Below are 282960 nucleotides of genomic sequence, written 5' to 3' on the forward strand. Positions count from 1 at the left end.
AACGTACAGATCAACCATGATCTAACTGAATGGTGGAACAGGCTCGAGGGACTAAATAGCCCACAGCAGATGCCCATTACCCACCAGGCATGTAAGCCTCATCCACCTGCTATCTACATTTTTCTTCATCAAATTGTATGTGCAGCCCTCTAGGTTGCAGTAGAATGGCTTCCTTATAATGTGTCCCAGGTTTTTAAAAACATTTCTTCTCGGGATGTGGGTGACTCATTTATTGCCCACCCCGAGTTGCCCTGGGTGGGCTGCTTCCTTGGAGCGATTGTTTGTATAACTCGGCCACTTCAGAGGGCATTAAAAGTCTAGCACCTAGTCTAGAGTGGAGTCACTTGTAGGTCAGACCAGGTAGTGGCACCAGGTTCCCTTCCCTGCAGGATACTAGTGAACTTTTGGATTTTTACGTCAAACAGACTATGTGGATATTTATCTAACTCGGCTTGACACCTAGTGTCAGGCCCAACTGGGGGAATAAAAACAGGAAATGCAGGAGAAGCTCAGCAAGTCAGGCAGCATCTGTGGAGAAAGAAATAGAGTTAACGTTTTAGGTCGAAGGCCTTTCGTCACAACTGGTGGAAGATGGTCTTGCTTTGTTACAGAGTTATGGTATAACTGCGCCCAAAGCCATCTTTCTATTACAATGTTGCCAAGTGGCACATTTCATGCCCAGTACAGCACTGTAACATTCTTAATCTGGTCCTATTTTCATTATTCCTCCCAAGCTTTGAATGTGGAAACTATCTTAACAACAACAACATCTTGCATTGATATAGCACCTTTAACATAGAAAAATATCCAGAGGCGTTATCAAAAAATAAAATGGATACCGAGCCAAATAAGGAGATATTAGTTTGGTGGGGGTGGGGGCTGGGGACAACGACCAAAAGCTTACTCAAAGAGGTGGGTTTTAAGAAGGATCTCAAAGGAAGAGTGTGGCTGAAGTATCTATTATCTGCAGCATGCACTGCAGCAACTCCCCAAGCTTACTTTGATAATTCCTCCCAGCCTCTACCAACAAGAAGGACAAGAAGAGCAGCAAGATCATGGGAACACCATCCCCTTCAAATCACGCATCATCCTGAATTGGACATATACCGCCATTTCTTTTTTGTGACTCGTGCAAAATCTTGCATTTCCCTCCCTAACACCATCGTGGGAGCACCAAATAGTAGAAGGACTGCAACGGTTCAGTGAGAAGGCTCACCACCACCTTCTCAGGGCAACGAGAGAGAGGGAATAAACGCTAGCATCACACTTCAGAATTTCAAATGTAAAAAAAATATAGATAGTCAGTGGTTACTTCTGATCTACTCTTGGAAATTCAATGTAGTGATCCAGGGATGCTGAGCTGCTTTGTAGTCACATGGCAATGGCTATGTACATTGTCAAGCTCCGTACATTGTATGTTGTATTGGATGTTGGTTTTCGGGAATAAGACAGTACTGTGATTTCATTGTGATAATTGCCTCCAATGGGTTTTGGTTGCTTAGGTTAATGTCTCTATTTGTCATGTCATGGCTTTCTGCTGGATTGAAAGTAATGCTGATTTAAAAAATACTCTTATTCATCCACGGGAAATTGCTTTATCGTTCACACTATTTATTCTGTGATAGCAACAAAAGAATGCAATACACAAAGGGTGGAGATATACTGCTGCTTTTACCCTGTAGTTTCCATAGCAAAAAGTGACAGTATAACTCCAGAGCTAGATCGTACTTTGACTCCAGAGTGGAGCAATGTGAAGCCCATTGAGGGAGAAAGTTTCACATTATGGTCTTTAGCTCCTGGTGTCAAACCAGGTTTAAAGAGCACTGTGGACCTTCTGGGTACTTGATAAACTTACGCAGAGTTTTTTGTTTATTTTGAGAGTGTGGCTCTCCCTCGAGCTGTCCTGCCTAGGAACAGAGCTCAGTGCATGTGTACAAGCACTTGGGCGAGATGCTCTCCACTAGGTCTGAGAGTTCGATTGGAAGCCACGAAGTACAAATTATCCAGTGTGATGCCTGAAGTATAAACACAACCTTAGAAAGATGTGCTCATGGGTCTTGTGAATGAAAGTTCTGTAGGGGATTGACTTGTGGTATCACTGAAAGGCACATAAACTATAACAGTTTCCAACACTCATTCCAAAAATCTCTCCTATAAATAGCTCCAAGGTTCAACAAATCTGTGCCATAAGAGTGAGTGGTTAAAAAAAAGCTAACTTATTTGAGCACTTGCAACTGCAACTAAAAATAAGCCCACATTCCGCGAGGGAGGAATCTTTTCTCCCTCCCACACTTTCTCCCACCCTTCCTCTCCCAAAGAGAAAGAACATATTAAATTGTTTGGTTTGTGGGCTGCTTCTCAAATATTATCTGTCAAGCAATTTGAAAATAGAAATGAGGCACTACCAAAAGTCAATAAAGAGCGGCTGCTAATTTAATCATTTACCTGTGAACTTTTTCCATCATCTTCTGCTTGCATTTATATAACGCACAATGGGTCAGTGTGATTATCTTTAAACTCATCTGTTCTATTTGCTACACACCCATGCTAATTCTAATTTATTACCATATCACGGAGATAGCCGCATAATCAGATGAAACAAGTACCAAACAAAAGTACCCCCTTTTTTTGAGGGGCACAACTAATAAAGAACGAAACCATAAAACAAAAGAAACTTAGAAACTTAAATAATAATGTTGTTGCAAGTGTCCAGTATACACTCCAGTCCCTGCGGTGCCCACTGGTCGCGGAAGGCCTCAAGTGTACTGGAGGACGTCGCGGGCTCCTTCTCCAGGGCCAACTGGGCGCGGACAAGACCCCAGAAGAGAGGCAGGCAGCCGGAGCGGACCACCTCCATGGGCTGCGTCCAACCTGGACCTGTAGATGGCCACCTTGGAACAGACCCACGAGGAGGTCCTCCGACTTGCCCTCTGCACTGGCTGCTGTTTGCTTTAACCAGTAACTCACCAAAAATACTGAGATCAGCTACCCACTTTCCCTCAAACTCCCTATTTAAATATCATCAGGTTAGACACAAGGACTGATCAAGTAAAATACACTTTGGGAGTCTTTTGTTAAAATGAATTCCAGTTTCGGACAAAGGAATCCATAAGTGGAAACTGGTTGGGTTTGGTCTTCAGCTTCATGTATATAGCTGATACACGGTTTGACCGTTGAGCTGTACTGATGTACTAGAAAGCTTTAAATGCTCAGCTCTGAGGAGACAGGATTTCCTTTGCCTATCAAAAAATAGAACCAGAAATAATGAAAATGCTAAACAATTTTATTATTTTTTTTTTAAATTCAGAAACTTAGGTAAAGGGCTTGGACCCATTGGGCATGCCAACACCATTAGGAACATAGGAACAGAAGTAGGCCATTCAGCCCCTCGAGCCTGTTCAGCCATTCAGTTAGATTATGGCTGATCTGTATCTTAACTCCATCTTCCCTCCTTGGTTCCGTAACATAAGAACATAAGAAATAGGAGCAGGAGTAGGCCATATGACCCCTCGAGCTTGCTCCACCATTCAATCAGATCATGACTGATCTTTGACATAAACTCTACCTATCCGCCTGATCCCCATATCTCTTGATTCCCCTAGAGTCCAAAAATCTATCCATCTAAGCCTTGAATATATTCAATGACTCAGCATCCACAGTCCTCTGGAGTAGAGAATTCCAAAGATTCACAACCCTCTGCGTGAAGAAATTCCTCCTCATCTCAGTCTTGAATGGCCGACCCCGTATCCTGTGATTATGCCCCCTAGTTCTAGACTCTAGCCAGGGGAAACAATCTCTCAGCATCTACCCTGTCAAGCTTCCTCATAATCTTATATGTTTCAATGAAATCACCTCTCACTCTTCTAAACTCCAGAGAGTATAGACCCATTCTACACAACCTCTCTTCATAGGACAACCCTCTCGTCCCAGGGATTAATCGAGTGAACCTTCATTGCACCGCCTCTAAGGCAAGTATATCCTTCCTTAGATAAGGAGACTAAAACTGTATGCAATACTCCAGGTGAGGTCTCACCAATGCCCTTAATACCCTTGCCTAATAAAAATCTTATGTTGAAAAGGGTAGGAGAGAAGGCTTGAGAAACCAGAGAGTAGCGATTATTTGATGCCAGGTTTGGACTTTAAAAGCCTATAGGTTGTAGGAGTTGAACAGCCTCATAGCTTTGAGGTTTTAGGAAAGAATGAGTCAGAGCAGCAGAAGCTGAGATGAGTCTTCATTTTTAACAGGGTGAGTTCACAGGATCTATTCTGCAATACAGCACGTCACAAGGGGTGTTAGAATGTATCACATGTATTTCATGTCATTGTAAGGAAAATGACGCACCAATCTTCACACTCCCAAACAAGTAAAACTTAGCCAAACAACTTTTTTGCCACAAAGATAGCACTCCTTTAAAATTCTTCAGATACCTTTCCATGTCACAAAGCTGCCACATCCTTGGAGTTATTTATGGAAAACATTTTGCAGTGAGTGTTGGAAAGTATTGCTGTTCCATGTGTAATTAGTGATACTACCTCACATTCCCTGCTGGGTTTTCATTCATAAGCACAAAGAGTGTGTCATCCTGAGTGTTGTGTGTATTTTTAATGCTATTTCAGTATTATCATAGTAGTAAAACCACCACTTCTTGTCATCTTGTCATGTGACACTGTTATTACCTTGCATCAATACTGTGAGACACAGTGGCTTCCTGCTATGACATGATCAGTACAACAGAATGTCACAGACATAAGGGCATGTCAATGGTAATGGAAGGCGAAGAAAGAACTTGCATTTATATAGCACCTTTCACGACCTCAGGACGTCCCAAAGTGGTTTACAGCCAACAAAGTACTTTTTGAAGTGTAGTCACTGTTGTAATGTAGGAAACGCGGCAGCCAATCTGCACACAGCAAGTTCCCACAAACAGCAATGTGATAATAACAAGGTAGCCTCTGGACAAATTATCAAACATGTTGGCAGCACAGTTACTTTATAAGTGATCTGTACTCTAGGATACAAGTTTCTAATCCCTATTCCCCAATCACCCCTTCCTCCCCGAGCCGCCACCGTGATCTCACCTGGATTATCAGATAACTTCATGAGGGGAATCACAGGAAAAGTGCGATATGATTGTTGCCATCTGCCATAAATACCACTTCAGGTTTGGTGGTCTTATTTGCTCTCTTAAGTGGACTTCACACTCTGCAAGAAACATCTGAACTCATCTGCATTGTACAACTTCACTTACAAGCCAATCGTGTCCCTTCCATCTCACATGCTCTATCAGAACCCAGCCATCTGTTGTCTCCCAATCCCCAACTCCAGGCTTCGAGTCCCCCAAATCTCAGCAATTATGAGTAAGTGAAATAAATTGATCTGCAAATATTTGAGGGGCATAATGTGTACCTTGCTCAATAGCTCTTAAGTAAAGGTTACGTATGGTATCCTTTTGTCAACAAGTCTACAATATAATCAAACCGAGTAAAAATATTATCTTTTGTCACTCTGCAGAGGCTTTATTTAAAATGATTAAAAGGGTATACATCAAAGAGATCATTTAGATGGAGCTGAAGCTTTGCGATCAATGTTCATGGGAACATGTAAATAAATATACATGGCCCTTATGTCAAGACAGATACACACATTTATATTGTTGTTGTTTTATTGTCCCACAATGTTGATGATTTTTTAATGATTGAACTTTGAAAATGTCAATGGAGTTATTTAATTCTCTATTGCAGCTGCTGTTCTCAGTGCTGGACCATTCCCTCTTGTTGAGCCTACTTTTGTTTCCTACTTTCTTCTTCCCAGTGAATTTCAGAGCTTGCTTTTCCTTGAAGATAAGTGATTCCACAGAGCGCATGGAGAGTTAAAAGTATAGACTGTATGGATCAGATACCTGCTGTGCCTCTTTAGATGCCCGTTCTGCAGAACAAGTTTCAATGAACTTGTTCTTGGTAACAGGGTGATCTTTGTTATGCCCAATGGCTACAGGATATGGAGTTATCATTATTTCCCATCAGTACTAAATTCCCAGTTCGATGTCAGTATAAAAGGAATGGAACCAATGACTTTGTAGCAACCAACTGCGACATTAAAATATTTACCTCTCCACCCACTCAGTATAATTAGAACTTAATTATGCCTCTTTGAGTGGCTCACACCAGCTGCATCGCAACTTTACCAACATGTAATTCACCTTTATTGAACGGGAGACTCCCATCAGGGAGGCTGGAGATAACCTAAAGAAGAGAAATATTTTGCCTCTCCAGTTTCTTCCCCCTTCCCCACTGCCACCCTATCATTTCCTATGAGAGAGGGTCAGCTTTTCCTCCCAACCCCAATTGTGTGATGTTGTACTGAATTATTTGCACCAAGAAGGTCCCAAACTCAATGGTTGGTCAGGGCTGAGTCAGATGAGTTTAGATGGAGCAGCAACAGGGGGAACTCTCATCGGCCTCGGTGTCCCTGGGCTCGAAAAAGTGAGGTGGGGGGTGGGGGTGGTGGTGGTGGGAAGAGAGAGAGAAGGCAAGATTCCTGAAAGCTATCAATAGACCTGCAGGAAGTGACCATGTGTGGTTGCTGGGTGAGGGCAGGATTGTGCTCACCTGTGATACGTATTTGACTTTGTCAAATAGCCCACTGATATTTACTCTGCCGGCTCACAAGTGAAGAACAGGAACTTAGATGAGGTATCACTATCAATGGAATGTGCCCCACTGGACAGTTGCAATCAGAAGAGGAATAGAGAGGAGGAGGTAGGGGGAAATCAAAAGGAAGATTGTGGAGAGGGGAATCTCTCCCAGTGTAATTGTGGATCGACGCACTACATAATTTCTCCTGGTTGAGAATTTGTGGAAATTATCCATGTAAATTGAATTCTACTACTTTAGGGTGAGGCACATTGGGACACTAGCACAGTGCCTCCAGGCAGGGGGACCTGAATGGACAGTGCTAGGGTATCGATGTGCTCGACAAGTTTAGTGAGTGTATTAGCTGAGCCATACACACTAGGGAGGACTGATGTATGTGCTGATCTCCCCAAGGGAGCCATTAAAAACACTATGATTGACCTCAGGCTTGGGGCAGGAAAATCAAACCGTCTTCTTGTTCCTGATCATTATCCAATGACCCTTAATGGAAGGGCACGTCGGACATCAGGCTGGGACCCTTGGGCTCAGCTGCTATGTCCCCGCAACGAATTAACACTCACTATCAAAGTTCACACATGAATAACATCCAATTGGACAAGGTACTGGAGGGTGACTGGTGCCTATGAAATTGTACCTGAGGAAGGATACAAGACTTTCAGAAGAGGGGAAGGGAGGGGAGTGGGAGGAAATTGGAGCGAGAAAAGAGCATTAGGTCCATCAGTGTTGACCCAACTCAGTGGATGGTGCAACTCCTGCACTGTGCTCCCCAACCTGTAGTAAAGATAACTTCTGAGGAAGGCAGAGAAAAGAACAAGAGAAAAAAAACCCACGCCCAATCTCAGGAAAAATCTCCAGGAAATTCCTGCAAGGCAATCAAGCAAGCTTCAGGAGGCTATGGTGACCCATAACACATCAATACACTGCCAATGCCTCCCAATGTCCTGCTTCCTCAGAACATGTGGAGTTCCTGCTTAAAGGATGGTAGCACACCTACCCTTTCCAAATCCATCAGTAGCCTGTTCCAGAGGGCAGCAACCTTCTGAGAAAAGAACTATCGACTGCCATCTAACCTGCCATGTCACCTATGTCTGTTAGAGATGTGCCCTCTTGTCCTACTGTCACTATCCATTTTGAATATCTTAAGCAAATTTGCTCCATTCAATTCTTCAATAATTTTAAAAATCTGAAATAATTTCCCTGAGTCTATGTTTGTCCAAAGTGAATAATCCCAACTCTTGAAACTTACCCTTATGACTGAGAGATCTGAGTTGTAACTTCTTGATCTTTCATACAAAGTATGCTGCCCGCAGTGTGAAAGCTGCTCTCCACGCTTTTGTATCAGTACATTGTTGGTGTTACTATATGATGTGGCAGAATCCAAATACTGCTGCAGGCCTCATCTATATAACTCTCCAGATCCCATTTTCATCTGGTTTTTGTGACAACAAACATTTGCTATTTCAGCTCAAAACTAAGGGGCAACCAGCCAATTCTAGTTTGTATGGTGCGTGACTCACTTTCTAAATAACAGATTTAAAAGACCTCAAGATGCATCTAATTTACTGACATTTTCATTTTGCATTTCACAGCGACTCAGTTGCGCCATTTACAAGAGGAACTTTTAAAAAATAACTTCCTCCTGCTGCAGCTGAAGAAATGGGACAAGCCTGTTTTGGGAAAGGTTATAAAAGCAGCAAACACTCACGCCGTGAATTTCCTCGGGGGAGGGGGGTTCTCACAACCACTTGGTGTAATTTTGGTGGAAGATGCACGGAAACCCTGGAGAAAAGTGGTAAATGCCATTTTCACCATTTCCCTGGGGTAGCCACAGATCTTCTACTGACGTTACCAGAATTGAGAGGTTATAACTATCAGGAAAGACTGAACAGGCTGGGGCTCTTTTCTCTGGAAAAGAGAAGGCTGAGGGGTGACCTGATAGAGGTCTTTAAGATTCTGGAAGGATTTGATAGGGTTGACGTAGGGAAGATGTTTCCACTTGTGGGGGAGACCAGAACTAGGGGCCATAAATATAAGATAGTTATCAATAAATCCAATAAGGAATTCAGAAGAAACTTCTTTACCCAGAGAGTGGTTAGAATGTGGAACTTGCTACCACAAGGAGTAGTTGAGGCGAATAGTGTAGATGCATTTAAAGGGAAGTGAGATAAACGCATGAGGGAGGCAGGAATATAAGGATATGTTAATGCGGTTCGATGAAGAGGAGTGGGAGGAGGCTCATGTGGAGCATAAACACCGGCATAGACCAGTTGGGCTGAATGGCCTGTTTAGGTGCTGTACATTCTACGTTACATGGACGATCGCGAGAACCCCTTGTGGAAATTGAACCCCGCAGTTCTCAGAGGTACCGTGAGGTACGGTTCAGAACTTGTCCCTGAACCATACAGATCAGGAAAGATCCAGGTTCATTCCTCAGTCCGTGCTCAGTGAATTGATTTCAGTTCCGGTACGGGTACTAAATTGGCCTCAGGTTCCTTGGTTGGAGAGAGGAAAATTGGCTAAGGCGCCCTCTCCTGATTGCTGTCCGGCAACGCCATGCATGCATGGGCGCTGGGCATGGGCGCGGGGCATGGGCGGAACTGTGATATTCTCTCATTTGGATACACTGCCACCATTCGCACATGGGCAAGGGCGACTGATGCCAATGAAACCATTCAGGAGAGGAGGGGGAGGGGAAACTTTTTTTAAAAAATGGAGTGACTATTGACACCACTGCGTCAGCCAAGGAGTTGAGGCAGGGGCAGGACCTGTGGTTTTAATTTACAGAGTCTCCGAATTCATGTCTGAAACTACAGCAAACAGAGTCTCCTGAGTACAGCAGGATTATTTCTCCAGCAAGATGCAGTGAGTGAAGGATAGTTACATAATACAAATTATGTGCGTAAAATCAATCCCAGTCACTTACAGCAGGACCAGACGTGATTGGGTAATTCCCCAGTCAATCATCTCCATTCTGGCTGGGACTTGTGGTGTCACTAAATGCAGCCTTCTAAAAAAAAAATTAGCAAACACTAGAGAGAACCTTTATGCTATTTACTGTGAGGAATCAGGGAGGGTGGGGAAGATCATTTTGCCTTACTGGAGAACGGATGACAGTACTATTAGGAGAAACAACTTGACGTACATCTGACATTTTAAAACATGAATCCAAACCAGGAGCAGGCATTAACCTGTGAATGTTTTTTTCCGCAGAGAAGTATACAAGGCAGACTTGGAAACATGGGTGAGCAGTTTATTGCCTTTGGGCCTGTCCACAGATACCTTTGGGTCATTTTTAGGCTGCCAGTAAGGTTTATAAATACATATAATATGGAAGAAGGATTCAATAATAATTTGTTCCTAAAACAATCCTTGGAAGACTGACTTAGTCAGCAATAGCAAGAATAGAATCATAGAATAATACAGCACGGAAGGAGGCCATTCAGCCCATCGTGCCTGTGCTGGCTCTTTGAAAGAGCTATCCAATTAGTCCCACTCCCCCTGCTCTGTCCCCATAGCCCTGCAAATTTTTCCTTTTTAAGTATTTAGCCAATTCCCTTTTGATACTTACTATTGAATCTGCTTCCACCACCCTGTGCATTCCAGATCATGACAACTCACTAAGTATAAAACATTTCTCCTCATCTCCCCCCTGCCATTTTTGCCAATTATTTTAAATCCGTGTCCTCTGGTTACCAACCCTCCTGCCAGTGGAAACAGTTTCTCCCCATCTACTTGACCAAAACCCCTCGTAATTTTGAACAGCTCCATTAAATCTCCCCTTAACCTTCTCTGCTTCACGGAGAACAACCCGAGCTTCTGCAGTCTCTCCACAGGACCGAAACCTCTCATCCCTGGTAGTAAATATCCTCTGCACCCTCCCCAGGGCCTTGATGTCCAGAATTACTCCAGCTGAAGTCTAACCAGTAGATTGATGACTGATGATTTTGAATTATGCAATTTTCATCCTTTCCATTAGGATATAATGAGGTAGATGCACTTGGTGCAGGTCTGCTTTAAATTGACAAAGTACTTTTGTGATTACTTGCTTTTAAGACGGCATGAGAAAGGGTAATGGGTGCCGGGGGAGGTGGGGGGGAGTGAAAATTCTATTTGCCCTATTTAAAGACATAAGAGTTTAGAGGAATCCCATATTCTTTCTTGCCAAAGAGCTGTAACACAATCGGTGAATTCAAAATAATTCCATAAATTTATCTAGCCCTCCGAGAAGTTACAGCAGTAATCCAAGCCTGGGTTTCAGATTCCAAGTTTCATTTTCACAGGATATATTTGCCAGTCTACCGTGGTACTGCACACGGGAAATTTAGACCAAGTGTAGTCTTCACGTAAAGTGAAGTTAAAGCCCTGAGTATAATTGGACCAGAGTGCGCAGATTCAGTCACCCTTTCAAAATCACACATTCAGTCCATATTTTTATATTTCCATTCTAAATTTCTATGTCCACAATTATAATGGGAAGCTGCCAGTGGGGAAAAAGGGAGGTGGAGGAGGATATTTACACCATGACAACGGTACATAGCCAGTTTCTATTATAAATGTGGGCACAGGAATTTATAATGGAAAAAATGACTGGAAGTGCATGCAGTAAGATTTTTAATATATATTAGTGCGTGCAATTTATTTTACACAGAAATTAATTTTTCTTGTGCAATACATTCTTAATTTTTACAGCAATTTTCCCTAGGAGTCATCCTGCTGTTAATATTGTAGGATCCCCAGGAATATCAGTATTGATGAGCTGTTCTTGGCAGGGAACATTTCAGCAGCTGATTATTACATGCGTTATATTTAGGTTGTGCTCGCAGTATAGTATTTCATTTCAGACAGGGGCTCGTTTTGAGAATGTGTGAGTGACACATTGTGGCTTGTCCAGGGAGTGGGGAAATGCACAGAGTATAAGTCTGTAACTTTAATTCCCAGATGCACCTCAATAAAATGATTTGCGACCTTATTTTGTACTTTCTAACCATATTTTAATATCTGAAACTTAACGTGCAAGGCCATGAAGAAGACAGAGCTTACAAAAATGTACAAATCCACGTAATTTTTTTTTTTGCATGAAGAAAATCAGAGTAGCTTTAAATGGTTCCAGGCCTAAAGGGGTCTAAGTTGGACATTTTGTTTCATTTAATGATTGTTTTCCCTCATGTTCTCTGTTGTTACTCAGACGATCACCTCACTGGCAGCTGTGAGGAAGTTGCCGCAAATGTGCAGAATGTCCCCCGCATTCTGTCTCCCATGTGACTCCTCCGTGAACCAAAGTAGAAAAGTACATAAAAATGTCCGATTTAAACCAGGAGATTATACAATTGTGAGACATACTTGAGGATCATAGGAAGGAACATAGGAACAAGAGTAGGCCATTCAGCCCCTCGAGACTGTTCCGCCATTCAATTAGATCATGACTGATCTGTACCTTAACTCCATTTACCCGCCTTTGCTCCATATCCCTTAATACCCTTACCCAACAAAAATCTATCAATCTCAGTTTTGAAATGTTCAATTGACCCCCAGTCTCACAGCTTTTTGGGGGAGAGAGTTCCAGATTTCCACTCCCCTTTGTGTGAAGACATGCTTCCTGACATCACCCCTGAACGGCCTGGCTCTAATTTTAAGGTTATGCCCCCTTGTTCTGGACACCCCCACCACAGGAAATAGTTTCTCTCCTTCTACCCTATCAAATCCTTTAATCATCTTAAACACCTCAATTATTAGTAGCCACAGCATTTATGTGGCTGTAACATTCACACCATCTCCAACAAGAAAGAGTCTAACGACTTCCCCTTGACATTCAAAGGCACTACCATCGCCAAATCCCCCACAATCAACATCCTGTGGGTCACCATTGACCAGAAACTCAACTGGACCGGCCACAGAAATACTGTGGCTACGAGAGCAGGTCAGAGGCTGCGAATTATGCGGCCAGTGGCTCACCTCCTGACTCCCCAAAGCCTCTCCACCACCTACAAGGCACAAGTCGGGAGTGTGATGGACTACTCTCCACCTGCCTGGATCGATGCAGCTACAACAACACTCAAGGTGCTCGACACTACGCAGGACCAAACAGTCTGCTTGATCAACAGCCCATCCAACACCTTAAAAATCCATTCCCTCCACCACTGGCGCTCCGTGACTGCAGTGTGTACTATCTACAGGATGCACTGCAGCAACACACCAAGGCTTCTTCAACAGCACCTCCCAAACCAGTGACCTTTATCACCTAGAAGGACAAGGGCAGCAGGCGCATGGGAACACCACCACCTCCAAGTTCCCCTCCAAGTCAAAAACCATCCTGACTTGGAAAGATATCACCTTGAGTGTTGTTGTAGCTGCATCGATCCAGGCAGGTGGAGAGTAGTCCATCACACTCCCGACTTGTGCCTTGTAGGTGGTGGAGAGGCTTTGGGGAGTCAGGAGGTGAGCCACTGGTCGCATAATTCCCAGCCTCTGACCTGCTCTAGTAGCCTCAGCATTTCTGTGGCCGGTCCAGTTGAGTTTCTGGTCAATGGTGACCCACAGGATGTTGATTGTGGGGGATTTGGCGATGGTAGTGCCTCTGAATGTCAAGGGGATTCCTTCATTGTCGCTGGGTCAAAATCCTGGAACTCCCCACAACAACAGCAAAAACAGCAACTTCTTGCATTTATATAGCGCCATCAATTTGGTAAAACGTCCCAAGGCGCTTCACAGGAGCGTTACCAGACAAAATTCGACACCGAGCCACATAAGGAGATATTAGGACAGGTGACCAAAAGCTTGGTCAAAGATATAGGTTTTACGGAGCGTCTTAAAGGAGGAGAGAGGTAGAGAGGTGGAGAGGTTTAGGGGGGTAAGTCCAGAGCTTAGGGCCTAGGCAGCTGAAGCCATAGCTGGGGATAGTGGCATGAAGAAAATTGGGGATGCGCAGAGATCTCGGAGGGTTGTAGGGCTGGAGGAGGTTACAGAGATAGAGAGGGGCGAGGCCATGGAGAGATTTGAAACAAGGATGAAAATTTTAAACTTGAGGCATTCTCAGACCGGGAGCCAATCTAGGTCAAGGGTGATGGATGAATGGGACTTGGTGTAAGTTAGAAAACGGGCAGCAGAGTTTTGGATGAGCTCAAGTTTATGGAGGGTGGAAGATGGGAGGTCAGCCAGGGGAGCATCGGAACAGTCAAGTCTGGAGGTAATAAAGGCATGGATGAGGGTTTCAGCAGCAGATGAGCTGAGGCAGGGGTGGAGATGGGCGATATCACGGAGTGGAAGTAGGCGGTCTTGGTGATGGAGCGGATATGTGGTCGGAAGGTCATCAGAGGGTCAAATAGGACGCCAAGATTGCGAACGGTCTGGTTCAGCCTCAGACAGTGGCCAGGGAGAGGGATAGAGTGTGTGGCAAGGGAACGGAGTTTGTGGTGGAAACCAAAGACAATGGCTTCGGTCTTCCCAATATTTAGTTGGAGGCACTAAGTAAACATAATTTTTGCACCGTTCGAATTCAAATTCTCAGCTAGCCAGCAAACAAAAAGGAGGGAACACCATCAGAAAATTGGGGATGCGCAGCGATCTCGGAGGGTTGTAGGGCTGGAGGAGGTTACAGAGATAGAGAGGGGCGAGGCCATGGAGAGATTCTCCACTCAGTACTGTTGGTGTGTTCCGACATATATCTTTCTTTTACATCTCAAGGGACTATGGTCCTCTCCTCTTCCTCATCTACATGTTGCCCCTTGGCGACATCATCCGAAGGTATGGGGTCAGCGTCCACATGTATGCTTACAACATCCAGCTCTATCTCTCCGGCACCTCTCTCGCCCCATCCACCGCCTTTGTGTTATCAGGCTGCTTGTCTGAGTCCAATTTTAATATTGGGAGGACTGAAGCCATTACCATCGGCCCCCACCAAAAACTCTGTACCCTTTGCACTGATTGCATCTCTCTCCCTGACCATTGTCTAACGTTGAACTAGACTTTGCAATCTCAATGTCTGATTTGACCCTGACCTGAGCTTCTGGCCCCATATCCTCTCCATCACAAAGACCGCCTATTTCTACCTCTGTAACATCACCCACGCCACCTCTACCTCAGCCAATCTGCTGCTAAAACCCTTATCCATGCCTTTGTCAACTCCAGGCATGACTATTCCAATGCTCTTCTGGCTGGCCTCCCATCCACCAACCTGTGTAAACTTGAGCTCATCCAAAACTCTGCTGCCTGTACCCGTTCCCGCAGCAAGCCCCATTCACCCATCACCCCTGTCCCCGCTGACCTACATCAGCTCCTCAAATTAAAAACTCTCATCCTCGTGTTTAAACACCCGCATGGCATTGCCCCTCACGGTCCCCATACTCTCCTCCAGCTCTACCTCCTCCACCCCCCCAGCCAGAACTCTCCATTCCTCCAACTCAAGCCTCTTGCGCATTCCCTGCTTCCCCACTTCCCTCCTGCTTTAAGACCCTCCTTAAAACCCACCTGTTGGACCAAGCTTTTGGTCACCTCTGCTAATATCTCTTCTTTGGTTCAGTGTCCATTTCCTGTGTGATTCAGCCTCTGTGAAGCACCTTGGTGACTTCTTTTCTACATTAAAGGTGCTATATAAATGCAAGTTCTTTTTGGTTTTGTGTGATGTAATATCAACTTGAACAGCTAAATCAATGTTAACACGTAATATATACGCACATAATAAACACACGCGTACAAACACAGATGCAAGATTCTAAATCGATTGCAGAAGCTCTGATGTTTGCTGCATAAAAATACATTTTTGACCCTGAATAATTTACATATTGGGTTAAGACTGCATTTGTGTTAAAAAATGAAAATTTTATTCTGGTTTGTTTGACAAACACAATGACCGGATATTTTTTTCATGTTTGGTTTATGTCTTAAGCTCGATGTGAAAGGGTTACATCACCCCCTAGTGGGTATTAAGGCAATAACCTCAAGTACAGCACCGCCCTCACCCAGTGGATCAGAAAGTCACTGTCTAAAAATGATGACTAGTTTGACAAGATATATGTTCAGTAGTTTATTTAGAAATAATTCACCAAGTGACATCTGACCACGTAACTCACAGTGCAGTAGGCTCAACTGGGCTATGGTGCTGACATCAGCCAAGGCTCATTTTTGGTAAAAAAAAAGCAGCTTCAAAGTTCAAAATCCACAGTGTAGCTACGTTAAAATGATGAATTAGTATTTACAAAAGAAATATTGTTTCCAATAGATGAACTTATCTTGTCGCTCATTTCTGGGAGTTAGACAATGGCTAAAAAGGTGCACGTTAGGGTGGGCTTAAATCTGAATTTGGATTGGTGGTGAGGGATTCAGAATGCCATTGTTTCGGTCTCTGAAACCGAATTCGGCAATCTGGATTTGAACTGGAGCCTTCATTGCTTTCACTCTGCAGCTGCTTCACGTGAACCCGGAAAACTGAAGCTGCACTTACCTCAACTTGCCAGTGGGTGGCATCTGAAACAGAATTCTTCTGAAGTCGGAAGATGTCCTCAAATCCAGGCTCCATTTGTGGAGCTAAACCCAATGGTTGCTTGTGTTCTGAATTCATCCAGATTATGCTACGGAGGCACGGATTCTTCCCATTTGGCTCCAGTTAACGGTTCAAACTGTTGCCCTAATTGCTACGGTGGTCCTAACTAGAGAAGCAACAGAAGGTTTACCAATGCCCCTTGCTGGTTTATGATGTGGAGATGCCGGTGATGGACTGGGGTGGACAAATGTAAGGAACCTTACAACACCAGGTTATCGTCCAACAGTTTTATTTGAAACTCACAAGCTTTCGGAGGCTTTCTCCTTCATCAGGTGAGTGTGGAATTCCTTGAAGGTTACCGCATATATAGTCAGAGAACAATGACCAGTTGCATCAAAAACAGACAACTCTTTTTTCGCTGGTGGGGTTACGTGTAGCGCGACATGAACCCAAGATCCCGGCTGAGGCCGTCCCCATGGGTGCGGAAACCGGCCACCAACCTCCGCCCGACAACCCCGCGCCGTCGCGAGAAAAGAGTTGTCTGTTTTTGATGCAACTGGTCATTCTCTCTCTTTCTCTTCCTTTCGGATGTTTCTCTCTCTCTCTCTCTCTCTGTCTTTGGGTTCGGACCGTTTGTATATTCAGTAGTCCTGTATGTACTGTCTCTCTGTCTGATTGCCTTGACAACGGGCGGTTGGAAAGATTATCTGTAATCAACAGGCATTGTTCTCTGACTATATATGCGGTCATGATGTGGAGATGCCGGTGATGGACTGGGGTGGACAAATGTAAGGAATCTTACAACACCAGGTTATAGTCCAACAAATTTATTTTAAAATCACAAGCTTTCAGAGATTATCTCCTTCGTCAGATGAATGAGTGAAAAGGTTCTTAAATCGCATATCTTATACTATGTTGGGACAGCATCACACCAATCAAAAGGTGTCGTTGTTATTCAAACAGGCCAGTCACGGAGAACAGCACGTCCCAGTACACTGGATATACATTGTGTCAATTACACAGGCAGGCAGAAAGAAACTCAAAATGGCAGAGAGAGAGAGAGAGAGAGAGAGAGAGAATTTTAAAAAACATATAATTTTTTCCCCCCTTTTTGCTGGTGGGGTTACGTGTAGCGTGACATGAACCCAAGATCCTGGTTGAGGCCGTCCTCATGGGTGTGGAACTTGGCTATCAATTTCTGCTCGCCGATTTTGCGTTGTCGTGTGTCTCGAAGGCTGCCTTGAAGAACGCTTACCCGAAGATCGGTGGCTGAATATCCTTGACTGCTAAAGTGTTCCCCGACTGGGAGGGAACCCTCCTGTCTGGCGATTGTTGCGCGGTGTCCGTTCATCCGTTGTCGCAGTGTCTGCATGGTCTCGCCAATGTACCATGCGGAGGGCATCCTTTCCTGCAACGTATGAGGTAGACAACGTTGGCCGAGTCACAGGAGTATGAACCATGTACCTGGTGGGTGGTGTCCTCTCGTGTGATGGTGGTATCCGTGTCGATGATCTGGCATGTCTTGCAGAGGTTGCCGTGGCAGGGTTGTGTGGTGTCGTGGACGCTGTTCTCCTGAAAACTGGGAAACTTGCTGCGAACGATGGTCTGTTTGAGGTTGGGTGGCTGTTTAAAGGCGAGCACTGGAGGCATGGGGATGGCCTTAGCGAGGTGTTCGTCGTCATCGATGACATGTTGAAGGCTGCGGAGAACATGGTGTAGTTTCTCCGCTCCAGGGAAGTATTGGACGACGAAGGGTACTCTGTTGGTTGCGTCCCGTGTTTGTCTTCTGAGGAGGTCTATGCGGTAACCTTCAAGGAATTCCACACTCACCTGACGAAGGAGAAAGCCTCCGAAAGCTTGTGATTTTCAAATAAAACTGTTGGGGTATAACCTGGTGTTGTAAGATTCCTTGCTGGATTAGTCCGGCAGTAACCTTGCACACACTTGCGGGACCCTAAGCCTCGGCTCTTGCCAACTTGTGTGCCCAGGTTCTGTAGGTCTAGTTAGGAAGGGTAATGCCCTACAGGGGGCGTGTGCACCAGGCAGACACAAACTCTACGCATGTGGATTTCTCAATAGTTTGGTTTGGAGAATTGAGCACGGTGACGGATTTCAATACGTGACAGCGAAACTAAAAGCTGCACCATACTGTCATTTGGTTAGCAGCGTGAGACAGTGCGGTGATACATATTCAGACAAGCAACACCATCACAAATTTTATTTTCTAGACGACCACCTTACAAGATGGATGTAAGGATTAGCAATGTTTTTCTCAGTTTTAGTGATGGGTGGAACAGTGGCAAATGGAATTTAACCCGGAAAAGTGCGAGGTGATGCACTTTGGAGGGACTAACAAGGCAAGGGAATACACAATGAATGGGAGGAACCTAGGCAAGACAGAGGGTCAGAGGGATCTTGGTGTGCAAGTTCACAGATCCCTGAAGGCGGCGGAACAGGTAGATAAGGTGGTAAAGAAGGCATATGGGATACTTGCCTTTATTAGCCGAGGCATAGAATATTTTTAAAAAATTTTTTTATTCGTTCACGGGATGTGGGCGTCGCTGGCAAGGCCAGCATTTATTGCCCATCCCTAATTGCCCTTGAGAAGGTGGTGGTGAGCCGCCTTCTTGAACCGCTGCAGTCCGTGTGGTGACGGTTCTCCCACAGTGCTGTTAGGAAGGGAGTTCCAGGATTTTGACCCAGCGACAATGAAGGAACGGCGATATATTTCCAAGTCGGGATGGTGTGTGACTTGGATGGGAACGTGCAGGTGGTGTTGTTCCCATGCGCCTGCTGCCCTTGTCCTTCTAGGTGGTAGAGGTCGCGGGTTTGGGAGGTGCTGTCGAAGAAGCCTTGGCGAGTTGCTGCAGTGCATTCTGTGGATGGTGCACACTGCAGCCACAGTGCGCCGGTGGTGAAGGGAGTGAATGTTTAGGGTGGTGGATGGGGTGCCAATCAAGCGGGCTGCTTTATCTTGGATGGTGTCGAGCTTCTTGAGTGTTGTTGGAGCTGCACTCATCCAGGCAAGTGGAGAGTATTCCATCACACTCCTGACTTGTGCCTTGTAGATGGTGGAAAGGCTTTGGGGAGTCAGGAGGTGAGTCACTCGCCGCAGAATATCTAGCCTCTGACCTGCTCTCTTAGCCACAGTATTTATATGGCTGGTCCAGTTAAGTTTCTGGTCAATGGTGACCCCCAGGATGTTGCTGGTGGGGGATTCGGCGATGGTAATGCCGTTGAACGTCAAGGGGAGGTGGTTAGACTCTCTCTTGTTGGAGATGGTCATTGCCTGGCACTTGTCTGGCGCGAATGTTACTTGCCACTTATGAGCCCAAGCCTGGATGTTGTCCAGGTCTTGCTGCATGCGGGCTCGGACAGCTTCATTATTTGAGGGGTTGCGAATGGAACTGAACACTGTGCAGTCATCAGCGAACATCCCCATTTCTGACCTTATGATGGAGGGAAGGTCATTGATGAAGCAGCTGAAGATGGTTGGGCCTAGGACACTGCCCTGAGGAACTCCTGCAGCAATGTCCTGGGGCTGAGATGATTGGCCTCCAACAACCACTACCATCTTCCTTTGTGCTAGGTATGACTCCAGCCACTGGAGAGTTTTCCCCCTGATTCCCATTGACTTCAATTTTACTAGGACTCCTTGGTGCCACACTCGGTCAAATGCTGCCTTGATGTCAAGGGCAGTCACTCTCACCTCACTTCTGGAATTCAGCTCTTTTGTCCATGTTTGGACCAGGGCTGTAATGAGGTCTGGAGCCGAGTGGTCCTGGCGGAACCCAAACTGAGCATTGGTGAGCAGGTTATTGGTGAGTAAGTGCCGCTTGATAGCACTGTCGACGACACCTTCCATCATTTTGCTGATGATTGAGAGTAGACTGATGGGGCGGTAATTGGCCGGATTGGATTTGTCCTGCTTTTTGTGGACAGGACATACCTGGGCAATTTTCCACAATATAAGAGCAAGGAGGTTATGATGGAGCTGTATAAAACACTGGTTAGGCCACAGCTGGAGTACTGTGTGCAGTTCTGGTCGCCACACTACAGGAAGGATGTGATCGCTTTGGAGAGGGTGCAGAGGAGATTCACCAGGATGTTACCAGGGCTGGAGCGCTTCAGCTATGAAGAGAGACTGGGAAGATTGGGTTTGTTTTCCTTGGAGCAGAGGAGGCTGAAGGGGGATATGATTGAGGTGTACAAAATTATGAGGGGCACAGATAGGATGGATACTAAGGAGCTTTTTCCCTTCGTTGAGGGTTCTATAACAAGGGGACATAGATTCAAGGTAAAAGGCGGGAGGTTTAGAGGGGATTTGAGAAAGAACTTTTTCACCCAGAGGGTGGTTGGAGTCTGGAACTCACTGCCTGAAAGGGTTGTGGAGGCAGGAACCCTCACAACATTCAAGAAGCATTTGGATGAGCACTTGAAATGCCATAGCATACAAGGCTACGGACCAAATGCTGGAATATGGGATTAGAGTAGACAGGGCTTGATGGCCGGTGCGGACACGATGGGCTGAAGGGCCTCTATCCGTGCCGTATAACTCTATGACTCTATGACTCTATAATAGAACACTCTGCACTTTCTTACTTACTCACTTTCATTAATAAAGTTGAAAATATACCTTTAGGGGTGTAATATTCTTGGGTAACACACTGGCTAACGTCAGTGTAATCCTTTGTGTGCTATTTTAACAGTAGGGGGCACAATCTAAAAATTAGAGCCAGACCTTTCAGGAGCGAGATTAGAAAACATTCCTACACACAAAGGGTGGTAGAAGTTTGGAACTCTCTTCCGCAAACGGCAATTGATACTAGCTCAATTGCTAAATTTAAATCTGAGATAGATAGCTTTTTGGCAACAAAAGGTATTAAGGGATATGGGCCAAAGGCAGGTATATGGAGTTAGATCACAGATCAGCCATGATCTTATCAAATGGCGGAGCAGGCACGAGGGGCTGAATAGCCTACTCCTGTTCCTATGTTCTATGTTCCTATGTAACAGTTATTGAGATTAAAAGTGTAAACGACTGGATTAAAATGTTGCATAACGGAATCTTACACAAATGCATTGAGCAGTGTGCTACGAGAGGTATTTGTAAGTCCTCAGGCCTAGAAGTTACGCTGAGGGATGATAGTGTACAAACTCTTATTGCACTTGGTTGAAATTCCTCTCTCCACCATTAGAAACACCTTGACCAGAGAAGAATTCCAAGCAAAGGCATTAAGTGTCTGAACAGTATAGCCCAGGGTAACTTCAGGCCTTAGTGTTTTAAAATTTACACCTATGTTCATCTGCATCTGAACCTAGCTGATTTTGTCTGCTATGCTCCACTAATTGGGTGATCTGGGATCTATACGCTTCACATAAGGGTGCTGTTTTGAAGTTTTTGTTACACCGAAAGACCCCGTAAGAAAATACCACTGAACAAAGCTGTTTGCAAAGTGGTCAATTAAAAGCTCTTCTGATGGGTCGACTGTTATCAGCAATGCAGACATCTTCAGCTCGTTCATTTTTTCCTTGGGAGCTTGCCAAAGAGACTATTATTCTCCCACTCTGGACTATTTTCTCCCTTGAAAACATGTCAAGAAGATCATTCTCCCACTTACCTTTCACAGACCTGCTGCACAGACACGACGCTGCTGTCTGGGGCCCCGGTCACTGATATCGCATAGCAACAGATGTCAACACTTAGCAACGGGGTACAGGAAATAGACGTCTTATTGAAACAAGCTTTGAAAAAAAAAATGCAGGGAAAACATCTCCCTGCCAGAAATGAAGTATTACATGAAAACAAATACAGCGAACGATCCCTTTATTTAAGTAAAGACAGAAGGAGTTTTATTTCTGCTTTGTGCAGCCATTATACGACTGCTCAGTGACCTCCATGCTAGGTGCAAGTATTTTTTTATAAATCAATCTGGCTGAGGTCTTTTGCAGTGGGAGACAATTACTAAATGTAATTACTATAACAGGTTTCTTAAGTACATACCCTTGGATAAGTGCACTGAAAGATTTAATAACCAACTGCTCCTACCCATCACAGAATGAACTGTGCTCCTGAAACATTTCTGTGATCCATTGGCAGGAGCCATTTTTTTAAAAGCCTTTCTCTCTGCTCCAGTCCAAATCCCAGAATTGTCTCTGATGTCCTTTCCCGGCTCTTAATACATGGTTATGTATTTGCTGTTGTTACATCTATTTGTTTACATATGTCCCTTTGTAACCAGCTATAGGTTGATCTAGTTTAAAGAGATTATATATTTTCTCCCCTGGTAATGTTCCACACAAAAGGTTACTCGTTAAGCTTGAAGTTGGCAGGATTCCAGCCAAAACTTGGGAATGGATTAAGAAATTGGCTAAAGGGTAGAAAAGACCATGTGTTGGTTCGAGGAGTAATGTCGGGATGGGGTGGGGAGTACTGAGTGGGGTGCTCCAGATTTCGGTGTTGGAACCAATACTGTTTCCAATTTGCATCAACGACTTGGTCGAGTTTGCAGATGATACCAAACTTGGAGGCTGAAGAGAGTTGGGCTTTACAGCATGGAAAGAAAGCACTTGAGAAGTGATCATGTAGAGGTATATAAGGTTATATTTGGTAGAGGTTAATTGGATTACTACTTTGAATTAAACTGTGGGAGTAGGACAAGGGGACAGAGGTTCAAACTAGCCTCGAGTTCCATCCAAGTTGTCCATACCTCCATCACTTCTGACCATCTGCTCACCTATCACCCCTGTCCTCACTGACGCACCACCCACCACCAAGGAATAAATCGTTGTTTTCCATCCCTCCATGGCCTTGCTCCCACCCTCACCTCACCAATCTTCTCCAGTCCTACATCTCCGCCTGTACCCACTGTTCCTCCGACTCTGGTTCAGTGTGTGTGTCCCCTCCCATCCCTCGCCTCCACCATCAGTGGCAGAGCTGTCAGCCTTTCTTCCTCAAACCCTCTGTCTTGCCACCTCTTTCCCCGCCTTCAAAGGTCTCCTGAATACCGACCTTTTCACCCGCGAACTTCAGTTTTCAACCCCAACTTCACTCCCACTTCCTGCATGGTGTCCTTCGCTCACCTTTAAGGATTAGAGACTGAGAGACAGTTACAGGACAAGAGAATTTAAAAAAATGTTTTTATCTGTGCGATCAATTAGTTTATTTTTAATTAAATCATGAGAAATGCCTTCAAACTGTCAGGACTTGAAAGCGTTCACTTAACAGTTAATAATAAACCTTTTATCCAGGGAAACTAGATAAGGGGTTTTTAAGGTTTCACAGTAATCAGATACTGTCCAATGCATTCAGGCGTTTGAACTGAAAACATTTGGAGTCGCCAGGGAGGTGTGCCTTAAATTATCTCAATGCCACACTAAACCTCTTAAATTTATTTACATTCTGTCAATGCCACTAAATCAATGTCAATCACTAAAGAAAAGCTGCTCTGTATAAAAAGAAAACAAGATCTCGCTCAACACACGAGGCCCCTCAAACTCAATGCAGATCATCAACATTACATCACTGCACAGACCAGCATGTTATTATTGGATTTTCTACTGCTTAAACCGAGGCAGGGGATCAATCGGCCTGGTCGGAGAGGGTAATGGTTCTTTTTTTACTGGGGCCATGCTCTCTACCCGACTTGTTAAATCACAGGAAGCACACTCGTGGGGCCACCACACTTGGAAACTAGGAGAAATACGTCAGGCAAACGAGGAACAAACGTTTAAAAGTGAAGCAGCAACACTCGAGGAACTATTTGCATCTTGCGTTTAGTGCATGTCACACTTTAAATGCGTCTATTGCACGAAAATTGTCACGCTTTTGTCAGTCAAAAACACATGTCTCAGCACGTGTCCCAAACTGCTTCCTCTGACTTACAGTGAGCAACACTACAGGAGATCCACTAATGTATTGAGACTTTCGATGAGTTCACACTGGTTGAGCAATAAGACAAAAGAAAGCACCTTCTACAACCTCAGGATGTCCCAAAGCGCTTTACAGCCAATTAGGTACTTTTGAAGTGTAGTCACTGTTGTAATGTAGGAAACGTGGCAGCCAATTTGCGCACAGCAAGATCCCACAAACAGCAACATGATAATGACCAATCTGTTTTAGTGGTGTTGGTTGAGGGATAAATATTGTCCAAAACACCAGGAGAACTCCCCTGCTCTTCTCTGAGATAACACCACAGGTCCTTTAACATCCACCTGAGGGGCCAGACGCTTTAACGTCTCATCCGAAAGACAGCACCTCCGACAGTGCAGCACTTCTTCAGTACTCCACTGGAGTGTCAGCATTGATTATGCGCTCAAGTCTCTGGAGTGGAACTCGAACCCACAACCTACATGACTCCGAGGCGAGAGTGCTACCCCACTGAGCCACGGCTGACAAAAACTTTTGTGCGTGCCAAATACATTCGACACATATAAGGGTGGATTTTAGACGACTGCCTGTTGCTGGGATGAGGAGACTAAAGGTGTGTTTACACTACAGGAGTGCAGCCAACTGCAGACGTGTGACTCTCTCTCCACTCACTACACTCTATTGTGTAAACAACACCAGGCTGGAGGAACCAATAGCATGTAGACCAATGAAAATGTGAGTCTACAATCCCGGCACTGGAGTAAGGCCAGAGTAAACACGGGAAGCTGGTCTTGTGCATTTACTCTCTTCATCAACATGCTCAGAGTCCAGAGACCGGCTACTGATGTGTACGCAAAAGTGGCACACAGAGGTCACTATGAACATAAGTGAACTTGTTTAAGCGAAGAAAAAGTATAAAAGCATCTTTAAAACTCTCTCCAAAGCAATTAATGATGGTTATCAGGTTAATTGTAGGAATCCCAGACACCACGGGTTCCCTGTGTGCACAGGAAAATGCTGCATAAATTCACTGAAAAAAACTTTCCCTCATCCAGCCCCCTGTCAATGGATGGCAGCACACCACCTTAGGCGAAGTGGACTGCACATGGTCAGGAAGGATTGCATCTTCAGTATAAATTCACTGAATTGTTACTGGCAGTGAAACTTTAAATGGCAGTTTTGTGCAGTTACAGCTGCATTAAGTTTAAGCCCATACATGGGAAATGTGGCCAGGAAAAGGTTTTAAAATTTAAGAGCCCTGTCAGTGGGAAACATTCGCTTTGTTTCTAACTGTGTAAATTAGGTGGTTAAAAATGAAGCATTGCACAGAACAAGACATTGCATACCTCACAGTCTGTCTGAACATGGAACATATATATAAAGGGTCAACCATACAGAAAACATGCTTTACTCAGATCGTCCCTTAATGACATTGTCATGAGGGACTGCAGGGTGACGATTGTCTCCAATTTACTAGAAGTACATGCGGGGTTAAATCGATCACAAAAAACAGCCGAGTTACTAGAATGTCCCCTGTACCTTTTCCAGCTATTTATATATGAGAAGGGCATCTTAAAAAGGATTTCCTTTCATCTGCAGTGAATTTTAAACGGTGAGTTTATATATGGAGTAAATGCTTGGGAGGGGTGCCTCATATCAACATACAAAACCAATTAAAGCACCTCTCTAACGCAGTCCTATACCAGCTGATTATTCTGCAATTTGGGGATTTAGTAGCATGGTCATTTCTAACAGAAGTTCTCATGAATGGACCTTACGCTCCCCTCTCCACCTCCCATGATCCACAAGTTGTACCTTTTCCATTTTCTTTTTGCATACTTGAAGAACTAAGAATTGCCCCATTTATACCTAACAAGTTGCAACGTAGTCTTGTAAGACATACCGAGCTCTCTCTAAAATGGTGGCTATTATGAGGGAGAAAGAGTGAGAGACGGAGAGAGTCCATAATGGGTTAATTACCATCCCAAATCATTTCTTTGGATGAAATCTCAGCAGGTTCTATTAATAAAATTCTGGCTTCAGGTGCAGCGAGTTGTCAATCTTGTCTTCTCGTAAAACTTTCTGAAACAGTACCATCGTATCCAGATGCATCAGTGGATCACGGAGCGAAAATAAGCCTTTTATCTGGTCATGTGCTCGGATTGAGAAAAGCTCTAGGCAGGTTTCAACCCTTACATTTAACCTGTGCTTCGCACAAGCATTGTTTCGAGACAAAGTGACGTTAAGCGGGAATGCACTCTTTTTTAGCCTTACCAGCTCTGACACTGTAAAATTAGTACAATACACAGCTAAAACTCTATAAACATTCTAAATAAAGTGAGATGAATTAAATAAGACATTAATAAAGCAAAGGGGGAATTAACCAAGACTTAACGTAGTGAAATGAATCAATGAGTTACCTTTGTGTGGCTGTGATGAAAATGCACTATTCCCCACAAACAAACCCCAAAATTGCCAGTCTTTGTTAAGGCAGGAACCCTTTGAATAAATGGTTACGTAGGTTATAACAGGTGTTACTGAAGAGCCTTATCCCTCTGCATTTCTCTAACACAAGATAAAAAGCTTTTCTATTTGACAATTTTATTTTTCTTGCAATCTTCATGAAACTTTACAGGCACTTCATATTTTCTCAGGATACCTGAAATAGTCACGGTTAATGCTGCCTTCTCCACATCAAGACAATAAGGCCCCTGATGTGTATGCGAACTCAGTGTATGTGTGATAAGGCGACAAAAAGTGCCTCTTACCATGCGCAATGAGGCAGCAGCAGTTGGAGGTCTTCCAATGCATAATCAAGCCCGTCTCTCAAAATGATCATTGCCAGGCCCCTTTCGAAGCTCTGAAAAATGGTCTTGCTTTGAGCCTCAGGATAATGCAAGCACATTCCATGTAATGGAACTTACACCACACCTACAGCACATTTCTCACTGAAAAGGTAGGGGGAGGAGGGGTCAAAACTGGGCAAGAGTTGAAAGGTTAATCTCCAGGACTTCACCAGTGAGGAAAATATAATAAAATCCTGATGTCAGAAATGGGCATTTAATGTGAGTGCTGCCAAGGTTAGATTACACACTTCTGGTGGGATGACTAATTACCCAGGACCATATGTTGTGCGTTCCACCTCTCTGATGATAACAGTGTTGCCCATAACTACTGATTTTTTAAATATAGTCTAACGTGCAGATAAAAATCACCCAGGCACCAACATTTTTCAGATTTTTGAATAGCAGTTTAACAAGGGACTCGGTCGGAATTATATGTAGGTTAGTGAGGCAATATCCAACTACTGTAGTATGGATTTCTCTTCATTTTTATCATACAATAATATCAGAGATCACGTGTCAATGTAGCCCATACAACATTCTGATCTATAAGTAAATAAATCTGCTAGTTTTCTTCAATTTAAGAAAATGTAAACAGATTACTACCTCTGTGCTGGCCTTCTAGGCATAACTTAACACATCCTGTATTGCTCTGGAGATGAAAAATGCTTCGTCTAAAATATAGAAGGATTATTGAGTGTAGAACGAAGCAAAGTAGCCACGTCACAGTCTTTGCATGGGCAGCTCTTTACACATGGCCTAATTTAGCTATAAAACTCTGAATGCTGCTTTATAAACTGTTTTATAGTCCGTTGTCCACTGTGTCTTAACATGCTCCTCCCCCACACTCAGACAGACAATAAAAATTCCCTTGCAACTTTTTAACAACCAAACATTCTGTCTAGAAATGATGATTCATTACTTTTGCTTTTACAAAAAAAAAACCCACCAGTTGGGTTTGTATATTAATATTCAATATGGAGACGAGAATTGCTGTGTGGATCAGTTATTTATGTGAATGAGGCATAACTGCCAACATGTAGTGAATAGAAACCTGGAGGGAGGGTCAATTGAGGGGAGGTGAAGGAGTCCTTCTGCAAACAGAGTGATGTTCAGAGGCCACCTCACAGGTTGAGAGATCAATGCCCTCCATTACCAGATGCTGATAAGTTTAAGAGGAAGTATCTCTTGAACAATTTGTTGGATATTACATGCAACATGTTTTACGTGTCATGAGAATTTTCAATATTGTTCATTAATTCTGGAAAAAAAACAATCTTTTAAAAGGAGGCACATTCTTTAAATTGGACAGAATTGTTACAGGTCTGGATTCTGGCACGATGTCTTCAACCACTGGTGAGAATGCAGCTGAACGGCTCTTTCCATCACAATGACAACTTGCATTGCAACTTCCAACATCGAAAATGTCCCAAAGAGTTTTACAGGGAGGAGACAAAAGGGCAACAGGAATAAAGGAACGGACACTGAATTAGGCTGAGAGAGTTAAGAGAAACAACTGGAAACCTGAGTTGAAAAGATGGGTTTTGCGATGGGTTTTTTTCAAGCTGAGGACAGAAATGTGGAGACAGAGGGGCCGCAGTGGATAAAGGCTCTGCCACCAATGGTGGGATGAAGTGACGGGTCGGGGGGGGGCAGGGTGATGCACAAAAGGCCAGAGTCAAGGACCTGGAGGGTGTGGGGAGGGTCAGAAGACTGAAGGAGGCTGCAGAGATAAGGTGGGACAAGGCCATGGAAGGACTGGAAGATAAGGAGGAGACTTTTGAAGTTTGGGCAGCCGAGTTTTAAACAAACTAAAAGTTAAGGGCCTGGTTTATTGTGTGGCCAGAGAGGCAGATGCAATGATACTGGGGTGGGCTTCCTGTTTCAAATTTGCATTTTCTGTGAATTTAATGCAAATTTGTGATGTTGCAAAATGTACATCTATTTCATCAGCTGATTTAACCTGCTTGGATTTCTAGGGCTTAGAAAGGGCTGCAATTGGTGGATCAACCCCAATTTGCAGCACTGAACACAGACCTTTACAAACTCATGAAATTCAAATAGATAAAATCAGCGGAGGAAGAAACAGAAGTTGGTGGCACTGCAGGAACGCGGGGCTAGGGGTGAGTAGCCAGGAGAGCAGGCCCAGGAAAAAGAAAGCAGGGCTTGAGAGGAAAAGCCAGATAAAAAGGCCCAGGAAGGGGAGAGCAGGGGTAGAGAGGAATAGGCAGAGAGGAATACGCAGAAGTGCAGGCCCAGAAAGGGGAGTATGGGGCTAGGAAGGAGAAGCTTATACTCCCAATGTCTCTCAATTTCTGCCTCCTTCTCTCACCTCCATCCCCCCCCCTCGCAGCCACACACACACACACTCCCAATCAGACATACACGCCCAGCCTCACAATCATACATGCATGCGAGGACAAGAAAAGAACCAGTGGGACAGAGGGGGAAGTACAGAGAGGGGGAAGTGCTGATATACACTCTCAGATCAAGAGAGAGAACTACAGTTCCACACTGGGTCAGACAGAGAAAACAACAGATACAGCCTTAAAGAGTGAGGGAGAGAGATAGAAAATACACATTGGGATAGAGAGAGATAAAACCACAAATACTCACTGGGAGAAAGTGGTTTGGCTTTTTAATGGCAATGATGGACTTGTCATGTGCAAAATGCATTTTCCTCCAAAAGAATTAGCTATGTTAGTCTGGGATAGAGTCAATGGCCAGGGAGTGGAGTTTATAGCAGGGACAAAGGCTTTGACTTTGGTCTGTCCAGTTGTCATTGTAACCCAGTCTTGTGCACAGGGCTTATTAAAGGGGAGGGCTTATTCACTTTATGGCCATTGGAGTCATCAATTGGCTCCTGTGTCTTATGAGCAAATTGAACGAAGGGCAAGATCTCACAGTTCATATCAATGAAGTAATCCACTAATGAGCTTTTTCTCCTGTTTAATCATTTTCATTATGGACTCCTTGAATGGCTCAGTGGGTGAGTGCACTGACTGAGCCATATAACTACAGAGGTACCATTTTGGATCCCTGGTCTGTGCTAATTTAGATGATCCTAATTGTGACAGTAGCACAATTGCTTCCATGCTCCTAGTCTAGAAAAGAAAAAAAATGGCCAGGGTTCCTGCTCTTAAAGATGATCAGCTAATCTGTTTTTTTTTGGTGGTCTCAGTTGCGGGATAAATGTTGGCCAGGACATCGGGAGAACTCTCCTGCTCTTTGAATAGTGCCATGGGATATTTGACGACCACCCGAACAGGCAGATGGTGGACAGGGGAGGCAGAGGTCTAGTATTAAAAGAGCAAACATTGAACTACAAACAAGAGCAGGATACTCTTGTCATATAGGATCACAGGAGTAGGCCATTCAGCCCGTTGAGCCTGTTCCGCCATTCAATTAGATCATGGCTGATCTCTACCTCAACTTCATTTACCTGCCTTTGCTCCATAACCTTGCCTAACAAAAATGTATTTAACTCAGTTTTGAATTTTTAAAATGACCCCCAGCCTCAACAACTTTTTGAGGGAGAGGGTTCCAGATTTCCACTACCCTTTGTGCGAAGAAGGGCTTCCTGACATATCTCAGAATCAGGATCCCAATGGCTTAAATCCACATTTGTACAAAGCTGCCCCTTCTGCAATTCAATGGCAGATCCTGCACACTAGCACTTTCAATACGTGCCTGGACATCGCCAGTATGTCAAAGGTCAGCTCCGGCAGCACATCTGGCGGTTTTGAGTGTTGGGATGATTGCAGTATGGACCCACAGAATTTCCAATAAAATAGGGGACTGTACTGTGCCACAAGGCACCTGGAAAACCCAGTGTTGTGTTAATAGAGATGAGGTGCAGGGAATTAAACACAAAACTCAAAAGAATTTGTATTTTTGCATTGTTTTAATGCACAAATAGAATACTATTAAAAGTTCTATAAGCAGGCTTATACTAACCAGCAAAAATAAGGCACGTGACGGAATGCCATTGTAATGGACATTAATGAGAGAGGGTAACATCCGTCCACATTGAACTGGCTGTTCATAACACTTCATATACAGGACTTTTTTTTCCCATTACCCAGTTTCTCTGAGTCTGCCCACACATTACAGCTGTACAAAAGTCTTAACACTGTTATCTAGAAATAATAAGTAAACAATCCCATCAAGTTGAACAGAAAAAGGCATGCTGGTTACAAACGGTCTACAGAAAGTTCCAAATATATATAATACCTTATTCTTCATTGAGACTACAATCTTAAGCAGCAGAAGAATGCTTGATACAGTATTAGTCAGTGTAATACAACTATATAAAAAAATGTAGTGAAGAGTTTTTTTTTCCTAAAGAATCCTTCAGCAAGTTAGGTTCAAGTACGTTTTTCTGCAAACTCCCTCAGCATTTATAAACTTCTAACTATTGTGCTAAGGCTATGATAAAAATACAAGATTTTTAAATGCTCTCATATATCTGCCCTAGCAATGTACATGCACATGCATAGTCTACCCTAGTACGTGTTCAAATGGTATATTCTCATGCTGGCATGGTTTCTCTAATTTAAGCCTGTGTCGTTCCCACAGAACACTGCTGTCGAGCGATTGAAGAGAAAGACCATTTACAGCATCCGTTTCTTGTCAGTTCTGTGGCACAGGGCTCCTGCGTACGCTCATAGACCAGGCGTACGAGACTAACTCACAGTTTCATAGTTGTACAGTGGTGGATTTCCATCTACCAATTAAATATCTAAAATTACTCCTTTCTGAGTCTTCCTTTAAAAAATGTGTTTCATATCTTCTGGTAGCACAAAGTGTTTTGCTTACAAAACACCAAATTTGTCCCTCGCCTATATAATAGCAATCAAATAAATGCTCATGATACAGTTTTCTTAACATCAATATGCACATTCCTCCACATAACAGTAATTTTGTCTTCCTGGTAACAGATGTACAATAGTTACTTGTTATTTTTAAACAATCTAATACTGCTAGTTTAGATGGCAGTTATTTCCCAAAATACACATATATAAACTGTAATGTATAAGTACAATAAGCAGAATTAGTTTAAACATTGGAATAAATGCAGGTTAATTAATACTGATAATATTTTCATCCCGATTTTATATATGGCTTCAAGAATTGCAAGGGTTTACTTTTTCTTCCCCCAAGAATTATGTACCAACTTTCATACAATATTCATCTGTTTAGACATCATTATTTACCTCCCTAGTCACATTACTCCTGTTGCATACTTTATACAGACAATGAACTGTAGAAAAAAAGAATTTTCTCAGATAAATAATATTTTCTTCTGACTATAACCTTGGTTTGTAAAATATTCAAGAAAACTCTTAGCTGTGTTAGTAATTTAGTAGAAAAGGTCTTTTGAAAAAAAAAATCTTTAAAAAAAATTCCACATTATTTCAACAAAAAAAACAGAACAGGATCCTAAAATTCATGCCCCTTGAATATATACAAAAAGGTTACTGCAAAGATAAACAGGAACTTGGACAGATAGGAACTTGGCTTTATAAGAAATATTTGTTAACATTAAAATTTTTAACATCTAGAAGGTTTCCAAAATACACACATAGTATAAAAATCCAAACGAAAGGACTATAGTCAAGTAATACTCAAGATAAATACATCTGCAAGCAGAATCAAGAATACATCATATATGGGTAAATATATCCAATATAGCTTAAAAACTTCACACTGTTCTTTCACTTGATTGTCCCTTAAAAACCTCACTTTCATACTCACATACTTAGCGTATAAGTTTCTTGTCAGTTTCCTGGCATGTCTCTCTTGGTTAACCCTTTAGGTACTGAGTTAATATTTCTGTCAGCAGCAAGGGGCTCTCAGCCTCCCGTCTCCCCGCCTCCGCCAAAAGTCTGTTTCGCAGCGACACCCGAGAGTAAAAGAGCCTTAAAATCAGACAGCCATTTGCTTCTGTTTGTGTGGGCACTCGTCGCCACTATCATTTGCAACTGAAACTGTTATTCCCCTATAAATTTAACAAAGTGCGGCTTATTGTTTGGGCTGATGAGGCATCGGCTTTCAGGGCTGGGGTGGGAGCTGTACTTTTAAATCATTCTGTAACTTACTCCTACCGATAACCTTTCACCTGGTAGAGGCTGCTTGACATTACTCCCCCCTCCCCCATTCCCATTTTGAGGGCGGTTTGTGGACTTTTGCATGAGCACTCTGTATTGTTTCATGATTGGCTGACAGTATAAATGTGTGTGTGTGGAGGGGAGGGAGGGTTGAGAACTTCACCCAAAATATTTTATCTCGAGTCCGGTTAGCAATAGTGAAGATACAAATCAATAATGTGGCAAATCTTTGCTACCCACTGCCTTGTCCGTTTCACCCGCATCATCACTGTCTCTTGGATCACAGACACACCTCAGTGTCGTGCGCAAGACAGTTCAGATGACAGTAATGCATGTTTGCAAATGTTGAACTATCTGGGCACCACAGTGTGGTAGGACACAGGTCTGCACTTGTGGTTCCTCATAGCTGAGATCTCAATCCAAGTGTTTGTTTGTTTGTGTGGCAGCAACGAGGCAAAGCCTGGGCACCTCCCTATAGGCCGGGGCACTCGGAAGCGGAGTCACTCTCTGGCATTAATTAGCAGCTGGCAAAAAGGTGGCATTAGCAGAGGCTTAGGGGCCTGGTGTCTGGCTCACTCATCCAGCCAGTGCATGGCCCCGAGGAGATGGGAGGGGGGCAAATTAATTTACTAAATGGCAACCCCCGTGTCCCCCACCAACCAAATAAAAGCAGTATTTTTTTTAAACCAAGAGCCTGAACAGTGTAAAAACAGTAAATGTTGGAAATACACACCAGGTCACGTCAGCATCTGTACAGAGAATAGACATGTGCGATTCCTTGATCAGCACTAGTCTGAAAGATAAAGAAGCATTTTAGTAATAGAGAGAAAAAGTGGCAGGGGAGAGAATGAAAAGGTGAAACCAAAGCTTATTTATCTGTCAGCCTTCAGTTCTGGTGCAGGTTAGACCCCCAAAATATTATATCAACCTGTCCTTTCTTGTTACAGATATCGAATAACCTACTGTGAATTTCCAGCATTACATTATGTCTCCAGCAGTTTTTCCTTTTTGTTTTACGACTTTAAGGCAGTTGTAAGGCAGCTGTTTATCTCAGTAAGGCATCACAACAGTGCGTAGGTTAAAGAGAGCACAGTGTGTTGCCCACTGAAGAAATGGCGTATTGCATTAGGAAAAGGCTTTTTATTCTAAACGATGACAATTAAAATTTATCTGTGGAGTTCAAACTTTAAAAAATGTTTTTTTAAAAATAAAAGGTTGGTCAGGTGCTCTGTAATCCCATTCCCCTGCAATTTCGCTCTCCCTTCGACATTTCTGTAGAATGTACAATGTTGAGCTGCTTACAGTCGGTTGCAGGAAATGTTGTTTTTGAGGAGCAGGAACGCCAATCCATGTAAAGCACAATGTACTGTCCTGCTGGTTGTGTGCAATTATGTGGATCTCGGTGTGTCCCTTTAAGGTCACAAGGTGTAATTGTTGTGCCTTCTTCAAGTAAATTAAAGGTCGACTGCTCTTTTTTTTAAAGATTTTCAAATCGCAGATTGGCTTATTTTATCGACTACTTTTATATAAAAAAAGTGTCACACAGAAATTTAGATGTGAGACCCGAAATGTGAAGGACATATCTCAAAACTTATATATACACAACTTAATAAATAACCTTGTGTCACATTGGGGGAGGGGGAGAAAACCACTCTTTTCCAAGTCATGTGATTGATTATTTACATGTCTTCACATCACAAAGCCTTGCATTAATGTTTTTTTAAAATTCGTTCATGGGATGTGGGCGTCGCTGGCGAGGCCGGCATTTATTGCCCATCCCTTGATTTCCAAGATGGTCATGGAATCCTGAGGGTCTCATTGTTTGATGTTGTCCCAATATTGCAACTGTTGTGTAACATCCTTACTCATCTGGGACAGTGCTGATACTTTGGGGAAGGGGGGAGGAGCATGCATTTGGTATCCTGCTTTCTTCATCACTTGGTGGGACAGCCCTACCGAAACTCAGGAGGTGGCAGTGCACTGGCAGAGCAACAAGCTGTGGTGCAACACAAGATACGTGCTGATTCTCCTCTTCCCCTCCAGCCCTTCGTACACATCACGTTTCCAATCTCAGTTGTGCTGTCAGGGGAGCGGTACCTGAGCAATTCCCCATGTGGAGGGTGATTCAGAGAGGCAGTCACTTGAGGCTGCTGTCACGGACCACTTAGCAGCCAGTCACAGAGCAGCATTGGAAAGGAGGTCAACCAGATCTCAGCTGAGATGAGATGGACTTTTGATTCATGGGAAGGGTGGGACACCCAAACAGACGAAACATCAATTTTTAAAAAAAACGACAGGAAAGAGAAATAACATTTTAAAAAATTCAACTCCAAGGATAAATTAATGATATGAGTTACAAAGGCACTTAGTGTTCTCGATTAAATTATCAAAAGGATTTAAAAGTTCTTACAGAAATTCACAGTATTGTATTTTGCCACTGCTGGCAACTCAGTTTTTGATGGGGTGCCCATGGAGTTGTGTTAATGTGCTACACTGTTCAAAAATATTGTTCAGTACTCCAAGAGTTAACCATGCCTCTTTCTCTATTCTCGTGCCTACATTTCAACTTACTCTTGATTCTCTACAATACCAGACACATATTGTCAGTCATCATTGTAATCACTTGCCAATAACCATATTTTACTTTTACTACTCTAATACTGACACTTGCCAGCTTTCTTGAAACAAAGAGCTCGGGGGTCAAAGTTCTCGTGCCTTGTGACATTTCACAGCAAATGGACTTGTACTATTGGCTTAATGATTAGTAATGGCACAGAAGGGGTTTGGTTTAAAATATCAGCCTTTCAGCCCAGTATGTTCTTCCCCTCCCACTTGCTCACGGTACAAAGTCTCTGTAAACAAAGAATAGGCAAGACACCCCATTTAAGGTGCCATTTTAAACTGCTATTGGTAATACTGTTTCTGGTAGTTAATAATACTATAAATACAACCTGGAAATATACACATACACAGGAAAGAGTCACATTCTACCAATTTAAGGCCTATTAGTTTTCTGTTTAGAGCGAGATTTTGGTGAATTCGTCTTTCGGCTGAGTGTGGTCCGAGGACTCTTAAGCAGTGTCGGGAGAGGGAGGCAGGCAGGGGGGGTGTGTGGGTGGTGGTGGGTACAAGGGTGGGCACAGCACTCACTGCACCCGGCGACAGTAGTAGCCCAGAACTTTGCACTTCTCGCACAGATGCTGAGGATGTTCTTTGCTCTGATCTGACACGTCCAGGCCGTCCGGTTTCTCCAAGGGCCTCTGGAAAGGAATCGGAGTATAACATACAAATTTTAAAAAATGAATGATGACCTTTAAACTAAACACACGCACACACTACACCCTGACCCAAGAAACATGTCATCATAATCACATGTTTCTGCAGATCATTTTTGTAAAAATATTTATGTTTCGCCCGTACAGAAAATATTTTACCGTACAAGATGTAACGACTGCTTTTCTTTATTTAGATATTTTTTCAATCCAACTGCCCCCTTTCGATGCCCCAGTGCAACCTCTCACTCCCACAAGTTTTACTTTCTCATGAATGGGAGTCCACTGACCTACTGAACTATCACTTGCTGGAGCAATATTTTCAATGCAGACCTCAGTCACAACCTATATAAATTGCCCCTTTCACACCAATGCAAGAAAGTAGGAACAAGAAAAAGTCCATTCAGTCCATCCAACTTGCCCTGTTGCTGAGGTCCATGTACAGAGCCCACTCCTGCCTTGGTACCAATTAGCTATTTGATGCATTTAAGAGGAAGCTAGATAAGTACAGGAGGGAGAAAGGAATGGAAGGATATTCTGATAGGGTGAGATGAAACGGAGTGGGAGGAGGCTCGTGTGGAGCAGAATCACAGGATTAGATGAGTTGGGCCAAATGGCCTGTTCCTGTGCTGTAAATTCTATGTAAAGCTATCCTTCTTAAAGGCTGACTGATGGGCTGTGTAGGCCAGTATTGTAGTTTGTAAGAAATATAAGGGCAACTTCACTGATCCCCACTCCCAATGCCAAGTCTTGCCTGATAGCCATGATGTGGAGATGCCGGTGATGGACTGGGGTTGACAATTGTAAACAATTTTACAACACCAAGTTATAGTCCAACAATTTTATTTTAAAATTCACAAGCTTTCGGAGGCTTCCTCCTTCCTCAGTTGAGTATCATTCACCTGAGGAAGGAGGAAGCCTCCGAAAGCTTGTGAATTTTAAAATAAAATTGTTGGACTATAACTTGGTGTTGTAAAATTGTTTACAATTGCCTGATAGCAGCATGGATTGGAGATAGGGTTACAGGTGATTCTCCAATCTGTGGCCCCTCCTTGCTGGGAGCTTGCCGTTGGCAAATTTAACCTATAGTGAGATGGAGTCATAGAGGATACTGACTGACTGACTGGATTTACTTTGCTCATACAAGTGGAACTTCAGCTAGTGCAGTGAATTTGTACCTTTAGCCCTCTCCCAAGTACAGTATTGTCATCAATGGCGCTCCAGAAATTCACCGAGGGAGATATATATCGCCCTGAGTGTGAGAGACAGGTGAGTTAAACCCAGATGCGTCGATTTTCCTATTCTTAGGCATCCTCTCCCATCCTATAGGTTGTCAATTGTCCACAGTCATATACCATTAAACTGACTTTCAGGCAAACATCTACACAGCTCAATCCCTTTATTTCATGTGGAATTGTGCACGAAAAATTAAAACATCAAATGTGAATTCCCAAAATGGGACCTGCGGATGCTGGTGACTACAGTTTGATGGATTAAGCACCTTTAGAAAAAGAGTCCAGAAAATGATTTGCTTTTTAGGGTTTCCCTGAAAACTATTCAGAGTCAAAAACACTTTTGTTTTTGGAAACTGGTCTGTGCCGCGACACACTGCGACAATCGCTGTATAAAAAACATCCATTTTTTTTTGCATGGTGGCGGTTCAGTAATTCAACCACAGCTTTCACAGAACTACCCAAACCTCCAAATTGCAACAGATGTGCGGTTAAGGCCAGTGATGAATCATCTATCGCTGCTCAGTGCAGCAGGATTCCCAGAATAAGGTTTAAATTGGCCCGAGAGACCAGATGTTTCAGTGTTCTTTAGTACAACAGACCATTTTAACATCAAGTATGTGAATGCTGCGATCTGTTTATTGTTGATTTTCATTTCATATTACAGTCAAGCAATGTAATTAAATTGGTGCCATGGTCTTGTAACGTACAAGATACCTTATGGGCTGTTGAAATAAAGGCATGCGGAGCGATATCATTATATCACTGCATCTAGCTCGACATTTACATCTATATACATTGCATCTAACATACGTCTGTCACACTGTGGATGTCACATTCCAAATGTCACGCTTTGTTACAGTTGAAAAATAATCTTGAAAACTTGCTCACTAAACAGCAATTAAGCTCTGACTGACCTCATACCAGTGTTTACTTAACAGCAATTCGACTTTGTGACCTTGGAGAGACATAGCTTATCAGCACAATAATACATTTTGCATTTCATAGTATAATACTCTGGTTTTCATTCAACAGCACATTTCCCGATTACACGTGAGCAACAACACAGGAGATTTTCTAGTGTCAATGAAAAACTATTGACATCGCCATCCATCAAAAAAGAAAGGCTCACTATCTCTGATAGCTGAACAGGTTAAGACAGGGACTAGCTGAACTATATAGACCAGGAAGGCCTCAGATCCGATTCCCCCACCTGTATTGAGTGAGCTGGGGCAATGGTGGAGAGTGGGTGAAAAATGGGCAGGGCCCCAACACCTGATGCCTATCCAGGGATTCCTGCTGGAAGTACTCATACATGGACATTGGGTCAGGACAGGATCAGCCTTGGCTGTGATGCTCTCATGGTCAAATAGTTCATTGCCGAGGGCTCACACGTGAAAAAAAAACAACTTAGGTGAGGTACCAGAGGGTGAGCTGTGCCCCAGCCAGAGAGCAGCCCCTTCAGGAGAGCAGAGGAGAAAAATTGGCAGAAGGAGGAGAATAAAAGACAGACTCACACCACAGCACTGCACTGTCAGCTAAAATGGCAGCACTTCAACCAAGCTTTCACAGCAGAGCAGGGAAAAAGCTGTGGAGAAAAACTACCATTAAAAACACAAATCAAGGCAACTTGGATACTCTGGTCTGTGAATCAATGCAGCATGTTTACCAATGACCCTATTATTTGGAAAAGAGCCTTGTATATACTCACCAAATTGGACTGGATTGTGCCTAACGTAAACTCAAATGACAATCCATATCTTAACTGGCCAATTTTCTGTACCAACTCTGCCCCCCGATAATCCGCTTTTTCATTGTCTGAAAAGTTATATCCCCCTTAACAAGGTGGGTTAGCATCAGGTCAAGGGTGAATCCACGTCTGTTACTTTAATTTACACGCACTCTGCCTTTTAGCTCCTCAAGCTCACTTCCTTGAATGTATTTCTGTAATTCCATATGACTTGACAATTCCCTACTCAATTTTTTGTCCACTTGATTTAATCTCAGCCTCATTGTGTACAAGGCTGTGATTTATATTTGCACCCTGGACAATAACAATCGACTGTTCAGATATGTTAGCTCAGTCTCTGCCATTACTGAGATGTTCATCAATGGGAGGTCGCACTGCTATTTCCGTATAGAATTAAAACTTGACTCTTTATTTTAAATATGTGAAAACTGTCGAAGAACTGGCAACGTCAAAACCCACACTTGTATTTTACATTCAACACACTGAGCTCTGTTTTTCTAAAACCAATTCTTTATTTAACATTCAAGTTATTCAGCACTGTTGCAGACTTGGTGATACTTGGATGTCAGGCAGCTTCATAATGAGTCCTTTTAGACTCAGTAACAAATGCGTACTTGCAACTCAAACTCAGGTTTTGGGCAATTATCCCTCGCAACTATATGCTCGACTATCAGCTGATAGTACTGATCACAAATCATGTTTGTCTCAACTGAAGTGAGAAACTTTTTGTCGAGGGTCATAGTCGCAATAAGTCTCTTGCTCGAGGGTCACTCTTAGGAGTGTCACAACATCCTGAACCGTACGATGATGGGGTATGGGTGTTACAATCTGGTGCACCCATGGAGTGATTGAGCATGGGTCCTAATAGCATTTCCTGCCTTCCTTTGCTGGAGAGCAAGAAAGGGAGGAGGGACAGCACTGAATCCCAGCTTGATCAATGTCCAATAGCAGACAATCTGTGAATGGATGCCCAAAGCCAAAAAGTCTACGAAGGGCCACAGGTGAAGGGGAGGTAGGCCGCATTGTGCTCTGGTCAATATTTTGAGTACCACTGATACAGAATAAGATGGTGATTACAAAACAAACAAGAGGTCCAGAGAATGTCATAAACAACAAGTCATATCTCCCAACTTAGGGAAATAAGTCTGTATCCCTCTCATGATCGATCTTTCTGTCTTGTCTCTCAAACACCAACAGCTGTCCAAAAGCTCCCTGCACTGTTTGTTGTGCTAGATTATCTAAAAGAATGGTGACTTTGCTTATTCCAATGGCCCTCGTTGAGTTGTTCCTATTTCCTGGGGTGAGTGAAAAGTGGAAATATGGACCTCTTTCAAAATAATTAGGGCCCGAGAACCTACCTTCCTGGTGACTACAGTAAATTGCAATGCATTGTCTCCCCTCTATTTCCTCGTTAGGACAAGTACACAACACCCACGGGCATTGTGCTCGAGTGTGCATTGTTTTGAAAATCTTACTGCTCGTTCCCAAATGGAGTCAGTATTCCTGCGGGAAATTTTAATAACTTCTACGTGAGATCTACTTATTGCTACACAATTACAACAAGCAAACAGAAATGCGTCCCAGCAACGCAAAGCAACCTGTTTGAGAAAAGGAAAATCAGGAATCAGTGCCAAGTGACTTGGGAACCAAATACTCACAAATCCCAGAGAGGATGGTAGAATGCTACCTGGGATGAGGGACTTTAGTTATGTGGAGAGGCTGAAGAAGTTGGGTTCTCCTTAGAACAGAGAAGGTTAAGAGGAGATTTGATCGAGGTATTCAAGATCATGCACGGTTTTGACAAAGTAAATAAGGAGAAACTATTTCCAGTGGCAGAAGGGTCGGTAACCGGAGGATACATATTTAGGGTGGTTGGCAAATGAACCAGATGTGACATGAGGAAACATTTTTTACGCAGTTGTAATGATCTGGAATGCGCTGCCTGAAAGGTGGAAGCAGATTTAATAATAACTTTCAAAAGGGAGTTGGACAAATACTTGAAGGGAAAAAAAATCACAGGGATATGGGGAAAGAGCAGGGGAGTGGGATGAAATGGACAGCTCTTTCAAAGAGCCGGCACAGGCATGATGGGCCGAGTGGCTTCCTTCTGTGCTGTATCATACTATGAAACTATAAACTATGAAACTAGGAGAAAAAGCTTATTGTTCAACAAGTAAAAGTTTAGTCCGCAGATCTCCTCGTGGCTCAGGAAGGTGTCCTGCATGTAAACAAGCCATACAGACCACTAAAAGCTCCAGGTTCATCCCGGGTCTGTGCTGAGTTAATTAAACTCAACCAGGATGGTGTCAGAGATGTCAGCCATGGCTCAGTGTTAACATTCTCACCTCTGATTCAGAAGGTTGTGGGTTCAAGTCCCACTCCAGAAACTTGAGCACAAAATCTAGGCTGACACTCCAGTGCAGTACTGAGGGAATGCTGCACTGTTGGAGGTACCGTCTTTTGGCCCTGTCTACCCTCACAGGTGGACATAAAAGATCCCACGGTATTATTTCGAAGAAGAGCAGTGGAGTTTTCCCCAGTGTCCTGGCCAATATTTATCCCTCAACCAACATCACTAAAAAACAGATTATCTGGTCATTATCACATTGTCGTTTGTGGGACCTTGCCTTGTGCAAATTGGCCACTGTGTTTCCTACATCACAACAGTGACTACACTTAAAAATTAAGATTGGCTATAAAGCGCTTTGGGATGTCCAGGGACTGTATAAATGCACATTCTTTCTTTTGCAGGGGTGCTACAATTGCCCTTACCGACCCTAGGTTAGGGAGAAGAAAATAGGCCAGGGATTCAGTGACTCCTGCTGGAATTGCATGTGTGTGCAGCTTATGTGAGGGTCACCTATGATGGCTGGCCCCTGTGGTCAAGAAGTCTGCCAACACCCACTGTCGAGGCTCACGTATAATTAATGGCCACTTTGGTGGGTGGTTAACTCAAGCCGATAGAAAAAGTTGGTCAGTTTAAAAAAAAAACAAAATCATTGAGCGGCTGCAAGTTTTTACGAAATGTGAAAATTCAGAGAAAGAAACTGTAACAAGACTCTGGAGCTCTAAGTAGAAAAGTTAGCGTGGAATGGAATATAACCCAGGACGCATTTGATAACTGTGACACACTGTCCCCTCTGTGTCTCCCCCTTCCCAAGTGCAATGTCACAAAGCTCAATTCCTTCACAAAACAACAGCACATGGTTTAGAAAACATGGCAGAAGATTCAGCTTCTCAGTAAAAGGTTGAAATTTGAAATCAATTAAAAATAGCGTTTAAAAATGCAGCTTTTCTTTAAGCCACAACATGCTGCTGTAACCACGGTTACTGCTGTACAATTTGGATTTGCCCAGACATTTTTTCAGTGCTTCCTATTTCATTGAATCCCGATTCCAGCTTTTCAGTTGCTGTCAGATGGGCACTGGGCAAAATCCAACAAAATTTGAACTCAGGTCAGGAAGATAAATGGGGAGTTTGCAATCCTCCTGTGCTGCTCAGTCTCCATCATTTCTTAAACGATGAAATGACAGGCAGAGGTCTTGTTTTTGTTCCATACAAAATACTGAATAAATTTGCATGAAAAAGCAGCTCTAATCAGTACCATTCATCACAAGTGCCTATCTGTACATTAATCCCCTAGTTATGCTGCGTACTTTGGCAACGGTGCTTCCTGGTAGGTAGGTATGATTTTTTTATTTATTTTACAACATGGAAACAGGCCCTTCGGCCCAACATGTCCATGTTGCCCAGTTTATACCACTAAGCTAGTCCCAATTGCCTGCACTTGGCCCATATCCCTCTATACCCATCTTACCCATGTAACTGTCCAAATGCTTTTTAAAAGACAAAATTGTACCCGCCTCTACTACTGCCTCTGGCAGCTCGTTCCAGACACTCACCACCCTTTGAGTGAAAAAATTGCCCCTCTGGACCCTTTTGTATCTCTCCCCTCTCACCTTAAATCTATGCCCCCTCGTTATAGACTCCCCTACCTTTGGGAAAATATTTTGACTATCGACCTTATCTATGCCCCTCATTATTTTATAGACTTCTATAAGATCACCCCTAAACCTCCTACTCTCCAGGGAAAAAAGTCTCAGTCTATCCAACCTCTCCCTATAAGTCAAACCATCAAGTCCCGGTAGCATCCTAGTAAATCTTTTCTGCACTCTTTCTAGTTTAATAATATCCTTTCTATAATAGGGTGACCAGAACTGTACACAGTATTCCAAGTGTGGCCTTACTAATGTCTTGTACAACTTCAACAAGACATCCCAACTCCTGTATTCAATGTTCTGACCAATGAAACCAAGCATGCTGAATGCCTTCTTCACCACCCTATCCACCTGTGACTCCATTTTCAAGGAGCTATGAACCTGTACTCCTAGATCTCTTTGTTCCATAACTCTCCCCAACGCCCTACCATTAACGGAGTAGGTCCTGGCCCGATTCGATCTCCCAAAATGCATCACCTCACATTTATCTAAATTAAACTCCATCTGCCATTCATCGGCCCACTGGCCCAATTTATCAAGATCCCGTTGCAATCCTAGATTACTTTTCACTCAGGTGAGAATAGACTGATTGACGGCATCTTTTAAATAAATGAGGCAGGGGAGTAGCTAGCTCCTTAGATGGGGCCATAATAACCTGAGGTTCGAGGCCATCAGGGCCAGGAACAATCTGGGATCAGCTTTCTGGAAAAGGTTTAATTTTCTTTTACCTAATTTCTAGCTGGGTTTGGGATTTGCCCTTGGATTTCAGGTGGCTTTTCAGCAAATGTGTTCAACAATCCCGCCTTATCTGAAGAGGTATGGCACATGATTCCCTCCTTCTTGAGATAGCCAGTACGGACATTGGAGCTTCTTTGTCCTTTTGGTTGCCCGATCTTCCCCATCTCCTGAAGCATTTCTACTTTTTGACTATTGCTGCAGACATCCTTAGTTCAACTGTGTAATGACGAGACAATGCAAATACTTAGCTTGGATAGGACATTGCATTAAATATAATCAGCTCACTTGAGCCCAGGTGAAACCTACATTTATTTTTGACTGGGAGGTGAGACGTTACTCTAAAGTAACAAGGGTTGACTGCATAACCAGGTCAATTAAAACATCCTGCTTGAGACTGTTCCAAAGGACCCTTTTGTTCAGTCAAACATTTTCAAGATAACAATGAAAGGCCACAGACCAAGTAATGTTAACAGATCCTTTGTTGAGTGCCTTCAGATTATGAAGCAGATAGATGAAACTATGAGCAACTGTAAGGAACAGTGCAAGCACGGTGGTCCCCATTGTTGTTTCCTAGCCTATCTTCATGGCATCAATTGTAGTTGTTAATCAAGGCAATAATATCTCATATATGGGGAAAATTGGAATCATCAGCAGATTATGAATGACAAACTGCAGCCAAAAGAAAGTCTTCACGCCCTTGCAATGCACATCTGTCCAAAGGACCTCCGGGCTGTCCATTCCAAATTCTGCCTGCAGGAAATTGGAATAAAAGGGAACTCTGCCACCATCTATGCAATGGATCCTTGCCAGGGATGGATTCAGGCCCATGTACTATCTGCTCCATTAAGAATAATTCATAGATAGCTCGTATGTCAGGATTGTCAACATCTGAAATACCAGAGGAAAGGAAGGGATTGAGAGAGAAATAGAAAAAGAGGCCAGGAATTTCCTCAGAGCTGCTACCGCTTTGCTGTCTTAACTTCACCAGAAGTGCAGCGGTAACCCCGTTTACACGCTTTCGGCGCGTTATGGCAGATGGGCAGGAGCAGCTCCGAGGAAATTCCTGGCCAGAGCGACAGAGAGATAGATGGATGGGTAGAGAGAAAGACAGACTTCTAGTTGGCCTGTAGGCACAAATGTTTGTAATATCTTTCTCTCTCTCTCATGTGTTCATTTCCTATCTAAAAACTTCACTTCCTGTTGTCACAATTTTGTTCATACTTTTCATGTCAACGTTTAACATTGCAATCAGTTATAATGGAAATTCCCCATGTAAACAGGAGCCAGTAATACTGTGGTTGCACGTTGCTGCCACTAGGTGGCACTGTAACCCCATTGTATCCTGTACCACTGTAAACTCAGTCACACTGTGAGCAATGTCACGGGAGATCTACTAGTGTGAAGTAAATTTATGATCCACTTGGATAAACAACTCCCAGTTTGCTAATAATAACAGCCACCCACTTCTGACAACTTGTAAGGTTGGAAAGTGAAATATCTCCAACCTACGATTCACTCCAATCCCCACCACTGCACTAATTCCGAAAGAGATTTTTCTCCTTCTGCCCAGGCAGGTAGGCCTGAGGCTGCGTGGATGGGGGGGTGGGGCAGATAGCCTTGGTGAAATATTTGGGGTGTAGTTCATGATGGTTATTTATTCCGCCTGCTATCAGATCATAAACCTCATGCTCCTGTTACTCTCACTCAGTGGAGACCAGATGACTAACTGTAGGAGTTCAGTAGGATTACTCTGAATTTACGGTGCATGATCACCTTGCAGTGTGTTACTGTAATCTCCGTGTACCTTTCCATACAGCGTGCTAGTAATCCAGATCATCATTGTTGTAATATAGATCAGTGTGGGCTATACAGCAGATGAAATATTAGCGCAACAATAAAGTTATAGCCTGCGATTTAAAAATCATAAAGCGATCTCCTACTGTTTGGATAACAGGAGTGAGGCAACCAGTGGGATCCTATCTTGTGCCCTTTACTTACTTATTTTTAGCAGAAATGTTAATGAAGGTAGCACTTTTAAAAAGTGTGTGGTGGGCTTGTTATTTAACACACAAGGAGAGAGTTTAGGAGGGAGTTTAATTCCCTTCGTCCAGTGGTGACTGGGCGAAACTTGAGTTCAAACTGTGCCATTCTTGTTGCCACTCAGATGTCGCCTCATAACGGCTGGTTTAAACGCTTCATAAGTATATACTAATCAGATAGGACCCTGAGGCAATTCTAACGGTCCACTGGCTGGAGCGTCCACTGTGAACTCTCTGACCGGGAAAAACCGCCAAAGCAGGAGTGGAGGCCCCCAAAAGATAAGTGCAAAACTTATCTTTCCTGGAGCAGGAGTGCTTCTCCGGGTCCCACAGGGAAAGTTTGGGGCTTCTGCTGCACCGGAGAGCCCTCTCCTTTCCCATCTGCGAAACCTTCCCAGCCCCCCACACCCTCTCCCCCCACCACCGGTACCTGAGTACCGGCAGCCAGTCAGTCTCTGGACCGCCTGATCTCCGCAGGCGGCAGCTGGCCAGCTATGACTTTACGCCCATTTTGGGCGGGCAACTGGCTGGAGAAACGCTAATGAGGCTCGGTCGTTAAAAATCGACCAAGCGGGAGTTAATATCCAGGCCCTCTCCCCTACTTTCTGCCCGGGAGTTAAAATCCCCACTACGGTGTGTGTTGTGCAGTGCCCTTGAATATATTTACTGTAGGTAACATGAAATGAAAGGAGTTGCATTTTAAAGATTAGAGGTAGAAAGGCAGAGTATCAGCTTGTTGCTCCACGAATACAATCATGGCATTGTCACCTCATGAGGGAACATGTTTACTTTTTGCCTGAACCCCTGAATCACTGGGGAATGCACTAAACATTCACAAACATCAACATCAACAACTCAAATCCTCAGAAGTGATTGCTGCCTCCACATGATCCCTCTCTTCACCAGACTGGTTGAGCATTATCTTGATCAGTAAGAAATTCTATAATACTAGTAAATTGCCTGTGGCTTTGCACAGGGTCAGTTTGTTTTTAACAGCATGGCCATGATGATGGGAAACAAATTTTGGAAACGTGCGCCACAGTGCCACCTAGTGTTCAGAGCCTGTAACTACACTGTGACAGTTGACATACCAAAATTGAATGGGAAATTTGACATAGAAGTTTAGAGTGGTAAATGTTGACACGAAAGCATGACCAAAAATTGTGACAACTGGAAGTAAAATTTATGGACAGGAAGTGCGAACCCGACACAAGACTCTGGAGCTCGAGCAGCAGAGAGCGGCTGTCAGGCCCTCAAAACTCAAGCATCACCAGCAGCAGAAGGGGCTGAGTGAGAGGACTTCAGATCAGGACCACAATGAAACATCACAAAATCACACTCCAGGCTACCAGTGAACAACTCTACAGGAGATCTACTGGTGATATCAAAATTATTAGAGAAAAGTAATTGGCTTTTGACCACCACTGTTACCGATTATATGTTGGATGCGATATAATAATATGTGGAGATCTGAGGGGTAATTTTATGACTCCACGCTCCTGAAAGGGTGCCACTTGAGAATGCATAATCCTGCCCGAATTTCCAATTTGCACTCCTGGTGGTCTAGGTTCCATGCCAGGAGTGCAAAGTTGGAAAATTACCCCTTTGGTTTATATCACTATGTTTACATGTTAGTAATACTGCACGCACAATATTTTTTACCCTGTAGTTAATATCTGATGGTAGAAATATTGTTGAGTATGGATTGTTAACCAATCTCTCCCAAATGCAAAGCAAGAGCTGGGGGCAGTACTCAATAAACAATATACTGCAATGTTAAAGGTGATCCATTAAAAAAAAAGTCGCACTGCAGCCCAGTGAAACACCATCATGAAAACTAACACAAAACAGAAGTATCAACTCCGGTCTTTATTCAAGGCTTTGGGAATCATTTTCCTGGAACGTGTGCAAAAGAGCTTTTGGAAAGTCTGTCAGGGTTTCTGGAAAGATGCCAGGAACAACAGTTGCTCTAATGATTTGTTCTTCTACGGCTGCTTGAACTTATTGCTGCAAATTATTACAGCGGAGAATTGTTTGCCTAACAAGAGTGTTCTGATCAATTTTGAGAATAGGAGAAACTGAATTACCGAGGGCAGGTAGAAGAGGTTTAAGGTTTAATTCTGTTTTGCTAACGTATGGGCGTTTCAAAAGTCAAGAGGATAGATGTACGTAGTGAACAGTGAACAGTAAACAACATTTAAGGTTTTAAGATAAAATGCTGTCTTGCCTGTTTTCATCTGAGCTCTGCGAGTATATTTCACACAGCTCCTGGGATCGGTTTTCCTTCCGAACCCCAGAGCGTTGTCACCGCAAGCCAAAAGACAGTGAGAGTTTTTGGCTGCTGTGACTGAGCTTTTGCCCAAAGGGAATGCAATTGGAATATATCTCCACTAATTGTCAGGGCCAATTCCCTTATTTAAGCCCCAGGGGTTATGGCCTCTCACTGGACCCAATTCAAGAAAAGAAACCTATTTGATTTGAAAATGAAAGTCCATCAGGGTCCAGCCAAAGAAAGATGAAGTTTGCTGTTTGCCTAAATATTGGGAAATAATACTTGGCATTGATGTGCAGTATTAAATCAAACGGCACTGGCAGTGTGGCTTGTGTCTGAATCCTGACTGTTTTAAGACATTAAGAACATTAACTCCAGCTTATGGTAAATCCAAATTAACACAAAAAGTACATGATGATATGTGGGACACGGCCAATCCTGCTGGTAATCATCTAAAAGTGCCAAGTAAGCTTCTTTACAATAGCTTAGAATTAAATCTAAAAGGGAAGTTTATTTAGACTAATGCAATATTGAACGACATGTAATCCATTGGCACTAGGAAGTAGAATGCCCACTTCGTAAATCGATAGGTTTCAGTTTCGAGTCTTGGGGCTCACTGCCGCTCACATCTGCCCGCCAGTGCACTGTTGCAAGTCGTGAATCTGATGCCTTCTCAGGCAGGCTGCTCAGTGGTAGAATGTCATCTTGATGCATCTCCAGGGAGGAAAATAATTGTCAATCCGATTTAGCCTTGCCCAGGCACACAGTGTGTTCTGGCTGATAATGGGCCAGCATTAGTGGTGGATGTGGTGCCCGTAATTTAAAGATTGCCCTGTCCCCTTAAGATGAAAGTTAAAACAGCTCACAGAGGAAAACAAAGAAAGTTGGGGAACTATAAAGTGGAAGCTTTTCTTAATATAAAAATGAATAAATGAAATGAAAAAATGATTAATCTGAATGAATGCACTCAGTTCAAACAGGTCATAGTTTGAATTTGTCTCACGTAAATGGAAATACTTGATTGAGTTCACAGCAGAGTTAGTGCCTCCAGAATGCGTGTGGAAATATATCTGGATACATGTTAGGGACCCATACACTTCTTGATAGTTGCTTCCACAAGTAAAGCTGACTGTGTAACTGGCTTGGGATGGATAAACATTCAGGAGTTTTACTTGAGTACCTTATCGATCAAGTTGTAGGAAAGAAAAAAAGAACTTGCATTTATATAGCACCTTTCACAGGATGTCCCAAAGATGTCAGGATGTCCCAAAGCGCTAACAGCCAATTAAGTACTTGTGAAGTGTAGTCACTGTTGTAATGCAGGAAACGTGGCAACCAATTTGCACACAGCAAGCTCCCACAAACAGCAATGAGATAATAACCAGATAACCTGTTGGTTGAGAGATAAATATTGACCAGGACACCAGGGAGAATTCCCCTGCTCTTCTTCGAACTAGTGGAATGGGATTTTTACGTCCGCCCGAGAGAGCAGACAGAGCCTCGGTTTAACGTCTCATCCGAAAGACGGCACCTCCAACTGTGCTCAAGTTTCTGGAATGGGACTCGAATCCACGACCTTCTGACTCAGAGGCGACAGGGCTACCCACTGAGATTAAATGGGTGGGGTAGAGTCCATGATAGAGCAGATTTGTTCATGATCTATGGAAGGAGCCTTTTCTTGTTCCAAGCTCTCTTACGCTGCAAAATCTCACAAGTGGCAAAATTACAAATGGGTTAGGGTCAGCTTTACAAGTGGAGATCCTTATCATATCTCACGTCTGGTTATCTATCCACTTGTGTTTTCAACTGGAAAAAAGATGCATTGTTGTCACTAGACATACTCATCGAGCATTAACAGATCTCCCATCGGGTGACTCATGGGGAGTTTGAGGTCCAGAGCACAGTCGTAATGCATAACTATAAGCCAGATTTATCTCTTTCATTGTTCAAGTATTCCTTATGGGAAGCCAGGTAATTGTAGCTGCTTGTAAATTGTTCAGTCAATTACAGGTCAGTAAATTACTTGTAAATTTCAGGCTTCTGCTTAGTGAAAGGCTTGCTGCTCTTAAAAAAAAAATTTGCATTGCGACAAAGTTGAGAGTGCGCCCTGGATGTGCTGGACGTAATATTAACATCTTCTGTCCGTCACTCTTCAAGTATCACATCATTTATATGCAAATTTCTGCACCACATTTGACACTTGGTTGGGTTAAATTTCATATTCACAGTAACAACTCACAGCTGAACAAATGCAGAATGTGTCAATAAATAGTTAGCAACCAAGGATGAAAACTACCAAACAGCAATTTTACAAACTTCCAACCAAAAGTTGGCAAGGAGTAAAAGCAGAGCCAATTAAATCACTCAATTTATTTTTCAAACTCTTTTTGAGTGCCATCTCGCACTTAATTCTGCAAGTAAAGCTTGTAATACAATAAAGACACGAAAAATTATAAAAGTTACAGGAAATTGATTAAAATTACCTATAGAATCACATTTCCTGTATTTGTAATATCTGTAACAATATTTTCTGTCGCAGACCTTTGACTCGCTGAGAAGCCTCACATCCCATAATGATCACTGGTAGCTGAAGAGTCAACCAAACACAACTCCCAGCAAGCAGCAATATCCCACAGTCTAAGTTTGTACACTCACCTGTCCTGATGTCTCCTTCTTTGGCTCGGTGCCTATTTATGCCTTATTACGCTCCTGTGAAGCGCCTTGGGATGTTTTACTATGTTAAAAGCACTGAATAAATGTTGTTATTGTTGTTAACCCCCCAGCGTACGTCACTATAATTCTCTTACAGATAATCTGTACAGTACTCATAAGTGTGAGGATACAGAGGTTAGAGCAGTAATTATGAATTGGTTTTTCCTAAATATGTGACAACAAAGCAAAGCATGAATGTTGGAATCTTTTTTGATGGAACTTTTGACAGGAAGACTATTTCAAGGGTTTATTTTTTTAGACAGACAGAAAGATACAGAGTGTGTGAAGGTAAACAGTTACTGCTCCAGGTTAAGTGCAACCCTGGGAAATCTGTTCGGTGTAATGAAAAATGTTGTGTTTGTCACAGGAAAAAAAACTAACTGCCCAAAATTCTCCAGAAATCAATTAAAAACATTTACTTCACTATCTCGAAGCACATCTCTCACAAACTTTCTTCCCCATCCTTTGCCAAAGCACACCCCCACCCCATTCCCATACCCCAGTATCCCCCTCCCTTACAACAGCATAACCCCAACTCACTATGAGCAAGGGCATGGGAGATTCACTGGTGTATATGTATGAATAACATGTAGATAGATTGGTACCAATATACTTCAGGAAAAGAAATGGTACGTCAACCTACTTGTCCCAATGCTGTGCCAATATTCTTCCTGTGTGATACTCCTCAAACTGCTACTGTCAGTGATAGGCCTATAATCAGTGAGTTGTTATAATCTGAAGTCCACGGCCTGACAGGGCAGTGGAAGCAGATTCAATAGTAACTTTCAAAAGGGAACTGGATCTCTACGTAAAAAGAAAAAAAATTGCAGGGCTATGGGGAAAGCGCAGAGGTGTGGGACTAATTGGTAGCTCTTTCAGTCAGCCGGCACAGGCATGATGGGCTGAATGGCCTCCTTCTGTGCTGTATCATTATATAGTTCTATAATCATTGGTACTCACCCAATTAAAAAGCTTGAAATGCTCTCTCCACATAAATCCAAGTTTGTACAGTCATAATATAAACCTGAACTGCTGAGTGTAATTCCACAGCTCAAGTGGACGTACTACAAAAATTAATGGATGGAAAATCACGGGCTGTGCTTGTGCAACTTTTTTGATCTGCACTCGTGCTGGGCAAACCTTGGCATCGGGAATGTTTAATTAGAAAATTCGCCCTCAAGTGCTTAACATTTTGCTTTACTGAAATCCTAGCATAACACACTGTAATTTATGTACATTCGTTCCAGTTATATACGAACAATGATGGACAGGAAAAGACCCTGTGGTCCATCCAGCCTGTCCCACACAACTGCGATGCCCTGCGCATCACAATATATATGCTCCCCACTCCACTCGAAAGCCACATAATTTCTTGGAAGAGGCGAAAAACCAGATTAAAACTCAAGCCAAGTAGGGAAAAAAAAAATCTGGACCCTTTCCGATCCCCTTAGGCGATCAAAACTAGTCCAGGAGACCACTCTGGTCCTGATTAATGTCATATAATACCTACCTCTTGTACGAGGAAAGAAAATTAATTGAAGTTGCTTTGTGTTGTTACTTTGACAATAGGATTTTTATGTTGACAGGTATTTTCCACACCAGTGTTATAAAGCAAACATGTCAGAACCTACTGGGTGTGGGATTTGTCTAACACGCAAACATAACTGAATAATCCCCAAGTGACACAGTTAGTTGTGTGCATTATAATGTTCAATCTGCCCATTGGATAAATATTATGCTCGACAGTTCTTGACCTTATTGCTTGACAGTTATGAACAGAAATGATGAATTGTCCGATAATAAAAGGTTAAAAAAAATGCATGAAATTTAGTCAACCTGGTGATATGTGAAAGAATGAACAAATGAACTGGCATTTATAAAACGTCCTTCACGATCTCAGTGTGTCCCAAAGTGCTTCAGAGCCAATAAAGAAAGAAAGAAGAAAGAAAGACTTGCATTTCTATAGCGCCTTTCACGACCTCAGGACGCCCCAAAGTGCTTTACAGCCAACAAAGAACTTTTGAAGTGTAGTCACTGTTGTAACTGTAGGGAACACTGACTTTGTGAACACCATTCAGCGTTAACTGGGTGCAGTGGAATTATGTGCTAATGTGGAACAAATTGAGTTTAGTACATCAAGTGAGGCATGCATTCTGGGCTTGGTCTGGTTCAATTTTTGTTTCATAGGGGGCACTGCCAATTTACTCATTTCTCATGTGTTACTGCAAATTCCATTCAGCTGAAAATTTTCAGAGCAACAAGCAAATGTTATGGAACAGATTGATTGCACTTTTTCCACAATACTTTGCCAACTTTTAATTTATTCTGCCACATCAATAATGTTACTGTAACTTGAGAATTTGGGAATTAGCATTCTGAATTCAGAGTTTAGTTCCTTGCAGCTTGTTGGCTTTTCAAAAAAACATAAAAGAAAGTTAATGCCAGTGTAAGGGCGTCGTAAAAACAAATATTGACCAGTTCTTCATTTATAAGGTGATCTTTCGGGGCAAACTTAATGTATGGAAAATCATGGGAGTGAGGGGTGAGCCTGTGATTCTCTGATATGTGCTCTCGGTGAACGAGGTTGAAATCTCAGGATAGTACGGAGGGAGTATTGCAATGTCCCAGGAGCTGTCTTTCAGATAAGACATTAAACTGATGGCATTCAGATAGAAAAGTTCAGTGCCCTTCATGGACAAATACAAATCAGCAGAGAAAAGATTAAAGTGGCCAATCAATTAAAAAGTAATTCATATAATGAATATAATTATTCAACCCTTTGGCATTAGTCCCTCTTGAAAATTGTGTAATAGCCTTAAACTAAGCCTCTGATTTGTGAGTTTCAAGGACAAATAGATGGACTGGTGGAATCCACTCCTAAAACACCAGTAAAAATCCTGGAGTATCATAGTAGGATACAGCACAGAAGGAGGCCATTCGGCCAATCGTGCCTGTGCCGGCTCTTTGGTAGAGCTATCCAATTAGTCCCACTCCCCTGCTCTTTCCCCATAGCCCTGTAATTTTTTTTCCCTTCAGTATTTATCCAATTCCCTTTTGAAAGTTATCATTGAATCCGCTTCCAGGCAGTGCATTCCAGGTCATAACAACACGATGTGTAAAAAAAATGCTTCCTCTGATCTAATGTGGTAACATGGAATGTGGCTTGATTAGTCATTGCAAACCAATGGGCTTACTTATAAAAAGGATGGAATCATGGAATATGATGTCTCAAACACTGGTAAAAATCCAAGAATCCCATCTATAATGGAATTTGACTTGTTCAGTCACTGTAAACCAGTAACTGATTACCCTTCTTAAAAGCTTTTAATTAATTCAGAGCATTAAACTGCTCAAAGTAAAATCATCTTGAGTGCTAATGTCAAGTCCCCTTATAGTGTGTGCCTCATTGATGCACATGAGGTTTAAAACAACAGCGTTCTGCTGTGGATTTCTATTTACTGTTAAGTGGGCGGAGACTGGTCAAACCCAGTTCAGTTAGAGACCTTCCGGTCAGCAGAAAGATTTCATTCTACTTTCCTGACCTAGGATTAAGAACTGTGATATTACCCACTACATCACTCAGTTCCCACCATCATATCTTAACCCAGCCTCTTCGCTCCTTTCCAAATGTTCTTGTATATCGGTAGGATTGATGACTGTCTTATTATATACAATAAAATATAATTTATAGTATCTATAGAGCTAGAAGTTTTTTTTCTATTAGTGTCTAGTGTCCTTTATCAGCTTCCCATCCTACTGTCTAGTGCTTCTATAGCCTTAATTTGAGCCCTGCAGGATTGATACTCAGTGCAACTATCTCCCATTAATTGTACCCAACCATGGTACTGCTCTTTTTTCATTAAAATTCTTGACCTAAAAAGAAACCCACATTCACTTCATTGTACCTCATTCTCAGTAGCCTGCTTTTAATTTTATATTCTGTTTATCAGCAGCTTTCACCAATCGCAAACGAGCCATTAATCATGGCGCCTTGCCCTGGTCTTGGAAGCACGAGCAGAATTTCACCAAATTTCCTTTTGGCTAATGTTACACTGTGGGGGATTTTCATATCCCCTGAGCCAGTCCATTCCCATCATTTTGTTGAAGTGGAATAAGCCTTACGACTGTGTTTAGGGCAGTTACATTTCTACTGTGTAAAATTATTAACAGATGATAAATTATATGTAAAATCGCAGTAAACATAATGCCAGCCAAGAACAGAAACTAATTAACAGTGACAACACATGAGACTTTTTCCATTATCTCGCTGGTGCCTAATTATTCAAAGCTGTCACAGGAGTTAAATTTTGAGAAAAGACATAAGACAAACACAGAATGAGGAGACAAGCTTAACCCCTAAAGGAAATCTGTTCACTGACTGTGGATATTTTGCTTGTCCAGCAGAATAACCTGATGGAGTCAAATGCATAACAATAATCCCCTATTCACTGAACAAAGTTGAGGGGGCAGGAGGCAATTACATGCCATTCCCTAACATACTTACCTCCTCAAAAAACACAAAAACCTCAAAAATAAATAGTTAAACAACACTATTATTTGTAGCACGTGCAGTTAGTGCTCAGGTTTTCAAAATGGGGTTCTGCAGACCCAAAGGGGGTCCTGTGGGAATGCCAGGGGGTCCCCAACATTATCAGATTTCTGTCGGCCATCAAATTTCTTTATTCGCTGACACATTGAGAGCAATTTTAACCTAACCTGCCTCTCGGGAAACTGACGGGATTGGGTGCAATGCAGGTCTTCCACCCTGCCCGCTTTTACTCTCCACTGAAGTCAGCGGAAAGCAATATTGGGCGGAGTGTAAAACCAGCGTTCCACCCGATTCCGTGGGTTTCCTGCCCGGTGAGCTGGGTTAAAATTGGCCCCATTATTTCTGTTGATTTTACACTAAAAGAATTGTTTTCGACAAAGTAGCTGAAACAATCTTTTTGGACATTAGGACAGAGGATCCCTGGGAAGGTGTTTGGAGTGGGGGTGGGGGGGGTCCATGGGATTGTGTCCAAATGTGCAGGGAGTTCCTGGGAGCCTGATTGACAACCAAAACCCAAAGCAAAAGCTTACAACTGTTGACATCAAGTGGTAAGTCCTTATAAGGAGACACCTCTTGTGAAAACATCTTATGGATGGCCCTTGGCCCACAGTATCGGCTCCAAGAATCTATTACAATAAATATGTCCAAGGGTGAAGACTTTTGAAGTCGGATTGTAAAGGAAATATTCCGCTCTTGAAGGAGACTTTTTTCCTGATCTCGGGATGTAAAGGAGGCAGAAACTGTTATCGTTTTTGACAAACACAGCAAGAGGAGAATGGAGAAATGAGTTTGCTCTGAGAAGTCGAGAGAACTCAGTTTGGTTGAGAGAAAAGTTTAGCAGTCGCTGTGAACGTTAATCCAGGAGCGCACCATCTCGAGTTATAAGAAATGTAGTGTAAATTTGTAAGTATTTGCATGAGATAAGCTCGAAGAAACAGAGAAAACTCCTCATGATCCACGGGAGGCGAGCTGAAGGATAGTCGAGATGCAATTCACATGGCAGAGAGAGAGAGAGAGAGATAGATGGAATAAGATCACTGCAGGAACAGGTTCAAGTTTAATTCATCAAGACAACCATATCGAGAGCCAAAAAGTTTGTTAGTTATTTCATTAATACTATAGACTTAAATAGAGTGCATGCAATTGTTATATGTGTACATTTAGGACTGCAAGATTTTAATGTTATAATGAAAGTTACATCACATCAAGTGAACCCAGCCACTGCTGTACTGTTGTGACTCTGAAACCAAGTACTTATAACATCGCCCGTCTCCGCCCCGCCCCGCCTCAGTTCATCTGCTGTTGAAAGCCTCATCCACGCCTTCGTTACTTCTAGGTTCGACTATTCCAATGCTCTCCTGGCTGGCCTTCCATCTTCCACCCTCCATAAACTTGAGTTCATCCAAATTTCTGCTGCCCGTATCCTAACTCGCACCAAGTCCCGTTCACCCATCACCCCCTGTGCTCACTGACCTACATTGGCTCCCAGTCCGGCAGCGCCTCAATTTTAAAATTCTCATCCTTATTTTCATATCCCTCCATGGCCTCGTCTTTCCCTATCTTTGTAACCTCCTCCAGCCCTACAACGCTCCGAGATCTCTGCGCTCCTCCAATTCTGGCCTCTCGCGCATCCGAGTCAAAACAGTACAGCATCGCTCCACCCTTGGCGGCCGTGCCTTCAGCTGCCTAGGCCCCAAGCTCTGGAATTCCCTCCCTAAATCTCTCTGCCTCTTTCTTCTCCTTTAAGGTGCTCCTTAAAACCTATCTCTTTGACCATCACCTGTCCAAATATCTCCTTATGTGGCTCGGTGTCAAATTTTGTTTGTTAATGCTCCTATGAAGTACCTTGGGACGTTTTACTACGTTAAAGGCGCTATATAAATGCAAGTTGTTGTTGTTGTGAATATTATGATACTTTGCTAAACAGATATCTTCACAGCACAGTCTTGGGAAAATAAAGTGGTGTTAGAGATACAACTCTGAGTTTTCATTCATTTCTTGATCTCTGGTGAGCCAAGAGTTAAATGATTTTCAACCGACGCTTCACTTCACTCAGGCGGTTGGCGGAATATTTTTTTCTATTAATTCGTTATTTGGCTTGGTTTAATGTAGGACAAATGAGCTAACCGTGGCATCATACATTAACCTTAGACACACATCAGTCATTCCTACAGTCCCATGAATGTATGAATTACAAACTCAAATGGTTAACACAGGTAAGACATGCCCCCCTTCACCCTTCACCCTTCCCTCCCCCCAAAGAAAGAATGTAGCAAGTACTTGGCCAAGGTTCAGAAATGCCTTAATTGTGATCCTGCCCTGAAGTATGTACCACCCATGAGTTTGGATATATTAATGGGGTTTATATGGCTTTCAACAATCACCAATTTCTTGCACGCTCATACTGGATCACTCAGAGATGTGTACGGTTAGAGACAGTATCCGGTCCAATAATATAATTATATTATAAATTTGTTTTTAGGTCGATGTTCGTGGTCAAGAGTGAAGGATGTCGGTGCTGAGGGATGGAACATTATTCCACATTTGCTCAGTGTTGTCAGCATCAAGTAGTCTTAAGTTAGTACAGAGGCTGAGCTGATGCAGAATGAAGGCCACACGACACAGCCCAACAACACAAGTGGGCTTTTTCAATATAAATGTACTGCAGTTGTTATATTAACTGGCTCAGTGTTGCTGTTGCTGGGAGAAGGCTACCTGAGGGTGCACCAGAGACTGAAGGGGGTGGTCATCCAATGCCCGATACTGGCGGGTAGCTTCACACATACGTGGGCGCGCTGCCCACGCTAAACTTTAAAGCACTGAAAATAGTGGTCAGCGCAACCGCGATTTCCCAAATGCGCACAGCGAGTGAGCAAAGCTTCCCGCCAGTATCGGCACTCGGAAAAACCATCCCTGAAGCGCCCACCCCACCATGTTTCCAAACTGCACTGCTCACCTTCACTTTAATCAACTCAGCAACGCTGGGCTCAGGGGATATTTAAACAGAGGATCAGCGGACAGTTCAAATTCCCCGACAGGCTGCTGTGTTGCACATTTCATTCACCCTCTTGGAAAATTGCAAAAATTCCAGCTTTGGATGTTTAAATAAATTAAAAGTACAACAAAGGCTAGAAATTACCATTAAATTAATTTAAATATATTTCAGAGGTTGGTTACACTCCTAAAAGTAATTACTTTGGTTGTAATGTCATGGATCCATAAATCAATCCTCCAAATTCCAGTAAACTGAGCGGTACAAAGTCGCTGCTCAATTTAATCTTCTACAGGACTGGAGGAATGTTCCTGGCTGTTACTTTACTAGTTAAGAGGCTGTTAAGCTACTTGATAGGGTTAAAATGAGTATTACTGCAGGTGGGTTCAGACTAGCCAGTTTCTGCCTGTAAGGCTAACAGCATCCAATCGAACGAACGCACCCAGTGGAAAACTGAAGTAATTATTCAACGTAATTATTAAATAGAAAAGTAATTAAAAAGAAAAGAGAGAGTTCAACACCCTCGTTGCTAAAAGCAGAAAACATCTTCTTACATGCCTGAAACCCAAAGTAAATAAGACACTGGATTGCATTAGAAAGAAAGATAGAAAGACTTGCATTTGTATAGCGCCTTTCATGACCTCAGGACACCCCAAAGCACTTTACAGCCAATGAAGTACACTTTTTGACGTGCAGTCACTATTGCGGTAACCAATATGCACACAGCAAGATCCCACATACAGCAATGTGATAATGACCAGATTATCTGTTTTAGTGATGTTAGTTGAGGGATAAATATTGGCCAGGACATCTTCTTTGAAATAGGGTCATGGGATCTTTTACATCCACCTGAGAGGTTTGTGCTCAAGTCTCTAGAGTGGGACTTGAACCCACAACCTTCTGACTCAGAGGTGAGAGTGCGACCAACTGAGCCACGGCTGACACTGAAAATAGAGGGTCAACACCCCAGTTGCTAAAAGCAGAAAACATGCTCTAATATGCCTTACACCCAAAGTAAATAAGACACTGGATTGCATTAACAGAAGAATGGAGCTGTCTGAGGCACTGGTTAGATCCAATCTGGAGCGCTGTGCATCTCTTAAGGATATCACTGTCCTTGAGAGGATGCAGAGGTGAGCAAAGGAGACAACTCTGGGTATCCTGAATAGGGGAAAAGGTAAGAGAGTCAGCCTTATTTCCGTTAGAGGGGAGACTTTTGAGGATGTCCCAGTTGAAGTTTTCAAGATTATAAAGCGGGGACTGACTGAGCTGATTCAGGCAATTGTTCACCAAGGTGAAAGGTTCATATATCAGAGGATACATGTTTAAAAATCCAGAAGTTAGGAATAATAAGGGAAGTTCTGGGGAAATAGCTATTTCCTGTTCCTAAAAATTCTTTGTTCCTTAACCTCAGGATAGCATCCACCCTGCTGTAGCACGATGAATTTTTCCATTTCCCAGACCGGCTATTCGCTCAGCCTTTCTGAACGAGACTGCTAATTTTAGTTCCCATTTGTGTCAAATGATGAAGTTTCTGTGCTGCCGGTTTTCATCCACTAGACACTGGTTAGAGATTTAATTCACTTAAGACCTTTACAGCTGGCTGGGAAGCTTAGAGGGAGGGCATTAATGCATTCAAAATTAGCAGCTCGATAATTAAAATAGCGCAGTCCAGCTGAATAGTGACAGAGATGCCCACTTGTCATATTTGATACATTGACTGAATATTACAGCAATATCCAGCTTTCCCAATTTGCTCAGTTTCTCTGAATTTCCAAAACTCATAATAAGAACTATTTTATTTGCTGCTGCAAGATTGGAACAAGAAGGTTTGATTCTCGATGGCTTGTAAATGATTGGATGATTGTCTGAACTGCTTGCTCTTTGGCTCAATGACTTTCAAATTCCTCAGTTGTGTTATAGCTTCGTAACACTGCGATCAATCTGTTCTGTACCTTGAGATGGGTTGTACTGTTATGAAGCTAATGGAGTCTTTTTGTCCTTGAAAGCCCAATATGGGCTTCTTGGTGCTACAATTTATTAAGTTGATCCAACAAAATATTATTGAGGATGAATCCCAAAGACTGAGTGATCATTTGGATCCCATCAGTCCAGGCTGGATTTGAGCTTAGTTTGCCTGGGTTTTAACTGCATAACGTCAGGACAGGAGATGATAACACAACTGTAAATGGGTAATACAATTTAGTGATCTCTTATCAAAATGAACAAATGGTCAGATTGAAAAATCGGTCCCAAAGTACATTGCAGAAGCAATAGGAAAGCAGCAACACAAAGTACTGAAACGCCAAGGCAATGTTTACAATATCAGGCTCAAACATGAACAACTGCCTTTTGGTCAAGGTACCAGAGGGCTGAAGAAATGACCACCTTCAAGAGAGAAGGTGTAAGGGGAGAAGTGAGATAGGACAGTTTATGAAGGTTAATTAATTAGACAAGTTTACATGGAAGATAATTGGAGAAGAGTCAAGACTTCAGACTTCTATTGATCAAATATTATACAACAATAAAATAAATTGTTCAGCTTCAAGTAACACTAAAGAGCGGAAGAAATATAAAGAATAATAATAACATGGAACAAGGGAGCATTGGGTGGTAGAGTAAGTTTGTCCTTTCATCTCTGAGAGCTGGGATCAAATTCTACTGAGACTGACAGGAAGATCCGATGTGAACTGAGTTTGACCTGTCTGAATTCCAATTCAGTATAATCCAGCCTTAAAGTGGCAGTCTCACTTCAGACACCAAAATGATGGATTGTGTAGGAGGTGGGAAAATGGCTACTGGTTGCAATGCGGTTAAAATTATAATTGGGGCAGAGAAGAAACAGCTTTTCTCTACACCCAGCTGTGCCACACCTGAACTGGATACGTTTGCTGACAACAGTAAGTGTTCCATTCCCAGCGCTACTCTCTCTCACTTTAACGAGCACAAAACTTCACCATAACAATTGCGGGGTGGAGGGGAGGGAAGGCCACTGTGAAACACAGTTTAATCCTACATCAAATAGTTCTTCTAGAATGGAGCTGGATGAATAGTTAGGAAGTTATGGAAAAGGTTGAAGGTTCTTTATAAAGTTATATATGATTTTGCTACCCTTGGTGCACAGAGGAAATCTTCCCCTGGATCATGATGGGACACCTTGGAACATGATGGCTAGCACACTTTTGGTAAACAGAAATGCCATCTGTGGAATGCAACTGGTCACGGCTGAATAATGAAGCCTGTAATATTAAGTTGCTATCTGGCTGTTTCTGCTCGATTACCTTTGGGATCGGTGAGAAATTTTTGCCACGTTTCAGTTTCCTGGATGTTTACTTGTGGTGTTTATCTTTCCTCAGGAAGGGTGTCCAAGACAAATCAAATTATTCGAGGTTTTTGGTCAGATGGAATGAGCTTTTAGATCAACAAACCTTTGTGCAATTATTTTCTTCTTTTATTTGGCAATAGCTACATTAAACAGTCCCAGTGCACATTTTGGACAGCTGTTGCACCAGATTGTACCTTGGACCACTTGTACCATTAAGGAACATAGATCTGAACTTTGGATAAACAGTTAAAAAATTAAGTTGCCCAACACGACCAAAGAACAACTTACATTTCCATCTCAACAAATTCCAAGCTCAACATGATGCTGAGCTCTTAATTCTGCTGCCTTCACCTCCCTGCCTACTTTTTTTGGGTAGGAGGCTTCCCCCATCCCCCCACTTACATCTGACCATTTCTCCTGTCTTCAGCCTCCCCGATCCACCTGGACCCCTCCCCTCCGGCCTCCTGCCATCTCGATCTTTTTATTGAGAACTAACGGAGTGATGTCAGCGCTCGCTCTAATTCATCTCCCTCTGAACTTGCAGTGCTCCGTTCGCTCAGGTCCAACCCTGACACCATCAAACCCGCTGACAAAGGGGACGTTGCTGTTTTATGGCAGAAGGACCGACACGTTGCCCAGGCTAAACACTAACTCTCCAGCCATTCCTCCTACCTCCCCTGAACTACAATCCCACGAAGGAACATCAGGTCACAGTCTCCCAGACTATCACTGACCTCATCTCCTCTGGAGATCTTCCCCCCAACAGCCTCCAACTACATAGTTCCCCGAATCTTTAATCACCCCTACCACCTACTCTCCTTCCCGTTGCAAGGGCAAGAAATGCAAGACATGCCCATTCACCTCTTCTCATATCACTGTCCAGGGCCCCATACACTCCTTCTGGGTGTGACTGCAATTGACGCATACTTCCTCCAACCTAGTATACAGTATTTGCTGCTCACAATGTGGTGTCCTCCACATCGAGGAGACCAAACTAGATAAGGTGACCAGTTTACTGAACACCTCTGTTCCAACCGCAAGTGCAACTCAAGCACCCTACTGCTGGCCACTTTGATTCTTGGTCCCACTCCCAGTCTGAGCTCTCTGTCTTTGATTTTCCAATGAAGCTCAAAATAAGCTCGAGAAACAGCACTTTATCTTTCTAATAGGCACTTTGCAGTCCCCCGCGGCCTTAGTATTAATTTTAATAACTTCAGACCTTAACTATAATTCCCATTTTCTCTCTCACAGGAAGTGCTGGCAATGTGGGATGGGTATGCCAGATTTTCCAACGAAGGTTGTAAGTAGCAGGTTGGTGTTTGGGGTGGGGTGAAGACCTCCCCCCCCCACCACCCGACCCCGGGCTGGAGAGTGGTCTCTACCTTTGGTGTCGACATTCCTTTTTCTTCCTTTTTCTCCTGGACCTCTAGAGCCTTTTCCACTTTGTCAGCTTTTCATGCTTCCCATTCTACCAGCCTATATCCCATCCCTTTGGCTATTTGTACACTCTCTATATCTTAAATATGTCTTGTGTTTCTTTGATTTCTCTCATTGTGCCTCCTAATGTCTCATGCTTTTATTACTTCTGCCATTTAACCATCTCCTGTTTTCCACTTAAGCACGTTACAGGTCTTTTTTTATTATTCATTCATGGGATGAGGGCGTCGCTGGCAAGGCCAGCATTTATTACCCATCCCTAATTGCCCTTGAGAAGGTGGTGGTGAGCCGCCTTCTTGAACCTCTGCAGTCCGTGTGGTGAAGGTTCTCCCACAGTGCTGTTAGGAAGGGAGTTCTAGGATTTTGACCCAGCGATGATGAAGGAACGGCGATATATTTCCAAGTCAGGATGGTGTGTGTCACTTGGAGGGGAATGTGCAGTTACTGGTGTTCTCATGTGCCTGTTGTCCTTGTCCTTCTAGGTGGTAGAGGTCGTGGGTTTGGGGGGGTGCTGCCGAATAAGCTTTAGCAAGTTGCTGCAGTGCATCTTGCAGATGGTATACACTACAGCCACGGTGCGTCAATGGTGGAGGGAGCGAATGTTTAGGGTGGTGGATGGGGTGCTAATCATGCGAGCTGCTTTGTCCTGGATGGTGTTCCATCACACTCCTGACTTGTGCCTTGTAGATGGTGGAAAGACTCTGGGGAGTCAAGAGGTGAGTCACATGCTGCCAAATATCCAGCCTCTGACCTGCTCTTGTAGCCACAGTATTTATGTGGCTGGTCCAGTTAAGTTTCTGGTCAATGGTGGACCCCCAGGATGTTGATGGTGGGGGAATTCGGCGATGGTAATGCTGTTGAATGTCAAGGGGAGGTGGTTAGAATCTCTCTTGATGAGGATGGTCATTGCCTGGCACTTGTGTGGCACAAATGTTGCTTGCTACTTATCAGCCCAAGCCTAAATGTTGTCCAGGTCTTGCTGCATGCGGGCACGGACTGCTTCATTATCTGAGGGGTTGCAAATGGAACTGAATCTACTTGTCGCAGATGCATCTGTCCATGACACATATATCACTCCTACCAATACTGGTGTGCAATCATCAGCGAACATCCCCACTTCTGACCTTATGATGGAGAGAAGGTCATTGATGAAGCAGCTGAAGATGGTTGGGCCTAGGTCACTGCCCTGAGGAACTCCTGCAGCAATTCCTGGGGCTGAGATGATTGGCCTCCAACAACCACTACCATCTTTCTTTATGCTAGGTATGACTCCAGCTAATGGAGAGTTTCCCCCTGATTCCCATTGACTTTAATTTTACTAGGGCTCCTTGATGCCACACTCGGTCAAATGCTGCCTTGTTGTCAAGGGCAGTCACTCTCACCTCACTTCTGGAATTCAGCTCTTTTATCCATGTTTGGACCAAGGCTGTAATGAGGCCTGGAGCCGTGTGGTCCTGGCGGAACCCAAACTGAGCATCAGTGAGCAGGTTATTGGTGAGTAAGTATGCTGATGGGGCAGTAATTGGTCGGATTGGATTTGTCCTGCTTTTTGTGGACAGGAAATACCTGGGCAATTTTTCACATTGTCGGGTAGATGCCAGTATTGTAGCTGTACTGGAACAGCTTGGCTAGAGTTACGGCTAGTTCTGGAGCACAAGTTTTCAACACTACAGGGATGTTGTTGGGGCCCATAGCCTTTGCTGTGTCCAGTGCACTCAACCATTTCTTGATATCACATGGAGTGAATCGAATTGGCTGAAGACTGGTATCTGTGATGGTGGGGATCTCGGGACGAGGCCGAAATGGATCATCCACTCGACACTTCTGGCTGAAGGTGGTTGCAAACGCTTCAGCCTTGTCTTTTCACTCACATGCTGGGCTCTGCCATCGTTGAGGATAGGGATGTTCACGGAGCCTCCTCCTCCCGTTAGTTGTTTAATTATCCACCACCATTCACAACTGGATGTGGCAGGACTGCAGAGCTTTGATCTGATCTGTTGGTTGTGGGATCGTTTAGCTCTGTCTGTGGCATGTTGCTTCCGCTGTTTAGCATGCATGTAGTCTAAGTTGTAGCTTCACCAGGTTGGCATCTCATTTTTCAGTACACCTGGTGCTGCTCTTGGCATGCTCTTCTATACTTCTCATTGAACCAGGGTTGATCCCCTGGTTTGTTGGTAATGGTAGAGTGAGGATTATGCCAGGCCATGAGGTTACAGATTGTGCTGGAATACAATTCTGCTGCTGCTGATGGCCCACAGCGCCTCATGGATGCCCAGTTTTGAGCTGCCAGATCTGTTCTGAATCTATCCCATTTAGCACACTGGTAGTACCGTACAACAAGATGGACGGTGTCCTCAGTGTGAAGACAATAGTCTCCACAAGGACTGTGCGGTAGTTACTCCTACCGATACTGTCATGGACAGATGCGTCTGCGACAAGTAGATTGGTGAGGATGAGGTCAAATAGGTTTTTCCCTCATGTTGGTTCTCTCACTACCTGCTGCAAACACAGTCTGGCAGCTATGTCCTTCAGGACTCGGCCAGCTCGGCCAGTAGTGGTGCTACCAAGCCACTCTTGGTGATGGACATTGAAGTCTCCCCACCCAGAGTACATTCTGTGCCCTTACTACCCTCTGTGCTTCCTCCAAGTGGTGCTCAACATGGAGGAGGACGGATTCATCAGCTGAGGGAGGGTGGTAGGTGGTAATCAGCAGGCGGTTTCCTTGCCCATGTTTGACCTGATGCCATGAGACGTCATGGGTTCCGGAGTCAATGTTGAGGACTCCCAGGGCTACTCCATCCTGACTGTATACCAATGTGCCTCCACCTATGGTGGGTCTGTCCTGCCGATGGGACAGGACATACCCAGGGATGGTGACGGTGTCGTCTGGGATGTTGGCTGATAAGTATGATTCCGTGAGTATGGCTATGTCAGGCTGTTCCTTGACTAGTCTGTGACACAGCTCTCACAATTTTGGCACAAGTCCCCAGATGTTGGTGAGGATGACTTTGCAGGGTTTTTGTTTTACATTTACATGTCGTCTTCTATGTGACAAAGTGCTCCAGCGGGAAGTAGTAACTAGTTATGGGAAGCATGGTCAAAGAAGTGTGTTTTTGAAGAGGCTTTTGAAGAGATTGTGAGGGGAAGCCAGGTGAAGAGGCTTAGGAAAAGGCTTCCATCGTGCACGGGTGAGGTGGCTGAAGGTTTTGACAGGGATGATAAAGAGGAGGGAAGACAGGCTGGAGTGAGACCAACAGGGTTTATGGATTTGAGAATTACATTGTCAAACGTGGACTTGTTTGTCTTTATAGTTGGGACAAGGTTTCTATAAGAGGAGATTTCACCAAGCGGTCAGATCAAATGACGAAGAGACCACAAATGCACAAGCTTTGCCATTGTTGTTTTTGAGTTGACTGCTTGACGGTAAGAGACTGAACCAGATGCCTTGACCTTTGACCTTCCGTCCCTGTGGAGGACTGTGGCTTCCATTCGGTGCCTCCCCGATAGCACAGCTTTTATTGCAAACTTGCAATATGGTGAGCCACAAATCCTGACATCCCATCGGTCTGTGACACCACACACTGGTGCCCTATATTTCAATTGGTCAATAATTAATTTAAGCCTGTCTACTATACTTCCTGTTGGATTTTCTCTTGGCAAAAATCACACTGTTTAAGGCTGGAGTCCCTCCAAAATGAAGTAAGGCATTAGCAATCCAGACCGGCAATTGTTTCAAATCCATTTTAATGATCATTTAGCTACCAGTAAGCCATACAATCCAGCGCTTGATTGACATTTAGCCATGGCTTAAGAACTGTGAGCATTTGTGGTCCCTTAGTCATTTTACCCAAAAGTAAAATTAGTGGGGAGCTTAAAAATTGCAACAACATTTTTTTTCCACTCGTGCAGACCTGAAAGGATTAGATTTTCTCAAAAAAAGGTCATTAAGCAACAAATGGATGTAATTCAGACTGTTTCAGTAGCTCGAGTTGACATTTTATCCACTTGCTGAGGCTCTCATATTATGTGACCACAATTGCAGGCTTTCGGTTCCCTTAGAATTCCCTCCCTAAACCTCTCTCTCCTCCTTTAAGACACGCCTTAAAACCTACCTCTTTGACCAAGCTTTTGGTCATCTGTACTAATATCTCATGTGGCTCGGAGGCAAATTTTTTTTGATAACGCTCCTGTGAAGAACCTTGGGACGTTTTACGTTAAAGTCAACTATAAATGCAAGTTGTTGTTGTTACCCAGGATTATCAACTTGACTATTACGATAGTCACATTAGCCCGTCAGAGTACCCTATGTTTGCATGTGCTTTGATATGTGCATATCTCACAGGACTGCATAGCACACTGTTTTCTCCAGTAGGACCTGGGGTGCAATCCAAAGCGATGACATGAAAGGCTCTCTCTGTCTCTCGGTTGCAGCTGTAGGGTTCCAACATGAATTGATCATGGGCAAGCTCTAAGCAGTTTCTAGTCAACTTGGGTTCACGGCACAAAAGTGGCGGCAGCAGCAGCAGCAACAACGTCTTGCTTTTATACCACACCTTTAATTTAGTAAATGTCCCAAGGTGCTTCACATGTGCGTTTGCAAACAAAATGTGACACCGAGCCACATTAGGAGATATTAGGACAGGTGACCAAAAGCTTGGTCAAAGAGGTAGGTCAAAAAAGCTGGCACAATCTCATTCTGACACCACAGGATAGCTAGTGAGTTAAGTGAAAATATTCACACAGGTGTACTGGACAGCGCTTGTCTGATGTGCAGATTCCATCACATTGTTGACAGTGCAGATCGAGCTTTGTCCTGTATCGGGCATACACCTGACCTGGGAATTCTCAATGCTGACACTGGGCATCAAAAGCAAAGGCGGCTCCAATTCTCACTGTTGCCGTGGCGTTCCCCCCACCCCCCCCCAACCTTAGGGCTGATTCCTTAATCAGGCGCCCCTGGTGAGGGGCGTTGAGGGGCTGGGTGGCACGAATCAAGAAACGGAGGATCAGCAGCCCTTGGTTTCCTCTCTATTCAAATCGACGGGTGGAAAAATTAAGGCTGCAGCCCACAGTGCTCCCTGAGAACACTGGTCCTCGCCAGAAGCTCCTAGTTGGGTAACCGGCCTCTTTGAGCACACACATCGGCCGAATCACAGCAATTTTTGAATACTCGTTTCCCATCATGTAATATTTGTAAATTATTGTGGTCACATAATATGAGAGCCTCAGCAAGTGGATAAAATATCAACTCAAGCTACTGAAACAATCTGAATTACATCCATTTGTTGCTTAATGACCTTTTTTTTGAGAAAATCTAATCCTTTCAGGTCCACACGAGTGGAAAAAAATGTTTAGTTGCTTTCAAGCCTTTATTCACAGAGTTTCCTCTTGCAACGCACCACACTCTAGCTAAGCTCTCCTATAAAAAGCATCCTAGAGAGGCCCCAATTGATACCCACCACCTGAATACAATTAACCCCAATTGATACAAATCAGACAATTAACAGGCGACATTCCCTCAAAACTTATTTTTTCCCTTTATACTTTCCAAATCTCCCTGTGCCCCATGCTATCTGTGGCTGAGATGACCTTTCTCGGGGCTTTGTCAATGTTATTATAAAACTAACCACTAGGGGATGGAATGAGAGTTGCCCAGGGATGACATCTCTCCATCCTTCTGCCTGGCCTCAGCTCATCATCTCCCCACAATGTAATAATGAGATCAGCAATTTGCTGTGCGAGAGGACTGAGGGTACAAAGGTCCTATGACTCTGGAACACAGATTTGCCACATGAAAGCTGGAAGTGGTTCAGTTTTCCAATTAAACTAAATTAAAATTGAAATGAAAGCTTAGATTGTTAAAGTTCCTCATTGCTAAGCTGTTTTTTGTATTTTTTTCTTAATCACCCTCATTGCTTGAACTTATGAACAGCTTGTGAGTGGTGTCATGAGGTGTTTTTACAGCCGGTGACAGCTGATGCGTCCAAACGTTAGGTCAGTAATGGCTGCCAAATGTGCGTGGGATGCATTCACTGTTCTAAAGTACAGCAACACATTTAAACTTGCACGGCCAATTTCTGTTTCAGCAGAGTACATAGAACCGACTACTTAACTGCTGACTGTATAACACTGGTCTGCTACAGGCTCTTGCTGAGGCTGATTCTTTGCCGTGCTACATGAGCAGGGCCGGGAATTCTGCTATTTGCCAGCCGCACGCCGAAGACGCATTTCATGTTTCCCAAGGAAACTGATTTTATATCAGTCGGAAAACACCTCTTAATTCCAGGAAAAGAGAACACTCGACATTTCCAGATGTTGGAGAGGGCACCGAAGGATTGGGTTGATGTATTAATACACCGAAGTGGGGAGCGGGGGTTTATACCCATCGCCCCCAACCTGTCAACTCTGCAACTTGCTGTTGAAGCGAGGCAGTATGGAACCAAGGCAGGTAAATGGAGTTAAGACACATTGAGTTCCATAGAGTCTACAGTACAGAAACAGGCCATTTGGCCCAATTGATCTATGCCAGTGTTTATGCTACACACGAGCCTCCTCCTACCCTACTTCATTGAACCCCATCATTATAACCTTCTATTCCTTTCTCCCTCATTTAGCAACCCCTTAAATGCATCTATGCCATTTGCCTCAACTACTCCACAGGGTAGCAAGTTCCACATTCTAACCACTCTCTGGGTAAAGAAGTTATTGAAAGAGCTGGGCAAATATCTAGTTGGGAACAGGTTTGATAGTTATAAAGGTCAAGTGCAGATGGGGATAATTGAATGTTGAAATACAATGTTTTCAAGCTCCTGGAACCATAGAAATGTCATGGCTGGGGACACAACCCTGCACATATAGAGTTTGTTTGATTCACCTCCTGGGGTGAAATTCTGCATAACTAGAAGACTTTAAAAAAAAATGTTCTTGGGATGTGGGCAATGCTACATTGATTGCCCATCCCTTTTGTCCAGAATACCCCTGAATGGCTTGCTAGGTCACTTCAGAAGTTATTAAAAGTCAATATGTGAAGGCTATATTTGGTAAAGACAGCAGGTTCTCTTCCCTGAAGGACATTAGTGAACCAGTTGGGGTTTTCCAGCAATCCAGCAACTTTCTGGTGCTAGCTCACTAATGACTAGTTGTACTGAATTCAATTTCACAACTTGCCACAATGGAATGTGAACTTTCAACCTCTTGGTTGCTAGTCCAGTAGCATAACCGCTACATGGCCCGTACAAGATTAAACGTGTCATACAGAGTCAACAATACAGTGGAGTCTACAAGTCTGCGGAAGAATACTCTTGATGGGCCAAATGGCCTTCTCTCATTCCAGGCTTCCTTCTAAGCTCTTGCTGTTTGTCTGACACAAATTACCTTTAAAGTCTCCACTGTTAACAATTGTTGCGTAACACATATTCCAATAATGATTGATCAAAGCACACTCAACTCCATGCTCTCTGTCAATCAGTCTGCTATCGTTACCAGGGCCACTTTGACTTAAAACAACTTAAACCGGAAGCAGTAAGATGGCCCATTTCTCTTATGTTAATGTGCAGAGCGGCAAGTCTGGAGGGTGGAAGGTACAAATGCATTTGATTCAGATACTGATGACAGGCTGGAGTGACCCCTCTGTATTGGTAGGGATGCAAAATAAAGGAAATTCTTCATAAAGATTTGTTAATTTTTGTGTTTAAAAAGTGCTTCTTGCAGCCAGTTACAAAGGTCTTTAAGCAGACTGCAGTATAAAGGTCAGTCATTTTCATAGTATTAGGGTCATACAGCATGAAACAGCACAGGAGGAGGCCATTCGGCCCATCATGCCTGTGCCGGCTCTTTGATAGAGCTATCCAATTAGTCCCACTCCCCTGCTCTTTCCCCATAGCCCTGTAAATTTTTTACCTTCAAGTATTTATCTAATTCCCTTTCGAAAGTTACTATTGAATCTGCTTCCACCACCCTTTCAGGCAGTGCATTCCAGATCATTACAACTGGCTGCGTAAAAAAATGTTTCCTCATGTCGCCTCTGGTTCTTTTGCCAAATACCTTAAATCTGTGTCCTCTGGTTACCGACCCTTCTGCCCTGGAAACAGTTTCTCCTTATTTACTCTATCAAAACCCTTCATGATTTTGAACACCTCTATCAAATCTCCCCATAACCTTCTCTGCTCTAAGGAGAACAACCCCAGCTTCTCCAGTCTCTCCGCGTAACTGAAGTCCCTCATCCCTGGCACCTTTCTAGTAAATCTCTTCTCATTCGCACATGTCTTCGGGCTGACACATTATAGTTACGAGAATCTTAACCCTTTCAGATGCCTGATTCTGGTTGTACAGATACCTCTTTGGTCAGCACAGAGTCATCTTTCACTGTTGCTTTTTATGAATTGTGTTTTTCTTTTCATTGATTAGTCTTGTTGGGCTCACAGAGTACCAGACAGCTTCAAAATGTTATTCTTGAAACACGAAAAAAAAGCTTTGCAAATGGGAATTTTGCTTAATGCTGCCTGAAACCCAGCCCGTTTAAACAAAATACCAATGAAAAGATTAGAAGAACGAGTATAAAACAATATTGTCCGATTGTCATCTGGTTAACTGGCTCCTCCATGTTTAATTCTGAAGTGCCATTGCATTCTGTATGAACCAGCATCATGTTCTTAATGAACGTGACGACAGTGAGGCTGCACTGCAGTTGAATAGAATAAAGGTCGTATAGAGCTTGTGGAGTCTTGTATTCCAGTAAAATTATGCTCGCAATACACATATTGGAGTCTTTTCTCTTGTCCCGGCATCGAGGCGGAAGATCAGAATAGTGCAAGCTTTTCACTCCCTTGAATTAGGAAGGGCTGACCTTTACTGGGCCTTCCACTTTGGCCCTCGTTAACTAGCACTGCTAGTAGTGCTGAACAAGATAGCACTAAGCGGCACCCTGCATCTGTCTTACCAATGTTTGCAAAGCACCAGCACAGCTACACGTATTCCAGAGGCTGCAGATAGTGAGCTGGAGGAGGTAGCACTAGATCAGTCACAGTTCACAGGTGAAGAGGAGCAGGTGGCAGTGGCAGAGGCAATAGCAGGAACTTGATGCACATGTTTGCCATCCATCACTCACTATACTTTGGGGAAATTCAGTCTTGCCATGCTCCTGTTGCTATTCAGTGGAAAAAATGGTAGTGCTGGCCTTGCTGACCGATACACCAGCCCGCTGTTTGATACATGTGTGAGCGGTACATTGACGGATACTGCAGAGGATCCCCGGAAGGAGGCAGAGGTGGAAAAGTTGATGGCAGTGGGGAACTTGGCTGCCACTGGCAGTGCTGCCCTAATGGTCCAAGATTACTAGAGGCGACGGTGCAGTAATTGCAATATCTCGACAACTGAGTCTTTGCTGACCCAGAGGCTACCAGTTGTCCACGGTCATCATCTAGTACATGAGTCAGGGTCTGCGGAAATGGTTGATGGAATAATGATGGGTGTGAATCAGAGAATCATAGAGTGCAGAAGGAGGCCATTCAGCCCATCGTGTCTGCCACCACTACGCACTCTGGTGCCTGCTGATTTCCTTGGCACACCTTCTTTCATCTTGTACCATTTAAATGATTAAATACTCTTGGAATGCTTTCAGACCAAACCCTTCATTCATTATAATTGACTTGGTGACCAGAACTGGACTCTGTAGTTTTCTCTTAGATGCCCTGTTATTCCCAGATCTCTCATGAAAGTTCACATTCTAAGAATCCCTTCATAGGTCTCCTCTTTTTTCAAGCTGTTCCTCTGCCGTGGAAGCCTTGTAAAGGCTTCAATTAAAGGAGACTTTCCTGCAATTTTGCAGATATTCCACTCTTTCGAATATAAACATTACATACAAAACAAAATCTAAAAAAAATAAAAAAATAATACAAAGAACAAAATGGAGAATGAAAACAGGGGGAGGTCTAAAAAACTCAGTGTACCTTTCTTGTGGCGAGATTAGTTAGTTTCCAGCTGGGCAGGAGAGCAAGTTCGCGCTGGTCCATTGATTCTATTGATTGCAGCTGGCAAGTTCCCTTCAACATGAAGCTTTCACATCACCGGTGAATCAGGAAGGGCTCGTTCCAGATTTCCACGTTTGATTTCGCGTGTGCGGTCGCCAGAACTTGCTCTTTGATTTGCCCATTAATAACGGTGAGCGCTGTTAGGCTCACCGTTATTTTACGAGCAATTTCCAGCCTATTGACTTAAATATTTAAATTATGCTCTGGTGTATTTGTCCAAGAGCAACTCTGCGCCAGCCTCAAAGACCGGTCTGAAGAACACTTAATGCAGGAATCCCGGAAAAGACATTTCCTGGCCGATTTCCTGGCCACATGTTATGCACTGGTGTGACCAGGCCTCTGGCCAGAAAATATGCCCTAATGCTAACGCTCCTGTGAAGCGCCTTGGGACGTTTTACTATATCAAAGGTGTTATATAAACGTAAGCTATTGCTGTAATGATTCTGCCTGCTGACCAAGTGTATTAGGTTCTGTCCAGTTCTCAGTCTATTGGTCAAAGCTTCACTCCCAATATACAGAAGTTTATCCATTACTTAGAATCAGCGACATGGAATATTCTGGTGCCTTGTCAATAAGACTTCTTGTGTTCACATGAGGGGAACCAAGATAAAGATTTGATTGTTTGCTTGCTGGTTTCTACAGTGGAGTCTTTGTCACATTTCACACAGTGATTCCTGATCCTGGTGATGGTGGCCTCAGAATTCTTTCCGTTTTCCAGTTTACTGAATGAGCCAGAACTTTCTCCCGTGAAACATCGGCAAGAGTGAAGCCACGCTGTTCAGCTCCTGCCGATCCTCAGGTGACGATTCCTTCCCCCTGCCTACTCACTCAGGGTGAACCTGATGATGCACAACCTGAGTATTCTGCTCGACCTTGAGCTGAGCTTCAAACTCCACAACCAGACCATCACCAAGACCACTTACTTCCACCGTCACATCATCACTGACCCACCCGTCTGCTCAGATGCTCCTCCATGCTTTTGTTACCCCATTGCTCTTCTCATTAACCTTCTGAGCTCCATCTTGCGTAAACTCCAACTCACCCAGAGCTCTGTCATTGTATTCTAATATGGCCTGCACTTCTGTCCTTGCAAACCTGCTTTGGCTCTCCATCCCGCAACATGACTTTAAACTCCTCTTCCTCATTTCAAATCACTTTGTGGCTTCCCGCGTTCCTATCTCTCCAATTCTGTAACCCTATGTCCCAACATGTACCCTCCATTCCTCTATTGTGCATTTCTTCATCCATCTCTCCACTCCCCCATTGTTGTCAGAACCACCAGCCATCATTCACCCCATTCTCTGGAATTCTCTTAGTAAAACCCTCAGCCTTGTTCCATCTCTCCCCACCTTCAAAAACCTCAATGCCTACTGTTCCGACAATGCCTTCATTTACCTTCCCTAACTCCCCCTCCCGCTCCCAGCCCCTCATCTTCCTGCTCTAGTCCTCTGAGTCTCCCTGTAAAGTGTGTTTGGGACTTCTTGTTACGTGAAAAGACACTATGAAAGTGCACACTGCTGATGGCTGTGTTATTGGTTTTGTTGTTTCATTGTGAAAGCAGCTAACAAGAGCACATGAATTATCCTCGGCTGGTTTTATGAATATTTGCACTGAACTGTTGCGATTTGGAACCTTTACATGTAATCTTGGCACAAAATATCTTTTGTATTTTTACAGTTATAATGTAGGAATCATCTGCCCCATATATAATTTCACCTTATGCTCCCACATGTACAGGATCTGATCTCATTCTTCAAAGCAGTTTCCATACTATACCAAGGTGTGAGCAAGTCCAAATGATGATCACAGTTATCCATGCCCCTTACCGTAGGTAAAACCAGGCCACAAGTTCTGTAGAGCAGGCGCCCCTGACTATCTTGAGCTAAAAATTCCGCAGTGCTGCTCCTCCAGGAGTGTCGATAACGCACACCGCAATATTGCGCATTCCCAGATCGCGATTTTCCATCCCTCAACTTTAATGAACAGAAAATCATGGGCTGGGACTGTGCGATTTTGCAGTATGGGCTCCTGGTGTATGCCAAAGAGTTGGGGGGGGGGAACTTTCCCCTTTACATGTGGCAGCTTTGGACAATTGACATCTTCGAAGGGATCCTGAGTTCATCAGATTTCTCTCGTCACCTTGTGTTGCTGTTTACGTATAAAACACGTCTTCTGCACTAGCAACACTGTTTTCCTTTGGGTAGTGGACCCTCTCATTCAAGTTATGCCAGGGGCCCCCAGTTAGGGTTGCCAACCCTCCAGGAATGTCCTGGAGTCTCCAGGAATTAAAGATTAACCCCCAGGACACTGCTGCGAGTAACACCCGGGAGAAAAATCATAGAGGCATTAAAATATTTTTTTTCCATTTTCTTAGAACACTTTTGTTCATCAGTTATAAAAATATTGGAGATGGGGAGAGGGGATGGTAGGGAAGGAAAATGGCCGTTTGACCGGGCAAGGCTGTTGGAGGCGGGAGGTCATGGGATGAAACCTCCAGGATTGCGTCCAACCCTAACCCCCAGGAATGTGTCAGTGTTTGCGGGATGCCCCCCAAAAATTTGAAAACGTTGACTAAATAATTGAAAGTGTTCACCACCTGCAAGAGTCTTCGAGAGGGATAAAACAGCCCAGATACGAAATAACACTCGTCTTTCGGGAAATAAGACTCAATTATTCTGAACGGCTATTGAGTTAGTCGAACCCTGCTGACATAGCTTGCGTTCTTCCAGGCTCATTAAACTGTCAAGTACCTTTGTTTAAAATATTTCTCTGTTACACTCAATTCCATTAAAGTACAACCAAGAGCTTTCTAGCAAGGAAATGGGCTCTTACAGGTCTCTGGTTACCCTGTGAAGTTGCTGTGCTATGTTTTCCCCACTATTTATAAGTGCATTGATACAACAGGGTCACTTATATTGCTATGTTGTCAATTTAACAAAAATAGTGCATGTTTTATCTAGGCCTTTTTCCCCTCACCGAAACAACAATGATTCTCATTCATAGTAAATTGCCTTTCCCTGTATATCTTTTTGTTGTTACTAATTGATCCCGAATTTGTGCATTTGGTACCTTGTTATAGCACTTGCTTTTCTCATTGTTGCTGATTCTTCATCTACCCTACTTTCCCCCCCATGCCACACCCTGAGGCCCCGCTGAGGTCAAAGGGCAGATGATCTGTATCTGGGCCTCTGTCAATGGCAGTCTGTAACAGGATGCTTAGCATGTGCTAATGTCAACTTCCCTTCCCATTTCCCTCTATTATACCAGGAAAATACTTGGCCTCCTTTCACAGGTTCCCCCTTCCTCCCAAATGACAGCTGAAATCAAGAAAATGCTGGTTTGGGGAACCACAGGCATGTATTCATAATCCTACCCGAAAAATGGCACAGTGCATGGGAGCTCCAGCAAGCTGTGCCATTCCAGTGTGATTGCAAGAACACTAGGACTGGAGAAACCCATAAAACACAGGACTATAAATCTGTAAATAGCAATGGAAATTACACAGACTTTGAAGAGTATGTCCTCTCCCCTACCCAATGCATTATTTCTTGAATGAAAATGTGAGCAAGTCAGCTCTTCCCAGTCTTCTGTTTGTGTGGAGCCCACCTCTTAAGGTGACTGGCCCTATCATTTTCCCTCTCTCACATTCACCCAGCATCACCGCCCCTTCCCATTCACCGTGTTATACTAGAGGCCGATTGTGTAGGGACAGCACAGAAAACTCTGGGGCAGAACATGTCAATGCAGCATAGGGCGCTCTACCAAAGTGTTTTGGCTATTTGATTGTTAAACATTTTATTGAGAGAAGCCAATGAGTCATCTGTCCACATTACTGAAGTAAGATATTAAATAAGGTTTGATCCCCTTTTACAAAGAAGCTGAAAACCCATTTGGAGACATCGATTATGTGAATGAGTGAGCAATGGAAGGTTGTAGGACAAAATGATACAAAATCACCCTAAACACAGGGGTGAAGTGCAACTGAATCCATGTTCCATCCAGCAGTTAGTTTTGTCCATCACAGTGGGACATCACATTTGCAAATTTCTGTGCCACACATGTCTGATGGGCTTAATTTCATACAATTGAAAACAGATTATCTGGTCATTTTATTTAATTGCTGCTTGTGTGCACAAATTGGCTGTTATATTTCCACATTATATCAGTGCCCATACTTCAAAAGTACTTTTCATTGGCTGTGAAGCACTTTGGGATGTTCTGAGGTTGTGAAAGGCGATATATAAATGCACATTCTTTCTTTCGTATCATTGCAGGTGTGTTTGGTTAAGAACTAAAGATGAAAACGCGCTTAATCTTTTCGAAGTTTTAGAATTTGGACAATTGGCATCTTCAAAGGGATCCTGAGTTCATCAGATTTCTCTCATTGCCTTACTTGATACTTGTGTTGCTGTTTACGTATAAAACACGTCTTCTGCACTGGCAACACTGTTTTCCTTTTTGGTCGTGGACACTCTCATTCAAGTTATGCCAGGGGTCCCCAGTTAGGGTTGCCAACCCTCCAGGATTGTCCTGGAGTCTCCAGGAATGAAAGACACCTCTTGCCTTTCACTATGAAAACCCATACCCTAAAAGGTGAAGGGCTGTTCATCCATATTAAAGAAAGAACTAAGAAAGACTTGCATTTATACACTGCTTTTCACGACCTCAAGACCTCCCAAAGCGCTTTACAGCCAATGAAGTACTTTTGAAGTGTAGTCACTGTTGTAATGTAGGAGACGCGGCAGCCGATTTACGCACAGCAAGGTTCCACAAGCAGCAATGAGGTAATGGCCAGATAACCTGTTTTAGCGATGAGGGTTGAGGGTTAAATATTGGCCAGGACACCAGGGCAAACTCCCCTGCTCTTCTTCGAAATAGTGCCATGGGATCTTCTACATCCACCTGGGAGGGCAGACGGGGCCTCGGTTTAACATCTCATTGATTTATTTATGTATGCAAGTGTGGGATGCAAGGGGAACAAATTTATTTATTTATTCACAGTTAGTAAAGAAAATACTAATGATTTATTTTCCAAGGAAGCAATCAAAAGACATTTACTTCACCGTCTCTGTAAAATCTGTGTATTTTTGAGATCCTTTCAGTGGAGATAGGCACCATTCCCTCATCTCCACACCCCAGCTCACTCCCACCTCGTCAACTCTGATGTTCCCTGGGACGTCTGTAAATAACTACTCATTCAATCAGAAAAACTGCTGATTCTTAACATGAAGCCACAGGGAATAAATGAAAGAAAATTCTGGACATAACTCCAACTTCCTCTAAAACAGAGTTTTATTTGTTTTAAAAGTGAGCAGGCCAGATATTTTCAGACTGGTCATTTGGACTGAGTCGATGGAGTGTTTACCCAAGTCTTTCTTCAGTTAACGAGCTGAGCCTAAACCCCAATCAGTGTTCTGGTTTGGCTCTCTCCAGCTGAGCCAAAATTGAAAATCTTGAAGTTCCCATGTTGGGGTAGATATTCGGAGTCCTACGAGGCACCTCGCTCGCCGTGAGTGCTTAATGGAAAATTTTCTGCCCATTGCAATCAGTGAACAAAAAATTGTGGCCAGTGCGCCCACTGTTTCCAACATACTCTGGCAGTGGGTGAGGTGTCAAATCATAAGCGAGGACACAGAAAATCCACCCTTCTATCGCTAAATGTAAACAGTGCGATGAAGATTCAATACTGACAAAACATCCAGTTCTTCAACACTTCCACTTACCTGAACATTAGAAAAGGTTGCTAATGTTCAGCCCTAAGGTCTCCCTAAACCTCTCTACCTTGCTCTCCTCCTTTAAATCACTCTTTAAAATCTATTTCTTTGACCAAGCTTCTGGTCACCTGTCCTAACATCTCTTTAGGTGTCAAATTTTGTCTGATAATGCTCCTGTGAAGCACCTTGGGACATTTTACTACGTTAAAGGCGCTATATAAATGCAAATTGTTGCTTTTAAGGATAGATTGTTCCGCAGTCAAGATCCCCAATTGTACAGGAGGGCAACCTCATTATAAGACTCTGAATATAGCAACATTTTTGTTATAAGGCTCCTGGAACTTGTCTCCAGAATCACAATTTCTTTCCATGTAGTACAGTATTTTGCACTGTACTATAGGATATTTAACAAAACTTTCCTTATCGATATGTTCGAAGTATGTGGAGCGCAATTAGATTAAAAAATTGCCATATATTTCTGTACCACCAGATGTCTCTCACACTTATTAAATATGTCGCCTCCAGTATCCGACGATTGAAAACCTGTCCTGAAACTATTGCATCATGGATTCAGCGTGTGACTGGTTGATTGGCCTTTGCTTTTGATATCAAAACATTGTCAGAATCAGACATCGAGCCTGACTGTTGCTTTGGTTTGACTGGATTTACTATTTTTCCTAAAGGCAGCTCTTCCCTCTGCCTTGCTTTGGTCTCAATTTGCCTTGCAGCATCTGCCACCGAGAGGGCAGGGCACCAGGTCCCAGATCTCTGCCAATGCTAAAATGCATCCTAGAAAGTGGGTAACTCTCTCCCTTCCATGTTCACTTATCCCTCCTCCCTGTGGGGAAAACACTTGATTCGCTGAGGTCAAAAACTCAGCATTTTGAAGATCGTGGGGCAGATATAGGAACATCGGAAAGTTCAGGACCAGAAAAGACTCACTGGTCCATCTGGCTGGTGCCAATAGCAAAATCCTCAATTGCCCATTCCCTGAAAAATCTATTCAATTCCCCCTTTAAATTTGTCCACACTATCTGTACCCCTTCTAGTTGTCAGGTCCAGGGGATTTATCGGCTTTTAGTCCCATTAGTTTCTCCAGTACTTTTTCTCTACTGACATTAATTACTTTAAGTTCCTCACTGTCATTAGCCCCTTGGTTCCCCACTATTTCTGATATGCTACTGTGAAGACAGGTACAAAATATTTGTTTAACATCTCTGCCATTTCCTTATTCCCCATTATAATTTCTCCTGTCTCAGCCTCTAAGGGACCAACGTTTACTTTTGCCACTCTCTTCCTTTTTACATACTTGTAGAAGCTCTTACAATCCGTTTTTATATTTCTTGCTGGTTTACTTTCATATTCTATTTTCCCCCTTATCAATTTTCTCCCTTTTTATCAATTATAAGCTATTGACAATCTATATTAACGACTTCGATGAAGGAACAGAGTGTAATGTATCCAAGTTTGCTGACAATACAAAGCTAGGTGCGAAAGTAAGCTGTGAAGAGGACACAGAGTCTGCAAAGGGATATAGACAGGTTAAGTGAGTGGGCAAGAAGGTGGCAGATAGAGTATAATGTGGGGAAATGTGAGATTATTCACTTTGGTAAGAAGAATAGAAAAACAGAATATTTTTTAGATGGTGGGAAACTATTAAACGTTAGTGTTGAGAGATTTGGGTGTCCTCGTACAAGAAACACAACAAGTTAGCATGCAGGTACAGCAAGCAATTAGGAAAGCAAATGGCATGTTGGCCTTTATTGCAAGGGGGTTGGAGTATAAGAGTAAGGAAGTCTTATTACAATTGTACAGGACTTTGATGAGACCTCACCTGGAGTACTGTGTACAATTTTGGTCTCCTTATCTAAGAAAGGATATGCTTGCCTTAGAGGCGGTGCAACGAAGGTTCACTAGTTTAATTCCTGGGATGAGAGGGTTGTCCTATGAGGAGAGATCGAGTAGAATGGGCCTATACTCTCTGGAGTTTAGAAAAATGAGAGGCGATCTCATTGAAACATATAAGATTCTGAAGGGGCCCGACAAGGGTAGATGCTGAGAGGTTGCTTCCCCTGGCTGGAGAGTCTAGAACTAGGGGACGTAGTCTCAGGATAAGGGGTCGGCCATTTAATACTGAGATGAGGAGGAATTTCTTCACTCAGAAAGTTGTGAATCTTCGAAATTCTCTACCCCAGAGGGCTGTGGATGCTGAGCCATTGAGTATATGCAAGGCTGAGATAGATAGATTTGTGGACTCTAAGGGAATCAAGGGTGGAGTTGAGGTCAAAAATCAGCCACGATCTTACTGAATGGCGGAGCCGGCTCGAGGGGTTGTACGATCTACTCCTGCTCCTATTTCTTATGTCAGCCATGGCTCAGTGGGTAGCACCCTCGCCAGAAGGTTGTGGGTTCAAGTCCCACTACAGAGACTTGAGCACATAATCTAAGCTAATACTCCAGTGCAGTACTGAGGAGTGCTGTACTTTTGGAGGTACTGTCTTTCAGATGAAACATTAAACTGAAACCACGTCTGCCCTCTCAGGTGGATGTAAAAGATCCCACGGCACTATTTGAAGAAAAGCAGGGGAGCTCTCCCTGATGTCCTGGCCAATATTTATCCCTCAACCATCAGTACTAAAACAGATTATCTGGTCATTTATCTCCTTGCTGTTTATGGGAGCTTGCTGTGCGCAAATTGGCTGCCGGGTTTCCTACATTACAACAGTGACTACAGTTCAAAAATGTACTTCATTGGCTGTGAAGCATTTTGGGACATCCCGAGGTCATGAAAGGTGCTATATAAATGCAAGTCTTTCTTTGTTTTGTACCACTGCATGCTGGGGCTGCAACAATTTGCCGATTTTTAATTTTTCTCAAACCTACTCTTCTATGAAGTGGCCTACTGCAGCAAAGCAAGTCAATTGTGTAAAATATGTGCAAGCAGGGGGAAGGAATTTCAAAAACCAACTCGTGTGGGCGCTCTGTAAGGGAGCGTGGTCGCCAGTGAATCTGGCGGTTGTTTCGTGCTGTCAAGTGGCTGTGAACAGCTGGATGTGGTGATGCGCAGTACCTGTTTGTGGGGGTAAACATTGATGTGGCACTTGATGCATTCTTGGCCCATGTTGGCCCAGGAGTTGCCGCTCATCCATTTCCTTTTACACTTGGGGCATTTGTATTCACCGAAGCAGCGTTTCTTTCCCTGGTAGGGAGTCAGGCCTTCTCCTTTGGGACGGGCCTAGCAAATAAACAGACAAAAATGTATATGTTAAAAGGACAATGTCTGACAGGCAAGGACTCTCCAACTTAGAAAGCTAATGTGTTTTAAAAATATTTTCACCATTTAGATCGCCAGGTCTGCATGATGAGATTGAAGATCTGCACGATGAGATTTAAAAAAAAACATTTCTTCACAAGATGCCACATGATGAAAATATATCGAACTAACTATCTAGATAAAAGTTTTATAACTAATATGTTTGTCACACTTGAAAGTGTCACATATTTAAAGTCTGCATCAAACTTGGTCAAATAACATTAACCAGCATATATCACCACTGCACAGATAGTTAACCTATCAATAGGATTTTAATTAAAAAGTATTTAAAAGAAAAAAAGCTGGTCGGTCCCTTTTGATTTCCTCTGAGCTCGAAGGGTACGGGAGTCCGGGATTTATAAGCAACTGCCAATCTACAGCCCAACTTTCCTCAGTAACAGCAATTAGCATTGAGTCAATCGCAGGTTGTCCCTCCTTACATCAATTAAATTTTGTGTGGCCTTAAAGGCACAGATCAGGGTAAATGTTACTTCACCTCAGCAGCAGAATTGTGTGTTACATGTTATGCTTCTGTTATCATAAGGTACCGAACACCTACAATTTACTGTGAGCAATGTTATGGGAGATCTTCTAGTAAAACTTAAAAAGATTCTACGTACACAGAAAATGTTTGTAAATCTGCATAAATCGTAAGAAAATGCTCATTTAAGAGAAGAGTCAGATCTGATCTCTAGGTTCATTGTTACAAAGGTTCCATTTACAGTGTATGAGAGAAGATACACAGTTTGAGCAAAGCAATCTCTCTGGCTAATATTTCATCTCAGCAGTGGTATTGAAGAGTGCAGCTGATTAATGCAAGCATTGAAATATGAAAATTATTATAAGCAGTTGTGGTGACAAAATGCATCTCAATATTTTCTTGGAGGTCAGACACTTCAGACTGCATTCAGTGTCTATGAATTGAGATTCTTTTGAAATCCAGTCTGTATTTAAAGATCTAAATTTGGGTCCCAATACAATTATTGCAATCCCTGCTAATACTGGAGGAATAGGAGGTCCTTTACGCCAAGAGAACATTTTAAATTAACTTCTACAGGTACAATGGTCAGCTGTCAACACTGGATAGTGATGGGGGTGTGTTGAAAGCACATCAGAAAACCATAGGCCCCCTTTAGAGAGAGAAATCTATAAGTGGTGCTAAATGGATAAATTAAAAAATAGCGGAAAATACAAAAACATTTAAACCATAAAATTTAAGGGGATGCAATTGCCCTGAGAGAAATTTGTAGCCAATCTGTCACTGCGTTCCTATGAAGTTCACCTGTGTGCCATTTCAAGGCATCGGTAAACCTATATATTTTAAATGGTTTAACGACTGCATTAAGATAGCAGAGGAATTTTATATATAATTTTTTGTTACAAATATTGTTGAGATCAATTTCCGCCCCAGAAATATTTGGGGTATTTCAGGTGGAGCAGAAACAGGGGGGGGGGGAATGTTCTGTTCATGTTTCCAGCTGCTGTGCTGTCAATCACAGTGAGTCACCCCTTTGGCCTGAATTTCCTCCATTTCTTGTACCATCCTGGAGTTGAGAGCAAGGATCAAAAGACTAATATCACGGTGATGGACATTCTGTCTCTCTGCTTTGAAACAAAAGGTTCTACCTGAATCCATGATTTAAAAAAATTGCAGAATCTTAAAAACAAAGTACTCGAGGACATTAAATCAGTATCAAGCCCCACTCCAGCACTTGTGCACGTAAGCTCGGTAGACTTTTCAGTGGAATATTGAGGGAGTGCTTTGTTGTCGGAGGTACCGGGTTCACATGAGATATTAAACTGAGGCCCCGCCGTACCTGTTCAGGTATATGTAAAAGATCAATTAATGCTAGTCGAAGAAGAGCAGGGAGTTCTCCCAGTGTTCTGGCCAATCTTTCTGTCTCAACCAACGCAACCAAAAACCAATTAACTGGACAATTAGCTCATCTTTGGTTGTGGGACAAAGCAGCAGTGACGACACTTCAAAAGTAATTCATTGGTTGTGAAGTGCTTTGGGATGCCCTGAGGATGTGAAAGGTGCTTTACAAATGGAAATTCTTCTTCTTCTAAAAGTCTATTCAAAAAGCCATTTCCAAATGAAAATGGAGTCTACTATAGGCGATAATATTGACTATTCATTATATTTAGGGTTTTCAGGATAGGGGAGTAACTGAACTGAAGTAAAATTCATACTGCCGCCAAACACTCCTCCAAATGCCATCTCTATGGGACAGTTATTCATGGCTGCAAGACTTGATGTTGACATGTACTTTACAACCCTTCCCTTGCTGGCATTTCATGACACTGATAATAGCCAATGCCTATCACATCACAGCTAATTTTAAACAATTATTTTAAGAGGACTAGAGGCTGTTTGCATATGACAACTCAGCTTTGTATACCGTCCAATATTATTTTCTTTCTCGATAAATTATATCATTACAATTATTATTCCAATCAAAAAATGAGCCATGTCCCTCCCACCCTCCCCTCATAGGTTTGATAATACAAACAACGACAGACAAGAAAAGACCCTACAGTTCATCCGGCCTGTCCCACACAATTGAGATTACCTAGGTTTGTCTTGGTAACATTTGTAAGAAGGCTTTATTTGCAGAGTTGTGCTCTTGTTCCTTGTCCACCTTAAAAGATATACATATGGTTCCTATTTGACTTTTTTGATTTGCCTTTTTATTTATTAACAGCACCATGAAATCTTGGACAAGAAGACGAGCTCAGCTCCTTTCATAACCACCATGATTGGAACTGTGACCAAGTATGGTCTTCAGATGAAGCCTTGGTTACACAAACTGGGGTTGTATTCCCTGGAATTTAGAAGATTAATGGGTGATTTGATCGAAGTTTTCAAGATATTAAGGGGAACTGATAGGGTAGATAGAGAGAAACCATTGTCGCTGGTTGGGGAGTCTAGGACGAGGGGACATAGCCTAAAAATTAGAGCCAAGACTTTCAAGAGTGAAGTTAGGAAACACTTCTACACGCAAAGGGTGGTAGAAGTTTGGAGCTCTCTTCTGCAAACGGCAGTTGATGCTAGCTCAACTGTTAATTTTAAATCTGAGATTGATAGATTTGTGTTAACCAAAGCTATTAAGGGATATGGGGCTAAGGCGGGTAAATGGAGTTAGGTCACAGATCAGCCATGATCTCATTGAATGGTGGAACAGGCTCAAGGGGCTAAATAGCCTCCTCCTATTCCAATCTTCCTATAAGTGAGGGATGCTGGACGGGGGCACACAGATGTTATTCAATCCTCATTTTCAAGTCATACATTCTGTTATTATTTTTATATAATACTTGGATTTTAGATGATTATTTATGGTTACATAGCAAAACCTACAGCAATTTGGGAAGCAAAAAAGTAGTGTTGATCAGGGCATAGGAGTTTCTCTGCAATACAGGCTGAGGAGCTGGAAAACACAAGACTAAGGCACTACACCATCATCACTGGCAGGAGGGTGTAACTGCAGAACAAGTTTACATAGAAAGAAAGACTTGCATTTATGTAGCGCCTTTCACGACCTCAGGACGTCCCAAAGCACTTTATAAACAACTAAGTACTTTTGAAGTGTTGTCGCTATTGTACTGTAGGGAACGTGGCAGCCAGTTTGTGCACAGCAAGATCCCACAAACAGCAATGTGATAATGACCAGATAATTTATGTTTAGGTGTTGGTTGAGGGATAAATACTGGTCCAGGACACTGAGGAGAACACCCTTGCTCTTCTTCGAAATAGGGCCATGGGATCCTTTACGTCCACCTGAGAGTAGCTGTTTAATGTCTCATCCGAAAGATGACACCTCTGACAGTGCAGCACTCCCTCAGTACTGAACCGACAGGCAGTTTCCATTATTAATGTGGACATAGGTATTTATAATGGAAAAAGTGCTGATAAAAAAACATAACAGCGGGAAATAAGGTTTTGTAGGCAGGACGTGTGTGCAGATATAAGATATTTTAACATATTGCAGATACATACACACTATCGGATGCAGAATTCATATGAATCGGAGTGTTATACCATGTATCATTCTGCTTTTGTTTGATAACGGTCCTGTGAAATGCCTTGGGACGTTTTACTATGTTAAAGGTGCTATATAAATGCAAGTAGTCGTTGTTGTTTTTGACTGCATCCACAGACCTTTTTAATACTTTATAAAATCCAGATATCTGTATATGTTTTGAAGACATATTCCCCTCCTTTTCTGCCAATTTTCACCCCATCCCTCCTGAAAGAGTTAACTGTTTGCAGGGCTACAGTTTCACAGAAGCCACTCACTCAGGTGGTGATTCTTCATCCTGTGTGGGTCTTAACAGTGAGTGACGGTCGGCTATGCAACACTGTGGAGCTCATGTCCAACATTTACAACCAGCAAGTATTCCTGTGTAGCAATCAGGGGTGGGAACTTGGGCCAATGGATTTTTTTCCCAGTCTAACTTCGGTTTGCGGAGGCCAAATATAGCCCTCACAGCCTTCCTGACTGAGATGAAACTAGTTCAGCACAGGCCAGGGATTGAAGTTGGGAGTTTCGTGATCTGTCTGGAGTCAGCTACTCATTAATCTAGGAAGATAGGAACAGGAGTAGGCCATTCAGCTCCTCGAGCCTGTTCCGCCATTCAATTAGGTTATTTTCAATTGACTCTTAGCCTCAACAGCTTTTTGGGGGGTCTCGTGGACCTTAACCAGCTGAGCCATGAGGAGGGTTCGTGAATTTTTCATAAGAAGCCTACCATGCTCTTGTTGACATTTTCTGACATAATGTATGTACGTGGCCTTGGCAGTGCCCTCTTTCTGCAGACACTTGGTATGCCTGTGGAGACTTGCATCAGCTCCAGGACTCTGTGGCAATGAATCTGTCCGCTTTGTGTTCACGAAGCCCATTTGAAGAATGCAGCAAGTTCATTCTGGTAACACACTGTTCTTGTATTGTCAGTTTACATGATCTAGGCTTCCCTCTCAATAATAAAAGGCCGGATTAGCTATCGCTTTGTCCAATGCAGTTTCTGACAAAGTCCAACAATCATATTTCCCCAGCTCATTAGGTATCACGCCTGGCCAATTATTTAAATCCCCTATTTTAACACTCTAGTTGTCATAGTAATAGCTACAGTAGTAATAGGATTGCCCAATTACAGTAGCTGAACCACTATGTGCCAAATGCAGTCTTACAGACCCTCTGCATAATACTTTAAGGGCGTGTTTACTCTACAACAACTTGCATTTATACAGCGCCTTTAACGTAGTAAAATGTCCCAAGGCGCTTCCCAGGAGTGTTATCAAATAAAATTTGACACCGAGCCACATAAGGAGATATTAGGACAGGTGACCAAAAGCTTGGTCAAAGAGGTAGATTTCAAGGAGCGTCTTAAAAGGAGGAGAGAGAGAGGTAGAGCGGTTTAGGGAGGGAATTCCAGAGCTTAGGGCCTAGGCTGCTGAAGGCACGGCCGCCAAAGGCCCGGCGATGCAAATCGGGGATGTTCAAGAGGCCAAAATTGGCGGAGTGCAGAGATCTCGAGGAGGTTATAGGGCTGGAGGAGATAGATAGGGGCGAGGGCCACGAAGGGATTTGAAAACAAGGATGAGAATTTTAAAATCGAATTTGATTCCAAGGGTGACTTCTACGAATGTGCAGTCATGGTGTGGAACCTTGCCCACTGTGAGTGCATATTGGACAATTGCGTGCGTGGCCTCCCGATTTCTCGTCCATCCGGACCAGAGCGAATTGAGACTTCTTGGAAGAGGGAATGTTACTCTGCTTCGGTATGGCACTGCTGGGGTGTAACTGCAATGCAGCGTCAAACCGAGTGTAAAAAGTACCCAGGGAGTTTCTTTGAAACTCTGGGACACTTTTTAAACTACCTTCACTTAAATGTAAATGTTTAGACAACACATACACTGCCACCCACACTGTTAATATTTAACTGCTGGGGAAATGAGCTGTGTGTTTGTCTGTAACCAGTGTATACACAGAATTCTCTCTGGGCAGCAAGAATTGAAGTTTTCACGCCTGGTAATGTAAAATGAACACTGCCTGACCTGAAACCCAAACTACAGCTCCTGGTCTGTGGACAGTATCTGCAGACTAAATGCACCCTAACGTCACCTCTGTGACATGAATGCAGTGAAGCAATTATCTCCGTTAACATTTCAATCGCCCTTTTGCCGACATGCACAGGCATTTAAGTCAGTACTAAATGCTCTGTAGGCATATTTGAGATTTCTATTCCTAGCTTCATTTCTGGTTTCATTAAAGTCTTCAGCAAACAATTTTTTGGGGGACCAGAGGAAAATTATGCATCACTGTGTGCATCATTGTGCTGAGTCTGGGCATTCTTCTACAAATGCAATATATACAAATTAAAAAACTTTACCGAACACTTGTTGATAAAGACGGTGCCCCTTTAACTTATCAGTCTAGTTAACCATGAGGCATTTTGTGAATACTATGGGTGCCAATCAGAATTTTAGCAAAATTAACAGACAAAAGCAATGTTTGTAGGTGAACTGACGAGGCCTGTTATATCTGCTTAACCAAAACCACCAGGAGAGAGGGTTAAAACATAGCAGAGCTGAGCCAGATGACATAAAACATTTCTTGCCAGAGAATATTTAACAATAATGGAGAGAGATAGAGAGAGATAAATAAACACTGCAGAAGTAGTGTTGTTAAAAAATCTTGTACTAAGCCTGCTGTGGGAGCCACAGCTTAACTGGCACATTGGACTCTTGTGTAGATGTTAGGTTTGGCATTCCCACCGTGGCGATTCCACCCCTCCCCCCACCCAATGAAGGAGTCCCGCTGATTCCCAGCAGGAATGCTTGATGGAGCAACCTGAGGTTGGCAGGGAAAGATTGCAGGAGGAAAACCTAACCAACGAACAAGGGGCGCCATGGAACACATCCGTGAAGTCACTTAATGACCTCTGCTGTGAAGAATATGTGGCCTATACCAGGCCCCCTTTCAGGCTGAAGGAAAAAGCAGCAAAGATGGAAATTTAGAAATTTAGGGGGGAAATGGCTTCCACTACATGATAATTTAGACAAAATTTGTCAAAAGACTTGCATTTATATAGTGTTTTTCAGATCCTCAGGTCATCCCATAGCACATTGCAGCTAATGAATTACTTTTAAAGTATAGTCACTGTTGTTTTCTTGGCTGCTAATTCACACACAGCACGGTCCCACAAACAGTAATGAAATGAATGAGTGTTAATTTGCTCGAGATTGTGTTGGTTGAGGGATGATTGTTGGGAAGGACAACAGGAGAACTCGATGCTCTTCTTCAAATAGGGCCAAGTGATCTTTTACACCCACCTGAACAAGCAGACAGGGCCTCGGTTTAACATCTCATCTAAAACACAGCACCTCCAACAGTGCAGCACTCCCTCGGTACTGCGCTGGAGTATCAGCCTGGGTTACATGCTCAGGTCCTGGAGTGGGACTTGACCTCCTAAGCTCAGAGATAAAAGTGGTATCAACTGCCAACTTGTAATTGAATGTCCATTAAAAAAAAGATAAGGAAGAAAAATGCAGGGAGCCAAGATTACTTAAGCAATCCTTCACTGTCATGAAGGATAGGAGAAAAGTGGAAAAATATTTGGCTTAAGGCTAGGGTCGCCAACCCTCCAGGATTGTCCTGGATTCTCGAGGAATTGAAGATTAATCTTCTGGAAGCAACCCGGGAGAAAAATCATAGCGGCATTAATTTAAAAAAATTTCTTTGAACACTTTGGTTTATTAGTTATAAAAATGTTGGTGGGAAAGAAAAGGCTGTTTGATTGACAGTCAATTGGGTAATGAAGAGTCTGTTCGCTTTCCCATTGGCGAGGGAAGGCGGGGCACCATGAGGATGGACATGTTGGGCGACCAATGGGGGAGCATGGGGGTGGGGCAGTTGGAGGGAGATGGTCATGTGATGAAACCTCCAGGAATACATCCAGCCAGAGTTGGCAACCTTACTTAAGGCAGAGCTTTAAAAAATATATATGATTGGACAGCACAGCCTCTGCTTGCTTAATTACTGCTTTTCAAGAGCGTGACATTGCTGTCAGCACGGATATTATGTTTGAAAATCTCCTGGAGTGCTGAGACTCCCACAGGCTCAGCGGGAAACGGGGCCTTTAATGGAGACGGAGGTCACAAATTTTTAGCTGTGGGAGTTGGTGGAATTCTTAAACCTCAGCAGTTTTCCAAGCAGAGAAGAGACTCCAGTGCCACTGCATGCTGGGATTAAATGCTTGGAGCCCTAATTTCAAAATGGCAGTCCTGGTGACTTCAGGGAGCGAACGGCCAAATTAAATTGCTTTAAGAAAAAATAATGTTTGTTTTCACGCAGATTGTTCAGGCAGGGTCTGGTTCTAATTATGGCTCGGTCTTTGAAATTATACAATTCTGCTATTTTAGGAAACGAGAAGCCTACCCGTGAAAATACCAACAATGTACTGAATGAATAGCAGAACCATAAGTAGGAAATGCATTAATTTTAAGCTTTTATTTTAATGTGCTTTCCTTCTACCTTCCCACCCACACATCTGGACTCCCGCTGAGTTCATGTCTCCGCAGCCTCTTCCTTGTGATCAACAAGTTGCATTTATATAGCGCCTTTAACGTAGTAAAACTTCCCAAGGCGCTTCACAGGAGCGATTATCAAACAAAATTTGACACCGAGCCACATAAGGAGATATTAGGACAGGTGACCAAAAGCTTGGTCAAACAGATAGGTTTTAAGGAGCTATCTTAAAAAGGAGGATAGAGAGGCACAGAGGTTTAGGGAGGGAATTCCAGAGCTCAGGGCCTAGGTAGCTGAAAGCACGGCCGCCAATGGTGGAGCGATTAAAATCGACGACGCGCAGGAGGCCAGAATTGGAGGAGCGCAGAGATCTCGGAGGGCTGGAGGAGGTTACAGAGATAGGGAGGGGCGAGGCCATGGAGGGATTTGAAGACAAGGATGAGAATTTTAAAGTTAGAATTTTGAGATCAGCCAGTAGATGGCATTAAAATGCGACTCACTGACAAAACCCTGACATCTTCACTCACTAATCTTAGAGGGAATCGGTCAGGATTTTCACATCAGGACATATTTTAATTCTATCTACTGGCAGAGGCCATGGAGACATCTTTTCGTCACTTCTGGATATTGGCCCGATAAGCTTGCAAAGACTGGCAACTTACTGGTGAGGGGAAGTCCAAGGCCAAAAAGCCGGGGGCATGGAAATAAAACGTAATTTGAAAATAGCTGAATGAAAGGATACATTTATGGTAAATAAGGAGAGAAGAAATTAATTTTCAATTGTGAGGCCTTAGAGTCCCTACTACAATGGCATTGTCCATCTCATCTACGAATGCTGCATGCTTAAGGCATTAATTCATACTTAATTTGCTTTAAGAGTTGTCTTTGGCAAGGGGCAGAGGTGACTCAGTAAACACCAATGCCATCAGAGGCACTAAGACTCCCGTTACAAGGGGGTTCTGTTGGGGCCGTCAACCATTATGTGCTGCAGTGGCAAATATGAACAGCAGCTGTCTGTGGTACCAAGCACAGGTCTGCCATTTTAGATCCAGCTGTGGATGACTGAGGTTAGACTACCCATACAGGCCAGCAATGTGCTTTCATTTTTGATATTTCCTGGTCATTTCTACCCACCCTCCAAAACTAAGATACAAGTGTAGTGGGGAGGGGCAAAATAGAGAATCTGAACATCGATTACTTTTTTGAAGTTTATTAATGTCTTATCTGTGGTGTAATTGGCTCAATTAATAGCCCATAAGAAAATCATCTGTATATTGGGCCTGTGTTCAAAAGGGAATTGGATAAATGAAGAGGGCACGATTAAGAAATTTGCAGGTGATACAAAAATTGGCCGTGTAGTTGATATTGAGGAAGAAAGCTGTAGCCTGCAGGAAGATATCAATGGACTGGTCAGGTGGGCAGAAAGGTGGCAAATGGAATTCAATCCAGAGAAGTGTGAGGTAATGCATTTGGGGAAGGCAAACAAGGCAAGGGAATATACAATAAATGGTCGGATACTGAGAAGTGTAGAGGAACAGAGGGACCTTGGAGTGCATGTCCACAGATCCCTGAAGGTAGCAGGACAGGTAGATAGGGTGGTTAAGAAGGCATATGGGATACTTTCCTTTATTAGCCGACGCATTGAATGTAACAGCAGGGAGGTTATGCTAGAACTGTATAAAACACTAATTAGGCCACAGCTTGAGTACTGTGTACAGTTCTGGACACCACATTACAGGAGGGATGTGATTGAACCAGAGATGGTACAGAGGAGATTTACGGGGATGTTGCCAGGACTGAAAAATTTTAGCTATGAGGAAAGATTGGATAGGCTGGGGTTGTTTTCTCTTTTTTTTTGAACAGAGAAGGCTGAGGGAAGATTTAATTGAGGTATATAAAATTATGAGGGGCCTAGATGGAGTGGATAGGAAGGACCTATTTCCCTTAGCAGAGAGGTCAATAACCAGGGGATATAGATTTAAAATAATTGGTGGAAAGATTAGAGGGGAGTTGAGGAGAAATGTTTGCATCCAGAGGGGGGTGGGGGTCTGGATCTCACTGTCTGAAAGGGTGGTAGAGGCAGAAACCCTCATCGCTTTTAAAACATACTTGAATATGCACTTGAAGTGCCATAACCTACAAGGCAACAGACCAAGAACTGGGAAGTGGGATTAGGCTGGGTAGCTCTTTTTTGGCTGGTACAGACATGATGGGCCGAATGGCCTCCTTCTGAGCCATAAATTTCTATGATTCTATGAAATATTTGAATGGGAAAAATTTGCAGGGCTATGCGGAGAGAGCACGGGAGTGGGACTAATTGGGATAGTTCTTTCAAAGAGGCACAATTGGTGAATGGCCTCCTCCTGTGCTGTTGGATTCTAGGATTCTACATCACGTGAACTGGGTATTTAATCTGGGTTTCTAAAAGACCCAATGGGTGGGCTGCTGAAGTTTTTTTAAAAAATAACTTCTTTAAAAATGTATTCATTATGCTCTTTTCCTGATGGAGATGGTCTCTGGATCCTAATTACCAGTTCAAGGCTAAAGAGTGGAGATCTACTGCTCGGACTCTGCCATCTCCCTTCAGTGGGATGTGTCTGGCCTTTGCCTGGTACCTTTGCACAGTGGCACAACTGCGGTTAGAAATTCGGCACAAACATGAATCCTACCACTTTGTGGCACAATGTGTCTAGTTTGTGTCAGTGCATGGTTCCATCTCTGAGGTTTCCCCTTTGGAATGCAACAGTGCTATTCTAGAACAGGAGCTTGGCTGTGGCTTCGTGAAAGCATTCCCACCTCTGAGTCAGAAAGTGAAAAGTTCGAGCCCCGGAGAGTGCAGACTAGAAAATGGTCTCTAAATTCAGTGGGGTCTCGCGCCTGGATGGAACGGGCACTGGGTCAGCGATGGTATTATCTCCCTGTCCGCACTTTGCTGAGTGAGGTTGCGTTCGGGCCCCACTCCAGACAGTCCCGGCAAATGGAGACTGGAGCGTCGGCTCTGAATCCTGGGTTGACATCCAGTATCTGCGTCTGGTGGGTGTGTCCCCCCCCTCTCCCGGTCCCCCCATTATGAAGGGTAGCTGGGACTCTTTAGCCTTGGTTGCAGTCCACCTGTGAGAACAACATCATCTTAACATTTATTATAGTGCCTTTAACGGAGTAAAATGTTAAGATAAAAACCGTGAGGAAGGTAACAGGGAACCACTTCAACGACTCTCCCCTCGTGAGAGGCTCAAGGTTCACACGTGAGAGGCTAGGGCAGAACACAACGGACAGTCAGACTCTGGAACATTCTCTACTATAACTTCTTGCTTCAATACTTTCTCAACAGCTCTCAAGAGCCTAAGAAACACCTTTTTCAATTTTCCCTCAGCCTGTGTTCTGTACAATGTGAAGGAAATTCAGCTGTGACACTGATTGTAAATTAGAATGGTTATCCCTGGTAATGAGCCCCTCCACACTATAACATTTTATCCATGATTTCAGACAGCTGTCTAATTATGGCCAAGCAGAACCGAATAGCGCGCATGAATATACAAGAAGGAAAAAGAAAGGTTTACATTTATAACGTGCTGACTCATGTCTCAAAGCACTTCACACATAGAACACAGGAACTGGAGGAGGCCATTCAGCCTCTCGAGCCTGGTCCACCACTCAATCAGATCATGGCTGATCTGTAACTCAACTCCATTTACCCACCTCTGATCCATATCCCTTATCTAACAAAAAGCCATCGATCTCAGTCTTGAAAATGTCAATTGACTCAGCATCAACCGCCTTTAGCGAGAGTGTGTTCCAGATTTCCTCGTGTGAAAAAGTGTTTTCTGGTTTCACTCCTGAATGGCCTGGCTCTAATTTTAAAATTGTGCCCCATTGTTCTGGATTTCTCCCACACTTGAGGAAATAGTTTCTCTCTATCTATTCTACTGAATCCTTTATCATTTTAAACGCCTCAATTGGATCACCCCATAAACTTTTAAATTCATGGAAATACAAGCCACATTTGTTCAACCTGTCCTCGTAATTTAACCCTTTGTGCCCCGGTCTCGTTCTGTGCTGTACCCCCACACACAATTAATAAGTTGGAGCTGCAGTGACGATCATGTAGGCAAACGTAGCAGCCATTTTACATAAAGCAAGCTCTCATTAACTATGAATCATCAACTGATATGTTTTTTGGTGGTGTTGGTCGAGGGAGATATGTTGGCCAGGACACTAAATAGCACCATGGGACCGTTAACATTCACTTCAACCTCCAGAACAGGCTGACCAGTCTAAAAATCTTAACGTCTCGTCCAAAGGAAAGCAAGCCGCACAATGCAGCCCTTCCTCAGTACTAACAGACTGGGTCTCTTTTCTCTAGAAAAGAGAAGGCTGAGGGGGTGACCTAATGGACGTCTTTCACATTATGAAAGGGGTTCGATAGGGTAGACGTAGAGACGATGTTTCCATTTGTGGGGGAATCCAAAACTAGGGGTCATAAATATAAGATCGTCACTAATAAATCCAATAAGGAATTCAGGAGAAACTTCTTAACCAGAGAGTGGAAGAATGTGGAATGTGCCACCACAAGGAGCAGTTGAGGCAAATAGCATAGATGCATTTAAAGGTGATCTAGATAAGTACATGAGGGAGAAAGAAATAGAAGGATAGCTGATACGGTTTGATGAGGTAGGGTGGGAGGAGGCTCGTGTGGAGCATAAACAACGGTATAGACCAGATGGGCCAAATGGCCTGTTTTTGTGCTGTAAATTCAATGTAATTTAATGTAAATACACTGCAGTGTCAATCTAGATTTTGTGTTCAAGTCGTGGAGTGGGACTTGAACTCACAACCGCCTGACTTCAGAATGCTGACTCTCAGTGGAAGAACGATGGCGACTGTCCCCCAAATGGAAAGTAAAAAAGATGCAATCTCCTCCACTGCAACAGTTCTTAAAAGGGGTGATGGGAAAAATGACATCAGAAGGGGTCGTAGGCTGAAGAATCTGATACTTGACAAAAGTTACATTGTTGGTGCCGGCAGGACAGAAGGCAAAACTGTACGCAGCTGAATAAAGCCACACTGTACTGCACAGAGCTGCCCTGCAGAGGAAACTCTTTACAATCATTGTTGCTGCGTTACCATAAATGATGCTGTCCGCTGTTACCAGGGTAACAAAGGTAACTGCCAGCCTTATTCATGTCAGTAAAGTCCAAGTATATATAATGGATTCTACTTTATCTCATCTCTCTTATTCATGTCTTTTTTTCACCCTGAAATCCTATTCTTCTCAAAAGATCCCAGTTCCTTCCCTCCCCCGCGACCCGTCTCCTAATGCTCCTTTTCCGTTTATTGCCCTTTTCGTAAGTGGCTTAAATTTTCACTCTCCCTTCAGGTGTCCCTGGGCCACGCATCATCTGGACTCTGCCAGCGTTCCTTTTCAGCCAGTCGCTAGGAGGGGCTTTCTTACCATTTGAAAGATAAAAAAGCACATTTCTTTAATGAGTGAATGTGTTTTACTTTCTAAAGCAACCCTGCCTGTCTTAAGACAAGTGTACAAAGATTGGCGAAAATCAAGAGGGCATTGTACCAACAAGAGCTTTCAAAGGGGCCTGATCCGCTCCTTACTAAACCCTCAGCACTGATTTTTGCTGCCCAGCCAAAAAGCTTTACCTGGCACATGATACGTTTCTTGCAGCACGTAATTGTAACCCGCGCTGTCAGCCTGTTCGTTCAACTAACTGCGACCCCGCTTCCCCTCCTCCCCGTGTGCAGCCTCCCATCACAAATAGCAAGAGAAAAGCTGCTCGCTCAAAGTGGATAAATGTGACTGGCAAGTCATTTTGACAATTTTCCAGCGAAGCTAAAAAGGAAAGATTTTACTTTAAATTCAAATCATTTTAATCCAAAAGATAAATTCCCTTTAGCAGCAATAATGATGAACTAAGGCACTAGTCAATGCCAGAGTAAATTTTGGGCAGTGTCTCCAGCATCAGTGTGTTCTGGGATTTATTAGCTAACTTCTTTCCACTGAGGGTGTAGCTGTTAAGCAATTCTCTTGGTAACTTTCCAAATTCAGTTCAAGTTAAAGGTGAATGGAAAAATAGCACTGGTGCCCCTGTAACCTAATGAGTAGATGAAATGGGCATTGTAGAACTGAGCCAGATGGACCAGGAGGTGCCTGGGGTGCCTACATTTAGCCTCATTCATAGAATCATAGAAGTTACAACATGGAAACAGGCCCTTCGGCCCAACATGTCCATGTCGTCCAGTTTATACCACTAAGCTAGTCCCAATTGCCTGCACTTGGCCCATATCCCTCGATACCCATCTTACCCATGTAACTGTCCAAATGCTTTTTAAAAGACAAAATTGTACCCGCCTCTACTACTGCCTCTGGCAGCTCGTTCCAGACACTCACCACCCTTTGAGTGAAAAAATTGCCCCTCTGGACCCTTTTGTATCTCTCCCCTCTCACCTTAAATCTATGTCCCCTCGTTATAGACTCCCCTACCTTTGGGAAAAGATTTTGACTATCTACCTTATCTATGCCCCTCATTATTTTATAGACTTCTATAAGATCACCCCTTAACCTCCTACTCTCCAGGGAAAAAAGTCCCAGTCTATCTAACCTCTCCCTATAAGAGAAAAGTCGGCCAGAGTTCCCACTGATTGTTATCCAGTGATGCTACCTGGGCCCTAAGCTCTGAAATGCCCTCCCTAAACCTCTCCTCCTTTAAGATGTTCCTTAAAACCTACATCTTAGACCAAGCTTGTGGTCACCTGTCCCAAATTCTCCTTCTTTGGCTCGGTGTCAAATTTGTTTTTTCCGATTACGCTCCTGTGAAGTGCCTTGGGATGTTTTGCTTCTGCGTTAAAGGTGCAATATAAGTGCAAGTTGTTGTTGTTGATCTAGGAAGTGTTAATCCGTTCTACTAAGCATTTGACTGTTTCTGCAGCTAACTTTGGAATCTTCACAGTTTCAGATCAGACTGGATTTTCCAGCTACCAAGCCATAAATTCATAGAGACATGGTGGTGGACATGTGGGGCCATCTCAGAGTATTTGAACCGTCTCTAAGTTGCGGGGGGTAGAAATCCGTAGCACAAAACCAGCGTTATCGCATCGGCCATCCATTATATGCCCCGCTAGATATTCAATTCTATTGTAGTCTGTGGAAGTGAGTAACGGGCGGCCGATACCAAAATGCTCGTTTTGCGCTTCCACCGGGACTAATTTCTACCTCACGGTGTTTGGCTTTGCCTGTTTAACAGCTAAGACAACTGGAATTGTATAAAACAAAGTTCCCATCGTCAACTGATATTTAGGCAGCACTGACTCAATCTGCAGTGCAAACCGGTGCATATGACAGTGAGGCAGCACAGTTAATACCAGCATAGTGCACAATAAATGATAGTTTGTTTTTACTGTGAAGGCTGTCAGATGCAATAACCCCTTGCTATGACTTTGGTCGTCTCACACTACATGCCGTACAGGGATGTTCACTGCAGCACGTCCTTGTAACACAAGAAGCATCTGGAGCCCAAGGACTGATGGAGGGAAAACTCAGATCAGTGGCAGACTTCAAATATATGAGTTCACATGAACCAAATGGAGATATTCTTTAAAAGGTCCAGTGGGCCAGTTACGGGGCAATGATGCTATTTTAACATTTAAGTATGTAATAACTGCCTCAAGGACATTAGAATACTGTTAAGAGTTAGCCAAGACCATATGACTGGCCTATTACCAGTTACTGTAAAACTTCTGGAAACTATGTGGGAGTTTTGAAAATGCTGGCGTGTTCAATGACATCTAATAGATTTTAATTTAAATACAACCCCGTGTGGGCAAAAGAAGAATGGTTGCTTAGTTTGAACACAAGCTCGAGTTTAACCTTATAAGCACTACTAGGGAATCAAATGGATCCCAACTGGAGTCTCTGAACTGGGATCAAATGCACCTGGAACGCATTAGGACCAAACAAAAATATATAAAAATGCACAGAGCCTTGAAGTGTGTACGATTAGTCTCGAACAGTCCGTTTTGCTTTTTGTACACAACAGTGGGTGTGACTGCCCAACCCTTGCTGAAGTGAAAGGTCTCAATTGTTCCAATGTTAGATGAACTAGAAAGAAAGAAAGATAAAAAGACTTGCATTTATATCATGCCTTTCTCGACCTCAGAACCTCCCAAAGGGCTTTACAGACAATCAAATACTTCTGAAGTGTAGTCACTGTGGTAATGTAGGAAACACGGCAGCCAATTTACGCACAGCAAGCTCCCACAAACAGCAATGTGATAATGACCAGATAATCTGTTCTGGTGAAATTGGTTGAGGGATAAATATTGGCCAGGACACCAGGAGAAAGGAGCATTCGATGTGATGCATAACCTTGGTGAGAGTCTTCGATTTTCTGCCAGAGGCTTGCAATCTCCTGAGTGTTGGGACTGTGTTAGTACGTCCTGTCATTTCCCTTGCCTCCTCTCATTAGACATAGCTATAGCCATACAGGCAAGCAATGTGCTTCATATGTTGCTTGACTTTGTGGCAGTACAAATGGGACGAATTCATTACAATGGGAACCAGGTTACATTACAGAAGTTCGTCTATTTGAAATAGCTCTGTAATATAAATGGAATATTATAAAATGCTGGATGACCATCACTCAGGAAGAGTATATTTCTTCACTTTCAACAAATGTGGATTAGTCGCATACATTAATTCATGGCAACGGGAATTTTAACATTTGCCTGTAAGCAAATTGCACAGTACCGCTCTGCATGAAGCAAACTTTTAAAAAGTTCATTTTTATTTTTTTGTACAACCGACTGCCCCCATGGCTCCAAGGTCAAAAATGTAACCAGTGTTCAGACACTGCTGAGCACACAAGCAGAGCTCCATTTGCATGTCCAGACAGCAATGCAGAACTGACAGCACAACACACAATTGTTAGCTACGTATCGCTCAAAGCAGGAAATAATATAACAACTTTCAGTTATGCAGTGCTCTATCACATTGAAATTCTCGAAGCACTTTGCACAATAAATTAACTTTCACAATGTTCACGAACAATGAAGAGGTTTAGATGTAGTAGCCTAGGGGTTATGGTACTGGACTTGCAACCCAAAGTTGTGAGTTCAAATCCAACCTTGGTAAGCTGTAAAACTGGAATTCAATAAATCTGGTCATTTATGAGCTGGCATCTGAAAATGACCGTGAAATCTGCCAGATTGTCGTAAAAACCCAATTGGTTCATTAATGTCTTTCAGGGAAGGGAACCTGCCACCCATACCCAGTCTGGCCTACATGCGACAACAGTCCGACACTACGTGATTGACTCCTAGTGAGCTCAGGGCAACCAGGGATGGGCAATGAATGCTGCCTCGCCACAAGAAAAAAAAGCTTAAAAGCCACTTAGCTCATCCAGCTAGTCCTTTCTAGGAACCTACATTCCCACCATGACAGTGTATAAATACCTCCTGATATGATTCCAGAATTGTTGCCTTCACTACCCTATTGAGATGACCATTCCAGATATTTGTCACTCTTTACATGAAAAAGGACTTTTTGGTTTCAGTCCTGAACTTGTGTTTTATCAGTTTGTATTGGTCTCTGCTTGTCCCACAGTTGTGGTTTAACTGGAAATAGTGCTCTGGATTAATCTTTTCTATTCCACTCAGTATCTTCCAGAAAGTCCCCTCTCATTTGTTTCCTTTCAAGTTCGAAGAATCTGAATATTTCTATCATTTGCTCATAACTCAGTCCTTGAACACTAGGTTGGTTTTCTCATAGCCCTTCTCCGCATTGCTTCCAGGACTTAAATGTTTGCCTTGTGCTTTAGTGACCAGAATTGAAAGCATTACTCAAGATGCAGGTCACCAGGTCACTGCGTAGGGTGTGACGTGTACTGACTGTTGATATGTAAGCAAACTAGCATCAAACTGGTACTTACAGTAAACAGTGTCATAAAACTATAAAAAATAGAAATGACTACATTAGAAGAGAATTTCTCAGTTGGAAGTTCTGTCATGACCAAGGGAAAATAAACATTTTTCTGTTTCAGCCCACAGAAAGTAGGCCTGCACTGATGCTTAATGACATTCCTTGGAGGTATTAATCTCCTTGGTGACACTGTATTTTTGAGACTTCTATCTGGCTTCTCCCCTCCCTATCTCTGTAACCTTCAGCAATCTCTGCGCTGCTCCAATTCTGGCCTCCCGTGCATTTCTGATTTTCATCGCTCCACCATTGGCGGCCATGCCTTCAGCTCCTAGGCCCCTGGAATTCCCTCTCTAAACCTCTCTGCCTCTCCCTCCTTTACGACGCTCCTTAAAACCTACCTAACCTGTTCTAATATCTCCTTATATGGCTCAGTGTCAAAGTTTGTACAATAATGCTCCTGTGAAGTGCCTTGGGACCTTTTACTACATTAAAGGTGCTATATAAATGCAAGTTGTTGTTGTTGTTTGATCTAGGAAGTGACAGGCAAGTGTTTGTATTTACTGGGAGGAAATCAAGAGAATAATCTCCATATATTATTTTTTATCCATCACTTCCAAACCACTTCACAGCTATATTCGAAGGGCGGTCACTGCTGTTTTGTTGGCAAATGCGGCAGCTAATTTGCACACAGCAAGGTCCCACAAACAGCAAATAATCTGATTTGGTGGGGGTTCAGGGATAAATGATGGTCAGGACACCCTCGTCTTCTTTGACTAGTGCCATGTCTTTTAAGTCCACCCAAGGAGGCAGTTGGGGGTCTCAATTCAGTGTCTCAGCCCAAAGACATCACCTCCGATAAGGCAGCGCTCCCTCAGTACTGCACTGAAGTGTCAGATTAGATTATGTGCTCAATTTCTACAGTGGGGTTTGAAACCTTGACTTTCTGACTCAGATGTGAAAGTGCTTCCACTAAGCCAAGTGGATACTTAGCAGCATCTTGACATCTATATCTATCATATCTATGTATGCATCTTGCATCTAGCTTGCTTCAGTCATATTCCAAGCCCCACACTTCATTGACCTGGAGCCTGAAATTTACAAGCAATTACAATTGATCTCAATAGTCTATATAGCCAGTTACAATTTCCTCAATTTGCCCATTTAGAGCAGTGGTCTTAAAGCAACAGGTCAAATTATCGGCTAAACATCACAACATTGCTGCAGACCCTAGATTTCCCAACAATATCATGAGAGATCTGTTTGTATTTTTAAAAATATAAACCATTCTTTCAGCAAACTGCTCTTTCAGCAAACAGAGTGTGTTCCCTCCATAATCAAGATCTGTGTGCTCTGTTTGTGAGTTGTTCTGTTCGCTGATCTCCCCAATGGTTTGACATGTACATCTTACTGCTCTCTAGATTGTTAGAGCGTGACATAAGTATTCAGTTATGAAGTTGAGTAGCTATAAGGAGGGGGATTGGGGGTGTGTGATCTAAAAATAATTCCTGCACAAACTGAGTAAAAATGTAGTGCTATAGGATTTTTTGAGCCACTCAAGTGCAACCAATTAAATTAGTACACAACTGCACAGCACAAAGTCTGACAAAATACATTAAGAAGCAATTTAAAAATAAAATTTAAAGTAATTGCTTTAAAGTAATTATCTACAGGCTTTAGTCTAGTCAAAATTCTTTTCAATCTACCTTTCAATCCTGTACAGTGGTTGGTTTTCAAAACTTAATTTAACTTTCCATCATTTCCCCATCTTCCCTGAAGATGCTAATTATGTCTCCACCAGTGTATCTTCTGTGGTTATGTTTTAATAAACAAACTACACAGAGGCTGCAAGTTGGAACTTTTACTCTTTACTTTCTTGCATTCTGGTTTTAATACAACTGATTTTAACCTGTTCCCTCCGGTTATGTATTTAAGCAAAGCATGTAGATTACCAATCTATCAATAGGATAGAATGCCACAATTCCAATACATTCTTGAAACAACATTACCACCAGTGCTGACCATTACAGTACTGATTCATGTGGGGTACCATTCAGCATTGGCCGGTAACCCTAAGTACCTCATCCAATTGGGTATTCTTCACGACAAGGAAGTGAGTCTAATTGAATCAAGGAAGTGAGTTTATTTGACCATTTGGTGCATCGCAGCTCAGTCAATTATGTTCTCAGTTCATATCTAGCAGGAGTCCCTGGATAGCAATCAGGAGCAGTTCTCTCTGTGTTCTGGCCAACATTTGTCCCTCAACCAACATCAGTAAAACAGATTATCCGGTCATTTTTCTCATTGCTGTTTGTGAGACTTTGCTGTGCGCAAATTGGCTGCTGCATTTCCTACAACAGTGACTACACTTCAAAAACTCTTCATTGGTTGTGAAGAGCTTTGGGAAATCCTGAAGTTGTGAAAAGCACTATATAAATGCAACTTCTTTCTTTCTTTGTACATCTGTGCTCTGTAGCATATAGTGGCTGCATTGGAAAAACTACTTTACACACTTTAGACCAAACAGTTTCAAACATTTATGTTCAGAAGGACCAAATCTGCATCCTCCCTGAATGGAAATGGACCTCTTCTGCCATTTTATTTTCAATATAAAATAGAAATCCTGTATTTCCATCTCACATTGACCTTAATATTTCTGCAGATCAGTTTTCAATTTATCCCTTTTCAAGAGCAGGCTGTGTTCTCTGGTTCTACTATTCTGGACGAGGTGAAACATCTGGTCACGGTCTTCATTATCTAGTCCCTTCAGAATCCTAAAAACAGCAATCATATCACCTCTCAACCTTCTCTTTTCCAGTGAGAACATGCCCAGTTTACATAATTGCTCCTCATAATCCAACTCCTCCATCCCCTCGATCGTTCTGGTCACTTTCTTCTGTACCCTTTCAATAGCTGCAATATACTTTCTGTACTGAGGCGACCAGAACCGTACACTGTATTCGAAGTGAGGTCGCACCAACGATTAATTAGCAGGATTCCTTCACTATTTTGGCCCGATATTGGCAAGGGAGAGCTACTGGCATACCCTAAATAAATTGTGTTGTTCGGGTAGCTTAACACGACACTTAAGAGCTGACTTTCCGAAAACGGGGACCAGTGGGGAGCCTCACCTGCTGAGCCACTGCCCACTGTTTCTCCTTAAGGCATTTGATTCCATACTGTGATAAAGTTGCACAGGTACTGGCTGCTCTCTAGGTCCTTGCACAAGTAGCCATGTTTCATCCGTGAGCCTGGACAATGAGTGCCAGCTGGATATTGCTCGTGAGGCCCTCACAGCTCAGCTCAATCCTGTTCTCAACACACACGCATTTCCAGCAGGATTCGCTGGATCGCAATCAGAATTGGGAACCCAGGATGTCCTCCCCTCCCTAACCCAAGTGATGCTGAAGGCAATTGTAGCCAAGGCCCCCTGCCAGTAGCGCACATTCATAGAATCAGTCCGTCAAACTGTAGGGATCAATTGATTTTCCATGATAGCTTCAATTCAGATTTATCTGCAGATTGAATGGACTGAGGTACAAATTGCTTATTTCAATTTTTATGAACAGTTCGAAGAAATCTGAATCCAAGACTAATCTTGATGGGTGCCCGCAAGGCCTTGGCAAACACAACCAGTGCTGTAACGGACTGATCAGGTTCCTGTAAACTAACAAATAAATGGATCTTTGTGAAAGTACTAGTCGAACTTGCTGTCCGTCTGACACCTGCTCTCCCAAGACTAAGTTTAATTTGGCTCAGTACGTGAGCCTCTAGTCACTTCAAGAGTGGCTAAAGGAGATTCCCTGGACCAGATTAACCAGCGCTGCCAACAGTCTTTTATCAGCTTCGCGGAGTGGGTCACCGTAGTGTTAATGTATTGTTCGGCAGGTTGTACCTTTTGTTCAGGCCTTTAATTTTTCCAAATTGCAATCATAAAAGAAATGACCCATTCCAGCTGTGCTCCCCATGGGCAAGTAATCAAGCCTGGTGCGTGCTCATATCCCACTTAAGAGCGGCAGTGTTCTATAGGACAAATACCACAGCAGCCTAGTCACCAGCTGCAGCTGGGTCGAGTCTTCCAAACGCACCAGAAAGTCCAAATCAGAACCAGATGAACGTGTATCTGATATAATGCAGGGAAGCCTGGTTTTGTCAGGGGAAAGCAATGCTTCAAATTAAGCAAAACTTTCAGGATGTGGCGAGATTATCGCAGGCAGGGAGGGTGTGGCATGAAGTGTGGTAAATAATCCACAACATCACTGCCAACTACAGAACTGACTTGACCGCCCGGTTTGTTTCCTGAAGATCATCGCACTAGGCCCGTTTTATTCTTTCTCCCTCCCTCAACATATCCTTCTCCTTACAGAAACATTCCAGATGACTCACTTGGCAATAAAATCTCTATTAAGTTAGAACAAGGCACTTTTTACAAAAGGCTGCTACTGGAATTATTTTTTGGGGACTTTTTTTTTACACAATGTCCAATTCACCATCAATTGCAAACACACAACCAATATCTGAATGGCCATTGGTGACAATGACACAATTTATAGTGTTTGCACATAGTGACAGTGACACTATTTACATTGTTTGTACATAGTGACAATGACACAGACACAATTTACAGTGTTTGTGTAAGAAGGGTGACATCGACACAATTGGAACATATCTCATTTCCCCCCCTTCCTTTTGCAATAATTTTCTCTCCTTAAGGCATTTGATTCCATACTGTGATAAAGTTGCACAGGTACTGGCTGCTCTCTAGGTCCTTGCACAAGTAGCCATGTTTCATCTGTGAGCCTGGACAATGACTGCCAGCTGGATATTGCTCGTGAGGCCCTCACAGCTCAGCTCAATCCTGTTCTCAACACACACGCATTTCCAGCAGGAGTCACTGGATCGCAATCAGGATTGGGAACCCAGGATGTCCTCCCCTCCCTAACCCAAGTGATGCTGAAGGCAATTGTAGCAACCCTGCTGCCACTCTGCCTGAGGGAGTTAATTCAGTACAGACTGGGGAACTAAAACCACCTTCCCGACTCAGCCAGTCACTGTTGTAACCAGCCGGGCCATCAGAAAAGCGGTTTAATTGTAGCTTTCGGACAAAGGTAGAAATATAAATGCCATGCCACAAAAAGTCTGTACAGCGGGAAACTTGTCCCCACGACTGACTGATCTATTAGTGCTGATATGGCCATTTTCATAGAAGTCTGTTCTAGGAGCTGGATTCAGTCAAAGTAGCAGGAAAGGGGCTAATGGAGAAGTACCTTTCGAAACAATGCATAAAAAACTGAATCTAGAGGGTCCCTAATTAGATTTTATACTCGGCTGTGTTTGTCACACAGTTGTATTCTGTAACAAGTCCCATGTTCCTTCTGTGGAGTACGATGCAGTGAACTTCTGATCACTGGAATGAATTAATTATCTTGGGAGGGGATCGAAGCAAAGTATAAATGATTGAATTATTGGGAACGAGCATCCAGAAAGGATAGGAACACTTTGGAAATTCTGTGGGCAATTCAGATCAGGTAATTGAATTCATGCAAGAATTGATTTGTATAAAAGAAATTAATTCATGGGGCCATAGATGCATTTAAGGGGAAGCTAGTTCAGCACACGAGGGAGAAAGGAATAGAAGTGTATGCTGATAGGGTTAGATGAACTCAGGAAGGAGGAGGCTCGTGTGGAGCATAAATGCTGGCATAGATCAGTTGGGCCGAATGGCCTGTTTCTGTGCTGTCGACTCGATGCAACTCTTTACCGGGAGTTCATTTATATTTATTTAATGATTACTTAAAACGCAGGATACATGTTCAGAAGTTACATTAAGAATCCAGTTAGCTTTGTAAAGCTAGGCTGCACTGGGGCCTCATGTAGGGAGAAAGATAAAACCATAGTAAAAATCATATAATGACCAGCTAAATGAATGTTAAACTGTACATGTAATTGGTTTCTTAATCATTGAACTGGATTCTGCCAGTTTACATCCAGTTAGTAAGGGCATAATTGATGATTTTTAACTTTTTCTTTTAATACGAGTGCATCTCCTGTGGCGTTTCACAGTGGGAGTCAAGAAAAAGTGCAGGATAATTGAACTAGGCCACACAGATGTAACTTGGTCTCCATTTCAAAGCTGTACATTCTGGCCTTATTTTTATGCAATACTTCATTGTTATATTATTTATAGGTAAATAGCAAAACTCATGGAAATTTCAGAAGTAGAGAAGTCAATTGGTTGGAGCATAGGATTTTCTCTACGATATAGGCTAAGGAGCAAATAACACAAAGGTGTGGTGCTACAGTGCCACCACTGGTGGGAGGGTGTAATTAGTGTGACAAGTTTACATAGGCAGCTTCCATTATAAATGTTGGACATGGGATTTTATAATAGAAAACAAGATGACACTAAAGTGTGACTAAAAGGCGACAACGGGAAGTAAGGTATTGTAGACAGGAAGTGCACACAAACTTAAGATTGTATAGATATACGAAGACATGGGTAATCTGGGGTCTAATGTTTAGCTGCTATTTTGGACTCTCTCTTGACGGCCGCTGATCTATATAGGCAGATCCAGGTAATTGTAGATAGTTGTAAACTGCTGGGGTCTCTCAGGATGGTTGTAACTGCTTGTAAATGTCAGGTTGGGGGGAGACTGACTGGCTTACTTCCACTTTTTAAAAAAAATTGTTTTGCATCTCTAACAAAGCCTGACAACTTTGAAGTGTGACGTCTGGAGTGTTACGGGTTCTAAGGCTTAAAAATATAAATATAGATATTGATTGATAGATACATGTAATGTAATCCTGCTCATTCAGTCTGCCTTACAAGCAATACTAGCATCATATTGAAGACAGTCGCAAATGATTTCCATCCCCATTGCTTTTGAGATGTGTAGAATTATGGGCTGTAACATGTAGGATGCTCAACTCTGAATTGTACAGTTTATCATGGATGGATTCTCTTGGAAGTGTTCATTCTTAGCTAGAGCGGATATCTGATCCGCAAAAACATGCATTGTTTTCATTTTTAAAGGAATATTAGTGGGGTTCTGGCTGGTACAGAGGGTTAGTGTACTATTTTGGTACTTTTTAGGCCTGAGTTTGAATCCAGACCAGACTGATGAGAGAAAGACTCTCAACTCTCCCCCTGTAAAATATATTTTTATGCAGTTCTAATTTCTTAATTGCAGTTCACTGTGTGCACGAGTCTGCTTAACAGAGCGATGTAGTACGATAGACAGTGTGAGAAAGCTAAATGCCATTAGGTTACTGTAGGAATCTGCTTATTGGGTTTGACTTAATTCACATTACTGCAGCAATAATGGGGAGTTTCGCATTCTCTACGCTCCATTTAACCTTTCTAATTGGTGGAGTCAGTATTAAAAGAGGATAAATATTCCATTGCCCATCACTGTATTGTGCCTCTGTTGTTGGCCCCAGAAATTAAGTCAGGTCTACACAGCAACAACTTCTGGACTGCTTCATGTCCTCCGTATGTACTCTTAAATATCAAGGTTGCAAATATGCTAGAAATATTTGCCTTCAAGAGCTAACCACGACAGTACAAGGAAATAGTGGTTAGACTCTAACTGACACCAAGTCTCCCTTGGTATGCATTGGCTTCAACGAATAGTTTCTTCAAGCAATAGATGGGGGAGAGAAAATGATGCAGAGTGTATACCCTCACAAAAAAAAATGCAGATTGTCATAGTTTGGGATTTTTCCGAACTAATTTATTAGTCCCACCATTTCCATTAGCAGACGAGCCTCTTATGAAATGAAAGTGGTGTCTTTATTCTCTGCCCTGTCTGGCTTAGCATAACCACCGTTTAACAATTAACCTCGAATCTGGAGAATTCATGGAACGCTCACCACATTCTCCCATCACCTCTTGAGTTACGGGCCTACATCGATGGCTTTCAAATTGGGGCCCAATCTGCGAGAGGTGCCCACATGAGTTGACCAGATTCATGTTCATCTGTGGTCAGATTTCTGTATTTCTCTGCATAACATTCGAGTAAGCCAACAAATGTTCTTTTTAATAATAATTTTAAAAAAGAACCTTTTTCTGCAATGATAGCGCTATTTTCTCTGGGTAGCTAACATTGCCTTTCAGCAGTTAAGACAGGGGTCGCTGGGTGTGTGTGTGTGTGAGAATATTAAGAAGAGGAGGCATCAATATTTGCAATGGGTCCCCCAACCTTCACGGAGAAAAATTTGCGGGCCACTGTAAATTGGCTGTGTGGAGGTGTCTAACTGGATCCTGTCTCCTTAATTGCACCCACACAGTTGACTGACAGCTCGAGAAAGTTGAATAAATAAAAGAAATCTTAAATTACTGAAAGCTTGGTAATTGCGTTGAACTGATTTCCTTTCAAGTTAAAATAATTTTGGGAAGAATTTTAATGCCATTGAAGGACCACTACAGCCGTAACCAGGCGTATGGTAAAAGTTTCAGGACAACTTCACCACTAATGTTTATTTTGTATAGATACATCTATAGGATGCCTGATTTCTGTTTTTCCCAAAATTCTCCCTTTCTCTCCTGGACAAGGTGCTCTTGACTAACACTATTACATGGGCAGTTTTCCAGCACTTTGTGCAAAGTGGCCAATCTTTATGCACGGATCTGGATAATGAAGACGGAATTGTTTTGACTTTGCGATTCCAGCAGGGAGCCTCGGCTGCTGAGGGTGCCCTTCGAATGATTTCCCCACCATTACTTTAGATGGTCGTATGATTGTGCCTAGTCTCTGCCTGAATTCCCACCCTGGGTGCTCAGTGGCTGGACTTCCCGTCAGGACTGCAAAGTTGGAGAAATTAGCCCAGACTTGTCACCGGGATGTTTGAGACTGTGGGGGTATCGAAGTGCAGCCTAATCCAATCCTCTTTCCAGCCAAGGTCAATGGATAGCAATCAAGAACCGGAACCCTGTCTAATTTTCCCACCCAAAACCTGTGCTCAGAGACCAACGTTAGCACTGGGATTAGAGTAGACAGGGCTTGATGGCCGGCGCGGACACGATGGGCCGAAGGGCCTCTATCCGTGCTGTCTAACTCTATGACTCTATGACTTCCACCAATGCTCTAGCTGAGGTCAGCCAATCAGCACTCCAGGAACTGAACCTGGGACCTCCTGGTCTTGGGTGGATTGGTGGATCAGGTGTTACATTTATACGCAATGAACCATCGAGAAGCTGAAGTTTCTGCTTATTAATAAGCTGAAGTTTTTTGACATTGTGGTGTGTGTGTGTGTGTGTGTGTGTGTGGTGTGTGGTGTGTTGGAATCGCTGAGTTTCATTTCTGAAGGGAGCTTTTTATTCCTGTTTAACTTTTGTTCCACTGATTTTGGAATTGGAAGGCTCTCCTATGTCTCAATGGAAATATGGAGCCCTGCCATCAAATACGAGAATGCAGAAAGAAACACAGAACTAGAGATAGAATTGATAAAAGTTTTCAATCAGCAGCAAGATCTCTCCACTGGGATCCAGCCAACCACTGGATGCAAACAGGTACAACTGCAAAAAACTTTCCAGGAAACTGCCTAATTTTCCCAGAATCTCTTGCAATGAGACAGCTGAGCCAATTCCCTGATTAAGTAACAATTGATCCATGTTATTTCCTTTTGTTCTTTTGTTGATTAAACACAGAAGGACAAACAGTTGAGTTTCTGCCTCATGATTTTGCTTTGCACACATACCTACGTAATGTCAATAGCCCGGTATCATTTGCACTCCTGAGTTTTCCAGAAGAAAGCATTGTGTTGGTGAATGTGCCAATGTGATGGCACCATGGTTGAGAGTGGATGGTCAGATGGTGAGCAGGGAGGAGAGGGAAGCTTATAAACTATTATTAAAGATGGCACTAGGTGGTTCTGGAGCATGGAAATTGCTGATGAACACTTCTTGGGTTTGAACACCAGTCTTTATAAAAAAACCCATATCTGGTTTCCTCCAGAGGGCGAGTTTGCCATTTTCAACATGTTGGTGAGGAGAGGAGAAAAGTAGTCAGGGACGGATCCATTTCTAGATTGCATAAGTCTTGACTGTAGCACAGACTTCCTATACTTACAGGAAATGTCATGTCATCCTATTTCATTACTTGTAGCTGCCACGTTTTAGTTGTCCTATTTAAATTATAGCATACTTTACAATATATTGACCATGTAATTACTTTTCAGTCCTCCCAATTCTCAATTCGCGTTTCCCAGGTAGGTGGCGCTGTACCAGGTCATTCAGTTGACCGTTGCTTTTTGGCCTAATCGCTTCTCGCTTCCCCATGCGACCCTGGCTGGATTCCCCTCACTGCCCGATACCAGCCTGTGGACCTGGCTGGACCTCTCCCCTGACCTACGATCCAAAAGCTAGTTTGCATTCCTGGCTGCATCCCTCCCCCAAACCAACAGCCAGCGGCCTGAAAGCTAGCCTGTGGCCCTGGCTGAATCCATCCTCATCCCCATCCCCATCCCCGTCACCTCCTCCACCAGAAGACGGTGTAAAAGAGGTGAAAAAAAAGAGAGATAGACATAAGAGGACAAAGACAGAGAGAGAGAGTGAAGAGGAGAGAAGCAGAACATTGCAGACACAAAGAGAATTACAAAGAATTACAATGACAAAGAATGTACAGCACAGAAACAGGCCATTCAACCCAACAGATCCATGCCTGTATATGCTCCACATCAGCCTCCTCCCACCCTACTTCATCTAACCCTATCGGCATAACCTTCTATTCCTTTCTCCCTCATGTGTTTATCTAGCGTTCCCTCAAATGCATCTATGCTATTCGTCTCAACCACTCCTTGTGGGAGCGAGTTCCACATTCTAACCACTCTCTGGGTAATGAAGTTTGTCCTGAATTCCCTATTGGATTTATTGGTGACTATCTTATATTTATGGCCCATAGTTCTGGCCTCCCCCACAGGTGGAAACATCTTCTCTATGCCTACCCTATCAAACCCTTTCATAATCTTAAAGACCTCTATCAGGTCACCCCTCAGCCTTCTCTTTTCTAGAGAAAAGAGCCCCAGCCTGTTCAATCTTTCCTGGTAGGTATAACCTCTCATAGAAGTAAAAAAAAAGACAAAAATAGAAACAGGAATATCAGAGGAGATACAGAAAAAGCAGAACAAATCAGAGATGGAAAAACAAAAAAAAAGGGAGAAGAACATAAAACAAAGAGGCAGAAGGTAAGATAAAAATACTTGGATGTGCCTTGCTCCCCATAACATGAATGACAGCGAAGAGGAAAAAAAAATGTATCCTCAAATGAATCACGATCAATGCCATGGGACAATCTCTCTCTCTCTCTCTCTCTTTCTCTATTGAACCAGTCAGATATTAAAAATCTTATGTCTGTGTGCACTTCCTGTCAACTTTTTGCATTAGAAGTTCCCACGTCTACATTTATGATGGGAACTACCAATATACCTGTCATGTCGTAATTACACCCTCCTCTGGTGGAGGTGCTGCAGTTAGCGGGAGGATGAAATTACTGTATTCAAAACATCGGGGGGTCGATTTTCACGTGTGTCGTACAGGGGGTGGGGTAGTAAGGGATTGTGGGGGAGGCACCCACTGTGCCTGCCCAGTAATGTCAGCAGGAGGCCTGATCGATTTTCACGGTCGGGCTTCGTCCACATTTGACTGGTGAACTGCCTGCGCTGATCGCACTGCTTACAGGCGGTTGGCCTTTCGGGATGGCAGGAAATTCGGCAGGTCTGATGCTTCTTAAAGTTGGCCTGCACCTCACAAAGGGGGGGGGGGGGGGGGGGGGGGCATTTTTAGTGATGACGCATGGAAACTGTGGCCCCGATATTTACGGGGAGGCGGGGAGGGAGTTGTCAGCGGCCAGGAAACCCTAACGGCAGCACCTCATTATTTTTACTCCACGTCCTGCCATGTGGGGGGGGAGAGGGGGGAAGAAAAAGAGATCACTGGTGGAGTCGACCGATCGCAGGGGTGGTCTCAAGATCAGGGTTGGTGGGGGGGGGGGGGGGCGGAGAAAAGAGATTGTTTTGGTATGGGCCGGGTGTCAGGAGGGAGAGATTGCGGCAGAAGGTTTGTTTGAGTGGCCCGGCGGGGGGGGGGGGGGGGGAGGAAGCACTCCTGCTCCTCCTGGCCCACAGGCAGCGCCAGAAAAGCTCTTACCTGCCGGATCCGTCCGCTCTCGCCTCCCTTCACCTGCTGGGTTTCCCGAGCCCTGGGAATCCCGGCCTGCAGCCGTTAAGTTCAATTGGCTGCCAAAATCTGAGGAACGCGGCCCCATCTAAATATTAAATTCACCGACCCGCCTCTCCAGAGCAGGTTGCTCAGACGTCTCCAACCCCTCCGTGGTTAAACTGGAAGTAGGTGCGTCCGAGGCGGGTTGGGGTCGAGTTTAACATATTTAGAAATAAACCCCCCCACCCCCAAGAAGCCTCTCCTGCCCATCGTGGGGGGCAGTTAAACCCCCGCCCCCTTCTCTGGGGCCCAGGCACAATGTCAGAGGCCAGAGCATCCCAATTTTTGGTTCCTGCCTGTTTCTGGAGGGAGTACTGGCTGCCTAAATCGGGGCCCACTTATAAATCGCAACGGGCAGGTCTCCAGTGGTGAGTTAGCCATATTTTTTTTCATGATTTTGGTCTTGCTACTGTCCAGTTCATGCCAAAAAACAAGGGAGACGAAAACTGGCCCCTCGATGTTATCATTAGCTTGTCCTTATTCTAAATCAGAACCCCATGCATTTAAACACATGACATTTGACGTCTTTGGCTGGCTTCCATGGAACAATCTTCCTGCTGGTAAACACTGAGACCTTAAAAAAAAAGTCAACTTTTTTTTCCAAATCAACTACAACTTGTATCTCGCTAGCAATTCCCACATTCAGGAAGACGGTTTAAAGCACTTTGGAACAGAAAATGTCAAGCCTAACAATTGTCTTACCTCAATGCTGGGGTAAAGCTGCCATCAAACTGGTAGTATAACAACAGCAGTGCTGTGAACTCACTGATGCGGTAAGTTAATATCATCTCTTGGTGTTGCACTTGATGCATCCAGATTTATACTTTGCTGTTATTTTTATCCTGGCAGTTGCTACCTTTCATTGTGAAGATAGTTTCAACCAGAGTCATTTCAACCAGAGCCAAACGTCACACTCAAGTGCATTTCCTGCTCTGCCATTAGGTCACCCTCTTCGTCGTATAATCGAATTTACTATTTTTAGTAGCTACCTAAATTACCTTAGCCACGTCTAATCAGTACTGAATGCCTTGTGTAGCTTCATATACTATGATGTCTCTCCCCTCAGAGCAGGCTGCCCTACGGATGCCACAGTTGCTCTCATACACTGCCTTCCGCTGCGGACACAGTAACAGCAGCCACCATTCTGAAACTCACTTCCCTCTTTAAGTTGCTCTCACCTCCTATTGCGCGAGCCCCATATCCGAGGCGGTAGTTCAGCCAGTGCTTGGCGCACCACAGTCACCATAACTGAACCCATAACTTTGGCCGGGTTCAGTGAGAAATGAAGGCTGGGCGCCAATTTGTCCCAATATGTCGACATATGGTGATGATGATTTTTTTTTAGAGTCATCAATTTTCAGGCACAGTCTATAGAAACCCAGATCTCCCTCCCCACACTAACATTTCTTAGCAAACTGCCTCTGCATTTATCAAGATTCCATGGTAATATTTCTCTAGGGTGTGCTCATTTGCGGATACCTTGTACTTTTATTTTAAGACGTATACAAAAGGACTGTGATAGATCGAGCAACTTTGTTTGACATCGCACTCTGCCTGGCTTTCAAAACACGCTAGCTTCTATGTTTTCCAACAAATCAAATCAGTTCCTGTTTTGGCAGCCTGGCCACTGATGTGGCTCACATCTGGAAGCCATCAGTGTAAACAATGGAGTCGGAGGAGGAGACGCAATCCCCAACTTCATCTCCCGAGAGTCGCTCCCACAGCAACATGGGAGCAGCAGGGATACATATACCATGTGGTCCGATTACATTAAACCTATGGCTTCCTTTTTTTATATTTTGTTTGGCACGGCAAGACGATTTCACAAGCTCTCCAGCAGCTCATGTGCCTCTCAATGAAAGACTTTTTTTTTGTGTTTTGTAACAGGCCTCCGTCTTAAAAGCTGCAGAAATGGCACAGTCTGTTTGTGCAAATCTCACTGTTGGCCTGCTTTGAAAGGCTTGGTGAAAGGACATGCAGATTTTACTAAGCAGGAAGGTCACTTGCTCCTGGACCAGGCATTCTCTTTTTAGAAAAAAAAAACTGCAGATCTTTGCTTCTACACACACACTTGATACTGGAACTTTCTGAGGGCCTTTTCCTGAGGCCCTTTCCTGTCTCTTAGCTGCCTGAATGGTCTCATTGTTTCTATCGGCCTGACAAGTACCAGTGTGGCAGAATAATGCTGACATTTGTACTGGCTTCAGCATCACAGAACAGGATTATTTTTTGACCTCCTCTGGCTGGCGATAAAACAGTGTGAACTTACAGCCAAGGGATGAGAATGCTTGTGTGGCGCCAAGGAGCCTCCTTTAAGCTTCGAAAGGGGTCTCAGGGACACCGGGCCTGAACAGATTCAGGGGACAAAAAGACATGAAGCGTCGTTCAACGCCAAAGTTGCTCTCTTCATGACACACCTGTCCTTTTGTCAGTTGCTTCTGAGTACATTGCGGTATCCAGGCACGTAAAAAGACAGCTGCAGCTCCCCCAGACTGAAAAATAGATTTGTTTCACTCAATGGGAAGAAATTTGGCAACCCCACAATTCTGGAGCTTTCTTTATTATATAAAAAAAAGAGAGAACTGCTAGCATATATCAATTCCCTGTTTCAGACTAAACACTTCTGACCTGGTAATCATGAATGCCTGCCAACAAAGTCAGTCAGCATCGCTTCCAGTCTGCTCCATTTCACTCTATACTTGTTAAGTCTGTTCTACAACCTAAGTATACATAGGTTTTTTTCCCCCCCACCAAAAGGCATTTTCTAGCATTTATTTCTAGGGAAGCCTGCTCTGTTACATTTACGATAATAAGGTCAACTTGTGTGTGTGTGTGTGTGTGTGGGTTTATGACGTAGTAAAACGTCCCAAGGCACTTCACAGGAGCGATTATCAAACAAAATTTGACACCGAGCCACATAAGGAGATATTAGGACAGGTGACCAGAAGCTTGGTCATGGAGGTAGGTTTTAAGGAGCGTCTTAAAGGAGGAGAGAGGCGTAAAGAGCAGAGAGGTTTGGGGAGGGAATTCCAGAGCCTAGGGCCGAGGCAGCTGAAGGCATGGCCGCCGATGGCGGAGCGATGAAAATTGGGGATGCGGAAGAGGCCAGAATTGGAGGAGCGCAGAGATCTCGGAGGGTTGCAGGGCTGGAGGAGGTTACAGAGATAGGGAGGGGCGAGTAACCTTGCATCTCACACCACATCCGCCTTCGCTCTGGCAAGTGGCTGCACTGGGATAATTTACCAAGCGAGTTTGAGGAAAGTACATTGAGTGAAACACACAGCACAGGTGAGCATGGGCAGGTGGACTGGCACAGGGGGAAGCAGGAAGCAGCTGGGTTATCTCGCATCTATTCACAGCTGATGAGGGCAGGGAGTCTGTTCTCAAAAAAATCTTTCTGAACCAGACAGATTGATGGAGTCACCGGGGAATGTGCCCAGCAGCTTTAATGGCGGCCAGTGGGGAGGATTTCATAGCCTGCCTGTTTGGGGTTCTGATGCATGGAATAGAATCTCTCTAGCCTGTCATGGAGTGCATGGCAACTTCAGGGCTGCACACACCTCTCCAGTAGAGGCCCTAAGGCCAGTCTTTGCATCTCCCATGAATATTCAGCTTGATGCCATACAAGTTTAGGGATGTAATGTTACCTCCGTCTTGGACAAGTTAGCTGATCGAACGGAGACAGTCAATGATAGGGGCTTCAGCATCCTTCGCATGGGGGCTTACAAAGTCCACCTCTAAGTCCAACTGGCAATTTGAGTGGAGCTGAAATTAGCAGAATTGATTGCTTCCTAATTTTGCAGTGCCCCCACTTGTGCATGAAAGCATTCGTGGACAGGGTGTAATGGACAATCAATCAATGATGGTATCAGGCGGACCTTTAAACTACAATTTTTACTAAATCGCCAATTCTACCAGCAGGGAGATAGATCCATTTCTCGCAGAGTGGGAGGACGATATGCTCAAGTGACCGGTTACAAGGAGCATCTGAACAGCAACAAGAGCGTCAGTGTGGCTGGTAACAAGCAATCAACTCTGTCCTTGTCTTTGTCATGACGTGAGAGAGATCACCAGTACAGTGTTACTGGGCATATGTCAATGTCCCAAGCAGCCAGCAGAATGGCACAGGTCCTTTAATCTTTCATGCTGCAGGAGAATCCTTTCTGAATGTCCTGACATGCGTTCTGTTGACCTCGGTTCTTCTGTCGATCATACCGATCATACCATGGTCACTTTTGCTTTCGCCTTTCTGTCTTTGAGAGGGAGGGGTCGGGGGGAGTGAAGAAAGTGAACAGAACAGTAAGGAGACAATTCAGCAAGTTCCTGGAGAGCCATTTGAAAGGAGAAAACTGGAGAGAAACTGCGAGCAACATTGTTACAGGGCTTATATAATTTTATAACCAGAGAAACACATGTAGGAAAAACACCAGCATTGAAGTTGATCTTTGCATCATCACAACAGAGTCCCATGACCAGATTGGCAAAGTCAGTACAATGATGTAATGCACCAAAACATATGTCTGGAGGGGGGAGCGAGAGGAGAGAATCAAGGGCTATTCAGCTGCAGCTTCCTTACTGTTCTTCAGTCTTTACACAGGAATTGTGCGAGATCCCAATTTCTTTATATACTTATAGCGACAATAACAAAATGGCTTCTATCTAATTACTATAACTCCAAAATCAAATAAAGTTTTTCACCACCGGCGCGCAGTGGCGACAGTATGTACCATCCACAGGATGCGCTGCAGAAAGTCTCCAAGGCTTCTTCAGCAGCACCTCCCAAAACTGTGACCTCCACCACCTAGAAGGACAAGGGCAGCAGGTGCATGGGAACAACACCACCTCCAAGTTCCCTTCCATGTTTGGAATGCTCTTGCAGAGAGCTGGCACGGACTCGACGGGCCGAATGGCCTCCTTCTGTGCTGGAACCATTCTATGTCACACACCATCCCTACTTGGGCATATATTGCTGCTCCTTCATCGTTGCTGGGTCAAAATCCCTACCTAACAGCACTGTGGGGGAAGCTTCACCACAGAGGCTGCAGCATTCAAGGCGGCAGCTCACCACCACCTTCTCAAGGGCAACTAGGAATGTGCAATAAATGCCGGCTTTGCTGCCTCCGACTGAGAATGAATAATAAAAAAAACATCTTTAGTAATGACTTTATTCATTATTTTGCTGCTTCTTAGTGCAGTGGCAGCTGTGCCCAACACTGTGTCTTGTGCGCTGATGAATCTTTTTACAGAAAGGAAGAACAAAACAAGAAAGCAAGCTTCATGTTTGGTTTAGCACAAGTGTAGTTACAAATCAGCACTAATGTGGGTGTAAAGCTATGACAAACATCCAGCTATTTCTCTGAGCTAAACTAAGAGTTGGATGAAAGAGAGCAGAAAAACAAGATCAGCAGACAGGTCTTCCCTTTAGAGAACAGAACGTGAAATTGAGGCTTTTATTTGGTCTTTCTACAGAGTTGCTTCGCCAAAAATGACCCTTGAGATCCTTTTCTGAGTCCAAAATGATCCGCAAAGTTTTTTTCAAATATTGTGTTCCAGGGTTGTGGCCGGCTCCAGCAAGTTTGCATTAATGAGGCACAGGAGGAGGCCATTCAGTCCCTTGAGTCTGTTCCGCTATTCAATTAGATCATGGCTGATCTGCACCTCAACTCCATTTACCCGCCTTTTATCTATATCTCTTGATGCCCTTACCTAATAAAAATTTGTCGATCTCAGTCTTGAAAATTTCAATTGACCCCCAGCATCTGCAGCCTTTTGGAGGAGATGCCTCTTTGTTCTTGATTCCCTCAGCAGAGGAAATAGCTTCTCTGTACCTACCCTAGCGAATCCTTTTAACATTTTAAACACCTCGATTAGATCACCCCTCAACCATCTAAACTCAAGGCAATACAAGCCAAGTTTATGCAAACTGTCCTTATAAATTAATTCTTTAAGCCCTGGTATAATTCTGGTAAATCTGCACTATACCCCCTCCAAGGCCAATATATCCTTCCTGAGGTGCAGTGCCCAAAACCTTTTTGATTAGTTTTTGTACCTGTGTTCTAGCTTGTAGTGATTTGTGTACATAGACACCCAAAACCCTTTGCTCCTCCAGTCTCCTGTCATTAAGAAAGTAATCGCTGATCCCTAGTTGCCCTGTTTACAACTGAGCGGCATGCAAGGCCACTTCAGAGGGCATTAAGAGTCAGCCACGTAGTGTGGGACTGGAGTCACGTGTAGGCCAGGATGGGTAGGGACGGCAGGTTCCCTCACCTGAAGGATATTAATGAACAACAATCCGACAGCTTCCATGGTTATTTTTACACAAATTACGAGATTTATTGAATTCAATTTCACAACTTGCCATGGTGGGATTTGAACTCATGATCTATTGCTGGTCCAGTAGCCACTAAACTACTGTGCCCTATTGTACAAATTCATCTCTGATTTTTAGGTAATTTTCTGCCACGTTTATAGTTAGATTCTCCTCACCCCCATTCCCTTCCTCACAAACTGCTCCTTTTACAGTCTGGCTGGGATTGGACACTCTAAACTCTTCCAACAGCCTTAAACTGAACTGTTAAGAGTAAAAAGTCAAAATAATCAACTCACTAAGTTTATACCCACATGGTGGAAATGAATTACACAGCAGTGTACAGTATCACATAATATAATATCTGCATGACATCCACACTGAGATTTTACACCCATAAAAATCCAACACCAGACTTCAAAATAAAACTCTCTAATAATGCAGGGGTAATTCTCCATCTTTGTACTTCCAGCTTGTCCAGCGACGCCACACATCAGAAATTCAAGTAGCCACTGTGCGTGATTTGCTGACCATTAATGGTTGGACAATGCAACACGCTCCCAAATTTGTCGGTGGGTAAAGCTCCTCATCGGGAGTGTGAAGTCGCAAACGTAACCCAATATAAATGTATAAGAGCACAGTGATCCACATTCATACTCTGAGGGTCAAGCTGCTGTGAACTTTCTCTCTCTAGTCATTTCCTACTTACAATGAGGCTCCTTATGTCTACATGAAGGATATTTTTTTAAAAAGTGCTTTAAGGCTGTAACACATCTGTACCATATACATTGTGAACAATGTATGTCAACATATTGTGACCAAAGTAAAATTGGAATTTAAAATAATACCTTGTAGGTTTCAAAATAAAACACATGAAAGAAAGAAAGAGATGATTTTAGATGCGAGAAGTTCCACAGAGTTCTGATTTGTAATATTGACTTGCATCCTTTAAATTCAGCATCGGGAGGCCAGGAAATAGGGGGACTGTCTCTTTAATAACTGCCCTGTGTGAAAGGTCATGTTCTACAGAGTTCTGAATGGCTTCTCTGAGGTGACCGATAACATCGAGAAGTCAAAGGGTAGAAATCTGGGCTTAACTCTTCGATATTTAACCAGAGTAGTGACAAATGGTGTAATTCCACTCAGCTGAAAGCTGAAAAACAAGCAGCCAAATAAACCTCCAGCAGAACATCAGCAAACAAGCAAAAGGACCCATGCTGGATGGAGCCAGTGAGTTCACTCTGCCGTACAGGCTGTGGTGTTGCTTACCCAGTACTCAAGGAGCTTGAAATATAAGCACAGCCAGGCCCAGTGTCCCATGGACGAAACTTATTTTCCACGAAGAGATAAACTTAGAAGCTGACAACAGCCATCTTGCTTCTAAATCCGCCAAACCGCAACCGTGCTTCAAACAGAGACTGTTGCGGACAGCTTTCTCCAATTAATTGCTGCCCACACACAAATAAAAGCACAGTGTTGCTATTCAGCGCATGGCACCTTAGTTTACAGCTGCCTCACACAGGTCAATGCTTGCTAAAATTTCAGGGAATGTCAAAGGTTAGGGGATGTGACCCCTGGCTACATGAGACATGTTTTTTTTGAAACTCTTGTGATCCAGCTGAGGTAACTTTCAAGTTTTCGCAAATCTAAGATTGAGCAATATATATATTGGCACAAAAATAATATTTACTTAAACTCTGAGTTCTGTTTATCAGGCAATTTCTATTTGTTCTTTATTCGTTATAATATCCGTTGTGACTATGAAAATCTGTCTAATCCTTACTCAGTTAAGGTTACACAGTACTTTCTTGGCTCAAATCCCAAGTAACTTTCAAACTAATTTTGTTCTATAGCAGCAGTCAATTTCGTAACAACTTTATCCCATTGAAATAAATGCAAACAAGCAACTAACAGTGAAAAATGGCCATTTTCCTGCACTATGCTGCGCCCAACCTCCCCCTAATTACAGCCTCGTGGTTTGTTATATGATGATATTCTGACACCATTCTCCAGTAAGAATTCCCACAATGTGTTCTTTTTGTGTCAGAATAAATGGCAATTTTTTTTTTGACCCTCTTATTTTTCTCCCTTTCTCTCCTGAAACTACTGACTCACGCTGGGGTGCAATTCCACAGGCAATGGTCACATCCATACCTGGCACAGGTGCCATTCTTCAGGTGACAGCCTCAGCACCGAGTGTTGGCAGGCGCCTGGAACATTGTGGAATGTTACAAACATCACAATCCGGTCCTTACCCAACACCCACACATGTACTTTCCTGCTGGAGGCCACTGCATGGTGATCAGAAGGAATTCTTCACCTCGCCATTGGCAGCTTGCCTTCAGCCGTCTAGGCCCTGAGCTCTGGAATTCCCTCCCTAAACCTCTCCGCCTCTCTATCCTCCTCGAAGATGCTCCTTGAAACCTTCCTCTTTGACTAAGCTTTTGGTCACCTGTCCTAATGTCTCCTTCTTTGGCTTGCTGTCAATTTGTGTCTGGTTACGCTGCTGCCTTGGGACGTTTTATTAAGTTCAGTGGCGTTATATAAATGCAAGTAGTTGTTGATGATTGGTTCTCCACCCTCCCTAGCCCAGGGATGCTGAAGCTAACTATCGCATCTCCAGTACGGTCTTAACTGAGATCAGCTAGCTCAGTATAAACCAGGGATCAACCTTGAAGCTTCTAGGTCTGCATGGAATGTGGGCAAAAAAGGACACAGAAAAATAGCAAACTGAACACAACATGGGAAGGAACTATCAATATTTCTAATAACGGTATAGTGGTTCTGACTAACTTCTGGAATGCTCTCCCTGAAAGGGTGGTGGAAGCAAATTCAACAGTAACTTTCAAAAGGGAACTGGACATATACTTGAAAGGGAGAAATTTCCAGGGCTATGGGGAAAGAGCAAGGGAGTGGGACTAATTGGATAGCTTTTTCAAAGAGCCGGCACGGGCACGATGGGCCGAACGGCCGCCTTCTGTGCCGTACGATTCTAACGTTTTGTTACGGGTCACAAAGCCAAACAGTATCGTGCTCCAGGGCCGCTTTCAGGAATTCTCCAACAGGCTAAAGTATGGAATGACAGGGCGTAGACTGTACCCGCAGTCCTCTCTGCAGACCCACTCCCCCCTCCCCCACCACCAATGGAAAGGTTGCTGAATGCAAATGTGTTGCCCAAACCATTTGCCATCTGGTTGGCTGGCACATCATCACAGGAAGACGGGAGTGGAAGAGATAGTTGCAGTCTGAGGAGGCCACTGATAAAGGGAATATCATGAGCACCACGGTTGTACAGAATAATACAGCAGGAATGTGCTCCGAGGCAGTAACACATTCAACATGTCAATGTGTGTTGTCCTACACGTCATATCCAAAATCTATGTGTAATGAAAACAGATGGTCATAATGTTTTCACAAAAACACAAATAGAATGAGTATTGCAATTTATTTGCAAAGTAATCACAGCCTGAACAGAAATGATACACGACACAAATACTCATTTAAACCTGGGCTTCAAACTTTATAACCTTTCCTAAAAAAAAGTATACTCATTACTCTGTGTTGCGTGATAATGTCTTCAAATTAATGCCACATGATCAGCTCTCTATATATATCATACTCGAGCACCACATAACCTTGGATCAAAACTGCTTCTAAAATTATCTTTTATATTTCTCTCCCATCCCCCACCCCGAGCCATTACAATCAAACTTTAAAATGTTGCGTCTACTTTGCATTTATTTAGACTTCATGATGCATGGAATTTATATCAAACCGACAGCGACTGTTGCACCTTTGAAGTTTCGTGCAACAACATGGACTTCAAAGCAGTTTACTGTATTCTCTATTTATCCTCCACTTCGGAGTCGCATGATGCCGACAGCCAGGAAAACGGTTTGGTTTAAGTTTAAGGGATAGACGGGCCCATTGTTGTGTGAATGTCGGTTTGTAATCAGCCAAATAGTTCCTCTCCCACAAAAACGAAGCAACTCACAACGACACGGGCCACTGTCTAGCTGCCCAGCGATAGATTAACAGGTACATTCACTGCTCAGTGCGGCCGCTGAGCCTTTCAGACCAGGAAGGTCCCAGGTTCGAATCCTGACCTGTGTTGATTTTACCTGGGGTGGCCAGTGTGAGCATATCAATTTGCCTGCACTAGAACAGGGGGAGAAACTCAGTCATAGTTCCTACTTCTGATTACTAGCCAACGATCCCTGGTGGAAAATGGGCACCAGGCTTGGCCATGATGCCCTGTACAGCTTAACACTCATTTTCTTGGCTCACGCTTGAAGAATGACCACTTAGGTGAGGCATCGGGGGTCTCTGCTGCCCATAGGACCCTACCTCAGCAAGGAGCCATTAGTTTCATTGGAGATGGGGAGAAAATTGAGGGAAGGGGAAGGAGAAATTAAGAATTACAGGTTACTTTGACCCATTGATTGTTGTCAAATAAAGCTAGCACCAAAATATGTCAAGATAACCGAGCAGTAGTCCCATGATCTCTTGGACATCATGCAACAATGAACTCAACTAATAATCAAAGTTAACCAATTTCAAGCTCATTTTTCATGAAATCTCATTTTTTTGTCCAGCTGGGGTCACAACTTGTTACTTTGTGGTGGTTTGTTGATAGGCATACCATACAAAAATAGGTATTTGGAAAATGAATTACCATATTTATAATTTATTACTAAGCAGCATCCCGACTTGTATGGTACAAGAATGGAATGGGATCCAATGATGTTCATGAAGAGGAACCAATTGGCTGAATCTTTCTGGTCAGGCGTTGACTGGGTGCAATTTGTGCAGGGAGCATCAGACATGCTCTCCACTAGGTGGCCAGGAGTAACGTGAAACCTTTCTGGGGCCTTCATTATAAAGAAGAGGTCGGACTTTGGGCATTTGCGAAGGCGCAGGGCCAGTAAAAACAACAACAGCTTGCATTTATATAGTGCATTTAACGTAGTAAAATGTCCCAAGGCACTTCATAGGAGCGATTATCAAACAAAATTTGACACCTGAGCCACATAAAGGGATATTAGGACAGGTCACCAAAAGCTTGGTCAAAGAGGTAGGTTTTAAGGAGGAGAGAGAGGCAGAGAGGTTTAGGGAGGGAACTCCAAAGCTTAGTGCCAAGGCAGCTGAAGGCACGGCCGCCAATGGTGGAGTGATGAAAATCGGGGATGTGCAAGAAGCCAGGATTTGAGGAACGCAGAGATCTCAGAGGGTTGTAGGACTGGAGGAGGTTACAGAGATAGGGAGGGGCGAGGCCTAGTGTGTGCATGATATTTATGGTGCAGGAATAGGAGGCAGGAGCTGTTTTGACTGTGAGGTTTCTCGTGTTATTCCAGGTTGCATGGAACAGATGTACAGTCGGGGGAGGAGAAATTCCTACTCTATAGCAGGGAAACAGTTGTTAGTCGCTCAGAAGAGACCCAGGTCAGTTTCTTCAGCAGCTGCCAATGGGGCATGTGGTTACTGCTTCTCATCTGCCTCCAAATAAGGTGTGTTGCAAAAAGAGGGGATCTACAATACTGAACATGGCCTCCATCAGCAAATGAAAAAGACTAAAACCATTCTGCGACCATTCCTGGAGCAACAAAACCATTTTACATTCAAAAGCCCAAGGATATTACCCTGCCCTTAAAACAGATAGCTCCAGAATAGCAATAGTGCCAGGTTTTTCTGGAAGCAGTCTGTCCCTGAACTGCACCCAGCAGTACTACAGGAAATTGAAGTGCAGGAGCATCTGCCATTATATGTAATATTTTTTGTTGCGCCCTCTTCAGGTGCAGTCATCAGAAAAGCCATGCAGGAAATTCAGGTGCAGTGCTATTCAGGCACAGAACAGGGTAAAACAATTAACACCCAATTTTCCCATACGTAGCACTCATTTTTCAAGTGTTATTTGGGTGCTAAATCCAGCAAAATTAGCACTAATATTCCTTGTGTGCACTTTACTTTGCCAAAAGCTAAATTTCAATCAAAGTTCAAAGTCCACATTGGGCTGTTGGAAACAGGATTTGACGAGCTGTATTATCGTGATGTATTATCCTGTCCCTACCACCATTCTCCCCCTCCCCCGCCATCTCCCTATATCCCACAATGTTTTCCAGCCAAAAGCAAGGGAGGCAGCTGCTTCCAGATTTGCATCATTCTCGCTCCTGAGCCGCGCGCAAGAGTGGCCTGCGATGACTCGCCCTTCGACGCTTCCTTCCTCAGTGAAGGGACGGGCCAAAGCCTCCGTTTGGTTCATCCCCAAGGTGGAAGAGTCCAGTATCAGGAAACTGCTGTGTAAAAGAACGGAGGCCCAACCCCCCCTACCACATCCGAATCTGACTGTAAATTAGTACAGCACGTTGGAAACTAAGTAAGCTCGGAAAAAGAGCCCATTGTCTATTACTTAACGATAGACCCTAAAAAAAAAGACTTTGTACCTTTAACCCTTACGCTGAAGGATGAACTGGAAATTCACACAAATTCATTGATAAGCACCAAATAAATCATTTTTTTTTCCACTGCTGCAATCTCTTCTTTGTTTTAAGGGCATCTGGGGTGGGGTTCAATTCACAGAAAAGGAAACCTGACAACAAAGATCTAGATTTTTTTTTGACTGGCCTTTATTTTGTAAGTTTTCTTTTTTTAAAAAAAAACGCAGTCCACAATAGTGAAAGGGCAAGAAAAAGGGGTAAATGCACAGATGACGTGGGACGAGATGACTAATTAATGCTTTACTACTTGAGCTTTCATTGCAAAACGTTGCACTTAAGGTGAGAATGCGGCCAAGATGAGATCCGAAGTAATCGGGTGGCAGTTCAGCTGTGTACACAGATAGAAGCAGGCATAGATCCTAGTCGTTTGGGAATTTCCTGGTCTATTTTATCAGTCATCAGCATGTGTTTGCTCTCATCTGGAGTGCCAAAGTGAAGGCCAACATTCCATATGGAAACTCGCACCACATGACCTCTATTTTCCTATCAGGATTAGCTCCGTGGAAACAGGACTGCAGGGATATTGCACTTTTAACGTGGCTGTACTAAATCCCAAACACTTCAGCCCAGATCTTCGCAGAGAGGAAAAGAATTTTGTGTATATTTTATTTTTAAAAACCCTGCTGACTGAGTTTCCCCTTTGTTGGCCTGTGCTGTCTGATAACACTTTGAAAAGTGACCACTTACAAACACCAGACCGCAGTGAGACCTGTATAATGCTGTTGTGACGCCCCATACTGAGAGGCCCATGTACAGTCTTCATTCACAGCACATGGAGTAAGGCCAGCCTGGAGTTTAACATCAGATTTCTTTTTCTTTGAGCGACAACTTTCGTATTCCCAAATTTAATTGATGTAGATGAGCTATTGAGCTTTTATAAACCTTGATTTTATATATAGGAAGGAAAGGATCTTGTGGAACCAAATTCCTGCAGGTCTTTTCAAAAAATGAACACTGTGAAAGGCATCCTAGTCTCTTGAATGAAATTGCGACAAAACCGTCTTGACCATCTCATTATGGCGATATACTAAATGGTAACTGATAGCTTTGAGGCTTGCCAATGTAGGAGCAGGTGGCGAACCCCTGCAAATCTTTCCATCGCACTATCTGCGATGTATTTAAACAATGGGATCTGCAGATGGAGGCTCGCACTGTTCAAACAGCTTCAATCTGAAATTCTGAAGATTGCACTCGTTAAACATTTCAAAAATAGCATCACTGAAAGGATTTAACCATCCTCCCGCACGTCTGTCTGGAATTGACGGTCTGTTTGCATTGTGTGCAACGGAGATGAGATTTTTATATTGTACAGAAACTTTTTCTCATGACATTTCCTGCTTAAAGCAGCTAATTTTCCTCAGACCCTACAAAATTTAATTCAGTAGAATCTGTATTTAGATAATTATTGCCACCAGCCAGCGAAAAGAAATGTCAGGTTAGCAACGTAACAAATGGAACCAGCCTCGGGGAATGCAGCCAATCTTAAGCACACTGGTCGTCATGGCTCATAATTGCTTTTGTGAATTTACTTTGTTTATAAAATGTTGCTTAGCTCAAGTAACCAACCAGTTTGGTTCAGTTCCTGCAGGGACCATTTTCTGGAATCATCTCTTTTCACAAGCTTCTGGCTCTTCTTAAAAATGGTCTCATGACTGTGCTTACTTGAAGAGTGCATCGAATCAAATTAAATGGTCTTGTGGTATTTGTTTCAAGAAAATTAGGATATTCTGATGCTGAGATAGTGCATGGCTGCTTAAAAAAAAGATTGGGAGAGTTCCAAGTTTCGTGTATCGCTTCGGGGAGCGGCAGCGGGTGATTTAAGGCACTCCTGATTTTACAACCAGAAATAAACATCCCAAGATAATTAGAAATGAGGAAAACCATTCGGCCCATCTTAATTCATCCATCCAGAAAGACCCCGTACTTAGCCCACACACGCGGCATCCAGTTGGGTTACTTAAATGATTCCAGGGTTTTTATCTCCACTGCTCTATCCGGGAATCCATTCCAAGTGTTGATCATTCTTTGGGTGAAGAAAAAATTCCTGATGATTAGTCCTAAACTTATCTATTCCTACTTTGAACCGTTGCCTCCTTGGCCTGTTCTCTCAATTTAACTTAAAGGAATATTCCAGATATACCTTTTCAAATACTGTTTACTACCTCTTGAATTCTGGAGCGTTGGCCATCCTTCTCCGATGGCAAAAGAAGCAATTACAGAATTTTAGAGACTCTATACAATGGTCTTTTTCTTCTTGATTGACCAGATGGACATCAATGTTCTTCCCTGGTCCGAAGCATTTCTATGAGACTGATTGTGATGAGAAATACATACATTATTTGGGAATCAGCAGGAGAGTTGTTGGGCTCACAACAGTATGGGAACGTTGATGCTGCAAGCCCAAAGGAAGAAAAAGTAGCTGCACGATATGATGGTATGAGCTGATATAATTTACCTCCGCAGAGACCAGAGAGTATGGAGTGTGTTGGTCACCAACCTTCAAACTGGAGAAGGCACAGGGAGAAAGAGAGGGAAGTGTGCTCCTGAGGCATAACCGGACAGGAAGAAACTAGATGTGATCCCTACTCTGTGGTGAGTTAACTGAGCCAAGGAGGTAGCAGGGGATGCTACCATTGGCCTGAGGGCTGTTGGGCCAGCAAGGGGTTAAAGATTAGCCTGGGTTCCTCTCCTGAAGACATGACGACCTTGGAAGCTGCACAATGTTCTATGTGCCCTAAACTTTCCTATTACAGTTCTTAGAAACAAGACATTTTTCCAAATTAACTGGATTTTTGTGCTGCAGCACACTTTATATGTACTGCTTGTAACCTTTAAAGTGCTAGTTGTTGAACTATGCTACTGGTTGCATCTTCTGGTTTACTTAGTTGGGAAAGTTTCCTTCATTGATAAAAACTATGGAAAAATCAGTAGTGGACTCAAACATGGTACATGTAGACAGGGCATTTATGACTCCCAAATTATAAATGGTTATTTGAATACCGAAACATAGTGTGAACATCAAAATTTCTCCCACCACCACTGTACTGTACTGTGCTGTGCTAACACCATCTCTGTGTAAATGACCCGGACTTCCCTTGCCAGCAAACTCACCTCTCACTGAGTGGGAGGGCAGGACAGTCTGTACTGTAGTGTCTCCACAAAGTTTGATCAATGCCCTAATACATCGCTTTAAACTTAAGTGAGTCAGGTAACATTATTTTTTTCTACTCTCAGAGACGAGGCACCTGGCTTCTACTTGCTGAAACTCACTGTCATCTTACAAAACTCATGGAATTCAAGCAAGTGTGAAGGAGCTGTGCGGCTCTTACTCGTTTTTCTAGTTGAGATTTGAAAAGTTCCACTGCTTAAGTTACAAGACGCTTTATTCCAATTTACTTCTCTATCAGACAGTCTATTCTTCAATGGAATTATTTCAAATTGCATCCAGCATTGTTTCAGTTTTCAATTTCAGCCAAGCACAGCTTGAAGCTCCAACTCCCTGTTGCTGCATGAAATGAAGTAAAGCAGTATTTTTTTAAAAACAGACCACCACCTACTTCCTGCTATGGATTTATGGCTCTCATGGCCTTAGTCTGCTTGAGCCCTGAAGAAACAATAACACAGGAACTCCAGTCATCTGGACAAAGGGTGAAATTTCATTGGAAGATCAACTTTCATTTCAAAACTGCTTCACTGCAGCAAAGATTACATAGAATTTTAACAGAGGATATCCTTATCAGGAAAGGTTGAACAGGCTGGGGCTGTTTTCTCTAGAAGAGTAAAGTCTGAGGGGTGACCTGATATGTTTCTTATGTTTCTAAGACCTCTAAGAAATAGGAGCAGGGGTAGGCCATATGGCCCCTCAAGCCTGGTCCACCATTCAATAAGATCATGGCTGATCTTTGACCTCAACTCCACTTTCCCGCCCGATCCCCATATCCCTTGATTCCCTTAGAGTCCAAAAATCTATCAATCTCAGTCTTGGAAATGCTCAACAACTGAGCATCCATCGCCCTCTGGGGTAGATAATTCCAAATATTCACGACCCTCTGAGTAAAGAAATTCCTCCTCATCTCAGTCCTAAATGTCTGACCACTTATCCTGAGATTATGTCCCCTAGTTCTAGACCCTCCAGCCAGGGGAAACATCCTCTCAGTATCAACCCTGTCAAGTCCTCTTAGAATCTTACATGTTTCAATGAGATCAGGAAACAGAGAGTAGTGGTGAACGGTTGTTTTTTGGACTGGAGGGAGGTATGCAGTGGTGTTCCACAGGGGTTGGTGCTGGGACCACTGCTTTTCTTGATATATATTAAGGACTTGAACTTGGGAGTACAGGGCACAATTTCAAAATGTGCAGGTGACACAAAACTTGGAAAGGTAGTGAACAGTGAGGAGGATAGTGATTGTCTTCAAGAGGATACAGACATGCTTGTGGCATGGGCGGACACGTGGCAGATGAAATTTAACGTGGAAAAATGCGAGGTGATGCATTTCGGTAGGAAAAATGAGGAGAGGCAATATAACTAGAGGGCACAATTCTAAAAGGGGTAGAGGAACAGAGGGATCTGGGGGTATATGTGCACAAATCGTTGAAGGTGGCAGGGCAAGTTGAGAAAGTGGTTAAAAAAGCAGACGGGATCGTGGGCTTTATAAATAGAGGCATAGAGTACAAAAGCAAGGAAGTCATGATGAACCTTTATAAAACACTGGTTCGGCCAGAACTGGAGTATTGTGTCCAGTTCTGGGCCCCGCACTTTGGGAAGGATGTGAAGGCCTCAGAGAGGGCGCAGAGGAGATTTACCAGAATGATTCCAGGGATGAGGGACTTAAATTACGTGGATAGACTGGCGAAGCTGGGATTGTTCCCCTTAGAACAGAGAAGGTTGAGAGGAGATCTGATAGAGGTGTTCAAAATCATGAAGGGTGTAGACAGAGTAGATAGAGAGAAACTGTTCCTACTGGCAGAAGGGTCAAGAACCAAAGGGCATAGATTTAAGGTGATTGGCAAAAGAATCAAAGGTGACATGAGAGAAAAACTTTTTTTTTACACAGCGAGTGTCTGGGATCTGGAATGCACTGCCCGAGGGAATGGTGGAGGCAGATTCAATCATGGCCTTCAAAATGGAACTGGATAATTACTTGAAATGAAAAAATGCGCAGGGCTACGGGAAAGGGCGGCGCAGTGGGATTAGTTGGATTGCTCATGCATAGAGCCAGCGCGGACTCGATGGGCTGAATGGCCTCCTTCCGTGCTGTAACCTTTCTACGAGTTTCACGTTCTCACTAGATGATGACAAGAAATGGCATGTTGTTGCATTTTTGCACATCAAGAACCGTTTTCTTCAAGCATTTGAGCAACAGCCCTTTCTAGCCCTCAGTGCCAACGTTCTTCCATGCTCAAAGAAAACCAGCCATCACTGTGTTGTTACAGATTTGCTGTTGACAGATTCCAGTGATTTATTAATTCATTCATTCAGTTATGTGGCTGCTTGTGTTTACATGTTGACAGATCATGGAAATTAATCACTAATCTGGTCAAATTTGGCTTGTGGCAGGCACTGGCAGTTTTCCGATTTCATGTACATGTCAAATGTTGAGAAACCTGGAATTTGTCAAGAGATTGGCTAGATTCAAACAAGCTAGAGCAATCAATTTCATCAGCTAGGCTCAAAACTCAAGATAAGGGCCCTTGACCATCAATAGATATCCATCCTGGTTGACTACCCAGAAATGATGACGTTTATCATAGGGATGACTGGTAAATTCTTAGGCAAGCAGCTCTTGGACTCAGTCCTATAGGGAGGAGTATCTTAATTGCTCTACAATTACATAAACTGGTAATGTCTATTTCAGCCCTTTGGTGAATATCGATAATAATCTATCTATAATATATTAAACATTGCCATGCTCCCCTCCCCCCTCACTGAAATTAAATGGGTAACGCTGTAACCGTGACATCTGTTGTTCCGACTTGCTCCGAAAGTGACACTGTGATCCCGAACAAACAGTAATACAAGAATACCTGTTATTCTTGCTTTCTCCAGAGGTGGCACCATAACCTCTCTCAGCCTGTTATAACAAATATAACTAAAAGACAGACCATTTCCTCCAGCTAACTGCGAGCCAGGCCTCGCAAAACTCACTAGTATTATTATAAAATGGTATGTCTCGTGTACATTTTCCCATCTGTAACACTGAAAAAAGAATACAAAGAAACACTCTAAAACACAAAATACAGGAACCAGAATGTCTGCAATCTCTTAACTGCTACTTTTATGCTCTCACCTAGTTTTTCTTAATAGTAATTATTCTTTGTAGCTGTAAAGGACACACATTAACACTTTAGAAGAATAATGCATTGTGTTTTACATGGTGTAATATTCCTCTCCTTGTAAAACAGTACAACCTCTGACCTACTGCAAGCACAGGAACTTTGCTGATTTCTATGATCTGCATATTGTGTGCATTTCCCGTGTAAAACTTACTTCTGTCACACTTCCCAGACCCTCCTAATCATAATCAAATTTAGTGCCGTCTAACCAAATTTATTTATATTTACCTCCGATTGTCTGATTCCAACCCTTAATTAAACTTCCCACCTTGTTCACCCCAAAGTCCATCTCCCAGTTTCAACGCACACTGAGAGGCAAGTTGAAAACACCGTATAACCTTCATTAATTTTATCATGCTTCAAATAAAATTCATTTCTTTTAACAAAAAATAACCCTCCCGTTAAAATACTGCGTCTGGCCTTCAGCCTGTTCTCCAGCCCCTGTGGCCCCATCCTTCTTTTGCCTCACTTTTTGCAGACTGTGACTGTTTCAGGTGGTCTCCCAGCCAGGTTTATTTCACTGCTCTGCGACTCATTCTCCTACTGCTTTTTATTAAATTCATTCCGACAGCAGTTAACAGTGCTGTAATGCATCAGGGTCTCACTTTAAAGGTAAGCAATGAACCAAGAAAAGCATAAAGACAAAGATACATTCACCACAATAACTTGCAATAATATAGCACCTTTAACGTAGTAAAACATCCCAAAGCACTTCACAGGAACGTTATCAAACTAAATTTGACACTGAGCCACACAAGGAGATATTAGGACAGGTGGCTTGGTCAAAGAGGTAGGTTTTAAGGAGGGTCTTAAAGGAGGAGAGAGAGGAAGAGAGGCACAGAGGTTTTTGGAGGGAATTCCAGAGCTCAGGGCCTAGGCAGCTAAAGGCACGGCCGTCAATGGTGGAGCGATGAAAATCGGGGATGCGCAAGAGGCCAGAATTTGAGGAGCGCAGAGATCTCGGAGGAGGTTACAGAGATAGGGAGGTGGGAGGCCATGGAGGGATTCGAACACAAGGATGAGGATTTTAAAATCAGGCGTTGCCGGAAACACCGTCATAGAATACCATGAATAACTTGCTTTGAAGTTTCTCCCCTCCTCTCCTGCAGGCACGGACTGTGGTTGATATCTCACCCAAGAGATGCCCAAGTGTTGGCAAGCTATTTAATCTTGTAGGTTATCACCGCTGAATCCAATGCTGTTGTCCCCACCATCCACATGCATGCACTTTCCAACAAAGGTCACTTGATAGCAATTAGGAAGGGTGACTAAATGTTCGATCAAAGAACAACATAGATCTACCTTAGTAGAATAATATGTGGTTTAACACTCCTGTCCTTAGGGAAATCCATATCATCTGACTGTGGCCAATGCCACAAGCTATCTGCTAGTATATATCTGTCTAAAAGTTTTGAGAGTCCATCACACTTCAGTGGGTAAATTTTAACCCCATGAACTGGTGGGTTGGGGGGACAGTAAAAATTGTAAAAAAACTAAAACCCGACCCCAACTCCCCCACTTCTGGTTTTAACAGAAGCGGGTCGAGGAGCGGGCGACCAACCCACTCTCAGGAGGAGGGTTGGTCAGTAAAAACTTTCAAGGAGGTGGTGGGCTTCCATTTTAACAGCTTTTAAAAAAATTTTTAACTCCTGGGGGCCGGGATTCCTGCTTCACGCCACATAAGAGGAGGTGAGAAGGCCCAGATCAACAGGTAAGTGCCTTTATTACACTGCATGTGGACCAGGAGGAGCAGGAGTGCTTCCCCCAGGTCCAACAAGTCTACCTGCCGCGATCCCACACACACGATCGACCAACCCCCTCCCAGTGTCCAACCACCTCCCCACAATCTCCGAGCCCCTCCCAACGATCTCCGACCCCCCCCCCCAACACGATCTCTGACAACCCCGATGACTGCCTCCCCGACCCCCCGATCCTGATCTCCCCCCCCCAACAATATCTAAGACTTACCTGCTGGCATCTGCTCCCTGGCTGCTCTCCCGTCCGACTGATGGCCAGCCTATCAATCTGGCTGGCCTGTCGGGCGGAAAACCTAAAAAAGACATCCTTACCCCAAAATCGTACGGATGTCCGGGAAACCCGCACTTCCGGGTTTCCCGTCAGGAATTCCCCCGCCCTCTTCCTGGCTCCCGGTTAAACTTTACCCCCAGATGCCACACTTGAAAGTGTCAGAAGTGTATGATAACAGAGAGAGAAGTTTACAAGCACCTTCCAATCTCTACATTGCCCTCACCAGTAATTGGCTTCAGGATGCTACAGCTATGAAGCTTTGTGACATTAAAGGAACAGCCTAGATTAAACACATCTCCACCTTAGAGCAGAAAGATACACTGTCCGCTATATTGTATTATGCATGTATTGATTTATTCTGAGCAATGCCACTGGATATCCCCAGAAACATTTAAAACCCAATGTTATGACTGTGATGCGATGCAAGTTTGTGTTCTATAAATGGTACCTTTTTAAGAACAGAAGCTACCCATTTAGAATAATACAACTGGGTGAAGGAAAGGGGAATAAAAGGATATAAACAGAGTAGGTATATTGGATTAGGAGTACTGCTCACATGGAGGATAAATACCAACACAGACTGGTTGGGGTGAACAGCCTGTTTCTGTTTTGTAATTTCTATGTAACTTTATGCAATATAAATTACATGATTGTTCAAAATTGGGAATGTTGACAATTCTGGTTACCTCCCATTTCGTTTTGCTTCCTTTTTTTGCCCCGTTCCCCAGTTTAGGGTCCCATTCCCCTTAGATTCCTCCCTTGAGCCAAGGAATGGATGTAGTACGATGTTCAGAAACTGGAAACAAATTGTACAAGGGGGAAGAGTAATTATTTTAAGAACACCAAATGTGAAGCAGTTCTGTGCAGGGAGCACCCTTACAGGAAATGATTCTACCCACTTGATAGTAAATACAGGCCAGATGGTTTGGAGTTTTACTGCAAAGTAAAGGTTTAAAAAAAGATTAAAAATATCAAATCTAAACGCTTTGGTACAACGGGTTGTGAGTTGTGGGCATGAGGCAGGATTTGAGGAATAATCGGTGAGCAATTTGTGATCCTGATATATTCCAATGAAGTAGATAAGCACGAGACAAAGGTGGAGGCCAGTTTATGAACACCTGGCAACTTATCAAATAAAACTGAAATGATAAAAAAAAAAATGCAACTTCCAGACATTGTCTGTTCAATCAGCTGACAATATCGATGATTTGGGGATTATTTCATGTTTAACAGAAATCCATTAACTATATGCTAGCTTGGGAAGGCAGACAAACATCAGGTAAATCCGACAGGCAGTATAAAAAATGCCTTTATAGGGCCACAGCCACTTATTAGTATGAAATGGTGCATACAATTATACAAAAAATAAGGGCGAGAAAAGATAATCAGGCCCTCTGATGCTCACCTCATCGGTGAAAGCTTGTGCGTCTCCCTTTCCAATCAATAGCATTGCTAACTCCTGGGAGAGGCAACAAAAGAGAAAAGATTTAAAAACACACTTTGGACTTGTGCTTGGTTGCTGCTTGTGGTAAAATTGCATGGCTTGCAATTTCTGTGGAGATGAATTTGCTGCTACAAACTCATTTTCTACAGTGCGAGATCAGCTAGCAACATTCTGGTGCTCCACTAGGCTGAGTGACCTAAAATTGATTTTTCAACAGTTTTGCCAATCTAAAACAAAAACTACGGGATTGTCCAGTAAAGATGTGGATGAAAGGCTTGAGCAGCTGTGGCAAAGAGTTGGCTCTGTTTGCAAGCTTTCTAATCGATCATTTTTACAGGCTGAGTTAGTTGCTGAGCAAGCTTCTCTGTATCCTTTCGTATTCTTGCTGGAACAGTTGTCAGCCAGTTCCCAAGACAGAGAACAGTTGACCCCCTCTATATCTTTAGTTAGTACACTTGTAAATATTTCAGCATCTTCCTGCATGTTTATAAAATCAAAATAGATCAGAAGGTGTTGCTTTTTACATCAGTTTTTCTTTTAAATCGCAAGATGAACACAAATGGGGAAGACCTTTCAACTCATCTTCGTTTATCCATCCTTGAAGAAAAACCTACAGTCCCCTCATCACAGCATCCAATTGGCTTTTGAATGACTCTTGAAGTTTTCCGAATTACCTCCCCACACCTTACCTGGAAGTCTATTCCAAGTATTGATTACTCTGTGTCTTAACTTTGTCTTTCACCCTTTCGTCCTGGTGTACCTTAAAGTAGGGCTCTGGATTTACTTTCGCAATGCTGTTTAATATCTTGTATACTTCTATAAAGTCTAATTTTCAGTCCCTCTTTCATGAATAAACACTTCAGATTCCGGAACCCTAAATGACTGCGCACTGTCTAAAGTCTGGGGCAGGGTCGTGTTTACATATTGGACGCAATTGAAATCACACAAAATATGTCAGGATGTGGAGATGCCGGTGATGGACTGGGGTTGACAATTGTAAACAATTTTACAACACCAAGTTATAGTCCAGCAATTTTATTTTAAATTCACAAGCTTTCGGAGGCTTCCTCCTTCGTCAGGTGAACGATGTGAAAATGAAATCCTCGAAATGAAATCGCATTTATAATTCACAGAACAATGCTTGGTGAGTACAGACAGTTTTTTCAACTACGCCATGTTCTCCGCAGCCTTCAACATGTCATCAATGAGGACAAACACCTCGCTATGGCCATCCCCACACCTCCACAATCGCCAAACAGGAGGGTTCCCTCCCAGTCGGGGAACACTTCAGCAGTCATGGACATTCATCCACCGACCTTCGGGTAAGCGTACTCCAAGGCGGCCTTCGAGACACACGACAACGCAAAATCGTCGAGCAGAAATTGATAGCCAAGTTCCGCACCCATGAGGACGGCCTCAACCGGGATCTTGGGTTCATGTCACGCTACACGTTACCCCACCAGCGAACAAATGTTATCTGTTTTTAATATAACGGGTCAGTTGCTGTCTTTTCTATGTTTCTACCTCTCTATCTCTGCTTTTTTTGTTTGTTGTTTTTTTTTGGTGATTTGTATATTCTGTGAGACCTGGCAGGTAACACCTGTCTGTCTGCACACTGATTGCCTTGGCAACGGGCAGTTGAAAAAACTGTCTGTACTCACCAAGCATTGTTCTATGAATTATAAATGCGATTTCATTTCGAGGATTTCATTTTCACATCGTTCACCTGACGAAGGAGGAAGCCTCCGAAAGCTTGTGAATTTAAAATAAAATTGCTGGACTATAACTTGGTGTTGTAAAATTGTTTAAAATATGTCAGAGTGACATAATGCAGGATTTGGTGAACAATTTTAGTTTGCCTTTCAGGGCCCTCCACTGAAATGTCCTGGCCACCTATCCATGTCTGTCATTGCTTTGAATAAGTTACTTATTGACTCAGTTTGAAAAGTTTCTCAAAAATGTAATTCTGCGTAGCTTGTAATGCAATACAAAGTCTGGTATTGATTTTAGCAATTAATTCTAATCTACTTAAAATAATGGCTCATGGTTTATTTCAGTGTAAAATCATACTATGGTAGCATTGGGAGCAGCGATGGTCAAATACATGTGTGTCTATATTGGTGAACTGATTTTAAGAGAGATATGCTTTATCGAATCACCAGGGGCATCCTGTGTGATTGCAGCTCACTCTCTCTCCTTGTCCTTGTCCTTTCCATTGCCTCTGACAACATTAACCACTCCATTCCCCTCCATTCTTCTCCTCCATGGCTCATTCCAGGATATTGCTGTCATAGTTTCACTCCTACCGACCCAATGCAGTTAATACATTTCCCAAACAGTTTCTCCTCCTATCCTACATGGTCACTTCTGGTGTGCCCCAGAGATCCATTATTGGCCCATTCCTATTTATCAACTACATATTACCCCTCCCTAACATTATCTACAAGTAGGGGGGTCAGTTCCATATGTATGCTGATTACACTAAAGTCTGTTTCTCCACCGCTAATTCCGACTCCAAGACTGTTACTGTACTATCCAAATGGATGAGTCATAATTTCATACAGCTCAAAACTGGCAATTGATGCATCCTGTTTGGTTCTCACCAGCATCTACATTCCTCTGGCGTCAACTCCCATCAATTCCTCTGGCTGGTTGATTGACCAAGCCTGCTGGTCACAACCTCAGCCCCATCTTCAATGCTGAGTTGAGCTTTCTACCCTACACCTGGTTGCTAAGGCTGCCTTCTTCCACCTCCAGAATGTTATCTGCTTCTACCCCTACCTCCCCACCTGTCAAAATTCCAGCTACTCCAGATTCTGCAGCCCAAATTCTCTCCTGCATAAAGTCCCACGTATCTATCACCCCTATCATTGCCCAGTTTCCCCGGCTCCCCGTTTCCCAGTGAACAGACTTGTCTTCAGATTCCTCATCCCACCATATCTGGGAAATCTTCTCAAGCCATATTTTTCAGCCCATAATCTCTGCTCCGCTAACCGTGGATTACTGCTTGCTTCCTGTTACCTCTTATCAACTGTTGTCGGCCAATCTTTCAGCCATGACACCACTGTTCTAAAGACACTTTACCCTGCTCCCTCTGTCTGTCTCCAAAAGTATGAATCACCAAGAAAACATGCACCAGGGCTGAGCAAACCAACATTAAGAGTCACCTCACTCTGAGTGGAACTAGTGCAGGAAGTGTATCCTTATACCTAAAACCTCACAAATACAGAATACTTTTACATTTCTAAACCCATGTAGATATGGCCATTTTACAATTCTCTAGTAGCAAATACCTTGGCCTTTATGGTGTTGTAAAATTACTTTAGAGGGGCCTGTTTCTGTACAGAACCTTTCATATGTCATTGCCAATAGAAGTTTGATACTTAATCCAGCCATCTGGTCCAGCACTAGTTATTAAAAGTTTATCCCTTCTTGATCTGTACCTGAGCTTTAAATTTCTTTTCTTTTGTATTGCCAATAGTCTCCCCACACCTCTGAAGGTGCTGATTCCTTGCTGGGTTACAGTTCCATGGGCATAAAATGGCTGCAAAGTCTCTGGACATAATTTCGCTTGATGGGTGTAAAATGGCTAATTCCTGACTGCAGTGAATTCAAATATTAAAAATTGCCCTGAACAGCCAGCTTAGGCAGAGACCATGACAGATTCCTGTGCCCACTTAGTGGCAAATAAGCCCCTGGGTATTCTGAAAGCACCCTTACTGCCTTCATATAATGAAAGCTGGAACTTGCTGCAAAGACTTTGGGGCTGTTCTGGCAGAGAGGAAGCAGGATGCAAAGTGAGACATGATGAACACGTCCATAGTTTACACCAAAACCCAAGCTATTATTTTTTTTTCCTCTTGGGATTCATCAGTGGGGATCCATGTACCAGACAATACTGTTCAGACTCCACATGCCTCTGAACTTTACCAGATTTGAGGCCTCACCTCTGGTGGATCTCACTGACCACCTTGGCCAATTCAGGTTGTTAGTTCTGGAAATTGGAGTTGACTTTTCAGCTAATTCAACTCGATTAGCCAGTTTCAGTTGGATAAAAGGGGACCTGGCCTAGATTAATTGGTTGGATAAATTGGACAAAATCAACCAGCTGACTAACAGTGGGAGGTTAGTAAACACAAGATGGATAAGGTACAGGTTAAAAACATTCCAACCAGAATTCAAGGGAGTGAGTCAGAGGCTGGTTTTCCATGGATAAATAGAGAGGTTAGAGCAGAGGTGGAGTTTAAAAAGATATGTGATAAATACAAAGGGAGGAGATAATACTAAAGAAAACGATGAGAAATATAAAGTGTATCTAAGGGAACAAAAGAACATAAGAAATAGGAGCAGGAGTAGACCATATGGCCCCTTGAGACTATCCGCCATACAATAAGATCATAGCTGATCATCTACTTCAACTCCACTTCCCCACCCTATCCCCATAGTGTCCAAAAATCTATTGATCTCAGTTTTGAATATACTCAACGACTGAGCATCCACAGCCCTCTGGGGTAGAGAATTCCAAAGATTCACAACCCCCTTAAGTGGAGAAATTTTTCCTCATTTCAGTCTTAAATGGCCGACCTCTTATCCTGAGACTATGACCCCTAGTTCTAGACTCTCCAGCCAGGAAGCAAAAAAGAAGATTTTTGAATCCTAAAGGGGAATATGAAAGAAAACTGGCAGTCAACATAAAGGGAAATAATAAGGGCTTTTATAAATACATAAGAAGTAAAAGGATAATCAAAGGAGGGATGGGACCATCTTGTGCCCTTAGTGTGAGGGAATGACAGAGATGCTAAATAAGTATTTTGCTGTATTACGGTGAAAGTGGGATCATAGCAATAGAAGAACATGTGGAAGAACCACGACTGAAGAGAAATACTCAAAAGGAAAGAGTTCTTTCTTCCAGGAGCTGGAAGGAAGTCATAAACTCGGGAATGGGGAGTGGGCAGAAAGGGGGTGTTTTGAGGTTCAGTGCATAGAAATCTGAAGTGGTATATTTCAGGGAAAAGAGAGTGAAAGGGAATATTACCCTAAATTGCAAGACCCTTAACAGAGTGCAGGAGAGAGCGATCTAGGATACACAAAGAACTCTTCCAAAGAGTTATTGGAACTAAAAGTGGAGAAGTCAACGGGCCCAGATGGCTTGTGTCACAGAATACTGAGGGAGGTGACAGCAGAGGGGGAGGGAAGATAGCAGAGCTCTGTAACTATCATTTTGAGAAATCTTTGGAAATGGGAACTGTGCCAAATGATGAAAGGGTGGCAAATGTTACACCGCTATTCACAAAAGGGCAAAGGGATAAAGCCCGGAAATTACAGGCCAATTAGTCTTCTCAGGTGCGGATAAATTTCTGGAGTCCATAATAAGGGAGGAAATTAATGAACACTTAATGGGGATGTGTGGATTAATTAGGGGCAGTCAACATAGATTTATAAAGTGCTGGTTGAGCTTAAGTAACTTAATTCAATTTTTTGAGGAAATCAGAGAGTTATAGATTAAGGAGTGATTTTCTGGTTGGTGGCCTGCGATGCACCCTGGGATCTACGCTGGAACCCCCTTTTGTTTCCTATTGATATCAATGATTTGGAGAGAGGCACGAGAGGACTGATGTTGAAGTTTGCTGACGATACCAAATTAGAGGGCATGGCACGCTGTGAGGGAGAATACAGGAGCTGGAAGGAAGTCATAAACAGGAGAATGGGGAGTGGGCAGAAAGGGAGTATTTTGCAGTTCAATGCATAGAAATCTGAAGTGTTATATTTCAGGGAAAATAGTGAAAGGGAATATTACCCTAAATTAACAGAGCGCAGGAGAGAGCGATCTAGGATCCACAAAGAACTTTAAAGATGAGAGTGGAAGGTAGAAAGAACCATCACAAGGCAAACGGGATTCTGGGTTTGTTAAAATAAATAACTGCATGATCTTTACAAGGGATATAGTTGGCAAACTCACTCTAAGAAGAAAGACTAGATCACATTTGAACTTGGTTAAATATAAAGCCAAGTTGCTACAGTATTACAATGTACTGTGTTCCAAACGCTAACCAAATTGGCTACAATGTATGACAAGAAAACTGATAACAGTACAGATTAAAGCAAATACAATAGCTGACTGCTTGGGTCTCTGTATTTGAGGAACAATACCTAACCTGGCTATTCCTGGCCCTTCCTGTTTCCAAGTCCCCTGCACAGGGCCCAACGCACAGTAGTCGAAGTTCAGTGAAGTGTACAAAACGAAGCTGATTGGAGAAGCCACCTGATGAGGCTTCCAGGAATACATTCATCCAGAGTTGGCGATCCTAGACCTAATCCACTGAAATTTCCAGGGCAAACCTGATTCTGCTCCACACTTATGGGGAAATTAGGCAAGTCCATGAGTAGGAAAGGAATAGAAGGATATGTTGATGGGGCAAGATGAAGTAAATAGAGTGGGAGGAAGCTCGTGTGGAGCATAAACACCGGCTTAGGCCGAATGGCCTGTTTCTGAACTGTAAATTCTATGTAATTTTTTGATTTGTTGCCACGCTCGAGTTTAGAGCAGAGCAATCTAATATTTTTCAAAATAAAAGCTGAACATAGTCAATTGAACTGTTTAGCACAGTTTGGACTTTCAGCTCAGTTAATATTCCCCATCCCCAGGGCTAATGGCCTTTTCTCAGCTGCGGGCTGGAGACAAACTTGTATCCTGAAGCACCAGGCAAATCCCTTGCAGTATCAAGCTGAGTGGTAACAGCAGCTACAGCACTGGAGGACGTCTTGTGTTACCTACTGCACTGTCTTAGCAGAAATATAATAGGTACAAAATAAGCACTCAGATCAGACAGCCAGCTGGTCTGTGAAAGGAAATCCATCTGCCATACGCTGATATATAGAACGCGACAGGGACATCCATTGACTCACTGGGGAATTGGGCAAGATGAATTCTTGGACTGGCCAGGAGGAGTGGGGTCTTAAACCACTCCAGAACCAGCACGCTGGCTGCTGAGGTACGTTTACCCTGCAGCAGACACTATGTTGAGCGCAAGCTTTTGAGTTGTAGATTTTTCTCTCTTTTAGTTTGGTCGAATTCTAAATTTTTTACAGTGCCTGATGTATTAAGGCAGTATTACATGGTGCCAGGTTTGAGACACCACTGAGCTCCAAGTCTGAGCTTTTTTTTTTGCAGTACAGTAATAAGAAAAGAGAGAAAGACAGAGGGAGAAAGAGAGAGGGACAGAGAGACAGACAGAGACAGAGGCATAGAGAGAGAGAGACACACACACAGAGAGAGAGAGAGAGAGTCATTGCTGATTGCACGCAAGTTCAAAGTGACACTAGTAAAATCCGGAGAGGAGGCCATCTGATGGTGGCTTATGGTTGGGAGAGAAATGGAGCAAAATCAGAGGGTAGCATACCTTAAAAAAGGACACGCTCTTAGTAATGATCCAGACTGGAGTATTGCTCTAGTCCCTGTTGTTAAACTTTCATCAAGTCCAAAATGTTTCTCCCTCCACCTCTTAAAAGAATTGCCAAAGGCTCCCTCAATGGTTTAATGGGTGAATTAACTACGCAGTGTGAGCCAGACAGACCAGGAAGGTCCCTGGTCTGATCCCTGGCCTGTGCTGAGTCAGTTAACCTCACCAGGTGCACCAGTGTGGGGTTACAGTTGGTCTAAAAACGCTCCGGCCAGGGAGAAGAAAAAATCAGCCACGGTTCCCGAGTTCAAATCAGTGATCCCCTGCTGACAGGTGGACTTCGGGTCTGGCCAGAATCAGGCTTAGTTATAATATCCAAACTTGAGGGACAGCCTGTTACCATTTGCTGTTCACACGACGAATGACCAACTCGATTAAGCAAAGGACGGATGCTAGCAGCCATGAAACTGTGCTTGTGTATAAGACAGAGCCTTCATGGGAGGAAAGAAGAAAATTGGAAAACAAATGTCAAAATTCTTTGTTTTAAAAAGTATCTAAATCTTCTTGACATGAAAGAGGAAAATTAAAGAATGTCTCATTCTTTTTAAATAGGAAGAACGTTACTTTGGGTCAATATCTGCATAGTAACCATGCCAACCCAGTGTAATAATTAGAAAATGACATGTGCAAGGCTGTTACTGAAAGGATAATTCACAAACCAGTAGATAGAATTAAAAATGGAGATCTGACCCCTGTATAAAAGGAAGCAAGGGGGACGTGGGCTTAGGTCTGAGATTCTTCAATCGGAGAAGCCAACCATAGGCATGACGGACCCTTGAGGGAGGCGATTAAGCATTGGCAGGAGAGTCAGTCCAGGCAGCCCTCACACATCCAAGCAGCCAGTTACGGAGTGGCATTGGCAGATGCCATGAACCAAGTTGTCATACCCCTGCCCGTTGACAGGGCGCATAAGTGCGGGAAGGAAAATAAAACAGAAAATTGCTGCAAGTATGGGAAGAATTATTGGAGACTGCTCTCTTTCTTGTGGCTCAGACTCCAGTGTGGTTTCCTTAGGTCTAGGCTTTTATTAAATGAGACATAAAAATGATAGGCTGCGGGCTGTGTATCTAATTGGATGAACTGAGGAAAGTCTGGAGGCAGCAGCATCGGAATGTCTGTACTGCTGTGTAACCTTTGACCTGGCAGGGTAAAGAATGCAATCTCTTCTCCCCTCCCCCAGCCCAGGAGAATTAATTTAACCAATAAGATCACAGTTTAACAAGTACTATCTAGAGTTTTAGGTAAAAGTTGTGTTGCCCCTTTAACTAATCTGTGGCAGATTTTTCTCAAAGCACAGAAAAACTCGGTGCCGTCCATTTTTATAGAAGTGTTTTGCTTTGTTGGAATTTTAAAAAAAATATTGGCTACCCTGTCGGGATTTACCCTCGCGAGTTCCAAAACAAATCTTTAAAATACTACAAAGTAGAATTATTTTTAAGAAAATAGCACTGCTTCTTCATTTTGAACGCATTGGTGAAATAAACCAACTGGTAAATGCTTCTTCAAAAAGGGACAAAAACGGAGCCTATTGGTTATCTCTTTATCTATTCTAGGCCAGTAATGTCCCGCACACAGCAAGGGGATAAATTGCGAGTTATTCTGCTTTGTTGGTGTTGGCTCTGGGAGGAATGTTGCCATGGGCACTGTAAGAGCTCTCCACTCTTCTCCAACTAGTGTTGTGGGATCTTTAACATCTACCCGAACCATCAGAATGAGCACAAAGGGCCTTAATTTAATATCGTATCCAAAGAGCAGCGAGCTACGTCAATCCTTTAACAGACAGAGATAGAGAGTGGGCATATAGATAAGATACTCTGTGTCGTACACTTCAGATTGTTCCACAGTGCAGTCATGATTACATAAAGGGTTGAATTCTGTTCCTGAGGCTTTGGTCAATGTGCCTTTAATAATGGCTTTGCTTATTATGTTTGGCAGATACAAGAGCCCTTTCATATCAGTAAGTAAAATATTCATTCCATGATTTCAATCAGTTTCTGGCGCACATCCTTACTGGAATTTTGTGGGGTTGCAGAGGAACTCACCTCACACGATGCAGCACAAGTGCTCCAACTGCATCCTATTCATGGCGAGAAGTCAAGGGGAGTGCTCTTTTGGAAGGCAGGGTCAAGTACAGAGGTTGAAACAAACTATATTATTTCAAATTAACTCCCAGCATTCTAAATCTGTGGATTATTACAGAATGTGATGATTGCCAACCAAAAATAAGTGAAATACTATTTGGCAGTACGGTAGTACATTAATGTGGCCTACATTTCCATTTTTGCATGGCTGCTTCAAGGCAAATGGAATAAAGTCTACTGAAGGGAAAGAAATGCAGAGCAATGCGCACTTAAGATCTGCAGCCTGTGTGCAATGTGACATGAGGTCTAGTGGACCTTTGCTCTGAGGCGCCCGATCTGGCTGAACCTTGTGTCTGTGGCACCAAGTGTGGATGTGTTTCAGGTCTGTTCGCATCTCCTGTTACGTCATGCCAAGTCTCTGGTACTTTGTGTGCCATGTTTTGGCAGGTCTAGTGATACCTCATATATCATGGTAAGATAGTTCATATATTATGCTAAGATAGGTCAAGTTATAAAGAGCAAACCATGTGGGTAGTGGTTCCAAAATTCTAATTTCCTACATTACAACAGTGACTACTCTTCAAAAGTACTTAATTGGCTGTAAAGTGCTTTGGGGACATCCCAAGGTCATGATAGGCACTATATAAATGCAAGGCTTTCCTTAGTGGCAGAGAGAAAGTTGATGGGGGCAGAGGTCACGTCTTCATATAAGGGTTGCTAGAGAACCAAGAGTGATCTTCTCTGTGGATATTATTCCACACGCAATGGGTTCAGTCCATTATTCAAGTTCATAAGAGATGCAGTTATCCCCTTTAGTATTGCATGGCAGTTAAATGGGTTGCACTGGATAGCCTTTGGCACCTCCCTCCCCTACGACCTCTACCACCAAGAAGGACAAGAGCAGCAATGTTGTGGGAACGCCATCACCTCCAAGTACCCCTCCAAGTCACACACTATCCTTACTTGATGTGGAGATGCCGGTGATGGACTGGGGTGGACAAATGTAAGGAATCTTACAACACCAGGTTATAGTCCAACAATTTTATTTTAAAATCACAAGCTTTCGGAGATTATCCCCTTCGTATATCGCCATTACTTCATCGTTGCTGGGTCAGTATCTTGGAATTCCCTACCTAAAACCATCATGGGCACACCTTCACCTCAAAGACAGCAGCAGTTCAAGGAGAAGGCCCACCACCACCTTCTCAGGGCAACTAAGGGTGGGCAATAAATGCCGGCCTTGCCAGCGTCGCCCACATCCAGAGATTTTTTTTTTAAATGAGTACCTATCCCACTATGAACTAATTCAAGCTTTTCTACTGTGTACAACTTGCCAGCAAAGTAACAGTGAGAAAGGACAGAAACTGTAGGATGACTGAAATAAATTGCAGATTCCATATTACAACAAACATATGACTCTGTGGTTAAGGCAGTAATTCAATCTCGTGGTTCTAATGTCATTTAGAAGCTGCTCAAACTTGGATATATTCAGAGCCGCTCAACTGATCTTGTCGGTTACGAATGGACATATATAACCCACCACAGGAATGTATATTTTTAAAATAAATATTGCTAGTTGGTCCAGTACATTCCTATTCCCACTAGTCCACCCATCTTGCCTTTGCTTTAGATAGAGCGACAGTTGTGTTTAATGAGATTACTGGTTCAGTCGCTAACAAGTTGCTTGGGAAATGGGTGGAGTTATTTGTGGACGGGAACGAAGGACCCACATAAACTAAAAACGAATGGCAAGAGATCAACTGCACTCATCAGTCAATGTAAAAAATGTACATGCTCACGTTGAGTTATATGTTTTACTGGATAGCAGAATATTAATGGTGTTATCGTCAATGGGCCAATCACAAAGAATTAACAGCGGAAAAGCAGGTCATTTAGCCCAATTGGCCTATGCCGGTGTTTATGCTCCACACGAGCCTCCTTCCACCCTACTTTGTCTCACCCTATTAGCATATCCTTCCTCATGTACTTATCTAGATTCCCCTTAAAGATATCTATGCTATTCGCTGCAACTACTCCATGTGGGAGCAGGTTCCACATTCTAACCACTTTCTGGCTAAAGTAGTTTCTCCTGAATTCTTTATTGGATTTATTAGTGACGATCTTATGTTTATGGCCCCCTAGTTTTGGACTCCATCAAAAGCGTAAAGCTCTGTTAACATTAACAGTCTCTCACTCCTAGAGTTAGCAGCAGTGCACAGGATGCTCCAGAATTAATATAAATCCGTTTTAAATTTCCACCCATGGCCACAGGTCTATCTGCCTACATTTGGGTATCTATATTACATTAAAAGTCTTGCACTTCAGTGTCACAATTACTTCCTGCCACGTTAGAGCCATTGCACTTCAAGCATCCTGCTTTAGCACATCTTCCAACTCACTTTGAGCAATACTACAGGAAGTATGCTAGTTATATATACAGAAAATTTTGAGATAAGTTTGGTGTCACACTTGCCAAACGAAGGAAAGAAAGAATTTGCATTTATATAACACCTTTCATGAACTCAGGACGCCCCAAACCTCTTTACAGCCAATGAAGTATTTTTTTGAAGTAAGGTAAGAAACGCAGTAGACAATTTACGCACAGCAAGGTCACACAAACACCAGCTAAATAAATGACCAGATCATCTGTTTTAGTGATGTTGTTTGATGGATAAATGTTGGCCAGGACACCGATGAAAACGCCCCTGCTCCACTTTGAATAGTGCCTTGGGATCTTTTATGTCCACCCGAGAGGGCCTCGATTTAACGTCTCATCCAAAAGACTGCACCTCACTACTGCGTTGATGTGTCAGCCTGGATTACGTGCTCAAGGGAGTTACTCTCTGGAGTGGGACTTGAACCCGCAACCTTCTCACTCAGAAGCAAGTGTGCTACCACTGAGCCAAGGCTAACACTGGAAGATATGCTAGTATAATAAACATATATGAGGTGCTAAGTATCAGTAGCAGACTACAAAATAGAGAAAGAGTCACGCAAATCAGCACCTTCAGGACAGGAAGGGATAAAGTTGAAGGGGAAAAGAATGCAAATAAAAAACAAGTGCAACAATCATCTGTTTTGTGAATCGTTAAGATTTCATCATCACCAGTAGCCTGCCTAAGGCAGGTTCTGTCTCAATTCTCCCTTCTCCAAACGACTCTGTCTTGTGCTTCTCTCTTCAAGTCTCCATGCGGTCTCCTATTCTTCCGGTGGTCCAGAAGCATCCTTCTTTTCCTCCCTCTTAGCCATTTTCCTTCCATCCGTCCTTCTATCACCTCTATCAACATCCCATCCCCTCTCAGCCCCTGCCCAATCCAATTCACTTGATTTTTTAATGATAAGATGAATCAAACTATGTTCTTCTTGTATCATTGCCAACACCTCTTCCTTATTTTTCTTATCTATCCATTTTGCTTTCTTCATTCGTCTCCAAATCCACACCTCAAAGCTCTCTAGAAGCCTGATCTCCTCTTTCCTCAGTGTCCATGTTTCTGCACCGCAGTCCAGATCAAACTCTCCAATAATCTTTTCTTCAGTTCTCCATTCAGTTGATTTAGCAGCTGGTAAATAAGGGAGGTGTAGAAATGTAAATATTCACAGTCTGCTCTGTGATATAAAATGATTACTGTTTTATAAAGTTAAATATATCCCTGCACTCATAGGATTTCAATCAGATATTGACAGGAAATCATTGTTAGTATTTGCCTTAAATAAAAACACACCAGCATAGTCTGTTTACCTCCCAAAGGAAAATTATCCAAAGTTAAAATGCAGTCGTACTTTGGTTCATAACACCAATGGGATGATCATGTTCCAAGATTTGTTGAGTTGAATTTTTATTCATATCTAAAGCACTTCTTAACTCTAAGTCAGTTGTGATTTAACCAGATGTTAAAACAGCATGAATTAGAGCCAGTTCACAAGATAATACTCATGACAAAGGTCATCTTAGTTCATCCACCTTCGTCAACTGCCTGATCTGCAATGTTTGATGCCCTACCTTTGTTTGGTTTGAAAAGTTTGAACAGCACAAAAGGTCACACTAGTTGAAAAATTCCAAATGGAAATATTTGATAGGAACATAGGAACAGGAGTAGGCCATTACGCCATTCAATGAAATCATGGCTGACCTGTATCCTAACTCCCTCCAACCGCCTTGGCTCCAGATCCCTTAATACCCTTGGTTAGCAAAAATCTATCAATCTCAGATTTAAAATTATTAATTGAACTAGCATCTACTGCTTTTTGTGGGAGTGAGTTCCACACTTCTACCGCCCTTTGTGTGAAGAAGTGTTTCCTAACTTCTCTCCTGAATGGCCTGGCTCTGATTTTAAGGTTACGTCCCCTTGTCCTAAACTCCCCCACCAGCGGATGCACTAATACTTGGACTTTTGATTCACATGGCCTCACCAATGGATATTTGTTTTACAATTTTCACTGAGGTGGTCTGGGCTGAAAAGGGTCAGCTCGGCTGATGTTTGAACACTCTTGGTTGGGCAAACTTGATCAGCTGGGCTGCAAGATGGAGCAGTGAGGAACATTGAAAGGACTGATCCTTCCTCTCTCTCCCCAATAGAACGCATCTCCGCTGTCAATTGATAAAATGATCAGAACGTAAAAGCAACTTTGCAGATAATGCATCTGTTGCGCTATAAAGTACCACAGAGCAGCAGCTCTGTATCAGTTTTCGTGCGAACTGAACCTGCTCTAAAACTCCACATTGAGGCACACAGTGATTGAAATCACCATGTTCCGCTCTTACCTCACTACCTCCCCATGCAGAAGACCTCTCATGTCACTGGAAAGTGAACTTTGACCCCTTGGTTAAAGGAGCCAATTCAAATGGGGATCATATTTAAATAACTGAAAATATTCTGTGCTGTTCGGAGGTATTTTTATAATGCATTAAATTCCATTAACTTTTGGAAATCAATACCGTTTCCCTATTTTCCAACATATGATACTTCTCTTCCCTTCCTCTGCATTAGTCCTGCCTTTCTGTTCTTCCCAGGGTGCATGCTTCTTATGCTGAGAGGTTTTGCCTGTGCTGGACCTGAGCCTCCCACCATTGGGACAGCAGCTCCCCTCTTTCTCTCCACCCCACCTCCCCGACTTTGTGGCCTCTATTCAGCCCCTCCCTCCAAGCAAAGTAGCCAAAGTCAGAAACTCAGCAGACTGGGAGATCAAACCCGCATCCCACCAGCCACATTGCTCTCAAATGCTTCTTTTTGATGAATATTTATGCACGAGAGTCATCAAGTTGATTACATCAAGATTTGATCAAGGCATGTATGACCCCGGCCTGATCTTAACACAATAAGCCTGCTGTGGGCCTGGTGCAGGCTCGCAGACTCTGCAGCATGCTTCACCCGAGGTATAACTGTGACGGTTGTCATGGGTGACGGATGACATCCTGCTGAAAGTCATTGATAAAATTTTCAGTCGTGCGTCAAGATGAGATATTGCAGCTGTTGCCCTGTGTGATCGGAGAGGCACGTGCACGCAGATGTACACACGGTCACCATGGTAACGAGCCCATGTGAAGCTCATGAAAAATGAAGACAGCACAAAAGTAAAACACAAAATCTTTTCCATGCAACAAATTATAGTTCCACACTTTGTGATTTTGCCCGCTAGTTTGACGAAGATCTCCAGATTCTAAACACTGATAAATAGTGTCCATTGCTGATTTCTCTATTCTTGCCAGCTGCTTCTAAATTAGGGATTTTAGTTAAGCTGGAAAAAGAGTTTTGAAAGTCACAATGAAAATTAGGGAAAAAAACAGCATGCCTGGCCCCATTGGAAGCACAAAATTTACCCTCATATTTTTAAACTAAAATAATAATTTTTAAAAATTAGATCTATAATGTTAGCCATTCCAGCTTCAAATAAAATGTCTATATGTGGAGGACAAAATCGAAGAACCATAGACGTTTACAGCAAAGAAGGAGACTATTCGGCCCATCGTATCTGTGCTGACTCTTTGCCAGAGTAATCCAAAAACTAATCCCACCGCCCCACTCTCTCTCAGCAGCCATGTATCTTCCTCTTCTTCAAATGTTTATCTTCTCCCTTAAAAAGATGCCATTTCCTGTAGATCAACTACGAGTCACCCCAATCAATCAAAATTCATAATTTAGAAATCTCTATTAGATCTCATCTTAGCCCCCTCTGCGCCAGTGGATATAATCCCAGTATCTTAAGGCCGCATTTATACTGCAACCTCTGTGTTGATGAAGTTGTTTTGAGTGTGAATCAACCCAAAAGTGGCTGTGTTACTCAGAAAACTACCGAGCACTCTAAAGCCCTGAGGTGTGAGAACCTTCAGGAGGCATCTTACATCTGCTACAGTATAAATCCAACCTAAATGTGACTCTCGAGGAGCTTAACAAGGGTTTAATCACACTGCAGTGGTTAACCCATCAATACCATGCTCATTATATAACTGAAGATGGACTTTAGGTGCAATGTCCAATTAAACTTTCTATTGCAAATACAATATAATTTGGGCCAAAATCTTGCAACAATTCTTATTCCATTGAAACAATGCTAGTGGACCACATTTCTCCCTTGTACCCAACTGGAGGAAGGGCTGATAAAAAATGTAACTACTTTTGATAGAACAAACCTGGCAGATGTTCCTTGGTGTAATTCAGTGGTTAGACACAATCCAATTTACATTATGAAACCTCTCCTTTTGCTCTGATGACTCACTCCATTAAATCCGCTTGATTGGCACCCAAGGCACCCACTTGCCAAGGCTTCTTCAACAGCACCTCCCAAACCCGCGATCTCTACCACCTAGGACAAGAGCAGCAGGCACATGGGAACAACACCACCTGCATGTTCCCCTCCAAGTCACACACCATCCCGACTTGGAAATATATCGCCGTTCCTTCATCGTCGCTGGGTCAAAATCCTGGAACTCCCTTCCTAACAGCACTGTGGGAGAACCTTCACCACACGAACTGTAGCGGTTCAAGAAGGCGGCTCACCACCACCTTCTCGAGGGCAATTAGGGATGGGCAATAAATGCTGGCCTCGCCAGCGACGCCCACATCCCATGAACAAATAAAAAAAACCTTGATCAAAGCTTATGATAAAAAAACATTTTTGGGTTTACATGATGTCAGACTTGTATGACCATGTCCCAAAGGTGATGTTCTTTGAAGTTATGGAACAGTGAAATCTTTGACAAGTTTCTTCAAACTTCACTGTCACCATAATGATTTTTTTTAAACAAATCAAATAGTAAAGGTATATTGTATCCATGAATATTCAGGACATAACATGAGGTCCATCCTTCCATGGGATGTCCTTAGCAGAGGGGTCAGTGACCAGGGGCAAAGATTTAAAGTAATTGGCAGAAGGATTAGAGGGGAGCCGAGGAAAAAATTTTTCACCCAGAGGGTGGTGAGGGTCTGGAACTCACTGCCTATAAGGGTGGTAGAGGCAGAAATCCTCAACTCATTTAAAAAGTACTTGGATGTGCACTTGAAGTGCTGTAACCTACAGGGCTACGGACCAAGTTCTGGAAAGTGGGATTATGCTGGATAGCTCTTTATCGGCCAGCATGGACGCGATGGACCGAATGGCCTCCTTCTGTGCCGTAACTTTCTATGATTTTATGCTTAGGGCTGCGATTTGTGACGGAAAATATTCTGCAGGTTAAATAGTTTTGGATGGAACTCAGAAAGCAACTAAAGAGATACCACTCTCCAATTTTCAGTGGCAAAACCATATACCACAGATGAAATATGAGCCACCCATTTGGATTGTTGCTGCAGTTGTCTCACGAGAACAAATGGATGTTGTTTTTCAGATGTCCCACAAGTACAGTCTTTAAAGGCCACAAGTCAGTCTGCTACTCACTTTTCTGATCTTGCCTCTTTATGGGGAAAGTGAGTCTGGGGAGCACAAGACAACGTAGCTAGCTACCTCACAAGCGGTTTGATGAACGCAAACTGACTGTTTAATCAGGATGCACCTCAAAATTGCATACAAAGCTCCTGTTCTTCACACAGAAGAATCTGTTTACATCAGAAAGAGTTTAAATACAATTCAAAACTCTAATGGATACATTCAGAAGATAAGTTTCTGGATTGGGGTTGGTAGCAACAATTTAGAGATTATAAAGTAGACAGAAAGCTGACTTTCAGAAACAATCTACAGGCACTAACCATGAGAACGTAGGGAAATTAGGGAGCTGGGATGTGCGAGACCCTGAGAAAGAAGCATTTTAGGTGGTTTCAATTAATTTGCTAATGGAAGCTTGTCTGCATGGATTTGTGACCACATCACATGCTGTTCTACTTTTAATGGTATCAGAAAATACACAATTCACATCCAAACCAGCTAAAATCAAAGTTTCCCACGGAGACCCAAACTAGCTTTGAATTTGGACTGATCCCGGTTTCTGTAACCAGTGGAGCAATGGTTTCGACATAATTGCCTCCAACTGCAATTAGTAGCTTTATTATAGCCTTAGACTACTTGTGTTCTTCAAAACACAAGCCACCTTTAAGTTATTTTGTGATTTATGTTACATCATATTCTATGACATTTTGAAATCAGCTTCTCAGCAAATTTACATCCAGTGTTGCAGTCCAAGAGTTCAATAATGTACGAGGCAGCTATTTTAAAGGGCAGTGTTGTACTGGTTATTATAATGACACATTTTTCTAGAGTTTCCACAGTCTACCTTGAAGTCTTTTGAGTCCTACATGTCCATGAACATTTGCTTCAGACTCCTATAGGTGCTTAGAGGAAGGGTCCAAAAGTTTCTGCAAATCTTGTGCTCATGTACCCAAAATATAATTTTTACAAGTGCAAGTTGGTGAATATTGTGTTTAAATGATGCGCTATGAATCATTATGTTCTCCCCCAATATCCCTTACACTCGATCTCACAGATCTTGTATCACTGTTATATCCTATTCACAAGTATCTTTTGTATTGGTTCCAATGGCCTTGTACATCACTGATATATTCTACACTGGTTCTACTGATTCTGTGGCCTAAATTCTCTTCCTATTGGTGAGTTTTCTGCGGACTAGTTCTAACACACACCAATGTAATACCACTGCAAATTCGCTACAATTTCCTCCCAGATCCCTTATTATCCATGCAGAACAGTTTGGAGGCTGGATAACGTCCTTCATTGGCTTACCGCCTCTGGGAGGGAGGGAACTATGGTTCTGGTGTAGCCCTTAAAATCAGCAGCCGCTTCTATATTCTATCCACCCGCTTGATTGGCAACCCATCCACCACCCTAAACATTCACTCCCTTCACCACCAGCGCACAGTGGCTGCAGTGTGTACCACCCACAGGATGCACTGCAGCAACTCGCCAAGGCTTCTTCGACAGCACCTCCCAAACCCGCGACCTCTACCACCTGGAAGGACAAGGGCAGCAGGCACATGGGAACACCACCACCTGCACGTTCCCCTCCAAGTCACACACCATCCCGACTTGGAAATATATCGCCGTTCCTTCATCGTCGCTGGGTCAAAATCCTGGAACTCCCTTCCTAACAGCACTGTGGGAGAACCTTCACCAGACGGACTGCAGCGGTGCAAGAAGGCGGCTCACCACCACCTTCTCAAGGGCAATTAGGGATGGGCAATAAATGCCGGCCTCGCCAGCGACGCCCACATCCCATGAACGAATAAAAAAAAAACTAAAATAATTTGGACTGGTTCGGTGCCAATTACTAAATTTCCTACATATCACATTGCACAATCTTGACTTCGTTAGCATTTACGTTGCTGTTCTAACCTCAAGTCTTGCAACATCTTTTGCAGTGCCATAATTCATTCAGACTGTGCTGCGCCATCCCCACCAAACGGGCATTTGTATGGAAGAAAATGCAAATTCTTCCAGCAAAAACTCCCAAGCCTCTTGAAGTCTTTCCTTGACAAAAATGTCCCAAGGAATCTGGGAAGCCTTGAATTGCCGGTTTATGAGAGCAGCAGCAGGTGTGTGGTTTAAGCAGAAGAACTGGGCACCAGCGGACAGTGCCTGAAGCCCATTGATAAATCTATCCCTTTGTATGTGCAGCCCCCTTACATGACAGACAAGTGATCGATTCATACAGATCTGAGTTTATCCAGGAATCAGTACTGTAAGAACAGATTCATTAAAAAAAAGGAATTTAAAAAACAGGAACACAGATACTTGAGTTCGCGACTGTCCTGGGTGTTATGTTGTTGAACAAAAAATGCACAGCTGCACATTAAGCGATCTCTGTTTGCTTAGACTAAATATACTGTACTTACAGTGTACTGCTGCCACATTTAGTTTTAATGCTCAGTGTAGGTCGGTAAATCAAATGTTTCTGGTTAATGTGTCATCTTTCAGGTTCCCTATGGCTAAATATACAATTGAATTTTACGGTAAGAAATATTAAATAGAAGTGTTAAAAAGGGAGATAGATACTTACTTGGAAAGTAAGAGTATTAAGAGACATAAAGGGAGAACGAAAGAAGTTTACAGCACAGGAGAGGCCATTCGGCCCATCCAGCCTGTGCCCCTCACTGCTGGAGCAATCCAAACTGAATCCCATTGCCCATCTTTCTCATATGCCTCTGTTTCAAATACTTATGCACTTTTCCCTTAAAAGATGCAGTGGGCTCTGCCTCAGCTGCTTCCTGTGACACACCCTTCAATGCTCCAACAACCCTCTTTTGTGAAGAGATTTCCCCTAACCTTTCTCCACACTCTCAGAGACTATTTTAAATTGATGACTGCCCATCACCAACTCCCCAACCAGAGGAAATAGTCCTTCCCTAGTCACCTGATCAAAACCGTTCTCAATTTTAAAAACCTCTCTTAAATCAATGAAAAAAAGACATTGTAGCTCAGAAGTCGACTGAGCAATCAACGTTCAAAGTTTTCCTATTTGCTGGTTGATATTTCAGGGTGTGTTTGAAAAACTCTATTGTTTATCAGCTATATCTTCCCAATATGATGTTTCAGATGTCTTCTGGTACATTTATCATCGTATTAAAGTAAATAGATATGTTATAGAATTATAATGTCTAAATTCTGATAGTACATATGATCGTGTAATTGGAATTCAATAGAGTTTTTCCAGCTATTCAATGCTTATGGAAACTGAGATCGGAATTGAGGGTCAGTATCGTTACTTTGGGCAGGAGTTCCCAGCCCTTTTGTCTTCAGGGGCCACTTAGATGCCCATTATGGAGCCTTTGTGCCTCAGAAAATTTACACCCGTGTTCCCATCAATTTGCATATATGTTAAGTTGCTGATCCAAACACATCTGCTTTAGAATTTATCTATCGATGAGGCAACAGGCCTAAAAGCAGAGCCTGGCCCACAAAATTCAAACAAGGCAAACAAGTAAATAAGAAATATAAGCACAAATGGGACTGAATTCATGGGCTTAGTGAGCAGGATTGGTAGAGCTTGTACCACATGTGCCCCGGTGGCCATAATTTGGGCACTCCTGACTTAGGGAACAGCAAGTGGCTGAGAGTATGTTACATATAAGATAACAGTAAGACTGTGTTACAAGGTAATTCATTTAAGAATAAGAAAAGGCCATTCAATCCATTGAATCTCATCTCTATGTTACTCCAACTTTTCCAGCCTTATTTTAAAAGTCCCTAATGTCTCTGCCTCTATGCCCATACTTGGCAGATTGTTAAAAACATTTATTGCTCTTCAAGTAAATCAGTCTTTCCCAATATCAGTTTTAAAACTATTTCTCATCAATTTAAATTTATGTCCCTTTGTCCTACTTTCCCTGCTTAATTTGAGGAATCTTACAACACCAGGTTATAGTCAAACAATTTTATTTTAAAATCACAAGCTTTCGGAGATTATCCCGTTCGTCAGGTGAATGAGTGAAAGATTCTCAAATCGCATATCTTATATTAGGCTGGGACAGCATCACACCAATCAAAAGGTGTCGTTGTTGTTCAAACAGGCCAGTCACGGAGAACAGCACATCCCAGTACACTGGATATACATTGTGTCAATTACACAGACAGAAAGAAAGAGACCCAAATGGCAGAGAGAGAGAGAGAGAGAGAATATTAAAACACATAACTTTTTTTTTCCAAAAAAGGGAAAAAAGAAAGGGCATGGTGGCTAACTTAGGGCACTATTCACTGGGCAGTGCTACAACACACCATCAACAAAGGAGTTTTTTTCTCCCCACCACAACATGTGCAGTTTCTTTTTTTTAAATAAAATTTGTTCTTGGGATGTGGGCGGTGCTGGCAAGGTCACATTTATTGCCCATCCTTGCTTGCCCTAAGCAGATGGCGGTAGTTGTTCTCTTTGACCGACTGCAGTCCTTGTGGCGATGAAGTTAGGTAGGGAATTGCAGGGCTTTGACCGAGCAACGGAAATAATGTGTTCAAGTCGGGATGGTGCGTGACTTGGAAGGGAAATTGGTTGTGATAGTGTTCCTAAGATCTCCTGTCCTTCTCGGTGGTAGAGGTTGTGGGGCTGGGAGGTGCTGTCCAATTAAGGTTGATGCGAAGGTAACAGTGCATCCTGCAGCCACAGTGCACTGGTGGTGGAGGGAGTGAATGTCAAGATCAGTGGCAGAAGCCCAGATCTCTTCTGGGCTGTCTCGAGTGTTGCTGCAGCTGCACTCATCCAAACGATTAGTGAGCATTCTAACACACTCCTGGCTTGAACCTTGTAGATAATAGAGAGCCTAACCTCAAGTCAATGGATTTTATTCAATAGGAGCCTATGCAGGAATGCGAGCAGCAATAATATTATTAATAATAACAACTCGATCCCAGACTAAATAAATATTTCTCTTTCTAGAAACTCAACTTATTCATACTGTTCAGCGACAAACCTGTTGTAATTTAATAAATCTTTCTAAGATCCGACAACACACAACACACTAACTACTTAATTCTAAGGCCCAGTTTATTGATTTAAGTAGATTAATTTAATTACATCATCACACACTTGGGACAGGTGAATTTGCATGATGCGATCGCCCTGTCCAATCCCGCACATTTCTACACCCACCGCCTGTCGTGAAATTTACTCTCCACGTACTGGAATTTCAACGGAGGAGATCAGAGCGATAACGCAACAAATCACTTGCCCTAAATGTAACCACTACCGCTAAAAAGAAAAAGACTTGCGTTCGCATAGTGGCTTTCATGCCTTCAGGATGTCCCAAAGCGCTTTACAGCCAAATGAAGCACTTTTGAAGTGTTGTAATGTAGAAACGCGGCAGCCAATTTGCGCACAGCAAGCTCCCACAAACAACGAGGTAATGACCAGATAATCTGTTTTAGTGATGGTGAGGGATAAATATTGGCCAGGACACCGGGGAGAACTCCCCTGCTCTTCTTCGAATAGTGCCGTAGGATCTTTTACGGCCACCTGAGAGGGGCAGACGGTGCCTCGGTATAACGTCTGAAAGACGGCACCTCCGACGATGCAGCACTCCCTCAGTACTGCACTGGAGTGTCAGCCTGGGTTACGTCTCTGGTGTGGGGCTTGAACCCAGAACTTTCTGACTCAGGAGAGAGTGCTACCCACTGAGCCACAGCTGCTTTTATTGCAGTAGACCAGCGTCCATGAGCTTGCACGACTAAATCAGACTTCCTGTAGCAAAATTGTAAACCTACGGGAAAAAAAAAAGTCTACACTTCTGCTGCCCAAAATACGAGGATTTAGCAATGTTAACGCTGGGAGTTTACTGATGGATGCTGGTCTTCTGGAAGTGGTGCTTGTAAGTGCCCTTAAAAGTGCAAAGACAGAAGCACAAAACTGAAAACAAGGTAATTAAAGAGAAAATAATCCACACACAATTAGACGTGACAAGTCTACGTGGTAGGTTACACTTTGCTACAAAAAAGTTACTGTGGCCCGAAAGAATTCAGTATTTAACATGTACTGCTCCTGTTTTAAATAAAATGATTGAAATTAAGTTTTATGGACTGCTTCACTGACGTTCTTTTCAAAGCTAAGGAATCCCACAAACTGCAATGAGATGAAAGACCAGTTACGTTTGTTTTTGGTGGTGGTGTTTGATGGTGGAACATTGCCCAGAACATGGTGCTCTTCTTTGAACAGTGCCATGGGATCTTTAATTCAGTAATGTACAAGCTGTACTGTTTAGCTGCTGTAGTTTTACCCAGTTGATATAAAAAGGCTTTATTTTTTTTCCATTTCCAGGTTTCCACACTTCCTTCTTATTTGTTCCACCCTTCCCGCCCCCTATTCTTTAGTTGAGAAGGCAGTCAGATGACTTTAACCAGGCCACTCTCATGGCGCTAGGGTTGCCAACTCTCCAGGATTGACCTGGAGTCTCCAGGAATTGAAGATTAATCTCCAGGTCACTGCTGCAAACAAACCCAAGACAAAAGTCATAGGGGGCATTTAACAAAATTGTGTTTTTTTAATTTTCTTTGAACACTTTCATTTATTAGTTATAAAAATATTGGAGATGGGGGGAAAAGGCTATTTCGCTAACAGTCAAGAATAATCCACTTGGGTAACAAAGAGTCTGTTCCCTTTCCAATTGGCCACGGGAAGGTAGTGGCACCTGGACGATGGACCAATGGCGGGAAATTGGGGGCGGGGTGGTTCGAGGCAGGAGGTCATGTGATGAAACCTCCAGGAATACACCCAACCAGAGTTGGCAACCCTACATGACCCCCTAGAACCATTCATTGGGGAAAATACCAGATCACCCAGTGGACGAGCAGAGACTGAAAGCTCACTGTGTGGAGAATGATGGATGTGCTTCAGTCCACATTCTGATACTTTGTGCTGCAGCTTGCTCATTTTCTTTTAAACTTAATTTTATGTACCGTATCATACGTTGTAGCAAGGATTATTTAAGTTGCTTTATTTTTAAACAATGTCCTGAATGCATTTTTGAATCCAGCGATTTCCCCAGTTTAATTTTGAAAAATACCACATCTTAAAAGTTAAAAGAGCCAAACTCAAAACCTGTGGCTCAGTTTCTAGTGCACATAATAGTCAACCACAATAAATGGCTGAACTAACATTTTGTACAGAATGCTTCACTAAAAACTTCTCAACGGCTTTTAATAAAGCAAGAAAATTAGAGCCGGAAGAGGAAAAAAATTCAGAACACATGTTGGCCTTCGTTCCAGAGATTTGAAGTTTTTCAAGTTCTACACAATTTGGTTCCAAGGAGTGTGAAAACAAGAAGACAGCTGCAAACAATGACGTGGCCCCTCTGAAACTACTTCTTCGCTCTGCTTATACTCCACACTTCAAACCCTCTGCGATGAAATTAGCTGAAAAACAGCAGCCTCCCGTTTCCGTTGGCTCAGATACTTTCAACCGGTGCCCGTCTGCAAGAGGCCTATAAGTCTCCCCCTTCCGCCAACCCAGCATTTCCTACCTTCCCTGCACCCACCTTCCTAAATGTTGGGTAGCGAGTGAACCAACAGCGTGTTGAGCTATAACATCTCAGGGCAATATTTGTTGCTTACTTTAGGCAGTGGAAGGTAATGATGCACCTCTAATAGGCACTTTTAACAGCACCTCTTACCCCTCCACCAAGGGCAAGCAGTTCAACTGAACAGTGATTAACTGTACACTTGTGAATGGGTTGGAATGTCTGCCTGTGGTGGAGCTCAAACCTACGGTATTAAGTAATGAAACAGGGACACTAAATTGTCTATGGTTTTGGCTTTACATTTCCCCATACCCCCTGTTATTGCTCTCCCGGGATCCTCCATTTGAGAAAGCGGACACTTAGCAAACCCTGCTGAGCACCTGCTAGTGTCAGCATTTCGTTGTTGACAGCTAGTAGGAGCCATGCTTAATGTGGCCCGCAGAGACGGACCCCCCCCCCCCCCCCGCCCCCAGTCATTCACTAGTCATCTCCCTGTCAGAGACCCAGCAAAGAGCAAACAGCACTATTTTGGTATCTAGGGCTAATTTTCTGCTCCAGGCTAAGTTTAGGTTTTTTGTATCTAGAGTTGCACGATGGGAAGTCATTGACAGAGTCAATGCAGCCACCCAGATCTCTTGTACCTGGCTGTAAATAAAGAAGTAGTTTGCGGGTGTGAAGAGACGACAAAAGTACGTGTGCTTCTCACTCTTAAACACGTGCCATGTGGTTCCCATCAAACGTGGGCTCAAATCTAAGTTGGGAACTCTAATACAACTATTGAACCCACAACCTTCTGACTCAAAAGGGTGCACGTCCCACTGCAGAGACTTGAGCACATTATCTTGGCTGATAATTCAGTGCAGTACTGAGGGAGTGTTGCACTGTCGGAGGTGCCGTCCTTCAAATAAGACGTTAAACCAAGGCCCCTTCTTCCCTCTTACGTGGACATAAAAGATCCCATGAAACTCTTGGAAGCAGAGCAGGGGAGTTCTCCCAGTGTCCTGGCCAATGTGTATCCCTCAACCAACATCACTACTAAAAACAAATGATCTGGTCATTGCTGTTTGTGAGACCTTGCTGTGCGCAAATTGGCTGCCACGTTTCCTACATTACAGCAGTGATTACACTTCAAAAAGTACTTCATTGGCTGTAGAGTGGGATGTCCTGAGGTTGTGAAAGGCACCAAAAGATGCAAGTTCTTTCTTTGGCTCACATGCTTTCATTGTGCCAAGTCTGGGGGCCGCTTCTTTTTTTGAACAGATGAAGATGGCAGCAGAAAAATAGCCAATGGATGCTCAGTCTTTGAAACCGAGGTTGAACTTCTCTGTTCTTTGCTGGTGGGCGTTAGCGGCAGGGTTCTCAGTGGGTCAGTAGTCCTGGATACAGATGTTAACCCTGGATTCCAAAGAGCCTTCCATCCAAAAATATGGGTACTCTGGCCTGCTAAATAATGAAAGCATCATGGCTGCTTCCTGAATAGAGAGAGAGAGAGCGAGAGAGAGCGAGAGAGACAGACAACGCAAATACTTGCATTTATATAGCACTTTTCACAACCTCAGCACGTCCCAATGCGTTTTACAACCAGTGAAGTAATTTTTGAAGTGTAGTCACTGTTGGAATGTAGGAAACGCAGCATCCAATCTGCACACAGCAAGGTCCCACAAACAGCGATGTGATAATGACCAGATAATCTGTTTTAGTGGCTGACACAAATAATGATATTTATGTGATCAAAAGCCATCTGTATTGTGTACTAACCCTTTGTGATCACGTAGGGCATGTGGTTGATCTGAGATGCTCTAAGCGCTGTATTGGTTCCATTTTTAATATTGGGACGTTTTCCTACGTAAGTTGATATTGTTGTTGTCCTGCACTCCTTGGAAACCTGCCAGACATTTAAAGTTCTGTAGCCTCTCCATTTGGTCTGTTCTTTGGACAAAACTGTAGGAATAAACTGCAGACTGGATTTTCTGGTAGATGTTTTCCCTGTTGTAGCAAAGAAAGATCCGGTTACATAGAAACTTACTGGCATGGTGACCTCAACATCAATAGAAAGAATGGCTCAATATCTTGAACTCGTCTGAAAGTCAGGCTTGCAGTAGATGGCATAGATTGGCCGTTGCCGCTGCTATTTCTTTGTCATTAGCTGAAAAAGGGCATTTTCAACTAGAGGGGCGGCCACACTCATTTTTGTCTAACAGGGCGGATGCTTTGCTACAGAGAGGAGGCCTGATCAGACGTCCAGCCAAGAAATGACCAAACTGAAACCCAACTGGAGTGCACAAATCTAATGGCCAGAAACTTTGAGAATATCCCCTGTGGCCAACTGTTAAAAGAACCCAATTGTAACGTGGAGTGACTGCCTAAACTATCACAGTGCGAGATGCTGCAGAACAGAGATGAGTCAAACCCGAGTACAGAGCAGCAATCCTGCAGCCCAAAGCAATCCAACTCCAATCTTTCTCAACCTTGTGGATGGCTCAAGACCTTTGACCTTATTATTCTTGTGATCTTCCCACTTGGCTTTGTCAACCTGGAAGTCGTGTAATTTTGATAACGTCATTGTATCCATCCGATTTATTCATCCTATTTTACCCTGAGTTGAGCTTCTGACCCCATATCCTCTCTGTCGCCTATTACCACCTCCGTCACATCGCCCGTCTCCGCCCCTGCCTCAGCTCATCTGTTGCTGAAACCCTTATCCATGCCTTTGTTACCTCTAGACTCGACTATTCCATTGCTCTCCTGGCCGGCCTCCCACCTTGCACCCTCCGTAAACTTGAGCTCATCCAAACCTCTGCGGCCCATATCCTAACTCGCACCAAGTCCCGTTCAGCCATCAGCCCTGTGCTCGCTGACCTACATCGGCTCCTGGTCCGGCAACGCCTCGATTTTAAAATTCTCATCCTTGTGTTCAAATCATTCCATGGTCTCACCTCTCCCAACTCTGTAACCTCCTCCACCCCTACAACCGTCTGAGATCTCTGCTCTCTTCCAATTCTGGCCTCTTGCGCATCCCCGATTTTCATCGCTCCGCCATTGCTGGCTGTGCCTTCAGCTGCCTAGGCCTTAAGCTCTGGAATTCCCTCCCTAAACCTCTATCTCTCTCTCCTCCTTTAAGACACTCCTTAAAACCTACCTCATTGATCAAGTTTTGGGTCACCTGTAGGTGACCCAAAACTTAATCAGTGAGGTAGGTTTTAAGGAGTGTCTTAAAGGAGGAGAGAGAGATAGAGAATATCTCCTTATGTGGTTCAGTGTCAAATTTTGTTTGATAATCGCTGTTGTGAAGTGTTTTGGGATGTTTTGCAATGTTAAATGGTGCTATGTAAATGCAAGTTGTTGTTGTCTCAGGGAACCTCTCCCTCCCTCCTCTGCCAATGCTCTATTTGACATCTCCCCAAGTCAGCTCAGCTCAGATGAAAAACTTACCTAGTGGAAGGATCACAGGAACAAGGCAGTCAGTTTTACTATTTTTAAAATAAGGACTCTTCAGTCGAGAATCATTTGTTCTCATTTAATTTAAAGCAGTAAAAAACTCTCGTTTCCTCCCAGCACCACAACAATGCACTAAAATAATATAAATAAATTAACAATTTTTTCATACGTTTAGAAAATATTGAGGAATTGTTTTCCATTCAGGCCTTTTTTTTTCAATGTTCAAAATGCAAAGAAAATCATTTTCCCCGCTACAGTATAATGGATAAGATGTGTGTATTTTACAAGTTCAAAGGACACTAATAGTCAAAGGCTTAACTGCAGTGTTTCCTGAATCAGCCATTCCTCCCACACCCAAAGCAGGTCCACTTTGGGAATGTTACCGTTATAATGCCTGTTAGGACACTTTTTAAAAAAAAAATCCTAACATCATTGGGATAACCTTCACAGTGATGTCCTTCTTTTACCATTGGATTCTCAAATGAATAGGGGCATTGACGAGGTAGCAGACTTTCTGTCACTGCTCTGACTGTTCCACTGGATGTTAAAGATCCCATGGCACTATGTGAAGAAGAACAAGGGGTCATGGAAAACAATCACCCGTCAGACCAATGTAAGGAGTCTTACAACACCAGGTTATAGTCCAACAGCTTTATTTGAAAATCACAAGCTTTCGGAGGCTTCCTCCTTCGTCAGGTGACGAAGGAGGAAGCCTCCGAAAGCTTGTGATTTCAAATAAAGCTGTTGGACTATAACCTGGTGTTGTACGACTCCTTACATCTGTCCACCCGAGTCCATCACCGGCATCTCCACATCATGCCCTCAGACAACAAAAACTGATTAACTGGTCATTCTTATCGCTGTTTCAGAGGTACTCCTGTGCATAAAATGGCCACCACGTTACCGAGATAACAACAGCACTTCATTGTCTGTGAGGCACTTTGAGATGTTTATGAGACACCTGATAGGACGTTAAATCTTACTTTCATGCAGGTAGAGAGAAATTTAACTCAATAAAAATTACCTACCTGCCCTAACAATTGGCTTTCAAGATTTTTTTTTTTAAATCAAAGGTTTGTACTTCACAAAGAAAAAACTGTCTTGAGCTCTCGCTGTACTCCAAAAACCACCCATGCCTTGGAATGTCAAACAAGCTGAGTCTGCATAATGGACCAGAATCCAAACACAAACTGAACCGCAAAACCAGGGCCTAAATATGTGTATTCCAACAAATGAGCGCTGCACGTTTTCAGTGCCTCAGAAACCATTCTTTTAAAAAAAAAATGAAATTAAAGCAGTGCAGCTTTTTTTGTGAAAAAAAACAGCTGGTACTGTTCAGCTGAGCTGGAAGGATGTTGCTGCCTGTGTGTGGAGAATGCTCCCTCTGCACAGCAGGAGACAGAGATTACAATGGGGATTTCACCAGCCCCTGCACCGGCTGAGAGGGTCTTGCTGTTTGCTTGTGTACACTGCGATAATATTTCACATTCCAAAGTATTTCTCTCAAACGGATTGCCTGTCAGAGCTGGGTTTCCACAGTCACATAGGGGCTCTGTTCATAGTAAGCAATTAGCTTAGCAGATACAGCACTTTTATTACACTGTTACTGTGATGCTAATCGACATAAACCTCTTACCATTTAAGCAGAAGAATAGGGAAGCCAGTCATAAAGGAATTGTAGATGAAAGAGAAAACTTCGCTGTACATTCATTCTCTCTTTAACGTCACATCTGTCTCTTGGACGAGACGTGGAACAGAGTCCCGGGCTACCCGGTAGTTCCAAGAAATGTTAAAGATCACATGGTGCTATTGGGAAGAGGGGAAGGGAGTTCTCCCGGTGTCATAGATACCAAAAATAATTGAATGAGTTATTCACTGTTGTTTGTGGGACCTTACTGCGCATAAAATGAGGCTGCCATATTTACCCACCGACGGTGTCAAATTTTTTCTGAATACACTCCTGTGAAACACCTTGGGACGTTATACAATGTTAAAGGCAAGTTGTTATTGTACATAGTAACAGAAACTGCATATCAATTGTGTAAAGCCTGTTGGGACATTTCTAAGAGACATGACAAGGTGCTATATAAACGCAAGGCTTTCTTTCTTGGAGAATAAGAGATGCATTTTTTGCACATGAAATTAATATGAGATGAGGTACAACATCCAGTAACGGATACCTGAGTGACTACTACTAAAGAACAAGTTATGCCTTTCACATCCTCAGGATATCCCAAAACACTTCACAGCCGATTACTTTTGAATGTTGTTATGTAGACAAATATTGCAGCCAATTTGTACACAGCAAAGTCCCAGAAATGGCAAATTAGATAAATGGCCAGATAATCCGTTTGAGGGATAAATGTTGGCCAGGATATCTCTCCTGCTCTTCTTCGAATAGTGCCTGAGCATCTTTGACGTCCACCTGAGAGGGTAGACGGGGCCTCGGTTTAACAATCATCCAAAAGACGGCACCTCCGACAATGCAGCACTCACTCAAGTCTTGCAATGAAGTGTCAGCTTAGATCACATGCTCAAGTCTCTGGAATGGGGCTTGAACCCAGAGGCAAGGGTGCAGCCACTGAGCCAAGGTGACACTTTGTACTGACACAGTATTGCTTGTGATGGTTTCTATTTCCACAAAACTGCCTACCCAGCGGTTTTATCCCACCCTGGATTCTCACATTCCTCACTCTAAAGTAGTGAGTGTTACAGCAGCCATTAATAGCCCGAGCATTCACTCCAAAGGCATTTGACGTCCACACTGATAAATTGATGGCTGTGACGTTATTTGCTATTGGAGAAAAGTCCCTATTTCCTGTTTACTTTTTATAGTGAAATCATCAACATGTGTATACGTTTGCAATTAGCCGCAAACAGCAGAAATTGTACCTGGTACGTTTATGGAATTGTCGATTAATGTGAAAAAAAATCCAGTACTTCATTATAAAAAGAGCACAAACAGTCTGTGGTGTGTTACCTTTTCATCTTTTGAGGTGATGTTTCTGCTGATCTGTATCTAATTCACCCAACAGTAACTGTGCTAACTGGCACGTGTGGCCTCAGCCCTGGGATGCAGATACACATACACTCAAGCTCAGGCAACGTGCCCATGAGCCTGTCAAGCCAAACTATCGTGATGGAGTGCAGTGATGTACCATAATGTCCAGTGTATAAGTCACAACCAAGTATGAGGAGCTTGGTTGTATTAATATAAAGGACATCCCTGAGCTCACACCCCACTTTTGAAAACAACGGACAGGTAATCATAGAATGATGCAGCACAGAATGAGGCCATTCAGCCCATCGTACCTGTGCCGGCTCTTTGAAAGAGCTGTCCAATTAGTCTCACTCCCCTGCTCCTTTCCCCGTAGCCCTGCAAAATTTTTCCGTTCAAGTATTTATCCAATTCCCTTTTGAAAGTTATTATCGAATCTGCTTCCACCGTCCTCTCAGGCAGTGTACTCCAGAAAGAAAATGAAAGAAAAACTTGATCAAACCTGTCAGAAACATTTCAAAGTAGTCCGCATACAAAGAATTACTTTAAAATGCAGTTAAGGTTATGTAAGAAAATACAATTTTGCACCAAACATAATCCCACAACCAGTGAATGACCAGTCAATGTATTTTTGACAGCATTGTTTGAAAGAGGAATGTTGGCAAAGGCACCAAGAGAATTCTGACCTCTCCTCTGAACAATAACATGGGATCTTTAACATCCACCTGAGCTACCGTGACAGACAGACTGGGCCTTAGTTTAATGTTTCATCGAAAGGGCACCTCCAACAATGCAGCACTCCAGCATGATCCCTCCGGGAGGTCAGTCTAGTTTATGTGCTCAAACTCTTGGTATGAGGTCCGAATCCATGGGTGTGTTACATGTGGCTTCAGATTAAAATCTAGTGTGTTGAAAGTATAAAATCCTGACTTTTCACCTTAATTAAAGCTGTCAAAATGATGCAGCCCTTCTCCTTTTGTATGAATTTTTTTTTTTATTCGTTCATGGGGTGTGGGCTTCGTTGGCAAGGCCAGCATTTATTGCCCATCCCTAATTGCCCTTGAGAAGGTGGTGGTGAGCCGCCTTCTTGAACCGCTGCAGTCCATGTGGTGAAGGTTCTCCCACAGTGCTGTTAGGTAGGGAGTTCCAGGATTTGATCCAGCGATGAAGGAACGGCGATATATTTCCAAGTCAGGATGGTGTGTGACTTGAAGGGGAACGTGCAGGTGGTGTTGTTCCCATGTGCCTGCTGCCCTTGTCCTTCCAGGTGGTAGAGGTCGTGGGTTTGGGAGGTGCTGTCGAAGAAGCCTTGGCGTGTTGCTGCAGTGCATCCTGTGGATGGTACACACTGCAGCCACGGTGCGCAGGTGATGAAGGGAGTGAATGTTTAGGATGGTGGATGAGGTACCAATCAAGCGGCCTGCTTTGTCCTGGATGGTGTTGAGTGTTGTTGGAGCTGCACTCATCCAGGTAAGTGGAGAGCATTCCATCACACTCCTGGCTTATGCCTTGTAGATGGTGGAAAGGCTTTGGGGAGTCAGGAGGTGAGTCACTCGCCGCAGAATACCCAGCCTCTGACCTGCTCTTGTAGCCACAGTATTTATGTGGCTGCTCCAGTTAAGTTTCTGGTCAATGGTGACCCCCAGGGTGTTGATTGTGGGGGATTCGGTGATGGTAATGCCGTTGAATGTCATGGGGAGGTGGTTAGACTCTCTCTTGTTGGAGATGGTCATTGCCTGGCACTTGTCTGGTGCTAATGTTACTTGCCACTTATCAGCCCAAGCCTGGATGTTGTCCAGGTCTTGCTGCATGCAGGCACGGACTGCTTCATTATCTGAGGGGTTGCGAATGCAACTGAACACTGTGCAATCATCAGCGAACATCCCCATTTCTGACCTTATGATGGAGGGAAGGTCATTGATGAAGCAGTTGAAGATGGTTGGGCCTAGGACACTGCCCTGAGGAACTCCTGCAGCAATGTCCTGGGGCTGAGATGATTGGCCTCCAACAACCACTACCATCTTCCTTTGTGCTAGGTATGACTCTAGCCACTGGAGAGTTCCCCCCCTGATTTCCATTGACTTTAATTTTACTAGGGCTCCTTGGTGCCACACTCAGTCAAATGCTGCCTTGATGTCAAGGGCAGTCACTCTCACCTCACCTCTGGAATTCAGCTCTTTTGTCCGTGTTTGGACCAAGGCTGTAATAAGGTCTGGAGCCGAGTGGTCCTGGCAGAACCCAAACTAAGCATCGGTGAGCAGGTTATTGGTAAGTGCCGCTTGCTGGTATGGTCGACGACACCTTCCATCACTTTGCTGATGATTGAGAGTAGACCGATGGGGCGGTAATTGGCCGGATTGGATTTGTCCTGCTTTTTGTGGACAGGACATACCTGGACAATTTTCCACACTGTTGGGTCGATGCCAGTGTTGTAGCTGTACTGGAACAGCTTGGCTAGAGGCGCAGCTCGTTCTGGAGCACAAGTCTTCAGCACTGCAGCTGTTTTGATGGTGTGTTATTACTTTGAAAGAGATGTACTCGAGATTCAGTCTATCCTCACTGGAATAGTCTAATGGGGAGGAACATAAATTGGACAATAGTACTAAAGATATGTTTAGTACTCATGATTTTGAACTTTGAAAGATCACCACCAGTTACTTGTATTGAGGGTTTATTTTGACTATATTGTGTAAATGACAATTGATGCATCAATAGAGGTTAGAAGACAGTTCACTGTTGCACAGGTTTTCCATCCAGGCAGAGAAAACTGTCGAGATTGCTGGTAGTTACCATGGTTCTCATTGGGTCATAACTGTACAACAACTTCAGATCAGCTTACACTACAGCTGTCGCAGACAATTAATTTGCAAAAGCCTAAAGGAGTAGAATTGGTCTTGGCAGATAGAGGTGCAATATAAAATATTAGGTTGAGAGAGAAATTTTAAAAACTCAGACCCTTGAAGCAGAGGAGTCTACTTTAGGGGGTCACACTATATGTTTATTAATCCCCACAGGGACCTGAATGTTCATACAGTTGGCACTGACCTATCTCCGTAAAGCTGACACCACAAATACTGTCATTTGAGAAGATTGCATCCTAAGGGTCTAAGCATTAGACCCATGGTGGAGTCACTATGCTACACATAGTACTAGGAACAGATATTATTTTGTCATCAAGCAGCTCAAATATATTTTGTTACACTGGCACCCCCTTTTGCCTGCAGCCAAGCACTACAGAACAAAGGTAGATACAGGTGTCATTCTTACCACATATTTGCACAGGACTAACAGCTAAATCAGACCAGTATAAAGTCCAAGCTACATTATCTCCAGAGCAAAACGCCCTTTGTGGAAATTGAGCTATTAGGCACACTTCATTTAAGTTACCTTAGTTTGGACAGAATGCTCCTGTTAGCAATATTTTACTTTTTGTTGGGAAGGCACTTGCAGGATCCTGTGATGCCACTGGGCACTGCCCATCTCCACCCATCACTAATCTGTATCAAAGAGGACACAGGTCCTGGAATGTAAGTTGCTTCCAGTCCCATTCTGCACTGGGTGTGTTTGCATGCATTCTGAAGAGAAGTGTATTGGTTTCGGTTGGCTCCAACCCTCGCTGAAGATGTAATTTTATAAGTATCCAAACTATCGAAGCCACCTAGATCCTTTCTAGGTGGTCCTTTCACTCACATGAGAGATTACCTTTTTACATCATTATTTTTCATTACTATTTTTGAGAAACTTCTGTCCATAGTGTCCATCGATTGCAAGAGGGAGGAAAGACTGGGGAGGATAAGGAGTTCCACAGTCCTGGGTAAGAATGAGCTGGGGTAGTTTTGATGATGCTCGATTTCCTTATAATAAGGATGCAATGGAGAGGAAGGATGTGCGAACCAGTTATTGGAACTTGGGGGAACAAGAAGGGGAACGTTCAAAGAGACAACGATAATAATAATGATAAAAAACAGAAAAAGACAAGGGAAGTTACGATGGTGAGAGAAGTATTGTCTATCAGATGGCAAGTTTTTCTGTGTATTCTGTCCAGGAGAGATTAGTATGGCCTCCCCAGATAAGATAATAAAATTGTTGGACTATAACCTGGTGTTGTAAGATTCTTTACGGATAAGAGAGGATGATATTAGCATATTACTGCAGGGACGACACAGTACCAACATAACACAACCCATCAACATAAAGTCCACATACTTATCTTTCATTCCAGTATATTAAGTTATCTAGAAAACCTTAAATAATGATAATTTGTTTCTTAAGCCACTTTTATACTGACGATTATTTAGTTTGGATTCTGTGAGACTAGAATTTCCACTACTAAATCAACTTCCCTTATCCCATTGACAGACCCGTAGACCCACAATAAACTGGGCCTACAACTCTGCCTCTGGGATAAGAGACTGGATTTGATCATGTAAATGCTGGAAGCCAGCTCCCAGAGGCCAGTCGCCTAAAATCCCAATGAAACAAGCAGCAGAATAAAAGTACCTTCAGAATTCACAGCAGTTATCAGTATACTACACAATACACAATCTGCTGAACTGAATGTCACTCTTAGCGGAGATTTACGATGCCAAATTTAATCTCGTGAAATTAGAAACCAGTCTTGATTTGGCAAGCAAGGAGTTAAGAGGGTGCAAATGATTCTAACCCACAGGTCACATGAGATCACTTAGCAACAAATTGAAAACAAGCATGATTGGCTGTACAAGGACGCTGACTCATCTGAAAAATAGGTTAAAGGAGATTTGAACGGGAGGGGCTGGAAGAGAAGAAAACTTACTCGAACTTGAGAAAAGGAACGCAGTTGAAGTGTTGTGAAGTGAAAGCAGCCTGGAATGGGTTGTCTTAAAAAAATTAGATTATCTCATGTAGCTATTGGGGTAAGTCTAAAACCATGCCTGGGTACACCAAGTTCAGAACAGATTGAGATATCATAAGATGAGAAATTAAAAATAAATGGCTTTTTTGTTAATGCTGCACAAACAGAACTTTAGGACTAAGCATTTATAAAATTATTAAGAGCAAGTTTTTGCCTCTTTGTCTGACTGGGCCAGAGCAGTACATCGCCAAGGAATAAGGAATTAAAATAATGGAGAGAGATAAAAGCACAAGTGTCAGTGGCCAAGCAGATGGATCTGTAGTAACTTTCTGTGACATAGATAAGGCGAGCAGAGAACAATATGCTGACGCTGCTTTTTGCATTGGCCCTCGAAGGGTATTTGCGCCATTGGGTTCCATCATGACGGGTCTTGCACACCCGGTAGCATCTCCATTGTAAACTTGCAGGATATGCTAAGACTGGTCATTGGACAGATCTGGCTGGTCTTAGCAAAGTCAGCAAGCTTACATTAGTGTTGGTGCCAGGTGCACGAGACTCAGTGTGTCAGCAACCAGCAGCACGACCACCTCTCGAAGGTCATTGTAAAAGCAGCTTAAGGTCAGTCCGGATAGGAGGACAACAGCAGATCAACTTAAATTACTGAAACTTGAATTGAAAACAGATTTTAGAAAAAAATGTCTCTACTCAAACAGTGTTAAACATTTGGAACAATCTATCAGGTAAGGCAGTGGATCCAAAAATTTTAAGGGGGTTCAATATACAGTCAGATGCTTGGTTGGGACAATTGAAATGTTAAAGGGATGAGCACGAGAGGACAAATGGCCTTTTCTTGTCTCAGTTTTAATTATGTTCTTGAAGGGGAGCAGCTTAGTATCATATTTTCCATTGTGTTTTGTATTATAGACTTCATTTGAGGGTGTTCTATCTGAACAACAAGTAAAGGGTTATACCTCGTCTTTAACCCGCCAGCAATGTGGCTGATGGCGAGCTGAGGGAAATTGTCCTGAACTGAACCAAGCTAAGTCCAATAAAGCTCAAGTCTATGTGGAATATGATCAACTGCTGTGAAGCAGAATGTCATTTTCCCTGTCCTACCAGGCCACTAATGGCAAACTGCCAAAAACAAAAATCAAACCTTGGCCTACTTTTTTTTTCTTAAATTTCCAAAATGAAAGTACTATTGTCGACACAGTGGGATAGAGAAAGGCTCATTTTAACCTCACTTTGCATTGTAAACCGTACACAGCTGTATCTGATGTCCAATGTTTCTAACTAACTCTTAATCCACCCACTGTTACATCCCAAAGTCAAACTAGTTCAGTGTTGTCGATAGGATTTCAGTAATGTTGAGCATATGAAATTTTCAACAGCCACATAATCAGGATTACAACAAAGCGTAAAAGTGGGTAATTGCATACTAGAAGCAAATCTCCCTTGGCATTGCTCACGGGCAATCTGAGGTCTGGGTTACAGATATGATGTTTAGTGCTGACCTAACTTGTGCCTTTAAGGCCACTGCTCTAAACTGCTCCCAAGTGACCTCAGCAGTTTGTAAGTAGCTACAGTGACTTGGAGGCAAATAGAAGTAACTGTAGCTGCTTACAAACTGTTGAGGTCAATTGAGAGCAGTTAGTAAATTTCAGGCTTCAGGTCAGTGACTGGCTTTCTCTTTTTACAAGGTCGTTCTGAATTTGTAACCTCTGGTGTATGATGTCTGGAATATGACGACATGCGTCAGATGCAAGACTCTTGTATTTGTAATGCTTGGGTAAAATGTTGATGGTTACAGGTCTGTTGTAACAGTGGTACTGGTGGAAGAAGTTTGAGGTGTTCAATTAAGATTGTCACACTACTTCCTGCAATGGTTCAGCAAGATGAAACACTAGCCGTCGTACTCACCAGGAGGGTCTTGGCTTTCTCTCTTCAGTCTGTACAGAGCTAGTTGATCTCAGTCATAGATGTAGTGGCATTACTAGATTGGACTTAGTACTACTAGAGGGCGTTACCTGTCCTGACCACCACCCAACAACCTGTCCTAGAACTGCATGTGTGTGGATGTCAGATGAGGACAGGATCAAGCTCAGCTGTGATTGGTTATAATCATGGTTCACACATGGATACTGGCTTCTTGGATGAAGTACTGAAGAGCACCTGGCATCCGGAGAACCAAATCCCTGCAAAGAGTCAACGTCTTGAGAAGGGTGGGGAAAGAATTGTTGAGAAAAATAAAGAGTCATCACAAAATATGATTTTCTTCTTGTGTATTGGTACCAAATACACTAAATACCTATTTAACAGCACTGGTCTCGTTACAGCTTGATCAGGTAGATAGGACCTTGGTTTCGCATCCCATCCAAAGGGTCAGGACCTCTGACAATGCAGCTCTTCCTCACTACTGTATTAAAATACCAGCTTGGTTTAATGCTGAGTACCGAATGTAAGGCTTGAGCCCACAACCTCCTGATGGAGAGGTGAGACAGCTGCCAACTGAGTCAAGCCACTATGCAGCTAACACTAGTACCAGCCCCGTACCCAAATTTGGTCCTGCAGCCCCTCAAATATGCCACAGCACCTGTTGCTAGTGCCAGTGAGAAAACAAATTTGTGGCCTATTCATTATATAGTGTCTTTAATGTAGTAAAACGTCCCAAGATGCTTCACAGGAGAGTTACCAAACAAAATTCCTGTCCCTTAGTGCCTCAAACCCTTATTTGACATCTGTGCAAATGTCAAATTGACCTCTAAAAGTCAAAATCTTATAATGTATTTAGAGGTGACACAGTACAATTATATTTTCTCCTGTAAATGGGAGAGCACATTTTGTAACTGCTGTTCTGAACAGTAAGCTCAAAGTTCCTGCACTCTGACACATAAATCCAGGAACTGGAGGGCGAGCTCCTGACAATGAGATGGAGAAAGCCCAACATCTACTGAAGGGAAGACTTTCCATTCAAAGATAGGAAACTGCCTTCCTGAACCTGCCAATCTGTTTAACCATTGATTTGCTGTTAATAGAAGCAACCTTGGAAAGTGTCCATTCTCCAGAGTATTATTTCGATTTTAGTTAACAAAACATGTGCCAGTGGTCATATAAAATGGCACAAAAAAAAATCATATCAGGAGGAAATAAATCGCGAGAATTGCACTTTTCCTAACTACCTACTTTTGAGTTTATTATAGCTGTTCGTCTTTTATGTTTACAGTGGCATTTCTATGTTGCCTTTTAATTAAGCAATTAACTTCCATACATCAGAAGCACAGAAAGCAATAATAACTCTCAAGCTGATTAAATGAAAAGGCTACAGCCGAGGCACTTGATCAAAGTGGAGAAACTGTTTATTGACAAAGACGTCCAGAAGGATTGTTTATATCTATGTTACATTTTAGGAATTAGAGACTAACAACTGAATGATTGAGCTTAAAACTGAAGTCTGCCGATGTTGTCATCTCATATGGACAGTCATCGGCTTGTTAAAATTGTTCTCGTATGTTTGCGTTATTATGTTGATCACCCTGGTTTTGTTGCTATTTGCTGTTGGTATCTTGGTGTTCTTATACTAAGGGGGTGATTTTAGGAGGCAATTGCGGGTGTGTTGGGCTCCGAAAATCGCAGAAATCCCACTCGGAAATCCAACCTGCCGCCTTCCGAGTTTCCCAGGGACCCACCTGTGTGCAATTAAAGCCGGCGGGATGAGAGTTAAAGAGCTAAATGTACCTCATTGAGGTACTTAAGGCACTTTACCTGTGACAGAGTAAGTCATTAGAACGATTTTTAACTTACCTGAGCGGCTTACCCACCGCCTCTGAATCACGTCTGGTGAAACCAGGCATGAAGGTCCGGATCAGGGAACAAGAAACTAAATGAATTAAATAAAAAAATATACAGAAGTGGAAACACTAAATGAACCTACCTTTGCACCCTGCTCAATGTTTGATGTCTCCCTCTTTTCCCCCCCCTCCGATCTTCCCCTGATGTCCCCCTGTTCACCCCCCCAATATCCTCCCGTTCTTCCCCCGATGTCCCCCTCTTCACCCCCCCCCCGATGTCCTCCGGATCTTCCCCCGACGTCCCCCTCTTCACCCCCCCAATATCCTCCCGTTCTTCCCCCGATGTCCCCCTCTTCATCCCCCGATCTTCCAGTCCAGCGCCAGATCTTCCACTCTTCCCCCCCCCCACCCCCTCAGTCTTCCTTCCAGTGCCGGATGACGTCTCGCTCTCTCTCTTTCTCACACCCCCACCCCCCCCAACACACCTCGCGTTGCAGCTCCTGACGTCAGCCAGCCTGTCAATCGGGCCAGCTGCCGGGCGCGAAACCCAGAGAGGACATTAATTATCATCAATCAACATGCGATCGCTTCAGAAATGCTAAGTTTTGTTCATGCTCCCCTCCCCCCCCCCCCCCCCCCCCCACTGCCAACCCGCCACCATTGCAAAATTGAGCCCTAAGAGTCTGGCAGTGGAGTATTAACTTTTACTCTGGTCGTCCATTAAAAAAAAACAGCAGAAGATGTCTGTAGCAGTCCAAGGATTATTAGAGTACTTTACTGCAGAGTGTTTTGGGACAATTGGCACACCTCAAAATGGGGAATGAACACAATGAGGTCCTTCCACAATCTGCCTAAGATCTCAAAGCACTAATCTTTTTACCCTCCCCCACTTCGCTCCTGATCCACTCATCTCCCTCCTCTCCTCGCATTCTCCCTCTTTGCCCTCCCCCTCTCATGTGCTTCCCCTCCCCGCCCACATCTTTGTTGACTAATTCCCACACATCCTCTAACACTGCTTGATCTGAACATCGCCCTTGGTCTTGACTCCCCATATGCAATGCCACAAGAGATCGTCTAGTAATAATACTAAAAGTTTTGCACATAACAATTTAAATTTGTCTGTAGCGCAAAAAAAAGTTTAAATGGCTCAAATTTCCCAGGAAATAATCAAGAAATACTTTCTCACTATGCATATACTTTTCTATCTCTTATCACATCCCACAAATTTCTACCATTCCAACTCACAGCAAGCAATGCCACAGGAGATCCCCTGGTACCTAGTTATGAGTGGGATTAAAGATTAGATGGATTAAGCTTTTTATCTTCATAGGGAGCCTCAAGGACCTCACAAAGTTAAAATCTATATTCCTATTAAGCGGCATTAAGCGCAAACAGGGCTGAGTTGCTGGGCTTTGTGAGCTGGATTATCAGCGTTCAGGGGCTGCCTGTAATCCATGGGCAGCAGTTTAGACACCACCGACTGAGATAGACATTGATGATGAATTTCTACACATAATGGTTTCTCTGTTATGGGAAATAAGAATGAGTCAGTTGTGAGCTGCGGCGAGTTGGGATTGAATACTGTGAGTCATAAAGCCAGTTGATGTCCTGAAGTTTCTACCTTCAGGAGTGAGGGAAATATTTCACAGCTTTCCCCGAGTCTGTTGTAGGCTAATTGATAGAGATTGACTTCTATGATTAGTCAACAAATCCATTATCGTGGTAGCATACCACTACCAGGATGGTAGAAGGCAAACTAGGTGGACTGTGGTCTTTTTTAGTCTAGCAATTCCAACGTTCTCTCGGTACAGGTTTTCCCTTTGTTTATGCTCCTCCAGGAAATTGAGCGGGTTGGGTAAATTCCACGGTATGTGGTCTGCAAATGGATCAGACTTGATGGGCCAAATGTCCTTTTCTCACTCCATACTTTATGTTCTTATAAATCTCACACTTCACATGCGTCTATGTCAATCATGTGATCCATTATCACCTAGTTTCATCTCCATATTGTTCTGCCTCATGCAGCATGTGTGTAATAAAGTGACATGACAGGGCTTATTGGCTTTGTCTTCCATGTTTATGTATTTCAACAATGCTAAGAGTGTTCTTGGATGTCTGAATTTTACAAGCACAATATGTACAACATGTTGGAAAATATACCTTGGGGATATCACTTTATTAGGACACAAAACTGCATGACATGATACAATTAGAATGCAGGCCTTTGCTACATCACCCTTCTTTTGTAAGATTTGATGTCCAATATGGTTGCACTGGCATTTACAGCTCAGAAGTACAATTAATAAGAATGGACAAAGAAGCTTATATAATATATTAAGAGTCTTGCTTATGGTGCACACTGCCTGTATCACACTTACATCCCGTCATACATTAGCTGTCACACTTCAGACATCACACTTCAACATATCCTCTGACTCACTGTGAACAACATCACAGAAGATTTTCTAGCAATTAAAAAAAAGCAACTGAGTTGCTAGCCCCAATAAAACTTCCTTAACTAGGAAGCTGTTGAGGTCAAACCTTGGTCTAACTTCTTAACTTCTGATCTTAATAAAGCTACTCTTGTATTGGTGTTGGATTCGAGGAGGCCAATGTCCATTAGCTGTCTTCCAGTGTTTGCACGACGAAATGTGGCTCCCTTGTCCCTGTGGCAGAATCATAGACCCATGAAGAACTGAATCTACAATTCCACCACTGGGACAATTGGATTTAGTAGCAGAAATGCTGGGAGCCAGCTCACTCCAATCTAAACAGGCACCAGTATTAAGGCAGCTTTAGGGTCCTTTACTGAAAACCCAGCACCTCATAAATCCTGAATTCACACTTTTCAACAATATGTGTAGTGTCGGTTGGTTCCCCGAGCAGACTGTCAATGTCATTTGGCAGAACGCCTCATCGCCAGAGCTTTCAAACAAGCACCAAGACCTAGCTTGGCTGGTGGTGAGAAGGGCCCTTCCCGTCAGATCCTTCATGCACTCCCGGGCTCTCAGCGCCACCGCGCGCTGTCCCAGAGGAGGCTGCGGTGGAGACGAGACCGTCACCCATCTCCTTATGGAATGTGCCTTTGCAAAGAAGGTCTGGAGAGAGATGCAGTGGTATCTGTCCAGGTTCATCCCGAGCAGTTCCGTAACACAGGTTTCTGTGCTCTACGGGCTGTTCCCGGGGACGCACACTGAGACGGACATCGGCTGCTGCTGGAAGACCATCAACTCGGTGAAAGACGCCCTTTGGTCTGCCCGAAACTTGCTGGTCTTTCAGCACAAGGAGCTGTCCTCGACCGAGTGTTGCAGACTGGCACATTCCAAGGTCCAGGACTACGTGCTGAGGGATGCACTGAGGATGGGTGCAGCCGCCGCAAAGGCCTTGTGGGGAAAGGCAACCGTTTAGAGCCTTCCCGCCATTGTAAACCGAGGGGCTGCAATCAGGGAAAAACCCCCTCGGGCAGAATGTAAAATTCAAATTGCTGTAATGTACCTGTAATGGATCTGAAATGGACCAGAAATGAATCTGTAAGCAATAACCCGTGTTGAGTATGATGCAATGAGACACCCTAGAGTGTCATGAACTGTAATTATGTCCAATGTGTTCATTGAGCTGTACTTCACGTAACCTGCAAATTGTATAATCTGTATTGTGTACGTTTGGAAAGTGATATGACAACTGTATTGTATGTACTGCTGCAAATTTTATGAATAAAGTATATTTTTTGAAAAAAAAAATGTGTAGTGCCTTTAACATAGCAAAAACATCCCGGCACTTCAGAAGGGCTCCAGACACCGAGCAGGAGATTGGGGAAGAACTGGGAAGTAACAGCAGGCATGGCTGAAGGGCTAGGTTTAAGTTGAGGTTGCCTCCTCAAGACCTACATCGTTTAAATTGGCAACTGTGTGCTGTTCTCTCCTTTTCAAAAGAACATGTCTACTGAATTGTGTCGTAAATTGAAAAGATAATGTAAAGCAGTGCAGACGTTCAATCAATCATGTGGATGGAGGAACCCACTAAAAACAGGAGCGAAGTATAGTGGACTTAAAAAATTTGCACATTATAATTTTAATAAAGGATCATTACTTATCAAAATGTTAAAAGTGTACCACTAGCAATTTAAATTGGGGTCTACCTCTAATAACAAAAGTGTCACCCTGCAAGTGGTAGGGGTATGGTAGTGTAGTGGTTATGAAACTGGGCTAGTAATCCAGAGAACGCAAGTGCAAATCTCACCATGGCAGAATTTGAATATAGTTTCAAACAATCTGGAAATACAAAGCTGTTATCAGTAAAAGTCATGATGTGGAGATGCCGGTGATGGACTGGGGTGGACAAATGTAAGGAATCTTACAACACCAGGTTATAGTCCAACAAATTTATTTTAAAATCACAAGCTTTCGGAGATTATCTCCTTCGTCAGATGACGAAGGAGATAATCTCCGAAAGCTTGTGATTTTAAAATAAATTTGTTGGACTATAACCTGGTGTTGTAAGATTCCTTACATCAGTAAAAGTGACCACGAAGCTTTCAAATTGTCATATAAATCCAAATGGTTAATTTATGAAGGAAACCTGCTCTCCTTACCCAGTCTGGCTATATGCGTGTGCGTGCGGGTATATATGCGTGTGCGTGCGGGTATATATGCGTGTGCGTGCGGGTATATATGGATGCGTGTGCGTGTTACTGCATGTCAGCCAAGGGCAGGATCAGGCTTAGCTATATTGTCCCTAGTGACTGAACAACCCGACAATGTTCACTGTCAATAGGCTCACAAATGAAGAACTGTCATTGATGCCTGAGGAACCAGCAAGAGTCAATGCCTTCGGGGGGTGGGGGGGTACGTTGCTGAAAATGGGGGGAAAAGTAATAAAGAAAGAATAAAGAACTTGCGTTTATATCGCGTCTTTCATGATCTCAGGATGTCCCAAAGCACTATACAGCCAATGAAGTGGTTTTGAAGTGTAATCACTGTTGTAAGAAATGCTGCAGCCAATTTGCACACAGCAAGGTCCCAAAAACAGGAATGTGATAAGGACCGGATAATCTTTTTTTTACATCCCATAAACAGCAATGTAATAAATGACCAGATCATCTGTTTCTAGGTGTTCATTGAGAGATAAATATTGGCCAGGACATGAACTATTACAGTACAAATACAGGAGCAGGAGTCCTTGTTCCATTTTCCGTTCCTGAACCCAGGAACCCTGAGACCAATAGCAGCAGGCCTCCTGCCCCATCTGATATCAACTAACTCAGCACTGACCGGGGAACTGAACTTGTGGCTTTCATGCTCTGGATGACTCAGCCATTCATTAAATAATGTTACTCCACTAAAATACACAATGAAATAAATCCCACAGTTTAAATCATATAGATCAACAAGGCGTCAATTCAAATTACATGATGCAATTGTAGGGTTACCATCATTTGCTGCAGTCCTTCCCAACATCCACCACTCACAAGCAAGAATGCAGTAAAACGGACTTCACAAAATCCATGTACATGTTATGTGGAATGAAGCCTGGACGCCAAGGTTCAAATGATGGTGGATAAATAAATTCACACTTCAGCTTTGCAGTTTATAATGTCATCCGAACCCATTTAATATCGTGTGGCACATGCTTCAGCATGTTATCCCACATGCAGAATTCACAGACATAAACAAACTTGCTGTAATACCCTCCGAGACAATGATGTTTCAAATTGGAGAATAGATATGCTGGAGGGGCAACTGTCTTGTTCCCGAAATTGTCAAGCGGAGTGATCTTCAGAAATTTTTTAAAAATGCAAGTCCCCCCACCCCCTCCCAAAATTCCATTTTTGGAGTCTGCTATCACACACATCTTGCTGATGCTGCAGAAAATCAGGAGGGTGGACACTAGCCAAACAAACAGACTTTGGAAAGTTCCCACAACACTCCTCACTTTATTTTTTATTATTTGCACAAGGGCTGTTAGCAGCTGTCTCGTAGCTCTGTTTAGCAGCTTGTTCTTCCTCCGGCACAAGAGAACTTCAGATGTGGAGCCACTGGGGACCAGGAATTGTTTACCTTGGGTAGTGAGTGACCTCACCATGTGCTGCCAAGGAGCCTGTGCTCCCAGCATGCACCCTGGCGTGTCATTCAGTTTAATGACTTGTGCAGCTGTAGTAATGGCTTGGGTTTCATGCTGCATGATCAACAGCAGCAGGTGGGCTGGATTGCAAGGAGCCCAGATAGGAAGAATCCAAGCTCCTTCATTCCAGAGCTCCAGGGAATGGAATTCCAGGATTAATAGGCCACTGCCACCTTTCTGACCAAATGGTGTGTTTATCTAGAATAGACTTCACTGGCTTTTTTCCTCCACAGTACAGTATTCAACGTGTATACAGATTTCCGTCTAGCACAAGACTAAAAACGAACATGTTATTGAGCGTTGTTGTGTTCCATCAACCAGGCCCTATGACTGCAGTAATGAACATCCTCCTTTAGCCCAGATGTCCTATTCAATTGAAATATTTCTATGAGCACAGAAAAGCTCTTAAAGCAAGCTTTAAAAGACTTGCATTTCTATAGCGCCTTTCACGACCTCAGGATGTCCCAAAGCACTTTACAGCTAATGAAGTACTTTTGAAATGAGGTCACTGTTGTAATGTAGGAAATGCGGCAGCCAATTTGTGCACACCAAGGTCCCACAAACAGCAGTGAGATAGTGACCAGATAATCTGTTTTAGTGATGTTGGTTGAGGGTTAAATATTTACCAGGACACCAGGGAAAACTCTCATGCTGTTCTTCGAAATAGTGCCATGAGATCTTTTACGTCTACCTGAGGGGGCAGACGGGGGCCTCGGTTTAACATCTCATCCAAAAAAAAACAGCACCTCCGACAGTGCAGCACTCCCTCAGTACTACACTGGAGAGTTAGCCCAGATGTCCTATTTAATTGAAATACTTTAATGAGCACAGAAAAGCTCTTAAAGCAAGCTTTAAGTAAATTAGGCTGCTCAAGGCTTCCTCACAAGTCCTTCTTTGTTAGTATGTTTGAGCACTTTTATTTCTCATCCCAATAAGCTTTCTTGTTGTTGGCTTGTTGCCACTTCAGCACTGCTGCATGACTGGTATTTACTCTTCCTGACACACTGAAGGGAATGAGGTCATTCAGCAATCTCCCAGCGATCTGTTGTATTTATTCAACTGTTTAATAGTTGATTCCTTGTTAAGTATCTAATCTGGCTGCCATGCATGTGCTGTCTAACTATTAGGTACATTTAATTAATAGGAATTCACTGTGGAGTATTTGCACGTAGTTCTGTTGCAAAAGCTCCTGATAAGGCAGTGAAGCAATTTTACGATTTTTTTTTTGAAGTTGTGTCACTTGCTTCCCCTGCTTCTTTTCCACTCTGTAATTCTCTTTTTTTTCCTATAATGTTTTCCCTCTATCTCTGTATTTCTGTTTATCTTCCAGTCGGTTTTCCCCTCTCTCACTCACACACACACACAAAATGGGGGCAATTTTAACCCAATCCGCCCGGTTTCCAGTGGGCAATTAAAATCACCCAAGTTACTGACCTGCCCTGGAGCTGACTGCTTGCGATTTTTACCTGCTCGACTGAGTAGGTAGCCAGGAAACCCGCCCAAAGCCAGCGGGGTCTTACATTAAGGTACATTTTTGACATTTTTAAATGCCAAGGCACACAGCAACATGTAGCCACCCTCCCCATCACCAGCAGGTTCTTTCATCAGACAGTCTCTCTCCCTTTCTCTGTTCTCCTATCCCAACCAGGGCCACTCTCAGCTCCCTCAAACAGGATCTCCCTCTGTATTCTCAACAGGGTTTCAACACCTCCTTCTCAATAGTATCTCTCTCTTCCCCCCCTCTTTATATCTCCCCTCTCAAATGCCACCTCTTCTCACTTGCCCCACAAATTGCCTCTTTCCCTCTCTTTTTCCCCTATAGATTACTCCATTCCTCTCTCCAACAGAGTCTCTCTCTGTTCCCCCCTTCTTGGCAGAACAGAGAAGGTTACATTCACACTTGTAGGTAAGAGGAGGAGATATACATCATTTTTTTTAATGCTTCCAGTCACAGTTGGTCAGGGTTATTTTATTAAGTTATATATTTATCTCAATAATTTAATGCAAAATTTAGAAATATCCTCCGCAATAATCGAAAAAGAAAGGACTTGGATTGATCATAATTTTCAGAAACATCCCAAAGCACTTCAGATACAATGAATTACTTTTGAAGTGTAGTAGTTGTTATGTAGGCAAACTTGTGGCCGCTATTTATGCACAGCAAGATCCCACAATGAGATGAACTCATCATTCATCTGTTTTTGGTGGTGTTTGAGGGACGAATGTTGCCAAGAAAGCAAGAGAATCACTGCTGTTCGTCAAGTAAGGATTAATTTTCTATCTCTAGACTCTGGTGTGGAGGCTCTCCTGCTGGCAGTATATATCAGAAATCTGGGCATAGATTATACTCGCTGCTCTGACCATTATTCTAAATGGTTGGAAAAAGCATATTCCCAAATTTCCAATATGCACTCCTGACAAGCAAGACTAGGAGCACAAATCCTGAAAATTATCCCTGTAGTGCCACAGAACCTTTAACATCCATGTGACCAGGTTTATCCACTACAGATCAAGTAATAGTCCTTGCTTTTGAACATTCTGTAATTCTCCTTTGTAATATTTATTTAATGACTTATTCAAAAGTCAATACCTCCTGATACTCCCTCAGTACTGCACGGTCAAGTTTAGTTATGAGAGTGTTTAGAACGTGGAACTTGCCACCACAAGGAGTAGTTGAGGCGACGAGCATAGATGCATTTAAGGTGAAGCTAGATAAACATAAGGAATCTTACAACACCAGGTTATAGTCCAACTGTTTTATTCGAAAATCACAAGCTTTCGGAGGCTTTCTCCTTCGTCAGGTGAAATGTGACATTTCACCTGACGAAGGAGAAAGCCTCCGAAAGCTTGTGATTTTCAAATAAAACAGTTGGACTATAACCTGGTGTTGTAAGATTCCTTACATTTGTCAACCCCCAGTCCATCACCGGCATCTCCACATCCTAGATAAACATGAGGGAGAAAGGAATAGAAGGATATGTTGATAGGGTTAGATGAAGTAGGGTGGGAGGAGGCTCGTGTGGAGTATAAATGCTAGTATAGACCAATTAGGCTGAATGGCCTGTTTCTGTGCTATACATTCTATGTAATTCAGTTCCTACAATGAGGCTTAAATCCACAGCCTTCTAAATCAGAGGTGAGAGTCCTACCTGAGCTAAGCTGACACAAGATATGCAGACTATGAATGTGTGGGTTATTATTACGACTGCTGTGTCTAAATCAGCTTTTAGTCATCTGTTGAGTCAACTGGATGGTCATTTGCAACACGTACAATTCACACTATATAAAGACTTACTGTACTGACATATTATTGCAATGAAAAACATGTAATTAAACAAATTCTCGCTACTGCTAGCTAAATACAGCCTACATTTTCTCCCTTCCTCGCCTGAAAGCACTGACTCTTGTTGTGGAATAGTCCCATGGGTGCTGGCCACCTCGGTCTCACAGCCATTCCCCATGTGTGCCAAACATCAAACTTGGACTGGCTATTCAACAGTGGGAGCATCACAACTGAACCCAATCCTGCCCTTACCTGATGTCCACACATGGGCACTTTCTGACAGACACTAGATGGTTATCGAGAATGGGAACCCCAGCTAATTTTTCAGTCTCCTTCACCTGGGAGTGCTAAGGCCTATTTTATTGCCCCTACTGTTGCACCAGCTGGGATCAGCTTACTCAGTCTTGAGTAGGAATCAAGTCTGCATGGCCTTGTTTCATATCAGCAGAACTCCATATGTTTGGTCATTTCTTTAAGGGCTGAAAGACTTCTTCAGAACTATCTGCATTGCTCCTAATGAGCATTACAAAGCAGAATTACAGAATGTCTCCATTACCAATGAATATTACTTCATTTGTAGTGATTTTCAAATGAACAAATGATCTTGCACTTTTCAGTCAGAAGTTTAAGCCCCACTCCAGGATTTGAGCACATAATCTAGGCTGGCACTTCAGAGCTCTACTGAGGGATTGCTGCACTGTTGGAAGTGTCGTCTTTCAGAGGGAATGTTAAATTAAGATCCTGTCTTGCCTGCTCAGGTGGATGTAAAAGATCCCATTGCATTATCCGAAGAAGAGTAAGGGAGTTTTCCCAGTGTCCAGAGCAACACTTAATTCCTCAACCAACATCACCAAAACAGATTAACTGGCCATATATCTCATTTGCTGTTTGATGGACGTTGCTTTGCACAAATTGGCTGCCACATTTACCGACATAACAGTGACTACACTTCAAAAGTAATCTCTTGGCTGTGAAGCTCTTTGGGACATCCAGAGGACATGAAAGGTGCTACATAAATGCAGGTCTTTCTTTCTTTATCTTTCCAGAAACAACTCAAGTGAATTGTTATGATCTGGAATGCACTGCTTGAAAGAGTGGTGGAAGCAGATTCAAAAGTAACTTTCAAAAGGGAAGTACCTCTCAAACCCGCGACCTCTATCGCCTAGAAGTACAAGGGCAGCAGGCACATGGGAACAAGACCACCTGCAAGTTCCCCTCCAAGTCACACACCATCTCGACTTGGAAATATATCGCCATTCCTTCATCGTCACTGGGTCAAATCCTGCAAGTCCCTACCGAACAGCACTGTGGGAGAACCTTCACCACACGGACTGCAGCAGTTAAAAAGGAAAGTTTTGCAGGGATGTAGGGAAAGAGCAGGGGAGTGGGATTAATTGGATAACTCTTTCAGAGAGCCAGCACAGGCTAGATGGGCCAAATGGCTTCCTTCTGTGCCGTATGATACAATGACTGTGGTCTTTGTACCTTTTACAGTGCTACCTCTGCCAGGTTCTAAGAACACTGCTGTTTACTTCAGATTTATTCAACCTCATTACTGCCTTGGCACTGAAAGCCATGCCCGACCCCTAGCTCAGCTTGGAGTCGGTTTGACCTAGAAATTCTCTGGCTCAGCAATCCCTACTTTCTTTTGCAGTACCTGTTACTCGAATTGTGGAGGGACTTTGTTTGCATTCGCAATTTACACAGTGCCTTACTCCCTGCCCAAAATTAAAGACTATGATTGCGGGTGTAACTAGACTTTTCTTTATTATGCGTTCATGGGATGTGGGCGTCGCTGGCCAGGCCAGCATTTATTGCCCATCCCTAATTGCCCTTGAGAAGGTGGTGGTGAGCCGCCTTCTTGAACTGCTGCAGTCCGTGTGGTGAAGGTTCTCCCACAGTGCTGTTCGGTAGGGACTTGCAGGATTTGACCCAGCGACGATGAAGGAATGGCGATATATTTCCAAGTCGGGATGGTGTGTGACTTGGAGGGGAACTTGCAGGTGGTCTTGTTCCCATGTGTCTGCTGCCCTTGTCCTTCTAGGCGGTAGAGGTCGCGGGTTTGAGAGGTGCTGTCGAAGCAGTCTAGTTAAGGGAGCAATGTGACCACAGTAAAGTACCTTGTAAGACATTTTACCAAATTTGGGTATGAAGGATGATGTGCTCGTTTGCTTGACAAAATCTAGGAACATAGGAACAGGAGCAGGCCATTCAGCCCCTCGAGCCTGTTCTGCCATTCAATGGCTGATCTGTATCCTAATTCCATCCACCCGCCTTGGCTCCATATCCCTTAATACCCTTGACTAGCAAAAATCTATCAATCTCATATTTAAAATGATCTACCAAGACACTTTTATTCAGTCTGTTCTATTCTGGCTGTTTCATGGGCTGAATCTACCTGAAAACCCAGAAATGGTTGCTGGCACAAACCCTTTAAATGCCAAAAGTCAGGGTGATGCGGATTTGAATACAGGACTCGAAGGCCAGGCTGAATCAATTAAAGCACAGAAGCAACTCTCATATTCGATGGATTTTTTGTGTCGGTGCAACTACGCCCTGTGCTACAGAAAGGTAGAACGCAAGTTAGCGCCCGCAGTTTCTCCCCCCATGGCGAGGCATCGTTCTCTCTCACGGTATTGTGAGGAGGTGCCAGCTGGAAACCAGGTACCTCCACACAGGGCCAGCAGGAAAACTGGAAGCTCTTGTCCACCTCCTAGTACATTGAAAAGCATGCCAGCCCTCGCTGTCTGGTTCACAAATGAAGATTAGCTGCTGCAGCGAGATTCCAGAGAGCAGCCAATGTCCATGCAACTATTCCCCAGCATGCATCGGTGCCTGCAGGGAAAGAGAGGAGATAAGAGTAAGCCCTTGTTTATTTACCAGAGGCCTGGTGTTAGGGCAATCATCCATTAGTTTTGATAACAAGGACAACCAAAAAATGGGAAGGGACAAAACATAATAAATATAAATCCACACCTTAAAAAAAAAATTCTATGTCATTAATAGCCTTGCAAAGCAATCTCAATTTTTTTTTTAAAAGAGTGGGATAATTCCTGGATAAAGTCTGTGTTCCTTGTTGGGTAATTAAAAGGAAATTGAGTTCCCTGAAAATAATAGAACAAGTGTTCCCAGTTGGGTGGGATTGCAGTAATTTCCTCCACATTCAAAACTCCTGAGTAAAAACTACGTTGTATCCATTAACGGATGCTTTTAGGCACGACGAACAATGACTTTATTAACCAAGGTATAACAATATCACATAACAATCATTATTTTAACTGTTGAATTAGTTCATAACCTTTCACCACACCATTTTTCATTGCTTAAAATCTCTGCTTGGTTGCACCCTGAAGAAAATCATCCAGATAGATGGCAAACTGCAAGGCCACCTCCAATGTCGCCACTACACTGCCATGGAGTGCAATGCTAGCAGGACATTAATTTCCCCTCTCCTTAAAACACCTACCAGTTACTGGTCAGTTAATAGGAAAGAAAATAGTAATGTACAGAGATTTGTGTTCTTGTTAAACCTCTAGTCTTGGGGCCAAAAGATAGAAAGAAAGAAAGCAAAACATTGGAGGCTTTCACAGAATTCTCACAATAACTTTTCACTGCAACACATTCTGATGGACCACAACCTCCAATTTAACTTGCACTGGTTCATGATTCCCTCACCAATACAGAAACCAGGCTCTGTGTAACACACCACTCAATACAAAATACTCTGATATACCACAACCTCGAACATAACATTTATGGTTGTGTCACTGATAGAGGAACCAAATACAGCAACCTCTGTGTAAAGCATCACTCACAACAAAACATATACCACAACCATTATTAAGCAACTGTTGATGATCTACTCGCCAATACAAAAATACAACATTCTATTTAAAATGCCACAGAGTATTTCTACATCAAAGCATTCTCTAATGAACTCAAAATAAAGCTGCAAAACATTTTTATTCTTGTGGCTAAAATGCTTCCACAATCTTGGGTAACCTTGAAAGCTGCCCCTACACTTTATAGGTTAGGCTAATTTGGTAATCTACAAACTAGGACTTTAGGAAATAAGGTAATAAGCAGGAACAAACAGTTGGAGAGCTAATAATTAAGACGGTACAAATATTTTCATAGAATGTAAACTAAAATTATTCAATTAATACATATGACACAGTAAGTATCCCAAACCATTTACCATCTAAAACAAGACAACCTCACCATAACTCTGCTTTGTGAAATTTGTAACGTGTTCCTCTTTTGCTCCAGGAAGAAGTTATGCCCAAATTACAGGGTGCTAGGAAGTAGGTTAGTATCACTAGACGGAGTACTGAACGCATAAGGGAACAGCCCATCTCAGACGGATAAGGAATGGGGGAGGAAAACGGGGAAGGCAAGAGAAAGGAACACTAATAGGGCAAGTCCTAAACTGTAGCACTGCATCTCCCGTAGGGCAGGCCTATGGGGGAAGAGCAGGGGAGTGGGACTAATTGGATAGCTCTTTCAAAGAGCTGGCAGAGGCATGATGGGCTGAATGGCCTCCTTCTGTGCTGTAAGATTCTATGATAACCTATCCAATAGTGTCCCATCTACTGTAAAACCAGTCCGTGGAACACTGAATCTCCTGTTGGACTGGGCTTGTCCATATTGTGAGTTCTCAACCTCATCCCATATGTGATAAAAGAGTGAATTCCTAATCTGTGGCTTACAGGTGGCATCGGAGTTCAGGTTGGGAAATGGCGCAAGGTACAGGATGAGATAAATGGCGTGGGAGGAGAGAGGGAGAAATTCTAAAATGCCAATCACAGGGGAAAAAACAGTCAATGAAAAATAGAAAATAAGTCTGTCAGTAGAATTTAAGATGGAATTGTAAATGTAAACAATGTTTGCATTATGGTAAAATGTTCAGCTCCTAACATTCGCAACACTGGGAATTCTTGCACTGTGATAGACTTCTCATTGAACAGCTCCTACAATGTAGTCATTATACTAAGTGACAAAGACTTCACTGAAGCACTTAAGGTTTTGCAATATATACGTTTTTTAAATGACAGCATTGTAAAAGGAAATTCTCCTTCACGACCTGCTTGATGAAACATCAGTCAGCACCCCACGTGTGTCAACTGCAAGAGACGGTTTCCTGACCCCTGCCACATGCCCAGACAGACTCCAGTTGAACAAAGCATCCTTCTACACTGTGCATCTCATATGGGACCCTCTGCAGCTTATAGCATAAGCCATCAGTTACCATTCATGTTAGATTGTTGTCTCCTACCTCAACAGCATCTTTGTGGATTTACATCTACGGTCATCAGTATTCATGGCAAAATAATGCACAAGACTCCAGTTGACTTAAATTCATTAGTTTGAGGCATGAATAACTTTAACTCTTCTTTTTATGGGGTATTTGGGTTACTGTCCCTCGACTGTGTTGCATTTTTATTTCCTTTTCCACTGTTACCTCGCCTAATGACTGAAGCAGAAGAGCATCTGCCAGTGAATGTCCCTCTACAGCTGCCAGTGAAGAGGGGTCAGGGACCTTCCCCAGGCATAACTCTCCCGTCTGATTCTTCCTCTCCCCGATCCAGTTCAGATCGGGAAGTGAGCGGAGCCAGACTCAAACTTACATCTGTCCCCGTTCTATGGTACTAATTCTCAAGGCCCCATATCATCCCTGTAATTAGAATCTTGTCCTTTTTTCAAACGTACATATTCCAAAAGGCCCAATCAAAAGGGTGGTGCAAGACATTTTGTTAATAAATATAGGAGTTCATCTGATTTTCAACTTGTCACCCATCCTGTCTACTGACACCAATTCATTGTTTTACCTTAAAATAACTACAACAGAAGTATATTCCAAAGATTCAAACTGCAGCAACTACAGCATCTGCCTCAGCACATACTTAACACAAAGGCCAATGTAGTGCCATCCCAGGGGAATCCAATAAGGAATTCAGGAGAAACTTCTTTACTCAGGGAGTAGTTGGACTGTGGAACTCGCTACAACGTGGAGCGGCTGAGGCGAATAGCAGACAAGGAGATCTCCTGTGATGTTAGCTCCCTGATTTACACCATTTCAAGTAAGTTGTAGGTATATAAACAAATCAAGAGCTGTTTGAATAAATCTCTTTATAGGAACAATAATTGTTTATAAGTTCTCAGTAGAAACAAAATGCAATTGCTATAACTATTTTAGACTAATTTACAAAATATAAAATTCCATAGAAATTGAACGTCATTGCTCCTGTTTTCTGGGCGGAAAACAGGGGCACAAAGGGCCAATTTCACGGAGCCATAACGAATTTCTAGCCCTCTGTCTCCGCCAGTCCATAAAATAAGCCTTTGAAAAGAGTTTTCCTGTCATAATATATAAAAAAGGTTCCAAGGTTCATCTGCCTTATTTTCAACTCTTTAGGAAAAACAAACGCGTAATTGCTATTATAGCCTGAGGAACGAAAGACTGGCTCGTTCACATATTGTGCGCCGAAAACATTACTGATCCATGCTAGGAGTTAACCCTCTTAGTATACGTGCTCAGACTGTGGTATGCTGGGAGTTGAACCCATCTGCCATTGTAATAGATCTGGGAAGATTATGAACTGAAACCCTAAAATTCTAAGTCAGGCATAGGACACAAATGAAAAATGTTCTAATGACACATTTTAAACGCGGAAAGTACTGTTGTGTTACCTCCAGACTTGACTATTCCAATTCTTTCCTGGCCGGCCTCCCATCTTCCACCCGCCATAAACTTGAGCTCATCCAAAACTCTGCTGTCCGTATCCTAACACATACCAAGTCCCGTTCAACCATCACCCCTGTGCTCTCTGACCAACATTGGCTCCCGGTCCGGAAACACCTCAATTTTAAAATTCTCATTCTTGTTTTCAAATCTCTCCATGGCCTCGCCCCTCCCTATCTCTGTAACCTCCTCCAGCCCTACAACCCTCCGAGATCTCTGCGCTCCTCCAATTCTTACCTCTTGTGCATCTCCGATTTTAATCGCTCTGCCATTGGCGGCCATGCCTTCAGCTCCCTAGGCCGAAGCTCTGGAATTCCCTCCCTAAACCTCTCCACCTCTCTCTCCTCCTTAAAGACGCTCCTTAAACTTATCTCTTTGACCGAGCTTCTGGCCACCTGTCCTAATACCTCCATATGTGACTCGGTGTCAAATTTTGTTCGATAACACTCCTGTGAAGCACCTTGGGACGTCTTACTCCGTCAAAGTCGCGATATAAGTGCAAGTTGTTGTTGTGTAGATAAGTTTTATCACTTACTTGTAAATTTTGTCATCTTATGTCTAAGTTACAAATCTTATTTCCATTTGTAAATTTCTTTCAGTCAGAATCTGAGGTAGCAGCCCAAAAGTTGTCACAAAATATTTGGAGCCATTTTGATTGGCTCCCGTCCAACTCCTTGACATTAGTTGCTGTTACTAATTATCAATTTTTGATTTAAATTTTTTTTGAAGTTGCTGATTGGTAAAATTTCATTCCTGGTTGCTACATGTTGCTTGGCACAATCCATATTTGTTCAGTTGTAATTTGTTGCTGGTTAATGAAACTGAGCCAATCAAGTGGCACAGAGAATTTGAATAACTTATAGTGTGACAGACAGGAAATATATGCAGTTTGATCACATAATACATATACATACACACTTACATATACACGTATGTATATACATACAGGCTCTGCTAAACTTGCACAAGTTGAGAACAGAAGAGGTACAGTTGATGCAGTGTTGAAATATGCTGCTTTCACTGGAATATTTAATGATTCTCACAAAATCCGCCACACTTAACAAGTAGCAGATTGTTTGTGATCATGCTATTTGACGGATGACAGGCCCAAGACCCCACACTGCAAGCAAAATTCTTCAGCGTTCTGCCCACTATTGTGCCTCTGTCTCTGCAGTCAATACGCTGCCCTGTTTCAAAAACCATGTTTAAAATCTGACCTCATCTGAAAATTATGTCTGCATATTGGACAATTACCATTCTTTTTTTCTTTCTTGAGATTGCCTGTCCAAAGTCTTTGATTGCTTACAGCTTGAAGAAGACAAGATTGATTTATATGGAGGAAATATATGTGAATAGCACAGAACTCTCAACAATCCAGCTCAACGAGAAATGTTTAGGCGGAGATTCCTCCTTCAATAGTAAGGGCAAATGCAAAGGCCAGGGGGCAGGAATTTAAATTTAAAAAAAAAAAATCTTTGTACACTCCAGGGATACCAAAAAAGCTATTTGAAAAAGGGAGAAAATTCAAAATAAATCCTTAAAAGTTTCCAATATTCCTCAATGGAGAGTCAGAGGTTAATTCTCACCCCCCACTGATAAACAATGGGGAGCTTTCACTTGTTGCCTGTCTTTGTCTGGTGACCCTGTGTTTTCTTTGTATGGTTTTACTAAAGGGCATTCTGTAGGTTGCTGCTGGTGAAGATGTAATGTTGTCCCACGGCTTTGATTTTTCTGACGCCGATGTGGATGTGGAGCTAGTACCAGCACAGGCACCAAGGGCCGAATGGTCTCCTGGGCTGAAATTTCTACGATTCTATACGTCCCCATTTGACTCAAAGCCGCCAATTTGTATTTTTCACTGAAAAAAATTGAGGGAATGATAGAACCCAGCCCTAAAACACCAGTTTAAAAACCCGGAACAACTCAGAATCCCAGGTCATAAAAACAGAATTTAACTTATTTCAGTCTCCCAAAATCAATGCCTCGAAAACTGACAGAAGCGCAGGGGATTGTAGAAAGATCCCATGGCACTATTTGAAGACGAGTAGGAAGCTTCTCATTGCCTGGCCAACATTCCTCCCTCAGACACCACGACCAAAAATAAATCAACTGGTCATTCATTTCATTGCTGTCTGTGTGACATTGATGTGCGCAAAATGGTTATTGTATTTCACCCTACATAACAAGGATGACTGCACTTCAAAGTAATTCATTGTATGTGAACTGCTTTGGGACGTTTGAGAGACATGATGAGGTCTATATAAATACAACTCTTACTAATGCATAAATCTTTGTGCATACAAGTCAATATTTTAAGATGGCAGCTTTGATTTCAGTTCACTCATTTAAGATATGGGTGATTTTTTCTTTTCAAGAAGGAAGGGTGCTTTATAGGCTCAGGGTTAAAAAAACAAATTCTCAATTAATAAGAGTCTAATTGTTAAAGTCAGTTGCAGATCTTACCCCATTGTCCCAATATTTCTGCAGAAAACAGAAAGGCCCCTCATATCCAGCAGTTTAGCCCACCTTAATCTGATGTGGAGCCTTCTCTTTTCTTAGAACATACCAGGAGACTAAAGCCTCAAAGATAAAGAGTAAATGATTCAACCTTTTTGCCTTCCAGTTAGCTACTTGGGATGTGACAGTGGATTCACAATCCCGTACTCTTTGGTTGTAAAGCGCTTTGGGACGTCCCAAGGTGCTATATAAATGCAAGTCTTTCCTTCTTTCTTTCCCTCTGCAAGTGCCACTGCCCCTCGGGAGCACTGGATTGAAAAATCCGCCCTATCGTTCCACAAGTAGCGTTGGCTCACCAATATCTCGCCCATTGGGATTCTTCATGTGAGAGCCCAGTCAGTTAATGCCCTCAGGCTAGTCAACAGTTGAGCCCTATCCTGTCCATATTTTCCATCAGACATTACTGGATAGAGATCTGGAGCTGGAAACCTGGCCGATTTGACCGGATTGGTTATAAGGCCAATTGTAGCAGCCCTACTGCTGCCCTGGCTGAGATTAGATAATTTAGCACACACTTAACACCTTCCCCGGTCTGTATGGTTCAGTACCACATGAGGCAGCAATTTTAATCAGTGAGCCATTTGGGGAGCTTGGCTGGAATTTCAAAAGGTAACTAAAAGCACAGCAATTTTATTTTAGGGTGTAACATAAAACAGGGATGACAGGATAGCACAGCACGTCAGTAAACTGAGCAGCAATGTCACAGAGACGTGGAATGCGACCTTACTCCCTTTTCTCTCTTCCTCGCTTCAGCAAGTTGCTGAATTCTCCTGGGCCATCCCAATGAAAAAGAGGAAAAAGTGTGCAGACTACAGAAGTATTTGCAGAAACCTGGAAACAGGAAGCCCACTGATCATTGGTATGGTGTGTGGTATTGGAAAGGGTAGAGCTGGATGAAGAGGCATGGAACGAGGCTCGTGTGGAACATAAACGCCGGTATAGACCAGTTGGGCCGAATGGCCTGTTTCTGCACTGTAGATTCTGTATAATTCTATGTAAATCTCTCGTACTTTTAAAAAAACTTACAAGATGAGGAGCATGGGCAACTAAAAATAAATTGATGAGCGACAATAAAATGTGTATTTTGAGAGGGAGGATTCTTTTGTGCTCATCAAGGTGGGGAGTAATATTGTTGGGATGTCATGCTCCCAGGTCATGGATCTGGTACAGCATGGACCAGAAGTAGGCCAAAGCTCACCACACTCCATCGTAACAATGGGCTTTAACTGTAGCCTCACAATAGCACTGATCAGTGCTTATATTTTCTGCACCAGCCACTGTATTTTGCCCTTCTGAGTGACATGGTGTCAATTAGCATTGAATTACGGACAGTCTTTCCTTACGTACCCATTCTTACTAGGAATTGGGAGCGGACTGCCAGACTCACTTTATATGGCAGAGAGAGAGACTTTCATCACTTCAGTCTGGGCTGGATTTTGAAGTCGGGTCCCACAGGTGAAAGAACTATTGAAACATGCACTGCCACAAGTTTACTGTGTCTTAATTACCTCTTAAAACCTCAGTTGCAACATTACACAGACCGGGACAGGAGCAAATAAGAGAAAATGAGTACTTTAGCCTCAGCTCATCTCTGTGCGTTTGTTATTGCAATCTGCAAACCAGATTCCAGATAATAGGGTCAAAAGTGTGCACTATTATCCCATTCCCCACACAGTTTGTCTTAATGACAACTATCAAATTTACTTTGTTAATTAAGATTTATCACGAATCAGTTAGACATGATTAAATTGTTACAGTCTCACATTAAATAAACACATCACACTTATCTGATTTGATAACCAATAGAACCTGTCTGGTACAGCAACATCAATTAAAAGTCATGATGTGGAGATGCCGGTGATGGACTGGGGTTGACAAATGTAAGGAATCTTACAACACCAGGTTATAGTCCAACTGTTTTATTTGAAAATCACAAGCTTTCGGAGGCTTTCTCCTTCGTCAAGTGAGCAAGTGTTCACCTGACTTGCTCGCCTGACGAAGGAGAAAGCCTCCGAAAGCTTGTGATTTTCAAATAAAACAGTTGGACTATAACCTGGTGTTGTAAGATTCCTTACAATTAAAAGTTATGTAGCGTTCCCACTGTAGCATCATGTACTACTGCAAAAAGCACCAAGGCAAAAACCAAATTGTACAACAAAATTCAGTAGAGATAAAAAGAGAACATTCCAAATGCTGGAAATATATAGCAAATTCTTACCTGAAAGGTTAAACTGTATTTTTAAATTTTCAGATGCTGACAGATGTATTTTCAGCAGTTCACTATTTTTATTCTTTGTGGTCACCTGAAGCTATTATTGTCCAGCACAACTAAGGTCACCAAACCCAGGTTGACTGCTCATTCATCCCATTACACATGTGGGATTTTGTTGCGTGCAAAAGTGCCTACATAACAATAATCACTACACTTTCAGAACAATTCACTGTCTGTGAAGCACTTTGAGGAGTTTCGGAGAGACGTGACAAGGCTGTATATAAATACACATCTTTATCCTTTCTTCCTCTGAACTTCAATAGATTTTCATATCCATGTGTAAGATGAGAACTTAATTCAGCAGATAGGACTTGAAAATGATACCCATTAGCAATCTTTCACAATAAGCCCCAAATATTTCATGAAGTATTCCGTTGAATCTCGCAAATGCTTTCCTTTGCAATCCGCAATCACTATGTGACGAAGCAACCAGTTTTCAATAACTGTAGAAGGTAATAAGAGTTGAAGGATAAATACACAAAGCTGTATTTGAAACGGATCCAATCATCAATCTTCTCAAGGAGCACTTATGGCAAATCAGTAAAAGTTAATAGAATCCACTTTTGCCTATGTGACTGTGGTAACAATGAACATTACGATGGGTTTTAAGTTGGAAGAAAAGACCGAGAACTAATTTCTGAGTCATCTCCCCCCTCCCCCACCCCCCCAAATTGATTCTTGGGTGGATTTTGGACTGCTCCTGGTGAGGAGTATCCATACTAGGAAGTCTAACATTTATCCACTTGTTGTTTATAGTGCAAGCATCAAATGTTCTGGATCAGGCACGGTAACTGTGTTGTCACCAGACCTATTTAGGATATTAGTAGCAATATTCTATAGAATAAAATAACACATGTCCAGCTCTTTTCAAAGTTAGCTGATGCTCTCAATTGATCACTTCAAGCTGCTACCACCAGTTACAGACCAATAACCACCAGTACAGCACCCTAAAGTTATATTGATCAAAATGTTCTCTGCAGGCGTGAGCCAAGTCTGAAGGGGCAAAATCTGCAATTGTACTACAGTGCAAGTGGGTCTACATGGAAAATTTCAAAGACCCACTCTGACACTCTACTGTAATTTTCATAGGAACATTAGATGCAGAGTAAAGCTCCCTTCACCTCTAAAACATTCCTCATTCTTAAACACCCTTTATTACACCAATATGATATTTTGATTTCCCCACACCAGTAATACTTGTGACCTCTCTCAATGAGACAACCAACATACTGTCCAATTAACTGCAATTTCTGCTGCTGAAGTGCAGCCTCTTAAGACCCATGTAGCCATCAGAGACAGAAAGACGGACAAAGATTTTTGCCCCATTAGTCTGAGCTTGATTCAGACCCAGAGGTGAAAACATTACGTTTCAACCAATAGTCAGTCCTCTGGTCAGTGAGTGGTTTAATCTACTTGAGGCCTTCCATTTCATGACAAAATAAAATGGAATGTTCATTACCATAAATAAATGGATTTGACCCTTGTCATTAAATATAGAGGTTCTTATTGTTGACAGCATCAGGCTGTAGCTGACGCAGTATCACAAGGAGCCCTATCCTTATTCTGATAGTGCTTAAGGCAGTGCAGACTTCTGCAATGGATTGATGGCTGTGGCTTCAGCCAACCGCTCCACCAATAACATTGAGGAGAATTAATTCAGCAGGTCACTGAACTCAAAGTCAGGCAAGTTCTGGGTATCACTATCCAGCATTTTTGGGAGTGGCATGAGGAAAAGCATGGTGTAGCACTGACTCCCAAAGCACAGCACAATGGGGGTAATGAATATAACAAGAATCACGCAAGAGGAGACCTTCACTATCTAGAACTACCAGATTTTCTACCATGTACTTGAAAATGATACAGCAATCACTCAGCACAGTGTATATACATTTGTTGCTGCAATGGTGTGCAGCTTCTGTCATTATCCCTAGAAACTCAATGGTATTGTACACCAAGTACTAATTTTAGACGTTATTTAGTGTGAGCCACAACAATCCATCATGCCATACAGTGTTTGGTGGAGGCACCCAATATATGCAGAGCGCCTCCTTGCGCAGAGGGAGGGGGCTGCTCTTGGGCACCTCCTGGTGGCTGATTCTTTTTTTTAATTATTCGTTCATGGGATATGGGCGTCGCTGGCACGGCCAGCATTTATTGTCCGTCCTTATTCATGAGAACAAGTCACCTGCTCAGCTCATCGGCCATGGGTTTATGGTGGGACTGGAACCCTGACAAAGACGAGGGGGACACTTTTACATTTTTCCTTCAAATTGTTCCTTCTTAAAAATGCAGTTCCAGAACATGTAAATCTGTGATTCATACCAAATCAGTCAGTGAGATCATTCAGTGCACACTGAAAGCTTATTAATAGAGCACCAGAATGCACAGACTTTGAAATGACTTCCTTTTCTCCCACAGTTTCTACAGCACTGTAAAACCTGCTGCATACATTACACTTGTTGTACATCTTCAAAATAAAGAGCAACAACTTGTGCCCCGATATTTACCAAAATAGGAATCAGATTATTTGAAGACCAATTTATATGCACTGAACTTTGGTGGTTGTGTATCACACTGTTCTTTATCAGGATTTGGGTGATGCAGCCTTTAATGCCCATCTAGTTGGTGGGCCTTTGTCTCGACTTTGTAGACTTCTCTAGGCCTCTGCAAAATGGCATTGTTACAGGAATCAATTATACAGAGTGGAACTGGAGTCAGGTGAAGGCCAGGCCAAGTACAGGTGGCAGGTTCCTTTTCCTGAAGGACACTACTGAACCAGTTGGGTTTCTACAACATTCCGCGGCTTTAGTGGTCATTTTTTTTCTGGTGGCAGCCCACAGATTGCCAGATTCATTCAATTCAAAATTTGCCACGGGTGGGATTTGGGTCCAATACCATAATCATTACACTACCAGACCCAATACTGCACAAGTCCAGTGATGATCTCAGTGCAGTACTATTTATGTTTATCAGTTTCTTGGTTTTAGGGATGTTCTGTACCATCTGCCTCTGGTGAGGACTGATTTCCTGAAGGTCAGGAATCAATGGTGATTTCCTGTGTTATAATCCACCAAACACAATAATTTAATGCCTATTTTCAATATATCAATAATTATGGAATCCTATTAAATAAAACTAAATCACAAAGCTTTTTCACAGTGGAAAAAGATCAATTTTCTAAGGAAAATGACAGAATATCAGGACAGTACACCAATGTCCCCACAAATAGCAATGAAATGAAGGACTGGTTTATCTATTATTGTTGTTGTTGATTGAGGGAATAATGTGACCAGAACATCGGGAAAACTCGTGACTCTTTGAATAATGCCATGGGAATGTTTAATGTCCACCCGAACCAGTGGAACAGGCAGACGGGACCTCCATTTCAGGTCTCATCTGAAGGACGACGCTCCCTCAGTACCACAGTGCTGAAGTACCAGATTAAATTACGTGCCAAAATCCTGCAGTGGGGCTTGAACCGATAACCTTACGACTCAGAAGCAAGAGTACCACGACCGAGCCCAGCTTAAAAAGCACAACAGATCCTCCATCCGCTCTTTATATTCTCGTGAAAGTGATGGTATTATGAGCTGCCCCATAAGTAGATTCAAAAAGCTGTTTATGTGTTTTACTGAAAAAGAATAATTAAGGAGAGAATTAGTAGACCAAGGAGTTGCTGAATGTTTTGATAACTCTTATTCGAGTGCAATAACATGACTGTAGCTTTAGGCATGAGCGATCAGCACAAGAGGAAGTGTGATCATTGTTAGATCAGCAAATGCAGAGGAAGGCCGTGTTACCTTTATTTAACTCACAACAGCTGGCAGGAAACCCGACTTATTCTTTAAAGTTAGATTTCCTTTTTAAGGAAGTCTTGGCAGTGTGATCTGTGTGCACACACTGTTTACTGAAAACAGTTCTAACCATTTGAGCCTGTCGGGCAAAGTAAAATCAGGGCAGGGGCGCGCCGAGTTTGTGTTGCAAAGTTTATTCTGAGTTCTGCTCCCCCATATTGCCTCTCTGTGTAAAACGACGGACACCAGATTAACTGTGATTCAGAAATGCCTCTGTTTATTTTAGTATTTGTTCATGTGCTTGTGCAAAAGCTTTTGGTGCAGCTCACTTTCTGGCTGAAGCTATTAAAATGCTACCAGTTTTGTAGGTTTCTACGTAAGGATGGGTTAGACTGGACGAATGACCTCTCCCATCTGTTCTCATCTTTGTGAGCTCATTTATTCCCCTTCATGCCACATAGTCGGTTGGGTTGATTAATTCCTGGAGACTCAAGAGCAAAGAATAATCTCCTGAACACTACCGCGAGCATTACCAGGAGAAAAATCATTGGGGCATTTAAAGAAACGTGTGGTTTTTTTCCCCCATTTTCTTTGAACACTTTCATTTATTAGTTGTAAAAATATTGGAGATGGGAAAAGAAGGCCGTTTGTCTGGGAGGGCAGTTGGAGGTGGAAGGTCATGTGATGAAACCTCCAGGAATACGTCCAACCAGGCTTGTCAACCCTAATAGTTGGGTGGAGAGTGACCTCACTGCAGCAAAGCTTGTGATAGCATTTCACACCATTGTGGTTCAACTTAAGGAAAAACAGATATCCATTTTGTTTCGAAGTTGGAAATTCTCTGCAGAGTTTTACAGCTTCAGAACACAAGATGGCTGCAATGATACTCAGAATGCACTGCACAAGGAATGTGGCCAAAAAAATAAGATTTCTCCACAACATTTGAGAAACATGGAACAGTTTATTTTAGTTGATATACAATTTTTTATTTTAAACGTGTAGAATGCTAACGCCAAGATTTTGTGTCAGCAAGTAAATGTGTAACAATGTACAAGATGTAACAAGACTACTTTACCCTGGTTTTAATTTCTAAGCATCTAGAGACCCTTTTATCTTTATAAGCCGCAGGCAACAGCAAACGAGCGGTTGTTCTGGGATCTGCTTCTTCTATAGAGTTGCCAACTCTGGATGGACGTATTCCTGGAGAGTTTCATCACATGACCTCCTGCCACCAACTGCCCCACCCAATCAAACAACCGTTTCTCCCCGTCTCCAATATTTTTATAACTAATAAACAAAAGAAAATGGGGGGAGGGGGGGCACTTTTTTTTTAATGCTCCTATGATATTTCTCCCAGGTGACTCACAGCAGTGACCACGAGATTAATCTTTCATTCTTGGAGACTCCGGGGCAATCCTGGAGGGTTGGCAACCCGAGATTCTTCACGGATTTTAACGAGCTGTCGCCAAATTCGCTGGTTCGGCTTCTGTCCGTCGTCTGATGGAAAGTGGTGCCAGGTGGAGAGGTAAATGGGGGGATGGCACCGTGAGGCTCGTACTGTGCCATTAAAAGAAAACTGGTGCTGCAACATGGCCCCAAAAGTGTCCTCCATGAATCTACATAATACCTGCATTTACCCAGCCCGTGCCAAGCCTTTTGTGGCACTCGCTTCACAGCTTATTGTAGACAGTCGCCACAAAAGTATCATTGTTCAAACTCTCTCCCAAAACAGCCAGACGGTGTTAGGCAGGGTTAATGGTGTGTTCCCCCTCTTACCATTGCTAACCCCACAACAACTGTTCAGCTCTTCACACCACCTTGTAACACACCAATTTGAGAAAAGCAAAGACTTGCATCGAAGTGATCAGAGATCTGGCCTTGTTTGAGCAGCTGCTGACTTGTGGTCCTTTTAAACCAAACCAAGACACGTCATCCCTGTTGGCATTACTGATTGGTAATCGACAGAAACTGATTTTTTTTGAGCATTCATAAGGTATCGGCTGTGGCTCAGTGGTAGCATTCTCATCTCCGAGTCACAGGTTGTGGGTTTATGCCCCATTCCAGAGACGAGAGGAAAAAAAAAACAGGCTGACACTCCAGTGCAGTGCTGTCGGGAGTGCTGCGCTGTCAGAGGTGCCGTCTTTCGGATGAGACATTAATCCGAGGTCCCGTCGGCCCCCTAAGGTGAATGTAAAAGATCTCTTGGCACTATTTCAAATAGCAGGGGAGTTCTCTCCGGTGTCCTGACCAATATTTATCCCTCCACCAACATCACCAAAACACACTGCATCTCACTTTAAGATATTGTGATATATGCCCTGACAAGAGGAGTAGGCGGAACAGTGACAGAAATATGGAATAAGAAAATGCCATTGCTTCCATAGGCCATGTACAAATCGCCCTGGCATGGATTCTTCCCACCCTGCTAATCTCCTGAGATAAAGTTTTGCCAAGACTCTCTCTGCCCCCCTCCCCCAAAAGGTAAATGGAGCAGAAGGCCACAATGTTATCTAATCTTGCATCCTACATTGTACAATCTAGACCAGTGTTCATGACATTTCCACATTCCCAGCAACTGCCATGTTGCACACAGCTCCAGGGCCCAGGCACAAAAGTAGTCCGAGCTGATGGGGTGAAGGTTTCTCTCTGTTAAATCTGTGTTATACTGCGATTTTGTTCTGAATTTATTACCACAGTGGCATAAACTGAGAGTGAAATTTACAGCATATCGTCACTGAATCACACTCCAACTTGGCTTCAGCACCTTCACCGAGACCCATCCAATTAGGTGGCTTGGTGCTGGAGCTGTTCCAGTCTAGCATACTGGTTAATAACATAACATAAATTTTTCTGCGTATGGCACTCATTGCAAATATTAACATAATCCCAAAGACCTCATGAACATATTGGCACACACCCTTTGACCCCCCACCCTGTCCCAACTTCCAAAAGACAGGGGCTGGGATCTTCCGCCCTCCCTCTGGTGACTTTTGGATGGAACGGAGGCAGGTGGGAGCACGACTACACCTATTGAATAAGGGGGGGCTTATTGAAATATACCTTACCCAACATACTTTCAATCACTTGCGCCATAACACCACCAAGGACGCCGGTTCGTCCCTGGCATCCAGCGTCGCCATGGTAATGGAGGCGGGGAGTGCATTTAAAGTTTAAAAATCCAGAAAGCATAGGCCAGGGTGACATACTCAAAAAAAAATGTTTTGAAAGGTTTTGTGTTGCTGGCAGTTGAGAGGCCAGGGAACCCGCCCAGGGAACCTGCCAAAAGTCCATTAATGACTCCGAGCAATCGGCTGGGGTGGGTTGGGGGGGGGCGCATCTTTGCAGCAGGCAGATGTCCCACCATGTGGGAGTTGCACCCAATTCCACCCAGGCAGAAGATCGGGTCTTATCCCTTTCCCTAAGAGAAAAACAGCATCACCTTTGAAGCAAATGTGTTTTGTTAGTGTACAGCCACCAGAGCTAATGGACTAGTAAGTTCAGAAATACAGAAACATTCAGAAATCTAATGACAGGTGGAGTGAGAGCTGATGACATTGAGGATCCCAACCCCAGGCTCCCCTTTGCAGACCCCCAATTTGAAAATCTACAGTCTAACAGCACCCTAAAAATCCAGCGCATGCAAACAAGCCATGACGTGCATTAAAACTGCTCTGTATCTAATGACTGATGTGAGAGTACCCCTTGTCCATGGGTCCACAGACTCACGCTGCCAAGTAGATTTAACCTGCATGCAGCTGGGCAAAATGGTTTCATTACACTGTGGATAAGTGAGCTGCTGACAAAAGCACAGAGACATCTGGTTATACTAATGCAAATACCTCGAACAGAACGGGTGTTGCTAAGTAACACATATTGTATTTCAATAAAAATAATTCACATTTCTTCAAACACAAAATTGTTTCTCGTCTTATATTTCTAAAGTGGTTTTGAGTCCCAGGTCGGTAGTGCATTTTGTTGAGCTTATGTTTTTGTAATAAACTATCCTGCAGCAGTTTGTCTCTTTTCCCTTTTTACCATTTTAGATATAAACAAAAGCAGCTGCAGTACTTCTTGCTGGTTTGAAAAGTTAAAAGTAGAGCAAGATGCAATGTTGAAGTTACTTGTTGAGTGGTTATAAAAAGACCAAATTTAAGAATAGACAGAAGCTGAGTGTCGGTAACTTTTGCTAGAATATGTTTCCAGGGATACTGGTAAAATTACAAATAAATAACCTTTTTTTCTCCTTGAATCAATTTGTATAAGTTGTTCACTAAAAAATGTTTGCACCCAAAATTCATCAAGACATGGGTTAGCATCTTAATTTCAAACTGGAAAATAATAATGAAGGAGGGACAGAAATTTATGAGACTGTGTAGAAACAAACTTCTGAGAGTCAAGGTTACTAAAGATTATCCACACTTCTGAACTGTAACTCTACTTCTGAACCAGGACCGCATTAAAATGTGCATCAACCTACTAGGATTTAATTTCATGGAGTAGTTGAGGCAAATAGCAGAGATGCATTTAAGGGGAAGCTGGATAAACACACGAGGGAGAAAGGGACAGAAGGTTAGACTGATGGGGTTAGATGAAGAGAGGTGGGAGGAGGCTCGTGTGGAGCATATACTCCAGCGTGTATCAATTGGGCCAAATGGCCTGTTTCTGTGCTGTACATTCTATGTAATCCTATGAGAGACATCAAACAGCTGAGCTGAGTCCTGACCCCACCCAATCTCCACTTCCACCAGGAGACACTGAATAGCGATCAGAAGCAGAAACCTTGGCTGCCACGAATACTGAAACAAACTGATGTACCCCACGGTCACCCTGACTGAAGTTAAATAACTCAGCACAAATTAGGGATATCCTGATATTTGGGGCTCACTGCTGCAAAATGCATGACATTACCCACTGAGCCTTTGCCGATCTCCAGTCTTTGTTGCTAAGCAAATTACATCACACTCCTTCCAACTTTGGACTTGAGTATCACACACTTGTCACATTGATAAAGTGAGAAGAGCAACTGAAGTATACCATAAATATTATCAAGATTTTAACGTGGACTATTACTGACCATGAATTCTACTGATGTGAGTGAGGCGCCAGAGATGCTGTTGATCACTGTTGCTGACACAGGAACAGGGCGGCCAAAGAAATGTATAAGCAGATCCCCAGATTCTATTTTGAATTTCTGCTCGTCTTTCAGCGTTACAGCTCCCACCTTTTGGCCTTCGGGCTGTGAAGCAGGAGATGAGTGTCGGGTCATTAGAAATGGCACACCAAACCTGTCCTTTGTTCAAGATCGCAGAAAGAAGAACAGATCAGAGGGGCCATTCAGCCCACTAGCTCACCCTTCCACAGAAACCTACTGTCCCACCACCACAGCGTTAAGCCGCCTCTTGAACGATCCTAGAATTCTTGTCTCCACCACACGATCTGGAAGGTCATTTCAAATATTAATCATTCCATGTGTGAAAAAGTGCTTCTTCACATCAGTCCTGAATAGCTTGTACCAATGTGCCTTTCCCTACAGTTCCTGTTTACTTTAACCTACTGCTCTGAGCTAACCTTTTTTATTCCACTATAAGTATCTTAGAGACCTCTGGAAAAGTTCCCTCTCATTCACTTCCTTTCGAGGCTGAAGATTCAAAGTTTTTCTCATGGGTGGGAAATCCTCAGCACATATGTCCAGATCGTAACACAATACTGCCCAGAGCACGAAGAGAGTCCTCGGAGGATGCGTTCAGGTTAGATCATTCTGAATGCAGGCACTGTAGGACTGGGATTTAAATGAAGCACTTTCAAGCCTCAAAAATAAAAATATTTTCAAGTGCACAGTTTCAGTAATCGGTCAAGAAAAAAAAATGTTTTGCTGCTGATTAAAACCAATATTAGTCAAAGATATTCAAAAATTAAAACAGCCCGAGTAATGTACTCAGAGTGGATGGCTATGTACAAACTGGCATGGGCGTTACCAAACCACAGAGAGTTTATGGAACGTGATGAAACACACAGTGGTGTGCCAAAATCTGGATAGACACAAACCTTTAAATTCCATAACTATTAGGATAGTGGCAGTGTGTATCCTGGAAAGTCAGATATGATCTGATATATCTCTGCATCAATGGGGCTAATTATAAAACTCCAATGAGGGCTATGGCTAGGAGAGCTGTGGCTGACAGGACAAAATCCATTTTTTTTTGTTAGGTTTTTCCTGCTATTTTGGGCACCACATTCCAGGGTTCTGTCTATTCACATTTAAGCTTTGGTTCAGGGTGGCTGAATAAAGTCCATTTTTAACAGATGGGATTTTAGGATTTTCCACGTTTTTGGGGGATCGTGCCCTTGGTTACAGCCAGTGTTATGAGAGCGTTACGTGTTACAAGAGGGTTATAGCCTGTCTTGCATGGTCAGTGCCACGATTGTGGTATGACCAAGCTTATTATACCATATGACTGGTCTTGATGTGTTATTTAGAATTCCCATCGTACGTATAAAGCCAAAGGAAAACAAAAACATTAACGGGTGCATTGGGGTCCTTCAGCCCCGATTCTAACCTAACCCACTCGACGGGATTGGGGCAGCTTTGGGTCAGATGCCGGTTTTACACTCCACCTGACTTTACGCTCCACTGACTTCCAATGGCATGTAAAATTGGGCGGCGTATAAAATGGTGTCCAATCTGAACCCGTCTCATGCCCAATCCTGCCGGGTGGGTTAAGTTAAAGTCAGGGCATCGGTCCAAGGAAATCACATATCTAGGCTTTTTTGTGATGCCACTTTGTCATTGTGACATTAAGCCTGTACCAATATGGGAGTAAATTTGCAAGGTCTCTACTTGCAGCCAGTGCAGCTCAGAGAAAAAAAAAAATCACAATTTTTGATTAAAATGGATGGTGAATTGGAGCAGCATTTTCTGATACGTGTTGACTACATGTGAGGTCATGAGGACAATGTGGGGTCTTGCAATATTTACTCTGTAATCTTCAGCCTATGATTATAGCGTCAGCTTGGCTCAGTTGGTAGGACTATTGCCTCAGAGTCTGAAGGTGGAGAGCTCCAGTCCCTCTCCAGGCCTGCAAGGTTGGCACGCCAGTGCAGTACTGAAGGCGTGCTGCATTGTCAGAGGTTCTGTCCTTCGGGTGAGATGTTAACCTGAGATTTACAGCATTCAGATGGATATTATAGATCCCATGGCACTCCACCAGGAATCCTGGCTAACATTTCTTTGTCAACCACTGCCACCAAAAAATGAACTGGTGATTCATCCAATTGCTGTTTGTGGGATCTTGCTGCGTGTTTCACTACATTCAAAGGTTCTCGGATTGAACGACTTGGCAGTACATTACAACGTCTCCCAGTCAGTTGGATCCCTCCTTCATCCTTCCCATAACTTTTCACTTGCTCTATGGAAGTTAGGATGACCCAGCCTCCTAACTGCATTTCTTTTGTTGTATTTTCTCATTGAAGAACAAAAATAACAGCACTGAATCCTAGATCCATCAATTTACTGCAGCCAGGCAAATAATGAATGGAGAATCAGAAGCACATGGAGCAGCAAGTCTGTTAAGAGCACAGATGAAGGGAAGGTGGACTGTGAACAGTTTGCTGGCTGTATTATATATACAGCTGGCTTAAATGATGTGGATGCCAAAGCCAAGTGGTCACAGTACATTGCTGTGGAATGGTGAGATGTGGATTTATGCCCCTGGTTCCACATTGTCAGGTTCCAATATCAGCCAAGCTGCCCAGTGAAGGGGAACTGTTACCCCCCCAAAAGTTGACAGGGCAGCTCGTTAAACTGATGAACTCTCAGTTATCTACAAAGACCCAGTTACACAGCAGATTGGCTGAAGATTGGGAGACGGTCATCTGTTCCTCTTTCCCTGCTCTTCCTCCAATAGACCAGACAACAGTACAGACTGCAAAGAACATAAGAAACATGCTAAAAAATAAAAGGGGGTTATAATTTTTAAAAAATAAATACAGTAATTAAATTTCACATGCCATAAACTGAGCAAGTTCGTAAATACACAAAAAGGCTCCACTCTGAAAGCATTAATTATAAAAGGGGGCAAACCCATTAGATCAGGGGTGTCCAAGCAATTTTGAACTGTGTGCTGCAAAGTTACTTACCATGGAGCTTTGAGGACTACATATATTCAAATCCACAATTCCATCCATTTATATCAATCTCAAGCTCCAGATACGAACAGGTTTGGGATTCATCCACCAATGAGACAACTGTGCTAAGCACAGCCCTTCCAAAACTCCAGCTCCATGAAATTCAAACAGGGAGTACAACAAATGTGAGCATCGATGGGACTGAGTTGGTTGGACTTCAAGGGCCAGATTACTAAGGCGTTTGGAGACCCCTGCACTAGATACTAGCAGATAATGACCAGACAGTAACTTTTGTTCTTGGTGTTAGTGCCCATCCCTTCTCCTTGATAAATGATTGAAAAAGCAACTGAGTGACTTACTTGGCCTTTAAGAGTAAACCACATAGTAAGGGACAGAAGTCACATGTAGGCCAGACCGGGTAGGTACCTAAAGGGTATTAGTGAATCAGTTTGGTTTTTAGAACAAAAAGCATCTTTCATAGTCAACCCACAGTTTACAAGATGTATTGAATTCAATTATACAATTTATCATGGTGGGATTTGAACTCATAACCTCTGGGTTACTAGTTCAGTACCATAACCACTACACTACGATACCCTGTAAACTAGTAAAATTCCAGTCGACAAAGAGCCCCACATGATCAAACTTGAGATCCAAATTCAGCGTCATAAAGTATTTTATTCCCAAGCTCCCAGTTGCCATGGTGGAGAGTTTGCAACCATTTCCTTTAGCGTATTTTGACTGCCAATTGTCTCATAAGTAAATGGAAGAAATTTCACATTATGGAGTTTTCAAAGTGACCCAATAACTTTGGTTGGGTGGAAAAGTAAACGATGACAGGTGTCGAATAAAAGAAATCCCATAACTGAAAAAAAATCACTTTTGGCGTATTTTTATTTTTGAAATTTGTTCTCTCTCCCTCTCCCAAAGTGGATTTTAGACTGCTTCGGAGTATTTGATCAAAGAAAATACACAGATGGATGAATGGGAGCCCCAGAGCTGGCATTGGATCACAGTGCCGGATTCCTTGTGATGCTGGAGCACTTTATTTACATTGGTGGATTTGGTCCAAGTTTTACACACCAGCTTCACTAATTGTTACCAGGAGCTGCTGTTCTTTTCTTTATTTCCTTGACAACCGGGGGGAGAAGTAAAAGTCAGAGAGTTGCTTTTCATTCGATGGAGAGGTGCACTATCAATAGGCCACACTGTGCTAAACCTGCTGTTACCAGACTGTGATCAAACCACATTGAATGGGATAATAAAGTACAAGCAGCACAAAGACACAACAAGTTTTATATTTACAATGAAAACTCCTGCTTAAAGCTACTGACTCTCACAATGAAATATAGATGGGTGGTGGGAAGATACAGTGGATCATAGACTAGCAGGGTGCAGATTTGCTTCCGTGATTCGCCCTCTTGGCAAATGTCCAGTCTTGACAAGGTCATAGAAGGACGCGCCATACGATCCTTATAGAAGGAAAATTCAATGGTTGGATTAAACCATGCTGCCTTACTCACACTCAACTCCTAGCATCACTGACATAAGCCCAGGAGCAGCTCACTACTTGAGCTGTTTGTCGGTGAATGGAATATCACTCATGGTGACCTAGACGGATGGAATAATTGAAGATTGAGAGGGGGGACACAAATAAAAATGATGCCTCTTGGACTACCTGGAGCCCTCCATTCTGAAGACGTTCACAATTCCATAGAGTAGAGATTGGGATCTAGCTGCTGCTTTATCCACTCACCCTACTGACCACAGCTCTTTGATCCCTGCGTTCCGAAATTGGCAGAAATCCAGAAACTAGGGCAAAAGGTCAGCAAATTAAGCGTTTCTGAAACTGATGGCAGCTGTGGAAATGTTTAAGCAACATTCCAGCCAACTGGGAAAATATCAATAGGTAACAGTGTCACTATTGAACAAACAGCTTTAGAAAAATTAAATTCTTGTTAAGTTTTGTCCCCTCCCCTCCTAAGCTGATGATTCATGCAGAGCTACAGCACTGATGCACCCCACCAAAGCGGCCATTCTTGCGAGCGCCTCAGCAGTAAATTTCATTCGGATATTTGACCGTGAGGGCATCGTAACAGTGTCCAGTCCCATCCTCACCTGACGTCTGTACACTTGTCCTTTCCAGCAGGGTTACTGGAAAGCAGGAACCCTGGTTGAATTTTTTTTTAAATCTCTTGCACAGCCACACTAAGATCCAATTATAACATCCCATTACCATTGTCCAGGGTGGAGTCAGATAAATCAGTTTTTAAGCTATTAACTTTCCACTTTTCTGTAGAGTTTTGACACATGTCCATCACACTTTACAGTCACACTTAGTACAAAACACCAACTGGCAAACGAATGTTCATCAAAAAAAATGACAAATTTTCCTGCTGGTTTTTTTTTGGACCTTGAGATAACCTGGCTTCTCCCCAAGCAGCTGCCAATGTGAAGAAACTTCCCACAGCAATGGGAGATAACCACTAATTGAGCTCAGTAGGTGCCTCTTTAGACCCTTGGGTGTACCTGAGTTTTATCTTAAAAAGGAACAAGCCAGATTAGCAGCTAAATATCACAACCATACTTCAGATCCCAGACTACCCGTGAACAATGCCATGGTGGGGGTCAGCTAGTATATTGCAAATAATTTTTTTTTTATTCGTTCAAGGGATGTGGGCATCGCTGGCGAGGCTGGCATTTATTGCCCGTCCCTAATTGCCCGTGAGAAGGTGGTGGTGAGCCGCCTCGAACCGCTGCAGTCCGTGTGGTGACGGTTCTCCCACAGTGCTTTTAGGAAGGGAGTTCCAGGATTTTGACCTAGCGACGATGAAGGAATGGCGATATATTTCCAAGTCGGGATGGTGTGTGACTTGAAGGGGAACGTGCAGGTGGTGTTGTTCCCATGTGCCTGCTGCTCTTGTCCTTCTAGGTGGTAGAGGTCGTGGGTTTGGGAGGTGCTGTCGAAGAAGCCTTGGCGAGTTGCAGAAGTGCATCCTGTGGATGGTACACACTGCAGCCACAGTGCGCCGGTGGTGAAGGGAGTGAATGTTTAGGGTGGTGGAAGGGGTGCCAATCAAGCGGGCTGCTTTGTCCTGGATGGTGTTGAGCTTCTTGAGTGTTGTTGGAGCTGCACTCATCCAGGCAAGTGGAGAGTATTCCATCACACTCCTGACTTGTGCCTTGTAGATGGTGGAAAGGCTTTGGGGAGTCAGGAGGTGAGTCACTCGCCGCAGAATACCCAGCCTCTGACCACCTCTTGTAGCAACTACTTGAACTTTGAACGGGAAACATTAAACTAAATAATCTGTGTGTTGGTGTAACCTTTCATACATGGGGGCTATCATAGAAACATGCTACTCTGAGTTTCTTAAATACATGGACTTCAATACTAAATGTGATGGGATGAAGAGCTATCACACTTAGCAAATAGTTTCACTGTTGCCAGCTAATTAACATCAATGGGTTTTCAGTGAGAGACATTGGCAGGTAATAGGTCGAAGACTACAGGCAGCTAATGTCATGAAGCACAGGGTGCAGTCATCCCGAAATGGGTGAAAACATTTGCTGCTTTTAAAGTGAACTCAAGGGTGTAATAAAACAAAGACTGAGGATGGATTTGAGGTTGTAACTGGTAAATTAATGAGCCTCGAATTACAAATGCGACCTTGAATGCTAGTCCGCAGCTTGTCACTAAATCCTCGATCCAGTTAATAGTTATGTGTCTTAAAAAAAATGTGAGCAGTAGATAATCTGGATTAGAGTCTATCTATTTTTCTGTTTAAGCAACATTCCAGTCAACTGAGAAAATAATAGGTAATAGCGCCACTTAAAAAGAAAAATATTATAAATGCTAAATAGGAAGCTGATAAACTAGATAATATGCTAATAATATGCAGATTATTGCTGTGAACAGTGTAAATTGCTCAGTCACTGTTCATAGACCCAGTACGTTCCTTTTATGCAGCCTTTTTAAAACATTTATTTTCATGTAACCATCTACTATTATAACTTCTAACCAAATTCTGAAGTCTGTTGACATAGACCAAGGATTGTTTTGACTCTAAACACTAAACACTTTGGATGATTAAAACCACAGTTCTCTGGATTTTTTTTTCCATGCCCCAGTGCAGTGGCTGCTTTAGTCTCCAAAGGCAGTGCCAGTGTTGGAGTGCCTCGGGCTCACTCTGTCCCTTAGACTGTTTAGATTTTGAGATCTCAAGTTTCCAGTCTGTCCCAGCTCTGATGGTGAGAGGGAGTTAAGGAGGCAGGGAGGGGAAAGATAGAACACAAACCCTGACTGGAGGGATCGTCCCTATGGATTAGGATCAGGCATCTGGATTTTATTAGTCTTCAGAATGGCAGCCGAGATTCCAGTCTGTTTGTCCAGACCTCCGTCAGAATGAGACACAACTTGAGCATTTCCCATTACTGATCTCTGACAACCTTCAAATCAACATCTTAGTCATGAACGCAAAATCATTCTGATGGCAAAATTGGCAAGATCTTTATAGAGACACGAATACTCATGAACAAATTATGAGCTGTGTGTTGTGCAAAAATCAGAATAAATTCAGTTTGCTCCATACCAGCCAATACTGTCTACAGCTGTTAATGAAGGGTAATGGCTAGTATCTGTATTCTCTTTTAAAATAATTATATGAAATGATTTGGTGTTAATTGCGCAAACATGACAGTTCATTGTGACATTGATCAGTGTCACAGATTTCTACCAAGCACAATGAAGCAGTGCTTTATTGCGAGGTTCACTGATTTACAGAGATTGAATAAATCAAATTCCATTTTTATTTCTATTGCACAAATTCTACAATCCTGTCCATTTTCCCATCAATCAGTGTCCTTGAATATTGGGGTTTTCTGTTTGTAATATAGCTGCATCCTTCACCCAGCTCAGTAGAGTCTAAATAATGCAGAATGAATGGGAAGCCCAAATTCAGTTTGAAATGGAAATGAATTTGATGGTGGAACTGTCAAATTGGAACAATGATGCACTTTGGCTCCCAGAATAGTAAAAAATGTAGCTCGAGCTGGTGTAAGGTGATTCGAATCTGGACACCACTGTTGACTACTGAGAAATGTGCCTTCGAGACTGTGCTGACATTCAGTTCAGACACTCTGGCGTTGAATTTGTCGCAAAGTGTAATAACTGAGGGCAAACAGAACCAACTTTTCCATCTGTTTCTCAAAAACATACTGATTGAGCCAGGCCAGAAAGCACTAACCAAAGCAAGCATATGAAATACAGATTGAATCAATAGTTTAATTTCTAAGTGCTTTCACAATCCTTTTGTCAAAGGCTGTGGGGGTTCAGCTATACTATAAAAAAAATACAGACACATCACTTTTAAAACTTATTTTGCAGACTTTTAAATGTGAATGTATTCATCCAATATTTTAAGCACATCAAATTAATATTTCATTTGCAAATGTTCTGTCATTCACACAGTCTCACTTTTAAAAAAAAAATCAGTGATGACTTGTAACAAGACAAGTGTTAGCCCTTGCACAGATCATTTCCTGCAGACCTCAAAGCTTCAATACTGGTTGCCTCACCAATAATCTTGGATTATCCAACCTGTCTCACCGTTGGTTAAACATCTCCCAGTTGTGGCTTTCTCTCCCTCTTGCAATATTCAAACCGCTCTTACCTGGGGACAGTCCTTGATATAATGCCCTTTGTTGAAGCAGAGATGACACAAGTAGTTGGGTGGAGGCCTTTTGCCAGGTTTGCGAGGTTCTGCCGATAAGGATAGATCCGAGAAATGGTCCGTCAGGGAGCTCAGTCCGTCCACGATATTGCTCAGAGAACCATAGGGGGAAGCGTTCTTGTACAACCCGCTGGTAATGGCCTGAATAACGGACAATGTTCAATATTTACAATGCGCTTTCTGCGTGCATCTGCTCTAAAATATACCTAACCTGTTATCCTTTAGTGAAATAAATAATTACACGGAACCCGATGTTTTACATGTTCAAAACATGTTGTAAAGCATGAATTTACAAAATAAACCATCAAAATAAAAACTAGAGTTCTGCCTGTCCTGGAGACTCAGTTTCTATCTGCTGTAATTGTGTGTGTTAGGAGTGTAAGCAATGGTTGAATCAAACATTATAACCCCTCAGTGCTCACAATTTCATGCCACTGTCTTGTGTTGTAACAACTGTAAGGATCTTGACTGTTGAGTTAATTCAACAAACAAGACATTCATTTAGTGTTTTGAAACTGAAGTCAGTGTATGTATTGATACAACGTGTCGTGATCAGAAACAGGGAAAGGAGCGAGAGGTCGCCACTGGATTTTAATGAGAGAATTTCTGAAATTGACTTTATGCTGTCTGTCAATCTGATACATTTCAGAAAGTTTTCTTTTTTTTTGGGGGGGGGGGCTTTTATTTGCCAATTGCTCGTTTGTACCACTGAGGTGGAGCCGTCAGACAGATCTGATCCACAGATTAAAGTGCATTTTAACACATACAGTAAATGAATATTAATGAAGGGACTGTCGGCAAACGCCTGGCTGTTTGAAAGAAATCCCAATCCAACGTTACATCTCCACAATACAAACTCGAGGCTTTCACTTGCAAGATGCGCTCGGCTTTTCTCACAACCCATAGCACTGGCCAGCCAAAATTAATAAAGACGTTTAATAAAAGCTGCGAGCGTCTGATGTTCACATTCAGCGCCAGTCGTTGGTCGTTTTTTGTTAGGGGGGTGTTGAATGTAATTTGCTTTGTGTTTCCCTGGTACGTGTCACCCTTGTTGCAAACATCCAGCTATTTTTAGGTGAGACAACTGTTTTTCGATAAGTCCAGCTGTCATATTTACAAGGTTGTTTTGTAGTATCTGAAGTGAATTTAAATAAAGCGACCTGTCAAAAAAAAAGGTCAGGGCATTTAACCCTTCGCCTACTGTACGCAAGTTGTACTTTTGTTAAATAAACTAGTGATGGCGAAGGCCGGTCGGTAAAGGCGGATGCTCCCTCCTTATTGTGGGTAGTTACTTTGGCAAAGTTATATTTTCTGGATCTATACCCAGGACGGACCAAGACAAAAAGATTAAATGTCTGGATCTGTACCCTGGACAAATAGCCTATTCCTTATTTCGAAAATTACTTCCTAAGATTGGCTGTGCTTCATTGGGTCCTCGTTACTGGATGAACAATTCCACAGTCTCCCCCTCCCCACTTACACCAAGTGAGGCTCGTTTTTTAAAAAAGAATAAAACTTTGTGTGTAAAACTGGTCAGAAAAAAAGCCAACAGGAATCGTCTGCAAATCAGTTGGGACTAAAAACGTTTCTAGTCTTTGAACAACATACACTAAGGGCGCAGAAAACCTATCGGTCACCCTTCCCAGAACAGAATGGTGGAAGGAGTTGTTACTTTTCTTCTCTTGCAAATATGAACGTGCCAAATGCCCGTGAAAGCAAGCCCTGCTCCCCTCCCCCACAAACCACCACCCCACTAACAGAAGACCCCCACACTGCAAGCGCACCACGGGTACAACAGAGGCTATTCACACAGCAAATTACTTTCCACACATCCCAGGCCGATTAGCTTCTTCTGTCTCGGCCAATCCATATCTGAAACGTATCAGCTTCCAAAGCAATGCCTCGTTGGCCCTCATTGAATTAAACTTGCACTTTTCTTAAAAGGGCAATGGCCACAAGGCTGAAAGTATTTTCTTGCGCGCCGTTTAACGCAGCTACACTGTCACATAAACTAGAGACTGTGTGGCCATTTTAAGAATCTAGCTATGTTTCTGGAAAGAAAGCCTGCTGTGTAAATGGAGGGAAATCAGAGCAGCACTAAAACAACAGGACAAACCAATGCTGCTCATACTGGAGGGAAAAAACTAAATGTACTGCAGTGGATTTTTAGACATGTCCTTAATTTGATTAATGAACTCACTCACCTGACGAAGGGGATAATCTCCGAAAGCTTGTGATTTTAAAATAAAATTGTTGGACTATAACCTGGTGTTGTAAGATTCCTTACATTTCTCCACCCCAGTCCATCACCGGCATCTCCACATCTTAATTTGATTAACATTGAACCTCTGGCCGAGTTCAGATCCCTTCCTCTTCCAATGCTAATACCCCTCCTTCAGTCGGCCACTGGTGGCAGAGACCAGCTATCAGTGCCGTGGACTGTGGAATTTTCTTACTAAACCCTTCTGCCTTGCTATATCTTTTAACATCTTCAAAAGTCTAACTCTTCCACCTTGTCCTCCATCACCCCATCTAATTTCCCCCCCTTAGTCCACAGTATCCATCCCCCTTCCCCCAGTGTGAAATCCCTTGGGACATTTTGCAATAATAAAAGCACAACATAAGAGCCAGCTGTTTAGAGTATGTTACAATATACACTTTTGGAGAGTGGAATAGCACAATTTAAACACACATATGTAAGACCGCTAATAACAAGGAAAAAAAACATTTGGCCCATCAGTCCCACTCCACCCAAACTTCTGGCATTTTTATTCTCTCTTGGATCCCCACTCCGCCCTCTCATCTGTTGACCCCTACTTTAAGGAATACTAAGTTTCTGCCTTTACTTTCCCTGAATACCAATCAGTATCTCTATAATCCTCAATTGCCCTTCTCAACAGCAATGGGTCAAGCTCCCATTTAAAAAAGGTGCCACTTGGCCTGTGGGAGTTTGTTCTATATGTTCATGGTCCTATGATAGGAAAATATTTCCCCCCCCCCTCTCTAACTCTGCTCCAGGCTTGTTAACTGTGTACGGTGTCCTGGGCTCTTGTCATGTTTATGCTTTCAAGTCCCACTTCGTGAATTTGATAGTTTTTCACTAACTTTTCTCTGAATTTGCTGGCATATGTTTTTTTCTATTTAAAAGACATTAGAAAAGAATTAAAAATTCTCAGTTTTAAACTGTCTTCCCTCGCCCCCGTGCATAGCTAAACATTGCCCTTTTAAGAACAAACCAAACCCTACCAACTTTCCTTTCAACTGCAGATTTACCAGTGGGGAGAGGGACGGTCAGCGTATACTCGGCGCTTTATTTTTGTCCTTGTGGAAGCAACCAGATATCCCTGCTCTAAAATAATGACCGAGCTCATGTTTCACAGCATTTTCAAGGGTCTGTGCAGGACATACTGTAGTCTAACCAGTCTCGCTGGAGGGAATGCAGATCACACAACCGGCCACGTCTATGTAGCCTGCCCAGCTCCACACACATCTCTCGTTTTCGAAACGTAATGACTTATTTTGTGCTTTCCTCTCGCCCTACCGAGTTTCAACTAAGGCAAAACATCCAATAAATAGGCACTTTCAATGGGAATCCCTCTACATCCAAATCACCAGTGATTGCTTGCTAGTTGGGTGGTGCATTGCATTGCTTTTAACAAGCTGTCAATCACTGCGTGATTCACATATGGGACAAGAGGAATTGTGGAGAGGAGGAGGGGGGGGAACACGAAAAACGACTTTAAATATGAAACTGTGTGATTGCAAGTCCCAACGGCTGACAGCAGCAGTAGTATGCCACTTTTGTATTCCAGTCGTATATTGCATGCATTGGTCGTTCAATTATTAGCCAACATGTCAACAGCCTCTGGATTTAGATAAATGGAGTGCAACTGACAGACAACAAATAAGATCTCGCTTCGTACAATAAAACCCTACAGGATCCCAGGGACAACAACTGCGCCCGAGGAAAAAGGGATTCGTTTTGTTCCCTTTCTATATATAAAACACAGTCTAATGGCGGGCGTGAAAGATAAATACCAGTCTGCCCTCGCTGTGATCAGAAACTTTTTATTAAATTTTCCGCTTTAAAAAAAACACTACCGTCTAACTAATTGCTAAAGATCACATCTCACAGCGCTCAGGGTTTTTTTTTAATTATTGGTACTTGTTAAGACTATTTTGAAAGGGAATTCGCACCTCGTTCCTGTGAAGTTGGGAAAAGTTGTTGAGATAGTTGGAATAGAGCGAAGTTCCCAGATCAGCAGCTTTGGCGTAGTTGAGATCGTGGTGGTGGGAAACGGGCTCGGGTCTGAAGGCATCGAAAGCGCTGGGCTGGTGGGTGTCCTGCAGAGACAGATAGACCCAGTTCAAGAGCTGGGCTGGCTGGTAGACAGAGGCGCTGGTGTCGATCGCCGACAGCAAACTCATCCTGGCCGGCTCCTAGCTCGCCTTGTTCCTCTTGCTTGCAAAGTGTGCGTGCAGAGATGTGAAAGTCCCAGGCCAGCGCTGCTGCTGTGTTGAGAGGCGGGTCTCCTTGTAGTTTTTTTTTTGGGGGGGGGGGTGGACTTTTTTTTTGCCTGTTGGTGTTGTTGTGGGAAGTTGTCAGTAAGTTTTTTTTTTGTTGGGCGAGAGCCTCAGACTGATCCGCTAGTTCTTTATTCCCCCAAGGGAAGAGTTTGCTCTCCAGCAACCAATCAGTGCTGTGTACTGGCACCCGGAACTACATCATCGGCGTTGATACATTTCACTGGAGTGATGGCGCGTTTCGGAGTTTCTCAAAAGTTGAGTCAATTTCAATCCAGTTACAGCCCCCTTTTTATTCTTGTGTACTTTTATTGCACGGCAACCCAGTCCCACCCCCTTTAACGGTCTACTTTATTGAGTTTGCCAGGATTTCTGCTGCAACAATTGCGGGTCACAGCCTCATACCACATACTGTAGGTGGGGGATAGGTCTATTCTGTATGTCCCAACCAGCCCTGGGTGGGCTAAATGCAGCCATTTCATCTTTCCCAAATAAATGCAGGTTTATTTGTGTTAGAAAATGTAGATGCTCCACTCAATTTAAATGCAACTCTCTTTTTATAATTAAAATGTAAATTATATTTTTTTTACAATCATCCTGTTAAGATCCCATCCCCCTGCATTTAACATCAGATTAAACTTTGCATTTCGATAAGACTGGTGCCTGTGCGGTTTAATTAAATTAAACTATCGCCGAGGGATCACTTCACAAGGAAATGTGTTTTTGAGTGGCAGGAGAAAACTGAACTCCGGGCATTTGCGAATTTTGCATAACCAAACTCGGGATAAAGGTGTCCAGAGGAGCCCAACCTTCCAGATAACATTTCCAGCTCTCTGGGGAAAAGAAAAGGTCGATTTTCCTACCGGCGGATTATAGGGCACGGATCACACTTATGCAATATAGAGACTTGTTAACGACTTCACTGCACTGTGTTGCTTAAGTTGTCTTATTTCATATTTTTAAGCAAAATTGCACAAAAAGCTAAGAATTCTTTTGGTTCACTATGGGCAGAGACTTTGGCAAATGCTTTTGGTGAGGATTTCCTCTGTTGGACGTTTCTAACGAAATGGCAGAGTGTCCACACGCCGTAAACCGGTTCCTAAAGAATGCTCCCAGCGAAATCTTTTAGAATTTTGCTGGAAGACTGAGAGGAATTCTTAAATACTACACTTGCACTGGGGTAAAATTCCGCTTCTGCGTTGCTGGCTTGCACTGGGATTTTCCATTCATGAAAATTAATAGATGGGAAATCATAAGTTGGCGGTGCGGAATTTCATATGTTGTGCTGGGAGCGCAAAATTGGAATTTTTACCCTTATGTTGTTACACGCAGAGTGAGCAGAGGAATTCTCACCTTAAATCATTCTGGCAAGAACATCGTTCAGGCAAACACTAACAATAAAGCAATTAGAATTTAATCAATGTGAATATACCATTTGCAGCAAATAATAGATTTTTTTCCGATTGACAATTAAAATGGTACCAGTTAAGATAGGTTTATTAATATATAAAATGTGGGTATATAAAAATAAATGTGTATATTTCTCAATTGTTACTATTTGATAATGTATTTGCTATGTGGAATAATTATATATTGTAAATGAAAATACTATCCATTCTGATTATACCTTTAATTATTTCTATATTTTATTTATATATTGTATGTGTCAACCGTGGCTCAGTGGGTAGCACTCTGGCCCTTTTGAGTCAGAAGGTTGTGGGTTTAAGCCGTACTCCAGAGACTTGAGCACATAATCTAGACATTCCAGTGCAGTACTGAGGGAGTGGTGCATTATTGGAGGTGCCATCTTTCGGATGAGGTGTTAAAAGTGGACATAAAAGATCCTATGGCACTTATTCGAAGAAGAGCGGGGGAGTTATCCCCGGTGTCCTGGCCAATATTTATCCCTCAACCAACACCACTAAAAAAAAACAGATTATCTGGTCATTATGGAGTGATTGCAAACTTCACATTGAACTTACACTTTAATGAAATAGTTTCTGTTGTGAGCCAAGCTGTGTCATTCCACAGTTCCCATCTGAATGATTTTACAATTTTCTATAACACTGATCCACATTTGAAAACCTTGGGCTAGTTTTTATGAACCTAGAGTGTTTAAACATGCAGACAACACATAACCCCTATATAAACTGGTACAATTTATGCTTCCTTCCATGTATCAAATCATGCTGTGGGGATATTAAACATTAATACACAAACTTCCAGCAGTTTTGCACATTATTTACATTTGAAAGGGTCCCAATGAAACCTCAGTTATATGTATACACACAATTAGATTTTACCCTCCACAGTTATTGCTTTATTAATTTGTTACATTTTCAATTGGAGAGAGACTGGTTGAGGTATTTGGACTCACTTTGTTGAGATACCAAGGTATAAGATATCTTGAAAAACTGAGAATCAATCAGCTTTTCATACATTGAAAGAATGTAATTATTTATGGTTCCCATGGAATTTACTCACTTTCCAAAACAGAGGTTTAATGCCTGAGGTATTTATTCAAGTGCTGCAATACATTATTTAAACAAATCAAGGCAATTGTAAGACTATTATGCATACGCACAAGTTATAACGCAGATTTATTTATTACTATTTTTCAAATGGGCAATTTGCAGGCCCACTGTTTTACAGTGACTGAATAAGCCAGATTCTGTTTTTAATTACAAGAGATTACAGCGTTTTCACCAGTGTTTTGAGGATTGAATTGCCTAATTCTGTCCACTTATCCATAAAAATCACAAATCAATGGCATTGGGTTATTTTGACTGTTGTGTCTGCACTCTCTTCAATCCGAATGTATATAGAATTGCATTTTGGAAGAGTTTACACCATAAAATTGGTGTACCTGTGGAAAAAATAAACCAGTACATGTTAATCACACACACATTGACGTAGACCTATACTAAAGGTAACTACTGTTTCAATAATTCAAACCAATACCTTTGCATGAAATGTTAATATTTGTTAATACCTGATTCAGCATCAGGAAACTCAAAATGAATTAAAACATTCCTGGTTGATATATGCAACAATTGTTGGGAACTGATGGATTGCAAAACGTTCATCGTTTAAGGGTACATTTACAAAAGTTTAACATAGATGTAAAGCAGTTCCCACTTAGCACCAATGCTAAACTTGTGTAATGTAAATCTAGAGTTTGGGCCTCTGCAATAAACAACAACAGCAACTTGCATTTATGTAGCGCCTTTAAAGTAGTAAAACTTCCCAATGCACATCACGGGTGCGTTATCAAACAAAATTTGACACCGAGCCACCTAAGGAGATATTAGGACAAGTCAAAAGCTTGGACAAAGAAGTAGGTTTTAAGGAGGAGAGAGAGGTAGTGAGTCGGAGAGGCTTAGGGAGGAAATTCCAGAGCTTAGGGCCTAGGCAGCTGAAGGCACGGCCGCCAATGGTGGAATGACGAAAATCAGGGCTGCGCAATAGGCCAGAATTGGAGGAGCGCAATGAGTCTCCCTCCACTCTAGGCTCTTTTAGGCTCTCATTCCAGAATTAGCCTGTATTTATAGTTAACCACTTCACAACAACACTCAAGTTGTTGTATAAATGCACCCTCAAAGTGCTGTAAATAATATCTAGACTATCCTGTTAAGAAAATCTATAATCCCTCTTACTGTTTGCAATACACATAAAATCTGCAGATCCACATACGTGACACAGCTCATTCCTTGGATCTTACTGTTCACTGTTAATAATGGTCACATTCTAAATCTGTTGTTTTCTATTGGTGTACTTACACTGCGCAGTGATTTGAGAACAATCACTGTCAAGTTCGCTGCAGGTATGACAACCGTGTTTAGACTGCTGAGGGTTCAATTTTGAGTTCTCAATGTGATGGGGAGTTAGATCATTTATTTGATGATGTGGTTTACACATCGACTACACCACTGAAGTGATGTGGAAAGAACTTCACTGGGAAGCTAAAGTTGGTGTGCGAATTTCCTTGGTGCTTTCTTGTGAGCAAAATATATGCGTAGCCCCTACTTTAAATCTCTGCAGTGATCTCCTCTGTTAAAATTTTATTTACATTTGAATGCATTTATCCTCTGTAAGACTCTTCATCAATGTGAGAGAAGGCTGGCTGAGGTCAGACAAATGATTCTGTAGATTTAACATATATCGTGTAATTCATAAAAGTATCTTAATGATTATTGAAAAAAGATTATCATCATCTTGGAATGACTTCAGTTATTTAGAAAGGTTTTTTGGGGCTTTTGATGCAATGAACTCTTCCATTCCCTGAACTCTGATGCTCCCTTGTGTTGGAGTCTGCCAAGACTAGTTGTTCCCACAGTGATAAGGAAATGTACTAAATATAACTCTGATTCTGGCTGACCAGGTATCCCTTAAAAAAACAAGTAAAGAAGCAAGTCTCCACAGTCAGCGGTGTCTTTTCCATAATTCAGTTTTACACATTGTTTGTAGAAGGTTATATGCAATGCAACGGTCAGGTAGTGCAGCTAATTAAATGTGAGATGTAACAGAATTAACTAACTCCTTAAACTCCAGACAAGTTACACAAACTACACGTTTAAGATTGCCATTGTGGAAAAACTGTTCTACACAAATTTTCTGAAATATCACATATAATCAACACAAATAACAATCTGTAATGAGGCTTCTAACTGCTGACCTCTCCAAGGGAAGATTCCCTCTGTACACTATTGGTAACAAAGTTGCAAGCCCGGTTTATAAAGAATGAGAAAACCTTCCTATTGGTTCATTTTTTAAATTCATTCATGGGATGTGGGCGTCGCTGGCAAGGCCAGCATTTATTGCCCATCCTTAATTGCCCTTGAGAAGGTGGTGGTGAGCCGCCTTCTTGAACTGCTGCAGTCCATGTGGTGAAGGTTCTCCCACAGTGCTGTTAGGTAGGAAGTTCCAGGATTTTGACCCAATGACGATAAAGGAATGGCGATATATTTCCAAGTCAGGATGTTTTGTGACTTGGAGGGGAACGTGCAGGTGGTGTTGTTCCCGTGTGCCTGCTGCCCATGTCCTTCTAGGTGGTAGAGGTCGCGGGTTTGGGAGGTGCTGTCGAAGAAGCCTTGGCGAGTTGGTTTCATAGTATAAAGAAGTTCCTGTTGCTATAAGCTAATGATGTCATAAAAGGTCAATATGCTTTGCCTTTTATACTATGACGTTAAAAAGATGCAATACCGTTACGGCTTGGAGTCATACTGCCACTCGTGCGTTGATGTGAAGCAGTTTCGGATGTGAAATTGGTCAGATAATTCCTGATTCAGGTTCGCATCTGATCTGGAACACACTAAAAACAAATGGTGACAGCCCCTCCAGGAACCTATATCACAAGACTTGGCATCATGTGGTGTATAACATCAGTACAGTGTGGAACTGAGTATATAAAGGGCTCAAGAATTCTACTTAAGCGCTTTATGAATGCACTGTGGTGTCTTTTTAATGCACTCTCTAATATTAAAAAATAGCCGGTGGAGCCTTGCACAGGTATGTGCATGGTTCTCCCCGATGAGCTGAGTTTAACCAAGTGCAGCCCACAGTATAACTCAGGTGCTGGCAGCTGCACCTTTCACTCCACAGCTTTTGGTCTGAGACCAGTAGTGTGGCACAACTGTAGCATCAGCTTCATTGCATGGCTTTCCTACTTTAACTCACTTTATCTCATGATCTAAAAACTATGAAACTCCTCAGCTCCCTCAGCCTTTCCCTTCTCTTATAGTCTTCAGGCTTTTAAACCCAATTTTGGCATCACCAAATCACTGCTTCCTGATTAACAATCAGTTTCTCTTGTGCTTTTTTCAACCTCATCGGTGCCCTGCAAATGGGACATGGATTTCAGATTCTTTTCACAATATACAAGTTCAAAGATCTATCTCACCAAAGTGTTCTTTATAACGCCCTATCATAAATGCAACTGCATAAGATCAATAGAAATCATGTGCAGGTTTGAAAAGGCTTTATTTATTTAAATAACCAACCAAAAGAAGAAGAACGTGCATTTATATCGCACCTTTGACAACCTCGGGTCGTCCCAAAGCGCTTCACAGCCAATGAAGTACTTTTGAAGTGTACTTTAAGGAAAGGAATTGCTGGTAATTGACAGACCGTTGAATCTATGCGCCCTTTCCTCCATTTTCACACTCTGAAAAGCCTGATAACTGTCTGTCAGAATGATATTTGTTGCAGGAAATGAAAAAATATATTCTTGGCTTTTGTTGGTTTATGCAAATAAATGCTCAAACCTGTAACACACCCCATTTCACTTGTTTGCAAAGATGACAGATATCCCAATTGAATCCTGTAAAAACAACAGTGTTATATAATGCATTGCTCAAGTATTTACTTCTTGAAGAAAAATGAAGTAAAACTAACATTCGAACAATTTCAATAACTTTCCATCCTAAATCTAGTCTGCTTTCTATGGCTCGTTGAAAATTACCAAGTAATATTGCAGGACTGTTCTAAGGAGAACAAGGGGCAGTGTGTTTTTGACTTAATGTACCTCTGACGGTTTGTGCAAGTGTGTGAGAGAGAGAGAGAGATAGAGCTAACGCAAATGTACAGTCTAAAATTACCATTTACCAAATACAGATTTGTAATAACAGAAAATCAGTAACAGTTGAGACCAACCACCCAGTCACCATTAATACACCCTGTGATTTTTTTTTTCCTAATCTTAAGTTTCTTGGAACTTACTTTTGTTGCATCAATAATGGACTTAACTGCAATTCAGATTTTTGTAGCTTTCAAAGAAATTAACAATGAAAAGAAAAAAAAATTGCAAATGGTGGAAATCCAAAATAAAAATGAGAAAATGCTGGAAATATGCAATATAATACACCTTTGGAAGGAAAGGAAGAACTTGCATTTATATAGCACCTTTCACAACCTCGGGACTTCCCAAATTGCTTTGCAGACAAAGAAGTACTTTTGAAGTGTAGTTGCTGTTGTAATATAGGGAAACGACAGGTTAATGTTTCAGGTATATAGTAGACCTGTCACCAGAACTAGGAAGAAATTAATGTGTTTCTTTGGGGCCCGTCCTGAATTCTCAGCCATTTCACTTCTCCTCCCAAAAAGTGATTTCAGACAAAGTGATCTGCAAGTATTAACCCCACACCCCAACACCAAAAAAAACACTGCTTGTGTTCTTACCAAGATAGCAGTGATGGATGGCTCCAGTATCCACGAGAGCAAGCACAGTTGTAAAGCAATGCATTGACAATCTTCCAACCTTAATGTGGGAATCCAGACCAGGAGGTGGTGAATATATGAAGGTTTGCTCAATTTCAGTAATTGCAAAACCTAACACAAGCGCTGAAAAGAAAATTAGAGACGGAGGAATAGAAACAGGATTACAGCAATATAGATTTAGTTCCTGCTGTTGAACTCTGCATTTGCTGAATGTATTATATATATAAGCGTGTGTGTGTGTGTGTGTGTGTGTGTAAATTTAATAAATTACTTCTTTTACATCACAGCTTTAACAATGCTGCAAAGCAGGTTTCATTTCACAGTAAGTTCCCTTATAACATCTGGAGTTAGTGCCCAGCCCTACACTGAGGGGAAGAGGTATGAAGTCCCTCTAGGGCAAGCCAGTCTCACATTGCTTGGGTTTGACAACGAGTGAAGTATAAATCCAATGTGGTGTCAAACCTGGGTTAAAAAGTTCTCGGGGAGTCTGAGTGGAACTCTGCACAAATGTGTACGAATTTTAAGCAAGGGGACTCACAGTTCAAGCAAGAGCTGGAGCTGTTTCTAGCTGGGGCAAAGATCACCATTGTAGAAAAGGCAGGCAACCGTATGACATTAATTAGGGCCAAAGTGGTCTCCTGGATTAATTTTGATCACCTAAGGTGGGGGTAATCGGGGAAGAATTTTCCAGATTTTTTCCCCCTTTAATTGGCCTGGGTTTTTATCTGGTTTTTCACCTCTCCCAGGAGATCACATGGCTTTCGGATGGGGTAGGGAGTGTATATATTGTGATGCGCAGGGCATCGCAGTCGTGTGGGTCAGGCTGGATGGGCCAGAGGGTCTTTTCCTGTCCGTCATTTTTTGTATGTGGCCATGGCTTTAAAGATAACACCTCACAACAACAGCAATAAAACCACCATTCAGCCCGTGGTGGCCGTGATTTTCTAAAGATAGAGGAACTCTTAGGTTGCAATTGAAAAGCGAGAGTTTGAGGCTTGAAGTTCCCTTCTTGCTTCAAGGATTGTGAAACCTCAGAGGTTTACTGACAGCGTCTGGATCAAACATTTCATTTAATGTTCAACTGAAATGGTAGAACTAAAGCAAGGTTAAGCAGACGGATGTAGCCCTTTATCAGCTTAACATCAGAAAATACACCTCTGTTTACAGGTCTGTGTTTATACATCTAACTGCAAATCTAAACACATCCCCAAAGCAGTATCTTGTGTGACCCCACACCAGTCACAAAGGTGGGCTGTTAATATCATTTTTTTTAAATGACATATATTTCCACCTTTATTTTCAAATAATTGCACTTGTATGATTTTGTTTCAACTTTAATTTCTTTGTTTAATTTTAAACAAATTCATTAAATAGTACATTTCAAACTACCCAAAATACAGACAGTTGTTACATTATTAAATACTCAACTATTAACATTGCGAATAATTCATCTGGCAATCTGCACAGATACAGCAACGTATCATATGGCAGGACTTTGCTTTGACTTGCACTTAAAATCAGTGACTCCAGCAGAGTTCGAGTTGGCCTCTAATTGGCTGCCTGTACAGTTGCAGCCAATAAAAAATGACTATGGATGATTTACAAGAAGTCTTAAATTGCCTTGAATAGATCCTTAAATGTGATCTTTTATATTTGCAAATCTATTGCAACGTAATATCCTTTTGGGATTGTATTTCGATCCTGCTCTAGGAAGTAGATGCAGAGAGACGAAACCAAAGCAGGACAGATTTGGACTTAGGAACCAGCTGTACGTTATAATGGCAGGCTTGGGATCCTGTAAGGATGAGATCAAGTAGGCCCGAGAGCCTTCTTCATCCGAATCTGCATTTGAGTCGGAAAATGTAGTGTCATATTATAGCCTTGCCAGTCACTTCTTCTCTCCCTGCTCCCCCATACAGCCGTTACAAATCCTGCCAACTTTTTGGACTCATTTTTTCAGTATTTACACTGGGATTGCAGTATGGGCTCTGATTTATTTTCCAGGAACCAATTAAAGGACACTTGCATCATTGTGATCTGGACCAAGCTCTGACAAACTTTTCCCCAAAGTCTCTCAACTAGAGATGTGCACCCCTCCCCCCATTTGAACATCTCAGCATTCTCTGCCCCCACACAACAGCATAATCTCTAAATCACTGCTATAGTCTGAGGCCGTGCATTGTGGAAGATTTCACAGCATTCATCTGTGATTATTTCAACTAATCTATGCAAAACTCACCTTGTGTCTTTCCTCAGATTGTAACGGTAATTATGAATTTGTTTTTCCAAGCATTTTTAAAACAGGCAGGACCGTGAATGTTAGAAACTTTTTCAGGTAATCTTTGACAGGAAAACTATTATCAAGTACTTATATTTCCTTCAGATAGAGAGGCTGAAAAAGGGTGGCTGACAGAGGCAGTGAATTGCTGTTGTTTTCGTATTTTCACCCTCTTCCCTTGGCGAATAATGCAAAGTAATGGAAGGATTTGTAGACAGATTAACAGTCTGACAGGCTGCGATGTAAACTGTTCTGTGGTGGTAGGGAATGGGATGAGTAGAAAGAGATAGAGAGACTGAGAGAGAGAGGCAGACAGATAAAGTGCGAAACAGCATGAATTTTTGTATTTTCGAATGCATTCTACATGGTTACAGCAGCTGCCTTTTTTATTTTGGCCAAAAAAAATCAAAATAATAATTGTTCATATAAACAGATTTATTTATGCAGCTAATTACTTTTCTAGCTACTGTGGGTAAGGACAACACTATTTTCTAGGAAACAATTAAAAAACACTTGATTCACTGTCTCTGGGCAGAATTCTTACAAACTTCTCAAATTTTTTCACTTGAGATGTGCACTCCGACCCCACTTTCAGACCCCAGCACCTGCTCTTTGTAACCCTGGCTCTTCAAGAATAATAGCACTGCAAATGTTCTCCTACAATAAAAACAGTACATGTATATATATTTCCTGTCCATCATATCACTTCCTGTGTCACACTTAATTATATGCAAATTTACTCTTGGTAATTTTCTTGCAGCTGATTGACTCATATGCAAATTTTTCCCCAAGAATTTTTTTCTCTAAAAGTCAGTTTGTTTTGAATGTACAGAGAACGTCCCCGTAAAGAAAATACCTAATTAGCACAGGAATTAGAATATTGGTGGTCCATTAATTTAAAAAAGTAATCTTACTTAAAGGAGAGGAGAAAGAAAGCCAGTCATTTTTTCCTGTGTTCTGACTTACATAAGAACATAAGAAATAGGAGCAGGAGTAGGCCAATCGGCCCCTCGAGCCTGCTCCGCCATTTAATAAGATCATGGCTGATCTGATCCTAACCTCAAATCTAAATTCATGTCCAATTTCCTGCCCGCTCCCCGTAACCCCTAATTCCCTTTACTTCTAGGAAACTGTCTATTTCTGCTTTGAATTTATTCAATGATGTAGCTTCCACAGCTTCCTGGGGCAGCAAATTCCACAGACCCACCACCCTCTGAGTGAAGAAGTTTCCCCTCATCTCAGTTTTGAGGGAGCAGCCCCTTATTCTAAGATTATTCCCCCTAGTTCTAGTTTCACCCAACCTTGGGAACATCCTCACCGCATCCACCTGATCAAGCCCCTTCACAATCTTATATGTTTCAATAAGATCGCCTCTCATTCTTCTGAACTCCAATGAGTAGAGTCCCAATCTACTCAACCTCTCCTCATATGTCCGCCCCCTCATCCCCGGGATTAACCGAGTGAACCTTCTTTGTACTGCCTCGAGAGCAAGTATGTCTTTTCTTAGGTATGGAGACCAAAACTGTATGCAGTATTCCAGGTGCGGTCTCACCAATACCTTATATAACTGCAGCAATACCTCCCTGTTTTTATATTCTATCCCCCTAGCGATAAATGCCAACATTCCGTTGGCCTTCTTGATCACCTGTTGCACCTGCATACTAACTTTTTGATTTTCTTGCACTCGGACCCCCAGATCCCTTTGTACTGCAGTACTTTCCAGTCTCTTGCCATCAAGAAAATAATTTGCTCTCTGGTTTTTCCTGCCAAAGTGCATAACCTCACATTTTTCAATATTGACTTGCAGTCTGAAGCATAATTAAACTCTGATTAACCTCACCTTGCACAATTCCTTCACCAAAGAATTAATGTTTTATAACCTATAATGACTATTTGAAAGGTAATTGGCAAAAGAAACAGAGGCAACATGAGGAAAAAAAATTGACACAGCGAATTATGATCTGGAAAGCACTGCATGAAAGGGTGGTGGAAGCAGATTCAATAATAACTTTCAAAAGGGAATTAGATAAACACTCGAAGGGGAAACATTTGCAGGGCTATGTGGAAAGAGCTAGGACGTGAGACTAATTGGGTAGCTCTTTCAAAGAGCCGGCATAGGCAGGATGGGCCGAATGGCCTCTTTCTGTGTGGTATCAAACTGTGTTTCTATTATTTCCCAGTTAACAACTTTTGATTATCATTGGATAAAGTTGCAGTGATTGTACCAAATCATTCATTCTTTTTAATGTTGGTCATCAAGAACCAGGGAGCGCATTGATCAATGTGAGCCATGGCATCGGTAGTCAGCAGAAGAAAAACTCCAAGAGTGAATTCACCATGTCTGCAAACTGCACATGATGAAATAACAGATGCCTTGTTGTGGTTTAAGGCTGTAATTACAACTTTGGATTGAGAAAGGTTATGCACCCGCTCAAGCTTGGTGATTGTGGATCATGATTTCTCTGAGCCGCTCCATGAGATTATTGCCTGGCAATTAATCCCAGTTTAAAGTTTACTCCTTTTCATGTTATTTTATCACGCCACTGTTCCTTCATTCCTAGCAGTTCTGTTGTCAGAGAGCTATGACTTATCCTTCATGGCACTCGCTCAATTCTATAGAATGTACATTATGTGGGGTTGGCTGTACACTATTCGATGCAGAACTAAAGCCAACTTGCAAATTTACATTTTTGGGAGTTTGTACTGCTCAAAGATTTCCTAACAGGGGATGATTATAGCCAAACAAATTTCAGGCATAACCATAAACCCATCCTGAATCTGCTTATTTTAATAGCCATTTAATAACATAATTTGTTTACAAACTCAGTAGGCTGTAGATTTTATTCTAAGAACCAAGGTTATTTTTTAACACACCGTTTCTGTTTCCAGAAAAGCCACGTGGTATGACCCGGGTCATAACATCTAGATTATTATAATCACAGCAATAAGGATCAGTGTGCGCCACATGGCTTTGGGTGGTTGCTGCCCATTGCAGACTGTATCAATACAGGAAAAGGAGGATGGATTTCTTATTGAACCACCTGGCTGGAAAGTTCTTGCATGGTTCTCTTATGTACTGAAAAAATAAGCTTCAACTGGATCGTTACATATTTTTTGTATGCCTGTGCCAACAGCATCCAAAACAAGACAATTTAACTTTTGACTCATTATTTTAAAGTGAAGGTAAAAAGAACTTTTCTGACATTTATTCCCCGATTTTAACATTCCGCGCCTGACGAGAACAGGGTGGGGGGTTAAAATGGCAGTGGAGCATTTACCACTCCGTTTTCACCGCAGCCTTGCCCACCGCCATCTTAACTCCTGGGCTTTTGGGAAGCGTTGGAGGCGCTCACTGCAGGGGGATATGGGCCTCATGAGTGTATTAAAGTTGAGGTCCTTTGAAGCTATTAGGACGCCAATGCGTTTTTAACTATGGATCGACCAAGTGGTGTACAATGCTGCACCCACCAGTGAAATGTGGCAGCAAACAGGAGTGGGGCCAATAAGAGGCCCAGGAAGGTAAGTACTTTTAATTTTTTGGGGGTTTCCTCGTGGGTCAAGGTGAGCCCGCCTGACTCCACCGACCATCTGGCAGTTGGAAATCAGTGAGCCAAGAACGCAACAGAGGCTGAGCAACAAGAAGTTACTGTGACCGATTATACAACATAGAATAATTCGTCATCCAACTGTGACTGGGTGCTGAATATGATATAATTCATTATCTGACAGCAGACTATAAATATGGAATAATTCATGATCTGTGAGTTGACTGGATAGAAAGAGAGCGAGAGAGAGAAAATTAGAAAGTGGGAGACAATGGAAATTCAAATCAGGCGGTTTCTTTAATGGGTGGCTGATCTACAATGCCAGTTATATGTTGGAAATGTACCCCAATGTCTTGCTTAGATAACAGAGAAATAAAAAATGTTGGCAAATTGAATGAATCAATTACTTTGAGTGTTCCATACTTACAAAATTAAGATATCGGCTGCAGTTTTTGGGCTATAAGGTAACTTGTGAGACAAAACTGGTTGGTGTTATGCGTGAATATAAATGCTGAGAGAGCCCCTCCCCCCACCCAGCTCCACTTTCTCCAAACAGGTAAGCATTTTACAGATTTGAACTGGCTACAGTTCTTGTCATATCAGTGGTAGTGCTGTCAACAACCCTCCCAACTGGGCAAAAGTAGCACAGGAGCTGGCAGCGTAATTCAGATGAACTGCCCTGAATCTCATTCTACAGGTCTGAGACCAGTACCTGTGGTATACCTGGCCCTAAGGTTGAGGAAACTTTCATAAGAACAAAAGAAATAGGAGCAGGAGTAGGCCATACGGCCCCTCAAGCCTGCTCCGCCATTCAATAAGATCATGGTTGATCTTCTACCTCACCTCCACTTTCCTGCCCTATCCCCATATCCCTTGATTCCCCTAGTGTCCAAAAATCTATCGATCTCAATCTTGAACATACTCAATGGCTGAGCAATCACAGCCCTCTGGGGTAGAGAATTCTGAAGATTCACAACCCTCCGAGTGAAGAAATTTTTCCTCATCTCAGTCCTAAATGGCTGGCCTCTTATCTTGAGACTATGACCCCTAGTTCTAGACTCTCCAGCCAGGGAAAACAGCCTCTCGGCATCTATCCTGTCAAGCCCTCTAAGGATTTTATACGTTTCAATGAGATCACCTCTCATTCTTCTAAACTCCAGAGAGTATAGGTCCATTTTACTCAATCTCTCCTCATGGGACAACCCTCTCATCCCAGGAATCAATCTAGTGAACCTTTGTTGCACCCCCTTGCCTTAGCAAGTATATCTTTCCTTAGGTAAGGAGAACAAAACTGTACACAGTACTCCAGGTGTGGTCTCACCAGAGCCCTATATAATTGCAGCAAGACCTCCTTACTCTTATACTCCAACCCCCTTGCAATAAAGGCTGACATTTGCCTTCCTAATTGCTGGCTGTACCTGCATGCTAGCTTTCCGTGATTCATGTACAAGGACACACAAATCCCTCTGAATACGAGCCTTTCTTAGTCTCTCCTTTTAAAAAATTCTGCTTTTCTATTCTTTCGACCAAAATGGATGATTTCACATTTCCCCACATTTTACTCCATCTGCCACCTTCTCGCCCACTCACTTAACCTGTCTATATCCCTTTGCAGCCTCTTTACGTCCTCCTCACAGCTTACTTTCCCTCATCTTATGAGGTTTGGCCTAGGTTAAAATCCAAGAATCAGGTTGAATAAAGAGTGCTAACCAATTGTACCACTGGGTTCCATCTCCCCCTCCAGCAAACAACTTTGTAAATGCCATTTTCCTTCTGCCAATTTTTTTTTGTCAAAATATTAACTTAAACAGTCAAAGTTTTACCCAATGTCTCATCCAATTACCCGTGATTTTTGAACTTTGCTGTTTATTTGGCAAAAATGTCGATGAGAAACACATATTGTCATTTCGCAATGTCCTGTAAATAGTCTGACCGTGGTTTTGCATCTTCTTTTGAATTTCTAAATGTGATAAATTACACGTTAATCCCATTAATACATTTGCAACAAAGTGAAAGGATTTAATCGACTTGTGAAATTGTCAAAAAATGGAATCCTACAATTAATGCAGAGTGCGGCATTTCCCCCGCCAAAACGTCAGGATCAGTGGAATCATTTTAGATTACAATGCTCAAAAATGTCACAGGGTGTCAAAGGGCACTGGGTACAGGATCCCCTCACTCAACTTCTGTGCTCCGGAAAATGCTGAATTGAGCAAAGCAGTAGCCTTTCACATTAGGCTCCACTCAAGAACCAACACACAGTGGCAAGCAGTGTCACTTTATTTCCTCCTCTCCTGTCCTGAGTTTCTGATCTCAGCTGTGGGGAAGTATTGAGTGGTACCCAAGCTCCATCCACAGGACTGAGGACTGAGGAACAATACCTGATGGGAAATTAAAGCAGAAACATGTTGGGAATACACAGCAGGTCAGTCAGCACCTGTAAGTGGAAACGACAGGTTGTTTTGGGTGTGCGCCCTTCATCAGACTTCTGACAGGGAGTCTCTTCTTCAGACTGATTCTGTACACCTTTTGGTAATCAATGCACGGCATCATCAGCAGAGACCGAGAGCTACCTGTGCCAGTCACTAGGAGGTGCTCAAGAGCGGTCTTTAGTATCTGCTGATTATTGCCTCATCCTCTGTGGCTTCCAACAGCACCTCTGCCAATGGAACAACCGTGATCATGAAATTGCAGGCAAGAACCCACATTCCATAATTCCCCAGTGCAGTGTGTTTTTGGACCAATGAAACATGCCAACTATTAGCTTTTTTTCCTTGCTAGTTTTCTCTCCTGTGCTTCTTTCCTGACAGTGCCAAATCTGTGCTAATTGTATTGTTCCACAGGCACTGGTATCTTCTGGTATCTTGCCCAAATGGCCTTGACTGTGAACGTTGGTAGGCAAGTTCACCATGGAGGGAATCATAGCTAAACCTGCTCCTGTCCTCATCTGACAGCTACATGTGTGCGATACCAACACGGCTTGCAGGATAATGATCAGAAGTGGGAACCTTAGACAATTTTAATCCTTTCTAACCTAGGGTTGTTGAGGACAATTGTATTTCCCTTGCTAAAGAACACTAACTGAACACAGGCTGTGTTGAAGTAATTTTGCTAGTATATTAAACAAGTTCTGTACACTTAACTAGAATTCAAGGGTTAAATTGTAATTTGCCACAAGTTAAGAGCTGCGTTAACTTAATATTCATCCGTTTCAAGTTAGGTCTATATCAATTATTGTAATTCTACGAGCTAAGTCTAGCAAATCATATCAGAACAAAAAAAAAAGTACAAAGCAGCACACATACAAACTCCACAGCAAGGAATAAAATGTTAATAACCCATAAAAAACATAATGTATGTATATATACATATTGCAGCATTTGTGAAATGCCCATTAAGCAATTCAGTTAATGAGGAGTTCTTGAGCTGTGTGTATCATAAGTGGTTTCATGCTGTTTATGCCTGAAATGCCTCACAAATGATCAGCATGACACAGTGTGAAAATATTCATACGGTCTTTAACAACCAATCCTTTTTATATCTAGGTTGAATGACTGGCTCTTAACTTCCCAAGAGGTCAATTCAGACCTATACCCTTAAGGAATATCTCTACATACAAACCAGAACCTTGTTCAACTCTCTTAAAGCATTCTTGTTCACAGTAGGAACCGAGGAATGTAAATTAAACTGGATCTCATTTGAGTGATCATAAAGCCTAAACAAAAAGTAGGCACACTACACTGTAGCTGGGACTATGGGGACTGTCCTTGGTTACAGCATTTATCCGTTAGAAAATGGGGCAACGTTTATGGGGAATATCATTTATAGTTTTTAAATATGGTAACCATTTATTTCCCTTCATGTCGTGCATGCTTATTAGTTAACTATTAGTGTGCTGACTTCATTGGATTTTGTTCATATATTATTACTTTCATAGGCTGTGTGTGTACCTTCTGTGAGAGAGAGAAAAAAATAGACTGTACTGATTACACGTCTGTTGTAACTTTAGTGGGTGTTTGAATTATAAATGTTGTGTCAACTTCAGAAAGTGTATTAAGCTGAGGTTCTCCTAATGGGAGTGGGACTAGCTGGATTGTTCTTGCATAGACCCAATGGGCCAAATGGCCTCCTTCCATGCTGTAACCTTTCTATGATTCTATAATTTGACTTCTGTAATAGTAACAATATACGAATAAGTCTTGACGATTATAGCAGAGACCAGTTTCTAGTGGAGCCTCTTCAGACATACTACTGGTTTTAGCATATTTGCTCCGGCTGGAGGGAGGGTATCTGGTGGGTTTTTATTCCAGAGCGACCTCAGTTACTGATGGAAGATGGTGGCACAAATGTCAACTTGGAAAATGCAGTTTAAAAAAAAGCTTGAAACATGAACCTATAGATTGATGACACTAACAACTGAATGTTTACGGAATTTGTACAACATTCTTTAGTCCCCTATATCAGTGAAGGAATTAACCCATTTAAAATAAAGTGGTTAAAGCCTGGCCTAAACCTGTGGCGAGAGGAAAGTCGTACAAACACGCTAAATGTTTGTTAATATCACCAGCAATAATTTCTGGACAAGGCAACTCAAAGTTTCCGAGAAGTACAATATTAAAAAAAGAGGCAGTTTATAAACTCTGTGGTTTATCCTTTCAGATTTGTTGTGGAAGCTGCCCATCCTTGCTGGAAAAGCATTGTAACGATGCCCTTTCTGCGGTCTGGCATGCTCGATCAGAACCAGTATGAACTGTTACGATAGGTGTACCATCTGGCTGCAGGACACCAGGTTTTGGCCACTGCTTAATAGCTTTGGGTTATACCCTGATACAGCAACCTATTTATCTCATCTCTGTAAGCCCTGCCTTATAACCTCCCTCTGGCTTTTGCTCAGTAACATCCTTTTCTTTGATTACCCACTGTTGCTCTGCCTTTCCTCCCTTGTTAACCTTAGCTATCACACAGCCTGCTTGCAAATTCCCCATTTGTAACTGATCATTCTTTTCTGCTGATATGGATACTCCTCTCAAAGTTCTGTGCACAACTTAAAGCAGGCACAGCCTGCCCTGACTCCTGGGCTTAATTGCATTGGAGAAGCTACGGTCAACTTCTTCACCTTCTCCTCCTCGTTATACTGTTGTCTTTGGCTCTCGTTACCCTCCTTTCTCAGTAACCATTTCTCTTTATTATTAGCACCTGTGTTACAATAAATTCCAGTTGAGAATCAATTCAATATGTCTTTCTCCTGCCAGGCATATATTACTGTCAGCAATGCTGCCTGTCTGACTTTCTGGCTCTGTCATATTCTGAAGATCTCAGAGTGCGTGTGTATTCACATGTACACACTCATCTGATGTTTAAAAAAAATAGCATGAAATGTTTGTTAAAATCTTGAATGTACCTTCCAAATGCACATGTATAGTGTGCATTAACCCAGACAGTGGGATATCAAATACATATCATAATGAATTGGCAAGTAAGTGTGCAACATGTGTGCCAATCAAACAAAGAGGCCCAAAAATTTGCTCTGAAGTTTGAATATTAATGTAGTACAATACTGTGCCAGTTGACTTAACTCAGACGGATAGTTTCCCCCATCTGGTTTGTCAATCAGATCCAATTATTCAAAGAGCCTAGAACTAGATAACATGAAATGAAAGCATAGAAAAAGAGAAAGATTAAAATTGTATCCAATGCCAACCTAAATACATAAATCAAATACTAATGGATAAGAAGCATGAACAGAAGAATTCCTTCAAGTATGTCTACATTAAAACGGGGCCTCTGAAAGTACTGTCTTTACAGCCTGTGTAAAGTACTGATTTATTTTATCAGAATACGGTTGCAGAGTACAAGGCCAGGATTCTGAATTAGTGGGAATGTAATGCATCCCACATTTTGCACCCAGGGTCATATAGCATGAATTACATGTACAGTAAAGCTACTCTGCCTTGACCTCAACTTTCTACTGCAACTATTCAGTGTTTCTCGATTTCCCATCCCAGCCAGCCTCGTGGCCTCTGCAAGAGACAGCCAATTTTGTGCCAAATTACAGGCTGTCCACTTGTACTCATTAGGAACTGAACTGAGACTGATCCAAATTAATTTCACTTCAGTCACTTGCAACCATCAGAGAGGAGATGGCCTCGGTCTGGGTTGGTTTTAAACCCAAATGCTAGACGTGTAAGGGACACGTCGGCCCTCGCAGAGCGGAGGATTTATTTTGACCCTGGGGATAGTGCAATTTAAATTCACAGTAGACGCAGCACAAAGTCTCCACTGGAGCCATTCCTGATGGAGGGAAGAAAGTAGTAATCTACACCAATGCTTGCAAAGCAAGAGCTGTTTGTTAAGATAAATACTATCCTTTAGTGGAAGCACAGTAACTACACCGAGAGCCCAATGATGGTGAAAGCAACTTCAGTGACTATGTACAATTTCTTTACAGCTTCATTATGAACTTGAGCACTAGTGAGGCTGCAAATATCACAGTCAAAGCAAGGCCTCACATTCAAAAGATGGAGTAATTGGTAGAGTGGAAATTAGCAGTATGCAATTTTATGTGAGGCATTTTATAAACTCAGTGTGGTTTCTCCAAAGCTTAAGAACCCAAACGAAGGAATTTAATTGACATTTGACAAACAATATCCATTAGCTTACAACAACTTGCATTTATATAGTGCCTTTAACGTAGTAAAACAACCTAAGGTGCTTCACAGTAGGGTTATCAGACAAAATTTGACACCGAGCCAAATAAGGAGATATTAGGACAGGTGACCAAAAGCTTGGTCAAAGAGGTAAGTTTCAAGGAATGTCTTAAAGGAGGAGAGAGAGATGGAGAGGCGGAGAGGTTTAGGGAGGGAATTCCAGAGCTTAGGGCCTTGGCAGCTGGAGGCACGGCCACCAATGATGGAGTGATTAAAATCGGGGAGGCCTAAGAGGCAAGAACTGGAGGAGCGCAGAGATCTCGGAGAGTTGTAGGGCTGGAGAAGGTTACAGAGATACGATGGGGTAAGGCCATGGAGGGAATTTGAACACAAGGATGAGAATTTTAAAATCGAGGCATTCCCGGACGGGGAGTCAATGTAGGTCAGCGAGCACGGGTGATGGGTGAATGGGACTTGATGCGAGTTAGGATACGGGCAGCAGAGTTTTGGATAAGCTCAAGTTTATGGAGGGCGGAAGATGGGAGGCCGGCCAGGAGAGCATTGGAGTAGTTGAGTCTAGAGGTAACAAAGGCATGGATGAGGTTGCAGCAACAGATGAGCTGAGGCAGGGGCGGTGTCGAGCGATGTTACAGAAGTAGGCGGTCTTGGTGATGGAGCGGATATGCGGTCGGTAGCTCATGTCAGGGTCAAATAGGCAGCCAAGTTTGCGAACTGTCTGGTTCGGTCTCAGACAGTGACCAGGGAGAGGGATGGAGTTGGTGGCTTAGAATTAAAATTGGATGATGGTAGTCGAGGGTTTAGTGTAAATGCTGATGCATTTGTTTTCTACAATTGTTAGACAAGCTCTGCCCAGTTAGTTGAGCTCATCCAGTGAAACATTGCATGAGCTGGAGCAGAGGCAGGCGCACAAATGTTCTGTACTCCCATCCGTCTGCCATTCTTACGTCTAAAATGTATTCTCACACTTTTCTACATTAAACAGCACCTCTCATCACTTGACCCACTAACTTAATCGGTCTATTTATGTCCTTTTGCTTCTGCTTTCTTCTTCACAGTTTACCGTACCTCCTTCCTTGCTTAGTTTCTTCTGCAGACTTGGATATACTTTCCTCTATTCCTGTGAAGTAAACTTAACCTCTTGGCTCATCAGCAATAAACTACCGTCAAGTGATGTATCAGTCATGTTTCACTATTCTCCATTACATATCCTCTGTGACTGGTGCAAAGGCGCCTTTCGTTTGTTATCTACTTGGTTCCCTAGTATTTTTGAGATGTAGCAGACACTGGCATTTAGAGTGTCGTTTCACTTAAATATCCCAGAAATACGAATGTAAATCCTCGCCAAGGCCCTGTTTCGTTGGCTCTCTCTTTTTGAGACTCAAAGTGTTCCATTCCCTTTATTTTTTCTATGTCTCTGCCACTTGCTACCTTTCAACATAAAATAATCCTGCTCAATTCATTCCAAAATTGGCAGCTCTCATGTTTACAAAAGTGCTCCTTTAAAATTAAAAACAATTCTCCGAAAGAGCACCGATACTTCAAGGCTAACCTGGAGGTTTATACATACTCTCTCAGTACTGCAGTTACAGAATAAAGCCTCATTATTCTTAGGTTAGCACACCCAGGTACCTGACCCTGCTGCATTCCAGGTTCTATATGTACAGTACGGATATCATCAGTTGCAGCGAGCTAACTCCACAAGCTCCGTGGTGTCGGTCCCTTGATCAACCGGCCAGATCTGGCCCCTTTCGTAATTTCACCTGGCCTGTGTGTTAGACAATGTGGCTTGCCGAGGTGCTGCTAATTCAAATAAAATTGCAGTGCCACGATCTGAAGCTATTTGCTCAACACAAAGTCACAGGAGAATAGGGTCGTAGGAACAGGAGTAGGCCATTCAGCCCCTCGAGCCTGTTACGCCATTCAATTAGATCAACAACTTACATTTATATAGCGCCTTGAACGTAGTAAAATGTCCCAAGGCGTTTCAGAAGCATTATCAAACAAAATTTGACACCGAGCCACATAAGGAGATATTAGGGCAGGTGACCAAAAGCTTGGTCAAAGAGGTAGGTTTTAAGGAGCGCCTTAAAGAAGGAGAGAGGTAGAGAGGTTTAGAGGGGGAATTCCAGAGCTTAGGGCCTAGGCAGCTGAAGGAAGTGCTGCCAATGGTGGAGCGAAGAAAATCAGAGATACGCAAGAGGCCAGAATTGGATCATGGCTGATCTGTATCTTAACTCCATCTACCCACCTTGGTTCCATATCCCTTAAGACCCTTGCCAAACAAAAATCTATCAATCACAGTTTTGAAATTTTCAACTGACCCCCAGCCTCAACAGCTTTTTGTGGGAGAGAGTTCCACAGGTGAATAGGTGAGCATTGTAAATGAAACCTGCTCACTTAAGAGAAATCCACCAGCACTAACAACTGGCTACCCTTGGGCAATAAGAGAACCACACAGTGCTGCCAGTTATCTCAGCTGGAGCTCACTGGGCGGACACCTGCCTTTGCTTCCAGTAGCAGTGTATAGAAGCAGACTTTTCTGAGAGGGGCATTGGTCATTAATAATACTCACCTCACCCATATGTAGCTCTGTCCCTGTGTGATCTGGCAGCCCCCGTCTGCTTGTTTTTCTGAGGTTCAAACATTTTATTTATTTTCTTAAAGTGGCGTTCCGAACTGAAAAACACTATGGAAAATCTGTCTTCAATATTACGCTTTATGCATCCAAGTTAACAAATATCATATTTGTGCTACTCAGCATTCAAACTGTTTGTAATCTGAACAAGTTAAGTTGAAGGAAGTGATACTTAATTAACAATTTAATATAAACTAAGCAAAGATTTAATTTGGAACATTACATAGAATTTACAGCATAGAAACAGGCCATTCGGCCCAACTGTTCTATGCCAGTGTTTATGCTCCACACAAGCCTCCTCTCTCCCTTCTTCCCTCTAACCCTATTAGCATAACCTTCTATTCCTTTCTCCCTCATGTAATTATTTAGCTTCCCCTTAAATGCATCTATGCTATTCGCCTCAATTGCTCCTTGTGGTAGCGAGTTCCACATTCTAACCACTCTCTGGGTAAAGAAGTTTCTCCTGCATTCTCTAATGGATTTATTGGTAACTATCTTATATTTATGGCCCCTAGTTTTGGTCTCCCCAACAAGTGGAAATATTTTCTCTACGTCTACCCTATTAAATTCCTTCATAATTTAAAGACCTCTATCAGGTCACCCCACAGACTTCTCTTTTGTAGAGAAAAGAGCCCAGCCTGTTCAGGCTTTCCTGATACTAACAGACCTCTGGTGGCATTGTTCTGTAAGGATAGAAACATTGGAAAATATAACTCTCAATGTGTTATTCTGCTAAAATGCAGCTGCGTGTGACTTAACGGGGGTGATTTTAACCCAAAGCCAACGGTCCGATGGTGCCCCAACTGCAATTTTAACTCAGGCTTGAGCAGAGTAGTCATCGAGGCTGAAGAAATATAGGGAGTAAGAGACTATCATTTAATGTCAGGGTTAATGAGGTATCTATAAACCACTCGAGCTTTGCTCTCGGTAGGATAGTCACAATGTCCTCTGGGTTGAGCATAGAGTTCTGGCTGCAAACTATAGTGTCTAAAGTGGGATGTATAAACAGTCATATAGTCTGAAAATCATTTGACAACGCAGTGACAAATCTCTTCAGATAGCACCATTTCAATTTTATCACTGGCAGGAAATTTCTAGCAGTGCATGAAATGTGCATTCCTTACTTTTGGCGATGACATACTGAGACAGAACATGCCTGTGTCATAAGGAATCTTTCAGATCTACTCACATCAGCTAATGTAAAGGGCCGTCAGAATGTTTCATTGCATTATCGTCTTTCTGTTCAAAAAATAAGGTAACTTTGAGTAAATGCTACCATGCACAGCTACTTACATCATAACAGAACTAAATTTTGAGGATGGAGGTTAGTTTTCTTTAAATCTTCACTTACAGAGCTCCTCTTTGGAGCTCCCTAGTTTTGCACCTCTTCCATCTTGCAGTGAGACGGTATTAACCAGAAGGACCGGAGTCATTGTGCCCATTCCTCAGAATGGAAATTAAGGTCCAGCTTTTTCAACTCCCCAACAAAAAAAATTAGTGATGGTACAACAGATGACCCAGAGAGTTACTTCCCCTTCTAAATATTCATCTCATGGTTACATTTATTTGATTCAACCTGTGAGATAAGATGTAAACATTCATTTGCAGGATTATCACAAAGATAAGACTTGGCCTGTGTTCATAGAATCATACAATACAGGAGGCCCATCGCCACCTCTTTGGAAGAGCTATCCAATTAGTCCCACTCCCCTGCTCCTTCCCCATAGCCCTGCAAAATTTTGGTATATATCCAGTTCTCTAATGATATTATGATCACTGTTTCCCAAATGCTCTCCCACTGAAACATTTTCCACTTCATTGCCCAGAACTAGATCACACACTGCTTTCTTCCTCATTGGCTGGAAACATAATAATCATACTGTTTCACTGCAAACTTATACCTGCCAAGGATATCAATTCAAAGTTTATGAAATATTAATCTAAATTATTGCATATGGGTTGCTGGCAGTGAGATATCAAGTCTTTTAAAATAAACCTGTCTTAAATGGTCTCTTCTGAATGAGGCAGAACCATTTCAAACTAAAGAGTTGCTCGGAGTTAAAAATACAGATTTAAGGGTGTTCTCCATCAGCAATGGCAGCCAGATCTGATCTTACATCAAGCTGAAAAATTGTAGCCTCTGGGCTTGCTTCTGTTTGCATTTATAACCACAAGTCACCAAGACATTGTTTAAACTATTGCAGCCGATCAGAGTCCAGGAACATGAATCCTGAAAGAAAAGGGGCTCTCAATTCAGGCCTTGTGTAATTTTTACTCAAAACCCTTTTATTATCCCTCAGTTAACTAACAGTATGTCTGCATTTTAATAAATTTAGAATTGTACAATGCATTTCAATCTCTAACGTCTTTTATTGAAACCCCACCATGGCAGTTTGAGAATTTAAATTCAGTTTAAAAGATCTGGAAGTAAAAAGCTGGTATCAGTAAACGTAACAAGTAAAAGACCGCATCCTCGGACAATGCAGCAGTCTCAATATATATACTATTATATTAGGTACAGCATAGGAGGCGGCCTTTCGGCCCATCCTGCCTGTGCCGGCTCTTCGAAAGAGCTATCCAATTAGTCCCATTCCCCTGCTCTTTCCCCATAGCCCTGTAGATTTTTTCCCTTCAAATATTTATCTAATTCCTTTTTGAAAAAGTTGCTATTGAATCTGCTTCCACCACCCTTTCAGGCAGTGCTACACTGAAACATCAGTTTGGATTATGCGCTCAAGTCTGTAGTGGGGCTTGTACTTTCGACCTTCTGACTCAGAGGTGCTGCTAACTAAAATTATTTTACTGGGTGAAGAAAAAGTTCAGTTACAAGGCAAGTTCAAAAGTGCTATCATTTTAAAGATTAGTGTTTCTAACAATAACACAAGCAGTAACTCCAAGGGTCAGAAGCTAAGGCTTCAGCCCGTCTAAAGTCCCTAATTACTTTGCAAGCGATCAGACAGCCTTTGAAAGACACCTCATGTTTTAAAGTAAGGCAAGGCAACACTACACCTTATCTCTCAGTGCTTCTGCTCCTTCTCTTTAATCTGAGGTTTTCCCTGGGGGGAAAAAAAATAGAGGGACTGAAAATCTACGGCTGTTCCTTTGTACTGTAACTATAGCAGCAGTATACTGGAATGGCTACCAACTAGTCTGGGACCTGGATACCTGACCTAGTGCCAAAGGGACAATGATGATTTTTCAGGGGTGAAGCCTCCACGCTCTTACAAGGGCATCATCAGAATGAGATTGGGCTGCGGGCAGGAGTTCTTACATCCCCTGTGTCCTAGCCATTCAATGGGACCCAGCGTATGGTCAGTGCAGGTACGTCTGGTGATGCCAGTCAACCAATGGTTGGATATGGGAACCATCTGAGAGTCCAAGATGGATCAGTCCCAAAGAGTAATATAATGTTGTTGGGAAAAAATATTTCTCAGAGTCGAGAGGGCTGCGGGGGTGCAATTAAGTCATCTTTCTAGGGGTGGGGAGGGGCTCCAAACACCCTGCCAAAGGTGACCCTCCCCCCACCCACCCACCTCCGAACCCATGACCTTTGGCAGGGTTAGTAGCAGAGGTCGCTACTGAGCACGCGCATGTAAATTAAGAACAGGGACGAGCCCCCTCCCCACCACCCACCCCGCCCCGACTGACTTTCCTTAACTCAGAAATGCTGAGGCAGAATTTGTTACTTTCTACAGCTACCCCGGCTGAAATCAATATGAAGCCTGAGTTGGCAAATTCAGGACAGCTCTCAGAGAAATGCAATTGCGGCTAGCTCTGTTCAAATTCACAAGACACACCAAACTAAAACCGTCCTTATATCGCTCCAGTTCTGCTGCCTCCTGACGTGTGAGTCTCGCACTACACACGGCAACACCAAAGTAGCTGCTAAGGCCAGCAGCCGGCAAACCCGATTTTCAATTCATAGAATCGTACAGCACAGGTCGTTCAGCCCATCTGTGTCTGTGCCATTTCTTTGAAAGAGCTATCCAATTAGTCCCACTCCACTGCTCTTTCCCCATAGCCCTGCAATTTTCTCCCCTTTTATATAGAGTAAATTTATAAACTTTATAAATTGTACATGGGTACAGTTTGTTTGCCCAATGTGGAGTGCACACTCTCTCCCTGTAGAGATACACCATGCTTACCCAAGTCCAGAGAGCTTTGGTGCAAGGTTGACACAAGAGCCACGGTTTAGGGACCTTCAGGGGTACTGCTGGAGTTCAGCCTGCTAAAATCTTATCATGCACTGCACTCTGAAATCCAAATTCTACCATTCCTTGTAGTATAGCAACACCTACTGAGGAATACAGCTCCCAGCAAGTGTATACGTCTTTCAAAATATATACAGATGATGGGAATTGGACTGCACATGCCCAGTAAATACTTCCCTAAATCAATAACAAGAATTTCTTATCAAATACCACATGGATGTAGCTCAAAGTTCTTTGGGTAACTTACCAGCTGTAAGTCCTGAGTTAGGAGGGGAGGGGCGGGGGGAGGGTGGGGGGTGGGGGAGAGGCAGGCACTGGTGGAGTGCAATCTAACTTTCCACTGAAGCCAATGTTACTTGAGTCTTGTCTCACGCCAACTAAATCAGTTCTGCAGTGTTTACATAGGACTGTTTTATGGCTAACTCCGTGTCATTTAAAGGAGATGCACAAATGATTTGTTTATACTTTCCTCCCTCAACTTTAGGCAACAAGTCTGCGTGAAAGGGAGAAAATATCAATAATTAGAGGCTTGCACTGCAATTCTCCTCAACACAAAGCAGAAACTAAAGCTAAACGAGATCCTTCCCATTTCTGGTGCCAAGTACAGAGCTATTGCAAAGTCCACCAACCTTCATGCCTGTTTGATACCCATTAATTACAGCAAAGTGTATATCCACACATCAGGCACTCCCAGTAGGGAGCTATGCTTTCAAGGGACCATTGGTTGGAGAATTAGTGCTACACTGTTATAGCCCTCTCTCTGATCAGGGGTCTCTTCAAGCTTGGTTCCCTGCAGGGTGTGCAGAGTCAATGAATATTTAATGCCATTTTAGCTGCTGAATACTGATTTAGCAGGTGGGTATTAATTCTCCAGCTCTCCTACATGCTTTCAAAACGACTTATCCTCTTCAACCATCTTGAGTGCCAACAAATATAATAAATTAAGCATTACTTATTAAAAGCCATTTAACCAGCAATGTCCATGTCCTGGATCCTCTTTGCATTTTCACTTCCTTCCTCCCTTGTGATCAAGTCCATTAGTTAATCACCCATGGCAATGCACACAGAGAATCAAGACCAAATGTGGTCTTCATATGAAGTAGGATTACAGCGCAGGGGAAAATTGGACCAGGGCAGACATAATTCAACAGCTGTTTTAAAGCCATATGTTCCATCATGAATTTTACGTATTACTTTGATTTTATATTATTTAGTTAAATAGCAAAACTTACAGCAATTTGAGAAGTAGAACTCATTGGAGACAGGTGTTTCTCTGCAATACAGGCTGCGGAGCCGGGAGATGTAAAACTGAGGCAGCACAGTTCAAGCCCCAATCCAGAGACTTGAGCACATAATCTAGGCTGACACTCCGGTGCAGTACTGGGGGAGTGCTGCACTGTCGGAGGTGCCATCTTTCAGATGAGATGTTAAACCGAGGCCCGGTCTGCCCTCTTAGGCGTATGTAAAAGATCCCATGGTATGATTTTGAAGAAAAGCAGGGGAGCTCTCCCGGTGTCCTGGCCAATCTTCATCCCTCAACCAACATCACAAAAACAGATTATCTGGTCATTATCTCATTGCTGTTTGTGGGACCTTGCTGTGCGTAAATTGGCTGCCGCGTTTCCAACATTACAACAGTGACTACACTTCAAAAGTACTTCATTGGCTGTAAAGCGCTTTGGGACATCCTGAGGTCATGAAAGGCGCTGTATAAACGCAAGTCTGTCTTTCTTTTTAACCGCTCAGTGGCCACCCGAGGTCCGCCCAATTCGATTTTCGAGTGGGTCTAGAAATGGGGAGCCAGCGTTCCAGTCGAAACAGGCTGGAACTTTTAAAAAATATTTAATACGCTGTCTGTCGGGCCCTGATACAATTTCCACTCTGCACACTCCGCCTTGTGGAACTGGCCACTAAGAAGCCCCGTAGGTGATTCTGAAAGGGGCCACTGCAAACCACTCCAAAAAGCCCATCAAAAAAACTGTGACACAAAAATCATCCCACCTGCTACCGGTAATCAGTGGCGCCCTGTCCCCCCTGCTCCCGGTATCTGCCGCTCTTTCAGCACCCCTTCCAAAATATCAGTGTTCAAGGCCTATTTGAATAATAATTAGCCTAAAGGAAGAGTTATTATTGTTTGCCGTTCTTGTAAGTGTTTCTGGGCAGTGCATATTGGAAACTTGGGCTGTGAATGATTTTCTGATCATTTAAATTAATGGCTGGGTATCACGGGCAGTGTGCGCCCAAATTTCTGCTATGCACACTTGGCGGGTGAAAATGCCCACTGTGGCGTGCAAAATTGGAAACAAATTTCGGTTCTGCTCAAGATGTTCTTCCGGGTTCAGCAGCACTGGTTTGAACCTATGAACACAAGAACATACGAAACAGGAGCAGGGGTAGGCCATTCGGCCCCTCGAGCCTGCTCCGCCATTCAACAAGATCATGGCTGATCTTCCACCTCAACGCCATTTTCCTGCACGATCCCCATATCCCTTGATGCCTTTAATATCTAGAAATTTATCGATCTCTGTACTCAATGACTAAGCCTCCACAGCCCTCTGGGGTTGAGAATTCCAAAGATTCACCACCCTCAGTGAAGGAATTTCTCCTCATCTCAGTCCTAAATGGCCTACCCCTTATTCTGAGACTGTGACCCCTGGTTCTAGACTCCCCAGCCAGGGGAAACATCCTCCCTGCATCTACCCGTCGAGCCCTGTAAGGATTTTATATGTTTCAATGAGATCACCTCTCATTCTTCTAAACTCTAGAGAATACAGGCCCAGTCTACTCAATATCTCCTCATACGACAATCCCGCCATCCCAGGAATCAGTCTGGTGAACCTTCGTTGCACTCCCTCTATGGCAAGTGTATCCTTTCTTAGGTAAGGAGACCAAAATTGTACACAATACTCCAGGTACAGTCTCACCAAGGCCCTATATAATTGCAGTAAGACATCTTTATTCCTGTACTCTCATCCTCTTGTTATAAAGGCCAACATACCATTTGCTTTCCTAATTGCTTGCTGCACCTGCATGTTTGCTTTCAGTGACTCACGTACAAGGACACCCAGGTCCTTTTGAACATCAACATTTCCCAATCTCTTACCATTTAGAAAATACTTTGCATTTCTGTTTTTCCTACCAAAGTGGATAACATAACACTTTTCCACATTACAATCCATCTGCCTGTCTATATCCCCTTGAAGCCTCTTTGCATCCTCCTCACAACTCACATTCCCACCTAGTTCTGTGTCATCAGCAAACTTGGAAATATTACATTTGGTCCCCTCATCCAAATCATTGAAATAGATTGTGAATAGCTGGGGCCCAAGCACTGATCCACTAGTCACAGTCTGCCAACTTGAAAAAGACCCGTTTATTCCTACTCTCTGTTTTCTGTCTGTTAACCAATTATCAATCCATGCCAGTATATTACCCCCAATTCCATCTGCTCTAACTTTGATCACCAACCTCCTGTGTGGGACCTTATCGAGAGCCTTCTGAAAATCCAAATACATCACATCCACTGGCTCCCCCTTATCTATTCCGCTAGTTATATCCTCAAAGAACTCCAATAAGTTTGTCAAACATGATTTCCCTTTCATAAATCCATGTTGACTCTGCCAAAACCTATTATTATTCTCTAAGTGTCCTGTTATCACATCCTTTATAATAGATTCTAGCATTTTCCCTACTACTAATGTTAGGCTATGATCAGTTTATCTTTACTCTCCAATATTCAGGCATTCTATTGGGTGACTTGGGTTGTCATTGTGTGCACTGGATGCTGTAATCTCATACATTGCTTCTCTTGTCCTGTAGAAGATGGGCTCATACACACTCTATAGTGAGTTGAAGCCAACTGCAAACCATATATTTATTTATTTTACATAAACGTATGAACGAGAATAAAGTGTACAGTGAATTTCAATCTATTTCATAATGCAGAAAATAACAAAGTATGCCATACTATACATTTGTAAACAATTTTACAACACCAAGTTATAGTCCAGCAATTTTATTTTAAATTCACAAGCTTTCGGAGATTTTCTCCTTCCTCAGGCAAATGTTGTCTGAGGAAGGAGAAAATTTGCCTGAGGAAGGAGAAAATCTCCGAAAGCTTGTGAATTTAAAATAAAATTGCTGGACTATAACTTGGTGTTGTAAAATTGTTTACAATTGTCAACCCCAGTCCATCACCGGCATCTCCACATCATACTATACATTAGCAGCTGATCTAATTTTACTGATTTAACAAATCCCCGAAATTAAATGGCACTAAAATATAGAAAAGGGAGTTCTCAGCCTCTGTCAGGGTTCTGTAGACTGACTTCCAACTAGAAACAGGAAGCTAAGGGCCAGACCTCCCACTTCCACAGAGAACTCTGCCTTGCAATTGGCCAGTCAAACTGCAAACTAAATCTGCAGCTACCCCCAACATGCTTTAATATTATATCCAATTTCCTTTCTGGAAAGTGTTAACGAATCGCATTGTCTCAAACTAATTGGGTATGTGTGAAACGTCATTCTGTACACAGGCTTCGAAATCAAAAATCCCAACATGTGACAATCCTTAATGTGCTTGAAAAGAAAGTTCTAAGTGGGGCATAAAGTGAATGGCAAGAATAGTTACCAAAACATGGACTATGTATAATATAGCCTGGCATCAGGCCTCCGATTATCCATCATTTTGTTAGATTAGACTATTCATGGCCAACCAACATCACGAAAACTATAAAATATGCATCTCAGAGCCAGGCAAACCAGCTGACGTGGCAGTAGCAGGCATTAGAACCACCCCTAGCACCACCAGGTGACTGAGGTGGGAAATCACCTGGGATTCCTACATCTGATCACAACCCAGCAAACCGCTTCAAAAAGGTCGTATGTATAATGGCAAATGAGGAGGAGGGGGGCAGGTTTGGTTGCGATGGCCCCCGATACGCCAATAGCCAGGTGACACTCATGGCCAAGACTCACACGTAGATAGTGGACACGGACACGGTAACAGAGGGTGAGTAGATCCTTAGTAACCATAAGTCACTCCCTGTCCCACAGAATTAGGAGATGGCAGAAGAAAAGTCATATTTTAGTTAGTGTCTTATTTGTTTTTGTACTGTACCTTTCCGCTGGTTACAAACCATTGGTCTTCCATCTTTCAGCTGGTCCTCTTCACCCTATGTGCTGTATCTTGATTTTTCAACCCCATTACATGATGGCTGAAGAGTCCATTTATTCTCAGCTAAATCTTCACAGAACTGCATTTACTTCTTTAAAAAAGTGACTTGGGGGTGTAACACAACTGATCTTAGCACAGGAGTGCGGTTTAGGAAAATTCAGATCTGGTGTTTGCATCTGCCAAGTCAGGACCGAACAGAGCTAGAGCGCCAACCTCTTCTGTTCCTGAGAGTGGGAGAAGCAGAAAGAATAGCGGGGGGGTGGGATTCCACATTGTGTTCTGCGTTGGAAATGTAAGAGAACACTGGGAGAAATGGGAGCTTATTTTGGAACATTGTTTTCAAGGGTTAGGGGGAAATGATTAAGCTAAAATTAATTCTGAAGACAGTCAAATAGTTTAGTTTAATCTAAATAGAAATCCCAGAGTCATCATCAGTGTCTTCAGTATGAATGTATTGTTATGATTCTCAAAAGACAGGGCTAGCATGTGTATCTGGTGTACTGGATTTTGCTGCCACCTAGTGGCAATCTTTACATCTTTTCATTACAGTACTGTCACCCAAAGTGGTAAGAAAGTGAGATTTTTCACATCTACAGTGGTTCATAGCAAAGACACATACACCTTAAATGTACAAGCTAACTTGGGCAATTAAAATCCCCCAATTCCTGACCTCCACTACCATTCACAGCTGCTGATTTTCTCCAAGGGTAAATACAATTCTAGGTGTGATACAGAACAGGTATCTACTAAATTAGGTTGCCCCAGCCACAGTACAGGAGGACTAACACAACTGTTCTTAGCACGGTTGGAGCAGCATGATGGAAATAAACAATCACTGAAGGCTTCTGTTCCTCACTGCTATACAATAACTCACTAGAAAGTGCACAGGTAGACGATGGGCGAGGAGAGGACCAGGAACAGCTGTCACATCACCAGTTGAATGAATAGCTTCCTGTCTCACTGTTCTTACCAGTGAAGAACAGTAACGGACCTGAGGTACCAGAGAGCTAACATCACTTTCAGGGGAGGATGGGGGAAATAATGTGCTATATTAGGAAAGAAAATATAGGTTACCTGCCTTGTAGTATCTTGGGCATTATTTAAAAAGAAGCATCCTTCTCACACTGTAGAAGTAATTGTAAACAATTTTACACCACCAAGTTATAGTCCAACAAATTTATTTTAAATTCCACAAGCTTTCAGAGGCTTCCTCCTTCGTCAGGTGAACAGTGTGGAAATCACCAGTCACCTGACGAAGGAGGAAGCCTCCGAAAGCTTGTGGAATTTAAAATAAATTTGTTGGACTATAACTTGGTGTTGTAAAATTGTTTACAATTGTCAACCCCAGTCCATCACCGGCATCTCCACATCACTGTAGAAGTAAGCACAGGTTCACAGAGACGATCACTGAAGACAAAGCCTTTCTAATGTCATACAAGTGTTCTTCAATGGAGAACACCACCTCTCCTGGGCTACTACGGTTAATTATTTTCCCCTGAGAAAGCAGACATTGCATTACTAATACCACAAGGAACCCAATATCTGTTTATAGGACATATCCTCAACTACTGCTGGGGCAGCTGAGCAGGTTCTTCACAAATTATACTTGCAATTGAAGAATGCAGACAGGGCCTACAAGACAGGAAATGAAAGCTTCTTCATTCATCATTGCTGGAGTCTGAGTGTCACTGGGGGAAGTAGATGCAAAAATATTTGTTCCCGTGAGGATTATAAAAGTTTCCATGCATGTCTCTCTGCAGCAATAGACATCACTCTGAAATTATCAAACCCATCGCTATCTGGATAAACAAGTCTCTACAGTGCTTTCCATTATTGAGGAACTCAACCACTCTGGTTTTTCCTATCTGGATAATTTTAGAGCCTGCATTAAACCATTTAAACTAATGAAATCCATTTACATAATCCCGATTGGAAAATCCACACAAAACACAGTAGCATCCAAGCTAATAAGCAGGGAGTTGTGCTGCAGTGATCACAAGTCCCAAAGTATTTGTTGAGAGCACCATTGTGCTCTAGTTAGTTTGGAAACACTCAAATTCAGAGTCTGGTCCAGTGACAGTCCCATCAGTTTTTTTCCCCTCCTGTACTGAAGATGCTGGGATAAAATTCCATATGCCAGGACCCGTCTGGTACTTGGCTCAAGTGCCCATTCGTCAAATTTAAACCTAGACAGCAAACGTCGTTGATCTATTGAACCTGGGATCACCAGATCTGAGCAATGTCCAGTCCTCGTCAGATCAGCAGCAAGAAACGTGGTTGATTTCATCCTCTTAAGTCAACTGCATCAAACCCACTGCTGGAAATCAGCTGAGCATAGAACAGGGATCAAACCTGAATGTTTCTGATCTGTATGTGCTGTACTACAACAAGGAGCACTTACCAATGGAGACCTGAGTGAAGCTCCCAGACTAATGGGCTTGAACTACCTGATAGACCACCGTGGAAAATAGAGGGCCTCAGTTCATGCACAGTAATGTAAGTCATGGATGTGTAACCTTTTGGATCAGGGGGCCACATTCAGTAAATGGACGACATAATTACATTAAAAATGTGAGCCCCCCCCCACCAAAAAACCAAATGAAAGCACCCTCCCCCAACCAAAACAAAAAAATTAAACTGCATACACTAGAAAATCCATCTCTCCCCATACACAAATCTCTCCTGGCCGCGTGACTTTGCCTCCACTGTCTATTCCTCCAATCCTATTGGACCATCTCAGTGTTTGTATCCACCATTACACCAGCTCCTACTCCAATAAAAGAATATTTGGTTCGAGCTTCTACCACCAGAGTCCAGGGACGTCATCCGCCTACCCAAAATAATCATGGCACTGGGAAAGCAAAGGATCAACTGCAACTGTCACAAAGACTTGGATCCAGTAGCCAAAATGTTGGTTCCATCATCAAACCAGAAACAGGTATAGTGTTCAGAACAGAAGCTGATAGTGAAAGACTGGGTGGTGAATGGTGTTGAACACCAGGCATTTACCTCTGGGACCTGGATTTAAATCCAGCCGAGACTTAAGACCACATAGTGCACAGGCTGTAGCATTCACAACCACCTTCAGCCAGAAGTGCCAAGTGGATGATCCTTCTCAGCATCCTCGAGAGGTCCCCACCTTCAGAAATGCCAGCCTTCGGCCAATTCGATTCACTCCATTCAATGTCAACAAAGGACTGAGAGCACTGGACCATAGCAAAGGCGACAGGTCTCGACAACATTCCGGCAGTAGTGCTGAAGACTTGTGCTCCAGAACTAGGCATGCCTCGAGTCAAGCTGTTCCAGTACAGCTGCAACACTGGCATCTACCAGACAATGTGGAAAACCACCCAAGATCCACAAAAAGGACAAATCCAACTCTGTCAATTACCATCCAGTCAGCCCACTCTCAATCATCAGCAAAGTGATGGAAAGAGGTGTCAACAGTGCTATTAAGTGGCACTTACTCATCAATAAGCTGGTGAGTAAGCTCAGTTTGGGTTCTGCCAGGTGAACCAACCAATGTGCAGATTGGGTTCAGTCAGGATCAATCGGCTTGACCTCATTACAGCCTTGCTCCAAGCATGGACAAAAGAGCTGAATTCCAGAGGTGAGGTCAGAGTAGCTGCATTTGACATCAAGCCAGCATTCAGGGTGTGGCACCAAGGAGCCCCAGTAAAACAGAAGTCAATGGGGATCAGAGGGTAATCTCTCCAGTGGCTGGAGTCATACCTGGCACAAACAAAGATGGTTGTGGTTGGTGGAGACCAATCATCTCAGCCACAGGACATTGTTGCAAGAGCTCCTTGGGGCAGTGTCCGAGGCCCAACTATCTTCAGCTGATTCATTAATGACCACCATCATTTCAGAAGTTCACCAATGATTGCAGTATTCAGCGACATTCACAATTCTTCAGATAATGAAGCAGTCCATGCCCGCAAGCAACAAGACTTGGACAACATCCAGGCTTGGGCTGGTAAGTGGCAAGTAACATTGGCTTCACACAAATACCAGGCACTGACCATCTCTAACAATAGTCTAACACCCCACTCCCCATGACATTCAATGGTATTACCATTGCTGAATCCCCCACCATCAACATCTGGGGAGGGGGGGGGGGATCACCATTGATCAAAAACTCAAGTGGACCAGCCACATAAATGCTGTGGCTACCAGAGCAGGTCAGAGGCTGGGTATTCAGCAGTGAGTGGGTCACCTCCTGACTCCCCGAAGCTTTTCCGCCACCTACAAGTACAAATCAGGAGCGTGATGGAATACTCTCCACTTGTCTGCATGGGGGCAGCTGCAACACAAGCTCAACATCATCCAGGATAAAGCAGCCTGCTTCACTGCCCCTCCATCACCTTAAATATCCACTCCCTCCACTACTGGCACACCATGGCTGCAGTATGTATTATCGACAGGATGCACTGCAACGCACTAAGACTTCTTCAATGGTAACTCCCAAACCAGAGATCTCCAACACCTAGGACATGGGCAGCAGGTGTATGGAAACACCATCACCTCTAAGTTTCCCCACAAGTCATACACCATCCTGACTTGGACATATATTGCCGTTCCTTCATAGTAGCTGGGTCAAAATCCTGAAATTCCCTATCCAACAACACTGTGGGAGTACCTTCACCACATCGACTATATCGGTTGAAGACTCACCATCTTCTCAAGGATAACCTGGATGGGCAATAAATGCTGCCCGTGCTAGTGACACCTATATCCCGGGCAATGAATTTTAAAATTCTGGAGAGAAACCTTCAAGAGACGGTCCCAAGGAGATTTGCAAGTTTGTGGCACTTTAGTTGAACTCAGCTGGGGGAATACAAGTGGTATAAAGCAATTAGGTGTTTAAAAAAAATACTACAGTGCAAAACAAGACTGGAACTGCAAGTAATTAAATTTTATTTAAGTTGTATAATTCCATTCACAAACAAATTAGGCCAGCTGTCCACAGTCAGCGATAGTAACCACCCTTTTGGGACGGCCCTCGTCGTTGCCCAACTTCTCCATCTTGGTCACGACATCACTCCCCTCTACCACCGAACCAAATACAACATGCTTCCCATCCAACCTACAAGGTTCAACAACAGATATTAGTAACCAACAAATGCTGCGGTGAATATTTGCAAAAGGAGAAAATACTAAGTCACCATATACTTACCAATCAGTTTTCACAGTGCAAATAAAAAACTGGGATCCATTCGTATCTGGCCCAGCATTGGCCATAGACAGGATACCTGCAATAGTAAGACGCCAAAAGGTAAACATTTCCGAAATGTGTTCAGCTTGATCTTCTGTATAACTCACACTTATATAGTGCCTTTAATGTAGTGAAATGTTAAAATGCACATCTAGGCCCAGGAGAAAGAACAGAGTCAGACACCAAGTGGTAGTTGAGAGATGACTGAAGGTTAGCGAGATAGGTTTGCAGGTAGATTTTGAAAGTGGGTAGAAATATAACAGGAGGATTTTGAAATCAATAAACCCAAGTAACAAACTCCTATTTTTCTCCCTTATTGATAGCACATAGGCCCAGATTTGTTCTTATAAGTACAGATTTAAATTCAACAATTGCTTTTGTTTGCTAATCAAAATTCAGGTTGATGAATATTTTTGCTTTTTACAATACTTGTGCTTCTCATGTAAACACCGAATAAATCCTCTCACTTCCTTCTCTCCAACACTCCCTTCATCTACCTCCTCTACTCTCACCACCTCAACCCTGAAAAGCACCAATACAAATATGCCAAGCATCTTATTTACCAGCTCCTGTGTGCTTCAGTTCAAAGTTCTCATCCTTAAACTTGTTACCGTAGATGGACTTTCCACCTGTGCCGTTGTTCGCTGTGAAGTCACCACCCTGTACAATTAAAAGTTGAACATGTCATTTGTCATCTACTGAAACAAGAACAGAGCTATTCCCAAAATAACATTGTCCTTTACCTGGCACATGAAGCGGGGAATGATTCTGTGGAATGTTGAGCCCTTGTAACCAAAACCCTTCTCACCTGTGCACAAGGCACGGAAGTTTTCTGCAACAAAGCAATTCAGAGTAAGACCACACATCTAAACAACTGAAACTTTCACCAACTCATCAGTCAGTTCATGGGACTTACCTGCAGTCTTTGGGACCAAATCAGCTCTGAGCTGAAAGAGACAAGCAGTACACAGCTTCAGTATATCCATCATGGACAATAATAAAAACACTGCAGCTTTACAGAGGTAATCACTATTCAAACATTGTATGAAGACTTTTAAAACCTAAAACACCTACACATGAACAAGTTTCATACAGACTAACTGTAAAAATTGACAGTATACAGGTCATTTTATCACATACCTGCTCAATAAGCATCCAGTGATTTTCAAACTGTGTGTGGGGAAATCCCTAACATACTCCCGGGTTCCTTGCAAATATCAACAGTCTGGGGAACCCTAATTTCAGAAAGACAGTGCCAGCTATCCAATGGAAACTAGTGGTATCATGGCAGGATTTTTTTTTATTAGTAAAAGGTGGGGTAAACTTCCACCTATACGCTAATGATACCTGGCTCGCCTTCTCCACCTAATGAACCATTGAAAGGTGACATTCAAGCACCCAAAGTCTCAGTTATATGAAACCCCTGCTGCTTCTACTTACCAACCTACCAAATTCTGTATAAAGACCATCAGTTCAATCATCAAGTGCTTCAGTCACATGGTAATTACAAATGAGATAGGACAGTCAATCCTAATTCTCCCATCCACAAAGACCCCAACAGACACCCCCCCCCATTTCAGCATCTAGATCATTTCATTGGTGACTCCAGGCTTTTTGCATCCATGCTACTACACAGGAAAGGGTCCGGTTATTTCTTTGCAACTACTGTGCAAAGTAAATAGCTCCCTGGTTCACAGATTTTTTCACACCACTTCCTGTATGGGAGAAGAAAGACAAAGAAAAAAAAACTTCCTGTATGGGAATGAACACTTTTCCTGCTATTTTCTGTTGATCCACAATGTAGACACCACAAGACTGAACTCACATACTGCCATAAAATCACAAAAGCACAGTAAGTGAGGAACATGCGCACGCAGCAGCCTTCCACGATGAGTCCTAAAACAATGATGCAAAAAAAAAGCATTTTAAAAAACACACTAAAACAAGATACATGACTAATTGGCGGCTTTTGGAAAAATGAACCAGTGCACTGAACCTTCATAATTAATGACCAAAGTCAGAAAATGGGGGGAAAAAATTGAGCTATCTTTGGTAGGAAAAATAAAGAGGCCACATACTGCTTGATGTGGAGATGCCGGTGATGGACTGGGGTTGACAAATGTAAGGAATCTTACAACACCAGGTTATAGTCCAACAGTTTTATTTGAAAATCACAAGCTTTCGGAGGCTTTCTCCCTCGTCAGGTGAAGTGTTTGATTTCTTGAAGGTTACCGCATTTATAGTCAGAGAACAATGCCTGGTGATTACAGATAATCTTTCCAACCGCCCGTTGTCAAGGCAATCAAAGTGTTCAGACAGAGAGACATTACATACAGGACCACCGAATATACAAACGGCTAGAACAAAAGACAGAGAGAGAGAGAGAAACATCCGAAAGGAAGAGAGAGAGAATGACCCGTTGTATTAAAAACAGAAACTTTTTTTCCGCTGGTGGGGTTACGTATAGCGTGACATGAACCCAAGATCCCGGTTGAGGCCGTCCTCATGGGTGTGGAACTTGGCTATCAATTTCTGCTTGACGATTTTGCGTTGTCGTGTGTCTCGAAGGCCGCCTTGGAGAACGCTTACCCGAAGATCGGTGGCTGAATGTCCTTGACTGCTGAAGTGTTCCCTGACTGGGAAGGAACCCTCCTGTCTGGCGATTGTTGCGCGGTGTCCGTTCATCCGTTGTCAGAGTGTCTGCATGGTCTCGCCAATGTACCATGACCTGATAATGAAGGGGTTTGATAGGGTAGGCAAAGAAAACATTTCCACTTGTTGGATAGGGGTGTCCAAAACTAGAGGTCAAAAATATAAGACAGTCGCTAATAAATCCAATAGGGAATTCAGGAAAAACTTTTTTTTTACCCAAAGTGGTAAGAATGTGGAATGTGCCACCACAAAGACTAGTTAAAGCAAATAGCATAGATGCATTTAAAGGGAAGCTAGATAGGCACGACGGAGAAGGGAATATGCTGATAGGGTTAGATGAAGTAGGGTGGGAAGAGGCTCTTGTGGAGCATAAACACTGGCATTGGCCAGTTGGGCTGAATGGCCCGTTTTTATTTTGGTTGAACCAGTGTTTTATAAAAGGTTCATCATGACTTCCTTGCTTTTGTACTCTATGCCTCTATTTATAAAGCCCAGGATCAAATGGCCTGTTTCTGTCGTGTAGACTCCATGCAGAACTGTTTTACAAGCTACAGGTCAAAGAACTGTTGGCCTTCAAATACGACAACAGAAGTCAAAATTCCAAATTCAAAAAGCCTAATTGCACAAAATTGAAGGTTCCCAAAGCTCTCCACTACTGGAGTCTTCTTGGTGTCATGTTTGAGCCTGTTGCAGAGTAATTGGTAAGAGATTGATTGCTATTAGTCAACAATTTCATCACCGTTGTATCATGCGACCACTGAGATGGTAGACGGTCAACTAGATGCGCCGGGGTCTTTTTTCGTCTAGCAAAAGTGACCGCCATCGCCGGTAAGATTTCCCCCATAGTTCATATGTTCACCATCAATTTGATGCAGATATATTCCACCGGATTTCGTAATGCCCGATATTATTTTCCCACACCCAGAGTTTTAGATCAATTGCATAAAAGTTGCTCACTCAAGTGGGAACGCACATTCCACGTGATAAACTGGGGCCTGGTCCGAAGCGTCCAGGAACCGCAACTCACCTCCATTGTGATCCGGCCCAGGGGCTCGCCGTCCGCGGAAATCTCCATGTAAACCTGCGGCTTCTTCGCGGCCATCGCGCTGCGGCTTCTCAGCCCGGCGATAGCTGCGGGCCGCACTCTGTGCAGCCTCTCGGTGCCTTTGCAACACTGGGGAAAGTATCGGGCCACGCGCGGAAACATTGTATCAGCGGGCACCGCGCTGCACACTGCGCATGCGGCCGGCCGGCAGGGACCCTGAACCCCGAGCTGTCAATCACAGAGCGCGGCGGCGGCGGCGGCACCGCAAGCTGCAGAATCGCCTCCTGTTTTCCGGCTCTTCGCACCGCCTGAGGCAGAATGCAAATCAAACTGCAGCTCTTGCAAATATATGTTTCACAGTATCGACCATTCGGCTTTTAAAAAATCTAAACCGATTCGATGCATAATCCTGTGCAATAAACAGCTGCACAAGTTTAAATCAGTTTAGCAAAAGCAAGATACTGCGGATGCTGGAAAATAGTTGCTGAGGTTCATCTCCTGCCTTGGTTTTTTTTCCCCCCGAATGTCGGCACGGACTCATGTTGGGCGTGGTACCGCAGCCAAATCGCCATTCTGCGTGTGAGCGGAGACTGGGTTGTTTTCAGGCTATTTGACCACAAGGGAATCGCAGCCAAGCCAGATGCGCTCGTTTCCATTGTCGGCAATTGGAAAGGAAAAGCGGGTGGACTCTAAATCGGCTGCTAGCTACGCCTAAGCTAGCTGTTAAAATGTAGGAGACAAAACAGATAGTGTGCCGAACAAATAAAATGAAGACTTTAGGGCCTGGGGATTGGTTTCTTTAACTTGGAGGATCTTTTTATACTTGCAAGCACCCCCCCCCCTCCCCTATTTCTTTTGATCCCTCAAAAGTTTTAGCGCCAATGCAAAAAATGCTCTGAACCGCCAAGCGTGGGATTAAATGCAGCGCGCCGTCCACAATCTTTGTGCACCCTTACACGTGCACAAAATAAAACACACATTCGGGGTGTTCTAGTGTCTCTCCTACCACTTTTTCGCACAAAATGCAACGTTGGGGTATTGGGAGATGACTCCCGCTCGACTTACTGCAGGCAGCAAAAAAAAAGTGTTTTTAAAAAAAAAATCAGCAGATGCTGACAGAACGAACGAACACCGCTCTTCTGACGGCAGCTCATCGACCTGAAACGCTAAAAAAAAAAGTTTAATTCTCCACAGATGCTGCCTGACTTGTTGAGTATTTCCAGCATTTTCTGCAGAAACACTGACGCATTTTTTTAAAAGTCTTTATGGGCAGCGTGGTATTTTACAGCGGACTGTTGGGTTTTATAGTAGTTTTTGCAACCTAGTCTGGTTGCATTAGTAAGTTTTATGTTGCATTCCCGGTGGGGGTTTTATTTTTTAAAAAACCCAAGTTTGTTGCTCGACTCATTCCCCCAGCTATTCAGCCCCGCGCACGCGCACATGGCCGCTGGAGGCCAGTTTGGGCCCCGCGCCCCCGCGCCGCGCCTCCATCCCGCGGAAAACGGTCCGCCGGCGGCCAGCTCCCGAAAGCCGGTCGACAAGCCCAGCTGGCGGGTCCGCTCCAGTCGTCACGTTGGTCGGGGGAAAATTCCTCCACACAAAGCAGCACCACTCACCATCATCACGATCCGCCCAAGGGGCTTTCCCGCTTCCGTGATGTCCATGTACACCCGTGGGTTCGTGTTCGCCATCGTGCCGCGGGGGAGTCTCTCTGAAGTGAAGCGAAGCGAATCTGTGCGGTAACGGAAAAAGCGGCGACTGAGAGAAACCCGCTGGCAGGGAGGGTCGGACCGAGCTGTTGGTCCCACCGCAGGGCGGGGCGATCACGACCGTTAGCTGTCAGTCATCGAGAGGGCGGGGCTATAATCAGCATGCGCTGTCAGTCATCTAGAGGGCGGGGTTATAATCAGCATTCGCTGTCAGTCATCGAGAGGGCGGGGCTATAATCAGCATTCGCTGTCAGTCATCGAGAGGGCGGGGCTATAATCAGCATGCGCTGTCAGTCATCGATAGGGCGGGGCTATAATCAGCATGCGCTGTCAGTCATCGAGAAGGCGGGGCTATAATCAGCATGCGCTGTCAGTCATCTAGAGGGCGGGGTTATAATCAGCATTCGCTGTCAGTCATCGAGAGGGCGGGGCTATAATCAGCATTCGCTGTCAGTCATCGAGAGGGCGGGGCTATAATCAGCATGCGCTGTCAGTCATCGAGAGGGCGGGGCTATAATCGGCATTTGCTGTCAGTCATCGAGAGGGCGTGGCTGTAATCAGCATTCGCTGTCAGTCATCAAGAGGGCGTGGCTATAATCGGCATTCGCTGTCAGTCATCGAGAGGGCGGGGCTATAATCAGCATTCGCTGTCAGTCATCAAGAGGGCGGGGCTACAATCAGCATGCGCTGTCAGTCATCTAGAGGGCGGGGTTATAATCAGCATGCGCTGTCAGTCATTGAGAGGGCGGGGCTATAATCAGTAGACGCTGTCAGTCATCTAGAGGGCGGGGCTATAATCAGCATGCGCTGTCAGTCATCTAGAGGGCGGGGTTATAATCAGCATGCGCTGTCAGTCATCAAGAGGGCGGGGCTATAATCAGCATGCGCTGTCAGTCATCAAGAGGGCGGGGCTATAATCAGCATGCGCTGTCAGTCATCGAGAGGGCGGGACTATAATCAGCATGCGCTGTCAGTCATCAAGAGGGCGTGGCTATAATCGGCATTCGCTGTCAGTCATCGAGAGGGCGTGGCTATAATCAGCATTCGCTGTCAGTCATCAAGAGGGCGGGGCTACAATCAGCATGCGCTGTCAGTCATCGAGAGGGCGTGGCTATAATCGGCATTCGCTGTCAGTCATCAAGAGGGCGTGGCTATAATCGGCATTCGCTGTCAGTCATCGAGAGGGCGGGGCTATAATCAGCATTCGCTGTCAGTCATCAAGAGGGCGGGGCTACAATCAGCATGCGCTGTCAGTCATCTAGAGGGCGGGGTTATAATCAGCATGCGCTGTCAGTCATCGAGAGGGCGGGGCTATAATCAGCATACGCTGTCAGTCATCGAGAGGGCGGGGCTATAATCAGCATACGCTGTCAGTCATCGAGAGGGCGGGGCTATAATCAGCATGCGCTGTCAGTCATCGAGAGGGCGGGGCTATAATCAGCATGCGCTGTCAGTCATCGAGAGGGCGGGGCTATAATCAGCATGCGCTGTCAGTCATCAAGAGGGCGGGGCTATAATCAGCTTGTGCTGTCAGTCATTGAGAGGGCGGGGCTGTAATCAGCATTCGCTGTCAGTCATCGAGAGGGCGGGGCTATAATCAGCATTCGCTGTCAGTCATCAAGAGGGCGGGGCTACAATCAGCATGCGCTGTCAGTCATCTAGAGGGCGGGGTTATAATCAGCATGCGCTGTCAGTCATTGAGAGGGCGGGGCTATAATCAGTAGACGCTGTCAGTCATCGAGAGGGCGGGGCTATAATCAGCATGCGCTGTCAGTCATCTAGAGGGCGGGGTTATAATCAGCATGCGCTGTCAGTCATCTAGAGGGCGGGGCTATAATCAGCATGCGCTGTCAGTCATCTAGAGGGCGGGGTTATAATCAGCATGCGCTGTCAGTCATCAAGAGGGCGGGGCTATAATCAGCATGCGCTGTCAGTCATCAAGAGGGCGGGGCTATAATCAGCATGCGCTGTCAGTCATCGAGAGGGCGGGGCTATAATCAGCATGCGCTGTCAGTCATCAAGAGGGCGTGGCTATAATCGGCATTCGCTGTCAGTCATCGAGAGGGCGTGGCTATAATCAGCATTCGCTGTCAGTCATCAAGAGGGCGGGGCTACAATCAGCATGCGCTGTCAGTCATCGAGAGGGCGTGGCTATAATCGGCATTCGCTGTCAGTCATCGAGAGGGCGGGGCTATAATCAGCATTCGCTGTCAGTCATCAAGAGGGCGTGGCTACAATCAGCATGCGCTGTCAGTCATCTAGAGGGCGGGGTTATAATCAGCATGCGCTGTCAGTCATCGAGAGGGCGGGGCTATAATCAGCATACGCTGTCAGTCATCGAGAGGGCGGGGCTATAATCAGCATACGCTGTCAGTCATCGAGAGGGCGGGGCTATAATCAGCATGCGCTGTCAGTCATCGAGAGGGCGGGGCTATAATCAGCATGCGCTGTCAGTCATCGAGAGGGCGAGGCTATAATCAGCATGCGCTGTCAGTCATCAAGAGGGCGGGGCTATAATCAGCTTGTGCTGTCAGTCATTGAGAGGGCGGGGCTATAATCAGCATGCGCTGTCAGTCATCGAGAGGGCGGGGCTATAATCAGCATGCGCTGTCAGTCATCGAGAGGGCGGGGCTATAATCAGCATGCGCTGTCAGTCATCGAGAGGGCAGGGCTATAATCAGCATTCGCTGTCAGTCATCGAGAGGGCGGGGCTATAATCAGCATTCGCTGTCAGTCATCGAGAGGGCGGGGCTATAATCAGCATATGCTGTCAGTCATCGAGAGGGCGGGGCTATAATCAGCATACGCTGTCAGTCATCGAGAGGGCGGGGCTATAATCAGCATGCGCTGTCAGTCATCGAGAGGGCGGGGCTATAATCGGCATTCGCTGTCAGTCATCGAGAGGGCGGGGCTATAATCAGCATTCGCTGTCAGTCATCGAGAGGGCGGGGCTATAATCAGCATTCGCTGTCAGTCATCAAGAGGGCGGGGCTACAATCAGCATGCGCTGTCAGTCATCTAGAGGGCGGGGTTATAATCAGCATGCGCTGTCAGTCATTGAGAGGGCGGGGCTTTAATCAGCATACGCTGTCAGTCATCGAGAGGGCGGGGCTATAATCAGCATGCGCTGTCAGTCATCTAGAGGGCGGGGTTATAATCAGCATGCGCTGTCAGTCATCTAGACGGCGGGGCTATAATCAGCATGCGCTGTCAGTCATCAAGAGGGCGGGGCTATAATCAGCATGCGCTGTCAGTCATCGAGAGGGCGGGGCTATAATCAGCATGCGCTGTCAGTCATCGAGAGGGCGGGGCTATAATCAGCATGCGCTGTCAGTCATCGAGAGGGCGGGGCTATAATCGGCATTTGCTGTCAGTCATCGAGAGGGCGTGGCTGTAATCAGCATTCGCTGTCAGTCATCAAGAGGGCGTGGCTATAATCGGCATTCGCTGTCAGTCATCGAGAGGGCGTGGCTATAATCAGCATTCGCTGACAGTCATCAAGAGGGCGGGGCTACAATCAGCATGCGCTGTCAGTCATCGAGAGGGCGTGGCTATAATCGGCATTCGCTGTCAGTCATCAAGAGGGCGTGGCTATAATCGGCATTCGCTGTCAGTCATCGAGAGGGCGGGGCTATAATCAGCATTCGCTGTCAGTCATCAAGAGGGCGGGGCTACAATCAGCATGCGCTGTCAGTCATCTAGAGGGCGGGGTTATAATCAGCATGCGCTGTCAGTCATCGAGAGGGCGGGGCTATAATCAGCATACGCTGTCAGTCATCGAGAGGGCGGGGCTATAATCAGCATGCGCTGTCAGTCATCTAGAGGGCGGGGTTATAATCAGCATGCGCTGTCAGTCATCTAGAGGGCGGGGCTATAATCAGCATGCGCTGTCAGTCATCTAGAGGGCGGGGTTATAATCAGCATGCGCTGTCAGTCATCAAGAGGGCAGGGCTATAATCAGCATGCGCTGTCAGTCATCGAGAGGGCGGGGCTATAATCAGCATGCGCTGTCAGTCATCGAGAGGGCGGGGCTATAATCAGCATGCGCTGTCAGTCATCGAGAGGGCGGGGCTATAATCAGCTTGTGCTGTCAGTCATTGAGAGGGCGGGGCTATAATCAGCATGCGCTGTCAGTCATCGAGAGGGCGGGGCTATAATCAGCATGCGCTGTCAGTCATCGAGAGGGCGGGGCTATAATCAGCATGCGCTGTCAGTCATCGAGAGGGCAGGGCTATAATCAGCATTCGCTGTCAGTCATCGAGAGGGCGGGGCTATAATCAGCATTCGCTGTCAGTCATCGAGAGGGCGGGGCTATAATCAGCATATGCTGTCAGTCATCGAGAGGGCGGGGCTATAATCAGCATACGCTGTCAGTCATCGAGAGGGCGGGGCTATAATCCGCATGCGCTGTCAGTCATCGAGAGGGCGGGGCTATAATCGGCATTCGCTGTCAGTCATCGAGAGGGCGGGGCTATAATCGGCATTCGCTGTCAGTCATCGAGAGGGCGGGGCTATAATCAGCATTTGCTGTCAGTCATCAAGAGGGCGGGGCTACAATCAGCATGCGCTGTCAGTCATCTAGAGGGCGGGGTTATAATCAGCATGCGCTGTCAGTCATTGAGAGGGCGGGGCTTTAATCAGCTTACGCTGTCAGTCATCGAGAGGGCGGGGCTATAATCAGCATGCGCTGTCAGTCATCTAGAGGGCGGGGTTATAATCAGCATGCGCTGTCAGTCATCTAGAGGGCGGGGCTATAATCAGCATGCGCTGTCAGTCATCAAGACGGCGGGGCTATAATCAGCATGCGCTGTCAGTCATCAAGAGGGCGGGGCTATAATCAGCATGCGCTGTCAGTCATCGAGAGGGCGGGGCTATAATCAGCATGCGCTGTCAGTTATCGAGAGGGCGGGGCTATAATCAGCATGCGCTGTCAGTCATCGAGAGGGCGGGGCTATAATCGGCATTTGCTGTCAGTCATCGAGAGGGCGTGGCTGTAATCAGCATTCGCTGTCAGTCATCAAGAGGGCGTGGCTATAATCGGCATTCGCTGTCAGTCATCGAGAGGGCGTGGCTATAATCAGCATTCGCTGACAGTCATCAAGAGGGCGGGGCTACAATCAGCATGCGCTGTCAGTCATCGAGAGGGCGTGGCTATAATCGGCATTCGCTGTCAGTCATCAAGAGGGCGTGGCTATAATCGGCATTCGCTGTCAGTCATCGAGAGGGCGTGGCTATAATCAGCATTCGCTGTCAGTCATCAAGAGGGCGGGGCTACAATCAGCATGCGCTGTCAGTCATCTAGAGGGCGGGGTTATAATCAGCATGCGCTGTCAGTCATCGAGAGGGCGGGGCTATAATCAGCATACGCTGTCAGTCATCGAGAGGGCGGGGCTATAATCAGCATGCGCTGTCAGTCATCTAGAGGGCGGGGTTATAATCAGCATGCGCTGTCAGTCATCTAGAGGGCGGGGCTATAATCAGCATGCGCTGTCAGTCATCTAGAGGGCGGGGTTATAATCAGCATGCGCTGTCAGTCATCAAGAGGGCAGGGCTATAATCAGCATGCGCTGTCAGTCATCGAGAGGGCGGGGCTATAATCAGCATGCGCTGTCAGTCATCAAGAGGGCGGGGCTATAATCAGCTTGTGCTGTCAGTCATCGAGAGGGCGGGGCTATAATCAGCATGCGCTGTCAGTCAGCGAGAGGGCGGGGCTATAATCAGCATGCACTGTCAGTCATCGAGAGGGCGGGGCTATAATCAGGATGCGCTGTCAGTCATCGAGAGGGCGGGGCAATAATCAGCATTCGCTGTCAGTCATCGAGAGGGCGGGGCTATAATCAGCATTCGCTGTCAGTCATCGAGAGGGCGGGGCTATAATCAGCATATGCTGTCAGTCATCGAGAGGGCGGGGCTATAATCAGCATACGCTGTCAGTCATCGAGAGGGATGGGCTATAATCAGCATGCGCTGTCAGTCATCGAGAGGGCGGGGCTATAATCGGCATGCGCTGTCAGTCATCGAGAGGGCGGGGCTATAATCAGCATGCGCTGTCAGTCATGTCGACCCTCTCATTGCCCGGAAGACCTCGATCAGATCACCCCTCAGCCTTCTCTTTTCTGGAGAAAAGAGTTCCAGCCCATTTCGTCTTATTGCCCATTTTGAACTACTGCCTCAGCTGGAGCAGAGACAAACAGATACAATAATGTGACTATCACATACAGACATCAGATCTGGATTTGTTTATTTTATTTGGATGATGCTAATCTGTTTCTCTACCCTCATCCCCAACATTTCCCTTGGTCCCTCAAAAAAAATTTAAAGAAAGACTTGCATTTACCTAGCGCCTGTCACAACCTTGGGACGTCCAAAAGCCCTTAACAGCCAATTTGAAGAGTGGACACTGCTGCAGCGCAGGAAACGCACCAGCCAATTTGTACACAGCAAGGTCCCACAAACAGCAATAAGATAATCTGTTTTTTATTGATGTTGGTTGAGGGATAAATATCGGCCAGGACAGTAGGGAGAACTCTCCTGCTCTTTATCGAAATAGTGCCATGGGATCTTTTACGTCCACCTGAGAGGGCAGACGGGCCTTGGTTTAACATCTCATCCAAAAGACGGCACCTCCGACAGTGCAGCACTCCTTCAGGACTGCAAAGGAGAATCAATCTAGAATTTATGCTCAAGTCTCTGGAATGGGACTTGAATCCACATACTTCTGATTCAGAGGGCAGAGTGCCACCAACTGAGTCACGGCTGACACACCAAAGCAAAAAATCCCCCCGCCAACCCAGCTCGGCACCCACAATCTTTGTGCACTCTCCAAACGTGCAAAGAACTTTCGGGGCATTCTGCGGTGTCTCTTCAACTTTTCCGCATCAAAAGTAACTTTGTGGGTGACCGGGCTGGAAATGCTGGAAGTGGCAAAAGCACAGACCCTAGTGTCGAGCTGCGCTAGCTGTCAGTCACACATCAGGGCGGGACCATAGGGTGACATCTGAATGCTGGGCAGGATCGCAAGCAGCTCCAGCTGTCAGTCACAGATCCAGGGCGCAGCCAGAAGCATCGCCAATTATTCCCGCCTAGGGTTACCAACCCTTCAGGATTGTCCTGGAATCTCCCAAGAATTACAGACGGGATACTGCTGCCAGCAATCGGTGAGAAAAATCATAAGCATTAAAGAATTGTGGGCTTTGTTTCATTTTCTTTGATCATTTTCATTTATTAGTTCTAAAAAATATAGGGGCTGCGAGGAACAGGGCTCTTTGACTGGGTGGGGCGTTTGGAGGTTGACGGTCATGTGATGAAACCTCCAGGAATATGGCCGACCAGAGTTGGCAACCCTATTTTTTCCCCACTAACCCTTCTTCACTTGAAGGCTGAACATAAAGCACGATGGACCGAATGGCCTCCTCCTGTGCTGTACCTACGATGGTGTTGATTTCCCATGTGCAACACTATCAGAGATTGACCGGGTTTCATTTAAAAATGATCTGGGTTTGATACACAATCCTGTGTGGTTAATACATCTCCATATGTTGGAATCAGTTCACATTCTGTCTTGCTCTGCTTCTTTTGTTCCATTTTCTCCCTCTTGTGAAGGCACTGTCTCATATAATAAAATCATACAGCACAGATAAAAGAAGCTCACAGCTGGGTTCACTGCATATTGGACATTCCCAATGTAGGCCACTCTTCCTCAATTCACCTGTTAACAATGCCAGGGATGATAGTGGAAGTTACGGCCTCAATACTGAGAAAATATTTTGTCCCAGGTTCTATCACCAGAAGACCTGGAATAGGAAAATGCTGATATCCAAAATGGCAAACTTTCGATAGCCAGCTCCAACATCCCTCACAATGACGACTATACAATTCATTCAAAAAAAATTATGAAAAGTCTTGGCGGGCTGAATGTTTCTTTCATCCAAATGTAATGAGCTTTGCTGATAATGATTAAAAGTGTGGTCACATTGCTGAAACACACCTGGAATCTGAATGTTAGAGCAAAGACATGCACAATATAGTCCACAGACCGAATCTGTAGGATTCATGGCACCTGGAGACAAACTGCCAGTTTTCGGCACTTTAATTGATGTCAGCTAGAGGACTACAATTGACCTGGATAAACGATTTAAAAAAAAAAAATACATAATTCTACAGTACGAAACAAGAGAAGAAATGCAAGTGATCAAATTTTATTTAAATTGTATAATTCCATTTGCAAAAAAAATTAGGCCAGCTCTCCACAATCAGTGATGGTGATTAACTTGGTGACAGTGCCTCCTGTGCTGCCCAAATCTTCCATCTTCTTTACAACATCCATTCCACCTTTCACGGAACCAAATACAACATGGCGTCCATCCAACCTGCAAGATTCAACAGCAGACATTACTGATCACCAAATCCTGCAGTGAATATTTGCAAAGGAGAAAATACTAAGTCAACATATACTTACCAATGAGTTTGCTCAGTGCAAATAAAAAACTGGGATCCATTCGTATTTGGCCCAGCATTGGCCATAGACAGGGTACCTGCAACAATAAGATGACAAAAAGGAAACATTCCATAAATGTGTTCAGCTTGCTGTCCTGTACAACTTGCACTTATATTTTGCCTTTACTGTAATAAAATATCAAAATGCACTTCTGGGCCTGGGAGAAAGAACTGGGTGAGACAGTGAGCAGGAGCTGGGGGTTGGGAGAGAGAGAGTTGGGAGAGATGACTGAAGGTCTGGTCGGGAGGTAGGTTTGCAGGAGGATTTTGAAAGTGGGCTGAAATATAACAAGATTGTTGGGCTTCAGTACGAAATTCTAGAATGCCGGGGTATAATGGCTGAAGATGCTGCTGCTGATTGTGGAGAGGAGGGTGGCAGGACACAGTAGGTGGAATGCGTGAGCTGGAACAAAAGGCTGGAAGACATCGGCAAACATGAACGATCCCAGACATGAAAATATTGGTCCTCTGCATCTTAAAAGTAAAATTTGCCATCTTTTCGGTACCCTACTCCACTAAGTGGTCACACCCAGATTTAAAGCCACAATTGTTATACCCTGAATTCGCAATTTCAGGCTAGCTGCACTAACAGGCAGGTGCTGAGTGGAGCCAGAGCAAGAGCCAAGGAAAAATTAGTAGGCAAAGCACCGTGTGAACTTTCCTTCCTCTGTAATAGGAAGAAGAGTGGCAATAGCAGGAAACTCCTGGCAGGTCAACTCACTTACCTTGTTTGAAGGCTTGTGCAATAAATCTAAAGAGCAATTAAATTAAATCTCACCCTTCAGATGAAATTATTCTTACTACTTTGCACACTGAGATTTTGATGCAGCAGCTGTATTTTTTCCACAAACTAGAAGACCAACCAGGATTAGAATCATTCAATCTAGGATGAAGGTCAAAAATCTAAACTACTGGTTGAGGATGTGTGGCCCGTGGAATAAAATCAAACATTGGTCCTGGCCAATATTTATTCTTCAACCAACATCACTAAAACAGATTATCTGGTCATTCGTCTCATTGATGTTTGTGGGACCTTGCTGTACTAAATTTGGTTGCCACGTTTCCTACATTACAACAGTGTCTATACTTCAAAACTACGTTATTAGCTGTAAAGCGATTTGGGACAACCGGATATTGTGAAAAGCGCTATATAAATGCAAGTCTTCTATCATTCTGGTGAATCTGCGCTGTACCCCTCCAAGGCCAATATATCCTTCCTGAGGTGTGGTGCCCAAAACGGAAAGCAGTACTCCAGATGGGGTCTGACCAAGGCTCTGTGGGACTGAAGCATCACTTCCTCCCCCTTGTATTCCAGCCCCATTGAGATAAAGGCCAATTCCATCAGACTTTTTGATTACTTTTTGTGCATGCACACTAGCTTTTAGTGATTTGTGTGATTGGACACCCCAATCTCTTTGCTCCCCCCAGTTCCTAGTCTCTCACTATTAAGAAAATATTCTGTTTTGTCTTTCTCGGATCCAAAGTCGATGATCTCACATTTTCCCACATTGAACTCTACCTGCCGCAGTTTTGCCCATTCACTTAATCTTGTCCGTGTCCCTTTGTAACTTCCTGCTCACGTCGACACAATTTACTGTGCCTCCTAACTTTGTGTCATCTGCAATTTTGGATATACAACTCTTTCTCCCTCATCCAAGTCATTGATCTATTTGTTGAAAAGCTGAGGCCCCAATACAGATCCCTGGGAAACACAACTTGTCAGATCCCACCAATCAGAGTACATTCTCTTTATCTCTACTCTTTGTCTCCTACCTCCCAGCCAATTTCTAACCCACTTCACAAGATTACCTCCAATTCCGTGCCTTCTCATTTTTGCTAATGATCTTGTGTGGAACCTTATCAAATTCCTTCCGAAGTCCATATAGACAATATCCATAAATACTCTTATGTCCACCATTTTAGAGACCTCCTCAAAAAATTCAACTCGATTTGTTTCCCAGGAACAAGCAAATCGAGCAGACAATAGTCTAAAACAACCTGTACCGTCTGAATTCAATACCCGTCAATTCAGAGCAAAAGTAAATTTGCCAAAACAAATGCAGATTTCTCAGAGTATGTCTGTAAATTTTATAACAGCAACCTCACAGTAGAGAGCGAGCTAAAGACGCAGGATGAACAGAAGCAGCGGGAAAGCAGTTTAAGTGTGTAAATGCAAGCAGACTCCAAATGGTTTTTGAGCTGCACACCCCTGCAATGAGCTGATAACAGACAAGCTGACCCCGAACACGCCTGAAATTGTGGCATTTCCCCTGAAGGGCAAATTTAAAAACCCCAACCCCCACACTGAGCTGTAATCGCGATTAAATGGCCCAAACGCGCATTAAATATAAATCCATTACCAAACTGACGATATTTAACTGCAAACTCACAATCACCCTGCAAACCCCCCTGAGCAGTAATTCCTGGATCTCCCAGAGAACAGTCACCCCACCCCCCGAAAAAGCAACTCCTGGATTGCACAGTAAATGGACAGTCCCCCCGTACTAAGCCACAATTCGTGCATCTCAAAATAACTCACTCTCTTTATACCTCCCACCCCACAGGGAGCAGAAAATCTGGGTTTTACACCAGAAACCCAGCTGAAACCAGAAAACACCAGAAAAGACCCCAACTCCCCATTTGATTTCTCCACTCCAAGCCAACCATGTATGATCCCCTCCCTGCACTGAACCCCTCCCCCACTGACAAATATGGTGATCAGAGCCCACAGACCTCACCCGAGTACATCTGCCTGCCCCCCCACACCGACTATCATTAAGTTATCAGAATCCAAACCCCCACAGCCAAACAACCCTCTCAACCGACTGAGCATGGTGTTGGCGATATGAGCCCAGCCTCCTCATCTGAGCACAACTCTCTCACACGTCACTTAGTGGATAGGAAACAACCTCCTCCTTCCTCAGCTCCCCTACCCTCTCCAACTGCTCCCCCTCTCCTCACTTTACTTTCCCCAACTTCCACCCCTCCCTCTCCCCACCTAACTCACACTTCTTTCCGTTTCCTCCCTCTTCCCCCCACTTCCTCCTCCTTTCTTCCCAACAACCTCCACTCCACTCTGTCCACCACCTGAAAAGCATAAATACAATTGGGTCGAGCATCTTATTTACCAGCTCCTGTGTGCTTCAGTTCAAAGTTCTCATCCTTAAACTTGTTACCGTAGATGGACTTTCCACCTGTGCCGTTGTTCGCTGTGAAGTCACCACCCTGTACAATTAAAAGTTGAACATGTCATTTGTCATCTACTGAAACAAGAACAGAGCTATTCCCAAAATAACATTGTCCTTTACCTGGCACATGAAGCGGGGAATGATTCTGTGGAATGTTGAGCCCTTGTAACCAAAACCCTTCTCACCTGTGCACAAGGCACGGAAGTTTTCTGCAACAAAGCAATTCAGAGTAAGACCACACATCTAAACAACTGAAACTTTCACCAACTCATCAGTCAGTTCATGGCACTTACCTGCAGTCTTTGGGACCACATCAGCCCTGAGCTGAAAGAGACAAGCAGTACACAGCTTCAGTATATCCATCATGTACAATAATTAAAACACTGCAGCTTTACAGCTGTAATCACTATTCAAACATTGTATGGAGAAGTCATTTAAAATCTAATCACACCTACACATGAAGAACAAGTTTCATACAGACCAACAGTATAAATACAAGATACAATACTGCTGGATATGGGATACGATTATTTTACCATATACATGATCAATAAGCATCTAACACAGTGATTTTCAGTCTTTTCTGCGTGAGGAAATCCCTGCAAATCCTAACACTCCTGGGTCCCTTGCAAATAGCAACAGTCTAAGGAACCCTAGTTTCAGAAAGACAGTACCAGCTATCCAATGGAAACCAGTGGTACTATTGCAGGAAACATTTTTTTGTATTTGTAAACAGCAATAATACTTTTTAAAAATCTACAGATGCTAGAAATCAAACAAAAACAGTTAGATGGAGAGAAGTTACAGTTAATCTTTCATAGGCAGACATAGACAAGCATGGACATACATGGACAAGCACTTTATGAGAGAGAGAAAGACAGAAACAGAGAGAGAAAAAGAGAAAAGTATTGAGAGAAAATGGCCCCTCTGGAATTTTTTTTCTCTTGTCTCCTTTCAGTTACTCAGTCATACCACCTCTCATTTCTCCTCCTTGGCTGCTTTACCTCCTGACCAACCCTACCCCAACCTCTGTCTTTCCACAGTGGCTCCTGCCACTGTTCCAGGCTTGAATCACCCTTGAATAAGCCCACAGCAACCCTCTGTGCCTCTCTCCAAAGAGCAGTCACGGTAACCGTCACCACCTCCAAATGAGTGGCCACCCAACTACCCCATCCTATGCTCTCATCGATTGATCGACCTTCCCACCCTGCGTCTTTCACCCACACACAAACTCTGTGCCCTCGCTTCCATCTCCCGCCCCTGCTACTGCCTGAAGCTGAACTCGATTGATTGTACACAGCCTCGGCGTCCTATCTAACCCAGAGCTGAGCTTCTCACCCCATATGCTGTCCATCGTAAAGGTCGCCTAATTCCACCTCCGTAACATCGCTTGTTTAAGCTGCCTAATCCCATCTTCTGCTGAAACCCTCATCCATGCTGTTGTTACCTTCAGACTATTATCCCAATGCACTCCCGCCTGGCCTCTCATCTTCCACCATCCTTAAACTTGAACTCATCCAAAACTGTCACCCATATCCGAACCCACACCAAGTCCTGCTTACACATTACCCCTGTGCTCACTGACTGACATTGGCTCCAGGTCCTCCCATGCTCCAATTGAAAATTCACATCCTCACATTTACATCCTTGCTCCTGCCTATCTCCAATCTCCTCGAGGCATACAACCACCCCCAAAGTCTTCATTCCTTGGACTGATGCAACCTTCCTCCCTTCACCCCAACATTGCAGCCATGCCTTCAACTGTCTAGGCCTCACGCTCTGGAATTGCTTCCCTAAACCACCTCCCTATCCTCCATAAAACTAGCCTCTTTCAGTAAGCTTTTGGACTCCACTCATGATATCTCCTTTGGCACAGCATTTAGTACATTCAAAGCCGAGATCGATAGATTTCTAGATAGTAAAGGCATCAAGGGATATGGGGGCTGGTGCAGGAAAATGACATTGAGGTGGAAGATCAGCCATGATCTTGTTGAACAACGGAGCAGGCTCGAGGGGACATATGGCCTACTCCTATTTCTTATGTTCTTATCCATTTCTTCCCACGTGAAAAGTGCTAGATATAATGTAAATTGCTCTCCTTTTTTTTCCCCTGACTGGGTGCTTGCTCAAAAGCTGTTCATCTCGGTCATCTTGCAGTTCTGAAGGTCATCCACCTGAAAATTAACTCTCTCTCTCTCTCTCCAGAAATGCTGCTTGACCTGCTCTGTGTTGGCAGCATTTTCTGTTTTTATTTTTAGAAATAAAGTGTACCAATTAACCCGCAAAGTTCACATATTCATCATCAACTGGATCCGGATAAATTCCACCGGATTTCGCAATGCCCGACATTATTTTCCTTCACCCCGAGTTTTCGATCAATTGTATAAAAGTTGTTCACTCCATCAGGGAGCGCACATTCCTTCAGAGTGTTGGAGGGAAGTGACCATTTAAACCGGGGCCGGGTCCGAAGCGTCCAGGAACCGCAACTCACCTCCATTGTGATCCGGCCCAGGGGCTCGCCGTCCGCGGAAATCTCCATGTAAACCTGCGGCTTCTTCGCGGCCATCGCGCTGCGGCTTCTCAGCCCGGCGATAGCTGCGGGCCGCACTCTGTGCAGCCTCTCGGTGCCTTTGCAACACTGGGGAAAGTATCGGGCCACGCGCGGAAACATTGTATCAGCGGGCACCGCGCTGCACACTGCGCATGCGGCCGGCCGGCAGGGACCCTGAACCCCGAGCTGTCAATCACAGAGCGCGGCGGCGGCGGCGGGACCGCAAGCTGCAGAATCGCCTCCTGTTTTCCGGCTCTTCGCACCGCCTGAGGCAGAATGCAAATCAAACTGCAGCTCTTGCAAATATATGTTTCACAGTATCGACCATTCGCATTTTAAAAAGCTAAACCGACTGGAGTGCATCCTGGATCGAAATAATAAAATTATAATTTGAACTTGTTATGGTTTTTCTTTGTGAAAAAAAACATCTAAACCTGTGCGGGAACGCAGGGGCTGGAGTGCATCCTGGACCGGGATCATAAAACTTTGATTTGACACTGGTTTTGGTTTTTCTTTGTTTTTTTCTGTACATAAACACACTCTAACTCCCCACTTATAAAAGGGGGACCTAAAATCACAAAAAAGGGACAAAAAAAGAAAAAAAAATCTAAACCTGTTTGATACACAATCCTGTGCGATAAACAGTTGCACAAGTTTAAACCAGTTCACGCTCTGTCTTGTTTTTTAAACTCTTGCAATCAATGAAAAGGGCAATCGGACGAGGTGCAAAAACGGGCGCCTCATTCGCTCCGAGCCCGGTTTTGCGCTACCAGCGTCGACCAATCTCACCCCCACCCACTTAACACAGACAGCAGCAGTGAGATCTCAAATCCTACTCACAGGGAAAATCGAGATTTTCTTAACTTAATTTCAGGAACTCAAAATGGAATCAGTGAATTTTGTCAGTTTGGTTGTTGGGATGGAGATGGAGCGCCCGCAGACAGTCGGTGTACACTGAATACTAAAGCTCATGTAAAGTCACACAGCAGTATAGTGCAGGCATCATTGGTATTCTGCTGGTCCATTTTAAATGGCAAACCATCCCTACGTTACAACATTGACTACATTTCAAAAGTACTTTGTTGGTTGTGAAGCACTTTGGCACATTGTGAAGTGGTGAAAGACACTATATAAATGCAAGTTCTTTCTCCTTTCTATTGTAGCCGATACTGTTACTCTACCATATTCAGAATGTACTTCAAGATACATTTATTTTCACAGATGTCAATATTTCTAGAAGCAGAAAAAAATAGTGAAATGTAGGCTGAATTTCATTGAACCTAAAATCCAGAGAATGACTTTTCACAGTTGCATTCACTTTTAGGACCACAAGCAATAAAGATGATTCAGAAAGTCTGATCCGATCATTGGAATTAAGAGATTTCATCTGCGGCCCATAATCGTAATATTTCATTCACGGAACAAACATATTCCCCTGGTTTAAAAAAGTATCAATGTGAAAGCACAAAGACCATGCAAAGTCAGGAACAATGAAGTCAATGTCCTGAACCTGCCAATATTGGTGTTAAAATGACTCAGTTATGTCACTTTGTGTTTCGATATTATATATGTCTGTGTTTAACACTGAGCTGCCAACACAGAGCGTTCCAGTTGTCGAATCGACAGGCTGCATATCTTGCACTAAAAACAAACATGCTTAAAACGAGCTGTTTCCACCATGCAGGTCGCTTGGGACAGTCTGCCTGTGCTTTAATGTTTTATATAGCTTAGTATCACACCAGAAGTATGTTCACCAACTGGATGATTGGGGGATGTATTCCCAACTCGAGTTATTTTTGCTGAGGAATATGGTGTTAAATTACACATTTGTTTATTGGTATCGTATGTTATTAACTGTAACAACTTGCACCTATAGAGCACTCTTAGTATAATAAAAAGTCCCAAGGCCTTCACATGGGACAGAAAAAAACACTGGACGGTAATCGAAGAGTTAGGATGGATGACCAAATGTAGGATTGAAAAGATAGGCTTTTGAGCAGATTTTAAAGGTTGGGAGAGAAGCAGCAAGACGTGGAGGTTGAGGAGGGAGCTCCAGAAAGTTGGATGAAGATGGCTGAAAACTCTGCTACCTGAAGAGAAGCTGCAAGAGGAAGGATGTAGAGGAGGCTGGAGTCAGAGAACCATACGGCATTGGTTGAGACATAGGGCTGAAGGAGGCTGCGGAGGGACAAAGCCACGGAGCAATTTGGACACGGAGGTGTGCACAGTGCACGGGTACAGGGAGGGGAAGGATACAGGGAGGGGAACAGGATAAAGTTCTGGTTCATTGACGACTTAATGTCAAATAAGCAGTCTATCAACAGAGATGGTCGCGAAATCAACAAGATGGAGGAGAGATATAGCTGGATGTCTTCGGCAGACGTAAGGATGCTGAACCCATACCTGCAGATAATGGCTCCAAGAGGCAGCATGGAAACCAGAAACGAGGGGTGGACATTCCAGAGGTCACTGTCCGGGACTGAGGAGAAGCCATTGCTGGAGACAGTAGGCACAGAAGCAGATGAGGGTGGTTCCCAGAAATGGAACAGAGAGAGTCAGTGGAGAATGGAGCAGCTATGGAGAGGTAAAGGCAGAATAATGTGCCATGGTTGTAGTCACAGAAGTTATCACTGTGCCCAATGCGCTTTGCAAAAGGGAAAAGGAACGGAGTCCAGCAGGAGTTTAGGGAAAGAATTCCAGAATGCAGGGTTGCAATGGTTGAAGACTCCAGTGATGGAGTCCAGGGGTGGCGGGTGAAGAGAAGAAAAGATATACAGTAGGTCAGAGTCAGACACTAAACCTGTAGTGTGAATGCACCGTTCAAAGGTGCCGCTCAGACCCTGAATTTATATGGTGTCCATAGAATCCTGCTGCTTCTACTCACCAACCTTCCAAGTTCTGTACTAGGACTGTCATTAGTTCAATTGTTAAGTGCTTTAGTCACAAGATAATTCTGGATCGGAAGGTCTTTCAATCAATCCGAATTCACCTGCTGCTTTGTCCTGGATAGTGTCGAGCTTCTTGAGTGTTGTTAGAGCTGCACTCAACCAGGTAAGTGTAGAGTATTCCATCACACTCCTGACTTGTGCCTTGTAGATGGTGGAAAGGCTTTGGGGAGTCAGGAGGTGAGTCACTTGCCATTCCCATTGACTTCAATTTTACTCGGGCTCCTTGGTGCCACACTCGGTCAAATGCTGCCTTGATGTCGAGGGCAGTCACTCTCACTTCACCTCTGGAATTCAGCTCTTTTGTCCATGTTTGGACCAAGGCTGTAATGAGGTCTGGAGCCGAGTGGTCTTGGCGGAACCCAAACTGAGCATCGGTGAGCAGGTTATTGGTGAGTAAGTGCCTCTTGATAGCACTGTCGACGACACCTTCCATCACTTTGCTGATGATTGAGAGTAGGCTGATGGGGCGGTAATTGGCTGGATTGGATTTGTCTTGCTTTTTGTGGACAGGACATACTTGGACAATTTTCCACATTGTCGGGTAGATGCCAGTGTTGTAGCTGTACTGGAACAGTTTGGCTAGAGGCACGGCTAGTTCAGGAGCACACGTCTTCAGCACTATAGCCGGGATGTTGTCGGGGCCCATAGCCTTTGCTGCATCCAGTGCACTCAGCCGTTCCTTGAGATCATGTGGAGTGAATCGAATTGGCTGAAGACTGGCTTCTGTAATGGTGGGGATATCGGGAGGAGGCCGAGATGGATCATCCACTCAGCACTTCTGGCTATAGATGGTTGCAAACACTTCAGCCTTGTCTTTTGCACTCGTGCTGGACTCTGCCATCATTGAGGATGGGGATGTTTACAGAGCCTTCTCCTCTCATTAATTGTCCACCACCATTCATGAATGGATGTGGCAGGACTGCAGAGCTTTGATCTGATCCGTTGGTTGTGGAATCGCTTAGCTCTGTCTGTAGCATGCATGTAGTCCTGAGTTGTAGCTTCACCAGGTTGGCACCTCATTTTTAGGTATGCCTGGTGCTGCTTCTGGCATGCTCTTATACACTCTTCATTGAACCAGGGTTGATCCCCTGGCTTGTTGGTAATGGTAGAGTGAGGAATATGCCGGGCCACGAGGTTACAGATTGTGCTGGAATACAATTCTGCTGCTGCTAATGACCCACAGTGCCTCATGGATGCCCAGTTTTGAACTGCTAGATCTGTCCTGAATCTATCCCATTTAGTGATGATGTGGAGATGCCGGTGATGGACTGGGGTTGACAATTGTAAACAATTTTACAACACCAAGTTATAGTCCAGCAATTTTATTTTAAATTCACGTGCTTTCGGAGATTTCCTCCTTCCTCAGGCAAATGTTTCAAGAGCTCCTTGAAGCCTACGTATTTATACATATAGAACAATACATGGTGTTTACAGACTGCCCCTGCAACTGCCCGTTGCCAAGGCAATCACCGTGTTCAGACAGAGAGGTGTCACCTGCAGAACCCCCGAATACACATTCAACAAAAAAACAAACAGGGAAAAAAAACAGAGAAAAAAAACAGAGAGAGGCAGAAACATCCGGAAGGCAGAGAGAGCCAGCAAATGACCCATTATATTAAAAACAGATAACATTTGTTCGCTGGTGGGGTAACGTGTAGCGTGACATGAACCCAAGATCCCGGTTGAGGCCGTCCTCATGGGTGCGGAACTTGGCTATCAATTTGTCCACGACGCCACACAACCCTGCCACGGTAACCTCTGCAAGACATGCCAGATCATCGACACAGATACCACCATCACACGAGAGGACACCACCCACCAGGTGCATGGTTCATACTCCTGTGACTCGGCCAACGTTGTCTACCTCATACGTTGCAGGAAAGGATGCCCCAGAGCATGGTACATTGGCGAGACCATGCAGACGCTGCGACAACGGATGAACGGACACCGCGCAACAATCGCCAAACAGGAGGGTTCCCTCCCAGTCGGGGAACACTTCAGCAGTCATGGACATTCATCCACCGACCTTCGGGTAAGCGTACTCCAAGGCGGCCTTCGAGACACACGACAACGCAAAATCGTCGAGCAGAAATTGATAGCCAAGTTCCGCACCCATGAGGACGGCCTCAACCATTTAGCACAGTGGTCATGCCACCCAACACGTTGGATGGTGTGCTCAGTGCGAAGATGGGACTTCATCTCCACAAGGACTGTGCGGTGATCACTACTACCAATACTGTCATGGACAGATGCATTTGCGAGGTAGATTGGTGAGGACAAGGTCAAGAAGGTTTTTCCCTCGTGTTGGTTCGCTCACCACCTTCTGCAGGCCCAGTCTGGCAGCTATGTCCTTCAGGACTCGGCCAGCAGTGGTGCTACTGAGCCACTCTTGGTGATGGACATTGAAGTCTCCCACCCAGAGTACATTTTGTGCCCTTGCTACCCTCAGTGCTTTCTCCAAGTGGTGCTCAACATGGAGGAGGACTGATTCATCAGCTGAGGGAGGACAGTGGATGGTAATCAGCAGGAGGTTTCCATGCCCAATGTTTGATCTGATGCCATGAGATTTGATGCGGTCCGGAGTCAATGTTGAGGACTCCCAGGGCCATTCCCTCCTGACTGTATATCACTGTGCCGCCAGCTCTGGTGGGTCTGTCCTGCCGGTGGGACAGGACATACCCAGGGATGGTGATGGAAGTCTGGGACATTGGCTGAAAGTTATGATTCTGTGAGTATGGCTATGTCAGGCTGTTGCTTGACTAGTCTGTGGGACAGCTCTCCCAATTTTGGCACAAGTCCCCAGATGTTAGTGAGACGGACTTTGCTGGGTCGACTGGGCTTGGTTTGCCTTTGTCGTGTCCGGTGCCCAGTGGTCCGATGCCGGGTGGTCCGTCCGGTTTTATTCTTATCATGACTTTTTTTAAGCGAGATTTTACAACTGAGTGGCTTGCTAGGCCATTTCAGAGGGCAATTAAGAATCAACCACATTGCTGTGGGTCTGGAGTCACATATAGGCCAGACTGGGTAAGGACGGCAGGTTTCCTTCCCTAAAGGGCATTAGTGAACCAGATGGGTTTTTATGACAATCGGGTATTGATACTAGTTTTTGTAATTCCAGATTTTTTATTTAATTGAATTTAAATTCCCCAGCTGCCGTAGCAGGATTTGAACTCATGATTCCGGATTATTAGTCCAGGCCTCTAGATTACTAGTCCAGTAACATAACCACTATGCTACCGTACCGAGCCCACGGAGGCATATGTAAAGTATGTGGTAGGAACTGGTGTACGCAACGTTTGACACGTAAACTGGTGTATGTAACATATGATGCATAAATTGGTGTTTGCAATGTATCGTGTGTAAAGTGGTCGATGGAACGTATCATGCGTAGATACATGATACATGCAATACATGATGTGTAAACTGGTGTAAGTAAGGAATAATGTGTAAACTGGTGTAAATAAGATATGATGTGTAAACTGGTGTAAGGCATGATGTGTAAATTGGTGTAAATAAGGTATGATGTGAAAAGTGATGTATGTAATATAAGAGCAAAAGACAAGACTGAAGCATTTACAACCAACTTCAGCCAGAAGTGTTGAGTGGATGATCCTTCTCGGCATCCTGACGTCCCCACCATCATGGATGCCAGTCTTCAGCCAATTCAATTCACTGCACGTTATATCAAGAAGCAGCTGAGCAAAGGCTATGTGTCCTGACAACATCCCAGCAGTAGTGCTGAAGGCTTGTGCTCCAGAACTAGTCACGCCAAGCTGTTCCAGTACAGCTTCCACACTGGCATCTACTCGACAATGTGGAAAATTGCCCAGGTACGTCCTGTTCATAAAAAGGACAAATCCAACCTGGCCAATTACCTATCAGCCCACTCTCAATCATCAGCAAGGCGATGGAACAGTTCTATTATGTGGCACTTACTCACCAATAACCTGCTCACCGGTGCTCAGTTTGGGTTCCGCCAGGAACATTCAGCTCCAGACCTCATTACAAGCCTTGGTCCAAATATGGACCGAAGAGCTGAATTCCAGAGGCGATGTGAGATAGACTGCCCTTGACATCAAGGCAGCATTCGACCGAGCATAGCACCAACGAACCCCAGTAAAAATGATGTCCACGGCGATCAGGGGGAAAACACTCCAGTGGCTGGAGTCATACCTAGCACAATGGATGATGATTGTGCTTTTTGGACATTGCTGCAGGAGTTCCTCAGGGCAGCGTCCGAGGCCCCACCATCTTCAGCTGCTTCATCGATGACCTTCCCTCCATCATAAGGTCAGAATTGGGGCTGTTCACTGATGATTGCACAGTGTTCAGTTCCATTCGCAATTGCTCAGAAAGTAAAGTGGTCCCATGCCCGCATGCAGCAAGACCTGGCCAACATCCAAGCTTGGGCTGATAAATGGCAAGTAACATTTGCACCACACAAGTGCCAGGCAATGACCATCTCCAACAAGAGAGTCTAACCACCTCCACTTGACATTCATTGGCTTTACCATCGCCGGATTCCCCACCATCAACATCCTGGGGGTCGCCATGGGCCAGAAACTCAACTGGACCAGCCACATAAATGTTGGGGCTACTACAGCGGGTCAGAGGATGGATATTCTGTGATGCGTGGCTTACCAGAGTCCCCAAGGCCTCTCCACCACCTACAAACCACAAGTCAGGAGTGTGATGAAATACTCTTCACTTGCTTGGATGGGTGCAGCTGCAACAACACTCAAAAA

At 43.3% G+C, this 282960-nt stretch overlaps 3 protein-coding genes across 7 annotated transcripts; all 3 read right to left on the reverse strand.

Annotated features, from left to right (window-relative positions):
• Positions 1 to 30727: 30727 nt before the first annotated feature.
• zcchc24 (zinc finger, CCHC domain containing 24) lies at positions 30728 to 218652 on the reverse strand. Of its 4 annotated transcripts, none has more exons than XM_067972491.1 (5): positions 218357 to 218652; positions 214100 to 214300; positions 135561 to 135614; positions 82081 to 82245; positions 30728 to 36212 (listed from the first exon to the last, which is right to left on the reverse strand). In XM_067972491.1, the coding sequence occupies exons 1-5, from the start codon at positions 218585 to 218587 to the stop codon at positions 36099 to 36101; spliced, it is 765 nt and encodes a 254-aa protein (XP_067828592.1). In that variant the 5' UTR covers positions 218588 to 218652; the 3' UTR covers positions 30728 to 36098. The 4 variants fall into 4 exon arrangements, with proteins under 4 accessions (XP_067828592.1, XP_067828591.1, XP_067828593.1 ...); XM_067972490.1 differs by lacking the exon at positions 135561 to 135614 and adding an exon at positions 205381 to 205542; XM_067972492.1 differs by lacking the exon at positions 135561 to 135614.
• A 36653-nt stretch (positions 218653 to 255305) lies between these two features.
• On the reverse strand, positions 255306 to 261142 carry LOC137304062 (peptidyl-prolyl cis-trans isomerase-like). 2 transcript variants are annotated; one of them, XM_067972495.1, is made up of 6 exons: positions 260940 to 261142; positions 256543 to 256573; positions 256370 to 256458; positions 256190 to 256286; positions 255588 to 255663; positions 255306 to 255497 (listed from the first exon to the last, which is right to left on the reverse strand). In XM_067972495.1, exons 1-6 carry the CDS (start codon positions 261012 to 261014, stop codon positions 255362 to 255364), a joined length of 504 nt encoding a protein of 167 aa, XP_067828596.1. In that variant the 5' UTR covers positions 261015 to 261142; the 3' UTR covers positions 255306 to 255361. The 2 variants fall into 2 exon arrangements, with proteins under 2 accessions (XP_067828596.1, XP_067828595.1); XM_067972494.1 differs by lacking the exon at positions 260940 to 261142 and adding an exon at positions 259306 to 259513.
• Positions 261143 to 269216: 8074 nt separating this feature from the next.
• Positions 269217 to 275453, reverse strand: LOC137304064 (peptidyl-prolyl cis-trans isomerase-like). Its single transcript, XM_067972496.1, has 6 exons — positions 275208 to 275453; positions 273010 to 273040; positions 272837 to 272925; positions 272657 to 272753; positions 269491 to 269566; positions 269217 to 269401 (listed from the first exon to the last, which is right to left on the reverse strand). Exons 1-6 carry the CDS (start codon positions 275385 to 275387, stop codon positions 269266 to 269268), a joined length of 609 nt encoding a protein of 202 aa, XP_067828597.1. The 5' UTR covers positions 275388 to 275453; the 3' UTR covers positions 269217 to 269265.
• Between the last annotated feature and the right edge of the window lie 7507 nt (positions 275454 to 282960).

This window comes from Heptranchias perlo, chromosome 36, assembly GCF_035084215.1.
Source record: "Heptranchias perlo isolate sHepPer1 chromosome 36, sHepPer1.hap1, whole genome shotgun sequence".
In the NCBI taxonomy this organism is placed as follows: Eukaryota; Metazoa; Chordata; class Chondrichthyes; order Hexanchiformes; family Hexanchidae; genus Heptranchias; species Heptranchias perlo.

What these genes read in the sequence shown, in the direction of transcription:
- zcchc24 (XM_067972490.1), bottom strand. Translation starts at nt 218,587, where the DNA reads ATGAGTTTGCTGTCGGCGATCGACACCAGCGCCTCTGTCTACCAGCCA. An exon ending in ATATCAAGGACTGTCCCCAG is followed by an intron (nt 205,543 to 214,099) that starts GTAAGAGCGGTT and finishes CCTGCTTCACAG; the next exon opens with CCCGAAGGCCAAAAGGTGGG. An exon ending in ATGTTTACCCCCACAAACAG is followed by an intron (nt 36,213 to 82,080) that starts GTACTGCGCATC and finishes ATTCCTTTCCAG; the next exon opens with AGGCCCTTGGAGAAACCGGA.
- LOC137304062 (XM_067972494.1), bottom strand. Translation starts at nt 259,485, where the DNA reads ATGTTTCCGCGCGTGGCCCGATACTTTCCCCAGTGTTGCAAAGGCACC. An exon ending in TTTGGTCCCAAAGACTGCAG is followed by an intron (nt 256,459 to 256,542) that starts GTAAGTCCCATG and finishes GCTTTGTTGCAG; the next exon opens with AAAACTTCCGTGCCTTGTGC. An exon ending in TTCCCCGCTTCATGTGCCAG is followed by an intron (nt 256,287 to 256,369) that starts GTAAAGGACAAT and finishes TTAATTGTACAG; the next exon opens with GGTGGTGACTTCACAGCGAA.
- LOC137304064 (XM_067972496.1), bottom strand. Translation starts at nt 275,387, where the DNA reads ATGTTTCCGCGCGTGGCCCGATACTTTCCCCAGTGTTGCAAAGGCACC. An exon ending in TGGGCCGGATCACAATGGAG is followed by an intron (nt 273,041 to 275,207) that starts GTGAGTTGCGGT and finishes TGTCTCTTTCAG; the next exon opens with CTCAGGGCTGATGTGGTCCC. An exon ending in ACTGAAGCACACAGGAGCTG is followed by an intron (nt 269,567 to 272,656) that starts GTAAATAAGATG and finishes TTATTGTTGCAG; the next exon opens with GTACCCTGTCTATGGCCAAT.